Genomic DNA, 288,358 nt, shown 5'->3' on the forward strand with positions numbered 1-288,358 from the left:
AATTTAGATCGTTTCGGTCTAAATGTTTCGTTGTATTAGGCACGAATGCATGCTTTTCGCGCAGTTATAAGAGAAAAAGTTTTAAAAGCATGTCACAGGGACTCTTGTAAACGCGATGTGTTCAGATTTACCTCGTTTCGGTCTAAAACAGCTTGTTTCGTTGGACTAAGCACGAATACATGCTTTTCGCGCAGTTATAAGAGAAAAAGTTTTGACGCGTATCAGAGGAACACTTTTAAAACCGATGTGTTCAGATTTAGCTCGTTTCGGTCTAAAACAGCTTGTTTCGTTGTATTAAGCAAGAATACGTGCTTTTCGCGCAGTTATAAGAGAAAAAGATTTGATGCGTATCAGAGGAACACTTGTAAAACCGATGTGTTGGGATTTCGCTCGTTTCGGTCTAAAACAGCTTGTCTCGCTGTATTAAGCACGAATACATGCTTTTCGCGCAGTTATAAGAGAAAAAGATTTAAAGGCATGTCACAGGGACACTTGTAAAACCGATGTGTTCAGATTTACCTCGTTTCGGTCTAAAACAGCTTGTTTCGTTGGACTAAGCACGAATACAATCTTATCGCGCAGTTATAAGAGAAAAAAGTTTTGACGCGTATCAGAGGAACACTTGTAAAACCGATGTGTTCAGATTTAGCTCGTTTCGGTCTAAAACAGCTTGTTTCGTTGTATTAATCAAGAATACATGCTTTACGCGCAGTTATAGAAGAAAAAGTTTTACGCGTGTCACAGGGACACTTGTAAAACCGATGTGTTGTGATTTAGCTCGTTTCGGTCTAAAACAGCTTGTTTCGTTGTATTAAGCACGAATACATGCTTTTCGCGCAGTTATAAGAGAAAAAGTTTTGACGCGTATCGGAGGAACACTTGTAAAACCGATGTGTTGTGATTTAGCTCGTTTCGGTCTAAAACAGCTTGTTTCGCTGTATTAAGCAAGAATACATGCTTTTCGCGCAGTTATAAGAGAAAAAGTTTAGACGCGTATCAGAGGAACACTTGTAAAACCGATGTGTTGTGATTTAGCTCGTTTCGGTCTAAAACAGCTTGTTTCGTTGTATTAAGCAAGAATACATGCTTTTCGCGCAGTTATAAGAGAAAAAGATTTGACGCGTATCAGAGGAACACTTGTAAAACCGATGTGTTGTGATTTAGCTCGTTTCGGTCTAAAACAGCTTGTTTCGCTGTATTAAGCAAGAATACGTGCTTTTCGCGCAGTTATAAGAGAAAAAGATTTGACGCGTGTCACAGGGACACGTGTAAAACCGATGTGTTCAGATTTTGCTCGTTTCGGTCTAAAACAGCTTTTTTCGTTGTATTAAGCACGAATACATGCTTTTCGCGCAGTTATAAGAGAAAAAGTTTTGACGAGTATCACGTGGATACTTGTAAAACCGATGTGTTCAGATTTAGCTCGTTTTGGTATAAAACAGCTTGTTTCGTTGTTTAAAGCACGAATACATGCTTCTCGCGCAGTTAAAGAAGAAAAACTTTTGACGCGTATTAGAGAGACACTTGTAAAACCGGTGTGTTCAGATTTAGCTCGTTTCGGTCTAAAACAGCTTGTTTCGTTGTATTAAGCACGAATACATGCTTTTCGCGCAGTTATAAGAGAGAAAGTTTTGACGAGTATCACGTGGAACACTTGTAATACCGATGTGTTGTGATTTAGCTCGTTTCGGTCTAAAACAGCTTGTTTCGCTGTATTAAGCAAGAATACGTGCTTTTCGCGCAGTTATAAGAGAAAAAGTTTTGATGCGTGTCACAGGGACACGTGTAAAACCGATGTGTTCAGATTTAGCTCGTTTCGGTCTAAAAGAGCTTGATTCGCTGTATTAAGCACGAATACGTGCTTTTCGCGCAGTTATAAAAGAAAAAGTTTTACGCGTGTCACAGGGACACTTGTAAAACCGAAGTGTTCAGATTTAGCTCGTTTCGGTCTAAAACAGCTTGTTTCGTTGTATTAATCACGAATACATGCTTTTCGCGCAGTTATAAAAGAAAAGGTTTTGACGCGTATCAGAGGAACACTTGTAAAACCGATGTGTTGTGATTTAGCTCGTTTCGGTCTAAAACAGCTTGTTTCGCTGTATTAAGCAAGAATACATGCTTTTCGCGCAGTTATAAGAGAAAAAGTTTAGACGCGTATCAGAGGAACACATGTAAAACCGATGTGTTGTGATTTAGCTCGTTTCGGTCTAAAACAGCTTGTTTCGTTGTATTAAGCACGAATACATGCTTTTCGCGCAGTTATAAAAGAAAAAGTTTTGACGCGTATCAGAGGAACACTTGTAAAACCGATGTGTTGTGATTTAGCTCGTTTCGGTCTAAAACAGATTGTTTCGCTGTATTAAGCAAGAATACATGCTTTTCGCGCAGTTATAAGAGAAAAAGTTTAGACGCGTATCAGAGGAACACATGTAAAACCGATGTGTTGTGATTTAGCTCGTTTCGGTCTAAAACAGCTTGTTTCGTTGTATTAAGCAAGAATGCATGCTTTTCGCGCAGTTATAAGAGAAAAAGATTTACGCGTATCAGAGGAACACTTGTAAAACCGATGTGTTGTGATTTAGCTCGTTTCGGTCTAAAACAGCTTGTTTCGCTGTATTAAGCAAGAATACGTGCTTTTCGCGCAGTTATAAGAGAAAAAGTTTTGAAGCGTGTCACAGGGACACGTGTAAAACCGATGTGTTCAGATTTAGCTCGTTCGGTCTAAAACAGCTTGATTCGTTGTATTAAGCACGAATACATGCTTTTCGCGCAGTTATAAGAGAAAAAGTTTTGATGAGTATCACGTGGATACTTGTAAAACCGATGTGTTAAGATTTAGCTCATTTTGGTATAAAACAGCTTGTTTCGTTGTTTTAAGCACGAATACATGTTTTTCGCGCAGTTATAGAAGAAAAGCTTTTGACGCGTATTAGAGAGACACTTGTAAAACCGGTGTGTTGAGATTTAGCTCGTTTCGGTCTAAAACAGCTTGTTTCGCTGTATTAAGCAAGAATACGTGCTTTTCGCGCAGTTATAAGAGAAAAAGTTTTGACGCGTGTCACAGGGAGACGTGTAAAACCGATGTGTTCAGATTTAGCTCGTTTCGGTCTAAAACAGCTTGATTCGTTGTATTAAGCACGAATACGTGCTTTTCGCGCAGTTATAAAAGAAAAAGTTTTACGCGTGTCACAGGGACACTTGTAAAACCGATGTGTTAAGATTTAGCTCGTTTCGGTCTAAAACAGCTTGTTTCGTTGTATTAATCAAGAATACATGCTTTACGCGCAGTTATAGAAGAAAAAGTTTTGACGCGTATTAGAGAGACACTTGTAAAACCGATGTGTTGTGATTTAGCTCGTTTCGGTCTAAAACAGCTTGTTTCGTTGTATTAAGCACGAATACATGCTTTTCTCGCAGTTATAAGAGAAAAAGTTTTGACGCGTATCGGAGGAACACTTGTAAAACCGATGTGTTGTGATTTAGCTCGTTTCGGTCTAAAACAGCTTGTTTCGCTGTATTAAGCAAGAATACATGCTTTTCGCGCAGTTATAAGAGAAAAAGTTTAGACGCGTATCAGAGGAACACTTGTAAAACCGATGTGTTGTGATTTAGCTCGTTTCGGTCTAAAACAGCTTGTTTCGTTGTATTAAGCAAGAATACATGCTTTTCGCGCAGTTATAAGAGAAAAAGATTTGACGCGTATCAGAGGAACACTTGTAAAACCGATGTGTTGTGATTTAGCTCGTTTCGGTCTAAAACAGCTTGTTTCGCTGTATTAAGCAAGAATACGTGCTTTTCGCGCAGTTATAAGAGAAAAAGTTTTGACGCGTGTCACAGGGACACGTGTAAAACCGATGTGTTCAGATTTAGCTCGTTTCGGTCTAAAACAGCTTGATTCGTTGTATTAAGCACGAATACATGCTTTTCGCGCAGTTATAAGAGAAAAAGTTTTGACCAGTATCACGTGGATACTTGTAAAACCGATGTGTTCAGATTTAGCTCCTTTTGGTATAAAACAGCTTGTTTCGAAGTATTAAGCACAAATACATGCTTTTCGCGCAGTTATAAGAGAGAAAGTTTTGACGAGTATCACGTGGAACACTTGTAATACCGATGTGTTCAGATTTAGCTCGTTTCGGTCTAAAACAGCTTGATTCGCTGTATTAAGCACGAATACGTGCTTTTCGCGCAGTTATAAAAGAAAAAGTTTTACGCGTGTCACAGGGACACTTGTAAAACCGATGTGTTCAGATTTAGCTCGTTTCGGTCTAAAACAGCTTGTTTCGTTGTATTAATCACGAATACATGCTTTACGCGCAGTTATAGCAGAAAAAGTTTTGACGCGTATTAGAGAGACACTCGTAAAACCGATGTGTTGTGATTTAGCTCGTTTCGGTCTAAAACAGCTTGTTTCGTTGTATTAAGCACGAATACATGCTTTTCGCGCAGTTATAAAAGAAAAAGTTTTGACGCGTATCAGAGGAACACTTGTAAAACCGATGTGTTGTGATTTAGCTCCTTTCGGTCTAAAACAGCTTGTCTCGCTGTATTAAGCAAGAATACATGCTTTTCGCGCAGTTATAAGAGAAAAAGTTTAGACGCGTATCAGAGGAACACATGTAAAACCGATGTGTTGTGATTTAGCTCGTTTCGGTCTAAAACAGCTTGTTTCGTTGTATTAAGCAAGAATGCATGCTTTTCGCGCAGTTATAAGAGAAAAAGATTTGACGCGTATCAGAGGAACACTTGTAAAACCGATGTGTTGTGATTTAGCTCGTTTCGGTCTAAAACAGCTTGTTTCGCTGTATAAAGCAAGAATACGTGCTTTTCGCGCAGTTATAAGAGAAAAAGTTTTGACGCGTGTCACAGGGACACGTGTAAAACCGATGTGTTCACATTTAGCTCGTTCGGTCTAAAACAGCTTGATTCGTTGTATTAAGCACGAATACATGCTTTTCGTGCAGTTATAAGAGAAAAAGTTTTGATGAGTATCACGTGGATACTTGTAAAACCGATGTGTTCAGATTTAGCTCGTTTTGGTATAAAACAGCTTGTTTCGTTGTTTTAAGCACGAATACATGCTTTTCGCGCAGTTATAGGAGAAAAACTTTTGACGCCTATTAGAGAGACACTTGTAAAACCGATGTGTTCAAATTTAGCTCATCTCGGCCTAGAACAGCTTGTTTCGTTGTATTAAGCACGAATACATGCTTTTCGCGCAGTTATAAGAGAGAAAGTTTTGACGAGTATCACGTGGAACTCTTGTAATACCGATGTGTTGTGATTTTGCTCTTTTCGGTCTAAAACAGCTTGTTTCGCTGTATTAAGCAAGAATACATACTTTTCGCGCAGTTATAAGAGAAAAAGTTTTGACGCGTGTCACAGGGACACTTGTAAAACCGATGTGTTCAGATTTAGCTCGTTTCGGTCTAAATGTTTCGTTGTATTAAGCACGAATGCATGCTTTTCGCGCAGTTATAAGAGAAAAAGTTTAGACGCGTATCAGAGGAACACTTGTAAAACCGATGTGTTGTGATTTAGCTCGTTTCGGTCTAAAACAGCTTGTATCGTTGTATTAAGCAAGAATACATGCTTTTCGCGCAGTTCTAAGAGAAAACGTTTTGACGCGTGTCATAGGGTGCACTTGTAAAACCGATGTGTTCAGATTTAGCTCGTTTCGGTCTAAAACAGCTTGTTTCATTGTATTAAGCACGAATACATGCTTTACGCGCAGTTATAGAAGAAAAAGTTTTGACGCGTATTAGACGCTTGTAAAACCGATGTGTTGTGATTAAGCTCGTTTCGGTCTAAAACAGCTTGTTTCGTTGTATTAAGCACGAATACAGGCTTTTCGCGCAGTTATAAAAGAAAAAGTTTTGACGCGTATCAGAGGAACACTTGTAAAACCGATGTGTTCAGATTTAGCTCATCTGGGTCTAAAACAGCTTGTTTCGTTATATTAAGCACGAATACATGCTTTTCGCGCAGTTATAAGAGAAAAAGTTTTGACGAGTATCACGTGGACACTTGTAAAACCGATGTGTTCAGATTTAGCTCGTTTCGGTCTAAAACAGCTTGTTTCGTTGTATTAAGCACAAATACATGATTTTCGCGCAGTTATAAGAAAAAAAGTTTTGACGAGTATCACGTGGAACTCTTGTAATACCGATGTTTTGTGATTTAGCTCGTTTCAGTCTAAAACAGCTTGTTTCGCTGTATTAAGCAAGAATACATGTTTTTCGTGCAGTTATAAGAGAAAAAGTTTTGACGCGGGTCACAGAGACACTTGTAAAACCGATGTGTTCAGATTTAGCTCGTTTCGGTCTAAAACAGCTTGTTTCGTTGTATTAAGCACGAATACATGCTTTTCGCGCAGTTATAAGAGAAAATGTTTAGACGCGTATCAGAGGAACACTTGTAAAACCGATGTGTTGTGATTTAGCTCGTTTCGGTCTAAAACAGCTTGTTTCGTTGTATTAAGCAAGAATACATGCTTTTCGCGCAGTTATAGGAGAAAAAGATTTGACGCATATCAGAGGAACACTTGTAAAACCCATGTGGTGATTTAGCTCGTTTCGGTCTAAAACAGCTTGTTTCGCTGTATTAAGCAGGAATACATGCTTTTCACGCAGTTATAAGAGAAAAAGTTTTAAAGGCATGTCACAGGGACACTTGTAAAACCGATGTGTTCAGATTTACCTCGTTTCGGTCTAAAACAGCTTGTTTCGTTGGACTAAGCACGAATACATGCTTTTCGCGCAGTTATAAGAGAAAAAGTTTTGACGCGTATTAGAGGAACACTTGTAAAACCGATGTGTTGTGATTTAGCTCGTTTCGGTCTAAAACAGCTTGTTTCGCTGTATTAAGCAAGAATACATGCTTTTCGCGCAGTTATAAGAGAAAAAGTTTAGACGCGTATCAGAGGAACACTTGTAAAACCGAAGTGTTGTGATTTAGCTCTTTTCGGTCTAAAACAGCTTGTTTCGTTGTATTAAGCAAGAATACATGCTTTTCGCGCAGTTATAAGAGAAAAAGATTTGACGCGTATCAGAGGAACACTTGTAAAACCGATGTGTTGTGATTTAGCTCGTTTCGGTCTACAACAGCTTGTTTCGCTGTATTAAGCAAGAATACGTGCTTTTCGCGCAGTTATAAGAGAAAAAGTTTTGACGCGTGTCACAGGGACACGTGTAAAACCGATGTGTTCAGATTTAGCTCGTTTCGGTCTAAAACAGCTTGATTCGTTGTATTAAGCACGAATACGTGCTTTTCGCGCAGTTATAAAAGAAAAAGTTTTACGCGTGTCACAGGGACACTTGTAAAACCGATGTGTTCAGATTTAGCTCGTTTCGGTCTAAAACAGCTTGTTTCGTTGTATTAATCACGAATACGTGCTTTACGCGCAGTTATAGAAGAAAAACTTTTGACGCGTATTAGAGAGACACTTGTAAAACCGATGTGTTGTGATTTAGCTCGTTTCGGTCTAAAACAGCTTGTTTCGTTGTATTAAGCACGAATACATGCTTTTCGCGCAGTTATAGAAGAAAAACTTTTGACGCGTATTAGAGAGACACTTGTAAATCCGATGTGTTCAGATTTAGCTCATCTCGGTCTAAAACAGCTTGTTTCGTTGTATTAAGCACGAATACATGCTTTTCGCGCAGTTATAAGAGAAAAAGTTTAGACGAGTATCACGTGGAACACTTGTAATACCGATGTGTTGTGATTTAGCTCGTTTCGGTCTAAAACAGCTTGTTTCGCTGTATTAAGCAAGAATACATGCTGTTCGCGCAGTTATAAGAGAAAAAGTTTTGACGCGTGTCACAGGGACACTTGTAAAACCGATGTGTTCAGATTTAGCTCGTTTCGGTCTAAATGTTTCGTTGTATTAAGCACGAATGCATGCTTTTCGCGCAGTTATAAGAGAAAAAGTTTAGACGCGTATCAGAGGAACACTTGTAAAACCGAGGTGTTGTGATTTAGCTCGTTTCGGTCTAAAACAGCTTGTTTCGTTGTATTAAGCAAGAATACATGCTTTTCGCGCAGTTTTAAGAGAAAAAGTTTTGACGCGTGTCACAGGGACACTTGTAAAACCGATGTGTTCAGATTTACCTCGTTTCGGTCTAAAACAGCTTGTTTCGTTGGACTAAGCACGAATACATGCTTTTCACGCAGTTATAAGAGAAAAAAGTTTTGACGCGTATCAGAGGAACACTTGTAAAACCGATGTGTTGTGATTTATCTCGTTTAGATCTAAAACAGCTTGTTTCGCTGTATTAGGCAAGAATACGTGCTTTTCGCGCAGTTATAAGAGAAAAAGTTTTGACGCGTGTCACAGGGACACGTGTAAAACCGATGTGTTCAGATGTAGCTCGTTTCGGGCTAAAACAGCTTGTTTCGTTGTATTAAGCACGAATACATGCTTTACGCGCAGTTATAGAAGAAAAAGTTTTGACGCGTATTAGAGAGACACTTGTAAAACCGATGTGTTGTGATTTAGCTCGTTTCGGTCTAAAACAGCTTGGTTCGTTGTATTAAGCACGAATACATGCTTTTCGCGCAGTTATAAGAGAAAAAGTTTTGACGCGTATCAGAGGAACACTTGTAAAACCGATGTGTTGTGATTTAGCTCGTTTCGGTCTAAAACAGCTTGTTTCGCTGTATTAAGCAAGAATACATGCTTTTCGCGCAGTTCTAAGAGAAAAAGTTTAGACGCGTATCAGAGGAACACTTGTAAAACCGATGTGTTGTGATTTAGCTCGTTTCGGTCTAAAACAGCTTGTTTCGTTCTATTAAGCAAGAATACATGCTTTTCGCGCAGTTATAAGAGAGAAAGTTTTGACGAGTATCAAGTGGAACACTTGTAATACCGATGTGTTGTGATTTAGCTCGTTTCGGTCTAAAACAGCTTGTTTCGCTGTATTAAGCAAGAATGCATGCTTTTCGCGCAGTTATAAGAGAAAAAGTTTTGACGCGTGTCACAGGGACACTTGTAAAACCGATGTGTTCAGATTTAGCTCGTTTCGGTCTAAATGTTTTGTTGTATTAAGCACGAATGCATGCTTTTCGCGTAGTTATAAGAGAAAATGTTTAGACGCGTATCAGAGGAACACTTGTAAAACCGATGTGTTGTGATTTAGCTCGTTTCGGTATAAAACAGCTTGTTTCGTTGTATTAAGCAAGAATACATGCTTTTCGCGCCGTTTTAAGAGAAAACGTTTTGACGCGTGTCATAGGGTGCACTTGTAAAACCGATGTGTTCAGATTTAGCTCGTTTCGGTCTAAAACAGCTTGTTTCATTGTATTAAGCACGAATACATGCTTTACGCGCAGTTATAGAAGAAAAAGTTTTGACGCGTATTAGGCACTTGTAAAACCGATGTGTTGTGATTTAGCTCGTTTCGGTCTAAAACAGCTTGGTTCGCTGTATTAAGCACGAATACATGCTTTTCGCGCAGTTATAAGAGAAAAAGTTTTGACGCGTATCAGAGGAACACTTGTAAAACCGATGTGTTGTGATTTAGCTCGTTTCGGTCTAAAACAGCTTGTTTCGCTGTATTAAGCAAGAATACATGCTTTTCGTGCAGTTATAAGAGAAAAAGTTTTGACGCGGGTCACAGGGACACTTGTAAAACCGATGTGTTCAGATTTAGCTCGTTTCGGTCTAAAACAGCTTGTTTCGTTGTATTAAGCCCGAATACATGCTTTTCGCGCAGTTATAAGAGAAAAAGTTTAGACGCGTATCAGAGGAACACTTGTAAAACCGATGTGTTGTGATTTAGCTCGTTTCGGTCTAAAAAAGCTTGTTTCGTTGTATTAAGCAAGAATACATGCTTTTCGCGCAGTTATAGGAGAAAAAGATTTGACGCGTATCAGAGGAACACTTGTAAAACCCATGTGGTGATTTAGCTCGTTTCGGTCTAAAACAGCTTGTTTCGCTGTATTAAGCAGGAATACATGCTTTTCGCGCGGTTATAAGAGAAAAAGTTTTAAAGGCATGTCACAGGGACACTTGTAAAACCGATGTGTTCAGATTTACCTCGTTTCGGTCTAAAACAGCTTGTTTCGTTGGACTAAGCACGAATACATGCTTTTCGCGCAGTTATAAGAGAAAAAGTTTTGACGCGTATCAGAGGAACACTTTTAAAACCCATGTGTTCAGATTTAGCTCGCTTCGGTCTAAAACAGCTTGTTTCGTTGTATTAAGCAAGAATACATACTTTTCGCGCAGTTATAAGAGAAAAAGATTTGATGCGTATCAGAGGAACACTTGTAAAACCGATGTGTTGTGATTTAGCTCGTTTCGGTCTAAAACAGCTTGTTTCGTTGGACTAAGCACGAATACATGTTTTTCGCGCAGTTATAAGAGAAAAAGTTTTGATGCGTATCAGAGGAACACTTTTAAAACCGATGTGTTCAGATTTTGCTCGCTTCGGTCTAAAACAGCTTGTTTCGTTGTATTAAGCACGAATACATGCTTTTCGCGCAGTTATAAGAGAAAAAGATTTGATGCGTATCAGAGGAACACTTGTAAAACCGATGTGTTGTGATTTAGCTCGTTTCGGTCTAAAACAGCTTGTCTCGCTGTATTAAGCAGGAATACATGCTTTTCGCGCAGTTATAAGAGAAAAAGTTTTGACGCGTGTCACAGGGACAAGTGTAAAACCGATGTGTTCAGATTTAGCTCGTTTCGGTCTAAAACAGCTTGATTCGTTGTATTAAGCACGAATACGTGCTTTTCGCGCAGTTATAAAAGAAAAAGTTTTACGCGTGTCACAGGGACACTTGTAAAACCGATGTGTTCAGATTTAGCTCATCTCGGTCTAAAACAGCTTGTTTGTTGTATTAAGCACGAATACATGCTTTTCGCGCAGTTATAAGAGAAAAAGTTTTGACGCGTATCAGAGGAACCGATGTGTTGTGATTTAGCTCTTTTCGGTCTAAAACAGCTTGTTTCGTATTATTAAGCAAGAATACGTGCTTTTCGCGCAGTCATCATCATCATCATCATCATCATCAGCTGTACTACACCCATGCAGGGCAAAGGCCTCTCCCATGTCTCTCCAATTAACCCTATCCTTTGCCAGCTGCATCCACCCTTTGCCTGCAAACTTCTTAATCTCATCCGTCCATCTAACCTTCTGCCGCCCCCTGCTACGCTTACTTTCTCTTGGAACCCACTCCGTTACCCTTAAAGACCAGCGGTTATCTTGCCTTCGCATTACATGCCCTGCCCAAGCCCATTTCTTTCTCTTGATTTCGACTAGGATGTCATTAACCCGTGTTTGTTCCCTCACCCACTCTGCCCGCTTCCGATCTCTTAACGTTACACCTATCATTTTTCTTTCCATGGCTCGCTGCGTTGTCCTTAACTTAAGCTGATCTCTTTTCGTTAGCCTCAACGTTTCTGCCCTGTAGGTGAGTACCGGTAAGATTATGCTGTTGTACACTTTCCTCCTGAGGGAAATTGGTAAACTGCCACTAATGATCTGCGAGAATTTGCCACATGCGCTCCACCGCATTCTTATCCTTCTAGTTATCTCCCTCTCATGATCCGGATCAGCTGTCACTACCTGCCCTAAGTAGACGTATTCCGGCACAATTTCGCGCAGTAATAAGAGAAAAAGTTTTGACGCGTGTCACAGGGACACTCCTAAAACCGATGTGTTCAGATTTACCTCGTTTCGGTCTAAAACAGCTTGTTTCGGTGGACTAAGCACGAATACATGCTTTTCGCGCAGTTATAAGAGAAAAAGATTTGACGCGTATCAGAGGATCACGTGTAAAACAGATGTGTTCAGATTTAGCTCGTTTCGGTCTAAAACAGCTTGATTCGTTGTATTAAGCACGAATACATGCTTTTCGCGCAGTTATAAGAGAAAACGTTTTGACGAGTATCCCGTGGATACTTGTAAAACCGATGTGTTCAGATTTAGCTCGTTTTGGTATAAAACAGCTTGTTTCTTTGTTTTAAGCACGAATACATGCTTTTCGCGCAGTTATAGAAGAAAAACTTTTGACGCGTATTAGAGAGACACTTGTAAATCCGATGTGTTCAGATTTAGCTCATCTCGGTCTAAAACAGCTTGTTTCGTTGTATTAAGCACGAATACATGCTTTTCGCGCAGTTATAAGAGAAAAAGTTTAGACGAGTATCACGTTGAACACTTGTAATACCGATGTGTTGTGATTTAGCTCGTTTCGGTCTAAAACAGCTTGTTTCGCTGTATTAAGCAAGAATACATGCTGTTCGCGCAGTTATAAGAGAAAAAGTTTTGACGCGTGTCACAGGGACACTTGTAAAACCGATGTGTTCAGATTTAGCTCGTTTCGGTCTAAATGTTTCGTTGTATTAAGCACGAATGCATGCTTTTCGCGCAGTTATAAGAGAAAAAGTTTAGACGCGTATCAGAGGAACACTTGTAAAACCGAGGTGTTGTGATTTAGCTCGTTTCGGTCTAAAACAGCTTGTTTCGTTGTATTAGGCAAGAATACATGCTTTTCGCGCAGTTATAAGAGAAAAAGTTTTGACGCGTGTCACAGGGACACTTGTAATACCGATGTGTTCAGATTTACCTCGTTTCGGTCTAAAACAGCTTGTTTCGTTGGACTAAGCACGAATACATGCTTTTCGCGCAGTTATAAGAGAAAAAAGTTTTGACGCGTATCAGAGGAACACTTGTAAAACCGATGTGTTGTGATTTATCTCGTTTAGATCTAAAACAGCTTGTTTCGCTGTATTAAGCAAGAATACGTGCTTTTCGCGCAGTTATAAGAGAAAAAGTTTTGACGCGTGTCACAGGGACACGTGTAAAACCGATGTGTTCAGATGTAGCTCGTTTCGGTCTAAAACAGCTTGTTTCGTTGTATTAAGCACGAATACATGCTTTACGCGCAGTTATAGAAGAAAAAGTTTTGACGCGTATTAGAGAGACACTTGTAAAACCGATGTGTTGTGATTTAGCTCGTTTCGGTCTAAAACAGCTTGGTTCGTTGTATTAAGCACGAATACATGCTTTTCGCGCAGTTATAAGAGAAAAAGTTTTGACGCGTATCAGAGGAACACTTGTAAAACCGATGTGTTGTGATTTAGCTCGTTTCGGTCTAAAACAGCTTGTTTCGCTGTATTAAGCAAGAATACATGCTTTTCGCGCAGTTCTAAGAGAAAAAGTTTAGACGCGTATCAGAGGAACACTTGTAAAACCGATGTGTTGTGATTTAGCTCGTTTCGGTCTAAAACAGCTTGTTTCGTTGTATTAAGCAAGAATACATGCTTTTCGCGCAGTTATAAGAGAAAAAGATTTGACGCGTATCAGAGGAACACTTGTAAAACCGATGTGTTGTGATTTAGCTCGTTTCGGTCTAAAACAGCTTGTTTCGCTTTATTAAGCAGGAATACATGCTTTTCGCGCAGTTATAAGAGAAAAAGTTTTAGAGGCGTGTCACAGGGACACTTGTAAAACCGATGTGTTTAGATTTACCTCGTTTCGGTCTAAAACAGCTTGTTTCGCTGTATTAAGCACGAATACATGCTTTTCGCGCAGTTATAAGAGAAAAAGTTTTGACGAGTATCACGTGGATACTTGTAAAACCAAAGTGTTCAGATACAGCTCGTTTTGGTATAAAACAGCTTGTTTCATTGTTTTAAGCACGAATACATGCTTTTCGCGTGGTTATAGAAGAAAAAGTTTTGACGCGTATTAGAGGGACACTTGTAAAACTGATGTGTTCAGATTTAGCTCATCTCGCTCTAAAACAGCTTGTTTCGTTGTATTAAGCACGAATACATGCTTTTCGCGCAGTTATAAGAGAAAAAGTTTTGACGCGTATCAGAGGAACCGATGTGTTGTGATTTAGCTCTTTTCGGTCTAAAACAGCTTGTTTCGTATTATTAAGCAAGAATACGTGCTTTTCGCGCTGTCATCATCATCATCATCATCATCATCATCAGCCGTACTACACCCACTGCAGGGCAAAGGCCTCTCCCATGTCTCTCCAATTAACCCTATCCTTGGCCAGCTGCATCCACCCTTTGCCTGCAAACGTCTTAATCTCATCCGTCCATCTAACCTTCTGCCGCTCCCTGCTACGCTTACTTTCTCTTGGAACCCACTCCGTTACCCTTAAAGACCAGCGGTTATCTTGCCTTCGCATTACATGCCCTGCCCAAGCCCATTTCTTTCTCTTGATTTCGACTAGGATGTCATTAACCCGTGTTTGTTCCCTCACCCACTCTGCCCGCTTCCGATCTCCTAACGTTACACCTATCATTTTTCTTTCCATGGCTCGCTGCGTTGTCCTTAACTTAAGCTGAACTCTTTTCGTTAGCCTCCACGTTTCTGCCCTGTAGGTGAGTACCGGTAAGATTATGCTGTTGTACACTTTCCTCCTGAGGGAAATTGGTAAACTGCCACTCATGATCTGCGAGAATTTGCCATATGCGCTCCACCCCATTCTTATGCTTCTAGTTATCTCCCTCTCATGATCCGGATCAGCTGTCACTACCTGCCCTAAGTAGACGTATTCCGGCACAATTTCGCGCAGTAATAAGAGAAAAAGTTTTGACGCGTGTCACAGGGACACTCGTAAAACCGATGTGTTCAGATTTACCTCGTTTCGGTCTAAAACAGCTTGTTTCGTTGGACTAAGCACGAATACATGCTTTTCGCGCAATTATAAAAGAAAAAAGTTTTGACGCGTATCATATGGACACTTGTAAAACTGATGTGTTCAGATCTAGCTCGTTTTGGTCTAAAACAGCTTGTTTCGTTGTATTAAGCACGAATACATGCTTTTCGCGCAGTTATAGAAGAAAAACTTTTGACGCGTATTAGAGAGACACTTGTAAAACCGATGTGTTCAGATTTAGCTCATCTCGGTCTAAAACAGCTTGTTTCGTTGTATTAAGCACGAATACATGCTTTTCGCGCAGTTATAAGAGAAAAAGTTTTGACGAGTATCACGTGGATACTTGTAAAACCGATGTGTTCAGATCTAGCTCGTTTTGGTCTAAAACAGCTTGTTTCGTTGTATTAAGCACGAATACATGCTTTTCGCGTAGTTATAGAAGAAAAACTTTTGACGCGTATTAGAGGGACACTCGTAAAACCGATATGTTCAGATTTAGCTCGTTGTATTAAGCACGAATACATGCTTTTCGCGCAGTTATAATTGAAAAAGTTTAGACGCGTATCAGAGGAACACTAGTAAAACCGATGTGTTGTGATTTAGCTCGTTTCGGTCTAAAACAGCTTGTTTCGTTGTATTAAGCAAGAATACATGCTTTTCGCGCAGTTATAAGAGAAAAAGTTTTGACGCGTATCAGAGGAACACTTGTAAAACCTTTGTGTTGTGATTTAGCTCGTTTCGGTCTAAAACAGCTTGTTTCGCTGTATTAAGCAAGAATACATGCTTTTCGCGCAGTTATAAGAGAAAAAGTTTTGACGCGGGTCACAGGAACACTTGTAAAACCGATGTGTTGTGATTTAGCTCGTTTCGGTCTAAAACAGCTTGTTTCGTTGTATTAAGCAAGAATACATGCTTTTCGCGCAGTTATAAGAGAAAAAGATTTGACGCGTATCAGAGGAACACTTGTAAAACCGATGTGTTGTGATTTAGCTCGTTTCGGTCTAAAACAGCTTGTTTCGCTGTATTAAGCAAGAATACGTGCTTTTCGCGCAGTTATAAGAGAAAAAGTTTTGACCCGTGTCACAGGGACACGTGTAAAACCGATGTGTTCAGATTTAGCTCGTTTCGGTCTAAAACAGCTTGATTCGTTGTATTAAGCACGAATACGTGCTTTTCGCGCAGTTATAAAAGAAAAAGTTTTACGCGTGTCACAGGGACACTTGTAAAACCGATGTGTTCAGATTTAGCTCGTTTCGGTCTAAAACAGCTTGTTTCGTTGTATTAATCACGAATACGTGCTTTACGCGCAGTTATAGAAGAAAAAGTTTTGACGCGTATTAGAGAGACACTTGTAAAACTGATGTGTTGTGATTTAGCTCGTTTCGGTCTAAAACAGCTTGTTTCGTTGTATTAAGCACGAATACATGCTTTTCGCGCAGTTATAAGAGAAAAAGTTTTGACGCGTATCAGAGGAACACTTGTAAAACCGATGTGTTGTGATTTAGCTCGTTTCGGTCTAAAACAGCTTGTTTCGCTGTATTAAGCAAGAATACATGCTTTTCGCGCCGTTATAAGAGAAAAAGTTTAGACGCGTATCAGAGGAACACATGTAAAACCGATGTGTTGTGATTTAGCTCGTTTCGGTCTAAAACAGCTTGTTTCGTTGTATTAAGCAAGAATACGTGCTTTTCGCGCAGTTATAAGAGAAAAAGATTTGACGCGTATCAGAGGGACACTTGTAAAACCGATGTGTTGTGATTTAGCTCGTTTCGGTCTAAAACAGCTTGTTTCGCTGTATTAAGCAAGAATACGTGCTTTTCGCGCAGTTATAAGAGAAAAAGTTTTGACGCGTGTCACAGGGACACGTGTAAAACCGATGTGTTCAGATTTAGCTCGTTCGGTCTAAAACAGCTTGATTCGTTGTATTAAGCAAGAATACATGCTTTTCGCGCAGTTCTAAGAGAAAAAGTTTTGACGAGTATCACGTGGATACTTGTAAAACCGGTATGTTCAGATTTAGCTCGTCTCGGTCTAAAACAGCTTGTTTCGTTGTATTAAGCACGAATACATGCTTTTCGCGCAGTTATAAGAGAGAAAGTTTTGACGAGTATCACGTGGAACACTTGTAATACCGATGTGTTGTGATTTAGCTCGTTTCGGTATAAAACAGCTTGTTTCGCTGTATTAAGCAAGAATACATGCTTTTCGCGCAGTTATAAGAGAAAACGTTTTGACGCGTGTCACAGGGACACTTGTAAAACCGATGTGTTCAGATTTAGCTCGTTTCGGTCTAAATGTTTCGTTGTATTAAGCACGAATGCATGCTTTTCGCGTAGTTATAAGAGAAAAAGTTTTGACGCGTGTCACAGGGACACGTGTAAAACCGATGTGTTCAGATTTAGCTCGTTTCGGTCTAAAACAGCTTGATTTGTTGTATTAAGCACGAATACATGCTTTTCGCGCAGTTATAAGAGAAAAAGTTTTGACGCGTATCAGAGGAACACTTTTAAAACCGATGTGTTGTGATTTAGCTCGTTTCGGTCTAAAACAGCTTGTTTCGCTGTATTAAGCAAGAATACATGCTTTTCGCGTAGTTATAAGAGAAAAAGTTTAGACGCGTATCAGAGGAACACTTGTAAAACCGATGTGTTTTGATTTAGCTCGTTTCGGTCTAAAACAGCTTGTTTCGCTGTATTAAGCAGGAATACATGCTTTTCGCGCAGTTATAAGAGAAAAAGTTTTGACGCGTATTAGAGGGACACTTGTAAAACTGATGTGTTCAGATTTAGCTCATCTCGGTCTAAAACAGCTTGTTTCGTTGTATTAAGCACGAATACATGCTTTTCGCGCAGTTATAAGAGAAAACGTTTTGACGCGTATCAGAGGAACCGATGTGTTGTGATTTAGCTCTTTTCGGTCTAAAACAGCTTGTTTCGTATTATTAAGCAAGAATACGTGCTTTTCGCGCAGTCATCATCATCATCATCATCATCATCAGCCGTACTACACCCACTGCAGGGCAAAGGCCTCTCCCATGTCTCTCCAATTAACCCTATCCTTTGCCAGCTGCATCCACCCTTTGCCTGAAAACTTCTTAATCTCATCCGTCCATCTAACCTTCTGCCGCCCCCTGCTACGCTTACTTTCTCTTGGAACCCACTCCGTTACCCTTAAAGACCAGCGGTTATCTTGCCTTCGCATTACATGCCCTGCCCAAGCCCATTTCATTCTCTTGATTTCGACTAGGATGTCATTAACCCGTGTTTGTTCCCTCACTCACTCTGCCCGCTTCCGATCTCTTAACGTTACACCTATCATTTTTCTTTCCATGGCTCGCTGCGTTGTCCTTAACTTAAGCTGAACTCTTTCGTTAGCCTCCACGTTTCTGCCCCGTAGGTGAGTACCGGTAAGATTATGCTGTGGTACACATTCCTCCTGAGGGAAATTGGTAAACTGCCACTCATGATCTGCGAGAATTTGCCATATGCGCTCCACCCCATTCTTATCCTTCTAGTTATCTCCCTCTCATGATACGGATCAGCTGTCACTACCTGCCCTAAGTAGACGTATTCCGGCACAATTTCGCGCAGTAATAAGAGAAAAAGTTTTGACGCGTGTCACAGGGACACTCGTAAAACCGATGTGTTCAGATTTACCTCGTTTCGGTCTAAAACAGCTTGTTTCGTTCGACTAAGCACGAATACATGCTTTTCGCGCAGTTATAAGAGAAAAAAGTTTTGACGCGTATCATATGGACACTTGTAAAACCGATGTGTTCAGATCTAGCTCGTTTTGGTCTAAAACAGCTTGTTTCGTTGTATTAAGCACGAATACATGCTTTTCGCGCAGTTATAGAAGAAAAACTTTTGACGCCTATTAGAGAGACACTTGTAAAACCGATGTGTTCAGATTTAGCTCATCTCGGTCTAAAACAGCTTGTTTCGTTGTATTAAGCACGAATACATGCTTTTCGCGCAGTTATAAGAGAAAAAGGTTTGACGAGTATCACGTGGATACCTGTAAAACCGATGTGTTCAGATTTAGCTCGTTTCGGTCTAAAACAGCTTGTTTCGTTGTATTAAGCACGAATACAAGCTTTTCGCGCAGTTATAAGAGAAAAAGTTTTGACGAGTATCACGTGGAACACTTGTAATACCGATGTGTTGTGATTTAGCTCGTTTCGGTCTAAAACAGCTTGTTTCGCTGTATTAAGCATGAATACATGCTTTTCGCGCAGTTATAAGAAAGTTTTGACGCGTGTCACAGGGACACTTGTAAAACCGATGTGTTCAGATTTAGCTCGTTTCGGTCTAAAACAGCTTGTTTCGTTGTATTAAGCACGAATACATGCTTTTCGCGCCGTTATAAGAGAAAAAGTTTAGACGCGTATCAGAGGAACACTTGTAAAACCGATGTGTTGTGATTTAGCTCGTTTCGGTCTAAAACAGCTTGTTTCGATGTATTAAGCAAGAATACATGCTTTTCGCGCAGTTATAAGAGAAAAAGTTTTGACGCGTATCAGAGGAACATGTAAAACTGATGTGTTGTGATTTAGCTCTTTTCGGTCTAAAACAGCTTGTTTCGCTGTATTAAGCAAGTATACATGCTTTTCGCGCAGTTATAAGAGAAAAAGTTTTGACGCGTGTCACAGGGACACTTGTAAAACCGATGTGTTCAGATTTAGCTCGTTTCGGTCTAAATGTTTCGTTGTATTAAGCACGAATGCATGCTTTTCGCGCAGTTATAAGAGAAAAAGTTTTAAAGGCATGTCACAGGGACTCTTGTAAACGCGATGTGTTCAGATTTACCTCGTTTCGGTCTAAAACAGCTTGTTTCGTTGGACTAAGCACGAATACATGCTTTTCGCGCAGTTATAAGAGAAAAAGTTTTGACGCGTATCAGAGGAACACTTTTAAAACCGATGTGTTCAGATTTAGCTCGTTTCGGTCTAAAACAGCTTGTTTCGTTGTATTACGCAAGAATACGTGCTTTTCGCGCAGTTATAAGAGAAAAAGATTTGATGCGTATCAGAGGAACACTTGTAAAACCGATGTGTTGGGATTTTGCTCGTTTCGGTCTAAAACAGCTTGTCTCGCTGTATTAAGCAGGAATACATGCTTTTCGCGCAGTTATAAGAGAAAAAGATTTAAAGGCATGTCACAGGGACACTTGTAAAACCGATGTGTTCAGATTTACCTCGTTTCGGTCTAAAACAGCTTGTTTCGTTGGACTAAGCACGAATACAATCTTTTCGCGCAGTTATAAGAGAAAAAAGTTTTGACGCGTATCAGAGGAACACTTGTAAAACCGATGTGTTGTGATTTAGCTCGTTTCGGTCTAAAACAGCTTGTTTCGCTGTATTAAGCAAGAATTCGTGCTTTTCGCGCAGTTATAAGAGAAAAAGTTTTGACGCGTGTCACAGGGAGACGTGTAAAACCGATGTGTTCAGATTTAGCTCGTTTCGGTCTAAAACAGCTTGATTCGTTGTATTAAGCACGAATACGTGCTTTTCGCGCAGTTATAAAAGAAAAAGTTTTACGCGTGTCACAGGGACACTTGTAAAACCGATGTGTTCAGATTTAGCTCGTTTCGGTCTAAAACAGCTTGTTTCGTTGTATTAATCAAGAATACATGCTTTACGCGCAGTTATAGAAGAAAATGTTTTGACGCGTATTAGACAGACACTTGTAAAACCGATGTGTTGTGATTTAGCTCGTTTCGGTCTAAAACAGCTTGTTTCGTTGTATTAAGCACGAATACATGCTTTTCGCGCAGTTATAGGAGAAAAAGTTTTGACGCGTATCAGAGGAACACTTGTAAAACCGATGTGTTGTGATTTAGCTCGTTTCGGTCTAAAACAGCTTGTTTCGCTGTATTAAGCAAGAATACATGCTTTTCGCGCAGTTATAAGAGAAAAAGTTTAGACGCGTATCAGAGGAACACTTGTAAAACCGATGTGTTGTGATTTAGCTCGTTTCGGTCTAAAACAGCTTGTTTCGTTGTATTAAGCAAAAATACATGCTTTTCGCGCAGTTATAAGAGAAAAAGATTTGACGCGTATCAGAGGAACACTTGTAAAACCGATGTGTTGTGATTTAGCTCGTTTCGGTCTAAAACAGCTTGTTTCGCTGTATTAAGCAAGAATACGTGCTTTTCGCGCAGTTATAAGAGAAAAAGTTTTGACTTGTGTCACAGGGACACGTGTAAAACCGATGTGTTCAGATTTAGCTCGTTTCGGTCTAAAACAGCTTGATTCGTTGTATTAAGCACGAATACATGCTTTTCGCGCAGTTATAAGAGAAAAAGTTTTGACGAGTATCACGTGGATACTTGTAAAACCGATGTGTTCAGATTTAGCTCGTTTTGGTATAAAACAGCTTGTTTCGTTGTTTTAAGCACGAATACATGCTTTTCGCGCAGTTAAAGAAGAAAAACATTTGACGCGTATTAGAGAGACACTTGTAAAACCGATGTGTTCAAATTTAGCTCATCTCGGTCTAGAACAGCTTGTTTCGTTGTATTAAGCACGAATACATGCTTTTCGCGCAGTTCTAAGAGAAAAAGTTTTGACGAGTATCACGTGGATACTTGTAAAACGGTGTGTTCAGATTTAGCTCGTTTCGGTCTAAAACAGCTTGTTTCGTTGTATTAAGCACGAATACATGCTTTTCGCGCAGTTATAAGAGAGAAAGTTTTGACGAGTATCACGTGGAACACTTGTAATACCGATGTGTTGTGATTTAGCTCGTTTCGGTCTAAAACAGCTTGTTTCGCTGTATTAAGCAAGAATACGTGCTTTTCGCGCAGTTATAAGAGAAAAAGTTTTGACGCGTGTCACAGGGACACGTGTAAAACCGTTGTGTTCAGATTTAGCTCGTTTCGGTCTAAAACAGCTTGATTCGCTGTATTAAGCATGAATACGTGCTTTACGCGCAGTTATAGAAGAAAAAGTTTTGACGCGTATTAGAGAGACACTTGTAAAACCGATGTGTTGTGATTTAGCTCGTTTCGGTCTAAAACAGCTTGTTTCGCTGTATTAAGTAAGAATACATGCTTTTCGCGCAGTTATAAGAGAAAAAGGTTAGACGCGTATCAGAGGAACACATGTAAAACCGATGTGTTGTGATTTAGCTCGTTTCGGTCTAAAACAGCTTGTTTCGTTGTTTTAAGCAAGAATGCATGCTTTTCGCGCAGTTATAAGAGAAAAAGATTTGACGCGTATCAGAGGAACACTTGTAAAACCGATGTGTTGTGATTTAGCTCGTTTCGGCCTAAAACAGCTTGTTTCGCTGTATTAAGCAAGAATACGTGCTTTTCGCGCAGTTATAAGAGAAAAAGTTTTGACGCGTGTCACAGGGACACGTGTAAAACCGATGTGTTCAGATTTAGCTCGTTCGGTCTAAAACAGCTTGATTCGTTGTATTAAGCACGAATACATGCTTTTCGCGCAGTTATAAGAGAAAAAGTTTTGAGTATCACGTGGATACTTGTAAAACCGATGTGTTCAGATTTAGCTCGTTTTGGTATAAAACAGCTTGTTTCGTTGTTTTAAGCACGAATACATGCTTTTCGCGCAGTTATGGAAGAAAAACTTTTGACGCGTATTAGAGAGACACTTGTAAAACCGATGTGTTCAAATTTAGCTCGTTTCGGTCTAAATGTTTCGTTGTATTAAGCACGAATGCATGCTTTTCGCGCAGTTATAAGAGAAAAAGTTTTAAAAGCATGTCACAGGGACTCTTGTAAACGCGATGTGTTCAGATTTACCTCGTTTCGGTCTAAAACAGCTTGTTTCGTTGGACTAAGCACGAATACATGCTTTTCGCGCAGTTATAAGAGAAAAAGTTTTGACGCGTATCAGAGGAACACTTTTAAAACCGATGTGTTCAGATTTAGCTCGTTTCGGTCTAAAACAGCTTGTTTCGTTGTATTAAGCAAGAATACGTGCTTTTCGCGCAGTTATAAGAGAAAAAGATTTGATGCGTATCAGAGGAACACTTGTAAAACCGATGTGTTGGGATTTCGCTCGTTTCGGTCTAAAACAGCTTGTCTCGCTGTATTAAGCACGAATACATGCTTTTCGCGCAGTTATAAGAGAAAAAGATTTAAAGGCATGTCACAGGGACACTTGTAAAACCGATGTGTTCAGATTTACCTCGTTTCGGTCTAAAACAGCTTGTTTCGTTGGACTAAGCACGAATACAATCTTATCGCGCAGTTATAAGAGAAAAAAGTTTTGACGCGTATCAGAGGAACACTTGTAAAACCGATGTGTTCAGATTTAGCTCGTTTCGGTCTAAAACAGCTTGTTTCGTTGTATTAATCAAGAATACATGCTTTACGCGCAGTTATAGAAGAAAAAGTTTTACGCGTGTCACAGGGACACTTGTAAAACCGATGTGTTGTGATTTAGCTCGTTTCGGTCTAAAACAGCTTGTTTCGTTGTATTAAGCACGAATACATGCTTTTCGCGCAGTTATAAGAGAAAAAGTTTTGACGCGTATCGGAGGAACACTTGTAAAACCGATGTGTTGTGATTTAGCTCGTTTCGGTCTAAAACAGCTTGTTTCGCTGTATTAAGCAAGAATACATGCTTTTCGCGCAGTTATAAGAGAAAAAGTTTAGACGCGTATCAGAGGAACACTTGTAAAACCGATGTGTTGTGATTTAGCTCGTTTCGGTCTAAAACAGCTTGTTTCGTTGTATTAAGCAAGAATGCATGCTTTTCGCGCAGTTATAAGAGAAAAAGATTTGACGCGTATCAGAGGAACACTTGTAAAACCGATGTGTTGTGATTTAGCTCGTTTCGGTCTAAAACAGCTTGTTTCGCTGTATTAAGCAAGAATACGTGCTTTTCGCGCAGTTATAAGAGAAAAAGTTTTGACGCGTGTCACAGGGACACGTGTAAAACCGATGTGTTCAGATTTAGCTCGTTCGGTCTAAAACAGCTTGATTCGTTGTATTAAGCACGAATACATGCTTTTCGCGCAGTTATAAGAGAAAAACTTTTGAGTATCACGTGGATACTTGTAAAACCGATGTGTTCAGATTTAGCTCGTTTTGGTATAAAACAGCTTGTTTCGTTGTTTTAAGCACGAATACATGCTTTTCGCGCAGTTATGGAAGAAAAACTTTTGACGCGTATTAGAGAGACACTTGTAAAACCGATGTGTTCAAATTTAGATCGTTTCGGTCTAAATGTTTCGTTGTATTAGGCACGAATGCATGCTTTTCGCGCAGTTATAAGAGAAAAAGTTTTAAAAGCATGTCACAGGGACTCTTGTAAACGCGATGTGTTCAGATTTACCTCGTTTCGGTCTAAAACAGCTTGTTTCGTTGGACTAAGCACGAATACATGCTTTTCGCGCAGTTATAAGAGAAAAAGTTTTGACGCGTATCAGAGGAACACTTTTAAAACCGATGTGTTCAGATTTAGCTCGTTTCGGTCTAAAACAGCTTGTTTCGTTGTATTAAGCAAGAATACGTGCTTTTCGCGCAGTTATAAGAGAAAAAGATTTGATGCGTATCAGAGGAACACTTGTAAAACCGATGTGTTGGGATTTCGCTCGTTTCGGTCTAAAACAGCTTGTCTCGCTGTATTAAGCACGAATACATGCTTTTCGCGCAGTTATAAGAGAAAAAGATTTAAAGGCATGTCACAGGGACACTTGTAAAACCGATGTGTTCAGATTTACCTCGTTTCGGTCTAAAACAGCTTGTTTCGTTGGACTAAGCACGAATACAATCTTATCGCGCAGTTATAAGAGAAAAAAGTTTTGACGCGTATCAGAGGAACACTTGTAAAACCGATGTGTTCAGATTTAGCTCGTTTCGGTCTAAAACAGCTTGTTTCGTTGTATTAATCAAGAATACATGCTTTACGCGCAGTTATAGAAGAAAAAGTTTTACGCGTGTCACAGGGACACTTGTAAAACCGATGTGTTGTGATTTAGCTCGTTTCGGTCTAAAACAGCTTGTTTCGTTGTATTAAGCACGAATACATGCTTTTCGCGCAGTTATAAGAGAAAAAGTTTTGACGCGTATCGGAGGAACACTTGTAAAACCGATGTGTTGTGATTTAGCTCGTTTCGGTCTAAAACAGCTTGTTTCGCTGTATTAAGCAAGAATACATGCTTTTCGCGCAGTTATAAGAGAAAAAGTTTAGACGCGTATCAGAGGAACACTTGTAAAACCGATGTGTTGTGATTTAGCTCGTTTCGGTCTAAAACAGCTTGTTTCGTTGTATTAAGCAAGAATACATGCTTTTCGCGCAGTTATAAGAGAAAAAGATTTGACGCGTATCAGAGGAACACTTGTAAAACCGATGTGTTGTGATTTAGCTCGTTTCGGTCTAAAACAGCTTGTTTCGCTGTATTAAGCAAGAATACGTGCTTTTCGCGCAGTTATAAGAGAAAAAGATTTGACGCGTGTCACAGGGACACGTGTAAAACCGATGTGTTCAGATTTTGCTCGTTTCGGTCTAAAACAGCTTTTTTCGTTGTATTAAGCACGAATACATGCTTTTCGCGCAGTTATAAGAGAAAAAGTTTTGACGAGTATCACGTGGATACTTGTAAAACCGATGTGTTCAGATTTAGCTCGTTTTGGTATAAAACAGCTTGTTTCGTTGTTTAAAGCACGAATACATGCTTCTCGCGCAGTTAAAGAAGAAAAACTTTTGACGCGTATTAGAGAGACACTTGTAAAACCGGTGTGTTCAGATTTAGCTCGTTTCGGTCTAAAACAGCTTGTTTCGTTGTATTAAGCACGAATACATGCTTTTCGCGCAGTTATAAGAGAGAAAGTTTTGACGAGTATCACGTGGAACACTTGTAATACCGATGTGTTGTGATTTAGCTCGTTTCGGTCTAAAACAGCTTGTTTCGCTGTATTAAGCAAGAATACGTGCTTTTCGCGCAGTTATAAGAGAAAAAGTTTTGATGCGTGTCACAGGGACACGTGTAAAACCGATGTGTTCAGATTTAGCTCGTTTCGGTCTAAAAGAGCTTGATTCGCTGTATTAAGCACGAATACGTGCTTTTCGCGCAGTTATAAAAGAAAAAGTTTTACGCGTGTCACAGGGACACTTGTAAAACCGAAGTGTTCAGATTTAGCTCGTTTCGGTCTAAAACAGCTTGTTTCGTTGTATTAATCACGAATACATGCTTTTCGCGCAGTTATAAAAGAAAAGGTTTTGACGCGTATCAGAGGAACACTTGTAAAACCGATGTGTTGTGATTTAGCTCGTTTCGGTCTAAAACAGCTTGTTTCGCTGTATTAAGCAAGAATACATGCTTTTCGCGCAGTTATAAGAGAAAAAGTTTAGACGCGTATCAGAGGAACACATGTAAAACCGATGTGTTGTGATTTAGCTCGTTTCGGTCTAAAACAGCTTGTTTCGTTGTATTAAGCACGAATACATGCTTTTCGCGCAGTTATAAAAGAAAAAGTTTTGACGCGTATCAGAGGAACACTTGTAAAACCGATGTGTTGTGATTTAGCTCGTTTCGGTCTAAAACAGATTGTTTCGCTGTATTAAGCAAGAATACATGCTTTTCGCGCAGTTATAAGAGAAAAAGTTTAGACGCGTATCAGAGGAACACATGTAAAACCGATGTGTTGTGATTTAGCTCGTTTCGGTCTAAAACAGCTTGTTTCGTTGTATTAAGCAAGAATGCATGCTTTTCGCGCAGTTATAAGAGAAAAAGATTTACGCGTATCAGAGGAACACTTGTAAAACCGATGTGTTGTGATTTAGCTCGTTTCGGTCTAAAACAGCTTGTTTCGCTGTATTAAGCAAGAATACGTGCTTTTCGCGCAGTTATAAGAGAAAAAGTTTTGAAGCGTGTCACAGGGACACGTGTAAAACCGATGTGTTCAGATTTAGCTCGTTCGGTCTAAAACAGCTTGATTCGTTGTATTAAGCACGAATACATGCTTTTCGCGCAGTTATAAGAGAAAAAGTTTTGATGAGTATCACGTGGATACTTGTAAAACCGATGTGTTCAGATTTAGCTCATTTTGGTATAAAACAGCTTGTTTCGTTGTTTTAAGCACGAATACATGTTTTTCGCGCAGTTATAGAAGAAAAGCTTTTGACGCGTATTAGAGAGACACTTGTAAAACCGATGTGTTCAAATTTAGCTCATCTCGGCCTAGAACAGCTTGTTTCGTTGTATTAAGCACGAATACATGCTTTTCGCGCAGTTCTAAGAGAAAAAGTTTTGACGAGTATCACGTGGATACTTGTAAAACCGGTGTGTTGAGATTTAGCTCGTTTCGGTCTAAAACAGCTTGTTTCGCTGTATTAAGCAAGAATACGTGCTTTTCGCGCAGTTATAAGAGAAAAAGTTTTGACGCGTGTCACAGGGAGACGTGTAAAACCGATGTGTTCAGATTTAGCTCGTTTCGGTCTAAAACAGCTTGATTCGTTGTATTAAGCACGAATACGTGCTTTTCGCGCAGTTATAAAAGAAAAAGTTTTACGCGTGTCACAGGGACACTTGTAAAACCGATGTGTTAAGATTTAGCTCGTTTCGGTCTAAAACAGCTTGTTTCGTTGTATTAATCAAGAATACATGCTTTACGCGCAGTTATAGAAGAAAAAGTTTTGACGCGTATTAGAGAGACACTTGTAAAACCGATGTGTTGTGATTTAGCTCGTTTCGGTCTAAAACAGCTTGTTTCGTTGTATTAAGCACGAATACATGCTTTTCTCGCAGTTATAAGAGAAAAAGTTTTGACGCGTATCGGAGGAACACTTGTAAAACCGATGTGTTGTGATTTAGCTCGTTTCGGTCTAAAACAGCTTGTTTCGCTGTATTAAGCAAGAATACATGCTTTTCGCGCAGTTATAAGAGAAAAAGTTTAGACGCGCATCAGAGGAACACTTGTAAAACCGATGTGTTGTGATTTAGCTCGTTTCGGTCTAAAACAGCTTGTTTCGTTGTATTAAGCAAGAATACATGCTTTTCGCGCAGTTATAAGAGAAAAAGATTTGACGCGTATCAGAGGAACACTTGTAAAACCGATGTGTTGTGATTTAGCTCGTTTCGGTCTAAAACAGCTTGTTTCGCTGTATTAAGCAAGAATACGTGCTTTTCGCGCAGTTATAAGAGAAAAAGTTTTGACGCGTGTCACAGGGACACGTGTAAAACCGATGTGTTCAGATTTAGCTCGTTTCGGTCTAAAACAGCTTGATTCGTTGTATTAAGCACGAATACATGCTTTTCGCGCAGTTATAAGAGAAAAAGTTTTGACCAGTATCACGTGGATACTTGTAAAACCGATGTGTTCAGATTTAGCTCCTTTTGGTATAAAACAGCTTGTTTCGAAGTATTAAGCACAAATACATGCTTTTCGCGCAGTTATAAGAGAGAAAGTTTTGACGAGTATCACGTGGAACACTTGTAATACCGATGTGTTCAGATTTAGCTCGTTTCGGTCTAAAACAGCTTGATTCGCTGTATTAAGCACGAATACGTGCTTTTCGCGCAGTTATAAAAGAAAAAGTTTTACGCGTGTCACAGGGACACTTGTAAAACCGATGTGTTCAGATTTAGCTCGTTTCGGTCTAAAACAGCTTGTTTCGTTGTATTAATCACGAATACATGCTTTACGCGCAGTTATAGCAGAAAAAGTTTTGACGCGTATTAGAGAGACACTCGTAAAACCGATGTGTTGTGATTTAGCTCGTTTCGGTCTAAAACAGCTTGTTTCGTTGTATTAAGCACGAATACATGCTTTTCGCGCAGTTATAAAAGAAAAAGTTTTGACGCGTATCAGAGGAACACTTGTAAAACCGATGTGTTGTGATTTAGCTCCTTTCGGTCTAAAACAGCTTGTCTCGCTGTATTAAGCAAGAATACATGCTTTTCGCGCAGTTATAAGAGAAAAAGTTTAGACGCGTATCAGAGGAACACATGTAAAACCGATGTGTTGTGATTTAGCTCGTTTCGGTCTAAAACAGCTTGTTTCGTTGTATTAAGCAAGAATGCATGCTTTTCGCGCAGTTATAAGAGAAAAAGATTTGACGCGTATCAGAGGAACACTTGTAAAACCGATGTGTTGTGATTTAGCTCGTTTCGGTCTAAAACAGCTTGTTTCGCTGTATAAAGCAAGAATACGTGCTTTTCGCGCAGTTATAAGAGAAAAAGTTTTGACGCGTGTCACAGGGACACGTGTAAAACCGATGTGTTCACATTTAGCTCGTTCGGTCTAAAACAGCTTGATTCGTTGTATTAAGCACGAATACATGCTTTTCGTGCAGTTATAAGAGAAAAAGTTTTGATGAGTATCACGTGGATACTTGTAAAACCGATGTGTTCAGATTTAGCTCGTTTTGGTATAAAACAGCTTGTTTCGTTGTTTTAAGCACGAATACATGCTTTTCGCGCAGTTATAGGAGAAAAACTTTTGACGCCTATTAGAGAGACACTTGTAAAACCGATGTGTTCAAATTTAGCTCATCTCGGCCTAGAACAGCTTGTTTCGTTGTATTAAGCACGAATACATGCTTTTCGCGCAGTTATAAGAGAGAAAGTTTTGACGAGTATCACGTGGAACTCTTGTAATACCGATGTGTTGTGATTTTGCTCTTTTCGGTCTAAAACAGCTTGTTTCGCTGTATTAAGCAAGAATACATACTTTTCGCGCAGTTATAAGAGAAAAAGTTTTGACGCGTGTCACAGGGACACTTGTAAAACCGATGTGTTCAGATTTAGCTCGTTTCGGTCTAAATGTTTCGTTGTATTAAGCACGAATGCATGCTTTTCGCGCAGTTATAAGAGAAAAAGTTTAGACGCGTATCAGAGGAACACTTGTAAAACCGATGTGTTGTGATTTAGCTCGTTTCGGTCTAAAACAGCTTGTATCGTTGTATTAAGCAAGAATACATGCTTTTCGCGCAGTTCTAAGAGAAAACGTTTTGACGCGTGTCATAGGGTGCACTTGTAAAACCGATGTGTTCAGATTTAGCTCGTTTCGGTCTAAAACAGCTTGTTTCATTGTATTAAGCACGAATACATGCTTTACGCGCAGTTATAGAAGAAAAAGTTTTGACGCGTATTAGACGCTTGTAAAACCGATGTGTTGTGATTAAGCTCGTTTCGGTCTAAAACAGCTTGTTTCGTTGTATTAAGCACGAATACAGGCTTTTCGCGCAGTTATAAAAGAAAAAGTTTTGACGCGTATCAGAGGAACACTTGTGAAACCGATGTGTTCAGATTTAGCTCATCTGGGTCTAAAACAGCTTGTTTCGTTATATTAAGCACGAATACATGCTTTTCGCGCAGTTATAAGAGAAAAAGTTTTGACGAGTATCACGTGGACACTTGTAAAACCGATGTGTTCAGATTTAGCTCGTTTCGGTCTAAAACAGCTTGTTTCGTTGTATTAAGCACAAATACATGATTTTCGCGCAGTTATAAGAAAAAAAGTTTTGACGAGTATCACGTGGAACTCTTGTAATACCGATGTTTTGTGATTTAGCTCGTTTCAGTCTAAAACAGCTTGTTTCGCTGTATTAAGCAAGAATACATGTTTTTCGTGCAGTTATAAGAGAAAAAGTTTTGACGCGGGTCACAGAGACACTTGTAAAACCGATGTGTTCAGATTTAGCTCGTTTCGGTCTAAAACAGCTTGTTTCGTTGTATTAAGCACGAATACATGCTTTTCGCGCAGTTATAAGAGAAAATGTTTAGACGCGTATCAGAGGAACACTTGTAAAACCGATGTGTTGTGATTTAGCTCGTTTCGGTCTAAAACAGCTTGTTTCGTTGTATTAAGCAAGAATACATGCTTTTCGCGCAGTTATAGGAGAAAAAGATTTGACGCATATCAGAGGAACACTTGTAAAACCCATGTGGTGATTTAGCTCGTTTCGGTCTAAAACAGCTTGTTTCGCTGTATTAAGCAGGAATACATGCTTTTCACGCAGTTATAAGAGAAAAAGTTTTAAAGGCATGTCACAGGGACACTTGTAAAACCGATGTGTTCAGATTTACCTCGTTTCGGTCTAAAACAGCTTGTTTCGTTGGACTAAGCACGAATACATGCTTTTCGCGCAGTTATAAGAGAAAAAGTTTTGACGCGTATTAGAGGAACACTTGTAAAACCGATGTGTTGTGATTTAGCTCGTTTCGGTCTAAAACAGCTTGTTTCGCTGTATTAAGCAAGAATACATGCTTTTCGCGCAGTTATAAGAGAAAAAGTTTAGACGCGTATCAGAGGAACACTTGTAAAACCGAAGTGTTGTGATTTAGCTCTTTTCGGTCTAAAACAGCTTGTTTCGTTGTATTAAGCAAGAATACATGCTTTTCGCGCAGTTATAAGAGAAAAAGATTTGACGCGTATCAGAGGAACACTTGTAAAACCGATGTGTTGTGATTTAGCTCGTTTCGGTCTACAACAGCTTGTTTCGCTGTATTAAGCAAGAATACGTGCTTTTCGCGCAGTTATAAGAGAAAAAGTTTTGACGCGTGTCACAGGGACACGTGTAAAACCGATGTGTTCAGATTTAGCTCGTTTCGGTCTAAAACAGCTTGATTCGTTGTATTAAGCACGAATACGTGCTTTTCGCGCAGTTATAAAAGAAAAAGTTTTACGCGTGTCACAGGGACACTTGTAAAACCGATGTGTTCAGATTTAGCTCGTTTCGGTCTAAAACAGCTTGTTTCGTTGTATTAATCACGAATACGTGCTTTACGCGCAGTTATAGAAGAAAAACTTTTGACGCGTATTAGAGAGACACTTGTAAAACCGATGTGTTGTGATTTAGCTCGTTTCGGTCTAAAACAGCTTGTTTCGTTGTATTAAGCACGAATACATGCTTTTCGCGCAGTTATAGAAGAAAAACTTTTGACGCGTATTAGAGAGACACTTGTAAATCCGATGTGTTCAGATTTAGCTCATCTCGGTCTAAAACAGCTTGTTTCGTTGTATTAAGCACGAATACATGCTTTTCGCGCAGTTATAAGAGAAAAAGTTTAGACGAGTATCACGTGGAACACTTGTAATACCGATGTGTTGTGATTTAGCTCGTTTCGGTCTAAAACAGCTTGTTTCGCTGTATTAAGCAAGAATACATGCTGTTCGCGCAGTTATAAGAGAAAAAGTTTTGACGCGTGTCACAGGGACACTTGTAAAACCGATGTGTTCAGATTTAGCTCGTTTCGGTCTAAATGTTTCGTTGTATTAAGCACGAATGCATGCTTTTCGCGCAGTTATAAGAGAAAAAGTTTAGACGCGTATCAGAGGAACACTTGTAAAACCGAGGTGTTGTGATTTAGCTCGTTTCGGTCTAAAACAGCTTGTTTCGTTGTATTAAGCAAGAATACATGCTTTTCGCGCAGTTATAAGAGAAAAAGTTTTGACGCGTGTCACAGGGACACTTGTAAAACCGATGTGTTCAGATTTACCTCGTTTCGGTCTAAAACAGCTTGTTTCGTTGGACTAAGCACGAATACATGCTTTTCGCGCAGTTATAAGAGAAAAAAGTTTTGACGCGTATCAGAGGAACACTTGTAAAACCGATGTGTTGTGATTTATCTCGTTTAGATCTAAAACAGCTTGTTTCGCTGTATTAGGCAAGAATACGTGCTTTTCGCGCAGTTATAAGAGAAAAAGTTTTGACGCGTGTCACAGGGACACGTGTAAAACCGATGTGTTCAGATGTAGCTCGTTTCGGGCTAAAACAGCTTGTTTCGTTGTATTAAGCACGAATACATGCTTTACGCGCAGTTATAGAAGAAAAAGTTTTGACGCGTATTAGAGAGACACTTGTAAAACCGATGTGTTGTGATTTAGCTCGTTTCGGTCTAAAACAGCTTGGTTCGTTGTATTAAGCACGAATACATGCTTTTCGCGCAGTTATAAGAGAAAAAGTTTTGACGCGTATCAGAGGAACACTTGTAAAACCGATGTGTTGTGATTTAGCTCGTTTCGGTCTAAAACAGCTTGTTTCGCTGTATTAAGCAAGAATACATGCTTTTCGCGCAGTTCTAAGAGAAAAAGTTTAGACGCGTATCAGAGGAACACTTGTAAAACCGATGTGTTGTGATTTAGCTCGTTTCGGTCTAAAACAGCTTGTTTCGTTCTATTAAGCAAGAATACATGCTTTTCGCGCAGTTATAAGAGAGAAAGTTTTGACGAGTATCACGTGGAACACTTGTAATACCGATGTGTTGTGATTTAGCTCGTTTCGGTCTAAAACAGCTTGTTTCGCTGTATTAAGCAAGAATGCATGCTTTTCGCGCAGTTATAAGAGAAAAAGTTTTGACGCGTGTCACAGGGACACTTGTAAAACCGATGTGTTCAGATTTAGCTCGTTTCGGTCTAAATGTTTTGTTGTATTAAGCACGAATGCATGCTTTTCGCGTAGTTATAAGAGAAAATGTTTAGACGCGTATCAGAGGAACACTTGTAAAACCGATGTGTTGTGATTTAGCTCGTTTCGGTATAAAACAGCTTGTTTCGTTGTATTAAGCAAGAATACATGCTTTTCGCGCCGTTTTAAGAGAAAACGTTTTGACGCGTGTCATAGGGTGCACTTGTAAAACCGATGTGTTCAGATTTAGCTCGTTTCGGTCTAAAACAGCTTGTTTCATTGTATTAAGCACGAATACATGCTTTACGCGCAGTTATAGAAGAAAAAGTTTTGACGCGTATTAGGCACTTGTAAAACCGATGTGTTGTGATTTAGCTCGTTTCGGTCTAAAACAGCTTGGTTCGCTGTATTAAGCACGAATACATGCTTTTCGCGCAGTTATAAGAGAAAAAGTTTTGACGCGTATCAGAGGAACACTTGTAAAACCGATGTGTTGTGATTTAGCTCGTTTCGGTCTAAAACAGCTTGTTTCGCTGTATTAAGCAAGAATACATGCTTTTCGTGCAGTTATAAGAGAAAAAGTTTTGACGCGGGTCACAGGGACACTTGTAAAACCGATGTGTTCAGATTTAGCTCGTTTCGGTCTAAAACAGCTTGTTTCGTTGTATTAAGCCCGAATACATGCTTTTCGCGCAGTTATAAGAGAAAAAGTTTAGACGCGTATCAGAGGAACACTTGTAAAACCGATGTGTTGTGATTTAGCTCGTTTCGGTCTAAAAAAGCTTGTTTCGTTGTATTAAGCAAGAATACATGCTTTTCGCGCAGTTATAGGAGAAAAAGATTTGACGCGTATCAGAGGAACACTTGTAAAACCCATGTGGTGATTTAGCTCGTTTCGGTCTAAAACAGCTTGTTTCGCTGTATTAAGCAGGAATACATGCTTTTCGCGCGGTTATAAGAGAAAAAGTTTTAAAGGCATGTCACAGGGACACTTGTAAAACCGATGTGTTCAGATTTACCTCGTTTCGGTCTAAAACAGCTTGTTTCGTTGGACTAAGCACGAATACATGCTTTTCGCGCAGTTATAAGAGAAAAAGTTTTGACGCGTATCAGAGGAACACTTTTAAAACCCATGTGTTCAGATTTAGCTCGCTTCGGTCTAAAACAGCTTGTTTCGTTGTATTAAGCAAGTATACATACTTTTCGCGCAGTTATAAGAGAAAAAGATTTGATGCGTATCAGAGGAACACTTGTAAAACCGATGTGTTGTGATTTAGCTCGTTTCGGTCTAAAACAGCTTGTTTCGTTGGACTAAGCACGAATACATGTTTTTCGCGCAGTTATAAGAGAAAAAGTTTTGATGCGTATCAGAGGAACACTTTTAAAACCGATGTGTTCAGATTTTGCTCGCTTCGGTCTAAAACAGCTTGTTTCGTTGTATTAAGCACGAATACATGCTTTTCGCGCAGTTATAAGAGAAAAAGATTTGATGCGTATCAGAGGAACACTTGTAAAACCGATGTGTTGTGATTTAGCTCGTTTCGGTCTAAAACAGCTTGTCTCGCTGTATTAAGCAGGAATACATGCTTTTCGCGCAGTTATAAGAGAAAAAGTTTTGACGCGTGTCACAGGGACAAGTGTAAAACCGATGTGTTCAGATTTAGCTCGTTTCGGTCTAAAACAGCTTGATTCGTTGTATTAAGCACGAATACGTGCTTTTCGCGCAGTTATAAAAGAAAAAGTTTTACGCGTGTCACAGGGACACTTGTAAAACCGATGTGTTCAGATTTAGCTCATCTCGGTCTAAAACAGCTTGTTTGTTGTATTAAGCACGAATACATGCTTTTCGCGCAGTTATAAGAGAAAAAGTTTTGACGCGTATCAGAGGAACCGATGTGTTGTGATTTAGCTCTTTTCGGTCTAAAACAGCTTGTTTCGTATTATTAAGCAAGAATACGTGCTTTTCGCGCAGTCATCATCATCATCATCATCATCATCAGCTGTACTACACCCATGCAGGGCAAAGGCCTCTCCCATGTCTCTCCAATTAACCCTATCCTTTGCCAGCTGCATCCACCCTTTGCCTGCAAACTTCTTAATCTCATCCGTCCATCTAACCTTCTGCCGCCCCCTGCTACGCTTACTTTCTCTTGGAACCCACTCCGTTACCCTTAAAGACCAGCGGTTATCTTGCCTTCGCATTACATGCCCTGCCCAAGCCCATTTCTTTCTCTTGATTTCGACTAGGATGTCATTAACCCGTGTTTGTTCCCTCACCCACTCTGCCCGCTTCCGATCTCTTAACGTTACACCTATCATTTTTCTTTCCATGGCTCGCTGCGTTGTCCTTAACTTAAGCTGATCTCTTTTCGTTAGCCTCCACGTTTCTGCCCTGTAGGTGAGTACCGGTAAGATTATGCTGTTGTACACTTTCCTCCTGAGGGAAATTGGTAAACTGCCACTAATGATCTGCGAGAATTTGCCACATGCGCTCCACCGCATTCTTATCCTTCTAGTTATCTCCCTCTCATGATCCGGATCAGCTGTCACTACCTGCCCTAAGTAGACGTATTCCGGCACAATTTCGCGCAGTAATAAGAGAAAAAGTTTTGACGCGTGTCACAGGGACACTCCTAAAACCGATGTGTTCAGATTTACCTCGTTTCGGTCTAAAACAGCTTGTTTCGGTGGACTAAGCACGAATACATGCTTTTCGCGCAGTTATAAGAGAAAAAGATTTGACGCGTATCAGAGGATCACGTGTAAAACAGATGTGTTCAGATTTAGCTCGTTTCGGTCTAAAACAGCTTGATTCGTTGTATTAAGCACGAATACATGCTTTTCGCGCAGTTATAAGAGAAAACGTTTTGACGAGTATCCCGTGGATACTTGTAAAACCGATGTGTTCAGATTTAGCTCGTTTTGGTATAAAACAGCTTGTTTCTTTGTTTTAAGCACGAATACATGCTTTTCGCGCAGTTATAGAAGAAAAACTTTTGACGCGTATTAGAGAGACACTTGTAAATCCGATGTGTTCAGATTTAGCTCATCTCGGTCTAAAACAGCTTGTTTCGTTGTATTAAGCACGAATACATGCTTTTCGCGCAGTTATAAGAGAAAAAGTTTAGACGAGTATCACGTTGAACACTTGTAATACCGATGTGTTGTGATTTAGCTCGTTTCGGTCTAAAACAGCTTGTTTCGCTGTATTAAGCAAGAATACATGCTGTTCGCGCAGTTATAAGAGAAAAAGTTTTGACGCGTGTCACAGGGACACTTGTAAAACCGATGTGTTCAGATTTAGCTCGTTTCGGTCTAAATGTTTCGTTGTATTAAGCACGAATGCATGCTTTTCGCGCAGTTATAAGAGAAAAAGTTTAGACGCGTATCAGAGGAACACTTGTAAAACCGAGGTGTTGTGATTTAGCTCGTTTCGGTCTAAAACAGCTTGTTTCGTTGTATTAGGCAAGAATACATGCTTTTCGCGCAGTTATAAGAGAAAAAGTTTTGACGCGTGTCACAGGGACACTTGTAATACCGATGTGTTCAGATTTACCTCGTTTCGGTCTAAAACAGCTTGTTTCGTTGGACTAAGCACGAATACATGCTTTTCGCGCAGTTATAAGAGAAAAAAGTTTTGACGCGTATCAGAGGAACACTTGTAAAACCGATGTGTTGTGATTTATCTCGTTTAGATCTAAAACAGCTTGTTTCGCTGTATTAAGCAAGAATACGTGCTTTTCGCGCAGTTATAAGAGAAAAAGTTTTGACGCGTGTCACAGGGACACGTGTAAAACCGATGTGTTCAGATGTAGCTCGTTTCGGTCTAAAACAGCTTGTTTCGTTGTATTAAGCACGAATACATGCTTTACGCGCAGTTATAGAAGAAAAAGTTTTGACGCGTATTAGAGAGACACTTGTAAAACCGATGTGTTGTGATTTAGCTCGTTTCGGTCTAAAACAGCTTGGTTCGTTGTATTAAGCACGAATACATGCTTTTCGCGCAGTTATAAGAGAAAAAGTTTTGACGCGTATCAGAGGAACACTTGTAAAACCGATGTGTTGTGATTTAGCTCGTTTCGGTCTAAAACAGCTTGTTTCGCTGTATTAAGCAAGAATACATGCTTTTCGCGCAGTTCTAAGAGAAAAAGTTTAGACGCGTATCAGAGGAACACTTGTAAAACCGATGTGTTGTGATTTAGCTCGTTTCGGTCTAAAACAGCTTGTTTCGTTGTATTAAGCAAGAATACATGCTTTTCGCGCAGTTATAAGAGAAAAAGATTTGACGCGTATCAGAGGAACACTTGTAAAACCGATGTGTTGTGATTTAGCTCGTTTCGGTCTAAAACAGCTTGTTTCGCTTTATTAAGCAGGAATACATGCTTTTCGCGCAGTTATAAGAGAAAAAGTTTTAGAGGCGTGTCACAGGGACACTTGTAAAACCGATGTGTTTAGATTTACCTCGTTTCGGTCTAAAACAGCTTGTTTCGCTGTATTAAGCACGAATACATGCTTTTCGCGCAGTTATAAGAGAAAAAGTTTTGACGAGTATCACGTGGATACTTGTAAAACCAAAGTGTTCAGATACAGCTCGTTTTGGTATAAAACAGCTTGTTTCATTGTTTTAAGCACGAATACATGCTTTTCGCGTGGTTATAGAAGAAAAAGTTTTGACGCGTATTAGAGGGACACTTGTAAAACTGATGTGTTCAGATTTAGCTCATCTCGCTCTAAAACAGCTTGTTTCGTTGTATTAAGCACGAATACATGCTTTTCGCGCAGTTATAAGAGAAAAAGTTTTGACGCGTATCAGAGGAACCGATGTGTTGTGATTTAGCTCTTTTCGGTCTAAAACAGCTTGTTTCGTATTATTAAGCAAGAATACGTGCTTTTCGCGCTGTCATCATCATCATCATCATCATCATCATCATCATCAGCCGTACTACACCCACTGCAGGGCAAAGGCCTCTCCCATGTCTCTCCAATTAACCCTATCCTTGGCCAGCTGCATCCACCCTTTGCCTGCAAACTTCTTAATCTCATCCGTCCATCTAACCTTCTGCCGCTCCCTGCTACGCTTACTTTCTCTTGGAACCCACTCCGTTACCCTTAAAGACCAGCGGTTATCTTGCCTTCGCATTACATGCCCTGCCCAAGCCCATTTCTTTCTCTTGATTTCGACTAGGATGTCATTAACCCGTGTTTGTTCCCTCACCCACTCTGCCCGCTTCCGATCTCCTAACGTTACACCTATCATTTTTCTTTCCATGGCTCGCTGCGTTGTCCTTAACTTAAGCTGAACTCTTTTCGTTAGCCTCCACGTTTCTGCCCTGTAGGTGAGTACCGGTAAGATTATGCTGTTGTACACTTTCCTCCTGAGGGAAATTGGTAAACTGCCACTCATGATCTGCGAGAATTTGCCATATGCGCTCCACCCCATTCTTATCCTTCTAGTTATCTCCCTCTCATGATCCGGATCAGCTGTCACTACCTGCCCTAAGTAGACGTATTCCGGCACAATTTCGCGCAGTAATAAGAGAAAAAGTTTTGACGCGTGTCACAGGGACACTCGTAAAACCGATGTGTTCAGATTTACCTCGTTTCGGTCTAAAACAGCTTGTTTCGTTGGACTAAGCACGAATACATGCTTTTCGCGCAATTATAAAAGAAAAAAGTATTGACGCGTATCATATGGACACTTGTAAAACTGATGTGTTCAGATCTAGCTCGTTTTGGTCTAAAACAGCTTGTTTCGTTGTATTAAGCACGAATACATGCTTTTCGCGCAGTTATAGAAGAAAAACTTTTGACGCGTATTAGAGAGACACTTGTAAAACCGATGTGTTCAGATTTAGCTCATCTCGGTCTAAAACAGCTTGTTTCGTTGTATTAAGCACGAATACATGCTTTTCGCGCAGTTATAAGAGAAAAAGTTTTGACGAGTATCACGTGGATACTTGTAAAACCGATGTGTTCAGATCTAGCTCGTTTTGGTCTAAAACAGCTTGTTTCGTTGTATTAAGCACGAATACATGCTTTTCGCGTAGTTATAGAAGAAAAACTTTTGACGCGTATTAGAGGGACACTCGTAAAACCGATATGTTCAGATTTAGCTCGTTGTATTAAGCACGAATACATGCTTTTCGCGCAGTTATAATTGAAAAAGTTTAGACGCGTATCAGAGGAACACTAGTAAAACCGATGTGTTGTGATTTAGCTCGTTTCGGTCTAAAACAGCTTGTTTCGTTGTATTAAGCAAGAATACATGCTTTTCGCGCAGTTATAAGAGAAAAAGTTTTGACGCGTATCAGAGGAACACTTGTAAAACCTTTGTGTTGTGATTTAGCTCGTTTCGGTCTAAAACAGCTTGTTTCGCTGTATTAAGCAAGAATACATGCTTTTCGCGCAGTTATAAGAGAAAAAGTTTTGACGCGGGTCACAGGGACACTTGTAAAACCGATGTGTTCAGATTTAGCTCGTTTCGGTCTAAAACAGCTTGTTTCGTTGTATTAAGCACGAATACATGCTTTTCGCGCAGTTATAAGAGAAAAAGTTTAGACGCGTATCAGAGGAACACGTAAAACCGATGTGTTGTGATTTAGCTTGTTTCGGTCTAAAACAGCTTGTTTCGTTGTATTAAGCAAGAATACATGCTTTTCGCGCAGTTATAAGAGAAAAAGATTTGATGCGTATCAGAGGAACACTTGTAAAACCGATGTGTTGTGATTTAGCTCGTTTCGGTCTAAAACAGCTTGTCTCGCTGTATTAATCAGGAATACATGCTTTTCGCGCAGTTATAAGAGAAAAAGTTTTAAAGGCATGTCACAGGGACACTTGTAAAACCGATGTGTTCAGATTTACCTCGTTTCGGTCTAAAACAGCTTGTTTCGTTGGACTAAGCACGAATACATGCTTTTCGCGCAGTTATAAGAGAAAAAAGTTTTGACGCGTATCAGAGGAACACTTGTAAAACCGATGTGTTGTGATTTAGCTCGTTTCGGGCTAAAACCGCTTGTTTCGCTGTATTAAGCAAGAATAGGTGCTTTTCGCGCAGTTATAAGAGAAAAAGTTTTGACGCGTGTCACAGGGACACGTGTAAAACTGATGTGTTCAGATTTAGCTCGTTTTGGTATAAAACAGCTTGTTTCGTTGTTTTAAGCACGAATACATGCTTTTCGCGCAGTTATAGAAGAAAAACTTTTGACGCGTATTAGAGAGACACTTGTAAAACCGATGTGTTCAGATTTAGCTCATCTCGGTCTAAAACAGCTTGTTTCGTTGTATTAAGCACGAATACATGCTTTTCGCGCAGTTCTAAGAGAAAAAGTTTTGACGAGTATCACATTGATACTTGTAAAACCGGTGTGTTCAGATTTAGCTCGTTTCGGTCTAAAACAGCTTGTTTCGTTGTATTAAGCACGAATACATGCTTTTCGCGCAGTTATAAGAGAAAAAGTTTTGACGAGTATCACGTGGAACACTTGTAATACCGATGTGTTGTGATTTAGCTCGTTTCGGTCTAAAACAGCTTGTTTCGTTGTATTAAGCAAGAATACATGCTTTTCGCGCAGTTATAAGAGAAAAAGTTTTGACGCGTATCAGAGGAACACTTGTAAAACCGATGTGTTGTGATTTAGCTCGTTCCTCGGAGCACCGCCACGGAGAAATCGCCAGTTCGCGGTCAGTAAAGCTTTCGTTTTTAAAAAGATTTGGAACCTGCGGAGAGCGTGATTCCGCTCTCCTCCAATTCGTTTGTTTGCGGCTCCATTCAATAGCTTCGGCAGTTCGGCGGTGCTGTTCTATTCGAGCTCTCGGCTTCTTTACTCCATTCAATGTACACATCTCAAGGCACATGCAAGTGGGCGAGAGAACACGATCCAGTGGACTCCGTACCTCCGGGAACGCGCGGAACCCGTTGAAGCGTCGTGCGTCGGTTTTACTTTAAAGCTTGGACCTGCATAGGATTGGGCCCGGCCGCTTGTAACGTCCACATGTCGTAAGGTGCATCCTTGTCATCGGTCTGTGGCTCTAGAATATCGTCCATTTTGTCCACTGAACGCAGTCTCATCTGGTTTCTCTGGTCCACCGTCGGGTCGCTGCAGACCCTTGCAAGATGCCCTTCCTACCCACACTTGAAGCAAATACTAGAGCTCTGCCGGCACCGCGTCGTCGATTGTTTGCCGCCGCACCGCACGCAACCCCGCGGCTCAACCGCAGCTCTTCTCGGCGGTCGTTCCACGAAATTGGCCGCCCCTGTCTCGCTTGTAATGTCGACGCTGCTTGCGTGCACAATGCGTTTGCACCCTTCCTCTCGACTTTAATGGCAGTCACCGACTGCTTGGCCGATTCCAGGTTAAATTCGCGGATTCCAGGAGGCTTGTCTGCATTCCTGCATACCACAGACAATCCGATCCCTCATCATCACGCGGTCACACGACGCCTGACCAAAATTGCAGTCATCCACAAGCCGCAACGTAGTCGCTGACAGACTCACTTTCATGCCTCCGCCTCGAGACTTGCAACGACTTCGGACACATTCGGCTTGAAGTGGGAACTCAAAACAGTGAAAACTGCCGTGAGCGTCGCATCCGCAGGCTTCGTAGGGGCAAGCAAGCTTCTCAGCAGCGAATATGTTGTCGGCCCGCAGGTTGTCACGAATACCGCTTTCTGCTTTTCTTCGGTGACGTTGTTGGCAGAAAACTACAGCTGAGTGCGCTCGTGGTACTCCGCCCACTCGGTTGTGTCCGCGTCGAACGGTTACAGCTTTCCAGCGGTGATCTTCACCTGTTAATGGCGCGCGCTTGCCGCACGGCACACCAACCCAATTTGCCAGCGGATCCCATCCTCGTCGCCAGTTGTCACGTCCAAGGAATGACACGACCATGTCAGCTGTTCAGTGCAGGCGCCCTATTGACTATAGACCAGTCGCAGCAGCATGTTTATCAACGATAGGTGGGTGGATGGATGGATGGATGGATGGATGGATGGATGGATGGATGGATGGATGGATGGATGGATGGATGGATGGATGGATGGATGGATGGATGGATGGATGGATGGATGGATGGATGGATGGATGGATGGACGGACGGACGGACGGACGGACGGACGGACGGACGGACGGACGGACGGACGGACGGACGGACGGACGGACGGACGGACGGACCGATGGATGGACGGACGGACCGATGGATGGATGGATGGATGGATGGATGGATGGATGGATGGATGGATGGATGGATGGATGGATGGATGGATGGATGGATGGATGGATGGATGGATGGATGGATGGATGGATGGATGGATGGATGGATGGATATAACCTTCGCTTGGTTACTTCTACCTGCTCAAAAACTACTTTCCCTTAACTTTCCTTAAACCCCAATGCCTTGGATAAATCAGCCCCGCTGCCTTCCATTGTAGGGTGAAACCTTTTACAGAAAAGTATCAAGTGTTCAGCCATTTCCTCCTCCTCTCCGCACGCAACACACAACGTGTCAATCTCATGGAACCTGAATCTATATATCTGTCCGCAAAACTCCCGCCCTGGCCTCAAACAACAAAGAGCTTCCCCTACAATTATCATAGATATTTTCTTTGCCAATTTCCTGCTTAAAGATCCTGTATGTTCCCTGTGCCGATTTCGTCAGCACCCCTGTTTTCCACAGAGCTCTCTCCGTTTCGTTAACATTTTTTTTAACCAATAATTGCTGATTTGCCCCCCTACTGCTGTCCAGATAGTTGCTTGTCAATTTCCTCGTTCGCTTTCTCCATTTCGTGTCAACATTTCTTATGTACAGGTATCTGAAAACTTTCCTAGACGACTGCTTTTCCCCCATTTTTTTCAATCGCTCCTCAAATGCTATCTTATTGCTAGCTTCTCTGCTATCGAACGACGCCCATCCCATATCAACCTGTACCCCCTGATTTGGTGTATTGCCATGTGCTCCAAAACCTAGTCTCCCTACGCCGCGTTGCTTGATTTCTAACCTTGCTTGAACATCTGGTCTCATGCACAAGAACGCATTACTGAAAGTCAGGCTAGGAACCATCACCCCTTTCCAGATCCCTCTTATCTCTTCATACCTATTGTAATTCTACAGTGCCCTATTTTTCGTGACAGCTGCATTCCTACTAGCTTTATTCATTACATATTTTTCATGCTCTGTAAGATACTCAGCACCATTATTTATCTACGCCCCAAGACACTTGTACTCATCCACTACTTCTAGCGTGAACTCCTGTATTCTATGCTCGCCGCCCTCATCATTAAATATCACGACTGCAGATTTTTCCTTACTAAACTGGAAACCTAATCTATCTCCCTCTGTACTACATATGTCTATCAATTTCTGCAAGTCTTCCTTGTCAGAAATTAGCACTATATCATCCGCGTACATTTGTCCCCGTAATGACTGTTTAATCCATTCCTCTTTCTCCTCTCTAGCTTGGTCTCCAAACAGAGGTACAACATGAACAACAAAGGAGACAGAGGACATCCTTGCCTAAGCCGCCGCTGTATCTCTACAGGCCCTGATACATTTTGTCCCATTTTATGAGCACTCTGTTACCTTTATATACATCTTTTAAAAGATTAATTACTCCATCTTTCACATGCAATGTGCCCATTATGTCCCACAAATACTCCTAAATAACATTGCAAGTTCAGTTGTAAGTTCAGCGCTGGTTTGTGTGCCTCGTCTCTTACTTGGTGTGTGTGTTTTCGCTGTTGAACGTTCACTATGCATCTTGAATAACGTTGTCGTAGGCTCCCCTAATATCCAGAAATGCTACCCATACGGGCATGTATTCCTTTTCAGCAGTCTTTATACACTGCGCCAATGAAAACAGATTGTCCTCCAACCTCCTTTTTTCCGGAACCCATTTTGTAGCTTCCCTAGCCCCCCCTTGTTCTCCACCCAAGCCTGCAATCTGTCCTTTATAATCTGCATCACCACCCTGTAAACCACCGATGCCCCTTTTATGGGACGGTAGTTGCTTACGTCAGCTTTGTCCCCCTTTCTCTTATATATCATGTTCATTCTACTTAATCGCCATTCATCGGGGACTCTCCCGTCCACTATCATTTTATTCACTACCTGTATTAATGTTTGCTTGGATATTGGTCCTAGCTTCTTTATTAACATAGTCGGAATACCATCTGGTCCTGTTGACGTGCCACTAGGAACCTTCTTCTCTGCCCTTTCCCACTCTCTTTGCTCAAGTGAAGCAATTGCAGCAACCGGTCTATCCTCCTTCGATAAAATATGTGCCACAATTCTTTCTTTAAATTTCCCTATGTGTTTCATTGCTTCATCCCCTTCTCGTCGAAAACCCTGATCTGTAACAAAAGACCTTTGCTCTAGCCTAGTCTTATTACTCATTGCATTAAGATGTTTCCAGAAATTCTGAGCTGCTTCTCTATCCTTTTTATTTACTTTTGACATCCATTGGGCACCCTTTCTTCAAATTTTCTATTAATCAGATAGGATGCTTCCCTTCTACACTTTTTGAAGGCATCTCATTTTCCGTCTACTTCAACTTCTGGTTCCCCCTCTTCTTGGAATATCAGTGTTCCCTGGACGCTTCCTGACGTTTCTCTATCACCCTCTTGACCTCCTCATCCCACCAACTGTTGGGTTTGCGTCTTTTTCCTTTTTGCTTTACTCGCACCTTAGCTAGCTCTAGCTCCAGTAATCGAGTTATTTTGGTTTAAGTCCATTCTGTTTCATTATCCTCAAAAATTGCTTGCTCAATTTGTTTAGCTGCTGCTTCCAATTGCTTTTCTGAGTTAAGATTCCCCTCTGATTGTTCATCTCGCTTCAGTCCCACATTGGTTTCTCTTCTGAAACTAAACTTGATACGCTTGTGGTCACTATCTAGACTTCTGGAACCATGTTCATCTATGCTCATTACCCCTAATCTATTATACACCCTCTGTGACAATAGTGCATAATCTATCGTAGAGAGCAGACTCCCTGCCTCCCATGTTATGAGCCCTTCGCACTTTTCGGTGCTGTTGCATACAACTAAATCATGCCTGTTACACATATCCTTCAGAATGCTTCCTGTCGAATCTGTGTACCCATCCAGGTCTTCTATGTGTGCATTCATGTCGCCTAATATAATTATCTCGCACTGTCCTCCTAGCTCATCAATGTCGCTTGCAATACCTTCTAACATTTTCCTGTTTTCGTATTTGGCATTAGCTCCTGTACACATTTAGACAAAGCCAAGGAGTGTTTGCTCCCCTGCCCCTTTTCCTTTTAGCCATAAATGTTCCTTGCATCCCAGTTTAACACTTTGACAATTCATACTTTTATGAATGAATGCCCCAATTTCACCCCCCTTTCTGCTGCTGTCTGTTCTATTGCAATATACCCATGCGTAGTCTGGGTTACAGGGTGGTTGCTCCATGTCTCTAAGATGCGTTTCCACTAAACCATATATCATTAATTCCTCCTGCCTTAACTGTTCTTCTATTTCCTCCAATTACAGCGTATTCCTGCCACCTTGCATGTTAATGAAACATATATCTGAATTAACTTGGCCCTGGCGCTTGTGTCTATTTCTTCTCCTATGGTTCAATCGTCCCTTTGATCGTGGTTCTTCCTTCTCTGCACTGGTTCTGTCAGAGCTCTGGGTCCCTTAAAAAAGCTGTTGCCAGTCGACATATCCTACTACCCACCCTCTTGCCATTGGCACCACCGTAGTGAATGCCATCCTGTGCAAAAGGGTGTTAAAAACGCCCCCTGCCGGATCAGCAGGTTGTCATAATATAACACGCTTTCCTTGTTACCGTCGACGCCTTGACGTTGGCTGCTTGTCCCGTTTTTAAAAGCAGAAGGCTCTCCAACAATATTTAGTATTCTATTCTCATGTAAAGCAAAAGCGCACCGCAAGACTGCTCATTTTTCTTATTTTAAGCGCCCGCGGCCAGATAGAAGCAAGCAGCCCTCCCCCACGAGAACGAAACCTGCAGGCCACGGGCGCGAGAATGGCGGCCGCCGTAGCAGACAACGCAGCTGTCCTCACCCTGAGCGGAGACGTGGGCATCGAGGCACTCTAACTATTATCGAGAATCATCAAGGGGCTTTAACTCTAACCAGACGCCAGCGCCGCGCCAACCGCTTCTAAAGCCTCAAGGGGAGAGCGCCGCTTTTGCCACCACTAAGCCTTCTAGAACACTGTAGCTCAACTAATTACCGTCGTCAAAGTTGCTACGATATAAAAGCTACCATAACAGGTGGTGCCCAATCTGAACGAGCCGCAAAGCATGCTGGGTACACCTACTTCCGGGTCGTTCGGTGAGATGCGTGTGTTCAGCGCTTTGCTTGAAATGCAGAACTTACAAGCTTGAATTCGGCTCTTCATGCGTTAATACGCGCGAATGAAACCGTAAAAAAGGTCAGGATGCTGTACGTGCATTATTATGCCCACGCTCGACGTTCCGTATATGAATTAATGGCAAAAAAGCGTTGCAAGTGGGAACATTTCGGCGTGCGTCGTCTGTTCGCGCACAAGTTTGGGCCGCTTCATTCACTCGCAAAAAATTTCTCCAGTTGTTACTATTGGAATGAAGAAGATGGTCTAGCACCGACGCCAACGACGGCGAAGCGCTTGCGCTGCCGGTCGGATGCTCGTGCTGGAACGCTGCCGCTTGTGTCCCAGTCTCTCGCCTAGCTGGCTCGTAGATTACGTGTGCTAAGGTCTTCGTCGCCGGTGCTTCCAAAGTGCAAATAACCCGCTCTACATTATTATCGTGCGACTGGCTGCTACAGTGATCTCTAATATATGTTAGGGTGCATATTTCCGAGAGGTTTCACGCTGCCAGGCACTGAATATATTGGCTACCAGCAACTGTAGCCTAGCATTACGTATACGAGAGCACTGTTGCGCACATCGCAGCAAAGCTGGCTGCGACGGAAAAGAGCTTGATGAAAATCCTCGGAGTACTTACGGTGCTTTTTCTGCACCAGCCGCGGTGGCCTATCTAGTGGTTAGGGCACTCGGCTACCTAGTCGGAGGACCCGGGTGAAATCCGGGACGCGGCGGCCGCGTTTCGATGGAGGCGAAGCGCGAAAGGCACCCGTGTGCTGTACGATAGAACCCGTCCAAACTAATCCGGAGCCCTTCACTACGGCGTCCCTCACTGCCCATGTATCGCTTCTAGACGGGACACCATACAATTTACAATATTTTGTGATTTTCTAGTCTTTACAAAGCTTTCACGCGCACTGCATCGGAGGGTTTCTTGCCACGCGCCAGCACCGGAGCTGTCGTTGCCTGCAAGCAAGGTAGACCGCGGTTTAGTTGCTGTGCTAAAATTGGCACATGAGGTGCGTTGAACTCCTCCCAAAAGTCTGTACTTAGCAATGCTTCACAACCTTAGCAAAGGTACACAATCTGTTTTGCTGTCAGGTAATGTTCTTGTCAGCTCAACTGCTTTTGTCGAATAATTGTTTCGGCTTAAGGAATAATTACTGCACAAGCTGGCATGCATAACAACTGTCTCAGGCAACTGAATTTCAGTTCGTCTGTAATGCAAAAAGGCAACTGCATGACCAATGTGCTGCATTTTCAGCCCTACTGTATTGTTTCTGCCAGTACGATTTGCACCGAGCATGCGCCGAGATTTTGTGGCTGAAAACCCCTACTAATGTGCGTCAAGGTCATGGATAGGCAAGTGACATAGCAGCTAGTCCAGCACTGAGAGAGGTGCACCCATTTACTGAGGCTTCGGTACGAGCACAAGAACCTCACTCACGCACAAAATTAACCACGCATAGTTATGCCTAGCTGCAATGCATTTCACGGCCTGCATGGTGGTGTGGAACGTTACTTGCCATTTACATATAACTTGCGGCTTTGAATGTTAAGAATTCCTGTGCTTGATTTCCCCAATGCTGGTTGCTGCATTATGTAGATGAAAAAGAAGTACTCAAATAAATGCTTTGTTTTATGGCATCTCTTGAATTTTCGCTACCTTCAGAAAGCAAATCAATGTGGCTTCCCATCAAGGCAGAGGAGAGCCTGTAGCCATTTTGCTGTCGTGAACTTAGTGCTCAGAGCCTAGTCGAAGATAAACCACCCGCCAATGTACGGACAGATATCCCCAACGGCGGGCACCTCAGTTGTTGATGCATATGTACATAAATGTGGAAATATAATACTTATGCATTGTATGTAAAGTGTTCAAGGTAGGCAATTGAAATAATACAAGCAGCTAGGCAGAAGACTAGCTTGCCTTGTGTTTTTTTTAATAAAAACCTCAAAGCAAAGCATCAAAGCCTGCTGCACAGCTTCGCTACAAGCGCCACAACATAAACGAAGTCAGGCACAAAGACAAAACAGAAAGCAGACCACAACCAAAAGCAGAACTAACTCTTCACATAGGCAGCTTTACTGTTTAGCTGCCAAATGAGAAAGTTAAGTGGCTGTTAATTAGAAACCCGTCTTGTCATGTGGGTCTGATATAACCTTTGTCTTGCAAAAACTCTTGATGGCACATTTTATACAGCACAGCATGTAGTAAATGAGTTTAATGCAGGAGATCTGAGCTACAAGTTGTAAGTTATAATAAATAGCATGGCAGAGCGTAAAAAATCATGCTTCTTTGTTTCCAGCACCCACTTAAGCTTGATCCGCGTTGATTTCAGCATTTTCTACAAGTTCCTTTGACCAAGTCTTCTGCAATGTTGAACGAAAGGCATTCCCACCCAGTTTTAGTTTGACGTGAACACTGCGACATAGCTTTTATATTAACTGACTTTGGTAAACCGTCCCTAAGACACTAGTGATACCAAAAATTTTTGAATGTCTGTCAACACAATGTGTTAATTCCTTGGCCTTTTAAAACAAGCAGCTTTATAGGATGTTTATTACTCTTTATGCTTACGTATAATTGACCCGGCCGACCACCAGACCAGCCTTTGCCGTCCTTGCAGCATTCTGCACTTCTTGAAATCGCCAACGTCACTCTCAGTTAATAAGTCAACCATTCAGTGCAATATTCCCATATGCAAGCATGCAATTCATCACACGTTAGCTAGAGATGCCAACATTTATCTACTTCCCATGCACGTTCAGCATCTAGACAGTTTTTAAATGATGGCTTGCTGCGCAGCGACAGTTCAGTATCATAACATTTGTCTCAGATGTCAATTCTCCTATGTGCTGTACAATTAAAGGTGATAAAAAGCTAGACTATGTTGGCTGCTATATTTTCTTAATTTTGGTTATCCTCAAGTGAAGCTTCTCATAACTTACTGCATCAGAGTATGAAAGGAATGGTGGTGAATAATTCTTATCACTTTGTTATGCGATCATCTTGTCTATCACCCTCCCTCTACGCATACAGGAATGAAGAAACATAACTGCAACATGCGGGTCTACGCAAATGGGGAACTTTAACGTAACAGCTCGCTCATAATTTTTCCATACCTTCTGTGTGCACACGTCGACTGGTCTGCTGGCGAAAACATGTTTCACTTTGGGCATGAAGTTAGCAAATATATTCTCATATATGTAATACCCTCAAATTGAGGGCCTTTAGGGGTATTTTGTATGAATATAAATATAAGTGTCGTATAGTGACATCCCGTAAAAAAATAAATCCTAAAAGTGCTCGTAAACATATACTGCGACAAGCAATGTCAGGCAATGTCACCATTTCAGCAGCTGACGATTGTGATCGCATAGGTCTGAAGTGTTTGAATTCCAGCAACTCGCATGCAGCACAAATTTCTGAGGAATAAATCGTTCTGTCCTTTATCATATTGTCGCGCTGAATACTGACGGAGGCCGAATAGCACATATCTGCACACCTACGACCGCGCGGTTCTGCATCCGTCATGCGAGAGCGGCTGTAACCGAAGTTGTCCGAGACAGAAACTGGCTCCTCAAGGAGAGAAAACAGACTACTTAACGAAATCCACAAACTTCCACAACACTCTGAAACATTTACCACCAAGAAAATGCTCGAAGCAAAGCCAACGGTTGTCCGTGGAGCTCGTAGCAGGCAGTCTGCCAGCGGATCGCAACGGCGTACTGATTTCGCCGTTCGGAACATGTTGCATTCTGTTGCAGTGAAGTTGCTGCAGCTTGAGGCAGCGCACAACACCATTTTTTCAGCGATGCGAGCGTTGGTATTAAGGAAAGAAATGTCGAAACTGCACGTCTGCAAGCAATGCCCATACAAACAAAACCGCAGGATCGTCCCGCAAGTCCACATTCACGTGACGGAGCTTTGCCGTGACGCAATGTCCGCGCAAGCTCTGTGTGCAGTTGCTGCTGCTGTTGTTGACAGGAAGAAAGAAAGGAAAGTGCACGGGCCTGCCTACTGGCTCTAGCCGAGCCACGCTCGCTGCCGCGTGCTGAAAGTAGGAGAGTTAAAGGATAGGTGATGAAAAATAGAAAGAAAAGAGGCCGCGCGCTAAAAGGCCCATAGGCCCCGGGCCGATCCCGGAGGCAGTGCAATACCGGGCCGACCCGTCCCAGAGCAAGACCTACTGAACTAGAGACCTGCACATTGGGCGGGGTCCTATGGGACTGCGTGCGCTAACTTTCGTTAACTTTTTGGCCGTTCAGGGCGCTCAGTTGACCTGTTCGCCCGATTTAAAGCGTTCAACCGTATACATCCATCGTCTGTAATGATCACCATCATCGTCTGCTTTCTACAAAAGATTTTTCTCCTCTCACTGCCCCCCTGTGCATTTGTCCTGTCTTAATATTGCCGCGAATATTTGCAGTATTTGTTCGTTTTTTTTTTTAAATGTGCCACCACACCACTTTATCGCTTTGTTTGCGACGCAAGACGCGAGTAGATTTATCTCGATTGATCGCAGCAAGGCAGAGCTGATTCTACGTTGTTCCGGAATGTTCTAGCAAATTTGCACGCTTTATCTCGAAAGTTCGCTATCAGCTTTAGATTGATCACGGCCGACAGCGGCGGGCATTCTTTGCGACGACAGCCGAGCACGCTTGTCGCTTCGCTGCCGCCGACTGATTCAGTCCATTTTGGGTGCAAGTCAGCCCAATAAACAGTTTTCTTTTAGAAGACCCTTTTGTCACCACTACGTGACATCTGGTGGAGGTGCGGGGTGCCTTCTATGTTCCGGACGCCCCCTTCAAGTCGTGAAGCCAGCCCTCAGCGCTTCGCCCCCGAGGACGAGCCAGCAGCTCAGCGAGCCAGCCGACATCTCCAGAAAGAGGAACCTGAGTTCGGGACCCTGCCGGACCGCACCAGACAGCGAAAAGGCGCTGCTACGAACACCGCAACCTCGCCGAAGATGTCGACACCGATCATACTGCAGCAGCCGCGGGTGCCGCCAACCTTTAATGGATCCCTAGGCGAAGACCCTGAAGAATGGTTGGACCAATTTGAGCGCGTGGCGTCATTCAACAAGTGGGATGATGCGGCGAAAATTGGACACGTGTTTTTCTCATTGGAGGGCTCCGCACGCACGTGGTACGAAAACTACGAGTCGTCCCTTACGACATGGTAGCTATTCAAGAGAGAACTATTAAAGGTGTTCACCAGTGTCATGAGGAAAGAAAGAGCCGAACGACTCCTCGAGTCCAGGATCCAGCTTCCGAATGAGGCCGTCCGCAGTTACGTCTAAGAGATGAAGCGCCTATTTCGCCGCGCCGACACCGAGATGACCGAGGAAATTAAAAGTTCAGTTTTTGATGCGCGGCGTAAAAGAACAACTCTTTGCCAGCGGCGTCCGCGAGCCGCCAAAAACAGTCCAGGAATTCATGCAAGAAGCCTGCACGATTGAGAAGACCCTCGACGCCCGAGCTCGGCAGTACAATCGCCCTTCCTCTGCCTGTGCAATCCGTTCGGACACGACGGCCACCACCAGCGACAGCTTGCGGGAAGTTATTCGCGAAATCGTCCGAGAGGAGCTACGCCGATTACTGCCATCCTCCCTACAGACACAAGCAGCGACTCTGATGGATGTGGTACGGGAAAAAGTGCAACAGGTACTTGGCACCCCGACGCGTCCACAGAACCCCAGGCCATGACCTACGCCGCAGCAGTAAGAACTCCTCAGCCCCAACGACAACCCGTACGTCCTCCCCGAGATGAGCCACTTGTTCCACAACGCCGCCTCCCAGGCCCCGCCCGCCCAGCCTATGACCGAAGCTCAAGCCCCAGGAAATGCGACGCCTGGAGGACTTCCGACAACCGGCCGTTGTGCTTCCATTGCGGTGAGGCCGGTCATATTCTTCGTCACTGCCCGTACCGACGTATCGGTCTTCGAGGATTTGCCGTTAACTCCCCACGACCACGCTTCGGACAACGTCCGCAGGAAACCGACGAATACCTGCGTCGAGAGGAGTACACGCCGAACCGCTTTTCGCGCTCACCATTGCCATCAACCTCGCGTTTTGCGTCGTCACGTCACAGCTACGCAGCCGCGGCACAAGGAAGGTCTCCCAGCCCCCGTAGGGCAAACTAAAGGCAGCTACCTCTGGAGGTGAGGTTGCTCACGAGCGAAACGCCGAAGATCCTCCACCGACCACGCTCCATGAAGACGCTGTACCCGCGACGCCGCATGAAGAACCTACTCTCGCTGCACCGACGCCGCACAAAATGACAACCCCGACCACGACGCAAACCGCCTTCAAAACGACGACGCCACGCAGAAAAGCTTCGACCACACGCCCCACCCGCGACTCGCATACGCGACGAAGCCGAGACCCGACGCCGAGAGCGACATGCAATGCAAGAGCCAGGACCTCCGATTTAGAAGTGACTATCGACGGCCGGAAAGTTACCGCTCTAGTCGACACAGGAGCCGATTACTCGGTGATGAATGGAACATTCGCTGCGCATCTGAGAAAAGTCACAACGGCTTGGGACGGCCCACAAATTTGCACCGCAGGGGGCCACCTCATTACGCCATCCGGACGATGCACAGTGCGAGTGACTGTCAAGGGACATACCTATCCTGCGACCTTTGTTGTGCTACCGCAATGCTCCCGGGAAGTGATCTTGGGTTTGGATTTCCTTAATGAGATTCAGGCGATCATCGACCTGCGATCCAAGCTGATCACGCTTTCGACGGACGAATCCATCGCTTCGATGAAAACTCGGGAAAATCACGTTGCCCTCAGTGTCCTCGAGGAAGAAGTGAGCGTCCCACCCGATCAAGCGTTATCGTGACCGTAAGCGCCACGAAAGCCATTAACGCTGAAGCCATCATCGAGGGGAACATGCAGTTGCTTCTAGACCGAGGAATCAGCACCGCAAGAGGCCTCGCACATTTCCGCAATGGCCAGGCCGAAGTACTGCTGACTAACTTCAGCGAAGAATACCGGCACATTAACCGAGGAACGACGATTGCTTTCTTCGACGAAATATCCGACGTACGAGACTCCTTCGCCCTCTCCGACCACCTCCGCAGAAGATTCGCCGGACCTAGAGAACTCGCCCACTTTCGACATCAACCCAGCCCTGCACCGGAACAGACAAGACCAGATCCGCAATCTGCTTCAAAGCTACAGTGAGTGTTCTTCGACATCGCCGAAGGTGCGACAGACGCCAATTGCCAAGCATCGCATTATAACGGACCAACACGTCCGACCTCTCCGTCAAAGCCCCTACCGTGTGTCACCGCGAGAATGACATGCCATCCAGGACCAAGTCGCAGAAATGCTTCGCGACGACGTCATCCAGCCTTCAAACAGCCCATGGGCGGCACCGGTTGTTCTAGTGAGAAAGAAAGACGGCGCACTTCGATTCTGCGTGGATTGCCGCTGCTTGAACAACATAACAAAGAAGGACGTCTACCCCCTCCCCCGCATCGACAACACACTGGACCGCCTCTGCAACGCCAAATAATTTTCATCGATGGACCTCAAGAGCGGCTACTGGCAAATTGAGGTCAACGAAAGAGATCGCGAGAAGACAGCATTCATCACTCCGGATAGGCTGTTTGAGTTCAAGGTGATGCCATTTGGTCTCTGTTACGCACCAACGACGCTTCAGCGAGTAATGGATACAGTGCTGGCAGGCCTGAAGTGGCAAATTTGTCTGGTATATTTTGATGATGTCGTTGTCTTCGCCTCGAACTTTGAAGAGCACCTCAAAAGACTTCGAACAGTACTAGACGCAATCAAGTCGTCTGGCCTAACCATGAAAGCAGAGAAATGCCACTTTGCCTACGAAGAGCTGCTGTTTCTAGGCCACATCGTTAGCAAGGAGTACGGCCAGGCCCGCAGAAAACAGCTGCTATTGAACAGTTTCCACCGCCGGCCGATAAGAAAGCAGTGCGCAGATTTCTCGGACTGTGCGCATATTACCGACAATTTGTGAAAAACTTTTCGCGCATCGCCGAGCCCCTGACCCAACTGACGAAGGCAGACGTGCCGTTTAAATGGGAAGCACCGTAAGCAGAAGCCATCAAGGAACTTCTGCGTCGTTTACAGTCCCCACCGATCCTTGCGCATTTTGATGAAAACGCCGATACTGAAGTTCATACCGACGCAAGCAGCGTGGGCCTAGGCGCCGTCCTCGTTCAAAAAATCGACAGGCTGGAGAAAGTCATCGCATACGCTAGCCGCTCCCTTTCTAAGGCCGAGGCTAACTATTCGACCACTGAGAAGGAGTGCCTTGCCATCATCTGGGCTCCCAGTCGAAAAAAACCATTGGAACCAGTTGTAATTCCAACTGGATCCAAAGGGACTCAACTGGTTCCAGTTGGAATCTTGGTTCCAATTGGACAGTCCAACTGGACCTCCAACCGGATCCAAAGGGACTCAACTGGTTCCAGTTGGAATCTTGGTTCCAATTGGAGAGTCCAACTGGACCTCTAAATGGTTCTAGTTGGAACTTCTATTCCAATTGGGCAGTCCAAGTGGACCCATCAGTAGCCCAACTGGTTCCAGTTGGAATCCCGATTCCCAGCAAAAAGTCCAATTGGCCTCCCAACTGGTTCTTCACATCCATCAGGACTCCCACCTGCATTAGTCATTGCGAGTTGATCTCCGAGATTTTGGCTGCTCACCCATTTGCCTGTGTCCACTGAAGTGCTCATTGGATCATTTTGTTTTAGCCTGCTCCATTTGATCCTTATTTACATCTCCTAACTTTGCAGCCATTGAGTTTAGCACAATGAATCCAGTTAAATTTGTTTTTGTCAATTTTGCAAGTGAACCACTACTTTTTCTTAAAAGCATATTTTTAACAGGTTGCTAATTACTTTGAATAAGTCCAAGACCTTTTCGCATATTCTAATAGGCAAGAAAACCTAAAATGTGTCTTAAATCAGTCATATTGCTATGTACTTTTACAGCTGATCCTGTTGATGCCAGGAGTTATACCTAATTTTTTTTAACTGAATTTGTTATCAGATTTGTAAAGTAACAATGACATACAACAACAGTAATTGTTTTACGTGCATGCACGTATTCAAAATCTTTATTTTCAAATTCCACATGACACAGTTGTGTCCAAAATATGAATTTACACAATGAAGCTTAACCTCAATACAAAACAAAGCCGCATTTAAAATATACAATGTTGGACATCACAGCACTTTCAAGAGAAAGTGGAAAATGGCACACAATATAAATATTGCACATTTGGTTCAATATTACAGAATGCAGTTTTACAACATTAGTACAACTTTATAAGTACAAAAGTGCAAAAATTGGAACAAGCACACTGATGAAGATTTTCAAAGATGCAGAGCATTCAGCAAAAAAAAGCATTCAAAAGTGTAAAAGCTCCAGTTGTTTTGTATCAACATTGCATATTTAGTTTTCATGGCAATACCAGGGACGAATTCAATAAGAGGAAAAGAAGAGGCGGGGGGGGGGCATCCTAAAGTATGTCTTCAATGAAAAATCCGGATTCGCACTAATTATTTTTTTCCATACCAAGTCTAAGAAATGTGCGATATAATATCCCACACACAGTCTTCCTCCAAGAGTACCTCATAGATCCACCCCGGATGATATTAGCAGTGGTGGTCCAGCCATTTCAGGAGCAGAAAAATATTCATTTTGTAGCACCTTTGCATCAGAACGGTAATTCTAGAGCAACCTGGGAGCAGCATGAACAGAAAAAATTAGTCACCCAAAAGCGTTTGTTACTATAATGAGATCAGGTTCATCCATGTGTAGCCACGATGAAAAAAAAAAACAGAAGGTGCTCACAAAAAAAACATTTTATTAATGCTGCCACTGTCTTGCACGCAAGTTCAGCCAAGAATGCTTGACTAAACGTCCAAAGGCCACGGTCCTTGAACCATTCTTTTTTTCATGTTGGCACTATCGCAACGCTTCTTGGAATTTTTTTACAAATTCATCAAGCTCACAAAGTGATATCAGCATGGCTGAAATTCCCTTGTTCCAGCAAAGCTTTGCTCCAAGCTTTTGTTCTTCAACACAGAAGATATGACTTCTTCAGCCCGCTTCAGGGCTGACTGACATGCACCCTTTTGATGCAACTGACATGACGCGTGAACATGAATGAAGGAAAACTCGGGAGAGGCCCTCGCTATCCAAGTTGCACGCCAAAAAGTGTGCCAGAAGTCATGCCCTTTCGCAAGGACAACTGGGAGTCTTTGGCCGAAGGTGCAGCCAACAATAACGCTAGGCACAGTGGCATCGTCTGCTACGGTGCCTACTGCGCATGCACAAGCGTGCTGAGACGGCAGCCAAGTAGGGGGGAGCCGGCTTCAAAAAATATGACTTAACCTCCTCTCCTGAGTTCTTTCCTTCCTCTATATGCGCGAAAAAACTGGCTGCTGAATTCTACCACAAGCCAGCCCACCCCGTATTACCTACTGCGGAAACATTTTAGTATATAGCTTGACAACTGAAACCCTTAATGGTTCCAAAAATAGTCATTTTTCCGTGACTGCGTCTTCTTTTTGATGCAGGTAAGGTGCATTATTGATCAATTTGCCGTTTTTAAGCAGACTGGAGCAGCAGAAAGTAAATGTATCAGAATAGTGCTGATACATGCTGATGGTGCAAATGGAGCAGATGAAGAGTGAAAAATTGAGATCAGATGCAGGTGAACAGCAAAGTTTGATGAAATGGCGTGAAGGGGTCAAAATGGTCTCGGGAATGCACTTATATCACAAGCTGCATTTAAATGCAATCACTTCAAATGGTTGCTCAATTGTAAAAGATTTACATTACATCAGTTATAAACAGCTAGCCTAAAAATCGATTAATATATATATATATACACACACACACACCCTGAAGAAGGTGTTCTACACTCTAAATTCCTCTCTACACATGCGCGCACGGATGGACGCACGCACGCACACCCTGCATATAAAAAAATATTCACTCCCTAAAACTGTGATAGACAGTGGCTGAGGTGTTTTGCAGCTTGAACACGAGTTTTTAGGTTAATTTGGACTTTGGTGGTCATACGTATGGTGGCGATATTAAAGAATACCAACATGCTGTAGAATGTTACCTCAGATTAATGTTTCCCAGATGATGCAAATTAATCAAAAGGCGTAGTAGCTAAACGTTTAGGGGGCTTGATTAGTGATCCCAAGGACGCAGGTGCCATGGCCATGTTTCGATGGAGGCGAACAGATAGGTGCATGCGTACTGTGTAATACTAGTGCATGTTAAAGAACCTCAGGTGGTCAAAATTATCCACAGCCCTCCCCTACAGTGTCCCTCATAGCCTGAACGAAATCTTGAGCACTACACTATGGCCTTGTAGTAGCCCAGGTACACTTTCAGGAGAAACCTAAGAAACCATAAGCTTGCCGTCCCGGGTAGCTCAACTGGTAGAGTGACTGCTCTGGTGAAGTGGTGGTCCCGGGTTCGAACCTCGGACCAGGAAGAATTTTTCTTTAACTATGAAGTTTCTGAGAAAGCTGTATAGCTTTCCTCTGTAGCCGTTTGGCTGCATTCGGGTGGATGCCAATGAGTAATTACTGCCTTATTACAAATTTACTCCACCTTGGGGGATTCCCCAAAACATTTGACCAAACATAAGCAAAATGTAATTGGCTAAAGGGTGTAGGAACTAGGAACCGGTGAAATAAATACACTTCCAACGTTCATGAAGACACATATGTTACTGACTGAAGAAAATGGCACAACTTCACGTTTCTAGGAGAATGAAATAACTTTATAGAGGTGCTTCATCTCAACCGTGTTATACTTCAATACCCTGGATTTCAGAGGCTGCACAACAGCAAATATTTGACCACTACTGACAATGCGCACAATTACAGCAAAACTGCCATCTGGGAGCTGTACCAGAGAGTTATTCGTTTTTTTGTTCCTGGCATAGCCTTCGCCGGTAAATATACGGCCACATTGAAACAAACGAGGATACTCAATACTGTTTTCGGCCACAAGCTCCTTGTTTGTTGTGCTGCCTGAAGGGACATATGGCCTACCTCGACCAAAGAAGCGCAACCCCCCAGAGATGGATACACTTTTCTGTGTTGATGCTGTGTCTAGTGAGGCACAGTACTGGATGGCACCTTGATGAGTAGTAATTTTAATGCACTTCTCAACTACTCCTTCAATCTGCAACACACGGCATACCTGGTGAGGAATGCCATTGGCAGCCTTCACAGCCTCCTTCAAGGTGCCGTTTCCCGCCTCAAAAGGAAAGGCAGAGTGAGCCCACAACGGACCCCAGTGTCGCACACTCTTTCCAATATGAAGAAGTTGATGCATGTTATATGTCATGCACTCTTTTCCATAGAGGATTTGAGCATGGGCGCAGAAGTCCAAAAGAAGGGTCTCTGCGAGAGTAAGGTCAGGAAATGACACCTTGGGTTCCAGCATGATATGTACAGCCTCCACCAGACATGCCCAGTGCTGCAAGTACTGACTGCTCAAGATGCCCCCCAGCGCAGGAACACTGTAGAAAAGCAGCCAGTTTTCGAACTCCTTCGCTTTCCACCATCTTCTCTCTTTCGTAGGTCTAGGTGTGCGTTTCTCATCTCTGGGAGGTGCAATGGTCATTAGGCGTTTGTCTATTGCAGCCTGAGAGCGACCCAAATAGAATGAAGAACCAGGCGATTCAAACCACAAGTCCAGAAACTGCCGCCCCATTCCCAACAACATGCAGTGCATATAGTCTGGAACAAAGCTCCAGACTATATTAAACTGCTGCATGTTGATGAGTGGGGAGAAAGATTTGACACCATTGACAGGTCTGCCCTCGACTATTGCTGTTTCCATATCCGACACCATCTGCTCCTCACTCCTTTCGGCACTGTCTTTATCTTCAACTGGGTATTTTGTTGCTCGCCCAACCCTTTCGCCTTTCTGTAGACACCAGTTGCAGCCATGGTATCCATTAAACTGAGTTACGCCCTGCATGGGGGCTCTGGCCACAGAATCAACAGCACAGCAAGTGCAGAAGGCCTTAAAGTTTTGTTTTCTGCCTTCATAGTTAAGGTCAAATCCTTCCTGCGATAATTTGTTCATGACCTCCACAAAGGCACCTTGAAAGATGCCCATGTGGGGTTTGTCTTTTCCAAACCAGAGACCTGCTAACACCAAATTTTTCATCCTTTTTGACGGTGGCAGCTCATTAATCATAAGTTGGATAGGCCTAATCGATGTGCCACTCGACTTGAATACAGGACTGCCATCTGCATTCAGTGTGAAGCTGATTCTGTGGCCAGCTTGACTAGTAGCATCAACGAAGCTGCGATACATGCTGCCATCATAAATGTCAGACAAGGTACTATTCAACTTGAGCGGCTTTGTCAAATCAAGAAGGGTGGAGTTTTCTAAAAATTTGCATAACTGTTATGGCAGATTTAAAAGGACAAAAAAGGGTGCATCTGCCATGGCAGATGTTCCACATGGCTGACCACATTCACAGCAGTGAAGGGATACACCTGGCACAGCTTCACCCACATAAATTGTGCACTGTGGGCAAAAATAATGAAATGACATTCCTGTCCCACTGTCTTCAAAAATCTTGTTTAGTTCATACTTCGAATGTGGCAGAACAGGACGTTCAAAAAATGCATTGACCATGTCAATAAGGCTGAGAAGTGCACTAAATGTCAGCCTCGAGTTGAGTGCATACCTGAGGACCATTAAGAGCATGTCACCTTCTGTTACTGCCAATTTGGATGACACAATATCTCGGAAAAGACTGCTAAGTGCAGCATCATTTGAGCTCGGGCTTGTGCTCCCACTCTGGGCATGGTGTTCCTGCACACACAGAGAAGGTATCTTTTACTTATTTGAACATACCATAGTCTCAGTGAGAGAGGCAGATGGGCATGTTTGTACAAGTATTTCTGCAACATAATGCAACACAAAAAAAGTTACATAATTTGGGTAATGCAAAAATGATTTCTCGTGCAGAAGCCACTTAAGTTTTATTTCGTGCATTTTTTTTTTATGAAAGCGGGGGCCCGAAGTAAACAGCTATCCAAAGACAGCATGAAATAATGAAGCCCTTACTTTGCAATAGAATAACCAGTGTTCACAACAGAATAGCATTTCCATCAGCCGCCGCGGTGGCTGAGTGGTTATGGCGCTCGGCTGCTGGCCCGAAAGACACGGGTTCGATCCCGGCCGCGGCGGTCGAATTTCGATGGAGGCGAAATACTAGAGGCTCGTGTGCTGTGCGATGTCAGTGCACGTTAAAAAACCTCAGGTGGTCGAAATTTCCGGAGCCCTTCACTACGGCGTCTCTCATAGCCTGAGTCGCTTTGGGACGTTAAACCCCCATAAACCAACCATTTCCATCAGCACAAGCAAAAATAGTAGCAGAACATTCGAAGTCACAAATAAAGCCTGGACTCCATGTACGCGAAAACTCACGCGAACGCGAAGACGACGGCGGCGGCTGGCGTTCGCTCTGTCGCTTGTGGGCAACCTCCATGCAAGCGAAGGCGGCAGGCGACGCGAACCCGTGACGTGCGCAGCGGATTCCGTGCTTTGCGCACTCAAGCTTAGAAACACGCCCGTAACCTGTTCTCTCTCTTAAAATTTTGTGAGTGTGCCTCATAGTCAGGGCCAAAGGAATATTTCCTCTACGGCAGCGGTGTAGCGGCAGTGGAGATAGCCAAAGGCGTGCTTGCGGAGACGAAGTCACATCACGGGTTCACGGGGGAGGTGTGCTTTCGTTCGGTGCCTGTGCACTCCGGCTTAGTAAAAACACTCCCATAAACTGTCACCGCAACCTGACTGTAAGTGAGCAAACTGTAATATACCACTGAGAATGCGCGCCGCGAGTGTTTCTGCACAGGTGGAGCGCAGCGGCACGGTGGATCGAGCGCCGGTACCCGCGGCTCGACACGCATCTCTCCCTGCAGTACGCCCGCTCGCGTAGCCCGCTCCAAATGGTGTTAGCCCTCCGCACCCAACAAGTAGATTGTTTTAATTATTTAAATCGTGCGGGTCTGCCTCTCAGCTACAAAACCAAATATTTTCTCGACGGTGGCGATGACCAAGACGACGGGCTGGTTTCGTGAGATGTGCCCGTGAGAAACCGTGGACAAACCGGAAACGGCTTTGGGGGGCTCTGATTGGCCAGTCGCGTGGGGAACTTCCGGGCGACGGGCGAAATTTTCTGTGGGTGCAGATCCGAGCGACACGGCAAGCGACACATGCATTTTGCTTCGCGCGACGGCGTCGCTCGTCGCTTGCCGCCGTCGCCTTCGCGTTCGCGTGAGTTTTCGCGTACATGGAGTCCAGGCTTGAAAATTAAACAAATGCACGCACTTCATTTCGCCGCATTCAGGCGGGAAAGATAAGAAAGGCCTATCAGAGGAAAGGTTACAAAAAATGACAGGGCATGGCTTTTTCCAGATAAAGGCTTCAATATTGAATCTTTGCCACATCATATGTGGAAATTCATGATGTCAAACCTATATCGCGTCCTATACTCACCAGGTTATCATCACGTCCATCGTCTGCATCCGGCTCGCTAACAGAACCGGAGTTCTGTACCGCTGAACTGAATGCGCCTCCCGGCGTGGCGTGTTCACAGTCACTGGCAGCGAATGGCTGTTAGCAGCTTTCTTCGTCCGTTGTGCCTGCTCCTCAATATTTTCTGGTGGCGATTGCAGCTTACTATCTACATTGTCTGCTGCAGAAAGTTCCTGTGTAACAATGTTTAAAGAATCAGTCAGCGGCGTTCGGAAGCACGAGTAGTGGCCACATGAAATCTAAGGTTCGACGAAATCTCGTCTGGTCGGGTGGCCACATGCGGTATTATTTACGTTCGTACTTACGCCTCGTTCTTGCTGACGGTTTTTGCGCCAGTAATGTGTCGATTTCGGCAGCTGGAACTTTGCGCCAGGGTTTAAATACTCTTTGTAATTTCCTCGCTTCTGCCGCTTCTGCGGACGCGCCATCGCGATTCCGGAGCAACAACCACTGCTGCCGGGAGCTTCCATTGCTGGCATGTTGCCGATGTTGCCTCGGCCACCCTAGCTACAGTGAACCTCGGCTATGACTACAGCTCGGTTTGGCTAGTTCGGCCGCATTCACAGAAAGGTCAATCCAGCAATCATAGGCATTGAACCTCGAGTGATAAATTTGCGAGAAAAAATAATTTTTTGTGCGATGCCTTGGCGCTTTGGTACCAGTTGCATTGTCATTGCTACTGATTAAATGAGAAGTGTGTTGTTGTTGTTGTTGACCTCACACAATGGCACATACCCAAATACTATAAATGTTGTGTTAACAAAGAAGATTTTAAAAGTTTCCTGAAAAAAGTCAAGGGAGGGGTAAAATTTTGATAACTGCTGGCAAATCAGATTTAAAAAAAAAGTGAGAGAAAGAAAAAGAGGGGAGTTTTAGGCTAGGTGGCGCTGCCGCTCGAGAAAAAAATACGGTAGCCAATGACAACATTCATAGCGGGCAGTTTGTCACTGTAGCAGCCTCGTGAGCCTTAGCGGAAGTTTTTTTTGGCTGTCGGCACAATGGGCACGCATGCCTACGATAGGTATGAAGACGATAAGCGCTGTGCCATCGTCCCTATAGAATACATAAAAAAAATTTGATTTTAGGGCTGACGGGGACTACGCGTCTACATTTTATTTTGTAAAATGGATTGAGGAGGATGGCTCGTCGGACTATTATCAGGCCCGCATATTGCTGCTTGGAGGTAAGTTCGACCTGTTATTATTATGTGCCTGCGGTAGAGACATTCTTAGCGCATTGCAGAGTAACTGATGGGCAGCTAAATTTACTGCAACACACTATTCTACAAAATTTGCTTGATCGCGCAACGTGAGTTGCAGATATCGCGGTATGAACGCATGAGTCTCTAAGAAGGTTGTTTGATCGGTCAACGTGAGTCGCATACATAGTGGTAAGAACGCATAAGACATAAATCATTAAAGCGTGGCTGGTGTGCACTTCACAGGACGCAGCTGTTAAGGCATTTGTTTCTGTAATGGCCGGCCACAAATTTGACAGCTAAAAGCTGCCCTATCAGTGGGAGAACACGTGTTTTGTGGGAGTCGACCGCGTGGCCAACAAGTGGCCTATAAACTTACGATTAAGGCTACTGAAGAGCGGCTTTTGTTACAGCGGTAGCATTACTGCATATCTGTTAAGGCTGTAATCTGGTTGACAGAGTTAAGGACTTGGTAATGAGCTCATTTTTTTGCTGGTTAAGGTAAGGCGTGCTCCTTTATCATTCCTGTATCCACAATTTCATTTGGAATATTCAGGCCTAGATGCACTTTAAGAATAAAAATATAAAAATAAAAAGAATAAAAAATGAAAAGTACTTCGCAAACGCACTTTTGAATTGTTTTGTAAGTTTATAGCCATACATAACAGGCCACTGCTTCAGAACCGAAATTTACTGATTTATTTTATTTATTTGACAGTGTGATGTCAGTGCATCAAAAGAAGTGTAATTAATATGTGCTCTCTTTTTTATTTTTTGGAACTCTAGGTTTTAATCTTCAGCATAGAAATAAAATGTATTTGATGTGTCTGCTACTAATTGCCTCCATTTCCGCTCCGCTCTTGAAATACATTTTTCGATATGCATTTTCACTTGCTACAGCGTCAAGAAGCCCTATGCATTTTTACTTGCAATTTATTGATCTGTGCGGCAATGTTTCAGACTCCGAAGAAGACCTGCAAACTAAAGTGAGGCAGCGTCGTGTTCGCTTCAGGCGAATTGTAGATTCCAGCTCGAGTGAGCAAGAGGAACGCGAGGTGGTATGTATGCTCCTCAATACACAGAAACTGTCGGGCTCTTGAGAGTCTGAAGCTGAGAAATCTCTTTGTGTTTTGTTTATTTATAGGAGCCTAAGAAGCAGAAAACTGCCAATAAAGAAAATCTTTTAAAGGCTTTGGAAAGCAAAAAGAAAAAGTGCTGCGTCAAAATGAAAAAACAGAACAAAATCCTCTGTCAGCTGCATTGGCAGAGGTGAGCAGCCTCAGGAAACGCCTGCAAGAGCAAGACTCGGAAATAAAAAAACTCAGAGACCTGAATGAGAGACTTCAGGAGAAAGTGATAGGAAAAATGGATGAGCTGGGTATGATGGCTTTTTGATTTCTCTGTACTAATTTTAGCGTGGTGCTGGCATTCAATGTAGTGTATTTGAACCACACTTGAAAGACAAAGGTTATTAATAATGTCGTACACTACAGTCTTTCAGTATGCCTGCCACATGGTGGCTTATCATCCGTAGAGCTTTTATTTTGGGCCTGTTATTTCCTGGTGAAAGCCTGAGCAGATTCAGAGATAAATCTGGCTAAACCATAGTTCTACCCGAAACTACACAGATGTTGCAGTTTGCCGGTGCATAAAGCTCGGTGATACACATAAAAATTAGCAGGTGTATTTATCACAAGAAATTTTCAAACTTAATTACCTTTGATGCTTGTATATTATGTGGTTTTTTTTCAGTAGGTAAATTGAGGCAGCATTTTTATAGAAGCGAGAATGCTATAACAGAGATATTGGTAGGATGTTGTGTGCCAGGAAAAAGAAAAATATTGAACAAACATTTAATTTATGTTCATTCACCAAATTCATTCTCAAATATGAACCCGAAAAATACTGCCTAGTTTGTACTGCCCGATTTTCTCGTGATGCAAAATTCAAAAACAACGGGCCCCTTCTTGCATTTATGTTATGTAGTGAATACATTGGTTTTCAAAGTTTTATAGTGTGCTTCTTGGCATGTGTGCACCATTGTGATTAAGGTGTATTACTATGTTTTTAGGGTCTTTCTTTAATGCCCAAGCCGTCAAGAGTATGCCTTCAGTGCCTCAAGACAAGGCGGATCTACCATCGGCACCCCTTGAAATAGAGACTGCTGCAGTCTCAAATGCGGCCCCACATCTCCCCAGTCAAGATGATATGGTATCCCTGAATGCTTCTTCAAAAGCCTGAAACAATTTGAATGTGGTTTCAACATAATTGGACAAGATTTACTGATGCAATTGTAACGTTTTAAACATTACTGCAGATAGCTGCATCTTATATCTTGAATGTACTTTAATTTCGCTTTGTATTGTGCATACCAAATCAAAGTTCTATTGAATAATTGTCCATGCTTTACATGCTCTTGCAGCCCTTGCTAATATTTTGACACTGGTACATGAAATTTACCTGTGCCAACATTTAAGTTTCTGCTCAGTATGTCCACTTTAGCAGATCCATGGCATACTTTTTTTTATTTCAAACTTTGTCAATGCATGATGATAAAAACAGTTATTGCACTCCTTTATAAATATAAGTTATAAATACTCCTTTTTACACAGGTTGGAAGATACAGGCATGGTGAATGAGCATGTGTAGAACACACGATCTGTTCTTTTTATCTTTGCAGGTGGACATTGGACGTGGGATCCAAATATCCAACAGTGCTTGGGTAAGAATTCAGCAGCTGCCCAAAGACAGCATGTTTGTAAAAGAGCTGCTGCTAGTGATCTGGGGTGTGGCAGCACTACGGAACCGTTCCCTTCAGGGTAATAACATAGCACTGCTTTTCGCCATGGTTTTTGAATTGGTGAAGCTTTTACAAAGTTATTTATTTTTTCTCCGCTGCATTCTATTACGCCCTTTTCCACAGGCAGACATTGCCCAAAATATCCTGACCGTCCAAGAAAGACTGCGCTGAGCCCTGTGAAATTAGCAGTGATGCGTGGTGAGTACGGACTGCTGTTCAGTGCAGTTTTTGATCTGTTCTTTGCTCTTGCTGCTATGGTTGTGTCGGTGAGCTGCCCACAAACTTTTAAAGCTTTTGGCATGGTTTTAAATCCTATTCTTCCCAAAATGAAAGTGTGTGCTTACGTAAGTGCTAATAGATAAGGCAATGGATTGTATGGAAATAAAATGTTTGCAGTTTTCTGTGTATGTAGCTGCACCCATATTGACATAATTATGTGTAATAGCTTTTGCCTTCAGTTTTTTTTTCTTTCAGTGCAGTTGGTAATGGAAGTCTAGACATCAAAAGAATCAAATTCAGAATCAATACCAAATGTGGGAAGAAACCCATGGGGTACCCTGAGAGTGATACGTGCAGTGCACAACGTACTGAAACTTCCAGACAAGCTCACAACAGAAGATATGCAATGAACCTGTTTATAAAGGGCCTCAAATATGTTTTCATGTGAAGGGAAAAGGGTGCTATTGTGAGTTCTACAGCTTTTATCCAAGCTGCAAGCAGCCCTGCATGCGACTGCTTAAATTTTGCTACCTGACGTGATGACAGTTTTCTCTGCATTTATGTTAATCATTTTGCCTTCTATTATAGAGGAAGGATTGATCAGGAGGTAAAACAGAAGTAGCTAGCTTCCTTTCTTTATCAATATATGATAGGAAGCTAGCAACCTCTTGTAAGCAGTTTTGAGTTTGGCTGGTTGGTGGATATCAAACATAGCAGAAATGGGTGCACGAGATGGGACAAGAGACTACACACACTTGTGTAGCATAATTGTACCGTTGGTTGCCTTTTGACTGTGCTGTGGTTGTGTTTTCTTGCATGACACTTTTGTTTGGACATTACGTTAGCGTGTCCATTGAGCACAACTACTTCTCATCGAATTGCATTCTCCACTTCACGGTAAAAGCATCCAAAAAGGTGGACAGAATTTGACAGAAAACTGGACAAGTGCCTGTGGGAAATCATGAATAGCACTTTTCAAGGTGAACTACCAACTGTTTAACGCTGAAACTCATTCTAGAAATTGTTATTTTATCAAAACTGATATTGCCACTGTGAAAGTGAAACTGACTGAAGTTGGGAATTTCGTTGGGGTTCAGCATCAATAGATATTTGTAAACCTATCGCACTTCTCTTGTTAGACTTCCACTATCCTGCGTATAGAGCCTGATACTGGGTACTGTTTATTCTTTGCAACACTTATGGCAATAAATTATGCTTTGTGAGCACCATTTTTTCTGTGATGTCGGCACTGTGATAGTCTAGAACAAATTGGACTTGTGTGCTTAAGAATAAGCTTTCCTTGGGAGCATTTGGCAATTTGTTCCTTCACAGTTCAATATAAATTTCCACCAAAATAATACAAACTAATGCAAGTGCAGGAGGTTTTTCTGGTTAGCCAGGCTGAGTATTTCAAGACAATATAAGGACAGCATTGTGACACCACTTAATTTAAGAGGCAGTTGGAAAAGATAGAATGAGTGCCCGTGTGAATTTAAGGTTATATACAAAGGATAAGCTGCAAGCACGAGCGTATTGGCAATATGCAACCACGCCTTCTGTTTGCATCATAGTTTGGAAATCTACTAAAAACAGTACAGGCAGAATGGAAGCTTGCATTGATAAACTTAGCGAATGTCCTCTGATTGCTTTTTGTAAATAATCTACTGTTCCTCTCTATGTCACCAGAATGCTACAGGGAGCGGCTTCAAAAGAACGGTGTCCCTGCACACATGGTCAACGTGGCTGTGAAGCAGCTAAACCGCTTTGTTGTCGAAAAGCTGGGCGACATTGAAAAGCTGGCCAAGGGGTACTTATAATTTAATTTTTGAATAATTTTTGAATTTTCCTGTTTGTTTGCACGATGGTACTAGTATGCATTTCGCGGAGTCCATGTAGCTTTTTACTGCCTGGACAATGATTATGGATGAAGTGGCAGGATTTATAACCTGCCTACCTCTGTAAAGTAAAATTTTCATTGATATTTATGAGAGGATACACACTCATTTAAACTTCAGTACCAAAATTTTCTTCACTTTTTCGTCCTAATTTGGCTTGGGTGGTTTCATTTCGCAGGCAGGAGCAAAAAGAAGCTAGATGCGATGGAGCAGAAGAAATGTGAATGGAAAGGGGATGAAGTGTTTTTTTTTTGCTTTGCATCTCATGAACAAGATTTGTTTAAATGAATTCTTGTGTTGTGTCCATTTATTTTAGGATCTGTTGGATTCAGCTATTCAGGCAAAGTGGAGAATTGATTTAGTGTGCAAGATAAAATCTAATATATTCAACCCACTGGTCACAGTCTGTGCAACTAATTCTGCATTTGGTCTGTCTCACTGATCCCAATGGGCCTGACATCGTTATCCAGTTGGTCTGGCCTAGAGTCACTAAATAAAGACTTAGAGTACCGGCACTCTTTTCTCCTATTGTTCTGTGCCGCCGCCACGATCATTGGTCAGTTTGCATCACGTGATATTTGTTTACACTGCGACGGTTCATGGAGGCTGCCATTTTGTGGCTTATGCGTTTTCAGTCGGGCAACTGTGGTAGTCCTAGTGCTGCGAGTGCTGCCGGTGACCGACTCAGTGACCAGGGATTCCGCGCCTCCTAGCATTTCAGCTCCGCACGACGAAAGCATAAACTGAAGGCAACAGCTGTACCGGTTGCATCTGAGCGGCTCCATGCCGTACGGCTACGATACCCGCCGCAGCGCAGGGTGGCTAACAGCGTTGTTCACAAAATGGCCGGGCAAAGTTAGCGGCGAGGTCGCCGAAGCGGCAATCTGGCAACAATGATAAACAACAAAATGGCCGCCCCTGCTTACCGCCGTGCTGCAGTGACGGTGCTCTGTCTTTATTTTAGTGACTCTAGTCTGGCCCACTGTACCCTTTGTACCCAATGGGTATGACCTGGTAAATCCAATTGGTCTGGCCCACTGCACCCTTTGTACCCATAGGGTGTGACCTGATGAATCCAATTGGTCTGTCCCATGGAAACCATTGTACACAATGGGCCTGGCCTTTTGTATCCAAATGGTTGGTCCTGCTGAACCCATTGTATCTAATGGGTATGACCTGTTGGGTCCAACTGGTTGCTCCTGCTGAACCCATTGTATCTAATGGGCATGACCTGTTGGATCCAACTGGTTGCTCCTGCTGAACCCATTGTATACAATAGGTGTGACCTGTTGGATCCAACTGGTTGCTCCTGCTGAACTCATTGTATACAATAGGTGTGACCTGTTGGATCCAGCTGGTTGCTCCTGCTGAACCCATTGTATACAATAGGTGTGACCTGTTGGATCCAACTGGTTAGTCCTGCTGAACCCATTGTATACAATAGGTGTGACCTGTTGGATCCAATTGGGAGTCCAAAAACACCAATGGAAATTTCAAATGGTTCCATTTGAAAATTTCCAATTGGTTCCAATGGTTTTTTTAGCTACGTCGAAATTCCACCCCTACCTCTACGGACGACCGTTCAAGGTGGTCAGCGACCACCACGCGCTGTGCTGGCTTGCCAGTTTGAAGGACCCCTCTGGCCGACTCCCTCGATGGAGTCTGCGTCTCGAGGAATTTGACGTCACCGTCGTTTACAAGTCCGGACGTAAGCACTCTCGCGCCGATTTCCTCTCACGAGCCCCTGTAGATACACCGCCGCCGGACGACGATGAGGACGCCTTCCTGGGACCCATCGGCCCCAGCTCTTTTGCTCAGCAGCAACGCTCGGACCCCGACCTAAGAGGCCCCATCGAATACCTGGAAGGCAAGGTTTCTTCACCCCCTGCTTCATTCAAGCGAGGACTTTCTTCCTTCTGTGTGCAGAATGAGGTCCTTGTGAAGAACTTTACAACGAGCAAAACAGCCTACCTCCTTGTCTCCGCGAAGAAGTTCTACAGGCTTCACACGACGAGCCGACAGCTGGACATCTCGGGTTTACTCGCACCCTCCGCCGCATTCAAGACAAGTATAACTGGCCCCGTCTGTCTGCCGATGTAGCACACTATGTGAAAACCTGCCGAGATTGTCAGCGACGAAAGACCCCTCCCACAAGACCAGCAGGATTTTTGAACCCTAATGAACCTCACTCAAGGCCCTTTCAGCAGATCGGCATGGATTGCTTGGCCCTTTTCCAAAGTCAGCATCTGGAAATAAGTGTATCGTCATAGCGACCGACTACCTGACCCGCTACGCCGAGGCGAAAGCCCTACCGAACGGAACAGCAGCAGAAGTCGCCAAATTTTTCGTGGAGTGCATTCTTCTTCGACACGGCGCCCCCGATGTGCTCATCACGGACAGAGGAACAGCATTCACGGCGGAACTAACGCAAGCCATCCTGCGTTACAGCCAAACCAGCCACCGGAGGACCCCTGCATACCATCCGCATAACAACGGACTGACCGAGCGCCTGAACAAAACCATCGCCGATATGCTCGCCATGTATGTCGATGCCGAACACAAAACCTGGGATGTCATCCTGCCTTACGTCGTCTTCGCCTACAACACCGCAGTGCAGGAGACCACTCAGATGACGCCTTTTAGGCTCGTCCATGGCAGGGAGGCCACGACCACGCTAGACTCCATGCTGTCCAACGGTACAGAAGAAGAGAACATCGACGTTGCCGCCTACCTTCAACGCGCAGAAGAAGCTCGAAGGCTTGCCCCATTACGGATCAAAGATCAGCAGCGGTCCGACGCCAGACGCTACAACCTACGAAGACGCAACGCGGAATATAAGCCAGGAGACCAAGTCTGGGTGTGGACGCCCATTCGCCGCCGTGGATTGAGTGAAAAGCTTTTGCGCCGCTATTTCGTCCCGTACAAGGCTCTTCGTCGGTTAGGTGAACTGGATTATGAAGTCATCCCTGACACAACGACTGCATCCCAGCGACGCCGCGTACGACCAGAAGTTGTCCATGTAGTCTGTCTGAAGCCGTATTATTCGCGCTAAAGGCAGCTTCATTTCTATGCTCTATTTTCGCAAGATGCGTTTTTTCTCATACTAGCCGCATTTGTTTTAATGCATCGGGTCGATGCTTCTTTGAGAGGGGTGTAATGCAGCGAATATTTTCAGTATTTGTTCGTTTTTCAAATCTGCCGCCACACCACTTTATCGCTTTTTTTGCGACGCAAGAGACGACTAGATTTAACTCGATTTATCGCAGCCAGGCAGAGCTGATTCTACGTCGTTCCGGAATGTTCTAGTAACGCTTTATCTCGAAAGTTCGCTATCAGCTTTAAATTGAGCACTGCCGACAGCGGCGGGCATTTTGTTCGACGACCGCCGAGCACGCTTGTCGCTTCGCTGCCGCCGAGTGATTCAATCCATTTTGGGTGCAACACTAAAAACGTAGAAAAAATGACAATACCATAAAAACGCAGCCGCCGCGTTTTTATGGAGGCAAAACGCTAAGGCGCACGTGTGCGGTGCGATGTCAGTGCACGTTAGAGATCTAAATTATTCCGGAGCCCTCCACTACGGCACCTCTTTCTTCCTTCTTTCACTCCCTCTCTTATCCCTTCCCATACGGCGTGGTTCAGGTGTCCAACGATATACGAGATAGATACTGCGCCATTTCCTTTCCGCAAATAACCAATTATTTTCGACGTTCTCGTCTTTTTTCATGACAATGCCCACCTCTTGCGCCATCAACGTCGAAAAGACAAAATGCTAGTTGGAAAACGGAAACTAAAACTTAAAAACCGTGCTGAGGTCCGGTTTCATGCACTGCCAAAAGCTGACTTCCGGGGCATGCCGCCCAACTTCCGGTGGCTTAGCCCGAGTGGAGATAAGTGAAGGCGGCCAAAGAGTTTCGTAGGAAGGAAAATTAAGTGAGAGACCATCACGTGACATTTTTTTTTTGTAGCCGGAAACGAGCCAGCGCCATATTGTCCGGGCGCGCTCTTATTTTTATCTGCTCTCTTGTTTACGTTTCTCCGCGCGTGCGCTTCAAACCACGTGAATGAGCTAGCCTAAAGAGACTCCAGTGCGAGTGGCGCTTGGTTTCTGGCCGTTGTTCGCGTACGGGAGACGTCGGAAATGTTCGTGCGGGACATCCAGCTCCTTTCAGTTATTGCTTTTTGCCGCGTCGTCTCCGCGCCGTCCCCGCTCTCTCGTTCGAACGAAACAGTCCGGCTTGCATGGTCATAATCAAATAGCATTCGGCGAAAGCACTTATCGGAACTGCGGTAAACGCGGAAAGGAATTTTCACTTTCACTTATTGCGGTGGCCCACCATGGTACGTAGTGTCTTTCGTCGCTTTCGCCTGCGTCGTTTTGCGACGACGGAGATGTGTGTCCCTGGGTTCCTTCCAGGCTGCACTTTGCGAAATATACTGGTATACTTACATCCGGTTCATCCTAGCCTCGTACGTGTTAACAGCAGGGCTAGAAGGTTAATTTCACCAGATAAGATGGACAAAAAATTTAGTTCAGTTAAATTGTGTATATATACACAGCTGCTGCCAAAATATAGCAGAAGAAAACAACACCAGATCTTGCATATATATATATATACTTTGAAGAGCATGCTGTTTTGTTCTTTTTTTTATATAAACTGTTACACATGGTGCCATTGAAATAGAACTTGTTACTCTGTGCCGTGTATCATCTTTCATTCTTTTCTTATGCTGTGTGCCTTGGATCACGCTGTGTATTTCATGATACTTCTGAAAGAACTATCCCACTTTAATGCAATGTAAAGTACTGCCTTTATATTTAAGCTTCCTGAAAAGTTCTCGTACATGGCTACCCTGGAAGCTTTCAGTGTCCAGCTTGCTGGCATGAGGCTTATATTTAAATGGCCCTCTGAAACACTTTGTACATAAGAGCATCATGATTTTCTATTGGACAGCTGTCAAACGTGCTCATGAGGTTGTAAAGAAATCCTTCTTTGCCGGAATGAATTTAGGTCTTCATGCCTGAGCAAGGTTTTTGATGTCGGGTTGTTTGCATGCTACGCTCCATAAAAGTGGCCCACATTCTGGCCACACTTTAATCACGCTCTGTGGTGGATAGCACAACCCTCTCAGTTTTATGCGAATGAGCGTGCACATGTCTGCTTTTGGCTGTCGTGAACAATGCTGCCATGCATGGTCACGCCCCAGCTTAGTGTTCAGCCTGCCTTCTAATGCTGCTCTTGTTTTTGAATGTTGCAACCTGTCTCCATTACGTATGCTTGGGCGCTGTGTCAACAGGGCCTTCTGCTACAGCAGTGAGGACGAGAAAAATCCTGTAGTATTTTGTTTTTGATCTTGAATACTGTATTTATCTTCATAACATGCTTTGTGTGGCTGCCCATGCCAGGAATGCTTTCTCATACAACAGTGAGGATGGGCAAATATATTAAAAAGTTAGAGTGCTTCACCCTGAATGCAAAATGTAGTATCAGAATATGGTCATAAAGGTGGCCGTGCCAACAATGACGTTTGATTCACAACTCCAAGAGCCACTCATAGAGGTGACAGAAACAGAGAGGGCTGAAGTGCCTATAGTAGCACGGCAGGAGAGGATATATGGCGGTGGGGGTGTCACCCCCTTCCCAAAACCAGAAATTTTACTTGGGAAAACCATGCTGAACCCCTTTTTCTCAACAGAAACGGTCCAAGAAATACATGTTTCAAATAGGACTGGCCCTCTTTAAGAATGATTCATAAATCCACGCATTGTAGCACTGCAACACAGCATGTTTCACATCCACAGATCTAGTTTGGAGCATAATATATATGACCGCAGCTTTTCAGACTGCTTCTAGAAGTTTAGAAGTACCCAGTGGCTGCAGTATGTTGCACAGTGCTGTGCATTATTTCAATGCTGTATTTCATGTTTAACGTGCAGAGCTGCAGCTGTACGCACCAATTTTCGCTACTTGATGAAATACTAGCTTGTAATGTTACTGCATAGTAGCACACTTTACTTGTCTTCAACAATACAGGCAATGAAAGTGAACTTATTGTACGTAATGAACTCATTGAATTATTTTTCTCGAACATAACCACAGGCATCATTGAAATTCAATGCACATATGTGGATCCTCATTTCACTAAGTGCTTTTTACCACAAATAACACTCTCACAGAACATGGGCACATTAAAAGGCCTCCGAATTCAGTTAGAGCTTAACCGTTTTTGTACTGCTTGACCATGGCCTCAGCCAGAAAAGCAACTGCAATACCTGCTACAGGAAACTGGTCTAAAGATAGCACGCGATCAAAAATACAGACTTTACCTCGATATGAACGAATACACTTGAGCCAGGAACGCCACAGAGGCAAACACAGACGCTTCAGACGTTATACGCTTCAAACGGGCATGCAACAAAGTTTCTGAATACTAAGCACAAAGCTAGCGCAGCTGCTTCCTTTACAATAGCGCTATCCTCCCATGTAATGGCCCCCGCCGCTAACACAAGCGCAATTTCGGGAAAACAAAATTGGCAGTTGTATTATAATCAACAGCAGTTGCAATCGCTGGAGCGTTGCAAGAACATGTATAAGTAGCAACGAGGTTTCACTGCCGATGGAAACGGAAGCGCGAATGGCACACGCACACTACACGCTCAAGACACGAAACGTTCGCACAAAACGCCGACAAACACTCTGCAGCGCACGCCGTACTGAAACAATGGCGAACAGCGCGAATGGTCCTCGGTGAACAGTGGCGGTCTCCCGACGGCTCCGAGCACTGTCGCAGCCCGTGCTATCGTTGTCGCCGAGGGCGTTAAAATCCGGGCACGCAAAAAGATTTTATGTGCTCAATTCCACCTTGAGATATGGGCGAACGCCGGCAAACTTCAGCCTGTGAGCACCACCAAAAACAAGAAACTCGAGCAGTTAGGCCTACGCCGCACCTGAAGCAAGCCGCAGCACCATTCCTCGCACAACTTTTTGACGCGCACTACGAAGCGTGCGGCCATACTGGGGGAAGTTGTGAGGTTGCCAGATTAGTACGCTGCAAACTGCCGTTAAACCTGGTCTAGGTCGCCTGGACCATGCGGAGGACCATGAGCGGAGTAACAAGATGGCTGTCGTCCACGGTTATAAAAAAAGTGGAGAGGGGTTACATGGGAGTGCTGCCGCCGCTTTTTTTCTAGTGTTGGTAGTAGTAGCTCTATGCCTCAAATGGCACGCCGCGGCCCGCTGCTGCCGCCCGGTTTGTAAACAAGCTGCCCGGACAAGATGGCCTCCTGATCGAGAAATTGACGTCACTTCTGCCACACTTTTCTCTCATGGGGGAAAAGCCTCTTCTGAGTTTTCCTTCCTACATGGTAAGGTGGCTGCTAGAGTCTAGCCACCACATCCATGGCTTCTCCCATGGAGGAAAGAAGGAAAAGGCTTCTGATTTTCCTTCCTCCATGCAACTCTGGATGGATGGATGGATGGATGGATGGATGGATGGATGGATGGATGGATGGATGGATGGATGGATGGGTGGGTGAGTGGGTGGATGGATGGATGAATGGATGGAAGGTAGGAGTGTCCCCTTTGAAACGGGCAGTGGTAGTTGCCACCATGCTCAGTTTTTTTCCTTTATTTTTGTTTACTCTGCTGTAAGTTAATACAATTCGCCATTTCCGTTTAAAAAAAAACGTCTTCCTACACTTTAAAACCTATGTCACCTCTCTGCTTTTGATCCACCAACCCTCCAATCGCTTCTTGCTAATTTCCAACGCAGATTAATACATGACTATTTTTATTTCTAAACCCTAAGCCCTCAGGAAGAGTGATTGTGCCTGCATCGACATCGGGATGGATACCATCACATTTTAGAATGAGGTGTTCTATTGTTTCTACCGATTTACCACATACAGCACATGTGTCATCTTCGTTAAATTTCTTTTTGTAGCTGCGCGTTCTCAGACTCCCTGACCTAGCTTCAAAGAGGAGGTCGGGTTATCATAAAACGTTTCCTTCCTGATCTGACTTTTCCATCATCTATATAGTTCTACACTATATATGCATCTTTTTCATTGACTCTATCCAATTTTTCCTTCGACGTTTTTAACCTGTCGTTTAATGCTCTTTCTTTCTCCTTCCGTGTCTGGCAAACTTACTGGCCAGCTTTCTAGTTAGTTCCCGCCACTGTGTGTCAACGCTCTTTCTGTACACGTGTTCAAATACTTTAGCTGCCACCTGTTATCGTCCAATTTCATCAGGCGTTCTTCGTATCGTACTTTACCCTGAGCTTCCCGTGCTTCGAACGTTGCCCAGCCCATATCCCCCTGTACTGCCTCGTTTGTGGTCTTCCCGTGGGCATCTATAGCGCTAATCTTCCAACAGTTCTCTGATTTACTTCTAATCGCGACTGAACTTCAGCCCTTAAGCATAGAACCGCATTCCCTAAAGTAAGCACCGGCACCATTATTCCTTTCCAAATACCTCTGAGGACTTCATACCTGTTGTACTTCCACAATGCCCTATGTTTCATTATCCCGGCATCTCTTCGCCCTTTTGCTACGAAAGACTGTTCGTGCTTTTCCACTCGGGGTATTTCATGGCCTTGTATTGTAAGCTCCTGATCAGTTGTACCATTGAAAACCATCACACCTGACTTAGTTGCGCTAAAACTGAAACCTAGACTGTCTCCTTCGTCTCCACAGCAATTCACCAAAGTTTGCGAATCTTCCTGGCTATCTGGTAACAGTACAATACCGTCCGCATACATTAAACCCGGTAGTCTTTGCTCAACAACTTTTCCGCCTAATGTGTACGACAGATCATAACCTAGACTCCTTCCTTGTAGCCTTCTTTGCATACTTATCATATAAAGCATGAACAGCAGCGGCATCCTCTATGGATGCGGTATCCAGCCCCCTAGTGGAGATCAGTGATTCCAACAACAATTCACCAAAGTTTGTGAATCTTCCTGGCTATCTGGTAACAGTACAATACCGTCCGCATACATTAAACGCGGTAGTCTTTTCTCAACAACTTTTCCACCTAATGTGTACGACAGATCATAACCTAGACTCCTTCCTTGTAGCCTTCTTTGCATACTTAAAATATAAAGCATGAACAGCAGTGGCATCCTCTGGATGGATGGATGGATGGATATGGCTGAACCCTTTACATCGGGCGGTGGCTCAAGCCACCTAGCCATGTCTTGTGAAATTTTACTCCTGCCTTGCTTTTAGCCACCAATCAGATAACTTTCGCTTGGTTACTTCTAACCTCTTAAAATCCACTTTCCCTTCACTATCCCTAAACCCCAATGCCTTGGGTAAGTCAGCCCCGCTGCCTTCCACTGTAGGGTGAAGCCCTTTACAGAAAAGTATCAAGTGTTCAGCCGTTTCCTCCTCCTCTCCGCACGCAATGCACAAAGTGTCTATCTCCTGGTACCTGACTCTATACTTCTTAGTCCGCAAAACTCCAGTCCTGGCCTCAAACAACAAAGAACTTCCCCTACAATTATCATAGATATTTTCTTTGACAATTTCCTGTTTAAAGGTCCGGTATGTTTCTAGTGCCGATTTCGTCAGCATCCCTGTTTTCCACAAAGCTCTCTCTGTTCCTTTAACCTTTTTCTTAACCGATAATTGCTGATTTGCCCCCTTACTGCTGTCCAGATATTTGCTTGTCAATTTTCTAGTTCGCTTTCTCCATTTCGTGTCAACATTCTTTATATACAGGTATCTGAAAACTTTCCTAGCCCACCGCTTTTCCTCCATCCTTCTCAATCGTTCCTCAAATGCTATCTTACTGCTAGCCTCTCTGCTCTCGAAAGATGCCCATCCCATATCACCCTGTACCCCCTGATTTGGTGTATTGCCATGTGCTCCCAAAGCTAACCTCCCTACTCCTCGTTGCCTAATTTCCAGCCTTGCTTGAACATCTGGCCTCATACACAGGACCGCATTCCTGAAGGTCAGGCTAGGGACCATCACCCCTTTCCAGATCCACCTCATACCTATTGTAATTCCACAGTGCCCTATTTTTCATGACAGCTGCATTCCTACTAGCTTTATTCATTACATATTTTTCATGCTCTGTCAGATACTCAACACTGTTATTTATCCACACCCCAAGATACTTGTACTCATTCACTACCTTTAGCACGAACTCCTGTATTCTATGCTCGCCGCCCTCTTCATTAAATGTCATGACTGCAGATTTTTCCTTACTATACTTGAAGCCTAATCTATCTCCCTCTGTACTGCATATGTCTAACAACTTCTGCAGGTCTTCCTTGTTGTCAGCCATTATCACTATATCGTCCGCATATATTAGTCCCGGTAATGTCTGTTTAATCAATTCCTCTTGCTTGAAAAAAGATAGGTTGAAACCTAGTCCGCTCCCCTCTAGCTTGGCCTCCAAACCTTGCAGGTACAACATGAACAACAAAGGGGACCGAGGACATCCTTGTCTAAGCCCCCGCTGTATCTCTACAGGCCCTGATACATTTTTTTCCCATTTTATGAGCACTCTGTTACCTCTATATATATCTTTTAAAAGATTAATTACTCCATTTTCCACATCCAATGTGCCCAATATGTCCCACAAATGCTCCTGAGTAACGTTGTCATAGGCTCCCCTAATATCCAGAAATGCTAGCAATAAGGGCCTATGTTCCTTTTCCGCAATTTCTATACACTGTGTCAATGAAAATAGATTGTCCTCCAACCTCCTTTGTTTCCGGAACCCATTCTGTAGTTCCCCTAGCACCCCCTCATTCTCCACCCAAGCCTGCAGTCTATCCTTTATAATTTGCATCACCACCCTGTAAACCACAGACGTCACTGTTATGGGGCGATAGTTACTTACGTCTGCTTTGTCCCCCTTTCCCTTATATATCATGTTCATTCTACTTAATCGCCATTCATCGGGGACTTTCTCATCCACTATCATTTTGTTCACTACCTGTATTAATGTTTGCTTGGATTTTGGTCCTAACTTCTTTATCAACATAATCGGGATACCATCTGGTCCTGTTGATGTGCCACTAGGAACCTTCTTCTCTGCCCTTTCCCACTCTCCTTGCTCAAGTGAAGCTATTGCTGTAACCGGTCTATCCTCCTTCGATAAATTATGTACCACGTGCTTTGCTGAAAATTTTTCCGTCATCCTTGTTCCTATGTGTTTTATTGCTTCATCCCGTTCTAGTCGAATATCCTCATCTGTAACAATAAACCTTTGTTCTAGCCTAGTTTTATTACTCATTGCATTTAGATGTTTCCAGAATTTTTGGGCTGCTTTTCTATCCTTTTTATTTACTTTTGACATCTATTGGGCACCCTTTCTTCTAATTTTCTCATTAATAGAATAGGATGCGTCCCTTCTACACTTTATGAAGGTATCCCATTTTCTGTCTACTTCGGGTTTTGGTTCCCCCCTCTTCTTGGAATATCTGTGTTCCCTGGATGCTTCCTTGCACTTTTCTATTGCCCTCTTGACCTCCTCATCCCACCAACTCTTGGGTTTGCATCTTTTCCCTTTTAGCTTTACTCGCACCTTAGCTAGCTCTAGCTCCAGTAATCGAGTTAATTTGGTATAAGTCCATTCTGTTTCACTATCCTCAAAAATTACTTTCTCGATTTGTTTGGCTGCTACTTCCAATTGCTTTTCTGAGTAAAAATTTCCCCCTGATTGTTTATCTTGATTCAGTCCTACATTGCTTTTTCTTCTGAAGCTCAACTTGATACGCTTGTGGTCACTACCTAGACTTCTGGAACCATCTTCATCTATGCTCATTACCCCTAATCTGTTATACATCCTCTGTGACATTAGTGCGTAATCTATCGTCGAGTGCAGACTCCCCGCCTCCCATGTTATGAGCCCTTCACACTTCTCGGTGCTGTTGCATACAACTAAATCATGCCTGTCACACGTGTCCTGCAGCATGCTTCCTGTCGAATCCGTGTACCCATCCAGGTCTTCTATGTGTGCATTCATGTCGCCTAATATAATTATCTCGCCCTGTCCTCCTAGCTCATCAATGTCGCTTGCAATACATTCTAACATTTTCCTGTTTTCCTCTTTGGCATTAACCCCTGTCCACAGGTATACAAAGCCAAGGAGTGTTTGCTTGCCTGCCACTGTTCCTTTTAGCCATAAATGTTCCCTGCATCCCAGTCTAACCCTTTGAAAATTCATACTTTTATGAATGAATGCCCCAATTCCACCTCCCTTTCTGCTGCCCTCTGTTCTATTGCAATATTCCCATGCGTAGTCTGGGTTACAGGGTGGTTGCTCCATGTCTCTAAGATGTGTTTCCGCTAAACCATATACCATTAATTCCTCCTGTCTTAACTGTTCTTCTATTTCCTCCCATTTCAGTCTATTCCTGCCACCTTGCATGTTAATGAAACCTATATCTGAATTAACTTGGCCCTGGCGCTTGCGTCTCTTTCTTCCCCTATGGTTCCATTGTCCGTTTGATCTTAATTCTTCCTTCTCCACAGTGGTTCCTTCAGAGCTCTGGGTCCCCCCAAAAAAGCTGTTGCCTGGCGACCTATCCTACTACCCACCTTCTTGCCAGTGGCACCACCGTAGTGGATGCCATCCTGTGCAAAAGGGTGGGGCCTAACCTCGTACACTTCCCTGTTGACCTCCATCACCTCGTATCTTAGTCGTCGACTCAATAGCCTAATTACCCGATTAGTCTCCACGACCCTCCTTTCCGTTTCGCGAGCCTGCCTCTGGACCTCTGGGATTGTGCATATGGTCACATGCACACTCTCAGAGGCCTCTCTAAGCCTACGCATCCCCACCTCCAACTGCGTCTCAAGATTCTGGCTCCTCCCCTGCAGTACATCATTGAGACCAGCATGGATGACCACAAGGTGTTCGCCATCCATGCTGCCCACCACCACCTCCCGGGCTCTGGCCATTGCATCCACCATGCACTTTCCCGACTGAGCCTCCACCTGCACCCGCCTGTCTGCCTTCACTGCCGTCAGAACGCCTCCCTCAACCCTCGCTACATTCGAGTCCCCGACCACCAGAACTCTCCTGTGCCCCAAACGTTCGCTTCCTAATTCCATCTGTTGGCCTCCGGATCGCTCTAGCTGACTCTCCTGCCGCTGTACGCTATTGTCGCGAGTTTCCATGCCCGCTTTAACCTTTTTCATTTCGTTCGCATTTTTCTCACTCAATGCTCGCTGCACTACAGCACTGTACGATCGACGAGCCTCGTCCCCCACCTGACACTTCTCCGAACTGGGGTGCCCAGCCGGCCGCGACCTGAGCGCTTCAACCTGTTTTTCTAGCTGGGTCCGCTTTTCCCGCTCTTCTTTAATCTCGCCCACCATTCGCCTCAACAGGACAGGGCGGCATTATTCTCCTCCTTTTTAATCAAATCGGCGACCTGAGCTTCCAGCTTAATCCGATCCTCTCGTTCGACCTGCCGGTCCGCATTAAGTGCATTAAATGCGGTATCCAGCCCCCTAGTGGAGATCAGTGATTCCAACAACCGTGTGATTCCAACGTTCGTACTCTGTGGCTGACAATGATGATGATGGTGACTGCTGATAGAGTTGCGCTCCCTGGTGCCTTAGTTGTGGAAAGTTGTGGCCGACAGCACCTCCTAACAGTCAACAACAACGGCAAGTGCCCGAGAGCTGAGTTTAGGAAAGGTGCTGCTCGCTGATGGAGCCGCGGTGAGCAAAGGAAAAGGAGAGAAAACGAAACAAGAGCAGCAACAACCGCCTCACAATTGTGTGCCCGCCGTGCCGCTTCCGTTCAGCTGCGACACCGCAAGACAGCCCGTGAAAAGCAACGCTGCTTGGTGAAGTCGCGATGGAGCAGCGAGGTCCTCCGACGTCGCGTAACTGCAGCGCGTCGACATCGAGTGCCGGCGCCACACCATCTCCGACAAGGTGAGGAAAGAGCCGCTTGTCGGGTCTGCGAGTGTGGAGCCGCTCAGTCCGCAGTTGAGTCGTTTCGTGCATTTTTTTACCCCGGGCTGATCGTGCTAGGCCTACTAGCGCCTCGTTGGAGCCCGACCGGGGGATATCCAGTTACGTTTTGAACTGCGTCCAAGGAGTCGTGCCTGTCGTTCAAGAAAGTCCAAGTAAATCACCATCAGAACGGCGCCTGCGCCGACCGACGACGGCGCACAGCTGTTTGGGTCTGCGTTACCGACTTGACCGCGTGTCGTCGTAGCCCGGAGCACTACGGCGTAGTAGTAAGCACCGTCGGTACCAGAAGCGCTCCAAGGGCCGACCCAGTTTTTAGCGAAACCGACTGACGTGCGTAAGCCGGCCGGTCGGCTTAAGAATTGCACATTCCCCCTCGCCCCCGTGATTTTTTTTCCTTCTTGCTTTTGGTTATTTCGAGGCCGCCAATCGTCCCAGTGGCGTTGTCTTCTAGCGCGGAGATGCATATCGTCGCGGCGTGTGCAGTCAGGGTGTTCCCTTTCGGTGCGCGTGAAAAAGAAACGGGTTTCCGTCACGCGCACTCGGCTTCCGTCGCTCACTCCAGCGCGGCTCGCACGATCGCGCGTCACGCTGCTTCTCGAATTGTGCGATAAAAACTCGGCCACGCACTGCTTCTCTTGGCACACAAGTGATGTTGCTCCAGCCCAACGCTGGACTGACGCTTCAACCGTTACTGCTGCGCCGGAAACAAATCAGCGGACGCTCGTCTCCGCGGTTGCGAAGGGCGTTCCCGAGACGCGGCGCTTTTGCTGGGGTCCTGTGGAGTGCCCCAGATGATGAGGGCGATCTGTGGCTGCAGCCTTTGTAGCAGGCGGCCGCGAAACTAAGAATAAATTGCATGCGTGCCGCACCACGTTTCACCGCTCAAAAAGTCACTCCTTCGGGATTGATGTCGTGCGGCTGCCTGTTCAGTTGAACAAATCCCTGCGATGCTGATGATGTGGGTGCAGCGCAGATGGGGACAACTGCATCCAATTTTGGACCTTTGTAAAAATCGCTTCTGTGGCTCTCCCTGTCGGTTTGATCTGTGCCCGATGGTGCAGCTTTAGAAGAGGCGAAAACATGTCCCAAGTTTCGTCCCGTGTGTTTTCATCTTTTCTTGAGCTGAGTCCAGTGCACACGCATAGACTGTGCTGCTGCGGAAAAAAGGCATTTATTGCTGATAATTCTTCCTGACAGTCGTTTCATACTTGTGATGTCAAGATCACCATTTGTTGGTGAATGTAGCCTGGCTTTGGGGGTGCTTGCTCAGAAAGTGTCTTCATATCACTGCGGTGTGCTTACGAAGGCAGCCGATGCTGGCGACATGCATATTTCATTCTCTTTTTTACCTTTTCTAGAGCCTTTGTTTTCAGTGAAAGTTGTGTCTTTGTCGTGTGCCAGCTTTAAAGGACTGTAGGCACCAAATTATTGATTGCATGTTTTCTTTCAAATAATGCACTAGACTTTTATAAATGTTGATCACCTTGTGACATTCGTCTTTGACCGCTAAATATTTCATAATCGGATTCCTTCTGGACGCAGTTTCGGTTTCATCAACCAAACGATGGCTGTGGGATGCAGTTGACCAATTGGTCACGTGAGGCACAAAAAAAAACGACAGCATAACTTGTAAAGCCATAAGGAATTTGCTAAAACACGGCACAAAGAAAGTCGCACTGGCAGGACAAGCACACACGTACAGTTTGTCGAAAATCATTGGAAAACCAGAGACAGACAGAACGAAGCAGGGGCGTGACCAGAGTGAGAAACAAGACTATGAATTTGTTCCATAATTTGTCATCAGCAAGTAGCCAAAGAGATAACATATCTGTAGGCAACTCATTGCAAGTATTTTTTATGAAAAAGACACATAAAATAGGTATGCAATTGATCATTGTAAGCAAACAAAAAAGGCTCATGGCAAAAGCAGGCTGGCTTATGTTGGCAAAATCAGTTGCAAAGGCTACATGTATACGATCCATTTGCTATCGAAAATTCTAAAATTTCAGATTTATGCTCGTCCTGTCTGCATGTCTTTCTGTGTGTCATGTTTCAGCACAATTCCTTATGGCTTTACAAGACGATAACCAACTGGTCGCACTGACAGCAGCTCTTGCTGAAAACAATATAGCTGTTGCTACGTCGTTTGTTGTCAATCCAGCTCTTGAAGTAGGCTGGTGTAGTGAACTCAAACTATGTATCACCGTTTATATTGCAGGTTGCTTCATGCCCCACTTGACCTAAAGGCCAACTACTCAGCCATCGTTCGGCTGTTGAAACCAAAGCTTCATAAGAGAAAAATTAAATTATACATTATTTAGTGGTTGTAGACAAATACAATATGTTGATCCATGTATACTAATGCTGATGTATCCTTTGAAAGGAGCAAACAGGCATCTAAAGTTAGGTGTCTATAGTCCTTGAATTTCTCCTCGCTGAAGGTTTGCGGGAAGATGGCCAGTTCATTTGTTGCATTCCTGTCTATGCGGTCCCATAATATTTTGCATGCCTCACAGGAGTACAGGACGCTCGTGTGGGAGGCCTTTGTGCAGCAATAAATAGCAAAGGTTCCTTGTTGCAGGGAACTTATCTTTCAGCGCCAGCAGCTGTTTGAAATAATTTGCGCTTCTTTCATTGTGCACCACTGGGGTGTTGTTCAGGTACTGGCCAGTTTGTGGAGATGAAAGTTGATAATGTGCAAGAACAGCAGGGTCTGCGCAAGTCCCAGAGCTTGGGTGTAAATGGGGTTTGCAGAGCTTCACCTCATCACAGCATTTCACTGCAGGTCTTTCGAAGTTTGTGATGTGACTCATACATTCCATTTTGTAATGCACTGATGGTCGGTAAGGGCAACGGACTAGATTTAAAGAGTACACAAGTGCAGCAGGGGAGGGCAGAAAGTTAAGTGGGCGGATGAGATTAAGAAGTTTGCGGGCATACGGTGGGAGCAGCTGGCACAGGACAGGGTTGATTGGAGAGACATGGGAGAGGCCTTTGCCCAGCAATGGGTGTAGTCAGGCTGATGTTGACGACGATGGAGCCAGAGCAGTACATTGAGAGGTTCTCCTCATAATGTGGTCGCCTTTGCTGATCCATGGCTAATTTTCTAACTGGTCATGCTGAATGTTTGGGGCCACATGTTGCCAGCTGGAGGCACAGTGGATGTTTTTACTCTTAAAGGGACACTGAGGAGAACCCTATCAAAATTTTTTTGTTAGCAATATCTGATAGTTCGGCATTTCATGGCTTTGTTGATGCTTGTCCGGGAGCGAAAGATGCATTTATTTCAGAGAAATTTGGATTCGAAGTTGAAAACTTTTTTTTCCCGCCGCTCCGATTCAAACTCGAGAACTCTTATGACGACACGGAGAACTCTTATGACGACACAGAACAGAATGACGTGAAAAGTGACGTAAACAGGGACTCCGTGATTTCTGGCAGCTAGCGGTGCGGTCTAGCAGCTGCCGAAATGAAAGCTACCGCCGCCGCCGCACGTTGAAGGCATCTATCGGGGGTCGCCACCGTCGCTTCGTTTACGTTTGCACCGGCGTCTTGCCAGCGTTACGATGGATCCCGTTCCCGAACCCGACGACGTAGTTCTCGCAAAAACTCCGGCCTGCATTTCAACGACCTCAGCCCCACAGAGCGTGCGATGCTTTTGAGGGAGCACGGTTAGGTTAGGCGCCGGAGGGTGGTTTCCCCCTTCCTCAGAGAGCAGCTGTTGCAAACTAAATATCATAACCCCAGTGCGGGGAGTCGCAATGGGCCAGGACAAGGTCGGCGCCTTGCGCCCATCGGGGGCTGGCCGGGGCTTTGGGGCCAACGGATTGTGACTCCTTGAACGGCGCGGTTGCACGGCGCAGCAGGCGGCGTCGAGGTCTCCCACGGTTGCAAGGGCCAAGTAATTTTTTTTATCTTTTGCCACAAAAAAACAAATGGGTGCTCGAGGGCGGTCGCGTTTAAAGTCGGCGGCTTGAAACCAAAGCCGGCGCACAACGCTTCAACCGTTTCCGCTAGATCCAACGGGTCCACTGGATCTGGCTCTCTCGCCAACTTGCATGTACCTTCAGATATATACTGTGAATGGATTAAAATAGCCGAGCTCGAAAAGAACAGCTCCGCCCAACTGCCGCAGCTATTGAATATAACACGCACCTCGCCGCGGAGCCAAATCAGTCTGGCCGGGCCGGCGGCGGCTGGCGCACTCGGCGCGAAATAGATATATGCTCCAATCACCCCGCCAGTGCGGTCAGAGTGCGCCGAAGCCGCCGAACGCGTCGGCGGTCAAGCGCAGTTGGAGTATAGAGGGTCTCGCTTTGACCGACGTGACTTCGCCGTGCAGCGCGCGCGCGCCTCGCCGCAGCATAAACGCGCCTTAACAGAGCCTGCGCTTGATCGCTAACCAACGTATTCAGCGGCGGCATCCATGGGAGCCACTGAAACCCCACGCCCACTCACTGCATAGAAGAAAAGAAGTCCGGTGCCGAGGTTCGGAATCGAACCAGGGCCTTCGGCGTTTGAGGCGGAAACGCTACCGCTCCGCCACGACGGCTCAAGTTACAGCCGTCAATAAAGGCGCATCTAGTGAATGCACTCTTCTGATGCAGAAAAATCCGCGCTTTCGCTAGGTATATCCTGGCCTAACAGAGCTAGGCCATCAAATTTTTCTGAACTGCCTTGTACCTTGTCTCCCGTCCCTAATAAACGATTTCCGTTAAGTAGTTTGAAGTTGACTGGCACAGCCGGGAATGTTTTGCAGGACAAGCGTGCGAATACACAAGTGCTGCCTTGTACGATCACCGACCATCGTGCCATCATAGCTTTTCATCGACCGTGGCGATCATCTGACAAGCCTTAACAGGCTCCTTCAAAGGCTAACTAGTACTTGAAGCGGCACTTGGAGTTCCTCTGCTGTTCGGCACTTGTAAATCGAAGCGCGTCAAAAACGAAACCACGGGGCACGCAAAGCTTATAGACGCGAAGCGCCATAACAAATCAAAACTCTCCTGGCCGCCTGTGGCTCCGCCAAGCATCCGTTTTCTTTGCTTCCAACATTCATGTTGTCTTTTGCCTGCCTTCCTTGTGTGATAAAAGTGCACTATTGGTTTTTAAACAAAACTTGCTTCAATATTTTTGATCTGCGCAACCTACCTTTGTCAGCCTCGGAGATTCGCGAAACCAAGTAAGACGGAAAATTCCTCCAAGGTGGCGTCTCTTGTCCTATGGCGTCACCACGCTTGTACTTGCGAGATTGGCCTGTGGTGGCGATACCTGTATTTTCGTTCTTGCTATTTTCTACCTTACAAGAGCTTTGTTTTCAGTAAGAGCGGCGTTTTTGTGATCAGGAGCTGGTATTCTATCGATACAAGCCAACTTCAATTTCTTCTCAGTGTCCCTTTAAAGGACTGCACTTAAGGCTGCAGAGTCGGCCCATTCTTAGGGCTGATCAGGCATTTTAGCAGTGTGGACAGAATGACTGCTTAAAGTCACTCAACTGTCAGTAAATGCATTCGGTTATTTCTGTTGCAGTGTAATACTTATGGGTACCATCTTTTATTGGCTGTAGAACTGTGGAACAGCTTGCCAAGCAATGTCGAAGGACAATCTGTTCATGTCGAGGAAGGGAGTGTGTGTTCAGATCATTGCCAGAATAAGAAATCATCTTGAGTGCTTTGCTAAGCACCAATGCATCGAGAACAGGAATATACCTACTTATTACAGGAAGTGCTTTATTTATAAAGGGATTCATGTATTCAGAGCTGTGTGCTTTGTATAGGTCTTCAAAAGGCCTAGGGTGTTCAAAGTTCCTTAATAAACAGGAGGTGGCTGTTCCAAATTGAAGGATGCGCACACATTGCTTTCATTGTCGAGGGCTGATTTAATAAGCTGGCTACTGGAATTTCTGCTGGTATGTGTGTGCTTGCCCAGTGAAGCAGTCTTATGCTCAGAATGACGAGAGTTGCTGTTGTGTGAGTTGTTTTACCACTCGCACCGCTGCAGTGCGAACGGATGTGTTCAAAGGAAGTGGAAACGCCACAGAGTGCAAAACAACCGATTCTCTCTCTTTCTTTTCTGTGCAATGACTCCGGTGGCGTATATAAATAGAACACCAGTGAAGAAAACAAAGCAGTAGTATGTGTGCATGCAAGAATTCTATTTGCAGCTTATATGTGCCAGCCTTGTCCAGTGGTAAAGTAGCATTTTGGGTCGACATTCCTTTATAGTATGCAGCTTCACTGTCTTTTAGTGCAGTACCATTCAGGTTATCATCTTTCAGTGCCACAATGCAGGCGAAATGCTTTTAGCAGAACCAGTATTAAAAGAGATGAATGGTGGTGTTAAGAGAAAAAGATACTAATTATTGACTGCAGTAAGAAAATCCAAGTTGTGCCACACAATGTAAAAACGTCACCTAGCGCCAAGGCATTAATGTGGTTTTTTCTGCTCCAGCAAAACCTTCAGGTCTTAGTGCACGAACTGCCCCTGGCGGAAGGAACAAATACTGCACTGCCAAACAGAAATACGTTTGCAAAATGCGAAACTGCAGTAACCTATAAGGTTCTGCCGACCTATGAGAAATTTTACATAGGAATGGCGGATGACTGTGTGAAGAACAGTCGGGCAAGCACTGTTCATTCACACTGGACACGACTAGAGAGATAGATCATGGAGGCAAGGCTGTAAAAAAGACTAGAAAGTAAATGTGTGAGCATGGCTTCTGTATTGCTATCAAAGAAGGCGTTTTTTTTCTTGACGGCGCGATGAAAAGTTAGAATGTGTGGCGCAAGTGAACTGCAGTGTGATAGGCTTGCGAGTTATCGTCTGATGCACGCACTTTGTATAAAGAGATGTACATGCAATGAATAAACGTTCAGTTGAAAATTAGCACATGTCGTTTCGCCTTCATGTCGTCCTTGTGCCCGAGCGCTCAAGCGCTGCAGTCTTCAAAATGAGCAACCAACTCGCCCAATAACCTACCCTCACCAAACAAAGGTTGGCGATGAAGAGAACGGCAGTCTTGCATGGCATTGTAACAGATTTCCCATGAAACGTTCCCCACATTTTGTGGATGTTTCTATTCTAGGCCATGGAAAAACACGAAAGTCGCATGAAATTTTTTAGGCTTTCCATATAGTGAAATATGCAATACCTGTATCAGTTTCCCATCTCTAGTGATGACATCTAAGGAATTTGATTTTTTAAATGACTTTGTGTAGATTACCTGTCTTGGCTTAGCGCATGCATGCCCGTTACTGAACGGTCTGTGTTCAATAAAAATTTCAGTTGTTAGTTCAGCCCTTGTCCTTTGGAGTTCTCTCGTATGTGTACGTCTTTTGCAAAAATCTTCTTCAATGTGCCATACCAACAGACCCACCATTTTCAGCCTTGCTCCTTGCTTGCAAAAACCACCGGGTTTCTCCATAACGAAATTCTGGGATTGGTTGTGGGGGTCATGAGGTCATCACCACAGTCAAATTGGAAAATCTGGGGACTGGAATGTTTTAGTGCGGTTTATACTAAGCTGACCCACTCTTTCACCTTACTCCACAGTAATTCATTTTCTGGGGTGGGCGCACTTCCGACATTTCGGGGGTTCTTTGGACTTTTTGGAGATGCATCTTTTTTTTTAAGAAGGGCACCAAGTTTTTTGTGTGTCTCAGCTGGGCCTTCTGTCGAGCTCAAATGCCTGTGCAGCTCAGAAGTGTTGTGCAGAGTGGCAGCTGTACAATCTCCCAACACTTGCAGGGGCCAGTGATGCGCTGTTGCTTGGGGGCTTGCCGTGCGCTGGATCCCCCGACGCGGTCTTCGTGCCAGGCGCTGCGCCATGCGGTGGCCGCCCTCACCCGCCTCGATGACTTCACCTCGGAGAAGATTGGCTCGGGCTTCTTCTCCGAGGTCTACAAGGTCACACACCGAACCACCGGACAGGTAGCTGTTGCTCTCCTTAAAGGGCAACTTGGAGATTCAAGGATTCTTATGAAACTTGTTGATCATTTCTGCTTAGTTGTGGCAGCCGTACAAATCGATTTTAAAGTTTGCCATTTCTGTGGCCTCTGTGCGGGCATTTTCTGCGGGCTACACTGCATCGGTGATGTCACGAGCAGCCCATCTGGCACGCACAACAGCACGAAACGCAGTCCGCACGGCGACCCTAAAGTGCAGGACAGTCCTCACTCCCTGCTTGTGTTAGCCATATTAGGCATTTTATGGATGGATTCATTTCCAATCACTATTTCAGCCATTAAACGTGCGTCTCTTTCTAATAATGTGTCATCACTGCGTCAACTGGAGCATGTCCTGGCCACAAATTGAGTGTGCTTCTGACTCCAAGGAATACTATGCGAGCATTTAATGGAGCAGAAGCATTTGGGTGGCTGGTGCTGCTGGGAGTGAGGATGCAAGCACCTTTCGCTGATGGCATGAGAAATACCTCTTTGCTACATAGCCAAAATAGAGGGGCCTTTCTTGCCTCTGCACTGTGGCTTCTGCTTCGAGTGTGGCGAGAAGGGACAAGCCAACGTGCAGGATGTCTACACTGCTGCATGGAGTCTGGCACAAGTGGCTTTCTTTGGTGCGGGTGACCTATACTGGCACTGTGTGTGCTTTGGAGGGGAGATACTGCATGGCAGGTCATGCTATGCGGTAATTCTGCTTTGCATGTACTGGCACGAAATCCGCAACTCCTCTTGTATTGGTGCTTGCTTGTGACATAGTACGTTATCTCGAACATCTTGGTTAGCGTACACTCCGCCGCACATTGAGGGAAGCTTAACTGGTGCTCCTAACATGCTTAGATCATAGCGATGCGTCAGTACTTATTGGCACAGTGTGCGACGAGCACACTTGCTGCTGCTACCGTCCTAGCCTTGGGGACGGGTCTATCGGTTATCTTTGTTACCCGACTCGGCTTCCCTGCAGCATCGCGCGGTTTAGGCTGGCCGCAGCGAAGTTACATTTTCTTTTATGGGCTGCAGCAGCTGTGATTCGACCCCATCTTGTTGCATTGTTGTCCTAAGCTCACTTAACTTTTTGTACTTTCGGACAAGGCCTCGTCTTCCCTCTGAAGTTGACAGCAGGTATAACTTCAGGGAATCCTCCTCTTAAGGGGTACGTGGGGATCAGAGGGAAAATTTTTTAAGCCTTACTTGCCCCATTGAACGAAAACCTGTGTGTGTATGTGTGCACGCGTTTCTGTGCCTGTTCATGCCCCTGTGCATGTGCGTGTGCAGGTTCTGCAGAAAAGTGCTACAAGTGCCATTGCAGAAGGTGAACTATATGGTGCTTACAGTGCGCCTTTATTTAAAAAGTTCGTCATAAAAGTAGACCTCCTCTATGAATATCAGCTTGTAACGTCATTGAAACATGAATTACAGTAATCCCTCGTTATAACGAAGTCAGTGGGACGGCGAAAAAATTCATTATAAACGGTAATTCGATATAGGCGACCACCCGAGAAAATCTAAAGCAGTCGAGCTTTAATTGCGCCACAATGGCGTTGAAGTCAAAATACAATGTATTCAGTGAAGCAAAACTTTATTCAGGTGCAAAAAAGGCAGTGAGCTTTCGCTGTTTCAAGTTCTTACCGAGCGTGTGCAACCCCTGCTCTAATCTGACCAAGCATTGCACGAGGCTGCGGTCGCCGCCCATGAGTTCAACCTTCGGGTTATTTTGAATCACGATGGCAGTGGCCGCTTTCATGCAGGGGGGGGTCACGGAAATGCTTTGGCTCGAGTCTGCGGTTGTTTGTTGTGCTCAAAAAACGATTAGCTGCTCATTGTAGGTACGCAGCGCGATCATGAAAACTGAACTGTTTTGCAGTAGGGGCTTCGCATGATTACGGCCAGCTTTTTTTTCCCGAAGGGTACAGCTGTGAAGTTTGCAATTGAGTTTTTTGGCGCACTGTCGTCGACGACACTGTGCTAATTCTACGGTTCGAGTGTCAGTGTTCGCGCAGTGTCGCATCAGCACCGTTGACAGATGTCTAGGAACAAAATTAAATGACACTGCCAAGCATTTAGACCATTTGTCTAGTCGGATGGCACGAATCAAGCATGACCAGCTCGAGAAAATCACCGAGGAAACACCGTGTTTGCGTTGACCCGCCATGTTGAGAGCCCAACTCGCCGCTGGCAACGCTCAGATTTTTCGTGTTTCCGGCAAGTTATCGGTATATTTGCACCGTCAAAAGTGCAACGAAGCTAGGGGCGGTGTTTTATTGCGAAGCAGGCTGATTATGACAAACGGCAAGCAAATTTCTAGACCGGCTTCCCCAAAGTCGTCTTCCCGATTTGTTAACGTAGCTCCTCGCGTCGAACATGGCAAAGGGTGTGCGACCAGCAGTCACTTGCGACCAGGCAACAGCTCGACAACACCGTTGTTCAAGCTTGCAAGCACGACCTGCGGGTCGCCTTCTCGTTTGAAGCGCAAACTCTCAGAAATGACGTTGTTTGCGCGCTTTCGAGAGTTTTGTCTGCTTTGGCCAATGTGAAACTGTTAGGTTTAGCGACGACTACGGCAGCCAGGGAGTAGCTCAGTTCGCTGCTGAAAGCTCACCTCGCTCGCGACTCGCAAGCGTGAATGGGCTCATAATCGGAGGGACACTTCTTTTGTGTTTTTTGGCACGTTTCAGCGCCAGAAATGTTCTTTAGAGCGGTAAAATTTTGCTCACCGAGCGCACCCCTTGGAATGCTACGGCGCAAGTCTTCCCGCGGTCTTTTGGCCACTTTTCGGCATCCATGAGACCGCAGTTTTCTGGCATCGCAAAGTGTCACGGAAGGTTTCTTTTTGTTTAGATTCTATCACTGGGGGCACCAGTGATGCGACTGCGACAGATCTGGGCGCGCTTCCATTCGCATCCACTGTAAATAGCTGGGGGTACTCAGCACTCGCTTGGTACCCGTTACTAGTCGGTCGTAGGCTTGGTACTTTTGTGGCCTATTCTGTGCCTGCCTGAGACTAATTCGTCGGTGGTATTAATTTGTCACTGCATGCGCAAAAGGGTTGCCGCCGCTCGCCACTTCGCTCTAAGCGGGACAAGCTCTTCGTGCGCTTTGAGCAATGCAGCTTAAAAGGCAGGCGTTTGGGTCGGAAGAAATTTCGAATAAAGTGATATTTCGAGTAAAGCAATTTTGTTATAATGAAGGATTACTATGCATAAAAACACAGTAAAAATTTGTTAAACACAGCCCACCTGAAAGAGAATGCTTTGTCCCTCTCCAGAAGGTTTATTGAGCTGGGGTATGTACCTTTCTTCTTTACTAAGTATGGCCTGCAGATGCTACAGTCCAGTCTTCTGCATGCACTTACTAAGTTTAAACTTACTTTAGACGAACTTTGGTTATGGTCAAAGGATGTCTTACATTTGAAGTGAGCTATATAAGGGAGCTTATATATGAAGTGAGGCCTGCCATCCAGCCTTTCCTCGCTGTCCAAAAGTGCAGATGGGCCCAGTTTTTAGCACGGGCCCTCATATCATTGAACAGCTGTTCGCTGAAACAAGTGAGGGCTAGTTGGCGCTTCGTACTGGAGCTATCTCGCTAACTGATGCAGAAAACAGGGACAGGACGGGAACAGACGAAGCGCATACTTTCTGCTGAGTTTATTGGATAGGATGTGGCGTGTATGTGTTCTGTGTATGTGTTTTCTGTATCAGCGCGATATCTTCACTGTTCGCTGAAGTTCCGGTGGTACTGAACGTGTCGCTGCTCTTTTAGGCCCTGTCTGAGCTGCTGCATTCTCATCAAAATGAAGCTGTTTATGATGGAAACTTCCAATTATAAAAGCCAGAAAAACAGCTTCCTTCACCATTTCATGCTCATGTGTGACCAGAGCCACAGTCTCCAGGAGAGCGCAGTTGTCGTCACTGCTGCCATTTGATTTGGTGGAATCGCTATCTTCGTGATCTGATGGAGGCATATGGTTGTCTTTCTCGCTAAAATCATCGTCACTTTTGCTGAAAGCTTGGCAATTTTTGCCATAGAAAGCATTCTGCGAGAACGTGGGCATGCTTTGCTGCCAGCGGCATGTAAAAAACCACGGAATGTACGCACATGCCAAAACTTCAGCGCACCTGTGTGCTGCCATTTAGTTAAAAGAAAATATGAGCACTAGAAAAATCTACTTTGTTAATTGTACAAGAGACCACGCATCCTGCGCAGCAAGAAAAAAAACGCACAATTGGACCATGGAAAAGCTTGTTGAGCAATGGCCGACAGCGGACTGCTATGGCCGAGTCACGTTGTCAAGCAGAGGCTCGACTAAAGACTGCAAAGGGTTAAGGCGGAGTGCAGGCCATGGTACGGCGATGACTGCATTTACGGAGTTAGAGTGCAGGTCAGAAAGGGTGTGGCGGCAGCTACACAAAGCCACGCAGAGGTAGAATGCTGAAGTACAAAATTCACTGAAATATCTCTGGGATTATGAAGTTTTTATGTTTCATTGCTGTACTTAACTTGCAGAATGCCTGGTGTGACGAGAAAACATGGTAGGAGACGACCTTCACTCTTAAGTTCTACCCAAATAAATGGTTGATGCAGTGACGTTCTCCAAATACTTCTGCAGCCTGGTTTATTCTACACAATGTTATATCCATACTTGCATAATGCACTCATGACCGTCATGCCAAATTACTGACAGTGAAAAAAATGAAAAAATAATTCACAAATGTAGAAACCTACATAAAGGATTTATCAAGGAACTGCATGAAAATCCATGAAGCCACTGTCGTGCTACTTTCTGCAAGCAGGGCAGACAGCTCAAAAAACTCTTGAGAAAAGTAGCATTTTTATGGAGATTTCAGCCAGTTTTTTTTACTGCCTCACAAAGACGCTTCTAAAGTCACTTCTGGGCTTTTTTCGGGATACAGATGTTGTAGATACCGAATTGTGTGAGCGGCAGACAGGGCTAGTTGGTTTTGCATCTTAATGGAATGGCAGCACACAAGCAAACACAGACAAAGAAGGGGACAAATGCTCAACTAGCAACTGAAATTTTATTAAGAAGTGTGTCGGAATATATACAGCACAGCACACAAGCATACAAAATAAAAGCATATCAATTTCCACATGAAAGGTGGTTAAGAAGTCAGCATCCATAATCACCGCTTAACTTCGCATATCCAAGAATTCCATCTCTAGTTTTTCCAAAGGAAGAATAGATGGGGTGCTGACGCATGAGTCCCCTGCTTTTGCTACCGCCCCTGCCTCTATAATCTCTCTTGTTATTGTGCACTTGTTTCGTGACAGGATTTTTCAGCCGTGAAGGTCGGGTATGCAGACAGGTTTGTGATTGCTATAGTGGCAATGCTTTGCCAGAAATCCTGATGTAGTGGAACTTACATTGTTATTGTGCTCGAGTAACCTTTCGTTCAGAAAACGACCGTCTGGCCGATGTATCTGCTTCTACACGGTAACCTAATCTCATAAACAACACCCTGATCACATGCAACACACGGATTCTGATGGTTCATTTTGCTTCCAGGACGCGGCTTTTTCATTGGATTTGTCTCATTACACAGTTTTATAAATTTTACTGGGGCTGAAAACATGGCCTTGTTGGCGATTTTCTTAAGGTGGTTGTGCGAGATCTTATGCAAATAAGGGATGACCACAACTTTTTGTTTTTCATCTCTTTCCTCTTTTGTTGCTTGGTGCCCATCAGACCTTCCGCCTTTTTCTCTTTCAGAACACTTTCCACCAGTGACACTAGCAAATCACTGCGGTAGCCAGCCGCGCCAAGACGGGCAGTTTGTTTCATTCTCAACTGTGTGAAAAACAAGACCTGTTTAATGCATTACGAAAGCAAAAGCTTTGCAATACCCTGTTCCACTAATTTCGAGTGTGCCGAATCGTATGGAAGAAGGGGCTTTTTTCACATGGGATCATAAATCCAACAGGTATGGTTGTTCGTGAACCGGAGGCTTAAGTCCAAGAAACGGTTGCTTTCATCCACAGGCAGTTCATGGGTCAAAGTTGAGAGGTTTATTTAAACACTCTTCGAATATTCTTAAAATACAGTCGAGCCCGCTTATAACGATCATGAGCGTCACGCGGCGTCCGTTCATTAGATCCCGAAGTTCGTAGTAAGTGGACCACAGCTTTAAAGGCAGTTGCTTGTCAAAACAAAAAATTTTTTCTTTGTGAAAAAGTTCGTGATGGATGTCTGTTTTTGCAGCGCAGATCCGATGAGGGAGGTTTCCAGTTTATTCGAAGCAAAAGCGTGCTCTTCACCGAGGCCCTTGGCATAGACAAGTTGTCTGAGGCTCTCTATGTAGCCCATTGCTACAGGCTTACTTACGAGTGCTGGCTCCGAAGTTTCATCCTCATCTGATTCCTCCGCGTCACTCTCGTCCCGCACTTCAGAAACGATGCCCTCGTCCGTGCACGGTTCCGCGGTGTCGGCATCGTCATCGACAGAAATAAAATCATTCCAACTAATGTCATGACCCCCCCATGTCGGAATCGACGACGTGCTGCCACAAATCGCCGCAGGGCTCGTCATCTTTCGAAGCATCAGGCTCGGCATCAGACACTGCGTCAACGAAGCTGGCCTTGCAGAAGCAGTTCCTCTCGCAAGTGGCCGTTACCTCTGCCCAGGCTGCTTTCATCATCTCTACCGCTGAATACAATGGAAATGGACACGGTGTTCCCGTTCGCCATCCCGAATTACAACCAGGGCCCGAGATCTGAACGAAGCCAACGAAACGTACGCACCGCAACAAGAGTGACAAAAGCGCGCGATGGGGTATACTTGCAACGTGCACAGGCGGCAATCAAGTCAATCAAGCTAAAGATACAGACGCACAGCACCAGCAGAGAGACCAATGAGCGGCGTCCGTGAGCATCAGTGCAGCCACCTCTTGGTTCCCACGGAAGGCCTGCTTCACGGAGCGTGGCCTCCGCGATCGGCACCGGCGGCAGCGCGGTTGATCGCGGAGGCCACGCGCGGATTTGCAAGAGAGTGAGGAGAGGGGAGCGGAGTTGCGAGGAGGGGCGGGAGGGCGATGTTGGAAAGCGCGTCGGCGGGGAAAGGGTAGCTCGCTCGAGAGCGGCACAAAACGGGGCTGGCAGTTTGCCTGCGATGAGGCTTGGGAAAACATGCCGCGCGCCGGGCGCACAAAGGGGTCGGAGGCAGGTTATCTCGCATCGTGGCGCTGGGCTTACGCCGTCTGTTCGCTGTAACCAATCTGCAGGGCATAATGACGTTCGTTATACGTGTGATTGAAACAATGTATATTCTGATGGTCGTGCAGGTCTCGTTCGTTATAAGCGAAAGTTCGTCTTAAGTGGGGCCGTTAAATGTGGGCTCGACTGTACTCCCAATTGTTTCGTCAAGAGGTCGGTCTGTCTTTTCTATTATCAGAAAGTTGTCCACATATCGGGGGATTCATGCGGGGCATTCATGCGTCAGCACCCCATCTGTTCTTCATTCATAAAAAGAGATGGAATTCTTGGATATACGAAGTTAAGTGGTGATTAAGGATGCTGGCTTCTTATCCGTCTTTTATATGAATGTATGCTTGTGTGCTGTGCTGTATATATTCCGACATGCTTCTCAATAAAATTTCATTTGCTAGTTCAGCGCTTGTCCCCTTCTTTCTGTGTGTGTTTGCTCGTGCGCTGCCATACCATTAAAGGGACTATGCAATGAATAAAAAGTCGCTTGTAAATGTTTTCAGTGCTTAGAAATGATGCTAAGAAGCATTCACACCAAGTATGAGTTCGGAACTGAGCCGGCAGTTTATTATGAATTTTTAAGAACCGTGTTTTTTAAAATTCGCGGACCAATTAGTGTGCTCGTAGTGACCAATTTTGAAAACAAGAACGTGAAAAAAGACGCCACTATACCCATGACGTCACTAGGCCACCACACGCTGTCATTCGCTGGAGCCACGGCAGCTACGACGTCACGGGCACACTTCCGGTAGCCGTGAAAATCGTCTGCTCGTGCCGCCGCGCGACCCTACCGGGCAATTTTCCTCTGCCGCCTCCTTCTGTCGGGAGTTCTGTCGTCACCGGCGTTCAAACACATAGGGCTTGATGCCCATCGCGGCCGTATGAGCGAGCAGTTGCACCTCGAGGTCCGGGTCAGTTACTTCTAACTACAACAGACAAAAAGCAAAGAAACCCGACGCGCACCGCATTCACGCCGCCGACGCTGCTGCTGGGGTGCTAGGAGCGACAACCGGAAGTAGCAAAAGGAACGTCAGCGGATGACATATTCATGGGCGGGGCCGAGTCCCATAGCTGTTTACTTTTGTATGGTGCCCCGCGTGTACGAGTTGAGGGGGAGGAAGAGGAGGTGCGTAATTTTTAATTGTAAATATATCTTCGTTGTTATTGATGCTAGCTTAAAAATTCTTGCGTTGGGGTGAGGAGTGATGAAATGCCTATCTCTCATCTGCTTTACGTAATCTCAATTAATTTATTGCATAGTCCCTTTAAGTAGATACCAAATGTGGTGTTTTCTGAAATCAGATTTTTTTTCGAGATTTTCGCCATTTGATTCCCATGTCCCCCCTTAACAGTACAACGCAAGACATAAAATATGAGGCACATATTAGCACAGAACACAACACTGCCCAGCGCATCTTGTATGGAGGAGAAACTGAGTGTTGGCCACCAACCATGAACCATGGGAAAATCATCCGCTAGCTACTCCCGGTTCCAAATTTCTGCCGCACCCTGCCTTTTGCATAGCAATTTCCGTGCATGCATGCATCGTTTATTCACTCATTTATTTGTGCGGCGACATCGCTTATTGCACAGCATCCCCATAAGATCAGCCTGTGCTGCGTATGAACGTATCCAGAGTGCAGATATTAAGCGTAACGGAAGGTAAGAGTGTTTTGTGGTGGTTATAATATGCCAGCGTAGGCTGGCTGTTCTGCATATTGTGAAGGAAGGCTAGGCCGAAACGCCTGTGAAAGAAGGGTAGGCCGGGATGGCAAGACTTCTGTGTCTTGCGTTTACTCTGATGGCGAACCTGAGGCGCGTGCCATAGGCGGAGCCGCGGGATGATGATGGTGCAGTGAAATCTTGATGATACGATTTCGCTAAATACGTTTTTCTGCATAATACTTTTATTTTTCCGTTCTCAGCCGATGCCCTATAGGGTAATGCATTTTTGTACGGCTAATATGATCGTATTTCCACGTGGGTTTGGATAATACGATCGCAGAAACGTTTGTAAATCTCGCGCAGTTTCAATTTTCGCGCCAGGAGGCAGCAAAAGTGTCCTAGCGGGATCCGACAGTAGCTGCAATAGTCATAACTCTCCTAACGCTCGTGGCCGATTTTCGATGTTGGACATGACCTTTGCTAGATATATGTAAGAACCACATCCCTTCAATGATGATGATGACATCAGAGACAGTCCTTTGCAGGTAATGCATTTTTGTACGGCTAATATGATCGTATTTCCTCATGGGTTTGGATAATACGATCGCAGAAACGTCTGTAAATCTCGCGCAGTTTCAATTTTCACGCCAGGAGGCAGCAAAAGTGACCTAGCGGGATTTTTTTTTTTATTTATTTATAAATACTGCGGTCTCTTAACAACAAGACCATCGCAGGTGGGTACATAATTTGTGTAACACCAAAGGACAAAAAAAAGGAAATACAGCAGACAAGGTGCCACAGCAACGAAATTAGTACATCACACTGTACTGTACCTTTTCACAACCTCAGAATATATATACTGCAGTCGTAGAGCCAAGCATATAATTAAGTAAACCTCAACAAATTACTCATCAACCGAACATTCAAAATTTCGTCACTTGTTGCAGCAGCGCCTCAAAATGGGACAAATTATTCTCTTCGACTATATGACCAGCAAGGTTGTTCCATTCGGTAATAGTTCTAGGAAAATAGGAATATTTGTAGCAGTTTGTTCTTGTGGATAAAGGTTTTACGGAAAGAGAATGTCTCAGGCGTGTTGCATAACCACTAGAGTAACTAACAATTTTCGAGATGTCAATGTTGTATTGCCCATGAATTAACTGGAAAAAGAATTTCAAACGACAGATACGGTTTCTATCAGTAACGGATGGTAAGCCACTCTTTTTAATAAGATTAGTGATAGAAGTGCGACCATAGGAATTATAAATAAATCTTACTGCTTTCTTTTGAATCCTTTCTAATTTGTTAATGTTAATCTTGGTATATGGGTCCCAGATCATGACGGCATATTCTAAGATTGGCCGCACAATAGTGTTATACGCAAGGAAACGCGTTTCAGGAGTAGCGAACCGTAGTGCACGCCTCAAGAAGAATATTTTGCGCAGAGCATTTGCCGAGATGGTATCAATATGTTTGTTCCAGGAAAGATTATTGGAAATCCATAGGCCGAGATATTTGTAGCATGTTACCTCTGAGAGTGCACTATCGGAAGTACCATACTGGTAGAGAAGAGGATTCCTTTTAAGCGTTATTCTCATATATACTGTTTTATCAAAATTTATCACCATTTGCCACCTATCACACCAGCGCATTACCTTCCGAAAGTCATTATTTAGCCTGATTTGATCTTCACTTGAGTTAATTCGTTCATAGAGGACACAATCATCGGCATATAACTTAACATTAACAGAGAGATCTTGGACGATATCATTAATATAAATAATAAACAAAAGCGGTCCAAGCACAGATCCTTGAGGAACTCCCGATTCAACTAGAATGCAATGTGAGAGGGCACCATTTAGTGTAACAAACTGGCGCCTGTTTGTCAGGTAAGCCTTAATCCAGGTTATTAGTTTATCGTTTTTTATTACAGAACTCAATTTATATATTAGCTTGTTATGAGAAACCGTATCAAAGGCCTTGCGGAAATCTAAAAATATTACGTCAGTTTGTTTTCCTTCGTTTATGGCTTCTGCAAAATCATGAATTGTTTGTATTAGCTGTGTACATGTCGAATATCCTTTCCTGAAACCATGTTGAGCTTTCGATATTACGTTATGTTCTTCAAGAAAGGTAGATAAATGTTTATGAATAATGTGCTCAAGTATCTTACACGCTGTGGAAGTAAGTGAAATAGGGCGATAGTTTTGCACCTGTGTTTTGTCACCAGTTTTATGTAAAGGTTTAACTCTGGCAACTCGCCAGTCATCGGGTAGGGCGCCTTCCTCTATAGACCTTCTAAAAATGACACATAAATACTTGGAGCACCATTGCGCGTACTGCTTCAGAAAGGCATTTGGGATGTCGTCTGGGCCAAACGATTTCTTAACATCAAGATTTAGAAGTAAATTGAACACTCCATTTTCAGATATGGTAACATCAGGTACAGGGGGTAAAGACAGATTGAAAGATGGGAGATGACCATTGTCTGCAGTAAAAACAGTTTTAAAGTGGTTATTAAAGGCTACACAGGCTGCATTATCATCGCGAATACATTTTCCATCTATTACAAACATGTCGGCACTGCGGGAACTCGGGGTAATCGTCCTCCAGAATTTTTCAGGAGATTTTTTAATAAATGATGGGAGTTGGACACCAAAATATCTTTCTTTGTCAAGCAAAGTCTGATCTTTTAATTGTTGTGACACCTCCTCAATAACACGGACTATGGAAGGGGTGGCTGATCTCGCTCGCTTTTTAAGACGTTTTAGTCGACGTTGCAAGTGCAGCGTCTCTCTGCTGATCCAAGGGTTGCGGCTACAAGACTGCTTAGATATCTTCGGCACGAAACACCGGATACATTCATGAACCATGTTCTTGAAGATGAGCCACAAGTAATTAATACTGCAAGGATTCGTTTGGAAATCGTCATAACGAAGGTCAAGAATGTCAATGATGGACTCATTATCTGCTCGTGAAAAATTTGGAAAGGAATGAAGAGCATCTTCATGCTTTAAAGAAATATCATTTAGTGACAATAAAACTGCCTTATGATCTGATATACCAGTAGCAACATCACAAGAGATGTTTTCCGTAATGTTGCCACTTAAAAAGAAGAGATCTAGAATGGACATCGAACCGTGCTGTATTCTTGTAGGCTCATTTACAACTTGCAGCAGATCAAAGTTTAAGGCAAGGTCCAGCATTTCGTTTTCCATCAAATTACAGGACTGTGAAGAAAAAGTGCACCAATCAATATTCGGGAAATTGAAATCACCAGTCATAATTATTCTGTCTCCCGGTTTTACATGACACTGGATATACTCTTTTAAATGGTGCAAGACAGGGACAGGAGAGTTAGGGGGCCTGTAAATGGCGCCTAGTAAATACTTGATGTTATCAGCATAAACTTTGCAGAATATGCCCTCGACTCCGGTGACATCAGGTAATCTTATAAGTTGTAGAGATGCTTTGTATAGTATCGCAACTCCCCCACCTCTTCTGTCACGATCTTTTCGAAAGACCTGGTAGTTATTTGGAACAAATTCACTGTCATATATATCTTCACTTAACCACGTCTCAGTTAGCACTACTACATCAGGGTCATGCGTAAGTAAAAGACCTTCCAACTCAACGACTTTATTAACAACACTGCGACAGTTAGTATTTAAAACTCGAAAACAACCTTTTTTAGTTTTGTTCTGTCAGGTGTGCTTGGTAATCCTGTAACGCTTGTTTTTAGTTTTGTCCCAGGCAAATAAAGTCCCGTTCACACTTAATTTATCGAAGAATAACTTGACCTTCGCACCGTTCGACCTTTCCTCTGCAGAGCTTTCCCATAGTTTTTGCCTTATCTGACGAACGCCAAGAGAAAAATCCTCTGAAATCGATATTTCAGAGCCCTTGAGTTTGGGACAGGCTTTCATTATCGATACTTTTTCACGGTAGTCTAAAAATCTCACAATTACTGGACGATCACCATCTTTCTTCTTTCCCAGCCTATGACAACGTTCAATTCCACTAATGGTTAAATCAAGCTTTTCAAGAAACACACTTTCTTTTATCTTCTTGATAAGATCATCAAATGTTTCAGTGCTCTCTTCTTTAACGCCATAAATTATCAGATTATTCCTTCGACTCCGGTTTTCTAACTCATCAACCTTATTCAAGAGGCTGGAAACATTTTGTTCTAGTTCAGCTATAGTTGATTTCAGGCCATTTACCTCTGTCTTCAATGTACCAAGAGAAGCCATTTGAGTTTCTATGCCACTTATTCGTTCATGTAAGCTAGCTACATTTTTTTCAAGTTTTTCTTGTCTAGTCAGGACATTGTTGATTGAAGTAGTTATGTTATTTTGCCCCAAGCGAAGTTGTTGCAACATTTCCTGGTCTGTAGGCCCCGGATTCGACTCAATGTCACCACAGATCAAAAGGCTTATTTTGAAAGAAACAGCAGAGACAACACTTTGTAAGCCAAGTGGGCATGGCAGCAGCAATAGAAAACGGTCATCACTGCGAAAACACTTCATTCGAGAATAATCACTAACCTGCACGATAAAGCAGAACTGATTGAGCATCATGTCCGATGTGCTGCTGCCTAGCCCACTGGTTGAGATGGCCGGGGGACAGCTTCTTATAGCCGCAGGTATGTCCACGTGACTTGACGTCACCGATGAGGTGGCAGAAGGTGAAACGAAGAAAGGCTGGACGATCTCGATGACGGGGCAACGGCTGGCTCGTGCGAATGACTTGATGTCTGGTTGATACGGAAGAGCAGCAGTAAATCCTTCTTCAGCGCAACCAAGGGAAGGCTGAACTTGAAGAAAGAGCGCCAAGGCCTGCACGATAAAGCAGAACTGATTGAGCATCATGTCCGATGTGCTGCTGCCTAGCCCACTGGTTGAGATGGCCGGGGGACAGCTTCTTATAGCCGCAGGTATGTCCACGTGACTTGACGTCACCGATGAGGTGGCAGAAGGTGAAACGAAGAAAGGCTGGACGATCTCGATGACGGGGCAACGGCTGGCTCGTGCGAATGACTTGATGTCTGGTTGATACGGAAGAGCAGCAGTAAATCCTTCTTCAGCGCAACCAAGGGAAGGCTGAACTTGAAGAAAGAGCGCCAAGGCCTGCACGATAAAGCAGAACTGATTGAGCATCATGTCCGATGTGCTGCTGCCTAGCCCACTCCGACAGTAGCTTCAATAGTCGTAACTCTCCTAACGCTCGTGGCCGATTTTCGATGTTGGACATGACCTTTGCTAGATATATTTAAGAACCACATCCCTTCAATTATGATGATGACATCAGAGACGGTCCTTTGCAGCGGGTGGGCAGAAGTACTGAAATTATCGCATCAAGCGAAACCCCAGGCATGGTCGGACTGAAGAGGCGGCGACGCGCGCTTTTTTTTGTATGCTCGAGGCTCGGGCTGGCTCCTCTGAAGTCTGGCTGTGCTCCAACAAAGCAACTGCAGCAATGTGGCGGCCTCTGGGAGCAATGTTCGCAAGCTCGCGTACCAAACGCATCGGAGCGCACCAATAGTTTTTAGCGCCATCTATTCTAAGACATAGTACTCACGTTAAAATCACGTGACCAAGAAGCAGCGATTGGCGCATGCATTGATGATGCACTGTAGGCTTTGTCGGCTTTGTGCTTGCCATTTCTCGTTGCCATTTTGGTGTTCCGAGCGTTCTGCTTGCACTTGTTCGCACTTGTCGTTTCTTCTGCTTTGGTGCCGCGTTTCACCCGTGCGCTTCACCATGTCCAAGAAGCGGAAAACATTATCGCTAAAAGAAAAACTCACATACATCCTCGCAAAATTCGACGAAAATCCGCAGAAGAAACGTGTGGACCTGGCACGCGAACTTTGTTTACCTGCCTTCACGCTAAACACGATCGTCGGTAAGCGAGAGGAAATTCGGAAGAACATACAAGTCTTCGGCGCTGGCGTGAAACAAAGGGTGCCCAGCATGGAAAGATGGAAGAGATTCTACTGGCATGCTTCAGAGAAGTTGGGGCGGCGGGCGTGAACGTGGACGGGACTGTTGTTTGCGGGAAAGCAGATGAGATTGCACTCTCGTTGGGCATCGACGATTTTAAAGCTTTGTGCAGGTGGCTCCAACGTATGAAAACACGGTATGGCCTGTCATATAAGATCGTTTCTGGCGAAGGGAAGTCTGCCGACCATGATCAGGTCTCCAACTGGCTTTCGACTCTGCTGGCGGTAATTTCTCAGTACCAGCTAAGGGACGTGTTCAACGCAGATGAAGCTGGATTGTTCATCAACCTTCATTCTGAGAAAAGTCTCAGCATGAAAGGTGAGACGTGTCAAGGAGGAAAAAAAAGCAAAGAAAGAGTCACCCTATTGTTGTGCTGCAAACGCTAATGGGTCTGAGAAGCTTAAGCCTACTGTTATTGGCAAGTTCTGGAAGACACGCTGCTTCTCGTGTAACCCGCGCCTTCCTGTCGTCTACAAAGCGAATAGGAAGGCATGGGATCGTGTCAAACCCGAAACCATCGCCAACTGCTTCAAGAAGTGCGGCTTTTTTTGTGTGTCTGGCGATACTGTGGATAATGAAGATGACCACGCAGAGATTAACATCCCGGACTGGGGTGACCTCAACATCCACGTGTCGCCAGAAGAGTTTGTATCGGCGGACGACCAACTGGCGACATGCGAATTACGCACTGTCCAGACATCATAGCAGATGTTACCGCTGAAGAGGAGAGCGACGACGATGACAAACAAGACGTTGGAGATAGCAGCGGCGATCGTCGGCCATTAAATACTGACTGTGCACTCGAAGCTTTGGACGCACTTTGTGGCTTTGTCGCATCTGCGGAGCTCATTGATGAAACTGCTGCTCGTTTCTACGAGTTCCAAAAAAGCTTGCTGCAGGATATCGAAAAACAGAAGGTGCAGCGCAAAATGACGGATTATTTTAAGGTGCCCTAATAAAAGCAAGTTCTGTGCCAAGTTTGTATTATTTGCAATCTTTTGGAGACAGTTTTGGATAATACGTTTTTATTTTCGGTGCCCATAAGGATCGTATAAATAAGATTCCAGTGTATGTACAAGTGAAAGAAGATTCATGGAATGCTCATGCAATCTGCTTGGGGTGGGGGGTTCGAAAGCAGCAATCCTGGCTGCTCCTAAGCAACCGTTGCGCCGCGCGCACAAACGGCTTCAAACGGGAAACATGGACAATTTCAGTACCACGGCCGGTGGCGTTGATCGGCTGGGGGAATAACAGGTGTAACTCTGTAGTTCACTGGGGAAGTTTGGTTGATGACCTTGTAGGAACCAAGGTAGCCGTGGTGAAATTTATCACTAAAGCCAGGAGTGCACAGTGGTGTGCAAAGCAGTACTTCGTCACCAGGACGAAAAGAGACCACACGTTGAGTAGAATCGTAGCGCAACTCTTGCGGTCTTCCTGGCAGGCTTCGTGTTGACACGAGCAAGGTGGCGGCGTTTGGCCACATGGGATACAAACTGGATAGGTACTGATGTGGAGGAATATTCGGGCTTAGAGAAGAACTGTCAAGAATGGGAGGATGGCCGTAAACGAGGAAGAATGGAGAGTGACCGGTAGTCCGCTGTACTGCTGTATTATATGCGAAAGTGACGAACGATAGAATAGTGTCCTAGTTTCGGTGATCTGGTGTCACATACATCGAGATCATATCCGACAGGGTGCGATGAAAAGCTGTCAGTCCTTTGGTCTGGGGAAGGTTTTCGTATGAAGGGTGGATGATGCGTGAAGAACTTCGACAAGGACTGTTGTTAAGAAGGTCATCCCGCGGTCACGTAGAAGCACTGGGGAGCACCATGCTGCAATACAATAGATCACAAAAAGAAATTTGCAACTTCTTGAGCCGAGCCAGTAGGCACGAGTGCTGTCTCGGTGTATCACGTAAGGTGGTCAACAGCTGTGATGATCCAATGATTATCTCGATCGGAGAGAGGCAGGGGACCATCTAAGTCAATGCCGACGACTTCGAATGTCGTGGCAGGACACGGAAGGAGGTTGTAGGAGGCCAGCGGGTGGAGAAGTCAGCCGTTTGCGGCGTTGACACAGGGGGCAGGAAGCGACGTATTTAGGAACGCTGGAGGATAGGCCAGGCCAAAAGAAACGTCTCTTCACGCGGTCATAGGTTTTGTGAAAGCCTAGGTGACCGGCAGTAGCGTCATCGTGGAGAGCCGCTAGGATATGGGGGCGAAGCACCCGCGGCACGACTGGGATTCAGCGGGTTCCATCAGCGCACTATACATAGTGGTGTAAGATGCCATTTTTGAGCTTGAAGTTGCGTAGCTGTCGGAGGAGCCTAGCATTGATTGGGTGGGCTTGAAGTGCCGGTAAGGCGGTTGATTATGGGACGGCAGTAGGCGTCGGCTAGTTGCTGCGAGCAGAGAGCGTGTTTGTTGTCAGAGTTGTCAAAAGAAACTGCTGTGATGTGCGTCGGAGGCAGAGAGGGTCGGCTCTGTTCAGTGGAGGAAAGGCATTGCGCAAAACAACAGCAGGCCGATTCCGAAAGTGGGTGGCGAGAAAGCGCGCCTGCGTCTTGGTGTTGGCGACCCGATTTATAAATGATGTTGAAGTGGTACTCTTGTAGTCGTAGAATCCAACGGCCAAGTCGTCCTGTCAAATTTTATGTGAGGGCAACCAGCAAAGAGCATGGTGATCAGTCACAACTGTGAAGTGGCAACCGTATAGGTAACGGCGGAATTTTTGGACTGCCCAGATGACTGCAAGACATTCCTGCTGGGTAATAGTGTAATTTTTCACAATATGCACAGCAGTTGGTTGTATGTGCATTTGAACTAGTTTAAAGCATCGTTCATTTTATATTCGTTTTTCGCCGCACTACGAAGGCAACGAAAGGCTAAAACGTGTGCATTTTCACAGCATGTAAAAGCTGCCAGTGGGCTTGCAAACTATCCACACATGCCACTGTCTACACAGCGCTTCTCAACACATTGCACTGCTTGCGTATTTTAAGCCTCCTACCGTTTTCGCTATTTCGGTTGCATTTCATGTGAAAACACTCGACGAAGCAGAGCAGAGTCTGCGTCGCGTTAGTCTTGCGATGATGCAATACGATCGCAATGTTGCAGTGCACATAAATTAAGTAAATAAGAAATTATATTAACAGAGCGACTACCATGAAGTCAGCGAGAAGGGGGAAAAATTTGGAACCGGAAGTAGCAGTAGCAGACGGCTTCCCTGTGATATGCGCTGGATCTGGAAACACACCTCACCCATTGTCTTTTTCCCGCAAGACAAACTAAGCCTGTTGACAATCAAGGATCCGTACCTTATAAAATATAAAAGGAAGTGCTGCACTTCCTCAAGACAGTCGGACAAGGGTCTTCTGGTATTTGTGATCGATATTAAGGATATTTACTTCTCACTACCCCACTCAGGCTTGTGTAATGTGTCCAAGACAGCATCGACAAATTCTGTAATGCTATAGGAGGAGTGTCTACGCAGAATGTTTTACATATTTTAGCCTTCTGTCTCCATTGCACTTTTATCAGCTGGTAAGGTAAACCATTCCTGTGCAAACAGGTGTGTATATTGGATCTTGCCTAGCCCCGGTATTGGGTAACCCATACAAAGCACTTGTTGACAGTCCTGAATGAGTGCCTAATTGGTTCCAAGGTGACAAGGGCACTTAGATGTGCCAACAATTGTTGACAGTGCCTTGAATGACCAGGATAAAGTGCCTACTGGTAACAGCAGTTTTTAAGGAATGCCTTCATCCACTTCAGATGACCTTCAAAATGCCAGAAAACAAAGAAATTTTTTTATTTATTTATTTATGAAATACTGCGGACACTGAGTCCAAGCAGGGTGGACGAACAAGTCAATCAAACCACAAAAAACTCAACCCTTCAAAAAAACAACGCAATATAGCAATAATTGGTTAGAACTCATTGGACAATGGTTTAATTAACTGATTCCAATCTGTTATAATGCGCGGAAAAAACGAAAATTTGTCTGTTCTAGTGAATATAGGGGTTAGGGAACTGGGATGCTGTTGACGAGTTTGTCTGGTTGGTGCTGGCGTTAAGTATGATGAGGCGAGCTTCCGTGCAAGCTACACGCAGGCGTTATTCGAGTACGCAACACGTTTCCCCAACCCGGGGCGCAGAGTCGCAGCCACCGCAGGTTCGGACGAAATAGGCAACGGCAGGGCACGCTAGGAAATAGTTTATTATCCTAACGCGAGGTAAAGCACACTGCGGAAGAATGTTCTATCCATAAAATAGATGTTCAGTAGCTCACCAAGTCGTTGACGTCGACTGGCGTTGGTGTTCGGGGGCCAGCGGGCACCGAAAGGGGTCCGTGGGGCACTTAGGTAAGGTCCGGCAGCGAGAGTCGCTTCCCGCCGCGCGTTCCCCCCTTTTCTCCCTTCGGGCATTGCCTCCCTGGCAGCAAATCGTTGCCGTCAAGCTTAGGCGTGCTACCCTCTCCGCAGAAGGCAGCGCGCTGCCGTGACGTCACGTCAGTGCTGGGGCGGAAATGAGCAGAGTCGCGGGGGTGCCTTCTCTCCACATTCCTGGTGGCCAGCGCGCCCGTCACAGTCGCCGCTGGCGCGGGGGACGGTGAGGGGATACCTGTGTATCCCACATCCTCCCCTCCTTAAGAAGCCTCCAGAACACAGAAACAAGGGCAACACTACTTGATCTTCTCCGCCATCCTAGGATCGAAGTTCTTCAGCTCCCGCAGGTGCATCGGTTGACGGCCGCGCCACGACCCCGCCGATCAGCTGCTTCGCTCCGAGGGCTTGGCCTCCCGCACGATGACGCTTGGCATCTTGCTCCCTGTCACGGTCTTCCGAGTGCGCGCGGCTGCGCCGTTCCGGTGAATTCGGTCGACCGCCTCCTTGGCGCCGGCTGCGATGACTTTGAGGCCAGGTCCATGGCTGCGCCCCTGAGGTACTGGGTCAGGTGGCTTGAGGGGCCAGGGCTGCGGCGCTTTATGGTTGAGGCCGCGGTTGGGCTGCCCTGGCATACCTGGTCAGCAGTCGAGGACCCAGGGTTGCGGTGGTAATGGGGCCCCGCAGGCGGTGGCGCACAGTCGGCGGGTGGGCAGCTCCGATGCGATGTGACAGGTAGCAGGGGTGGCCAGGGTGGCGACTGCAGGTCGCGGGCGGGGTGTAGCGTCGAGCCTTGGGCGCGGCGCGTTGTCGAAGCTGGATGGTGGCTGGTAGTTGGTAGTGGAACGGTGTCGTTCTGATGTGCCCTGCTTCTTTTCCATCTGCGTTGAAAAAGGTCAACACAGATGCAGCCAACTCCCGCAGCGCGTGCTGCGTGGCTGTTCGACCCTCACGATAGTCATGCGGGCTAACGCAAGTCAGTCTTGCGTGACACTGATCGGCATGAGCGGCCCGTACGTTCATGCATCTAACGTGACTGCCTGCCGGCTCGCGCCCTCGCTCTAGGCTGCGCAGGCAGATTCTGTTTCTGCTTAGGGCGCAAGTTATAGCGGGACGCGGGGTTCGCCGGCTGATCGCAGCGCTCATTATCCGACTGCGGCGCGGGTCGGGCTGTGTCCTCTACCCACTCATCTCGCTGCACGTAGCGTTTCAGGTCGCATACGTGCACCGGTCCGGCTGTCGGTTTCGACCGCAGGTCCTCAAGCCTGTAAACAAGCGAGGAAAGTTTCTCTCGCATGCGGAACGGCCAGATCCATTTTGGCGCCAGCGAGGCCGCAAACTGTTTGCTAGCGTCGCTGAGAACATGCTGGCGTCGAAGCACCAGATCGCCCACTTCGTAGTGAACATCCCGGTGCGAGCGGTCGTACTGTGCTTTCTGCTGCGCCCTAGCGGTGCTCAGGTTGCGGCGAGCCTTGCGTAAGGCCTCCGTCATCTTAGCGCGCATCTGCGTCGCGTACTCAGCTCGTGCTGACGAAGCGACTGGCGTCTTCCTGCTGTCCGATAGAATCCGGTCCATCGGATTTAGCAGCTCTCTACCCAGATTGAGAGAAGACGGCGCATACCCAGTCTAGCGGTTAACGGTCGAACGCAAAGCAAACGCGATCTCCGGCAGATAGGAGTCCCAATCTTTGTGCCTCTCAGAGTACGCTACAAGCAAGTGCTAAATGTTGCGATTGACTCGTTCCGTGGGGTTCGACTGAGCATGATAGGTGGTCGTTTTCTTGTGCTTAATGCCGAGTGCAGCGCACGAATCAACGAACACCTTCGCAGTGAAGTAGGACGCGTTGTCCGTTATCAGCTGCTCTGGGAAACTGAACCTGGTGAATACGTCCATCAGCTTCTCCATGATCACTCGTGCCGTCAGCTTTCTAAGGGGGAAAAGTTCAACCCACTTGCTGAAGTGATCCGTGACCACCAGCAAGAACTTTTTCCTACTCGGTGTCATAGGATACGGTCCCATGATGTCACACGCCGCGATTTGCCAAGGAGTCTGGCTGTTAATCGGGTGCATGAGGCCTGGTGGTCGTCCGCCTTGGGGCTTCACACTTTGGCACACATGGCACGAGCGGGCGTAGTGTATTACGTCCCATTTCATGCCAAGCCAGGTAGCAAAGCGACACAACTTAGTGTAAGTCTTGGGGCCGCTTGCATGCCCAGCAATGCACGAGTCGTGAAAGTAGCGTAACAGTGCTGCTCTCAATACTCGCGGTATCACCACCTTGAACGCCTCGTTTGTGTCGTTCTCGGAGGGGATATACCTCAGCAGGACGCCGTCGGAATCCAGCAGATACGAATCCATCGCGCTCACAGCACTACCAGCTGTTTCCGAGCGCTCTGCACCGACAGCAAAACCAGCTGTCTTCGTGTGCGCGGCGGCCCTGCCGCCCGGCTCCCGGAGCCCGTCGAACACCTTTCGACAAAACGGATCCTTCTGCTGAGCTTCGAGCAGCTCCTTTCTGCTGAACACGGAACTCGCGTAGTCCACGTGGTTCACGCTCTCGCCCTGGATCAACGGTTGGTCCGCGTTCCTTACATGGGCTATGGCTCGGGTCAGTCCCTTGCTTTCTCCGGCTGTCGGGCGGTCGGTCGTGTGACCTTCCTCGCACTGCACAGGCGCTCGCGAGAGTGCGTCAGCCACAGCGTTGTTCTTCCCTTTGCGGTAGCGCACGGTGAAGTCGTAACACTGCAGCAACAGGGACCAACGCGCTAGGCGGCCGCTCGGCTCGCTGAGTCGTCTCACCCAGGTGAGCGCCGTGTGATCTGTCTCGATCACAAAGGCGACCCCATCGATGTAGTAGTCGAACTTACGCAGAGCAAAAACTATCGCGAGACATTCCTTCTCTGTCACCGAGTAGTTTCTCTCTGCCGGCGTCAACGAACGGCTCGCGAAAGCTACCGTACGGAGAACGCCTTCATGCTCCTGAAGCAACACTGCTCCTAAGCCCAGGTCGCTTGCGTCGGTTTGAATCACAAACTCCCTGTTTAGGTCGGGTAGCTGCAACTCAGCCATGTCAGCGAGCACTTTAGTGAGGTTGCGCAGTGCATCCTCTTGCTCGTGACCCCAACTCCAGCGCTCGCCTTTCTTCAAAAGCTTTGTCAAAGGCGCCTGCAGCACTGCGCAATCTGGGATGAACTGGCGATAAAAGTTCGCCATTCCCAGGAAGCGCCTGAGACCGGCTGTATCTGTGGGCGACGGAAACTTCAGCAAAGCCTCAAGCTTATCATCGCACGGAAAAATGCGGCCTCTGTCGATCGTGAACCCCAACAGTGTTATTCGGGTCGCGGCGATCTGTGCCTTCTTCGGGTTCAAAATGATTCCCGCGGACCTCAGCCTCTCAAGGACGTCCCTCAAGTGGCGCAGGTGTTCCTCGAACGTTTTCGAGTACACCACAATGTCGTCTAGGTACGCGAGCGTATGTTGCCACTTCGCATCTCCCAGAACACGGTCCATTAGGCGCTGATAAGTAGCGGGTGCTCGTGCCAAGCCAAAAGGCATTCTCTTGAATTGGAAAAGGCCTCTGTGACAAGTGAAAGCAGTTTTCTCCTTGTCCCGCTCATTCATTTCAACCTGAAAGTATCCGCGGTTAGCATCGAGCGTCGTGAAGTACTTCGTCCCACCTAGGTTGGACACTAGGCAAGAAATGGTTGGCAGAGGGTACGCGTCTTTCCTCGTAACCTCATTCAGCTTGCGGTAGTCCATGCAAAGTCGATATGTATCGTCTTTCTTTGGAACCAAGACTATCGGGAAGCCCCAAGGGCTGTTAGACCTCTCAACAACGCCAGTGTCAATAAGTTCGTCTAAGGCGCTGTCCAGTGCTTTTCTCTTGGCCAAGCTAATTGGTCTAGGATTGCACTTCCAAGGCAGTTCGTCACCCGTGTCTATTCGGTGCCTGACTAGGGTAGTGAGGCCCGGGCGGTCAGTGAATGTCGTGTTGTATTCGTAGAGGAGTGATGACAACCGTGCCTTCTCCCTCTCTGTCACGCTGTTCACTTCCGAGAACAAGGGGTGTGCTGACCCTCCCTGCGCGGCAGAGCAGCTTTCTACCGCGGCAACCCTTCTCCCTGCCCTCTCCCTCAGCGGCGATGGTCCGCTCGCCTCCTGGATCTCGGGCTGGCGGGGTGGATTTTTGTCATGGTCTCCCCCCGCTCGCGCCGCGACGCCGCGGGCGCTTTCGCGAAAGGCTTCAAGGCGCCTGACGTGCGCTCCCTGTAGCCTCCGCTGCTGATGTCTATCACAATACCTGTCTTGGCTAGGAAGTTTCATCCAAGAATTACAGGAATGGATAAACAGGGAAGATGAACGAGGCGTTGTCGCCGCACGCGTCTTTCCCAGCGAACCACTATCCTAGCTGCACCGCTTGATTGCGCTGTGCCGCTCACTAGGCGAAAAGTGGTATCGCACTCTCTCAGCCGGATTTTGTTCTCGCGGAGATGGTTTAATACCTTGTCACCGAACAAAGAAGCGCTTAATCCTGTATCTAGTAACGCGGTGAATTTCTTTCGAGCTATCGTTAGCTCAATGAACGGCGCTGACAGGTCAACAGAACTTCCTACGCGACATGCCAAAGGCGCTAGCAAACCAAGGTTTTCTGTGTGCGCCGCGCGGGACCGAAGGTCGATCACCGGTGGCTTTGGCCGTTTCCCGACCGTGTTTGGTCACGGGCAGGAGGGCGGCCACACTCGCGGGCGAAGTGCCCCGGCTGGTCGCACTGGTAGCAACGGTTGCCCGCGCCCCGACGGGCTAGGCGCTGGTCGCCACGTTCCGGTCGGTCATCTCGAACTCGCGGCGCGGCTGGGAAGGGGGGGGGGGGGTGGGGCGTGTTGGCCTCGCGATCTCGCCTCGGTTCGTTCCGCTCTGCGGCAGCGTGTGCTGTTCGCAACGCGTAGCTGAATGGGTCCAAAGCGTGGTCGGACAACTACCAACCCCTTGGGAGACGCTCGTCAGGAAACTGTGCTGACGGTTCAGCTCTAGATGGACTGTGCGCTGAGCTGCCATTCCATGCGCAGCGCGGCTCAAGTGACAGCGATGCGGGTGGGGGCGGCCGATACGCTCGCGCAGAGAGGATGTCTCCCTGAATGCGCTTCGCCTCAGCTGCCAGCTCATCCAAATCTCTGAACCTAACTCCTCTCAGGTAAGCAGTGAAAGTCGGGTGTGCTTGTCTCGTGACACGCTCAACTTTCTCCGTGTTCGTGGCGCGAGGGTCAGCGAGGCGATAAAGTTCGTCCATCGCTCGGACGTACTCTAACAGAGACTCGTCAGGGTGCTGGGTTCGGAGCTCCAGCTCTCTCCTCAAACGCCACTCATAGTTTGCGGGAAGGAATTCGTCGCGGAAGTTTGCGCAAAACTCCTCCATTGTCCCCGCTCGGTTGCCGGCTAGTCGATACCAGCGGGCCGCTTACTCCGTCAAAGAAACAGGCACAACACGCGTGAGCATTTCGGCGTCTGCGATTCCTGTCACTTGCTGATAATGCAGCAGACGGTCGAGGTACTCGTTTGCTCCCGTAGTGTCGTGGTACCCTGTGTAGGTAGGCAAGTCTATCCTAACACGTGGTGACTCGGCCGGGGCTTGCAAATTGTTTTGCAAAATACTCGCTAGACTCTGCATAACCTGCATTGCGTTCTGCAAGAGCACCTCGGATGATTGCGGACTAACGCCTCCAGAGTTGGGCGCAGCCGCTGATGGCATCGAATGATGAGGCCTAGGTGCCTCATTGTTCGTGCCGCGGAGCGGCGAGGCGCCCGATGTGGAGCCCCCCATGCCAGGCCTAAGTCCTACCAACGCATTAGGGGATGTTCCTCGGCTATTCCGCGTGGAACGCCCAAGATTCACAAATTCAAACCCTTCCAACGGCGCGTCAAGTAGGGAGCCCTGGTTATGTGCCGCTGGCTCTGACAGCATAAACAAAGACTGCAAGTCACTCCTGTCGGCTGCCATCCTTTGTTAGGGCGACAGTAGTCGTTCGCTCCAACAAAGGTCACTGCTCGATTGCCTAGTTCGCCCCACGTTCGGGCGCCAAGATATGGGGTCACTCTGCGTCCAGCCGGCCGGGAAGGCGAGCTTCCGTGCAAGCTACACGCAGGCGTTATTCAAGTACGCAACACGTTTCCCCAACCCCTGGCGCAGAGTCGCAGCCACGCCAGGTCCGGACGAAATAGGCAACGGCAGGGCACGCTAGGAAATAGTTTATTATCCTAACGCGAGGTAAAGCACACTGCGGAAGAATGTTCTATCCGTAAAATAGATGTTCAGCAGCTCACCAGGTCGTTGACGTCGACCGGCGTTGGTGTTCGGGGGCCGGCGGGCAGCGAAAGGGGTCCGTGGGGCACTTAGGTAAGGTCCGGCAGCGAGAGTCGCTTCCCGCCGCGCGTTCCCCCCTTTTCTTCCTTCGGGCATTGCCTCCCTGGCAGCAAATCGTTGCCGTCAAGCTTAGGTGTGCTACCCTCTCCGCAGAAGGCAGCGCGCTGCCGTGACGTCACGTCAGTGCTGGGGCGGAAATGAGCAGAGTCGCGGGAGTGCCTTCCCTCCACATTCCTGGTGGCCAGCGCGCCCGTGTAAGTCGCAGTCGCCGCTGGCGCGGGGGACGAGGAGGGGATACCTGTGTATCCCACAATGGTTACCCCTAGGTATTTGTATTTGGATACTTGTTGAAGAGGGAGAGAGCCTAATTTATATGTGTAGCTATGACGTATGGTTTTTCGGGTTATCGGCATATAAACACTTTTATCAGCATTCAGAATCATGCCCCATCGGTCGCACCAGTCGAAAATGTTGTTCAAAGCATTGTCCAGGTCACTTTGATCTTCCTTATTTGTAACTTCTCGGTATAGAATGCAATCGTTAGCGAACAATCGAATATGCACTGGTGGGTTAGCAACTTGAACAATTTAACAATATAAGAAATTTATCTCATGGATATCAAGCGTGTGCTTGTAAAAGATCACACATGGTAGAGGTATTTGTCTCGAACCAACAAATCTTTGCTTGGATATTATTCGGTGCTCTCAAAGCTGATAAAAAGAGGCATTGTGTTTCAGAAAGGTGCTGAAAAGGTCATGTGAACATTTGATAAACAATAGTTTCCAGGAGCAAGTCAAGCGGTTACAAGAAGGTGGTTACTTTAAAGCCCTAGGTCAAGCCCTGCCTGAGAAGTATAAGAAAATATCAGGGGCTCCGTGTATGCACAACATTTCTCATTATCTGAAAAAAAGGTTTTTTGAGTCGTGTTTTCAGCATCATACAAGCCAACAAAACTGCGTAAGGTACAAATCCTTTTCCTGTAAACAAGCCAACCTGCACGAAGAGCCACAAGAACCAAATTGTTGACTGCATTTAGTTTCCATTGTCGTGGTAAATTCTATGCAGGCCAGTCCGGGAGGTGGTTAAATGAAAGGCGACATGAAACACAACAGAAACCTAGAAATTGGTAAAGGATACCTTGCTGAACACTGCGGATTCCAGTCCTGTTTTCAGTGAATGCTATGTCATTGGCAATGCTGTAGGTGTTTGCAGCGCACACGAAACACGGACGGACAGAAAAGGGAACGAAACACAGCGCTGACTTTCAACTGAGCTTTATTGGAAAAGTAAGCGACTTTTATACAAAAATTTTTAACATGTGACTCAGAAGATGTCAAAACGTCCTACTACATGTGCCATCTAAAATCACTGATACTCTAGATAAAAAACCTTGAAAAAACATGAATGGAAAACACTGAGAGACACGTGCCGCCTAAACCACCTAAAGGGTGTCATGATCAACAACGGTGAAGGAACAACATTCGAAAAAACTACTAAAAAACTATGATACCAAAATGCAAAAGCAGGGTGAAGCTGTATATGGGCTCCCGTTGTCACAAAAAAATTAAAAGAAAAAAGAAAATACATTGAAAAAAAACAGGGCTGAAACGGTATAAAAAACACACTAACTAAAACAGCATAAGACCCATTATTTAAAGAGTGTTGAAATTTACAGGTGTGCGCCTGCGGCCTGCAAGAATCCAAGTTCTTTATCCAGGAGTACTAAGGACACAGCGCTGACGCACATGTCCCCTTTCTGTTGGATGGCTTTTGCCTCGATAATCTCCCTCGTGGTCTGATCGCTGCTTCTACCTAAAATCGTAGTGTCCTGGAACCGTGGTATGCACTTATTGCATTCGCTGCAGTGTACAGCGAGATTTCCTTCTCGTATGTTTCTCTTGCGCAGATTGTCATAATTATTGTTGTGTTCTCGGAGTCGGTCGTTAAGGCATCGGCCCGATTGTCCTATATAGACTTTCCCGCAGCTTAACGGAATCTGATACACCACACCCTTGGTACAAGGTACAAACGGAGACCGGTGTTTCTTGGAGCACTGCACACGTGGTGTACCACACGTCTGAGTAAGCTTGCAAAGCTTTGACAGCTTTTCCGGGGCTGAAAAGCTGTCAAAGCTTTGCAAGCTTGAAACCTATATAACTTACCTTCACTCCTGTCTTTCTTTCATTGTGAACAAGGCCCCCGTAAGCCGGGGCCGAAACGTCATCTTTTTAACGATTGGTCGGCGCTTGAAGATTTTCCGCCACACGTCGAGATAGAGGCGATTTTACGTCCTCGGGCTTGCGTATCCTTAGTCTACCTTTTGTCAGTGTGATTCTGACTGGCTGGCCCATTAGGCTTAGCGTGAGTTATGATTTAATTACGATGCTAAAATTATTTGGTGGCATAATTAACACATGCACATGAGGCGATATCTGCAAACGGCAGGCACATCACACGTGCCAGAATGTCATCTTCAGTGCATGCTGATGAGAAGCAACTTGTGGAAAAAGCCATGGGGGCAGTTACTCTTGTTTAGTCCATTTGTGAATAATCCCACATGCAGCGTCGCCGAGGGCAACGAGGCATGATGCCCCCATCCGCTTTAGTCTAACAGCCATGCTGGTGGCAAGATTTTTCTGCTATAATGTGACGCTTCATCTCAATTCGAAGACATTCGTAATTGTTGCATAGAGCTCGGGTGATATCTAGCAGTACTGACAAACGTGCTCCAGCACAGAATGATGTCGCATCACGTCGCGCTGTTCGATTGAGCCACTTTAAGACCTTTTATTGCAGAATAATGGCCCGAGGGGCAAGTTGGTGCATGATGAAATGGACAGTGGCGCAACAAGGACACTAACAAGAGAGGGACGCTACATGCGCACACAACTGTTTATTACATGGAAAAGTGGCATATTTAAACATTTAGCTCAAGCATGAGACTCATCGCATTATCGCTTTGAACCCAGCACGTGGAATAAAAAGCAGTAACTTCAGGATAACAGACAAGGAAACTTAACCCCTGCAGATAAACTATCAGATTCTGATAAAAGGAATTAGAAACGAAAAGGATGGCCATCTCTTAGCAAAAGCCATGTCAAACAATCCTAGCTAAAGCAGAGTCAAACATATGAAGCAAAAGCAGTCAGAAACCGAAAAACAACAAAAAGAAAAACCAATAACAAAAATTAACAACCCACCTAAACAAACAGCAGATGGGCGCTAGAAATGCAGGGCTGAAAAGTTGCACAGTATGTGACGTCAAAAAAAGCTATCAAGAAAGGAAACTTCATTTCTACGGAGGTACACTGAAGAGACGCTAACACAACTGCTTCCCTTCTTTTTGATCATAAAAAACCAAGAATTCCACGTGCCACCTGATCGCGACTCCTGCCCAGAATCCTTATTCCACTAAGCACTGGCTCACACTTGCATTTTTTACAATGGGGAGGCAAATTTCTACCCGCCTCTGTTTTCTAACGATTTCTCATGCTCCCGTGCCCTGTTGTTAATGCAGTGACCCGCCTGGCCTATGTAGGCCCTTCCACACGTCAGTGGGATTTCGTACACCACTCCGACGGCACAGGTTACGAAATGTTTGCCGGGCCTCTTTTCGCACAGGGCTTTCTTCTGGCCGATCCGCGAGCATAACCCGCTTAGCTTTTTGGGCGCAGAGAAAACGACAGGTGCGTCGAACCAGCCAGCAGCCTTCTTCAAGCTGTGCGCCACCCAATGTATATAGGGGACCACTTGTGGTCGCCTTGACCCTGCTTAGCATGGGGTTTTTTCTTCTTGCCTTTCATTTTTTGAAGGAGGGTCTATGCTACGCTGCAAACGACAGAACACTGGAAGCCAGCCATTTGAAGCCTTTCAATCTGATTGTTGAAGCTAGCCTCAGCCATGTGAGAACAGGACTTAAGCAATGCAGACTCGAGGCAAAGTGAAGCGATAGCCCTTTTAACTGTCTTAGAGCGCGCTGATCCGTACAGAAGCAGTTCCTTTTTTGCTTGGAGGGAATACATCCAACACACTCGCCCAGACGACACACTCAGACAACAAGGAAAAGGACTGGCTTTTACTCGTGAACTACCAGACAACAACAGCTTGCAGTTTTTAAATATTAATATCAAGTTTTTGAAGGGCTTCATGTATTGTGCGACTTTTCAGCCCTGCATTTCTAGCGGCCATCTGTTGTTTGTTTAGGTGGGTTGTTTATTTTTGTTATTGGTTTTCTTTTTTGTTGTTTTTCTATTTCTGACTGCTTTTGCTTCTCATGTATGACTGCTTTTGCTACGATTGTTTGGCACTGCTTTTGCTAAGAGACGGCCCCCCCTCTTTTTCGTTTCCAATTTTTTTTATCAGAATCTGTTAGCTTATCTGCAGGGGTCAAAGTTTTCTTGTCTGTTATCCTGATGTTGCTGCTTTTTATTCCGCATGCTGGGTTCGGAGCGATAATGCAGTGAGTATCATGCTTGAGCTGAATGTTTAAATATGCCACTTTTCTGCGTAATAAACAGTTGGTAGTATGCTCATATGGTGTCCCTTTCTTGTTAGTGTCCCTGTTGTGCCGCTGTCCATTTCACCTTTTATTTCCTGCTATGAAATAGAACGCACATTTCTCTGTTTGGTGGGCGGGGGCATAGAGAAGGACAAGAAGCATTGAAAACGTATTAGCGTGCGTCGCTTCACTCGGCATTTGTCCCACAAGATGAAAGGTGTTTTCACATGCAAGCGCCTGAGCGGCGCGGCACAGCGCGGCAAAAAATTTCCATCTTGTTGAAACCTTTCACTCCGCCCACTCGAGCTGCCGTGGCTGCTTGAAACAGTTTTTGCGCTCGGAGGCAGAAATCGTGAGCATTTGTTTGTGCAAGACAGGACAGTGCAGGGCTCACGTGGAAGATTTTTTTCCTGCTTTCTGTTGCTTACGTGTATCGCCCATCATTTTCACGTGCATTTTACTGCTGTATTGATCTCATTCGTACTAGGTCAGTGTTCGTTGTAACTGGGCAAAACTTCATTTGCATTTGAGTTGCTACATTTGCGCGCTTTGGCATTCATTTCACCATGATGTCATTTGTTGAAAAAATTAAGCGCTACACATCATACAGGGTTCGTGCGATGCTTCAGCAAGCAGACCGACTAATCATGCTTGGCCTCACTCACGAGGATATGGAGGTGATGAGCCTTACTGCTTTGCATGGAGGAAAGCACAAGTGCGAAAGAAAATGTGACAGAACTGGCTGGCATTACGTAATAACTGGGGAGGTTTAATGTGATAGGGAATAAAGTGGAGAGGCACATTGAAACTAGTTCGCCTGCAGTGTATATGCTCTTCAATTAAGTGTGTGACATGTTTTGTCTTGGAATTAAGACACCTCAAGTGCGACTCTGTGCCAATACTCACAAACTTATTGGTGTAGCACATCTTTACATCACACTCTTCTGGCATTGTTTGCCAACCAAAGAGATTTGGAAACTAAAACTACGTGCTCCAGAATGCTTCTAAATTGATGTTTTATTATACCAAAATGCTCCAGATTTGAAATATTGGTGCTCCAAACTGCTCCAAAATTGACTTTCCTCTGCTTCTAAGTGCTCAAAATTGGAAATTTCAGTGCTACAAAAATTGCTCTAAATTGAATTTTACCAGTAGCATCACTGGTTGAAACACCCTCTGTATTCGCATTTCTACCTTTCTCTCTTGGGCTCCTACTGCAAAACGCAAGGAATTTGCATCAGGTTAAATTTTCGCCTCCTCCGAAATGCTATGGGCCATTCTCACCACTGTGGTTGCGTTAGTGCTCCGCCAATTCTGCTCTCGAGAAAAGGGATGCTTTATCTTTCATGGAGGCGTGGAGTGCTTGATAAGAAGGGAAGAAAGAGTAAAAAATCACCATTCATCCCTCTTTGGTAGAAGCTTTGTAAAATAAGCTTGCTTAGGTTGCTCCACATGGATAAAATCATTTGGAGGTGTATGTCCGTCTTTTGAGTGCTTATACAAATCTTGTGATGACAACCAACTAGCCTAGATGCGGCTGCTGCTGTGTACACCGTACGCCTGTTCTGCATCTTGCGAGCCATAGTGGGGTGACTACGCATGAAAATGATCACTGAATATTGGGGGAGACAGACATAGAAGAATGGCAATAAACACTCTGGCTTGCACATTGAACACGACGCAAACTTATTTTTCTCATCGAACAGCCACGTTCTACCGCTGTCGAGAGAAGACATGGAGAGCATGTTCCTGGCGGATTTAAAAGTTTTTGAGCAGCCAGCTACACAGAACTATGTTTCTTTACGTCACTTAAGACTTATATGAAAACGGATTCGTGACTAATCAATGCCCCACACGATGTACGCTATCAAAACACAAGCGCATCGCAAAAGCACACTGAAACGGATGGGGAAAGCCGCAGACGGATGGCGCAGCCATCGTGATGCGTATGGCATATAAGGAGAGGGGGCAGATGATGACAGGGTTAAGAAGTTTGCCCCGAGTGCAGGAAGGCCTTTTTCCTGCACTGGATGTAAGTGGGCAGATGGCTATGTTGATGAAACCTGGAAATGTAGCATTACTGCCACAGCTTTTAATTTTTGTACACGAGATTTTTGTACATGAGGTTGATGTGCACTAATTGCAGCCAGAGCTCTTTGATATTACCAGCTGTGAAGCTTCCCATTGGGTCCATGTATCAAAAAATGGTGGTCCGCAGTGGCCAAAATTTGGGTGTTTACAGTTTGCCACACTGCTCGCGGTAAGTAATGTAAACTGTGTCCAAGTTGCAGGCTTTGAGATTATTGATAAATGCATACCTGGCTGGCAACCAAATCAACTTAACAGATGCATTAACAAAAAGCGATAGAGATAAATGATAATGATAGAGATATTGAAAAAAAACTGCTTTCCTACAGACAACGGCAACATGCGGCAACAGTTTTTTTTGGCTGCTTCCAGATGGCGTCTCCATCCATAGGCACCTGAAAAGTGGCTACTAGTCTTTTTCTGAAGTGGAGTTTCCCAGTGGGTTGTAGTATTGGCCCATCCATGCAGGTGTGTGTGCTGAAGATGAACACCTCGAGCAGCAACCGGCCCAACATGCTGCGTGAGGTGCAGCTGCTTAACCGGTTGTCGCACCGCAACATCCTGCGCTTTCTGGGTGTCTGTGTGCACCAGGGTCAGCTGCATGCCCTGACGGAGTACATCAACGGCGGAAGCCTGGAGCAGCTCATACAGCGCAGGTGCGTACGCATTGCAGTGAGAATGCCTCTTCGAGCTAATAGTGTACCCCTGGGGCGCAAAAGATGATACGTGGGGTTTTTTTCTTTAATCATAAAAAGTTGCACTGCTAGATACGTACATTTTTCATCAACAGGAGGTGCTGTAGTACCACTGTATGGTATTTAAATACCTGTAAGATATTTAAATACTTGTACAGCAAAGTGTCAACTTACATGGCAGAGAAAAACTAGGAAACTAACTAGTGAGTATGCAGGCCACAAGGATGGAGAAAGGGCATTAAAAGGCAGGTAAAAAACGCGGAAGGTACAAGTTAGATTAATCAATGGAAAAGAAGTGTAGTGTAGAACTATATCAATACTGGAAAGGCAGATCACAGAGGAATAGTTCTATGATAACTCAAGAGGCAGTGCCCTACTCTTTGAAGCTAGGTCAGGGTGTCTTAGAATGCACAGCTGCAAAAAGAAATTCAACGAAGAAGATGACACATGTTCTATGTGTGGTAAACCTGTAGAAACAATAGAACACCTTTTACTCAAATGTGACGCTATTCATGCGGATGTCGATGCAGGCAGAGTCACTCTCCCTGAGGCCCTGTTTAGAGATAACAATGGTCATGCGGATGAATCTGCTCTGGAAGTGATCAAAAAGCAATTGGAAAATTAAAAAATAAAGAAAAGAAAGACGAGCATGGTGGCACCTGCCACCACCCCGTTTCAAAGGGGAGGCTCCTACCTTCTATCCCATCCATCCTCGTACAATGCAAGCCACTGAAATGCAAGTGGGTGGAGCGGAAGGATGGAACACATGCTGAAGCTTGGTTTAAATTATTCGACAATGAATAACATGGTGCAGTGACTTCGGGGTTCGGTGTACTTTTGCAGATAGCCAGAGGGAGCTACAACTCCTCTTGGGTGTCTGTGTGAAGGAAGCAGCAAACACTGCATTCAAATTCAGTGCTGAAAAATGGGTGTGAGGATACTTAGCCATTGTGGCAGTGGAACAGTATTAATACACGGGTGTGAAATTCCGTGCCCCATTAATTTAGATTTCATGGGATTAGAAAATGTGTCCGAAATGTCGAATTATGTGGGGACCGAAAAAATAAAAAAGCCATAACAAAATGTCCCACGTCAGCTTACCTTTCTTTCTTGAAAAAAAATCTGAGCATTGACAGTATTGTGTGAGAAATTTGTTGGCCAGTACATTGGACATTTGTTAATTCATACAAGCGACTTTAAAAAATCTTGGAATTATCTGAAAGTTCAAATCGCTATGATAGACTAGCGACGCAATTTTATATTTGCAAGTGGTAGTTGGCCTTGACACATATGCGAAGGCGTAAGCATGCGTCATGCCCTTGGCTCATTGTTGTGCTAGGGCACTAATTCTGGCTCATTCCTGCGTCATGTAAATGCAGCGGTAGGCCGTGTTAGTAATCTGACAGAAGTAGGGTGATCGTTTAGGTGATAGCATCTACAAGTGCACCTTTTAAAGTCTCAACCAGGAAGGCCTCCTCCCCAAAGCAATACAGTAAATTCTCGATCATTTGATCTGGGGTAATTCACAATACCAGATCATTTGTAGAATTTTGCGGCACCGTAATTTGTAAAGTAAACTCTACCAGTCATTTCAGTGGAACCTTGCATCGGCTCAGTTAATTTGAAAACCTGGCTTCGTCTCGGTGCAGGACCATCTAAGTGCAGTGCTAAGTAGAGAACCCCCCGTTACATTGGTAATGAAGCTTCGGTGTGTGTGTAACGTGAACCCGCAATAGGCAGCACAACATTAGATCGAACTCTTAATGCCTCACACATCATCGGGCAAACACCGGTAGCACTGTGACTCACTCAGCGTGCGACACGGTGATGTCTCATGGTGTCATGTGGCATGGTGTTACAGAGCATTGTTCGTTTTCCATGCCATTGTCCGCCACGGCGAACTCGCCGATGCAAAATGCACCACACCATGCCGGTGCCGGATGGGCCGTGTGAACAGCCTTGTCTTTCCTTTTCAGCCAACAGGTGTTTTTCTGCGCGTGCACCTTAGAGGTGCGGCTTATTTGACAACCTGACTTTTCCGCCCGCCGCTGCCCTGTTGCGGGCCTGGGGCGTTGGGAGTTGGAAAGCGCTGGCGAGTGGCAAAGTGCTTTACCAGTAAACGAATACTTACATCGAGAGAGATGCGCGGCCATGTTCTGCAGACTCAAAATCGCTGATCGCCTTGCCCAGCCTGGAAAGCTGCATAGCAATGCCCAATCAGATGTTTTTGCTCCCTGTTTCAGCGGTGTGTTATATGAAGTCCCACTGACACGTGAATGGGTCGCTGCATCAATGACAATGCGCGGGAGCATCACTAGAAATTCACTAGCGTGTCAGCTTGGGGATGTTGGTATTGCATAGCAGGATTGAACAGCGCACATAGGACGAGGACAGAAGGAGAGAAATGACAAGACACGAGTGCCGACTTGCAACAAGTTATTTCGAACCTCGCCCCAGAATGTATAGGTAGAACATGGCTAACATCACTCATGCGCGACAGGTGGAACATACCCCGAGCTTATGGGTGTCAGCTTCAATGAACAGATTCTGCGTCTCAGAGCTGCGGATTTCCCTACACACATGTCCTGGTCAGTGTCGCAGAAGTCATTCTGAACCGCATCTCTTTAAAAGACACCATCACCTCCCAACCTTACCCTAAACAGGAGATTGCTGTGATCCCATATTTGCACAGCTTCTCCTACCACATAAAAAATCGGACAGCGGGCGAATCACAGCCTTGATCACAGCGCCATCTGTAGCAGCAAAACCCGTACGGAACTTTTGTACCATGTCAGCACCTGAATGTTCCGCTTGTCGCGCATGCGTGATGTTAGCCATGTTTTACCAATATATTCAGGGGCGAGGTTCGAAATAAATTGTTGCAAGTTGGCGCTCGTGTCTCGTCGTTTCTCTCCTTGTGTCCTCGTCTTGTATGCGCTGTTCAATCCTGCTATCACTAGAAAACGAAGGGGGTTTGGATTTGCCACCTGACTGTGAAGAATGCAAGTGTGACTCTGACCTTAGCAGGATTAGGACACCAGGCATAATTCGCGTGAGATACTTGAGGCCTTTTTGGTGAAAAGGAAGGAAAGCACATGTGTTAGCGAGAGGCATGTCTGTGGGAGGCATATGACACACACACACTATGCCGAGATCTGACAGCTCTGCTCCAGCGCAGACGCAATGGCGCCCTGCCTTTTCTGCACCAGCAAGAAAGCTTCTCCTCCCACAAGGTGGCTTCCCCGCAGTTTTGCCCAAAGGTGTGCGGAAACCATCTTGTGGGAGTGCATCTCCTTGTGTAGAAGTATTTCGTACATATTTTTTCTTTGCTTGACAGTGCCACACAGACGTCCCGTGAGTGTGCTGCCATGGCCAGTGTGAAAGTTTGTTTTAACTGACGGACAGTTCGTCTTAGGCAGATTTTTCTTGCATTCAGTGCTATGGGAAATGGTCTCACATTGTTTATCTTATCTCATCTTAAAAGAGTTTGTTGTAATGGGAGTGTACTGTATAGTAGCCGACGGGTAATTCAGACTCCAATAATTCGGACTTGTAGGATATTTTGGACCTCGATGAGGCACCGTCAGTCACCCCATGGAAGCGCATACATATTCGTGACGGATATTTCGGACTTTAAAAGTCCGAAAGTTCGATTTTTCGGACTAATTTCAGTCGCCTGCGGGCCAGAATCGGCCATCTTATTGGCTTTTCGCCGGCGCAAAAGGTGCCGTCTTGGATTGAAGTGGATTTACGCTGCAGTTGGATTGGCTTGACATACTTTCGGTACCTCATTGTTGCCAGTAGAGGTCCCTGCACTGTCTGACACTTCGAGATGGCAGCCGGATTTTCATCGCCGTCAACTTGTTTTGGTCACCGACGTTGTCGCGGGCAGTTGTCGCTTGTCTCATACCGCCCATATGTTGAAAATTGGTTGTTGGCGGAATGAAATTGTGAAGGAGCTATCTCTCATCTCGGCGGGAAAAGATAAAGGAGGGACTGAGAGAAGAAAGGGAGAAAGAGGGGCCGTAATGGAGGGCTCCAGAATGATTTCGACCACCCGGGGATCTTTAACGTGCACTGATATCGCACAGCACACGGGTGCCTTTGCGTTTCGCCTCCATCGAAACGTGGCCACCGCGGTCGGGTTCCAACCCGGGTACTCCGGATCAGTAGCTGAGCGCCCTAACCACTGAGCCACTGCGGCAGGTCTCATACGTTCGCCATTCGCCATTTCGTCACTTGGGTTTCTCTGACCGCGTCGACCGAGTGGCGCTCAATCTTCACGAAGTTACATCCGTTCGCAGTTTTGTGATTGCGTCCGGTGGTTCCGCCGCATTGAACGAAAAATGCCTTGTCTTTGCGTGTGTTTGGCGAGCGGTGTGGTGCACACTCGGGTGGACAACATGGCCCCGCCGGGTCCGTCAAAGAAGTGTGGGAAGTATTCCAACTAAATGCGGTGACCTTGCTGTCTAGCGTGTACAGTGAAAGCACAACTTTGGCGCAAATACAGGCCCAAATCGTCGCCATCAAGAGAAACGTTCCGCAAAGTAAAATCAGTGACATTTATAAGCCGATTTCATCTAAATAAAGTAATTTTTGTATACTTCACGGATTTTTCGGACTGTTCGATTATTCGGACCATTTTTCTAGTCCCTTCGAGTCCGAAAACTCGGTCGGCGACTGGATAGGGGTGTGCGAATAGTGGTTGTTTGCCTCAAAGTGAACTTAAAATGAACCGTAATTTTCTTTGAATAATTTTGAAGCGAATATTTGGAAGACATCTGGCACACAGAAAAAAAAGTGAATGGCACAATAAGCATTTTCAAAATCGTATTTTTTTTAATACACAAGGCCAGCACATAAAAAAAAGAGCACTGAAGCTTTGTGGAACTCATTGTGAAGCTGTGTCGACTTAATGCAAAAATGGCCATCGGAAATTGAGGGAGTCAGATGTACATGTAGAGCTGATGTATTTGTGGGCTATGAGGCCTATCTTTTGGACCTCTGACTGCTGCTGTCAGCTGCGACTCTGTCGTTTCACAGCTATTGATCTTAAGCGGTGGACACCTTCTGGGTGCACTCCCAATGCCATCCTGTCGGAAAGAGGCCATGAGTCTCATGCTAGCTCCGCTTTATGCTTGCACCATTGCGCGTGATTAATGCGGGGAAGAGTGGCTGCAGACTTGCTCGTGGAAGTCAAGTGAGCTTCCGGTTGCAGCGTGGGTGCAGTCACCTGACAGGAACAGGTCTGGGCTTTGCTGCGTGCATGTGCAGACAGGCACACAGTGTGTATGCAGTTGGGGCTCTGAATGTGCACGTGTCACAGTGCCGTCTTGGAGAAGGTACGCTGAACGGAAACCGCACAAAGCAAGGGTTCCAGAGATGTTATTCACTTGAAACTAATACCCTGACATTTCAAATACCAAACATTCGCATCAAATCAAATAACTTTACTAGTCAACCGATTATTTGAAATTGTCGAATATTCATGCACCCCAATTAAAATAGCTTAGCATTTAGAAAGAAAAGCTGACAATCAAAAAGAACAAAGAACCTGAATAGGACTAAAAAGTGCAAAATATTTAAACACACATTTTTAATAAACAAGGCAAGTTGGTGCCTGCCACCACCCAAATTCAAAGGGGATGCCAGTGAAATGTATCTGTCTACAAACTGAAGACTGATTAATTCATAGTACAGCACGTAAAGGTAGATGGGACAAGCGCAAACTTTGGAAAGCATGCTTATGTGCCCTATCAGTGTATGGATTGCCCATGTTTTTGTGGCAAGGTTTACATTTGACAAACTGGCAGATGTGTCAGTGATAGGATGCACGAGCTACCTACATCTGCCTAAGCACTACAAGAATTATAAACGTCTTGCGAAGCAAAGGTGACCGATATGAATATCTTAGGCAGGAGTTGCAATGTTGTGGCTCTTTGAAGCTTTTTTTTTTTTATCTGAAAGAGGGCTGAGGAGTGTGCCAGCAACACATCATTGTGCCTGAAACAAAAAGTAGTAGTTCTAGCAATTTGCCTAATGTTTTGCTTTATTTGTTCTGATGAATGATTCCAAGAATGTATATATTTACACATATTCTTTCTTATGAAACATCTGTGAGTAAGGGCTTGCCCCATCCATCTTTATGTGCTGTGCTGAGAATCAATTTGTCTTTAGTTATGAGCCAACTAACCCCAAAGCAAACACTGCTATTTGCAGACTACTTTCACAGCTGAAGTGCGACCTGTTGGTTACTCTTGGGTGACCTGGTATGTATACAGTGCATTATGACTGTATGGCAACCTCGTAGACAACGTAGGCCCTCGTCGGGGCGCGCGAGCGCCCAACTGCAGGTACAAACAAAGTTTGCTCCAATCCAATCCAATGGCCAGCTGAATGACACTTCGTAGTTGGAACTTTGTTGAGCTCACGTGCACAAAATTGCCCTGTAGAGGAAACAGTGAATGATCCCATGCAGTCCAGCTTTGGTACTTGTTCATCTCTGAAGTGAAACTGCAGGGATTGTGTTCCACTTCTCTGAAAAGGAGTGAAACAGCTGCTGGCAGTGCTGCTAATATATTCGGTTTCTTCTCATCAAGTACAAGTGGCAGTTCATTCCAGTTTTGGAAGTACTGTAGTTGAGTGCCGCCTTACGGCTATTGTTGAGAAATGGGTTATGGCACTACCTGGATTACGTTGGTTAGTGATGGTGTGTATGTGCGCATGCTGTTTTATCTGCACTCTTGGTGCTTGGCTAGTTAATTACTTGTATGCTATGCATCCTGTTGCGTTCTTGTGGGCCGAAGCTAGGCTCTGGCTGTGAGGTGGAAGGCTCTGAATTGGCTTAGGTATCTGGGGTTAAGGCTCTGAATTGGCTTAGGTATCTGGGGTTTTGTCATGTGAACAGGACAATGACTTGCTTGCACCCCACAAGCATGCATGGTGTCTCAAGTCCTCTAAACAGGTTAAGAAATGCAGGGCCTAGGCTTTCATGGAAGGGATAACATTTTGCAGCTTGTGTACACCACAGAAGCTCGTAGGCACAGGCGAGGTGGTCCTCCCTCTCAAGCGGACAGATGAAGCTTTCGAGCGAACTGTCGTATTTTAAGGGTAAAAAACGTAGCGTAAAAAAGACAAGGACTCAGAAAGACGACACGCACAGCGCTAACTTCCAACAAGGTTTATTTCGCAAAGGAAGGGTGGTTTTTTTATACCGACTTATCATACAAGCACCATCAAACCATGCGCTAGCAAAGCGTATCAGCCAGATATGGGAGCTCCTTTGGCAACAGAGCGACTGAAGGGCTACTAACACAGTCATCTCATCTTCCAACAGGGAAATCCATTCAGCTTCAATTATTTCTCGTGTTAAGCAGTTTCGTGCAATTTTAAGACCACACATTTTTTGAGGAGCAGTATGCTATGACAAACACGGCAATGGGCTATCAAACCTTTCCCACACATATCCTTTACATCACGCCCATGTTTCCCATGCCTATCCTTCAGGCATCTGCCTGTTTGACATACATACTGCTTGCCACAGGAAAGAGGTATCTGATATATGTAGGACATTTTCAATGCAATCAACAAATTTGTTCTTTTTTTTTCTTCATACAGCCAACCGCCTTTTTGGATTTTGTCAAATTTTTCGTCCACAAATAACTCAACTTTTTAGGGGCTGAAGAAAGCACTCTAGCTCCCGAACGATGCGCTATTTTTTTTTAGATTGTGGGACAGCCGATTAAAGTAAGGGATGATGGCAACTTTTTCTTTCTTATGCGTAGCCTCTCGATTGTCCTTCGCTTTTTTCCAGCAGAATTTTTTTAGAACGCTTCCCGCTACAGAGACCAGAACATGGGAGGGCCATCCAGCGTTCTCCAGCCGCTTGCACTGCTGAGAAAAACTTCCAGGCATGAGGTGCGGGCAGGACTTTATGAGAGAATTGAGAAATGAAAGGCGAGCAATGGATCTTTTTATGAGTTTAGAGTGCGCTGAATGAAAAGGTAACAATGGTTTTCACGGCGAGGTTTGAACATCCAGCATGTCCGATCATGCTGCAGTATGATGTTGATGTCTAGGAATTTGATTATCCCTTTTTCAGGTAGTTGAAACGTTAGCGCTAGAGGTCGGAAATGGTTACAGAATGAAGGGAGGTCATTAAGAACATCATCCTTGAAGGAACCGTCATTTCTGTCAAGTACAGTAAGAACGTTGTCACCATACCTAAAAATCTTAGACACGGACGGACGGACGGACGGACGGTGGCTCAAGCCACCTAGCCATGTCTTGCTTTTAGCCACCAATCAGATAACCTTCGCTTGGTTACTTCTAACCTCTTAAAATCCACTTGGGTAAGTCAGCCCCGCTGCCTTCCACTGTAGGGTGAAGCCCTTTACAGAAAAGTATCAAGTGTTCAGCCGTTTCCTCCTCCTCTCCGCATGCAATGCACAAAGTGTCTATCTCCTGGTACCTGACTCTATACGTCTTAGTCCGCAAAACTCCAGTCCTGGCCTCAAACAACAAAGAACTTCCCCTACAATTATCATAGATATTTTCTTTGATAATTTCCTGTTTAAAGGTCCGGTATGTTTCCAGTGCCGATTTCGTCAGCATCCCTGTTTTCCACAAAGCTCTCTCTGTTCCTTTAACCTTTTTCTTAACCGATAATTGCTGATTTGCCCCCTTACTGCTGTCCAGATATTTGCTTCTCAATTTTCTAGTTCGCTTTCTCCATTTCGTGTCAACATTCTTTATATACAGGTATCTGAAAACTTTCCTAGCCCACCGCTTTTCCTCCATCTTTCTCAATCGTTCCTCAAATGCTATCTTACTGCTAGCCTCTCTGCTCTCGAAAGACGCCCATCCCATATCACCCTGTACCCCCTGATTTGGTGCATTGCCATGTGCTCCCAATGCTAATCTCCCTACTCCCCGTTGCCTAATTTCCAGCCTTGCATGAACATCTGGCCTCATACACAGGACCGCATTCCCGAAGGTCAGGCTAGGGACCATCACCCTTTTCCAGATCCCTCTTACCACCTCATACCTATTGTAATTCCACAGTGCCCTATTTTTCATGACGGCTGCATTCCTACTAGCTTTATTCATTACATATTTTTCATGCTCTGTCAGATACTCAACACTGTTATTTATCCACGCCCCAAAATACTTGTACTCATTCACTACTTTTAGCACGAACTCCTGTATTCTATGCTCGCCGCCCTCTTCATTAAATATCATGACTGCAGATTTTTCCTTACTATACTTGAAGCCTAATCTATCTCCCTCTGTACTGCATATGTCTAACAACTTCTGCAGGTCTTCCTTGTTGTCAGCCATTATCACTATATCGTCCGCATGTATTAGTCCCGGTAATGTCTGTTTAATCAATTCCCCTTGCTTGAAAAAAGATAGGTTGAAGCCTAGTCCGCTCCCCTCTAGCTTGGCCTCCAAACCTTGCAGTTACAACATGAACAACAAAGGGGACAGAGGACATCATTGTCTAAGCCCCCGCTGTATCTCTACAGGCCCTGATACATTTTATGAGCACTCTGTTACCTCTATATATATATCTTTTAAAAGATTAATTACTCCATTTTCCACATCCAATGTGCCCAATATGTCCCACAAATGCTCCTGAGTAACGTTGTCATAGGCTCCCCTAATATCCAGAAATGCTAGCAATAAGGGCCTATGTTCCTTTTCCGCAATTTCTATACACTGTGTCAATGAAAATAGATTGTCCTCCAACCTCCTTTGTTTCCGGAACCCATTCTGTAGTTCCCCTAACACCCCCTCGTTCTCCACCCAAGCCTGCAGTCTATCCTTTATAATTTGCATCACCACCCTGTAAACCACAGATGTCACTGTTATGGGGCGATAGTTACTTACGTCTGCTTTGTCCCCCTTTCCCTTATATATCATGTTCATTCTACTTAATCGCCATTCATCGGGGACTTTCTCATCCACTATCATTTTGTTCACTACCTGTATTAGTGTTTGCTTGGATTTTGGTCCTAACTTCTTTATCAACATAATCGGGATACCATCTGGTCCTGTTGATGTGCCACTAGGAACCTTCTGCTCTGCCCTTTCCCACTCTCCTTGCTCAAGTGAAGCTATTGCTGTAACGGGTCTATCCTCCTTCGATAAATTATGTACCACGTGCTTTGCTGAAAATTTTTCCGTCATCCTTGTTCCTATGTGTTTTATTGCTTCATCCCCTTCTAGTCGGATACCCTCATCTGTAACAATAAAACTTTGTTCTAGCCTAGTTTTATTACTCATTGCATTTAGATGTTTCCAGAATTTTTGGGCTGCTTTTCTATCCATTTTATTTACTTTTGACATCCATTGGGCACCCTTTCTCCTAATTTTCTCATTAATCAAATAGGATGCGTCCCTTCTACACTTTATGAAGGTATCCCATTTGCTGTCTACTTCGGGTTTTGGTTCCCCCCTCTTCTTGGAATATCTGTGTTCCCTGGACGCTTCCTGGCGCTTTTCTATTGCCCTCTTGACCTCCTCATCCCACCAACTCTTGGGTTTGCATCTTTTCCCTTTTAGCTTTACTCGCACTTTAGCTAGCTCTAGCTCCAGTAATCGAGTTAATTTGGTATAAGTCCATTCTGTTTCACTATCCTCAAAAATTACTTTCTCGATTTGTTTGGCTGCTACTTCCAATTGCTTTTCTGAGTAAAAATTTCCCCCTGATTGTTCATCTTGCTTCAGTCCTACATTGCTTTTTCTTCTGAAGCTCAACTTGATACGCTTGTGGTCGCTACCTAGACCTCTGGAACCGTCTTCATCTATGCTCATTACCCCTAATCTGTTATACATCCTCTGTGACATTAGTGCATAATCTATCGTCGAGTGCAGACTCCCCGCCTCCCATGTTATGAGCCCTTCACACTTCTCGGTGCTGTTGCATACAACTAAATCATGCCTGTCACAGATGTCCTGCAGCATGCTTCCTGTCGAATCCGTGTACCCATCCAGGTCTTCTATGTGTGCATTCATGTCGCCTAATATAATTATCTCGCCCTGTCCTCCTAGCTCATCAATGTCGCTTGCAATACATTCTAACATTTTCCTGTTTTCCTCTTTGGCATTAACCCCTGTCCACAGGTATACAAAGCCAAGGAGTGTTTGCTTGCCTGCCACTGTTCCTTTTAGCCATAAATGTTCCCTGCATCCCAGTCTAACCCTTTGAAAATTCATACTTTTATGAATGAATGCCCCAATTCCACCTCCCTTTCTGCTGCCCTCTGTTCTATTGCAATATTCCCATGCGTAGTCTGGGTTACAGGGTGGTTGCTCCATGTCTCTAAGATGTGTTTCCGCTAAACCATATACCATTAATTCCTCCTGTCTTAACTGTTCTTCTATTTCCTCCCATTTCAGTCTATTCCTGCCACCTTGCATGTTAATGGAACCTATATCTGAATTAACTAGGCCCTGGCGCTTGCGTCTCTTTCTTCCCCTATGGTTCCATTGTCCGTTTGATCTTAATTCTTCCTTCTCTACACTGGTTCCTTCAGAGCTCTGGGTCCCCCCAAAAAAGCTGTTGCCTGGCGACCTATCCTACTACCCACCTTCTTGCCAGTGGCACCACCGTAGTGGATGCCATCCTGTGCAAAAGGGTGGGGCCTAACCTCGTACACTTCCCTGTTGACCTCCATCACCTCGTATCTTAGTCGTCGACTCAATAGTCTAATTACCCGATTAGTCTCCACGACCCTCCTTTCCGTTTCGCGAGCCTGCCTCTGGACCTCTGGGATTGTGCATATGGTCACATGCACACTCTCAGAGGCCTCTCTAAGCCTACGCATCCCCACCTCCAACTGCGTCTCAAGATTCTGGCTCCTCCCCTGCAGTACATCATTGAGACCAGCATGGATGACCACAAGGTGTTCGCCATCCATGCTGCCCACCACCACCTCCCGGGCTCTGGCCATTGCATCCACCATGCACTTTTCCGACTGAGCCTCCACTTGCACCCGCCTGTCTGCCTTCACTGCCGTCAGAACGCCTCCCTCAACCCTCGCTACATTCGAGTCCCCGGCCGCCAGAACTCTCCTGCGCCCCAAACGTTCGCTTCCTAATTCCATCTTTTGGCCTCCGGATCGCTCTAGCTGACTCTCCTGCCGCTGTAAGCTATTGTCGCGAGTTTCCATGCCCGCTTTAACCTTTTTCATTTTGTTCTCATTTTTCTCACTCAATGCTCGCTGCACTACAGCACTGTACGATCGACGAGCCTCGTCCCCCACCTGACACTTCTCCGAACTGGGGTGCCCAGCCGGCCGCGACCTGAGCGCTTCAACCTGTTTTTCTAGCTGGGTCCGCTTTTCCCGCTCTTCTTTAATCTCGCCCACCATTCGCTTCAACAGGGCGGCATTATTCTCCTCCTTATTAATCAAATCGGCGACCTGAGCTTCCAGCTTAATCCGTGCCTCTCGTTCGACCTGCCGGTCCGCATTAAGTGCATTAAACCCAGCTTCCCATTCCCCTTTTAATGCATGAACGGCGTCCCCAAACCGCTTGCACATCTTACACACGAAGCGAGCCTCATCCGCCTCGGCTAAGCTCCCGAACCCAGTCTAATCTAAGTAACACCAACGGTCGCACTCCTGGCACTGTACTAACTCCCCGTCCTCGTCCTCCTTAACTTTCCTAGCTTGCCGACCCATCGTCCGGCCGACTACGCCTTGTGAAAGCCCGCCAAAATTCCTATGCCGATAGCCCTCGACCCTGCGCAACGTAAAAACCCGCCAAAAATTATTCTCACGCACCTCCGCTGGCCTCCCTACCCTTAACTCGGTCTAAATACCAAAAGCACTTAGCTTCGGACGTAGTCACTGCAGCTCCCAGCCACGTTGCTTCCACGGATGGATGGATGGATGGATGGATGGATGGATGGATGGATGGATGGATGGATGGATGGGTGGATGGGTGGGTGGGTGGGTGGGTGGGTGGGTGGGTGGATGGATGGATGGATGGATGGATGGATGGATGGATGGATGGATGGATGGATGGATCCTTTACGTCGGGCGGTGGCTCAAGCCACCTAGCCATGTCTTGTGAAATTTTACTCCTGTCTTGCTTTTAGCCACCAATCAGATAACCTTCGCTTGGTTACTTCTAACCTCTTAAAATCCACTTGGGTAAGTCAGCCCCGCTGCCTTCCACTGTAGGGTGAAGCCCTTTACAGAAAAGTATCAAGTGTTCAGCCGTTTCCTCCTCCTCTCCGCATGCAATGCACAAAGTGTCTATCTCCTGGTACCTGACTCTATACGTCTTAGTCCGCAAAACTCCAGTCCTGGCCTCAAACAACAAAGAACTTCCCCTACAATTACCATAGATATTTTCTTTGATAATTTCCTGTTTAAAGGTCCGGTATGTTTCCAGTGCCGATTTCGTCAGCATCCCTGTTTTCCACAAAGCTCTCTCTGTTCCTTTAACCTTTTTCTTAACCGATAATTGCTGATTTGCCCCCTTACTGCTGTCCAGATATTTGCTTGTCAATTTTCTAGTTCGCTTTCTCCATTTCGTGTCAACATTCTTTATATACAGGTATCTGAAAACTTTCCTAGCCCACCGCTTTTCCTCCATCCTTCTCAATCGTTCCTCAAATGCTATCTTACTGCTAGCCTCTCTGCTCTCAAAAAGGCGCCCATCCCATATCACCCTGTACCCCCTGATTTGGCGTATTGCCATGTGCTCCCATAGCTAACCTCCCTACTCCCCGTTGCCTAATTTCCAGCCTTGCTTGAACATCTGGCCTCATACACAGGACCGCATTCCCGAAGGTCAGGCTAGGGACCATCACCCCTTTCCAGATCCCTCTTACCACCTCATACCTATTGTAATTCCACAGTGCCCTATTTTTCATGACAGCTGCATTCTTACTAGCTTTATTCATTACATATTTTTCATGCTCTGTCAGATACTCAACACTGTTATTTATCCACACCCCAAGATACTTGTACTCATTCACTACTTTTAGCATGAACTCCTGTATTCTATGCTCACTGCCCTCTTCATTAAATATCATTACTGCAGATTTTTCCTTACTATACTTGAAGCCTAATCTATCTCCCTCTGTACTGCATATGTCTAACAACTTCTGCAGGTCTTCCTTGTTGTCAGCCATTATCACTATATCGTCCGCGTATATTAGTCCCGGTAATGTCTATTTAATCAATTCCCCTTGCTTGAAAAAAGATAGGTTGAAGCCTAGTCCGCTCCCCTCTAGCTTGGCCTCCAAACCTTGCAGGTACAACATGAACAACAAAGGGGACAGAGGACATCCTTGTCTAAGCCCCCGCTGTATCTCTATAGGCCCTGATACATTTTTTTCCCATTTTATGAGCACTCTGTTACCTCTATATATATATCTTTTAAAAGATTAATTACACCATTTTCCACATCCAATGTGCCCAATATGTCCCACAAATGCTCCTGAGTAACGTCATAGGCTCCCCTAATATCCAGAAATGCTAGCAATAAGGGCCTATGTTCCTTTTCCGCAATTTCTATACACTGTGTCAATGAAAATAGATTGTCCTCCAACCTCCTTTGTTTCCGGAACCCATTCTGTAGTTCCCCTAACATCCCCTCGTTCTCCACCCAAGCCTGCAGTTTATCCTTTATAATTTGCATCACCACCCTGTAAACCACAGATGTCACTGTTATGGGGCGATAGTTGCTTACGTCTGCTTTGTCCCCCTTTCCCTTATATATCATGTTCATTCTACTTAATTGCCATTCATCGGGGACTTTCTCATCCACTATCATTTTGTTCACTACCTGTATTAATGTTTGCTTGGTTCCAAGGTTTTTAGCGCCATCTATCCTAAGACATAGTACTCACGGTATAATCACGTGACCAAGAAGCAGTGATTGGCGCATGCATTGACGATGCTGTAGGCTTTGTTGGCTTTGTGCTTGCCATTTCTCGTTGCCATTTTGGTGTTTCGAGCATTCAGCTTGCACTTCGCCCTTATCGTTTCTTCTGTTTTGGTGCCGCGTTTCACCCGTGCGCTTCACCATGTCTAGAAAGCGTAAAGCATTATCGCTGAAAGAAAAACTCGACATCCTCGCAAAAGAAATCCGCAGAAGAAACCTGTCGACCTGGCACGCGAACTTTGTTTGCCTGTCTCCACGCTGAACACGATCGTCGGCAAGCGAGAAGAAATTCAGAAGAACATTCAAGTCTTCGGCGCCGGCGTGAAGCAAACAAGGGGCGCCCAGCATGGCAAGATGGAAGAGGTTCCTCTGGCATGGTTATGGGTAGTAAGGGCGGCGGGCGTGAACGTGGATGGGACAGTTGTTCGCAAGAAAGCTGATGAGATAGCACTCTCGTTGGGCATCGAAGATTTTAAAGCTTTTGGCGGGTGGCTCCATCGTTTTAAAACACGGCATGGCCTGTCGTATAAAACCGTTTCCGGCGAAGGGAAGTCTGCCGACCAAGATCACGTCTCCAACTGGCTTCCGACTCTGCCGGCGGTGATTGCTCAGTACCAGCCAAGGGTTCAACGCAGATGAAGCTGGGTTCATCAACCTTCAGCCCGAGAAAAGTCTCAGCATAAAAGGTGAGACGTGTCAAGGGGGAAAAAAAAGCAAAGAAAGAGTCACCGTATTGTTGTGCTGCAACGCTGATGGAACCGAGAAGCTCAAGCCTACTGTCATTGGCAAATACTGGAAGCCACGCTGCTTTTCGCGTAACCCACGCCTTCCTGTCATTTACAAAGCGAATAAGAAGGCATGGATGACTGGAGCCCTTTTCACAGAGTTCCTCACCCTTCTGGATGCCCGGATGCGTGCCGCGAACCGTAGAATTCTTCTATTTCTCGACAATTGTGCCGCACACCCTGTCGATACTTCGTGGCTGCAAAACGTAAAAGTAATTTTCCTGCCGCCCAACTGCACCAGCCACTTGCAGCCCCTAGATGCAGGAATCATTAGAAACGTGAAATTTCACTTTAGGAGCTTGTTGGTCAGACGCTTTTTGTCCAAGATTGACCGGAAAGATGCCAGCTTGAAGGTGGATCTTCTTGATGCCATCCATTTTCTGGCGATGTCATGGGATCGCGTCAAACCCGACACCATCGCCAACTGCTTCAAGAAGTGTGGCTTTTTTTGTGCACCTGGCGATACTGAGGAAAATGGAGGTGACGGCGCAGAGATTGACATCCCGGACTGGGGTGACCTCAATGTCGACGTGTCTCCGGAAGAGTTTGTATCGGCGGACGACCAACTGGCGACATGTGAATTGCGCACCGTCCAAGACATCATTGCAGATGTTACCGCTGAAGAGGAGAGCGACGACGATGACAACCAAGACGCCGGAGATTGCAGCAGCGATCGTCGGCCATTAAATACTGACGGTGCACTCGAAGCTTTGGACGGGCTTCGTGGCTTTGTCGCGTCTGCGGAGCTCAGTGAGGAAACTGCTACTCGTTTTTACGAGTTCCAAAAAAGCTTGCTGCAGGACCTCGAAAAGCAAAAAGTGCAGCGCAAAGTGACGGATTATTTTAAAGTGCTTTAATAAAAGCAAGTTCTGTGCCAAGTATGTATGTATTCGCTATCTATTGGAGTCCGTTTTGGATAATACGATTTTTGGATAATACGTTTTTATTTTCGGTGCCCGTGAGAATCGTATCAACGAGATTCCACTACCTGAAAAAAGAGTAATCAAATTCCTAGACATCAACATCATACTGCATCATGATCGGACATGCTTGATGTTCAAACCTCGCGGTGAAGAACCATTGTTACCTTTTCGTTCAGCACACTCTAAACTCATAAAAAGATCTGTTGCTCGCCTTTCATTTCTTAATTCTCTCGTGAAGTCCTGCCCGCACCTCATGCCTGGAAGTTTTTCTCAGCAGTGCAAGCGGCTGGAGAATGCTGGATGGCCTTCCCATGTTCTGGTCTCTGTAGCGGAAGGTGTTCTAAAAAAATTCTGCCGGAAAAATTGAAGGACAATCAAGAGGCTACACATAAGAAAGAAAAAGTTGCCGTCATTCCTTACTTTCATTGGCTGTCCCACAATCTCAAAAATATAGTGCAGCATTCGGGAGCTAGAGTAATTTCTTCAGGTCCTAAAAAGCTGAGTCATTTGTGGACGAAAAATTTGACAGAATCCAGAAGGGCGGTTGGCTGTACGAAGAAACATAAGTACAAATTTGTTGATTGCATTGAAAATGTCGTATATGAGATACTGTAGCAGCGCTGATGAAGAAGAAGAGCTGGCTCACGCAGCGCAGAATGCTTTCGGCAACCGGCCTGGCCAGCAACGCCTACAGCCCGCTCCGCCAACTCACCAGCCGTGGCTACGGGGACGGCCAATAAATGTGGCGTCGCCTTCCACAATACCTCTTTCCTGTGGCAAGCAGTATGTAGGTCAAACTGGCAGATGCCTGAACGATAGGCTTCGGAAACATGGGCGTGACGTAAAGGATATGTGTGGGTAAGGTTTGTCAGCCCATTGCCATGTTTGTCACTGCATACCACTGTTCAAAAAATGTGTGGTCTAAAAAGTGCACAAAAACCGCTTAACACAGAAATAATTGAAGCCAAATGGATTTCCCTGTTGGGAGATGACTGTGTAAGTAGCCCTTCAATCGCTCTGTTGCCAAAGGAGCTCTCACATCTGGCTGATACGCTTTGCTAGTGCATGGTTTGATGGTGCTTGTATGATAACTCAGTATAAAAAAACCACCCTTCCTTTGCGAAATAAACCTTGTTGGAAATTAGCGCTGTGTGTGTTGTCTTTCTGAGTCCCTGTCTTTTTGCACTATGTTTTTTGCCCTTGAAATGAACCAACAAGCGCAAGTGTCTACCCTTCTGTCTTGCTCTGTGGAAAAGAGATGCAGAAGTGGTAAACGCAGGCATTTATGTTTTTGTCCGTGTGTGTGGGGGGGCTGGAAGCCTTCAACTGGCGGGTTCTTGCACCTTCCAAGATGATGCTTCTTCCTTTGTGTGCAGGTCGGAGCCCCTGCCTTGGGCGCTGCGGCTGAAGCTGGCACTGGACATAGCCCGGGGCATGGCGTACCTGCACTCACGGGGCGTCTTCCACCGGGACCTGACCTCCAAGAATGTGCTCATCAAGCGCCACCCAGAAGAGGACGGGGGTGCACCCACACTGACAGCTGTTGTGGGCGACCTGGGCCTCGCAGAGCGCATCCCCGTCGCCACGGGCGGCTGCCGCGACTTCCGCCTGCCTGTCGTCGGCTCCCCTTACTGGATGGCCCCCGAGTGCCTCCATGGAGCCTGGTAGGAGTCCATGGCACTGTTTTAGAAACTGTGTAATGGAGCATGAGCCGGAAAATGTGCTTTTCGCCTGCTTTAAATTCATTATTGCAGGGTGAAGTGCACGTGTGTCATTTTAGTAGCGACACAGATGAAGCAGGGCCATAGTGATTGCTGAGAAAGAACTACTGTGTGCTTATTTACTCATTTTCGGTGTCTGCTATAGTCGCACTTTCTTCACGTGAGAAAAATGAAAAACAAGTTTGGTTGTTTTTACTGCTGCCCGAAACATCTTGGAAATGAAGGAATCGTGGTGCTAAAATCTTTCCAGTGGTTTATTATGCGCCGCTAACTTATTGTAAACTTTTTGTTGACGCAGAATGAGAGACAGCTCATATGCGGGCAGAGTCTAAGCAGTGTCCGTGTAACTTGTCCGTGCCCATTGACACCTGAAAACTTAACTTGCCAGCTAACTCGCAAGCTCTGTGCAGAGCCACAGCACTGGGGCTATTGAGAACCGTAAGGAACGCCGAAAAACCACCTCTGGCATGTCAAATGCATCGGTGTAGTGGCGTCATACCAACTGTGCACATGATGAGCAGGGTGACGCTGCCAGACATAGCATACAGTCATAATGCTAATACAGCAAAATACAGTTGATCCCGGGTGCATCGAACTCAAAGAGGATTGCGAAAAAGTTCGATGCAGTTAATCCCTGCTACAAAGAACGCCATGACAGTGAAACTTCCGCCACAATGAAGTATTTCTGATTCCCCATCAGCATACCATACAAGGTAATGTATTTATTATCCCCCCCCCAACGAAGCAATTTCAGAGCGAGGTTCCACTGCAACGAAATTTATCTGAGTAAGCAGCCGAATATTTTTTTTTTGTACCTCCACACGTGCCCGTATCTCGTTAAGTTTCACCAAAACCAGCTGCCAAAGACAGTTTGCACTTTCAGTAGTGCAGCTGACATGCCCTGGACAATCGGTATTGATATGCATACATGCGCGCATAAAGATGTGATGTGGTGCATGACTGCCTGCGACTGTTTTGCCGACATCCTGGGCTCCACGCTTGCGAACCGTGGTCGTTGGTGCGCAGTTGCTTTCGTCTTTTCGCTCGCTTCGCTGAAGAAGGCTTAACGGAAATGATTTCTACAGCCTTCATTTCAGTGTGAACAAATCATGTCAACGGAAATCGGTTGAAATGTTAGGATAGGATAGGATAAACTTTACTGCTCTAGTTTCTATACACTTCACAGTGCAGAGGTCGTCTTCATCTTGCGATGTCTTCGCCCTCTTCAGCGAGTGAAGCCCGTATTCCAGGGCCCCATTGGATCTGGCAGTTTTCACAGCATGTTGTACCAGCCTTCGTTGGAAGGCTGGATTGTGGCTGGAAAGCGCTTCCTCCCACTGCTCCCGACACGGTTCTTTCTGATTATCGAAACTAAACTTGTCCTTGCACTCCCACGTTGTGTGATACACCGTGGGTCGGCCTCCGCATTTGGGGCACGTGTCCCTGTACTGCGTTGGATACATCTTTTTATTATTATTTATTATTATTATTTATTTCCTCAAGAGTCCAAAAAGGACATTACATGAGGGGTGGGCAAACAAAAGGGTTTTAAATGGATGAATACAGATGGTCTTCGATGGCAGATTTGAAGCGAACGGGATTGATGATGGTTGCCACTTCGGACGGAAGGTCATTCTAGTCTTTGGCTGTTCTAAGGAAAAAAGATTGATGATATGTTTCGGTGCGGGCTTGTTCAGGGTAGACGGCATTAGGATGACTGTGACGAGAAATCCGATGGGCGCTTGCGACAGGGGGAGGTTCGTGGTGGAAAGTGTGATAAAATTTATGATATAAAGAAAGACGGGCTATTTTACGGCGACAGGACAGAGTAGGAAGATGGAGCTGTGATTTTAGTGCTGATACGCTAGTGTGATAAGAGTAGTCCGAGCAAATGAATCTGACAGCGCAGTTCTGGACCGCTTCGAGCGTGGTGATAAGGTTAGCATAGTGGGGATCATACGCGGCATATGGGAACTCTAGTTTAGAACGTACAAATGTTAAGTAAGAAAGAAGTTTTATGGAACAGGGGGCTAAGGAAAGGTAAATACCCTAGAATTTGATTAGCTGAATTAGTGACGTTGTGAATGTGTAGAGACCAGGTTAAATCTTTACTTAAATGGATACCAAGGTACTTGTACGAGTCAACTGACGCAACATGAATATTGTTAATAGTATAAGTGGTACCTTGGTGGTTTCGGCGGCGATGAAAAGAAAGAAGGGACGTTTTAGTACTATTAAGCGACATCAGCCATGTACTGCACCATTCTTCGACGCGTACAAGATCTTCTTGAAGGGTGATGATGTCAGATGGATTATTTATTGGGCGGTAGATAACACAATCATCTGCAAATAGGCGGACGTTAGACATTATGTTAAGGGGTAAATCATTTATGTAAATAAGAAATAGAAGAGGGCCTAAAACAGTACCCTGGGGAACGCCAGACAAGACAGGGGAGAGAGATGATGAGTGAGAGTTAGCATGAACGAATTGATAGCGATCAGTTAGGAAAGCCCGAATCCAGCCCAGAACTAAGGAATGCAGGTTTAATCGTGATAGCTTAAGAATTAGGCGCGCGTGAGGGACTTTGTCAAATGCCTTTTCAAAATCTAGGAATATGGCATCAGTAAGAATGTTACGATCGAGGCACGCATGTATATCATGAAGAAAGAGAGTAAGTTGCGTTTTGCAGGAACGACCTTTACGGAAACCATGCTGATTAGGATGAAAAAAGTTGTGCGATGACAAAAACTGGGCAGTGTGTGAATATATTATATGTTCCATAATTTTACAACAAACACTGGTTAATGAGATTGGCCTATACAGTTAAACCTCGATATAGCGAAGTCATAAAAATCGGCACTTTACTTCGTTATAATGAAATTTCGTTGCATCGAAATTTCGTACCTAGCATGCGGAAACATTACCAAATCACTTGCCAGTTGTAAGCACTCATCCTTTATTTTCTCTAAAAGTAATCAGTGACTTTCTTTTGCGTCTGCTTTGCAATCAGAGATGGCCTCACACTGCGTTCATAGGCCCACAAGGATTGCATTGCATCTTGCTGCCCAATTGAACTCGCGTGGCGCCGCAGAACATCAATTGCGTCAAGCACTTCGCGGCTGCTCGGGGCATCGTCGTCTTCAGCATCGATATCGCTGCCTGGGTCCTCCTGCATGCTTCCTAGCACATCCTGCACGATGGAGTCGTCGGTAACTTCCTCGGTGGCAACGACGCAAGAGTCTGTGTAGAGGAAGTCTTCCAGAGCGACACCGTCAGGAACGGCCCCGTCACTCTTCAGGCACCTCCATGCTTCTTCAAGGCCGGCTTGATCGCCTTCCTCGCCATCGAACGAAGCCCTTTCATTAGCCTCCGTGCTGTTATTGTCTTTGGAGGCACTCGCTGCTGCTGCCACGCCGTTCTCAAACCCGGTTTTCCGGAAGCAGTTCTTGATAATTTCCTTTGATGTCGCCTTCCACGATGCGGAAAACATCTCTAAGGCTTGAAAAATATCCACCTTAGTGGGGCGTTTTAAGCGGAGATTGAGCAGCAGCTTGTCGATCAACCGGCGACGATACGCACACCTCACGCTGTTGATGACTCCTTGGTCGAGCGGCTGAAGCAGCGACGTGCAGTTCGGTGGAAAAAACCGTAGCTCGACATTGGTAAGCTCTAAGTCGTCGACGTGATGGGCGGAACAATTGTCCACTAAGAGGCACACGCTGCGGCCGCCATTCTTCATATCCTTGTCGAACGCCCGGAGCCAGTCACGGAAGATGTCGCGGGACATCCACGCTTTCGTGTTAGAAGTGTACTCCACTTCCAGCTTCCGAGCGTTTCTGAAGCACTGCGGCTTCTTGCTCTTGCCAATCACAAGCGGCACTCTCTTGTCACTGCCATCCATGTTGGCGCACAGCAGAGCAGTTATGCGCAGTTTACTCTGTTTGCCACCATGGCAGCGATCACCTTTCAGTGCTAGCGTCCGATTCGGTAGCATCTGATAAAAAAATCCAGTTTCGTCCGCGTTGTAAACGTCCGATGGCTGGTATCGCGTCAGTATTGCTGGCATTTCCTTCTCCAGCCAACTAGCGGCTTCAGGCGCGTCAGCCGACGTTGACTCCCCGCACAGCAGCCGTCCGACGATCCCGTACCGGGCCTTAAAACGGTGGAGCCAACCACTGCTTGCCTTGAATGAATCCTTCTCGAGCAGGCAACCGAAATCCTTTGCTTTTTGCTGCAAAATTGCGCCACTTACCGGCACATTCTGCGCTCTGGCGTCCATGAACCAGGCGAACACAGCCTTATCTACGTCTTGATACGTAGCAGGCTTCAATCGCTTACGTTGGGCGCTCGTTCCATACTTCACTGAGCTTAGGATAGACTCCTTGGCTTTCAAAATTGTTGAAAGCGTACTCATGGATATGCTGAATCGAGCCGCTACGTCCTTCTTCTTTTCGCCTTTCGAAACTGCTCAAGCGAAAGGGCTTTCCGCTTGCCACTCATGGCGGCGACGCACGCGGGCATACACGAGGGCAACCAAAGCAACGCCTGTGATGTATCCAGCACGTGTGGTAGCAGCGAGTGAACAACGCGACAACGCGGACAAAGGAGTACGGCGGCGACGGCGGCCGCGCAAGTGCGCAATCAATCACATGGGTTGGCAGATCCAATGAGAGACGGGCGTGTAAGCTGACGCATGCACAGCAAAGAAGCCTGGGAGGAGTGGGGGGGGGGGGGGGGGAGAGGGGGGGAGAGGGGGGGAGAGGAGTGCGCCGTCGCCGGCGACCGAGCTAAAAAAAAAATAAAGACGGGCCCGGACGGGGGGAAGAGAGAGGGTTGCTCTCTCTCTCTCCCGCTTGCTGGGAGCGAATTCCACGCGCCCCATGAGGCCCATCCGCGTGGGTTACCCAAGTCACTCACGCTAGCACCGCTTTCCCCGCGGCCATCATCGTCACGGCGACATTTTCCTTCCGGGTAAATTTTTTTAGGATACGCGACTTCGTTGTAATGAAATTGCAGCAATATTACTTCGTTATGTCGAGGCAAAATATACATGGTTTCCAATGGGGAATAAGTTGAATATGCCTTGTAACTTCGTTATATTGAGGATTTCGTTATATTGAAGTTCGTTATATCGAGGTTTAACTGTAGTTACGTGGTGAAGATCGGTTACCTTTCTTGAAGACTGGAATGACCTTCCCAATCCGCCAGTCACGAGGTAATGAGCACGAAGAAAATGACTGCTGAAAGAGGAGAGATAACATGACACTACAATGTTCCTTTGTGTTTTTTTAAATTTTAGCGTTGATGCCGTCAACACCGGCAGATGAAGAATTTTTTAAAGCGTCAATGATCTTGGCAATGCCGCGCGGCTCAAAGATAATGGTATCCATTGGTGCATGGAGAAAACAGGGGGCTTCAGGGAGGTTATTAAGCGATTCGTGAGTAAATACAGAGCAAAATGTCTCATTTAAGATATTGGGAACATCTGATTCGGAAACGGGAACTCCTGAATGATCTGCCAGGTGAAATATGCTAGAAGTAGAGGGGCTAATAGTTTTCCAGAAGCGCTTTGGATTATCATGCAGCATGTTAGGTAATGTGCTAGAGAAGAAGTTAATTTTAGTTTTGGCTACCTGAGTGTCATAGTTAGCAGCGGTAGTGTAATATTTATTCCAGGCGAGATCCGTGTCTGTCACTTTAGCTGCACGAAATAGTCGCTTCTTTTTGTTGTTTAGTCTTTTAAGTGTTTTATTATACCATGGGGAACCAGGTCGTTCTTTTATGGTGATAGTCGGAACATGTATGCTTATTAGGCGTTGCATTTCGGACTTAAAAAGTAACCAGTTAGATTCGATGGAGCGAAGCGAAAAATCAGATGTAAAGGTGTTAAGAAAAGTAGCGAGGTCGCGGTTAAGACTGATGTAGTCACCCTTATCATAAAGGGTAAGCGTTTTCTTTATCCTTTTGCTGTTTTGAAAATGACAAGAGAATGTGGCATGAATGGCCAAGTGATCGTCAAGTCCTTCAAGATAAGTTATCGGAGAGAAGCTATCAGGTTGTGACCTCAGTATAAGATCGAGAATATTAGCGGAATGGTGTGTTATTCTGGTTGGACGGTCAATTATTTGATCTAAGCCGAAGGTAAGGCAAGTGTGGACGAACTCACTTGGAGGGTTAGTATTTGAAAGCGTAGAAGCAAGATCGGACCAAGTGATAGATGGGAAGTTGAAATCGCCGAACAATAAGATAGGTGTATTGGAATTGAGGGTTGTTAGTCTGTTCAGGGCGTCATGCAGCAAAAAATTAAAAGAGGAATCATGGTTCGGAGGGTGATAGCAGATTCCAATCAAAACACGTGGGTAACATGTATCACAGCAGAGCCAGATCATTTCTAATGGGCTTGAAATGTTTAGACGTAAACAACGTAAGTTGCGATCAGTGGCAATGAGGACCCCCCCACCCCTCCGGTCGTTGCGATCGGTTCGGAATATATCAAAGTTGGGAAGAGAGGGTATTATCTCAATGTCGTTAATAGCAGAGGTAAGCCAAGTTTCGGTTAATAAAACTACATTAGCAGAACATGATTCGATCAGGTTACACAAGGCATCGCGTTTTGGGATCACACTGCAGATATTAGTAAATAAAAAAGATAATTGGGAATGGCGAGACTGTTTTACTGCGTGCTTCTTTTGAGGTAGTTGCTAGGGTTTGAGTTCAATTACGTTATTAGTGGCGTGGTCAAAGACATATGACATATTTCCAGATACCAATCTGTCATAGCGCAATTTGAAAGTTTGTCCTTGGCTTTTTCCATAATCATAAAGGCGTTTACGTGCAAAACGGGTGTTTGGGGAAAAATCCTCAGAGACGCTGTAGCCAGTATCCTTAAATTTACTGCATGACGATAGGACTCGTTGTTTAGCTAGGATTTCTGTTTGGAGCCTCCTCCATATGACTGGCTCTTCCCGAGTCAGGCTAGAGTGCGGTTCCGGATATCTTTTCCTTACCCCCTGTAGTAATTGGTGCTTTCTGAGAAGGTGGGCATTACGTTTTCTGAGGCCCCCTCCGGCCTGAGTGGATGAGAGGCTCGGTTTGTGTAAGCTCGAGCGGTTTCATCGGCCCTGAGGTTGCCCCATTCTTCCGCATGTCCGGGTACCCAGAAAATAATATGCCTCGCCTGGTGCTTTTTTGGAGCCACTTGTGCTAGGACCTGTCTTGCACATTTACCTATCCTTCCTTTCATATAGTTCCTGCACGCCTCTTTCAGGTCTGTTAGGATGGTTAAAAATTTTCCGATCCGGTTGCCTTCGGTGACCGCTAGAGCAACTGCAAGTTCCTCGCCCTCATCAACCGTACCGTTTTTAATGGATGCGCTAGCAAATTCTGCGCCCTCCCAGTTAAGTGCTACCGCTGCCATTCTCACATTTCTTCCTCTATATCTGGATGCGTCCACATATACTGTGTTTTCTTTGACCGCCAGTTTCTCTTCGATGCATTTTGCTCTCGCCTTTCTCCTAGCCGGGTGTAGGTTTGGGTCCATGTTTTTGGGGAGCGAGCAGACTTTGATAGTGGCTCTGATGTTGTCAGGGATGTCTGCTTTCTTTTCTAGTATTTTTTCTAAGTTGTATCCCAACTTTTCTAGGATTCTTCTGCTGCTTCTTGTTTGCACCAGCCTTTCCTTTTGAGTCTCTAGCTGTGCCTCTTCCAGCTCTTCGAATGTATTGTGAATGCCGAGTGCTAGTAACTTCTCATTTGCTGTACACAGATGAAGGGCCGTTTTATACGCCTTCCGAATGATTGCATTGATTTTGGTCCCTTTCCTCTTGGGTTGTTTGGAAGTATGGGAGGGAGTAGGTTTCTTTTGCGCCATGTCTTCTCTGCGATACTCTGCTTATCATTCTTGCCACTTGTGTCGCAGCCAGCTTAAGCCGGTTGATTGTGAATGCGCATCTCGTGTTTGTTTGGATCCACATTCTGAGGATTCTGACCTGTTCCCTCTCCGGAATGTGGCTTTCTTTGAGTAGGATTTATACCTTCTCTGGGTTTTTCTTCCCTCTCTAGATTCTGAGGATCTCCGACTTTTCAGTGGAGCACGGCAGTCCTCTTTCTTTCACATACTCTTCCACACACGTCGCCGCTTCGTGTAAACTTCTCTCTTTTTGTCCTAGCATTCCCTGGTTGGCCCATATCGTGATGTCGTCCGCATAGATTGCGAAACCGATGTCCTCGATCTTTTCGAGTCGCACCTCGTGCTAGTTCTATCATCGCTACGTTGAAGAGTACCGGTGATATGACCGAGCCTTGCGTCGTGCCCTTGTTTGGCGTGTTGACTTTTTCTCCTCTGAGCTTCCTGATTCCCAACGTGACTGTCCTGTTGCTTAGGAAGGATAGTTTCTCGAAGTTCTTTATAGCGCTACAAAAAAAACAAGGACACAGGAAGAAGTACACAGGACGGACGCTGCAGTTTTCCTGTGTCCTTGTTTTTTTGTAGTGCTATAAAGAACTTCGAGAAACTATGCTTCACCAACTGCTTAGGAAGGCCCTGGTGTAATCGTGGATCTTCTTTCCGCAGTTGGTGTTATTGAGTCCCTCCATGATGGTGGCGTGGCCTACATTATCAAAAGCGCCTTTGACGTCTAGGGCTATGATAACTTTTTCGCCATTGCACGGGACTTGCGTTAGGACTTCTTCTTTGATCTGAAGGAGTACGTCCAGCCTGGACAGCTTTGCCCGAAAACTGAACATGCTGTCCGGGTAGTGCCCCTTCTCTTCTAGGTGTTGCTGTAGTCGACGGGTGACTATTGGCTAAAAAAGTTTTCCCAGGCATGACGGCCTGAGGTTTTTAATTTGGAGCTTCTTTCTGGTTTTGGGAATCATCACCACCGTGGCGTGTTTCCACTCCTCTGGTGCCGTTCCTTTCTCCCAGTGCTCGTTGATGAATTGGGTCAGTTGGTCGACCGCTTCATCGCTGAGGTTTCTTATCATGGAGTTTCTGATTCTGTCTGCACCGGCAGTGGGGCTGCGCGTCGCTGCCTTGGCCGCTGCATAGACCTCTTCTTTTATGTGTCTGTCCAGGTGTGGGTTGTCTTCGCCTCAGTATTCCTTGTCGTAGGCGTCCGGTTTTTCGGTACCGTATACCTTTTCCTCTGTCCTTTTAAGCAGCTCGTTGTCGTCACCCTCGAAGGTGTAGATGATCCTCTGGATGGCCTTGTTGCCCTCCGACTTGGTTTTGGTCGGGTCGAAGAGGGCCTTGATTATTCTCCACGTTTTGGCGGTACTGAGTGTGCCGTTCAGTTGGTCGCTGAAGTCGTCCCAGCTTCGCCTCGCGAGGAGGTTGGCATAACTCTCGGCTTCCTTCTGTAGTTCGCAGATCCTCTTCTTTAGCTTCTTATTGTGTCTCTGTGTCTTCCATTTCCTTTTTAGCCCTCTCCTGGCCTCTCACAGGTGGAGTAGGTGGGAGTCGACTTTTGGTGCTTGTTCTGTTCTTTTGACCTCTTGGGTGTATCTGGCCTGGATCTCCTGTAGCTGTTCGCTCCACTCCTTGATCGAGCCGATGTCACCCTTTAGGTCTTTGCATCTTTGCCTAAATTCGTGTCAGTCCACGATCTTTGTGATTCCAATTGCCCTTCTCATCTTCTGTGCCTCTGTCGTGGTTCTGAGTATATAGTGGTAGCTTTCTAGGTTTTCCAGGAGGTTGTCCCATTCCGCGCCACGCGTGTTTTTGACGAAACGGATCTGGACAGGTGTCCGGGCTCACGCTGTTGCCGGTCCTCGTGGGCTGGCTCTCGTCCGTCAACAGTGTACATCCCGTGCTTTCCGCTGCATCGTCGATCTGCTTTCCCTTCTTGCTTTCTTGTATCCCCATCTCTGACCATAGGCCTAGGATTACTAGGGCGTTGCTCTTTGCCAGTCTGTTCGGTCCCATAAAAAGCTTGGAGAAGTCTCCATCCCTTTGTTTCGGCAAGCTATGAACGTTAACGACAAAGTTGCTCTTCTCTTTCTTTTTTGGAATTATCTAAGTTATTGCGTGCTCTAGTTTGGTGCCTGGGATTTCATTGTGTTCTATGGTGGTAATTCTCTTACTAATTAGGGTAGCTATGCGTCTTTTCTTCTGGCAAACATAGCCCCTCAAGGTTGGGGTTATGTTGGTCTCTTGTAGAGCTATTATGTCGGGCTGCTTCTCTTGTCTTTCTATGAATTTTTGCAAGAGCCCCTGCTTTCGCCTGTAGCCCCTGCAGTTCCACTGCCACAACTTATTTCTTTGTGTCCCCCCATGATTAATCATTGTTTTGACCGTTGTCCTGACTTTCAATTCCGAACCTTCTTTCGTTGAAGAGTCGGTCCCTGGCTTCGCTCGTTATTCTTTGGGTATTCTGGTTCTTGACATAGCTTTTGCAATTTTACTCTACTATGCCCACTCTCTGTTCTATGGTTGCTACCCTGTTTACCGTTACATCATTTGCTTGCTCGATCCTCTTGAGCTTCTCGTGCATTTTTGCATTTTGCTCCATTATGTATTGCATGAAGTTCTCTAATTTATCTTGGGATGGCCCTTGCCCCATTGCTGGGGCCTGGGCCGTTCGTTCCCTTCCTTTGCTACTCCAACATTTTCACGACCCTATCTAGCTTCTCTTGGAGCAGCCTGTTTTGCTCATTGGCTTGTTTAATTCGTTCCCTGAGCCGCCTATTCTCTTTCTCGAATTTCTCCTCTATCTCTTTCATTTTAGCTGTGTCGGGCTGCAGTGTTTTTGGAGGTCCCGCTTCCCAGCTCACCTTTTCTTTGCTGTTTTCGTTTTTGCCTGGCCCGCCTGCGCCTCTGGTGCCTTGGCCTCCAGTGGTGGGGAGGACTCGTCCCTGCCCCTGCTCTGGCTCCTGGTCCTGGACTTGCTTCTACCACGCTGACCCCCAAGCTGCTTGCCTTGATCTCCTCCGGAATCGCCTTGTCCTTGCCACGGTCGTCCTCGGCTTTGACTTCGGCATCTGTTCCACCCTCCTTTCTTTTCTTCGCTGCGGCCTCGCAGCTCTTCTAGCTTCTTGAGTTTCATGGTGCACTCTCTCGTTCCTGTGACGTGGTCCCCGCCGCAGGTCAGGCACTTTGCTGTGCATTCTTGCTGCTCCTCAGGGTTTTCCTGTGGGCAAGTTCTGCAGGCCTTGGCCTCGGGCGTGGGACATACGTCCGAGCGCTGCCCAAGTTCTCCGCAGTTGTAGCAGAGCTGCCTGGTTGGTCTTTATTGGTGCGTCCTGAGCTAGACGCCTCCATATATCACCCATTTTGGCACGATGGGTCCGTCAAAGACTAAGAGCGCCGTCTTTGACTTCCTCAGGGCTCGTGCCGACATGATGGTTGCCCCTTGTGTTCTTACTCGTAGGTTTGCTTGCAACTCTTCCATCGTTATTCCAGCCGGAATTCCGTGGATAACGGGTCTTTTGTAGTCTCCTCCTGTGGCTGCGTACGAGAGTACTTCGTAGCCCTTTTCTCCAAATTGCAGCTTCTGGATTTCCGCGATTGTCTTGGCCTTCTCTTCGTTCGGAACGCTTGCAATTACGATGTTGGATCCTGGTCTGATCCTTGTTATGAAGTCCTCCGCCTTGATTTTTCCTTTGAATTCTTTTATGATTGCTCTCGTGACTTGAAACGGTTCTATTTCACGGATCCTTAGTCCTCCCCTGGACCGTAGGATTATCTTGTAGTCGTCCTTGGGCAGTGGCGGCATCTTGGCCTCTTCCACTCATCCGTCCGCCCATACGTCTTCTTGTCGGTTGCTGTTATGTTTTCCTCGATTTGTTGGGATTCCTTGAATTCGTTCCACACCGCGGCTTTCCTGCCTTTCTTTCGTCTCGGTCCCGCCGTAAGCTATCCATCCGGGTCTCTGTCGTTCTCTTCCATCGCCTCGGCCGCGCCCTGGCGTTCCCGCTCATTGGGAGCTCGCTACGTGGTGGCCGGCTCTGCCTCAATCTCCTGATTTTCTTCCCAACTTCGAACTAAATCGGTGTTCCGTGTGCTTGGAGTAAGGTCTTGAGTTCCTCGGATCTCCATCGCGACCGTGCCATGGCCCAGTAGTGCCGCGGAGCGCCCACCGAGGCCTTGTTGGTGCTAGGCCTAGATTTGGCCTAGTCGCGTCAGACCACGTAGAAACTTCGGATCCCCATAATAGTAAAAAAAAAATAGTCCTACCGGTCCGATGTTGATGTCCACTTGATCCTCTTAACACTCGAAAGCGCTGCGACAGGGGACACCAAGAGAAAGAAAACGAAAGACAAGCGCTTGTCCTTCGTTTTCTTTCTCTTGGTGTCCCCTGTCGCAGCGCTTTCGAAAGTGTTAAAATGATGTACCAACTAGCTCAAGTGTTCCTGCCACTTGATCCTCCCAACTTCCGACGTCGATTCAGCCAAAAATTTTGGTGGTCCGATGTCTTTTTCCGCTCAAGATCTTCGAAAACCGCGGAGCCCATGCGACACATGCTACGCATGCCCCAAGCGCTGGTCAATCCTCCTGAAATGTTAAACATTTTATGATAAACGGTGGCTAGTTCGAGAGCGCTTTTTTCGAGGCTTCTTGCGGTGTACTTAAGGTGTTAGGCCTACCGACACCAAGCAAGCTGTGCGCAACGATCCGCTGTCACCCGGCACGCCAGTGTGCGGCACATCGTTGCAAAAGCCTGGCGCAGGCTAGGGTGCACTCTAGTCTCGCTTTTGCACCCCAGGCAAGCATTGTGATAACGTTACTTTTTTTTTCCCCCCCATCTGGTGCACTCCGGCACTGACCGAATGTAGCCACTGGGAGTGTCGGTGGTTCTTGGCGGATGTCTCAACAGAAGAAGGACACTCCACTGCTATGTCCGTACCGTGCGTCACAAAACGTAAAACATCTTCGAAAAATCAGAGCAACTACATTCCTTGGTTGTCTTCTAAAGGATTAATTTCAAGGTGCATGTGACTGCTACTCGACGCACAGTGACGTGGGCGCACGCGCTTGTATTCTACGCCGAAATGTGTCCAGAAGTACGGGTTTTCACAATGAAAGCACGGTGCTCTTAAAACGTGTGGGGAAAAATTTGTTTTGATAGCAAATGTAGCGGGTGCGTTTATTAACGTAATTCTGAGATTTTCGGAGTGCCAAGGAAATTGCCACGATGCTCATTTCGAAACGACGAAAAACCAAGACTGACAAATTTTGTAAAATAAACATTTATGAACTTTCGAGTCCAGTCCAAGCTGTCAAATTCACGACAGTTTCACGACAATGAAGCTTCTGCTTCAATGAAATTTTTTGCGGGTCCCGTGAATTTCGTTGAAGCGGAATTTTATTTATTTATTTCAGTATACTGCAAGCCAGAGTTGGCCCAAGCAGGAGGGGCATACAACTAAAAAAATTTCTAAAAGAGCACCAGCTACAAAACCGCGAGTCAGTAAACAGGACACAAAACCAGAGTCATGAAACAAGATACTGGGAGACATACAATAAGTTCTTGAGCTCCTTCTCAAAATTCCTAGACTTACATAGACCCGAAGGAAGGCCATTCCACTCCGCGACAGTGTTCGGAAAAAAACTGTTCTTAAACCCACTAGTTCGCGCGAAAATTGGTGCTAATGACTGCTCATGCACATGACGTGTTCTCCTAGTGCTCGCCAGCTTCACACAATCAGGAAGATCTGCCTTCAGATTTCCAGACATGTAATTATGAAGCAGTACTAGACGGGTAACTTTTCTTCTTATTGCCAAGAACTGTAAATTACTCTTTCGAATTAATGCAGTTGGAGAGTCTATCCTTCTATATTTCCCATAAATAAAACGAACTGCTTTTCGCTGAACACGTTCCAGTTGAGCAATGTCTTTCTTGTTATGCGGGTCCCACACTGCTGCCGCATATTCAAGTCGGGACCTAACACAAGCCTTGTATGCAGTGATTCTGGTGCTCACGGGAGAGTTTCTGAGTTTTCTTTTAATAAACCATAATTTCTTTACTGCTGTATATCGATAATTGGAAATGTAAAATAAGCCTATTAGACGCTTATTTCAAAATTGCGCACATCTTGAACAAAATCCCCAGGATTGTGGCAAGTGGAAACTTACCTCCTCCAAAGTCTATAAAAAACGAAAGCACAGCTCCACGACCACGCACTTTATTTTGCTAGAGAAAAGTCCGTGAGCTTAGCTTGCCTCTTCTTCTGCACCGTAATATTCATTAAGCTGTCCTCAAGTTTGTTGATGGTACACAAATGAGAAAGTCCAGTGCCTTCCATTGCACCACAACAGCGACGAATGACGCTCAATGCGGATGCAAGTTCAGCCGCAGTGCATGGTGGGTGGGTCTCTTAGCCTCTGCTCGGTATCTATGATGTCAGCCACAATCCACAGCGGCTTGCACTTCGGCGCTGACAAAATCTTGTGGTGTTGTGCGGTCTGGAACAGCGCCTGTGAACGCTGTCCAGGCATCCAGCGCCGTCTTCTTAGTCTAGACACCTATCGTCTTAAAGGGACCCAGAAAGGGGGTCTTAATAAAGGTGCAATATGTCTGGGATGTTAAAAGACGGCGGTTCATCATTATCCCCCAGCAAGAATTATTTCAATGCGTTTTGTGGAAGTTGTTATATGCAGACAAAATTTGAACTTCCGTGTTTCCGCGCATTTCCCTCTCCTCTCGCACGCCAAAACGGCGGCGCTTCTCCGCCGGCCCCACCCACTCGGCCCCTCCACTACCTCGTCGGCTGTGGCATGCGCGTAGTGGCTGCGGCAGCGCGTGACGTCTACAACAATTTGGCGCTGTGAACCCGGCTGCTGGCGTCATTAGCAAGATGTGAGTGACGTCGTCTGCCAGGTTTTCGCGCAAAAGCCCGGCACCGCGCTTCACCGCGAGGTGCGAAAGCGGATATTTTTAAAAATGTATTGTAAATTTCCCGCTCGCTTTTGAGGTCTCGTACGCGGCATTGACGCTCGGTGGCCTGTACTCTACATAGTGCAAGCATTTTAAATCCAAGCTCAAACACCCCTTTCTGTGGCCCTTTAAGCCGCCACGAACCCTGCTTTGCGGAAGCAGTTCATGATTGTGCTTTGCTTCACGTCATTCCAGGCACCAGCCAGCATCTGTATGGCTCCGAGCAGGTCCACTTTGAGTTCAATCCTCAGCCGAAGCTTGATTAGGAGCCTTTGCAGCAGTCGCCGTCTGTAACCAGCCTTAAACGCTTTCAGTATGCCCTGATCGAGAGGTTGAAGCTTCGCCGTTCTATTTGGTGGCAGAAATTGATGGTGATCTGCTTCAACTGGCAGACGACATGATGGGCAGAACAGTTGTCGAGAAGAAGACAAACATTGCAGCCTGACTTCTCCAGTTCGGAGCCACTCGGTGAAAAGATCGCGTGTCATCCAAGCCTTCTTATTAAATGCGTATTGAACCGGGAAGCTGAAACAGCTTGGTGACCTGCTTTTGCCGATAACCAGTGGCCGCAGTTTGCATATATCCCGCGAGCAAAATCGAGAGGCGCACTTTGCTGTTCTTTCCTCCATGGCATGCACTGCCCTTCAGGTGCAGAGTCTTATTTGGCAGCATTTGCCAAAACAATGCTGTTTCATCTGCATTGAATATTTGCGACGGTGAAAAGCTATCGCAAATCTCTGGCCACTCTTAGGACAGCCACTTCTCTGTGTCAGGGCTGCTGGTCACCTCGCTTTCACCCGAGAGGGTCTTTCCGATGATGCTGCCAACCAGTGTCACCAGTGAAGGCTACAGCTATAGTGAACTAGAATACTGTACTAGTGGCACAAACGGTAGGGCGCGGTCGTGCTCTTTGGCGTAGAAGCCACCAGATGGCGCCACTGCAACTTTTTCTAGTGGCGCACACTGCTGTTTCAGGAGGTGGTGTATGTTTCTCTGCATCGTTGTAATGGTGGGGTGCATCATATGCCCCTAGTTAAGAAACCTGCATGCCATTGGCTTCAACGTAACCTCCTAGGCACCTTTTTTTTCCCCACCGTGCCCCTTTGAGCATTTTGGTGATATGTCGTCTGCTACTGACAAAGGGCAATGCGAAATGCTCATAGTTTTGCTGGTGGATGTAATTTGTTTAGGTGCATCTCTTACTGATCTTGTTTTGTTAGATGCGACTATTGTTGGCTACCCATCTGTGAGGGCACTGTACGAGTGATCTGCTTCTACGGAAATAACTTTTCCAGTTTTCCTGAAGCAGTACCGCTGCCTCAGAAACGCATTTTATTCACAAAATTTTACCCACGATTAAAAATATTTTCACCCCAATTTCAGGTCAGCATTGCAGCGTAAGTGCAAATATTTGTAAAAGAAAAATTATAGCAAATCTTGGCTTCCCGGCTGGCACATTCTTTGAGCAGCCAGATGAAATTATGTTAAATGGAATTTAACCCTAACAAGTGCTTTGCAGGACTAAGTGCCTGGAATAATTTTCTGGCACTTACCCCCGTATTCTTAAACAGACCTCCACTTGAAATTTCACTCGAGTTGCTCCTCGAAGCCGGTTTCGTGCTTCTTAAACCCTCCTCCACTCCTACCGGCCCTCGAACGGAGGAACTCCTCCACGGTTTCCTCCAAAATCTCGAGGTGGCGCTGTTGCTACCTTGAACGCCTCCTCGACCGAAGCGTCCCCCCTCAACAGTGTCAAGATGGCTGCCGGCTCGCTCGCCGAGTTCGCCGAACATGTGCTACGTGTGGACGAACTGTTTCACGATGGCGCCGACGATAGCGAAGCTGCAGTTGTGCCACGGCGGGCTTTGCGGGATAGAATAAACCCGCTGGAGCATTTCAGCGATGGGGAGTTTTTATCCCGGTACCGGTTTACGAAGGACACCGTGCGAGAGCTCCTGAAGTGCCTGCCCATGGAAGAAAGCGTCAGCAATCGCGGTCACCCGCTGCCACCGATGCTTCAGCTGGCCGTTGCGCTGCGATTTTATGGAAGTGGAACATTCCAAGTCGTCACCGGTGACTTGATAAATGTTTCGCAACCGACGGTGTGCCGTGCAGTGGAACGAATATCAACGCTGATCGCGGCACATCTGTTCCCGCGAACTGTGAAGTTCCCTGCTACAGCGGCCGAGTTCCAAGCGGATACGACGGCCTTCTACCGCCTTGGCCGTTTCCCTGGGGTGACTGGGTGCATAGACTGCACCCACATCCGAATCAAGTCTCCTGGCGGTCAACTCGGAGAAGTATTCCGCAACCGAAAAGGTTACTTTTCGATCAATGTGCAGGTGAGCCCATTTTTCTTTTTGCAAAACTTTATCGCGATCTAGGTGACATTATATCATATTAACGCGTGTTGATATTTAGAACAAACATAAGGGCCGCTTTCCTTCACATTGCCCATCATAGCTGTCGTCTTATTCAAATAATGTTCATGTAAACATTGAGCAAAAAAAGATAATCGATCTCTTGCAGTGCTTTGAACCTGCACTGCATCACTTTTCAAGATTGGAGGGTCTGGTTCAATTATTGTTTCTAAGTATACGCAAACTCCTTTTATGTCCAAAGCGACTTGTGCTATCAATTTATCAGTGATGCAGGTATATTTTTGTACAATATTTTAGTTATGCCTCAATATTTTGGCTTGCGCACTTCTGTATCCACTAATAAATTTGTTCTCTATTTCTTAGCTAGCATTGTATATGTAGGAGGAGTCATTTGTTTTTCACGTTGCTTGTTTTACATTTCTTTCTGCCTGCACCCTTCTGAAATGCCTGCATGACCTTGAGGGTAAAAATTAATAAATACCATGTATGTTACCTAGCGTTCCTGTTACATGAAGCACCAAATTTTCACTCGCATTGCAAACAAACAATTTGCGCCGTTTTAATGAATGTGCTAATTTTTCTGGCTCTTGTTGCTTGTAAAACATAGAACCTAAGCTATATAAATAGATATTAATTGCTGAAGAGTACAGTGATTTGACATGTAGCCACAAAAATTTATATTCATTTCCTGAGAATATCTTCATGACAGAGACATAATATTTTATCCTCAGGCAATAACGGGGCCAAGACTGGAATTTTACGACTTGGTCGTCGGCTGGCCTGGATCAGTCCATGACAGCAGAATTTTTGATAACAGCCGTGCACGAGTCCTCTACGAGACGAGAGTTCCCGGGCTGCTACTGGGAGACGCAGGTTATCCCTGCATGTCATTTTTAATGACACCTCTGGCAGATGCCAACCCACCAAATACCCCAGAGGGCAGGTAAGTACAAGAGGGAACTTATACACCATAGTTTCTTTGATTGAAGGCAACACAAATGTACGAATGTCATCTCCTTTTGCTGCTGTTCTGCTCTGTAAACTCTTTACATCAAAGAGTGGATCCTCCATTTTTTTTATTACCGAAACACTTAATTTTTTCATGCTTTTCCCATTTTTCTAATCAAATTCAACACAAATTCAACATTCAGACTTAATACATTTGCCACCGGTTGACGGACAAAGCCCCTGAAGATGACTTAATACTTCCCGAGGCGTGCAAATGTAATTAAAGCTTCATTAGTAGCTGCAATGGGGCCACTGAGAATGTAATGCGCAGACTGCTGTGCTCTTCAGTTTAGCACAGCTATACAAGTTTTTACTTCAAACTGCTCGTCTTTCACGCAGGTATCAGGCGGCCACATCAAAACCCGAAACAGTGTGGAGAGGGCTTTTGGAGTTTGGAAGCGCCGCTTTCCATGCTTAGATATGGGCCTCCAAAACCGCCCTGAGCGCTCAGCAGTTATAATAACTGCCTGCGGCGCCCTTCACAACCTCGCCGTTCTACGGAAGGACCCGGAGCCACCTGCTGTGGCCCTCCCCGTTATCCAGCAGCCACGGCCCAGCGTGCAACCCCAGCAGCTCCATGTGCCACCGCAGCCTTCTGCCAACACAGTGAATGGCTCTCATGTTCGGGTGGGGCTTATAGCCAGATCATTCCGTTAGGTGTCCTAATTACCTTCTCGGCAAATGTACACAATACTTTTCTAGTGTTAAAGAACCGTTACTTTTATGGTATTTGCATTGTTTTTGCCTATTTCTTTTTTCTATTTCTTATAGCAATTTAATGTCATCATCAGCTGAACTTCGTCCACGGGAGGACGAAGGCCTCTCCTGTATCTTTCCAATTAACCCTGTCCTGTGTCAGCTGCGGCTGCCTTGTTGTGGCAGAATTCCTTATCTCATTAGCCCACCTACTTTCTGCTGCCTTCTCCTATGCTTGCCTTCTTTTGGGATCCATTCTGTTACCAATGGCCCAACATTCATCTTGAATTCACATTACATGCCCTGCCCATGCCCATTTCTTCTTGATTCCATCTAGGATGTCACCAACTCTCATTTATTCCCTCATTCATTCTGCACTTTAACCGCTACATTTATCATTTTCCTTTTTGTAGTTCTGCACTGTATCGGCCCCATAGGTTATAGGCTTTGCCCCACAAGATATGGCTGTTGAAGAATACTAGTAAACTGCCATTCATGGCTGGAGAGTGCCTGCCAAATGCGCTGCACCATCATTCTTATTATCCTAGTTAGTTTACACGTGTGGTGCGGATCTGTGGTCACTATGCTCTAAATAGATGCATTTACCTTACAACTTTCAATGCTTTGCTGCCTCTCGTGGGCTGTTCCGTTCCGAGTGTTAACATTACTGGAGATGTCAATATTATTTTTACAACCACCGTTCTGCTTCCTTTGCTTGTCTTCGATCATGCTTGGAAGTTTGTCCTTAGCTATTTAGCAGTGAAATATTTTTAGAAAATCTCAGATTATTGAGGCATTCGCCATTAAATTTCATCTGCAGTTGCTTCCTCTCTAGTTCTCTGTAAATATCCTGGAAGCACGTGGCAAATAGTACTGGAGACGTGTCTCCCTGCGTGACACCCTTCACAACTAGTATTTTGTCAATTTCCTTGTGAACGACTATGGCACTCTCCAATTTTGGCCAACGACGGATTTCCTTTTGGCCGCTTTTAGGCTACCTCCCTTTTTTACTGATTGATCTTTTCCATATTATATTTCTTTGTGCTGTTTATACATGTGCAGTGTGTTAAATAAAGAACATTGTTTTTAAGAAACTGAAGGAATGAGCATATACTGTACGACTGCATCAAAATGACGACAGTGTTTGTAATTATACACAGAAGTGTTCCCAGACAAATATGTACAACTAAATTTTATTTTTCCATTTAGCGCTGCGTTGCTTCTAACTGCTTTTTCCGAATTTGAATGTCGAGAGAAAGCAGCTTGCGCTGCATTTTGACTTTTAGCCGCTGCTCGGCCAGCTGGCTCCTGCGGAGTTGCACATCGAGTTGGTGCAGCTCTTCCTTGCGCCGCTCCTCAGCTTCAATAGCCGTAATTCTGGTGGCTAGTTCAGGAGCCAGCGTCCGCTCTACCGCAGCAACACGGGGGCCACCTGCCCTCGTGCGAGCAGTTTGTGTTGGTGGGATGCCTTCAGATGAGCTCTGATTTGGCACGACCACTGTTCGTCTGCTTGCGTTGAGGCACTCTTCCTGAACAGGAAGTTCATCCTCGTTTATGGGTCGGCTGTTCAGCAATGGTGACTGTGCAGGAACATCATCTGCAAAAACATGTGCATACATACAATGCCTTCATGAGAACTCTGCAATGCTGTGACAAAATTGGTGGACTCTTATGCTTACATACAGACTACTGTGATATGACACGCAAAGAACAAATAAGACCATGAATAGAGGCTATTCAGACCATAACAGAGAACCAAAAACATCCTTTACATGGTCACGACTATTGTAGACATCTAAAAATAAACTTATCAACATATATGTGACGTCATGAAAAATGGACCCAGTAGGAGCCCGTCAAGAAGTACTAATAAATATGTGGCCCCGCTTGCTTGAGCACATGCACATACAACGAGCAGAAAATAACTAACGTCTGCTGCAGTGCCGCTCGATCGCTGAGCACCAGTTGCGGATTGAATCAGGGATGCTGCGGCCACATATCGATAGGTGCGAGATGTGTAAATGCCCGTGTAATGCGGCATGCGGCATGTAATGCGGGCGCTAAAGAATCCCTTGCAGTTGAAATTAATCCATAGCCCTCCCCGACAAAGTCTTTCTCAGCCCAGGCGCGGGTTTTGGACTTGATGCACGAGGAAAACTAATCGTGACAGTTGTAACTGGTATTTAAAGAGGGCAGCCTTATTTACTGGAAAAGTCACCTTGGCTTGTTTCGTTGCCGTTTACCATGGCCTCTAATAGTGCAGCAGGTGGCAGGGACAGCACTGCCTCGCCGACGTGGGCTCCGTCACTGTCAAATGGGTTTGGCAGTCTTGTTGCCATATGGTCAGCAACTGCGCCAACCAGTTCCGTAGCCGGACTCATTGGCCGGCATTTGAGAGTACCACCACCTGCACCAAAATTCTTAATTGTGCATCTCCCACAGCACCATCCGTGCAGTGAAACACACTGAAGTGAGGTGTATTTTGTACGCAGCATGCAATGCTAGAAAAAAAAAAAGCTAACCAGAACAGCACAAACCATCAATGTATTGTTCAAAAGTAGTTCGAAGATTTTTCACATTAAGAAAAATTAGAAGATTGCACATACATCTGCTTATGAGCAGAAATTCGAAAGCCTTTCCCTTTCCTCTCTTTCTCCCTCCGTTATTTTAACTTTTTATTTTGTTTTCGTTACTAGAAATTGTTTTTATTTCAGTTAATTTTTCTTTTTGTTTTTTATTACTTTTTTTCATTTTTTAACTTCGAATCAGTCACACAAAACCTGCTTCAAAGACAGCATTTATTTTCATTATTTCAACTTAACTAATTACAATTAATCAAAAAACTTTTCCCATTTCAAGATCTACTCGCACACTGCCTAACTCAAACTTTTGCATATTTATCTCCACAGAACGACATAATCGCGCGGACAGAATTTGCGGACACTTTTTGCTGAGGTGACGTAACCATATAATTTTTTCGCATTAGTAAGAAATAACGTCAAATTGTTAGGATTAAGATGATGCCTGGAGATGAAACGTGCGAACATGCAGGAAAATGTATTGGACAGTTTTTGAATGTAAAGCTGTTTCGCTCACCTGTCCGAAAGATTTCCCTATTTTCTTCGGACTTCTTCTTCTTCCAGCGGCACTTCATATTGTCCCACAGTTTCCGTAACTGTGCTACACACACAGTGCGTGTGCTGGCCAAGCTATTATACTCTTCGCAAAGTTGAGCCCAGGCTTCGTCCTTTGCCTTTTTCGAGGTGTTGTCTGTTCGCTTGTTTTCGACAACGTCCTGATACCTCGCCATTATGTTTCTTAACACGAGGCGTTCATCTGCGGTGAAAATGAACCGCGGAACTGCGGGCCGTTTCTTGGCGCGCTGGGAAGCGTCCGAAGCAGATGCCGACGGTGTCGTATCGAAGTCCGATACCTCATCATGGTCGAACATTGTGCACGCAAAAAAAAAGGAAGGGCAGATACAAAAACACCTAAACACACACGAACAGTCGAACACGCGCAAGCACAAACACTGCAACAAAGCTGCACGAAGCGAGTCGGGAGCACAACAGACGAGAAACACGCGGCGAGCAAGGGGAAAAAGGGAAGAGGGACTGTAACAAAAATGCCGCGCCGGGCAGCTGCGACTGCTGCAGTTGCCAGACAGGTAAAGAAAACTGGTTATTTCTTCTAAAAGTACACGTTTTTTTATAGAAAAACAAAAAATATGCAGTTTGTTTGTTTTTACCTTGCAGTTTACCGCTAAAATAGACAAAAGGATTTCTGTATTATCAATTAGGTGGTGTTCTGTTTGCAGGAATTTACAATACTCTCAACACCAGCAGTTTCTTTCTCGTCCTCGAAAGCACTGGAGTGGAGGAGGGCAACTCGGCCAGCTCCTCGATGGAGGAATGTCCGAGGTGTGTTCAAGAAGCGCGACTGCTCCTCGGGCCGAGGATGAGCGCTCTCCTCCACTCCCAGGAGTGGAGGCGCAGCGTCGAGTGGAGGGTTGTTTGTGAATACGGCGGTTAGAATCTTGGCACTTCAGGTTCTTTAAAAATGGAAGGCGGTTTTTGTTATGTAAAAAGTAGTGATATGCACTACAGCAGTGAGCTCGGCTGCCACATTTTCACAGTGGCCAGGACAGCCAGGTCTAAGCTCTGTTCTTGCCTTAACCATCAGTACAATATCAAGGACACTGTCTGCATGTAGCTGTATAGGAGACTAAAGCATGTACAATTTGTAGAGGGGGCCGTGCAGAGAGGTACAGAAGGCCACCTTTGTCGTTCATACGAGTGAACTCGGCTGGCTTCGCTTTGGTCCTTTGAAGCAAGTTCAGGCAGCTTTCACAGCCTGTCTTATACCCCTGTCACACGGACACTTTCGATCCTCATTGAGTCAATGCTCATCGAACTCAATGCAGATCGACGGTTGTCACACGGCCACTTTCAAGCGCAATCGAGCTCGATCCTGCTTGACTCGATGCCGATTCCTCAAGAGTGCTTGAGGTTCCAAGCACAATCGAGAACACTCTCGTTCTCATGAACCTATGAAAATAAACACTAGTTAACAAAACCAAACCACAATTGTTGTTGTAATTGATTAAAATGCAATACAGAACATTTTTCAGGTAGTATGCCTGCTTATATGCAAACATTTGAAAATAATCTCTACACCACGCTCCAAGCTTCGCCGTCAGTGTAAATAAAGATGGAGTCCTCCTGCTCGTCGGCGCGGAAACTGTGGAGCGAGCGCGAGAAAGCCGCTCTCATCGACTGCTGGCAGGACCGCCTAAATAATTTGCGGCGCTAGAAGAGAAACGCCGCAGTCTATGCAGAAATCGCGGAGGCGTTGCGGGCCCTTGGGTTGCATCGCACAGCAGCAGAGGTGCGCCACAAAAACCTGGCGCAGATACGCAATGTACCGATTTGGCTACGGATTTGGCTGCCGCTGCCCCCGACTGCACAGTGTTGCCTGACATCGCCATGTTATGGCTGTTGGCGGAACATTTGGCGCCACCTAACACACATGAGGGAAACTTCTCAATGAGCATTGAAAATGCCCGTGTAGCACCGGATGTTTCGAGCGTGCTCGAAAATCTCTATGCAGATCGAGCTCAATGAGGATCGAAAGTGCCCGTGTGACAGGGGTATTATACCTGTCACACGGGCACTTGTAAGCCCTTAGGAATTAAGGTCCTTTGCCCCAAAGGCGCGTGACGCGCATCTACACGGAAAAGCGTAGAGACTTTTGCGAAAAAGGTCCGTAGCCGCAAAGGTGGCTTTCAGCGGCCTTAAAGTTGCTTAAAGGAGCAATCCAGACGGCAGCACCAGCTAGCGAGCTCAAAGAATAAAAAATTGATGCAATTTTAGTTTTGAAAATGTAAGAAAATATCTAATTTATCTTATTCAATGGTTAATTTTGCGTTACAGTGCACCGTAGAGGAGGTTATGACTTAAGACATCTACACTGCTAAGAAAGGACTTGAACGCTTCTCAGCAGCCGCATCGACACACACGTGCTTGCGCTTCTCGCTTTGCTGTTTTTTCTTCGTCTGCTCTTCATGGCAATTACACACTTTGTTCTAGCGTCTTGCGGTTCGTCGCTCATGATTACGGCAGCACGCTAACCAGGCACAACCTAATTTCTTTGAAATATGCACAAGGACATAAGCAACAAAGCACGCTTCTCACACACGAGGAGCCGAACGGAAAAGTGCACCTACCATGGTCGGACCGGGAACAATGAGAAAAAAAAAAAGAAACTTTTGTTTCTAAATATCCGTTTCTCATCGTCAAAATGCTCACTTAATATCGTGATAGCTACTTTTTCAAACATACATGAAAGCACTCTTATCCTCTTAGATGAAGTGCTACCGTCTGTTTTAATTTCATGTTACTAGCGCCGCTTCACACACAGCGGTGACTTTTGGCATTCATGGAGGCCGCGTTCTAGGTCCTTTGGATTTGCCGTGTAGCAGCGCCGCTGCTCCTTTTCGGTTTTCCTCCTTTAGTGCAATAAGACAACTTTACGGCAAAGGCCGGGAAGAAGTCCCGTGTGACAGGGGTATTAAAGACGCCTTTTTTTTTTTTTACTACATAACCATGCAGCTAACATTACGAGGGTGCACAGACGAGACGTACACATGAGTACTCGTGTGTAGTATGTATTGTCTTTGCGCCCTCGAATTGTTAACGCTGTTTTAAGAATGATCCACCACCATCATGCCCAAGCTTCTGCATTAGAATATTAGCGAGCTGTCACTCGATGCTACAGTGCAAGTGAAATGGTATGGTGGTATTTTCAGATTTAAGCATTGGGTCTGCTGCATCTAAATGTAATTGCCTGCATCTAGAAGTTTATCATCAAGCTCCTGCGTGCCACTGGGAGAGCTTTGAGGACGGCATCTACATAAGAAATGGCAATTTTCAAGGTTTCCCATAGAAACTGTATGGGAAAGGTTGTTAAATACAAGGTAAATTACAGTGTAAATACGAACGTGTGCTCAGGCGCTGGTTATGTGTATTGCAGCCAGAACAAAGACTGGCGCACAATTCCGATAAGATGCCCGGCTGGATCCTGGCTCACTCTACTTGTCATCAGGTAACTGAAACTGAAACTTCACTTCACTTTATTTATTACCTTAAAGGGACACTGAGGAGAAATTTAAGTTGGCTTGTATCGATAGAATACCAGCTCCTGATCACAAAAACGCTGCTCTTACTGAAAACAAAGCTCTTGTAAGGTAGAAAATAGCAAGAGCCAAAATACAGGTATCGCCACCACAGGCCAATCTCGCAAGTACAAGCGCGGTGACGTCATAGGACAAGAGGCGCCACCTTGGAGGAATTTTCCTTCCTACATGGGATCGTGAATCTCTGAGGCTGACAAAGGAAGGCTGCGCGGTTCAATGTTGGAATAAGTTTAGTTTTAAAACCGATAGTGCACTTTTATCACACAAGGAAGGCAGACAAAAGAGAACCTGAATGTTGGAAGCAACGAAAACTGATGCTTGGCGGCGGCACAGCCGGCAAGGAGAGTTTCGATTTGTTATGGCACTTCGCGTCTATGAGCTTTGCGTGCCCCGTGGTTTATTTCTGACGCGTCTCGATTTACAAGCGCCGAACAGCAGAGGAACTGCAAGTGCCGCTTCAAGCGCTAGTTAACCTTTGAAGGAGCCTGTTAAGGCTTGTCAGATGATCGCCACGGTCAATGAAAAACTATGATGGCACGATGGTCGGTGATCGTACAAGGCAGTTCGCAGTATAAAGAGCACTTGTGTATTCATATGCTCGCCCGGCGAAACATTCCCGGCTGTGCCAGTCAGCTTCAAACTACTTAACGGAAATCGTTTATTAGGGACGGGAGACAAGGTACAAGGCAGTTAAGAAAAATTGCTGATGACCTAGCTCTGTTAGGTCAGGATATACGTAGCGAAAGCGCGGAGATTTCTGCATCGGAAGAGTGCATTCACTGGATGCGCCTTTATTGATGGTTATACCTTGAGCCGTCGTGGCGGAGTGGTAGCGTCTCCGCCTCAAATGCCAAAGGCCCTGGTTCGATTCCGAGCCATGGCACAGGATGTTTTTTTTTATTCATTGAGTGGGCAGGGGTTTTCAGTGGCTCCCATAGATGCCGCTACCGAATACGTTGGTTAGCGGCTCAGCGCAGGCTCGGTTAAGGCGCGTTTATGCTCAGGCTTAATGCGCGCGCGCGCTGCGCGCAGACGTCTCGTCAGCCAAAGCGAGACTCTCTATACTTCAACTGCGCTTGACTGCCGACACGTTCGGTGGCTTTGGCGCACTCTGACCACACTAGCGGAGACTTGGAGCATGTCTCTATTTCGCGCCAAGTGCGCCCGCCGCCGCCGGCCCGGCCAGACTGATTCAGCCCCGCGGCGAGGTGCGCTTTGTGACTTAATTCAATAGCTTCGGCAGTTGGGCGGAGCTGTTCTTTTCAAGCTCTTGGCTAATTTAATCCATTCACAGTACACATCTGAAGACACATGCAAGTGGACCCGTTGGATCTATCGGAAGTCGTTAAAGCATCGTGCGCCGGCTTTAGTTTCAAGCCGCCAACTGTAAACGCAACCACCTTTGAGCACCCATCCGTTTTTTGTGGCAAAAAAATAAATAACTTGGCCCTTCCGCACCGTTCAAGGAATCACAATCCGTTGGCCCTAAAGCCCCAGCCAGCCTCCGATGGGTGCAACGCGCCGACCTTGTCCTGGCCCCTCGCGACTCTCCGCACTGGGGTTATGATATTTAGTTTGCAACGGCTGCTCACTGAGGAAAAGGGAAACGACCCGCCGGAGCCTAACCTAACCGTGCTCTCTCAAAAGCATCGCACACTCTGTGGGGCTGAGGTCGTTGAAATGCAGGCCGGAGTTTTTGCGAGAACTACGTCGTCTGGTTCGGGAACGGGATCCATCGTAACGCTGGCAAGACGTGGTGCGAACTTAAACGAAGTGACGTTATCGACCTCCGATAGATGCCTTCAACGTGCAGCGGCGGTAGCTTTCATTTTGGCAGCTGCTAGACCGCACCGCTAGCTACCAGAAATCACGAAGTCTGCGTTTACTTCACGTTTCACATCCCTCTGTCCTATGAGGTCATAAGAGTTCTCGAGTTTGAATCGGAGCGGCGGGAAAATCTTTTTCAACTTCAAATCCAAATCTCTTTGAAACAAATGCATCTTTCGCTCCCGGACAAGCGGCAACAAAGCCATGAAATGCCAAACTATCAGATTTTGCTAACAAAAAAAATCTGATAGAGTTTTCCTCAGTGTCTCTTTAAAGGCCCCCTGGATTAGGTACTACAACAGTGACAACACAGTATCGGTGTCGCACGCAGTCCTGTAGCTGTCGACTTGCTTATAACGGCTTTGCATTCCATTAGTCTGGTTTCCTCATGCACTCAGGTGCGACAGAAATAAATAAAGCTTGCCAACAGATGCAGAATTTGGACCTAGAACCCCAGCAGTGAAGCACGAGAGCACATGGGCTCAACACTTAAAGAGCCTTTCCTACTGCCCGGGCAGCATGACGGCAGAGGCTCGGTCTAGTAAAAGGCGCGGTAGCACCTCCTGCGCCGACAAGAGTCACTTTGCTTCAGCCGCTCTGCTGCCACGCGCCTCCGTTCGTGCCACTAGACCAGTATTCTAGTTCACTATAGCTACAGCAAATCATTTCGCTTTCTCCATGTGCATTGGCCAATGACAGGGATGTTTCTGGCTTGTGTCTCTAAAAAGCAGGTGTACAAAGCTTTCTCAACCTTATCGTAGGTCGGAGCACGCATACGACACGCTCCAGGGCTACTGGGTTGCGCTGCCTTCAGCTTCATGTCGGCTCTGTTCTTCAGGATAGAATGCATCGGCGACCAACAACTTTTTCTTGCCGGCCTCCATCCGTCGAATGATGTCTGCCCTTGTTGCAGAGTCCAAATTCTTTTTTTTTTTAGTTCATGGCTCTTGAACACGCGACCAAAGCGAAAAGAAAACACACGGCACCGCACAAGTCGCAAGCGAATTCACATTGGCCTCGCAAACAAAGTGAAAAGAACGACCATTGCACCGTACTACACCAGTCACATGCCCAAGCAGCACCGACAGCAGTGACAGCCAAAATGGCTAAAACGTTGGTGACAGCTAGCTGATGTCGCTTGTTTTGGCTACGCCAGCGGAGTCAGCCAACCAGCGTTCAGAAATCTGGTGCCTGCGGCCAGCATGGTTTCCCTCTTCCCAGCCCCTTACATGCCCCTATAGCCATTCTCATTTCCGTTCACACCCCACAAAGTTCTCATCATGTGACTCTTACTTGTGCAGCTCCGCACGAAGGTGTCCAAGGCCAGCATCGTGCACGAGATGAGATTTCAGGAAGATCGTGAACTCCAGTAGGAGAAGCCCATGTGCAGGGGTGCGTGCGATGAGAGAAGCCCACCTCAGGGCGGGTTGTATTGGGAGAAGCATACTTGCGGGGGCGCGGTGTTCGATATATCTTATTTGGGGTGCAAGGAAGTTCGATAAACGCAAAACAAATTTGCAATACTTTTGCATGGGATTCCCAAAGGGGTTTTACAACTGATTGATATAGGCAATAATTCGATATATCTGGGATCGACTGTAGAGAGTTCTAGAATAGCGAGTGCATGTTTCCGCACAGTAAACACAAGCATTTTGTGGGACATTATGCTTTGTTACATCATTCAACGTACATAGATGCGACGATAACGCTGGAAGTAGTACCACCATCTGGTTTGTATGAAGCGAACAATTTCTGCAACAAACTAGTAGCTACCAACTCGTCCAAAAAAAATAAAAAATAGGCCAAATTTATCCTTCGTCCAATTTGGTATAGGCAAGATAAGACGAAACGAAAGTTCTGTACCCAATTATAGCCAGTTACCGTGCCGAAAAACACAGTAACACCGACAAGTTCACTCTGAAGTGAGAGGCTCCACTTCAGAGCACGCCACCATGTTGGCTGTTATCTCATTGGGGTCCTTCAGCATTTGCTATGGAGCATACGCTATGTCACCGTCTGGTTTCTTCGACAGTTTTCGCTCATTCGAGCCGCCACATCTGCTTCTGGCGTTTTGACCTATCGGGTGTGGCTGATGTTGCTGATTGTGATAGAAACTCGGAATACAGGCCCTGCTTGGTTTTATTTTACCGCTCCTCACTAGACATTTGAATTTTCATAAAGACAACTAGAGAAAGACCTTCATTTGTTTGCTCGAAGGATGGTGGCGTGTTCCTAGATAGTATTTGATGTTTCGCCTTTGCCTCCCAAAAATGCATCTCTACACAAATGTCATTGGAGAAGAGCATATTGGTGTAGGATACTTTGGGTCTTCAAGCACAATGTGCGCAATAAGCAGGTGTGTTTGGTTTTCATCTCAGAGCCATCGCTCCCTTGCAATACCTCATTCATTTCATTCCATAAAAATATGGCCACTGCAGCCATGAATTAAACCTGCAGAATCGTGCTCATTACAAAAAATTAGGAATGTATTGCCAGAGCTTCGAGGATATTTTTATATTGAGACGTTGCGAGCTGTAAAAGGCATAACAAAACCAAATGTAATGCAGCATTTATTGGAAAAGGAATAAATTTAGTGTGATACAACTAAGAAAGGACGAGGACAGAACACAAGACATAAGTCGTGTCTTTCGTAGTTGTTTCACGCTAAAATTATTCCTTTCCCACTATGAACCAACTCGCCCCTTAGAGCGTTTTTATTGAACAGCATTTATTGCTCATGTATGCAGCCCTTTCATTTGGCTCTCGGAGCTTTGGGGCTATTCACAGACAAGATCACTGTTCAGAAAGCAGAGCGCGTGATCTGCCTTATCTTGCCTTCTGTTTGTGTTTAGCAAACCAATTTTTTCAGATGTTATTGCGATATGAGTGTCCTTGGTGGTCGGGTGTCTCAGGGCTGGACTTGGGCTTTTGCAGTGCTGTACTTTGAAATGGTTTGAAGGTTGCCAGTGATGAGCACTCACATATGTCTGTGGAACAGAGCTGGTTATAGTCAAAACTTGTTCAAGCTTTCTTTTTTTTTTTCAGCTTTAGAGCTGTCCATCACCCTTGTCTTCGCTCGTGAAATACTTTGATGGGTTGCTTGCTGGACGTGCTTCATTGTCTGGACTCTATGTTCTAGTTCCAGCTTGTCAAGCACACTCTTGATGCCATGTGCACCCTCATTAAATTCTAGTACAGGCAAGGCGGCCGCAGTCTCCACGGTTCCTAGTGATGCAGATTTGGTCTTAGTGATGAACCATCATCGCAGCTTGAAGGGTTCGTGTCGGTTTTCGGCGGCAGGCTTGGACCTGGTGAACACATAAGCAGACGCTCGCTAGCTTTCGTGGTTCATTTTCGCTTTCCAAAGCTTGTCAGAGTCGAAGCCTTCGTTGCCGGCATGTTCCAGTCACACCACCGGCCACCCGCTGATCGCAGTAATCCCACAGAAGGAAGAAAAGGTAGCACAATCAAAGCGGGAGAAACTCTGAATGATGTGAAAACAGCATTGGGTGGGTCACATGGTATTCCATCCACTCTGCAGTTGGTGCAGCTAGAAAAATATGTATTTCTTTTTCGTTAGTGGCCTTGCATGTTCTCACTAGAGGTCTTCCGTGACTAAAAAGCACGAAAAACGAGCTTTCTAATGTGGGCATTCAATTCGTGTTTGGTTTTTTGCCTGCACTGGGGCGCCTTGAGAAGCGCGTTCATGGATGGCTTTGTGAAAAGAATTAATTTTCTACTGCTCAGATAACAACCAAACTTGGTGAGAATATTCATTCAACCAGCAATCCAAAACAACGGAAACTTAAAAACAAAATTTTTTCCAAAAATCAGTCTTCTCTTAACTGTGAACGCAAACATTTTGATTAATTGTTGGATACCAGAACATAGCTCGAGGAATTCTGTTCAAGAATTTAAGAGAGAGAGGAAAAAGAAAAGAATATTCAGGATATGTCAGGCAGAATACTTTGTTAAAATTTAGGTGAACACAAAAATTTGCAAACAAGTCAGTTAATGGAGACAAAAATAATTCTAGAATATGCATTTTGTAGCATATTAAGTTTGAAAATGTAACAGAATGGTGCAAAGCTGATGGTGTTAAAAAAAAAGTTTGTCTTAGCCTACTTCCTACGGGATGTTGGGAAGCAATGGCAGTGACGTAATTGCCAGGCTCGTTTGCGGTGTGGTCCTGAAGGAGGCATGGCCACGCAGGTATGACCAGCGGGCAGACGTCTTCTCGTACGGCATCATCCTGTGCGAGATGATCGTGCGTCTGGAGGCGGACCCAGATGTGCTGCCTCGCACGGCTGACTTTGGTGTGGACCGGCTGGCCCTGCGCCGCCTCTGCCCCGACGACTGCCCACCCGCCTTTCTGCGCCTGGCCCTTGCCTGCTGCCAGGTCTGTTCCTCACTGTTGGGAGGATCTGCCACCTAAATGTTAGAAGATAATCGCAAAATATTTGGGGAATGGGCACGAAAAATCCAGAACTGGGCACATGGTGGAGTGGGCTCTTGCTCAGTCCGACGACCGATCATTAAATTCAAGATGGTGGCCACTGGTGGAGGAGGGGTGGCTCGATTCCACAGAAGTGCAGAAAATGCCAGGGGAAGAATTTGAGCACTTTCTTAAAAGACATGAAAATAGGAGGGAACACTTAAGCTCCGGCCTAAGGGTATGATGTAATGGGTTAGTTCCCATTTATGCAGAATTGGTCATTCTCTACTTCATGTTCATAGATACCTGGGTGCCCTCATTCCACTTCAGGCATTGTGGTGCTGCGATTAAGCCACTGCCCTGCAATGGCAGGAGCTTCCACCGGTGGGCCTTGCGCGACGCAGGTTGTTATTCCTGAGCGACCAACCATTAATTTATCTGCCATGGTGGGCAGGTTGTGGTAACGCCGCAAAGTCACGTGGCCTAGGAGGCCCACCTTCCTCCTACGTTGCTTCTCTGGGGATTTTTCGCTCACGGCCAACAACACCGATGGTGATGCCGGAATTTCTGTGACACGAGGTCCTTAACGCCATCGTGTTAAAAACCGTGTGATTAAAGCTTTGCTGTATTGTGTGAATGAACTTATTTATGCGTTCATCTCTCCGCGATAAGCGTTGCAGAGATACCGAACAGTGGGGGCTAGATGAGTCTGCCATGTTGTTGAACTTCTCCAAGACATGGGACATAATCACATGGATCAGTTTTTTTTAGGAAAATTCAAAATCTCGAGAAAAAGCGGGGCCAGCGCTTGTTCAAGCATGCATGAATGCTCAGTATTTCAGTAGTGCTAGTAATGCCATCAAAGGTTATGCGCAAAAAAGACAGAGGACTCGACAGGACGAGCTGTCATTGTGTCGTCTTTTTTTGCACTCATGCAAAGCAAGACCCATCGATTTCCAATTTGATTTTATTAACCACGTGCTACATTAACCCCTTTATAGCTTTTGACTACCTCAGCTCCTCACGAGCGATTGCCATTTTTTCAGTTATGACGAGCTCACCTAGTCATGGGTGTGTTTGTGCTTTGCATATGGCTTTTGACTAGCTGTGCTGGTAAATTGTGTTTTTGCATTTAAAACATGGACAGCAGCCGTTCTTTCATCCGCGCTTCTGTTGTAAGATTTGTCATACTAGATGGCTTTTGGCTTTTTCATGCTAGACTTTCCTCCATTCTCATGTTGCACGAAAAGGGCAAATGGACATGTTAGTTCATTTTTGATCGGATGCGGAGCAGAGTGTGAAAAAGTGCTACGTGTCGCCATGCTTTCTTGGGCACACACGAGCTGAAGATTTGGTGTCCCCATTTAAAAGTGCCACAGATGGACTGTCACAAGTTAATCCATTGAAATCCTTCAGATATCAATAGAGGGGCATACCGTAAACCTGGAATTTCTTCGTGAGATCCAGCAAGAACTGTGTGACTGCAATGGTGGCTGTCGAATTCTTGAAGTAGGAAAGTGTGACCTGCCTGTGGTGATTGGCACGTTCAAAACTGGGGCTTCAGCAGGCTATGTCCACAGACCTGTCCAGAGGGCTCGAACTCTGCGCCGTCTGCGCAGAGTGATGTCTAGTGGTAGTGCCTGGTTCGAGATTGCACATCTTTGAGTGTTGTTGTCTGAGCATCAGACATGCGCTGTCTCAAACCAGGTGCTGCCGTTAGACATCACTCTGCGTGCTGCGGAGTGCAGACGGCAATGGAGTTAAAGCGCTCTAGACTAGTCTATGGACGACCGTACAACATCTTCAAATGCATACCCGCCCAACATCACCAGCATCAATGCTTACCGTTCGAAGCTTTGATCTGTGCGTTGGCTTGAAAATGATTGTGTAATTTTGAGGGCTAGTGAGGTCCTCCTGTTTCTAAAGGTGTACGTTGAATTGTGTCGACACGACAGCAAGCGACTAACCATTTTCGGCACGGTCAAAACAGCCATTCGTGACCCTCTGTTGTCTGCAAAGCTGACCTTTATGCTTGCTATCGCAGTGGGGCTGCCTATGCTTCCATATCTTGGTACAGCTTTGGAAACCCTTCTGCGATCATTGTTAGTGACCGAAGACATGATGGTTGAAGTTGATAAAAGTCGACATGGACGATCCTGCGAACATTGCTGCGCCCAAGATTGACCTTTGCTTTGGTGCAAAGATTGTGCTCTGAAAGGCCCCTAAACTTTTGAGATTTGACTATCCTTGGATTCAAAAGGGACTGCGCCACTTTCATGAAGAGTTGTGTCAAAAAGATGATGGAAAGGCTGCTGGTGAAGTTCGAGCTGATGAGGGGATCGTCATCTCTGGATCACGCTTGCGCGCCGATCCCCAAGCTTGGGGAAAGGTGTCTAACTGTTGCAATTGATTGGAGAAGAAGCTGATCAGGCTATGTGGCCCTGCCAGCAAGTATGCTCGTTGGCCTCGAGGCTAGCAGCTTTGAAAAACTGACAGGAGCACAGATCGGCTGGATGCCCTTTAAGGTGTCATCTGTGGCTCAGAATCGGAAGAAACAATCTCTTGCTGCCCAACGAATCGTCTTTGATGCCATGTTGTCGTCTGGAGCAGTTTCCAGTGTACAGCTGACCTAGAGGACGCTACAAATGGTCCGTGGGGCGAGCGCACGGTGGAAAGAGGAGAGAGAAAAGACAGGGCATTGAGGAATGAACAGGAAAAGAAGCAAGCCGCTGCTTCGATGAAGGAGCTTGAGCTCAAAAAAGTGTTGGCTGATGCCGAGATGCAGCTGTCCCTTATCCAAACCAAAACAGTTGGAGGACGCTTAAAGGCGCCATGACAGGGTCGTTCTTCATATTGCAGTTTTTTGCTTCAGTAACTAATGCAAGAGCTTATGATTCAATTTCCGAGATTTGGCTGCCCTGGAGGCGCTGTATTTTCTAAAAAATACGATCGAAATTGAGACCGGGAGACTCCTCCCACCGGCAGCAACCACCATATTGAAAGCTCCCGTGACATCACAAGCCCATGCACGGAGGAACGTCGTCTGCTCTCTTTGCTGCAATATGCGAAGCGAGGTCTCATTCCCCCCTGTACTTTCGCGGGCGATCGATGTAGCAGTCGTCCCCCATATATGAATGACTGGTACCGCAAAAGCGATAATAACAGTAACACAGTTTTTCATCGGTATAGGTAGGCTCCGGTCACACTATAGGCCGATGCGACGGCGATCGACGGTCGGTGGGCTGATCGGTACGCAAATGCCGTCGCTGATCGACGCACTGGTCTGACACGCTAGGCCGACGGCGACGCGAGCACGATCAACGATCGCGCATCGTCGTAATGTTGAAGAGTCAGCTTAGTGGGAACCAGAAGAGAGTGATAGGGGACTATTTGGTATGACATTCTATAAACTTAAGAATTTTAAAACTTAATGGACCTCATGCTAGCCACGGCGACATACGCGATGTGCGTGCACTAGCGAAGGTGTGCTTTCATTCAATACCTGCGCATAGAACCGATCGACCAGGCAAGCGACATGGGCAGAAAACGGCCGTTGCCTGGGCTTGTGCAACCGAGTGAAAGCTTCACGCCCGGTGAGGCAACGGCCGGAAAAACTGCGCTTGTGTACCTTATCCGTATCGAAAAAAGCGAAACAAGCGGCTACATATCATATCGTCACACTTTGTTACTAATCAGTGAGGAACTTTTTTGCCATATTCTTGAATTTCGGGTGACGGTGGACCGCCGGCCCCTTTCGTGACAAGGCCTAGTGAGTACGCAGGATTCGTGCGTGCGATTTCGGTGATTGCGGAAAACGAATTCGCAAGTTTTAGCGCCTGCAAATAGCTGTCGAGTGTAGTTTTGGCTACAGTGCCCTCTAAGCAACGACTGCCTACATCGCAGGATGCGAGTACAATAAGGGGGAAGTGCCGATATATGGACCCGGTCTGCATAGCATGTGTAGAAGGCAGCCGGCAGCAACCAGCGGCGTCGACTGTGGACAACAGATCTGGTTGTTTTCATTAATTCAATGTCCGAACGTATTTTTAGCTAAACCGATCTAAAATTAAATTTTGGTGACATAAGAGAAAGCAGATACAATTAGCGGAAAGCGCCGGTATCCTACGCGAAGCGTTTCCCAAGCAGGTGATATAGCATCATTGGCGCTTATTGCAGTGTTACTATCATGGTGTGTAAATGAGTGAAAGTGCAATTTGTGAGCAAGAGTATGTAATATTTAAGATAAGGATAACCCTCCTGGCGTTTTATGCCACGCAAACGAGCAGTACTGTTTGCGCACAGCCATGTAAACAACCTCAGCGCGGGGCTTCAGTTGTCGTAATCATCGCACTCCTGGGGCACAATGCACACGCACAGCAAAATGCTTTACTACTATTTCGAAGCACTCATTTAGACGGCGGCGACTATTCATCGGTGCGGACAGTGAAAGCATTCGAGTCACGTAGGGTTTTGCAACCAGCTTGGTTCCTGCGAAAGGGTTCTAGGAGCCGAAGGGAATGTATGTTCGACTTACAAACGCGTACATGCAGCGCGTGGAAGTCGTCGCACTTGGCACTTTTCTCTGCTCCTTTCGTGCCTCAAGGTAGTGCACCTTTTGATAATTTGAGTTTAATTATTGAGCAATAAATAGCGGACAAGAACTTGGTAGCTAGCTACAAAACGCCGCGCATGCACGGCACGCACGGCATGCACGGCACGTGCCTCTTTTCACATACGGGAGCACTTGACTGCTCAAAAGAGACCACACTCATAACATACGAACAGCATGCTTCTAAGCGTAAATAATAAAGCAGTGGTCCATCGATTTCCGTTTCCTCAATAATCGGAAAGTGGGCGCCACGAGCAAGTCCGCTTTCCCAAGGATCACTCAGCTCGCGTACTAAGTTGAAGGCTTCCCAAAAGAGAACACGGAAAATGCATTTTATTTCGCTTGGCTAAAATAAAAAACTTTTCGAGCGACCGCCGTCTGCGGTGTGCATGCAAGCACCTCAACAGCCGTGACGTCAGCGATCAGAGGTTGCCAGACCAGCAAGCAGTTCGCAAAAGAAACTCGTTTAAAAAATATTTACCGCACAGAATCAACTGAAAATTCGAGCGAATTGTAATTTAAGCTGTTAAGAATTAAAGGCGATAAGCAGGGTATGCGTGAAAATAGGCTGTTATGGCCCCTTTAAGCTTCGCTTTTAAGAGAGGAACGCGACAGTGTGCTGCAGCGGAATGCATGTGGTTTAAGCATGTATGACTGCTTAAACCATAGCTAATTTTGAAGGAAAAAAAAAATTTCATTCAAAAACGTGGCATGTGCATTGTGACAGGTGAATTGCTGAGTGCGTTGACACAGCCTATTCATCTGAGGTTTTTATGTATATAGATGATTATGCTATTTTCTTGAAAAGGGTCTCGCATGAAGGCATGCGACAGCGGTGAACCGGGTTCTTGAAATGTTTACCGAGACCGCCCTCGGGCTGAGCTTCACCTATCAGTTGCCAGCACAGCCTTGCTCAAAAAAAGATATTTTAAGTCACTCATTCCAAGCTTGTTAAAAAGGTACAGCAAGAAAGAGCCTGCATGCTGCTCTTGATAAGTGCTGCCAAGTCCTGTTGTCTAGTGTGCATCCCTGCCACGTGTACGGGAAGGGTAAATAAAACTACTATATTTATAGCATGCGTTTCCAGCTGCAAAGACTCCACAGTGCAGTATATTTCCCTGTGAGATGATCACCTCGGTGAGAGAAGGCCATGCCAGTGAAGCCAGAGGCATACCGCCGCAGTGAACAACTGCAATGCCTGAGACCCGTTACAATTCTGTGCTACCACCAAATTTCCCATCGTCTCAAAGTGACTCTGAAAGGTGACGTCCTGGAAATCTTTACAGTACCCAAAAACTTGATGGCATGTGCAGTATGGTGCAGGGAAGACAGAAGGTGGAATGCAGCATCAGTCATGTACACAGGGTCACCCTGTGCAAAAGGGGGGTTGTTTACCGTACCCCTGTCCTGTGGCAAATACTACGTAGTACATATTTGATATTGCATAAACGCCGGAGTAGGCTTATTGGCAGTGGTGGTCAACTGGCTGACTATTGTTGCCACTGCCGTACTTGCATGCCTCGGTTCCACAGAACGAGAATTTTGAAAAAGTTTATGTCGCAGCTTAGCAGAGAAACTTACTGTAGAAAGAAAAAATTTGGCTTGTACATCAGCAATACCTCATAGTTCAGATGGAAATCTATGCCACACACACCAGCCTGCCAGTGTTTTGGGATGGTTGTCTGTTAGTTTTCAGGTGTGATTAGGGCGAATGTATAAATGTGACTTCTATGAAGTAAAACTCAGTTTGAAGTTCTGTGCTCATCCTGTCATTCTTCATCCCTTCAAGTTCCTGTTCCGTCTTCTATGTTGCCCAAGTTGGCTGTCATTCCTTGCAAGAAATGTAGCTTTTGAGTTTTGTCGCACTTCTGACACTGTTCCCCTGACAACAACCCACACGATGCATCCTGTGCTCAGCAGAAAGACAAGACAAATATTCTCGCAGCAGGCATGTAGAGAAGGCTCCCGTGGCTGCAAACTTACTTCTGCTGCACGCATTATCCAGCCAATGCCACCTTCTTTGGCTGCAGGGTGGCGTCACTGCACGGCTCGACAATCTAGTCCATCACCTTACATGAGGAACGAAGGTGCTCAGAAATACAAGACAGAAAAATAAACCGAGCTGCTCGTTTATGCGCGTCGCATTTGGCCCTGAGCGGCAGGGTGGTTGCATGAAATGGTTCTTTTTATGACTCTTCACACCTTTGTTACATGGAGTTGGCTCTTCAATGGAATTGAGGAACTTGGAAATATCAAGGAATTCGCTACCTAGTTAGACCTTACATCCAGGTTTAACTGTAGCAACCTTTTTGTTGCCCTTTAGTCCATCAGACATTGTACCACTGCCATTTTCATGCCACTTGAATGCTGTTGCTGTGTCCTCTCACCACATTCGAGACTATAGGTTTTCATCCTAGAGCCATTTTCTTCGCTTCAAACCGTATTTCCATTCTTGCAATGCATCCATACCGGTGGGAGGCACGGTAAGGCCTTAACAAGAAGCAGCAGCCCATGAGTGTGAGTATGCTGGCTACTTTGCGGACCAGACAGGGCCATAAGTGCAGTGTTTGGTGCAACGCTGACTTGTGTGGCAACCTGTGTTGTTTGGTGGCAAAGCGCAGTTCCATGGTGTCCTGCTTGTCTGTTGGTGGTGCAGGTGGAACCCGCTGCGCGGCCCACGTTCCAGAGCATTGTGGAGCAGCTGGAGGCGATGCTTGCCGGAGACGTGGACACCGACTCTCCTGCTTCCGACGCCACCGACGACAGCATTGGGAGTGTCCAAGCTATCTGTGAGTTGCTGAGGGATGACAGTTGAGCATAACTGGGGCGAGCTTTTTTTTCTGGTCCCAGATATGTGGCAAGTAAACCGAGCCGAATTTATTGGACTCATGTAGGGTGGACTTCAGTGGTTTTGCCTCAGCGAAATTCTGGTGCTGGTTGACGTGCTGTTATGCCCCTGCCTTGGCTCACAGATACAGCATTTAGGCTGTCATCTTGCAAAAACCACCAGGCCTCTATGTAACAAAATTCCCTGATTGGTCGAGTGGGTAGTGACATCATTAGAACCGCCAAATTTGAAAATCTGAGGACTACAGTGTTCCAGTATCTTTTGTTGGATTATTATGTGGGATTATACTAACCTTACCCACTCTACACCTTAATCCACCAATTAATCACCACAAATTTACAGTACCCACTGATCCATCTTAGTCACCCATTAATCCACCCATATAATTCATTATCTGGGGTGGGCCAACTTCTAAATGCTGTCTTATTTTTTTCCCTTAACAGTGTGGTTAAGAAGGCCTCCAAGTTTTGCTGAGGAAATTGCATTTAAAATTTTCCTGTCTCTTGATTGGATTATCTTGTGTGAACCAGCAGTGTGTTGGCTGGTGATATCTACATGCTACAGTAAAAGCTTATCGATTCCAACTTCTTGGGGATGCCATTGTAGCTCACATTAAAAGGAGACTCTGCTCTTTAAGGCCGAATAATTGCAAAAAGGTCAGTTTTCTGAAATATCCTTCTTAATTTTCGAAATCTACAGATTCTGAAGAACCTGTTACTGAAATATTAGATTTTAAAGTTGGTATCATGCCAATTTTTGGTCATAAAAGGATCTCTAGATTGGTCAAATTCAACACAGCACCTTGCAGTGGTGATGCAAATTAAGTTATCGATAGTGTCAAAAAACTATCGATAGTGCTACTATATCGATGGACTATTCATAGTACTATCGATAGTACTATCGATAGTACTATCGATAGTGAGACTATTCATATTGAGACCGTCGACAGTGAGACTATCGACAGTAAGACTGTCGATAGTGAAACCATCGATATTCTGCATCCGTTGCCTAAGGATATTGCCAAAACATTTGTGATACCTTGCTGGTTTGACGGTTTTATGAGGCTTAATGCCTTAAAGAGAATGTCGTGTTTGAGCAGTAAGGACAAGGTGGGCTTAAACATAACTAGGTTTATTACATCGCAGCACCGGGACGCACGTCTTCTGCGTATTGGCGTCCCCTACGCGTTCCCGTCCCTTGCGCGTGGCGGTTGCTCGCGCATGTGGCGCCATCTGTCAGTCTTGCCGCTCACCACACCCTCCCTTCTTTACGAGATTTGTTGAGCTACAGGTCCAGGCGATTTGGAGATTTCACGACGCATCCACTTCTTGTCGTGACTGTCCCTGGCTGCGGTTGCAGAGGCTGGAGGTGACTGCTGGTGCGACGAGTTATCCTGCTTGTGGTTTGTACCACATAAGAACACGGAGAGGGAGCCGGAGCAATCACAGTCCCTTTAGCCGCCGCGCCGTAGAGGATGCGGACTGCTGTGCTCGGCAGCAGGCATTATCTTTCACAAACCCTGTGCCGGCGGTCGTAATCGATGCGTTGCTTTCCCCTGTACACCTGGTTTCCATTCCGGCAAAGGCGAGTGTTCCAACGCAGTCAGAACTCTGTTGACACAGTTGGCACGTCAGTTCTCACTCGGCGCCCCATGAGTAGCTCAGCCGGAGAGTAACCTTCACGAGCTGGCGCATCACGGTGAGCTAACAGCACTTTGTTGATGTTGGGCGATTTCTCGAGCAGCCGTTTTGTAGTTTGTACGGTTCTCTCGGCTGCTGCATTGCTTTGGGGATAGTACGGGCTGCTTGTGATGTGCTGTATTCCCCCTTCTCGAGTAAATAACTTGAATTCAGCAGAGGTAAATTGGGGTCCATTATACAATCGGATGAGAGCAGGTGCCCCAAACCTAGAAAAGATCTTGATTGCTTGCGTGACGTCGTGAGTATTGTCCTTTTCAGCTCCTTCAACTCAAAGCAGTTCTATCCTTTTCATTGAGAAGATCCATGTAATTGAGCAGCGGAGTGTCGAGTAGTGATTCAACACCAGGTTTTTGATACTCTTGGCACCCTGGCCAACGGGAGACATAGTTTTGAATGTGTTGGCCAATGCTAGGCCACCACACAGATTGGGTGGCACGAGCACATCTTTATGCCTTGGTGGCCAGTGTGCAGGCGTTCAAGCACTTCACTTTGCAAATTCGGTGGTTATAACTATGCGGTTTCCCTTGAGGAGAAGGTCCCGCACACATGCAAGTTCGTGAGGAACAGTGACGTACTGCTGTATTGGATGTGGCAGTAACACTCCTTTAGGCCAGGACGTCGAACAGTAGCTTTTGACTCTAGCTATCGTGGGGTCCTGGTCCTGCGCTGTCTTGATCCTTTCAAGCATGTTGGCGGTTGCCGGAAGTAGTTCCATCGTGAGTAATTCGTACTCTAGGACCGCTGCATCGAGTCTTCTTGGATGGCTGGAGTCCCTGTCTGCTAATGGTCTGCGTGACAAGACCTCCAGGGTTGCCAGGGCCTCTTTTTCAATCTGCGCTGTTCGGTTTCGGAGAGGGACCGGGAGGCATATGTGACAGGTAGGAGTCTTCCCCACATCTCTTGTAGGAGGACCGTCCCTAGGCCATAAGAAGCGTCAGCTGACACCGTAAGCGGCTGTGGGGATTGTAGTGTGCCAGTGTTGGTGTTGTCGTAAGGGCTGTTTTAATGGCATCAAAACTCTCTTGCTGTCCCTTGCCTCAATACCAGTCGGCGTCATAATGAAGCAGATCCCGAAGCGGTTTTGATAGCTTAGGAAGAAACTTGCCAAGGTGGTTGACCATTCCAAGATATGACCTCACTTCTGTAACATCGGTGGGTGGTGGCAATCCAATTAGAGCTCTGACTTTTTCAGGATCAACCCGTATGCCATCAGCCGTGACGACATGTCCTAAGAACTTGATTTCTTGTTTGCTGAACTCGCACTTCTCTTTGTTCAGAGTCATACCAGCATCTTGAAGACGTTGCCGTACTTTATGTAAGTGCAAGTCGTGCAGTTCCTGCGTTCTTCCACACACGATTATGTCACCCTGAAGACAGGCTTGACCCTCCAGACCCTTCAGCACTCTTAGCATCTCTCTCTGTGCCGAAAGGCAATCACAGGAAGGTGGTGTACTTCTGCAAGTCGTGTGCTAGTGGAGCTTGCCAGTAGCCTGCTTTTACGTCTAGCTTGCTGAACCACTGGTCTCCAGCGAGTTTTGCCAGGCACTCGTCAACAGTAGGCATCCATCTTTCCCTGAGGATGCAGCTGTTGAGACCACTGTAGTCGACACAGATGCTCAGCTCTCCACCCTTCTTTCTGTCCACCACCATTGGTGCACACCATTCTGTGGCGTGGTCTCTCTTTTCAATCACTCTGAGGGTCTCTATGCATTCCAATTCTCGTTTAACACTTGGTAGCATTGGGAGAGGTACCCTCCTCGGGTAGGTTTTGGCGTAAGGCTTTGCGCCACGTTGCAGCGTTATATTGTACTCGGTATGGATAGGCCTGAGGTTAGCTTTGGGTACTTAGCCAGGAAGTCTTTTGGCTCTGTGACTTTCAGAAGGTTTTGCAGAGCACTCAGGGACTTGATTGTCGGTGTTCCCAGAAGTCCCCTGTGTAAGTTGTCTATCACAAACGCTTGTTGTTGGGTGCACTGTCCATTCCACTATATGGTTGCCTCAAGCTGTCCCGCAGTGGAAATCTTGACTCGGCCAAATCCCAAAAGTTTTTTGGTTGGTCACTGCAAAGATCCCATATGCGCTTTCTTATAGGCATTAAGAGGAATAGCCGTCACATCGGCCCCTGTATCCATTTTGAAAAGTACAAGTTGGCCGTTCACTGTCGCTTTGATGGTCCATGTTTCGGAACCTGCTGTGTGTGTGACTTCTCCCAAGTGTACCTCTTCAAGGGTGGCTTGGTGGATTTTCTTCGGGCCCGTTGTCTTTGTGGACAAGCACACAGATGCAGAATGTCCCTTTTTGCCGCACTTTCAGCACGTTTTATGAGTAGCTGGACAGTTGGCGCGGTAGTGCGGACGCGTACCTGAGCCGCACCACTTGCAATTGCCGGTTGTGTCTCGTTGATTTGGACTGCCACTTAACGGGCGTCCCTTAGATTTTACCTTTCTTTTCGTTTGTATGATGTGTTATTCCCCCCCACTGTAATGCCACTTGTGGCGCTGTGGGTATTACAATAAACAATAAACAATGTACGGAACCACGGACTACTTCTACGACTGCGATGTCTATCTGACTTTGCGGTCGCAATTCTTTCTGCTGAAGTTTGACCGTCTCAGAGTTGCGCGCTGTCAATATTGCCGTCTCCAGGGTCAGTTCTGGGTCATTCCATGCCAAACGTCGCAGATGTTGCGCTCGACCATCTCCAATTTCTTCAAAAATATTCATGGAAACTTATCGTAGTGTGCGTAATGAAAACCTGAAATATTTTTGTCGAAAAAAATTTATTCGTAAAGTGAGGGAAGTTTGAATATTTAGAAAAGGCAAGAAACCAGGCACTGCTCAATAATTAATAACAAGTTCAAATTTTCTCAAAACACTTCAAAAATTTTTCATTGACATTTGCACAGATTCTGCCTTTGGATCTAATTCGGAGCGTGCAGTTTTACACGGCATAAATATTTTTTTAAACATCGAAAAAAAGTATGACAATGTACCATATTTGTCGTTTTTTGTTTTAAATATCAACTTGCTCTCGGAAATTCGGAAATAGCCATTTGGTTCCTATAGATGTCTCGTACCTGTGATAAATATTACAGGTGATGAAACTGCGCACACTGAAGTTAAAAAAAAATACTAAAGTTGCAAAAAGTGCATTTTGAGGTAAAAACACTCATTAATTTCATGCTGAGGTGGTCCAAGTAAAAATTCAAGCAATAGCCGGTAATGTAGAATGGTTTATTGCCTTTCATTTCTGAAATTTTTATCTAGGTAATTTTGTTTATGGCGAGAAAAGAACTTTTGAAGTTGAGCTCTCGAGCCACAAATTACGTTGTCTCTTAACGCCTCTTCACCGCAGAGCACGGCACCTGGCATGGCGTGACACTTATGGCCAGATTTGCTGCTGTTCACTGTCGTGCATTTTTAGGGCTGGAGCTAAAGAAGATATCGCGCGACATTCGGCAGCTGGTATGCAGTAAACGGGATCGTTTTTGCTTTCGAAGTTCCAAAAGAAGAAAAACAAGGGTGCGTGCTGTGTCGCATGCACCACGAGAAGGGATAACCAGCTGGCATGGCAGGCGTATCACAAGTGCTTTATTTATATCCAAAAAGATTGCGGAGAGCACACGCCTCAGAGGGCCTGCACGTGAAGGTGCGAAGTGCACACCGGTGCGGCGAGTAACGCGAGACGCTCTGGCGGTGAACGCGGCCCGCTCGCACATAGGTGCTTCGCTCGCATGAAGGTGCTTTGCCAGCATAGTGGCTCGTTTGCAATTGTCGCTGGAGTATTAATGCAGAAATTTCACTGATTAAATCAATTACACCAAACACATCACATCGGAAACAACTGGTATGAGCGTTGTACGGCCACAAGGGTCAGGATTGTTTCAACATCGGATCGCTCGGGTCATTTTCATATTCATTTTCATATGCTGGTGATTACGTCTGTCAGGGCGCCGACAAGAATGATTGACTGCGACAGAACCACATCGAACAACTATCACTTGGGCATGTGCTGCCCTAGCAACAATAAGAAAATTTTTTCCTACGAATACTTGTTCGACTACTCAATGTTCTCATGCTTGCCTGCAGTGCAAACCTAACTTAAAAACAAGAACTATAGATTCCGCGGGGCTAAAGCGTCGGCAGCGTCGTGCTCTGCAGTGAAGAGGCGTTAAGAGACGACGCAACTTGCAGCCCGAGAGCTTAACTTCAAAAATTCTTTTCTCGCTTTAAACAAAAATAACCTGAATAAAAATTTCAGAAATGAAAGGCAATAAATCGTTCTACGTAAGCGGCTATTGCTTGTATTTCTACTTGGACCACCTCAGGGTGAAATTAACGAGTGTTTTTGGCTCAAAACACACTTTTTGGAACTTTAGTATATTTTTTTACTTCTGCGTATGCAGTTTTATCACCTGTAACATTTATTATAGGTACTAGAAATCTAGAGGAACAAAGCGGCAATTTCCGAATTTCGGAGCGCAAGTTGATATTTAAAAGAAAAAACGACAAAAATGGTACATTTTGATACTTTTTCATTTTTTTTTAATATTTACGCCATGTAAAGCTGCACGCTCTGAATTATATCAAAAGGCAGAACCTGTGCAAATGTCAATGAAAAATTTTTGAAGTATTTCCTAAAAAATTTGAACTTGTTGTTAATAATTGAGCAGTGCCTGGTTTCTCGCCTTTTCTAAATATTAAAACTGCCCTCACCTCACGAATAAATTTTTTTCGGCAAAAATATTTCAGGCTTTCATTACGCACATTACAATAAGTTTCCATGAATTTTTTTCAACAAATTGGAGATGGTCAAGCGCAACGCCTGAGACGTTCGGCATGGAATGACCCTTCTGCATTTAGTTGCAACTTCTCGCTGAGGTTTATGTCGATCAGTCCAACCACCAGATGATCGCGAATGAGCTCTTCTTTCAAGCTGCCGTACTCACATGTTCAGCCAGCTTGTACAAATCCGTGGCAGATGTGTCGGCGGTTTCTTGAGCTTCCTGCTTTCGTTGGTTGAACTTGGCCCTTTCATATATCACATTCGTGCGAGGCACAAAGTGTTTTGGGAACGCGCAGGTGACGGCGTTGTAGTCTTGCTTCTGAGTGTCCGTAGGTCTCAACGAAGCTTCTTGACCCATGGCATAGATCAGCGTGTTGACCTGTGTTTCGGCATCTGCTTCTTTAAACCTGAGATGGTACGGTACCGCTCCCATTTTGTGAACTAACACTTCCAGTCCTCAGGTCGTCGGAAATCAAGTTTCCGTTGTAGTTCTACCACAAATGGATTTAGTGGAAGCTGCTGAGACTCCGACACTGGTACAGCTGTCGTTGAATGGGCGGGATCCGGCGTTACCTTAGCGTTCTCATCAATATTGTCACGTTAGGATTAGCTCTGTGGTGACTGCTGTGATGCATTTTCTTTACGCGACCACTTTGCAGTCTCATGCACCGTTCTTCACCATTTTGGAGCCGTGCACCACCACCGCTGCCGCCATGTCTTGTCCGAGCAGTAAGGACAAGGCGGCCTTGAACATAACTGGGTTTATTACATCGCAGCACCGGGACGCACGTCTTCTGCGTATCGGCGTCCCCTACGCGTTCCCGTCCCTTTTGCGTTGCGGCTGCTTGCGCATGTGGCGCCATCTGTCAGTCCTGCCGCTCACCACTGAGACTCGGGCTATGAGGGGTGCGTTATGCAGTTCTCCAAATGATGTCGACCAGCTGTGGTTCTTTAACGTGCACTGGCGGTGCACAGTACACAGGCCTCTATCCTTTCGCCTCCATCGGAAATAGAGCGGCAGTGGCCGGAATTGAACCCACGTCTTTTTAGTCAGCAGCCAAGTACCATAACCCTCGTGCCACCGCAGCACATTTGCGACAATTGACTGTCAGCAATACTCAGTTCAAGCATTTAATAGACATACTGTAGACTGATAAAATATTTAATTTTGCAGAAAAAGTCTCGGAGTAAGTTCATCATTACATTATACTCAAACGTAAACCATAACACCATACCAAAAAATTTATTTGCTGATTTTTTATTTCCAAACCATAAAATGCAGTAAATGTTTGTGCAGTGCAATTTCGAAAACGCATAGCGGCTTCCTGTCCGCTACAACTGAACAGTTAGGTCCACTTAATTATCATGCGTCAGCCAAGCATTCTGGTGAAGCAACATGAGCATGTCAACTTTCTTGCCCTTCAGCCTGCTTCTTCTATCCGAAATGATCTGTCCAGCTGATGAGAATCATGCCAGCGCTGACCTAACGGGTGAGGTACCTCCTGCAGGGGCTAGGAGCCGAGGAACGCAACAGCTATGACGCGGTCAAGGCCGCAGTACTGAATGAGCTGAAGCTGACCCCGGCACAGTACCTGGAGCGCATTTAAAAGGCGCTCAAGAGGAAAGACGAGACTTGGATGGAGTTCGCCTCCCGTAGGCGCACATACTTTGACTATTACCTCCACTTCAGAAAGGTGGAAACGAAGGAAGAAATTGTTTCTGCAGTAATAGCCGACCGCATGAAAGCTAGCCTCAGCACCGAAGGACTAGAGTACATTCGGCTGAGTGAGGGTAAGTAGTGGCTCGCACCTAATGAGCTAGCCGGCGAGCTCGACACATTTCAAGATGCGAAAGGTATACAGGTGCAACTGTGCGACAACCGGTGACAGCGCTCGAGTGCACGCAGGAGCGCGATGTGAACAACCAGAGAAAACGGAGCGGCTGCTTGGAATGTCACGGAGTAGGTCACATTGCTAGAAATTGTCCGGTCTCTGGGCGGACCAGCAAAAGCAAGGAGGACAACGCCCCCGGAAGGAGTGCGCGAACCCACAGGGTGGCGATAGCAACCGAGGAAAGGAGCGAACCCTCTGAGACAGTCCGAGGTTGCTGAGGTAAAAGTGCCGAGAACGAGCGTTAATTTGTGCCCGATTTGGTAGTTGAGTGTGGAGCCCCTGTTGTTTCTGTGTATATTTGTTTGTGTAGAGTTTTTCAAGTGTTATAAAAGTTCAGTGTCTTCGTTCGTCTGTCTGTCATTGATCGTCCATAGTCTGGCTGTCGGCTACACGTCCAATGCCAAATAAGCAAGCACCTCGAAGCAAGTGAGGTGCGAAGAAGGAAGAATCTTGTAACATCTTTACCACGAATTTAGTTCAACAGGGTGTCATTCATTCAGGTTCATTTTTTGGAAAAGATTTGACAAAATCGTGATAGAGAACACTTAAAGGAAATTGGGTTTACCCATTAGTCGTGGCATTAAAGACTAAGGGCATCGGGGTGAATTTTTGGCTCGCTACGTGCAGAGTTGGCGGCTGCGGCATACGAATGGCACGGAAATTGTTCTTTACAAGTATATATGTATGGCGCGATGCATAACGGGAAAATATTGTTGCACGATTTTTAGCTGTGCGATCTTTATTTTTGAACTGTCACACCCTTACTGCAGCATACTTGCAAGCAGATGCGCGGTCATATCTCTTTCCAAATGTATGGTGATGCTTATCATGCATTTAGTCGGTGGTGAGGTTGAAAGCGTAGCAGTGGTTTATTGCTGAAACCTCAGAAGTATTTCCAATGGAACAACAGATAAGAAGGACATCTTCATACTCCAGCTAGTTAAAAATATAAGCAATCAATCACAGACCACAGGAGGCAGTTCTACATAAATATGTTTATTTATGTAAATATATATATTTATGTAAATAAATATAATATATTTATTTATGTATCACGTTTTAACGAAGGCACTCGATGGCATGACGAAGAATGCAGCAAGAGAACGCAAGAAGAACAAACATTAATTAATGTGGCTCATGAAAGCATGGCACATGCACTGTGCGTTTTTCTTCTACAAGTCGAGCTGTATGCAAGTTAACCAATTTTAAAAATAACTGTCGGGGTTATGAGAGCTTGCTAGAGCTAAAATAAAATGACTACCACTTGAAATTGAGACGCAAAAGAGGGACAATTCAGTTTAAAAGGTAGCTGAGACAGTTCGAAAGTATTATTGATACCACTATCAATAGTATCGATAGTACTATCGATAGTCTTACATCAATACCTTGCAGTGGAGTGCGACCAGTTTGGTACTTTTCTACTTTCTTTTTCTGGCAGAAAACGGTTTTTCGTCCCGCATCAGTGAACCTGGGCCACAGCAAAAAAATTAATAAAAAACTGAATACTTGCGTGCCACTGGAGTTTTGCAACATGTGGGAAATCCTGCCTCCCAATTTCACACCAGGGACCCAAGAGTGTTTTCCGCCATTTTGAGTGAATGCTCTGCTACTGCTGCTTGCTTCTCTGTTGCAAAGGCTGGTGCAAATAAAAGTATTGAACAGCTCACGCTTTTGGTGAAAGAACGAAAACGACGCATGAGGAGGCATCGGACCTGCCAGCAGCAGCAATGATCACCACACAGCACATGCAGGGGAAGCATGCGCTGCACCAACAGCCGTCATGATGCCGAAAACAGCACGTGTGGACACATGGCTCCAGAAGAAGAGCGAAGGCTTTCTTAGAGAGTGCAGTAGTGCTGTGGCGCTTTCAAAGATTAACTGAAAGCATGGAACAGCAGTCAAGGTAGTTTTACACTGAAAGTCCTGCAGTGGGGTCGTGACCAGGACACCTGCAGCCTATTGGAAGTGAATTGTTCGCAGCTTGTGCCGTTATGAATGCAGGAAACAGTCAAACTGTGCTCAGTGAAATCTTTGTGCTGAACATTTGGCGATGTGGTTTGCACCACCCATTTGTGCATTACTTGTTAATTGAATGCATAGGCTGACAAAAAGGATAAAATAAATTGTGACTGCACAGGAATGCCACTGTCCTGTGCAGTCAGACCCGCTTATAACTGTTGTAGGCAGTGTGGCTGGGCTGAGGCAGCTTGGCTGCGTGAGTCTCGCTGGGCGTGTCTCGTGGCTCGTGCCAGTGTTCACTTTGCCTGGCTGGATTAAACCCTTCCTGTTTTCAGCATGTTGTCAGAAGTAATGCGATTCCTGTATAAACCCACCCGAGCCCCCCTCAACTGCCCAGCCACATCATATACGGCAGCACACGTCATAGCAGCATCTCCAGTCAGGACTACACTGCTTGGACGTGGCGTCCTTCGTCATCCAATTGCCCGAGGCCGTCTGCTTCACGACTCCGGCTGAGTGGCGGAAGTGGAAGAGGTTGGAGCGTTTCCATACAGCTTCAGGTCTCCTCCAAGCCAGGGCCATACCAAGCCGATAAACTGCTTTGCTTGGTGGGTGACCAGGCCGAGGACGTCTTCGGAACCTCCCAGAGTCATCCAGAAGTATTGCAACAGTTACTTCATTCCGTGGCGAAACGTCTTCTTTAAACGAGCTCTGTGGAAGAGTTTGACTGCACTGTACACACTTTTAACCACTGTGAGTACAGCACCGAGACAGGCTGACCTTACTCTTCAAAAGGTGCTGGAGTCCATCTGGCAGGTCGAAAGCATACATCAGCAGCAAGCAGAGCTTCACCCTGTGAAGCTGACCGTCAACAGAGTTTCATCAGATAGGCAGGAAGCCAGGTCAGGCATCCCACAAAGCTCACTCATGTCAGTGACGGCCGGTCACACTTTGAATCAGACCACGTCCCTGTGCACCGACTGTGACGTCCTGACACCATGTCGCTGGTGCAGGAAAGATCAACACATGCGTTCACTCTGCCCAGCCTCAGGCCTTGACAGCGAAGGGCATTCTTTGCAACTGTCTCGTTCTCTGATACGTCGGCATGGGAGACTACCATCCTGGTGCAAGGCCAACCTTTCGTATTCAAGATTGACACAGGCACCAACTAATTTGTCCTACCACACACGACTTTCAGCATGCTCCGACATCAGCCTCCACTGCCATGTGCTCCTCGTCAGCTCTATTGCTGATGGGAGGCTTCTAGCAGCCAAAAGCGCAGACCATCTTGAACTCGTCTATTGTGGACACAAGATGCTCCAAGATGTCTACGTCCTGGGAGATGTCCACACTCCCTTACTCGGCAAGCCCACTGTAAGGCCGCGCTTCATCACCGCGCGCATTTTTTTTATTCCCTTAGCTCGCGGTCACTGCGGGCCTCCGGTCTACGTGGAGAGCTCTCAGTGAAGTTCCGAGCTCCTCCTACCCGCGTGTCCCCCACCCCCCCACCGTAAGCAGTGGCAAAGGCGTCGCAGGAGGCACCGCTGTGACGGCCGAAGACACCTGGCTTTGTTAAGCGCACCAGGAAAGCATGCGAGGTGCACACAACGAGCACGTGGTGCCGCAGTATTCCCACGGCGGCTGGCCCCGATACTGCGCGTCTGCGGAAATATGCGAACCACCTCGCATTCCGCGATGGGCCCCCTTTTTTTTGGCATGCTCAATGGCACCAAAGCGTCACGGGTCTCCGCCGTCTCACATTCCTGCGGCAAGCCAGTGGATTAGTGGTCCCGCCAGTTAGCTAAAAAAAAAAAAAAAGTTTCATCCTTCGAGAGACGACGCGCGGGTGCGGCAGGGAAAGGGAAAGCAACAAGCAACAAGGGCGAGAACTCCCCCCCCACCGGAGGAGAGGGTTTTCAGAATGTTTTCTGTATGTGTTCCTTTTTTATTTTTAGCCAAGCCCCGGGCTTGAAGTTGGGTCCAACCTTCACGGGCTGTGGCTACCTTCATTGGTTATCGAAGCTTAGGGCGGGCTTCGAAATATGACCGCCGAAGTTCTTTGTTTGCAAAAGCTTTAAAATTGCATGTAAAATCATTGGAGGGCAGTCTTGGCTAGAGCTAGAGGCTCCGTGCAGTGGCACGTAATTCTACAGACAGAGACTCTAACCTCGGGTCGATGATTAAGGTCTTGTCGAGTTCTCTGTGTGAGGTATTTTCTTTTAAGTTACAGTTTGAATGTCTGTGTGACTCAACTTGTAATGCAGTTTGCCCTTGTACATCCTGTAAATATATTTTCTCTTTGTCTTCATCATCTGGCATCAATCATCGTCTGCTCCTTCAACACCGTCGAATTCATGTTTGGAGAGGTCCTGTGCCCCTCCGAAGAAATGCAGAGCCATCTTGAATTTACTCCCATCATCAGCGAATTGCAGATGCTAACCTTGTCAATGCCATTGCAACGAAGGTGAGCCCAAGAGACGAATATACTTAGTTGTTTCAAGAACTCTGCAAGCTACAGAGAGAGCACCACGTTCACTTGCGCGAAGGGACAAAACCTCACCTCGTCGCATACCAATCCCGCTCTATGGGAAAAAGAGGCTTGAACTGCAGTGAATGGAAAATATCGGCATCATATCATCTCTTAACGAACTGACTGAATGGTGCGTGCCTGTGGTGGTAGCTCTAAAGCCAGACAGCGATGTTACAAATTGCATGGACTTCACTGAACTCGAGTCGCGTCCTGTGAGAGACGTATCAGATTCCGTGAGATAAGCCACAAGGGTGTGTTGAAAGCTTGACGCCTATTGGTGGTACTGGCAGATACCGCTAAGTGAAGATGGCAAAGTGCTTGCCACTTTCATTTCGCCATTTGGAAGGTTTTCCTTCAACAGGCTACCATTTGGCATTGTGCTTGCTTTCCTACCACACTCGACTTTCAGCATGCTCCAACATCAGCCTCCACTGCCATGTGCTCCTCGTCGGCTCTATTGATGGGAGGCTTCTAGCAGCCAAAGCCGCAGACCATCTTGAGCTCGTCCAGAGCAGATGTCGCATATTCTTGACGGCATCCCCAAAGTGTTATGCCATAAGGACTGTGTTCTTATCTGGGACTCTGACAAAGCAGTGCACAACGAGGTGCTCTGCACTGTTCTTCAACGACTATCTGAGACAGGTAAGACATTAGAGCACCTGCCTATTTCGCTTCGACCAGCTCACATTCCTAGGTCACAAGCCCAACGACAAAAAGGTTGAGGTATCTTAAAGATGATCAGTCTGACCAAAAGGAGTGCTCAACCTGTCTTGCTGCGGTACATCAACCGCTTACTTGGTTGCTGTCAAAAAAAGCAGTATGGGATCTTCCTCCAGAGCAAGCGTTTGACTAGTGGGAGCAGCCGCTTTCTTCTCACACAGTACTACAGGCGTACAATCCTGGGAAAAAGACAGTGGTCAGCGCAGACGCTTCTTTTTTTGTTTGGACCGGGAGCGGTGAGTTGGCAGGAACAGACCTGTCACCGCCTATGTCTCCAGGCATGTCTCGGATACGGAAAAGCGCTACGCACAAATAGAGAAAGAGGCTCTTGTCTTATTTTGGGCTTGCGGAAAGTTCAGCGACTACATGGTCAGCAGGTCGTTCACACTCGAGACAGGTTGTAGGTTGTAGTATTCAGCAGTTCTGTTTAACCTAGATGGCGCTAGGCACTCACCTTATCATGTCAGCTGACACACTCATTTGTATATATACCCTTCACAAACTGGAAATAAACAGAATTGATCGAAGTACATGGCAGGTGCTTGACTTCGCGGTTCTCCGGCTGCTCTGGTGTAGTCGGGCAGGGCATGGCGAAGAATACAACAGCTGGCGACGAGTGGTGAAGTGACCGAACACTGAAGCAGTGAGCCTGCACCAACTGCCCGAATTCCTGCCGATGCCCGGGAAGCCCGCCATTCCTTGGATGCAGTGGCACCGCCTTTTCAAGAATTATCTCCTGTCATCGGGGAGCGACACCCACCCACTTTCGTGTCGTAAAGCTTTGCTGCTGCACTGTTTGGGTGTGGAAGGCCAACGCTTGTACTGCGCGTTGCCGGAGGAGAAATCATCGACGCCACCTGCAGGGGAAAAGGAAGGAAGCGGTATGAGCGACGAGTACGATGCAGCGGTGGCTAAGTTGGACGCCTACTTCACTTCTAAAACGAACGTCGTCGTGGAGCGGACAGTGCACCCAACTACCTGGGGAGATTGTAACAGCGTTTGTCACGGCGTCGTGCGAGCTGGCATTGAGTTGCTACTTCGGTAAGTAGGCTGACAATTTTATTCGTGACCAACTTGTAGCGAAAACGTGCAACCCTGTTCTTTGGGAACGCCTGCTTCTAGAAGGTACTTTGCTCACTCTTGAACGTTCAGTGCGCTGGCTATTGCGAACAGTATTGAAGCCGGCACGAAATGCTCACTTGAGCTGCTGTCATCGGCTGTGAGCTTTTCAAAAGGTGGAAAAGCATCGGATGCCATGCCACACAGAATCACGGTTACCGCCTCCGCAGCAGAACAAGTCCTGTTTTCGTTGCGGGTCTTCACGGCATCTTGCAGATTCCGAGACATGCAAGGCTCGGGGTAAAGCATGCAGCAAATGTGGCAATCGAGGACATTTTCTGCATGTCTGTAGGAGTGGCATGCCAAACGAGGGGGCCTTCGCTGTCCGAGAAGTCGACACCTGCAGTGCATCCGGCGATCTCAGCGTGTTGCTTCTCGACTGGCAGAGCAAAGGAGGGATACACGCAGAAGTCCTCGTACAAGATGTACCTATATGTTTCCTCGTACACACGAGCTCTGCTGTCTCCATTCTGCCGACCGCCACGTATTCAGGGTTGAAATGCTTTCTTATGCAGCCAACATTAATGTCACTTTATGATTTCTCTCGCCGCAGAATAACCACCGAGGGGTGTTTTATGGCGCCAGTCATCTTCCAGGATCGGCATGCCGAGATACTCTTCTGTGTCTTCAAGGACGGTACTGACATCCTCGGCATCGACGCTATCGAAGCACTGTAGCTGCACATCAGTGGTACGTCACTGCAATGCACCCATATTACGAAAGTGCCAGAAGGCCTTGATCCTGAACTGTTTTGCCAATTTTCGCACTTGTTCGATGGGATGTTAGGGCTGGCAACAAACTTTGTTTATAAGGTCAAGATAAGAGAAGGAATCGCGTCTGTTGCTGCAAAGCTGCGGCGTTTGCCATTTTCGGTGCGAGACCAGGTACGCAAAGAGCTGCAGTGCCTTGAGCAAGATATCATAGAAAAGATTGACGCATCTGAATGGGCGTCGCCAATTGTAGTAGTTGCAAAGGAAAACGGCAAGATAAGAATTTGTGTTGATCTGTGCGAACCGAACAAAACGATTATCATTGACAAATTTCCGCTGCTGCACACGGAAGAACTATTGCACAAACTCCATGGCACAAGGTATTTTTCAAAGATTGATTTAGCAGCTGCACCCTGAAAGCAGAGAATTGACTACCTTCATAAACGATAGCGAACTATAGAGATTCAAACGCATCTGCTTCGGCCTTGCAGCAGCACTGTCTGCTTTTCAGAAAATGATGGTCACTATTTTTCAGAACTGCAAAAACACTTTGGGCTACATAGATGGTGTCGTTGTGTACGGAAGCACATGGGAGGAGCACTTCAAGAATCTGAAACAAGTTTTGCACTTGATTGCGAAGGCTGGATTAAAGCTGAATGACAAATGCACTTTCAGTGTACAAGAAATGACTTCCGTGGTCGCAGGATCAGTCACAAGGGGATGGGCCCTTTACAAAGCAATGTCGATGCCATCAAGGCTGCGCCAGCACCACCAGATGTCGGTACTGTGCGCTCATTCTTGGGCATGGTAGGCTACTACGCCAAGTATGTACCTGACTATGCGGTGGTTGTCGAGCCTCTTCGCGAGCTGCTACGTAAGAATGCCACATTCACTTGGAACCCTGCAAGACAAGCTTGTTTCGAGCAACTGAAAAGTTCCGTGGCCACAAGATGTTTACAGCTACAGTCGATCCCACATATAACGGCCCCACTTAAGACGAACTTTCGCTTATGCCGAACGAGACCTGCGCGACCGTCAAAATATGCATTGTTTCAATGGCACAAAATCACACGTATAACGAACGTCATTAAGCCCTGCTGATCGGTTACAGTGAACGGACGGTGTAAACCCGGCGCCACGATGCGAGATAACCTGCCTCCGACCCCTTTGTGTGCCCGGCACGCGTCATGTTTTCCAGAGACTCATCGCTAGCCAACTGCCCGCCCCGTTTCCCGCCGCTTTCGAGCAAGCTACCCTTCCCCCCGACGCGCCTTCCAACATCGCCCTCTCGCCCCTCCTCGCAACTCCGCTATCCTGTCCTCACTCGCTTGCAAATCCGCGCGTGGCCTCCACGATCAACCACGTCGCCGCCAGCGCCGATCGCGGAGGCCACGCTCCGTGAAGCAGGCCTTCCATGGGACCCAATAGGTGGCTGCACTGACGCTCATGGACACCCCTCTTTGGTCTCTCCGCTGGCGCTGCGCATCTGTATTTTTAGCTTGATTGGCTTGATTGCCGCCTGTGCACGTTGCGTGTCTACCCCATCGCGCGCTTTTGTCACTCTTGATGTGGTGTGGACGTTTTGTTGGCTTCATTGAAATCTCGGGCCCTGGTTGTAATTCGGGATGCCGGACGGGAACACCGTGCCCATTTCCATTGTATTCAGCGGTAGAGGTGATGAAAGCAGCCATGGTGGAGGTGATGGCCACTGGCGAGCAGAACTGCTTCCCCAGGGCCGGCTTCGTCGACACAGTGTCTGATGCCGAGCCTGATGCTTTGGAAGACGACTAACCTGGCGGCGATTTGTGGCAGCGCGTTGCCGAGTCCGATATGGGCGATCATGACATTGATTGGAGTGATTTTATTTCTGTCAATGACAACACGGACACCGCGGAACCATGCATGGACAAGGGCATCATTTCTGAAGTGTGGAACGAGAGTGACGCGGAAGAATCAGATGAGGATGAAACTTCGGAGCCAGCACTCGTAAGTGCGCCTGTTGCAATGAGCTACATAGAGAGCCTCATACAGCTTGTCTAGGAAATAGCACGCTTCTGCTTTATTTAAACTGGAAACCTCCCTCATTGGATCTGCGCTGCAAAAACAGACGTCCATCACGAACGCAAAGAAAAAATATTGTGTTTTGACAAGCAACTGTCTTTAAAGCTGTGGTCCACTTACTACTAACTTCGGGATATAACGAACGGATGCTGTGTGACGCTCATGTTCGTTATAAGCGGGCTCGACTGTATTTGATCCTGCGGGTGACATTATTGTCACTATGAGTGCCTCATCCATTGGCTTAGGAGCACTGCTGCAACAGACAAGGAATGATGAACTAGTGAAGATTGCTTTTGCTTCTCGCAGGCTTACCCACAGGAACAGAAGTACTCCGTTGGGGAACTGGAAGCCCTTGCTTGCTTGTGGGCATGCGGACATTGGAGAGTGTACCTTTGGGGTCGTCCATTCATATTGCGCACCGACCACCAGGCTCTGGTCACACTTCTTATCACAAAGGGAGTAGGTCACTGACTTCTCCGGATTGCAAGGTGGCACACCAAGCTGCTGGCATACAACTTTACGATTGGATTCCAGAAGGGTGCTAAGAATACTGTTGCTGATGCTCTTTCAAGGATGCCTCTGCCAGGTCGTGCGGAGGAAGAGAAAAAAGAGACCGTTTGTGTTCTCTCAATATGCATTACTCATGCAGAGTTTGTCGTTCAAACGATGCAGGACCCGCTGCTGCAGCAGGCTATAAAGTGGGTGATTTCAGCATGGCCTGCATTGAAGATGTTGCTCGCCGAGGCAGTTCCATTCTAACGGGTGCAGACTGAGCTTTCAGTCGTTGGAGACCTCCTGCTTCGTAGCGAAATTTGTAGCACCTTCGTCCCTCGTAGCACGGCTTCTTGACGCAGCCCACGAGTCCCACCCGAGAATAACAAGGACAAAGCAGTGACTACGTGACCAATACCGGTGGCCTGCTATGTACAAGCAAGTAGAGCAATTGATTGCATCTTGCGGGGTATGCCAATCGGATGACAAGTCTGAAAAGCCTGTGACACCACCTCTGCAGCCAGTTACATTCCTGTCTGCACCATGGCAGAAGCTAGGAATCGATATTGACCCTTTTTCCAATGTGCCTGCAGATTGCCGTTTTCCCATTACAGCCATTTATTACTACAGCAAGTGGCCTGAGGTTTGTTTCTCAGCGAAAGTGACTACTGCAACAGTCATCTCCTTTCTGCGAAGTATCTTCAGCCGGAAAGGATATCAGACGAGATTGTGAGTGATCATGGTGCTCAGTTTACAAAAGCCTTGGAGTTTGACAGTTTTACAAGGAACGCGGCATCGCCCATACATATTTGGCAGTCTACCGCCCACTAGCTAACGGGCAGGTAGAGAGGTTTAATCGGGTACTCAAAGAGTATGTTCAAGTCTGCACACAAGAACGTTGGCCTTTTAAGGAAGCTATCACCGAATACCTTGGAATCTACCGTTTCGCACCGCATGCCACCACAGGAGTGAAGCCTTCCGTCCTTCTTCACGGCCGTCATCCCAGAGGGGGCGTGATTCCGGCGCTACCGTGACACCACCGTTCACGTTATGGCTCTTCATGCAGGTTTTCAACGTGGCTGTCTCGTTACAATGCGATCGTGACTGCCTTCTGGCCAGCATCAACGAATCCTCACCACCGGGCAATGTTCTAAGTAGTTTCATGGAACCTTTCAACGCCGATGCCTTCCTCGTCACTGAAGTGTGTGGTGCCGCTGAATTTGGACAATGCCCGCTGCCAGTCACCCAACATTGGTCCGTCGACGAACATCATCTCGTGCTACAAAAGGGGCGTCACAGCAGTCTTCCTCTGGGGCGTGATTCCGGCGCTACCATGACACCGCCGTTCACTTTATGGCTCTTCATGCAGGTTGGTGGAATGCCTCCATACGGCACCGATGTTTTGTACGTTTTGCCGGTTCCGCCCCATGTGATTTTTGCACAAGTGTGTTCACGGTCTTCTTTTATCGAGAATGCAAAGTACTGTCGAAGGCGACGCTATTTGTTAAAGCGTAGGGCTGTGTTTTTCATGCTGCTGCTGTTATTGTGCGGAGACTTTGAACTGAATCCAGGGCCTGATAACGACTCTGCTCTTCAACACCTTCTAGATGGCCAGGCTGATATTAAGCAGAAATTGTTATCTATTGAGGAATACCAGGCTGGGAAGAAGGCTGCCATGCAGGCTCTTAGCACGAGGTTGACAAAACTAGAGATGCAGATAGGCCATCTTGATGAACTGAAGAGCACTGTTGCGAAATGCCAGGAGAATAATTGCAACATGCCGAGCTGCAGAGCCTGAGGGCCAAACTAGATCAGCTAGAGAACAGGAGTCGGCGTTGCAACTTGCTTTTCTTTGGCGTTAAAGATACAGATCAGCAAGAATCAAATGCAACAAGTGAATATCATGTGAAAGAAGTCTGCAGGGAACATGGGAATTGAAGATTTAAAATTTGAAAAAGCGCACCGAATTGGAAAATTTAGCCCAAGTAAAAAGCGACCCATCATTGTAAAGCTTGCGACACATAAGGAAAGGTTAGCAGTCTTTGCAAAAGCAAAAAAACTCAAGGGTACTTCTATCAGTATATCTGATGATTACTGCGATAATGTATGAAAGAAACGAAAAATTCTCTAGGAATACGCGAAAGCACATTGTGATGAATCAGATCATCCGGAAATCAGATATGATACTTTATGCCTGAAGGATGGAAAGTATGTATACGATGAAAATCAAGAGTGTGTGAAGCGGGTCACGTGACTTAAAGCCGATAACTGTCGCTTGTCTTTTTTGGTAGTTAATTGCCATAGCATTAAAAACAAAAAAGATGAATTACTGGGTCTCGTTGAACTGACGAAGCCGTCCGTCGTTCTTGGATGTGAGTCATGGCTACATGGTGATATTGCTGATAGTGAAGTGTTTCCAAGTAATTACTGCAGCTATAGGAAAGATCGCGACACGCATGGTGGGGGTGTCTTCATCCTGGTAGACGAAACAGTTAATTCCCAGAAACTTGATATTGACGTTGGAACCAGTGAGGCTGTTTGGGTCAAAATACGTTTAGGAAATGGTAAATCTATTGCTGTGTGTTCATTTTACCGACCACCGGGAAGTGCATCCGTCACCTTAAGTGACTTTTCAAAAGCTGTCGAATCAGTTAAGCATGACTACATGGCCATCGGAGGTGACTTTAATCTGCCTGAAATTGATTGGTCCCATTTAGGCATGGTATCAAGTAGCGGTAATAAGGAGACTAAAGCAATGCTTAATATTTGCGCCTCTTTCGCTTTGACGCAAATCGTGACTCAACCAACCCGTGGGAACAACGTTCTAGATCTTTTCTTGACTAACATTCCTGAGGTTGTGCACCCTCCTGTAATCTTGCCCGGGATCAGTGATCACAGTTCAGTCCTGTGCGAAATGAAGCTGGATTACGTCAGAGTTAGTGACGGCGGGTGGCGTCACATATATAGCTATGGTAAAGCACGTGTCAGTGATATCTGCGCTGCTCTCGTATCCTACTTTCATGTGTTTGAAACGCTGTCTGAAACGATGTCAGTTCACGAGTTGTGGAAAATTTTCAAAGAAAAAATTTTAGAGTTACGTGAAATGTACGTTCCTAGTTGGATCTTGACGTCACGACGAAGCAAAAGCAAGCCTTGGTTTAACAAAACTGTGCGCAGGTTCATATACAAAAGACAGGCTGCCTACAGGGCGTATAGAAGGAATCCTTCTATACAGAACAATGAAAAATTAAAATATACAACAAACGCAGCGAAGGTAGCCGTTAAACAAGCAAAAGACTTATTTTTTTCTTCTTTTCATTTGCGCAAAAAAGAGCGCCCTAAAGAATTTTGGCAGTTCATGGAAAGAAACAGCGTGGATCAAGTATCGATTCCATCTCTTGTACATGAAGGTTCCATTATCGACGAGAGTATCGATAAAGCTGAGTGCTTCAACAAGTTTTTTTTCTTCTGTATTCTCTGCTTCTTCCAACACCTCTCACGTCGAGCTCAATTTTGGTCGAGTTAATTCTGATCACATGCGTGGTGTCGAGTTTAATCAAAGAGGAATTGAGTTGATACTCAAAGGGCTGAATGCTGCCAGTGCTCCTGGTCCTGACGATCTACCAACTGCTCTTTTTCGTGCATGTGCGTGTGAGTTGTCTGCATATCTGAGAGTCATTTACACAAAATCCTTAGAGGAAGGAGCACTGCTTTCTGACTGGAAGTTAGCCAATGTAGTTCCTGTGCACAAATCTGGCCCTCAAAATGTTGTTTCCAACTATCGTCCCATCTCTTTGACGAGTATTGCTTGTAAAGTTTTGGAACATGTTTTACGAACATGTTTTACCAACCAGCCCGTATTTCCCCTCTTCTGGAACTCTTTTGGAACATGTGTTTTTCACTAGCATTATTAATCATATGAATACGCATTCCTTACTAAGCAATCAGCAGCATGGTTTTGGTAAGGGCCTTTCTTGTGTAACACAGTTGACTGAACTAATTCATGATCTGACTAGTGCACTTGATGAAGGGTTGTCTGTAGATTGCGTCTTCTTGGATTTCAAGAAGGCATTTGATGTTGTTCCTCATTCTTTTTTGCTTGAAAAGTTGTCTTGGTATAACATTGATGAGAGAATGATTGACTGGATACAAGATCACTTGCACTTAATGAAACAAAGAGTAGTTATTAAGGGAAAATTATCAAGCGAATGCATTGTATCTTCTGGTGTACCTCAAGGATCAGTGCTCGGACCTTTGTTATTTTTGATCTTTATGAATGACATTTGCTCTAATATCTCTTCTCATATTCGTCTGTTTGCAGATGACTGCGCATTGTATAGGGTCGTTGATAGTCCGAATGACTGTGTGCAAATACAGAATGATTTGAACAGGGTTTCTGATTGGTGTAAGAAATGGGGTATGTTTATTAACTTGCAAAAATCTGTGTATATGCGAGTCACAAAAAAGAAAAAGCCCCATGAATTCTCTTATACAATTAATGGGACACAACTTTCCTCAGTATCAGAATACAAATATCTCGGCGTATTCATAACCTCCAACCTAAGCTGGAGACGACATGTCGACTATGTAACAGGAAAGGCATGTGCGTTCTTGGGTTTTTAAGGCGTAACACCAAGCAATTCCCTTTAGAAACAAAAGAGTTACTTTTTATGACAAACGTTCGCTCGGTTCTCGAATATGCCGGCGCAGTATGGGACCTTTGGCATAAAACGGATATAGATAAACTTGAGAGGGTACAAAACTTGGGTATCCGATATGTCTTTAACAACTATACCAGGAGCTTTAGCGTTTCACGTGCAAAAAACTCGCTGGGATGGAAGACGCTTGAAAAATGTAGATATTGTTTGAGGTTAAAATTTTTTCATAGTATTTATTATTCCAATACTGGCATAAACCGTGACCTGTACATCCATTCATCAAACTATATTTCGCTACGTCGTGACCATCGATTAAATGTTAAGGAAATTAACTGTAAATCAGAGATGTACAAATATGTTTTTTTCCCTAGGTCTATAAGAGATTGGAACCGGCTCTCTGAAGAGGTGGTATTAATTACGTTAGGTGATTTATTCTCTTCATCTCTGTGAATGCTGTTTTTAGGCTGTATTACTGTTGCATCATGGTTGCATTGTATGTGCTGCACTTTGTTACCTTTCTTTTCGTTTGTATGATGTGTTATTCCCCCCCCACTGTAATGCCGTAGGCAGCGATGAAGTCCATCTGCAGCAGAGTAGCCCAAAAGGTGCAAGCAAGTAAGACGTACATCGACCGTCGACGAGCTGCGAAGCATTCTCTATTAACAACAGGTCAACCGGTGCGAGTCAAGTTGCCAGGTCATGTGCCTAAGGGTGCTTTGAGCTACTCAAGTCCGTTCACCATTGTTGACCAATGTGGTCAAGACACCCAGAAACTTAATGATGGCCGCACAGAAAATCGGAATCGGCTGGTACCCTGCCCCCAACCAGTTACACCACCTGCAGTTGCGAAAAGTTGTTCGCCTGAAGCAGTAACACCACTTGGCGAACCACAGCAGGAAAACCACGACCCACCTCAGCAGCCATCTCGCCTCAGCAGACACCAGTTGGAAGGGACTTTCCAGAACTGAGGCGTTCGACAAGGCAAAGAAGACCACCATTGTGGTTTAAAGACTATCAAAGACATTGAGTGTTTATTGTGTTTTCCTGTTGTTGGTTACAAAGTGACTCTTCTTGAGGGGGGATAATGTGGTATTGAAATAGCAGTTCTCTTTATCGAACCTAGATGGCGCTAGGCACGTACCTTATCATGTCAGCTGACACATACATTTGTATATATACCCTACCGATCATGAACTGGGAATAAACAGAGTTGATCGAAGTACGTGGCGGGTGCTTGACTTCGCAGTTCTCCAGCTGCTCCGGCGTAGTCGGGGCAGGGCATGGCGCAGAATACAACACAGATCACGAGCTGCAAGTACCTATCGTAAAACCAGAATATAAGTCGACCTTCCCCACTTACGATTTCTAAAAATTGAATTGGAAGAGTACTGGAAGATCTTTACCTTGAAACAAATGGACTCACCCAGCGCACAGTGGTGACACTATTTATTTTCACTTGCATTTAAATACATTTCGTATGTACAGTGAATCCACATAGACACGAAGTGCAGCGTTACTCAGAGTCATCAGAACTCAAGTCTCATGATGAATTCTTCTCGCTACCCGCATCCCGCTGAGCATCGTTCTATGTGCTGTCCAGTGTGTCGCTGATGCTGCATTTCCGAAAAGACTTGCGTACCACCTCTTTGGGCGGTTGCTGGCAGACGGAAGAACGTTGCCTTAGAGCAAAGCTCTTTTTCTTCATAAATCTCTGCACCCTCGATGGCAAGCCTTTGAATTGTGCCCTCGTGAGTCTGGAGTTACACCCTATCTCTGCAGCTTTCATGCGTATCCACTCGGAAGTCGCAGGCAGTGATCTTGCACGCAGCTCCCGGATGAACTCCACAGGCTTTGGCTTCCAATTTGGGATATGCTGCCGTCCGTCCATGCAGTGAGGTTTCGTTATGGTTGTTTCACGTCATGATGCGGTGCTTCTGGCTCTGCCAGTATCAAGCTCTTTTTTTTTTTTTCAGATGCTCCCAATTGGTGCTGTGTTGTCCGGTTGCCATGCGCTTCCGCGTATTCTGTAACTTTCTTCTTGAAAGCTATGGTGAATTGCCGCCGGCTTCTGCTCATTTTGAGAGAAAGGGGAAAAAGCAGCATAGGTTCAAAGCAGCTTTACAAACATCATACACCAGTGGTGGTCCAGCCATTTCAAGTTCTGGAGCAATTTTCGGAGCAGAAAAATATTCATTTTGGAGCACCTTTGTATCAGAACGATAAGTATGGAGCAATCCGGGAGCAGCACGAACAGAATAAAGGAGTCACCCAGAAGAGTTTGTTGCTAACGAGATCAGGTTCAGCCATATGTAGCTAGGAAGAAAAAAAAAACAAGCTGGTCACAAAAAACAGTAACAAAACATTTTATTACGAAAAAAAAACAGTCAAAAGACGGAACACAGCGAAGAGACGAGGCACACACACACGATTCCAGTCGTCGTGTGTGTGCCTCGTCTCTTCGCTGTGTTCCGTCTTGTGACTGGTTTTTTTCGTGATCATGTGCCAACAGACCCAAATTTCAACTCTGCTACATTTTATTAATGCTGGCACTGTCTTGCACGCAAGTTCAACAAGGCATACTTGACTAAAATTCCAAAGGAAATGTTCACTCGAACCATTCTTTTTTGATGTTGGCACTATCTCAGTGCTTCTTGGAATTTTTTGCAAATTCATCAAGGTCTCAAAGCGAATCAGCAAGGCTGAAATTCTCTTGTTCCAACAAGCCTTGACCTCGTTGTACCTGCTCCAAGCTTTTGTTCTTCAACCCAAAAGATATGACTTCTTCAGCCCGCTTCAGGGTTGAATGACATGATGCAACTTTTTTATGCAGCTGACATGATGCGCGAATATGGAGGAAGGAAAACTCGGGAGAGGCTCTCACTATCCGAGCTACATGCCAAAAGTGTGCCGGAAGTCATCCGCTTTTCCAACGACTACTGGGAGTCTTTGGTCGAAGGTGCAGCCAATAGTAACGCTGGCCGCAGCGTTGTCTGATGCGCATCCACAAGCAGGCTGAGACGGCGGCCAAGTACAAGGGGGGGGAGAGAGAGCAGCGGGGAGCCGGCTTCAAAACAATGTGACTTAACCGCCTCTCCTGAGTTCTTTCCTTCCTCCATGTGCGCGAATGAACTGACTAAATTCTACCACAAGCCAGCCCACCCTGGATTGCAAACTACAGAAATTTTTTAGTAGGTTCCCAACTGAAAGCCTGAATGGTTCCAAAAATAGCCATTTTCCCGTGGCAGACTGGCATAGCAAAATGTAAATGCACCAGAATGGTGCAAATGGAGCAGCTGGAGCACCGCTGCACACAGACACAAAAAGAGCAAAATGGCGTCACTAAGTCTTGCTGCTAACAATGGCAGTGGTGATGAAGGCATTTGACTTCACCTGTCTAGGTTCCTGCCACTGGGTTCCCACCACAATGCGGTCGCGCACCTTAAATAGCCAGTGCTTTCGCTTCCTTGAATAAATAGTAGTAGGAAGTCTGCGCGGTGTTGTATTACTTTCTACTCCTCTTGTCCTTGTGCTTTTGCGCACTTTCTAACCTTCCTCAAAAATGAGCCAACTAGCTAGCCTGCAAGGACATTCTACTACATCAAGAAATTTTTCTGAAAGCCACGTCCCCCATTAAACAAGCAACAGCCAGTCTCAAGTCTCTTGAGGTCATGCTGCTAGATGCTGTCATGCAGCCACTGGTGACAGAGAGAGCCGCCAACTCCACCTCTGGCTTCACGTGCTGTTTTTAACTTCATGTCTCTACTACAAAGGTGCCTCGTGGGCGTGTTCCTCAGTTGGCTCAGTGTGCCCAGGCACGGCAGGGCATAGTTCCAATTATCGGTGGTGGTGGACTGGACCAATTCATACAGTTTTAATAATTCAAAGTCCAATTAATGAGATTTGAATTAGCGAGCTTTTACGGAGACCTAGTGGAGACCCGCATTTTCTTTTTCTCCTCTATGCAGTCGGGCCGGAGCATGCATGTTGCAGCACAGCAAATCCATTTGCACACCGGTTCAAGGATGGCCGCAAGATTCTCGAGGAGGACTCTAGTCACCAGTGACAATGACAAGATATGCCAACGGGACGGGATTCTTAAGAAAAGCGGCCCCGCTTCTGCCAGTCTCTGGAGGACTTCTGCAACACCGTCCGCCCGAGGACTATTTATTATTACCGACAAGCTCTCTTCCGCCCCTCCTCTGACCCGCATCCTCTCCCTGGTGTGTCACCATTTTGAACCCCTGGCCCCACGTCAGGGACGGCAGCCAAGTGACTCTGGTGGTGACTGAAAGTGGCAGGCATACAAATGCATGGACAAAAGTGTAGTGTGCCAGGGGAAAAGAACGAGAAAAAAAAAGCACGTGCATTTCTACCTGGCAAATTATGTTGCTTCACACCGTTGCTGTTTTTTTCCCCCAAAAGGAGGTGTGGCCACCTGTGCGCACAATTTTTTTCTTTTGCGCTGTCTTGTTCTTTCAGCGCTGTTCCCCTGTTCTCAATTGTTGGTGAATGTTTTCCAGAATAATCTTTCTTTGTGGCTCTGGCTTTTCGTCACACACTTCCATTTTCTCCTCCCAGCGTATCCTTTGCCCCTTGTAACTTGCAGGTTTGTCCACTCTTGACCGTTGGTGAGAAGTCTTGGCATTTTGTTTCTCCCCACAGCTCTTCTAGAACTCGCAGCGCCTCTTCCCTCACATTTTTGCGTCCTTTTTTGTGCGGTGTCGTCGGGTGTATGATGCCGTGTGGTATAAAGCGCCATCTGGTACATTTGTACTGCCTCTGCTTCCCTGCTGCCGCTTTGTGCACTGTGCCTGTGTGATGTAGTGCACATTCGTTCTTACAAAAGCAGGTGCTGGTAGCCAATAGTGCCAGAGCAGCAGTCTTGATTGGCAAAGAGGGATGGAAGTATGCACTGGCCTGGGCTGACCTATTAAGCCTGTACCCAGCCCACGAGTGAGGCCTGTGCCCAACTGCAACTATAGAAACAAGACACGGTACCATAGAAGATACCAGCTGCAGGTGCAAAGAGGTTAGGAATCCTGCTTCTTTCACCTGGATTCATGCTCCAGCCCTTGCAAAATGAATGGAAACTGCCCTTGGCAACATCCACCATTGGTGAAGCAACTGGAGATGTTTTAATTGAGCAGGCTCCCTACGACACGGGATAGTTGGTCATCCATAGCATTTTGCAGTGCAAAGCACAAAGGGAGACATTGAGAACAGACACTGCAGTGCAGCGCTTCTTAATCCGTTCTGTTCGGGGAGGCTTGTTGCTGTAGTAAGCATAAGGAACAGTAAAGGGGAATGCCAAATCGCGTGTAATCGAGAGAAGTGCCCTAAGATTACAAATGTCATTTTTGCTGAGAGCAGAGCTTCAGCAAGCCACAGAGTTCCATGAAGTTAAGACTGCAGTGACGATTTTTGAGAAATTCAGCAACAGCGCCTGGTCAGAATTCTTTTTTGTGCACTCGAAAGACGAGGAAGATGGGACGGGGCACAACTTGCAACTATTTTATTCAGAAAAGGAACGTGGCATTTATATCCAAAAAGGGAAGGGGTAATCATAGATGCCATTTGTAGGTAAAAAAAAAGGAAAGTCACAGGTGACTCCCCTAATTTATCTAGAAAGGCAAAACCTTTGTCATACAATGCCACAGACTGCGTATAACGCATGAACTCCCACACTTCCTAATATGGTAGGCTTCAACCAGTTCCCGCGCAAGCGTGTCAGTGCTCCTGCACAAGATGCTGGTGCCTTTGGAGCCTTGCATCGCACATTTAGTTTTACTTTGTTTTCGTCATTTTCTTTTCCATTCTTTAATGCGTGCTGGCAGAAGTGAACCGGTACGGTTCCAGAGGGACAATTTGTGTTCTCTTATGCGCTCATTGAGACACTGTCCTGCGTGCCCAATGCGCACCTTCCCACACTACAATGGAATTTTGTACACTGCCCCATTTTCACACTTCACAAGCTGGTTCATGTGTTTAATTTTGCAGTCTGAGTAGTTGCTACTATCGTGTGAAATCAGAGGACACAGTGAAGAAAGTTTCCTTGTGGCCTAAAAACCACTGGTACCTTGAACTTGTTAGCCACGTGCTCGAGCTTATGTGCCACTTCATGTTGATAGGGGATGACTACAGGTTTCACTTTCTTGTGTGGAATTGCGACTGTTAACTCGTTCCTTTTCCTTTCTTGTTTAATCTGCTTTAGCAGAGCTTCGGCAACTGAACTCACCAATATCAAGAGATAGCCTGCCTGTTTCAGCTGCATGATCCGATCATGAAAGCTTTGTTGCACCATGTGACAACAGGGCTTTCTTAGGGCTGACTCAAGGCACATCGAAGCAATAGCACATTTCACAGTTTTTGATTGCTTGGAATCAAATGGAAATAGTTCATAATCTCTGATGAACCCAGTGTACAGAATTTTTGTGGACACAAACTGTCGCAGTGTTAACCAAGGGAATCAAAGCAATCAAAGATGACAGTTCAGCACTTCAGGCTCTTGGCGACATCCACATTCATGAGGACATTGCAAGCGTACTCAGGAAAGCACCAAAGTATAGTGTTGAGCCGGAAGTTAAAAGACACGAGCTACTGCCGTTGGTTAGAATTTCCTACAAGGCTCACCTGGAGGATAAAGAAAGGTGTCTTCTAGAGGGAGTCGGCTGTCTCGTCGGATCTCAGAAGAACCAGCGCAAAAAAAGAACAACGGACAAGAAACGAGGAGGATGGCACATACAAAAGCGCTGAACTTTCAACTTTATTTCGGAAAAAATTATTACAACATATATATACAGTTTCCTGTCAGAGGCAATGACACACAAGCAGAGCAAAACAATTTTTTGATAGGACAATGGCTCAGGATCTAAATGAAGTAGCAGTGGCAACAAGCAAACAACAACCAACACAGCTCATTACTATAACATATCAAGGAAACAAATAAAGGAATATGAAGATGAATGGCCAACAAGGAACACAGCATAAACAAGCGGTGATAAAAGCACGGGCTTGAAAGCTAAAAACGATAAAAGGTATAAATACTATGACGAGTTAAAAGGCCGAAAAGATAAATGGACTAATGAAGATTGAGACCAAGCTATACATACAGATCAACTATAAAATGTGCTCAAAGGTGATGAAAGTAAAAAACGGTAGACATGGTGGGAGGGTTGCACAGCTAATGCCTCAAATTTCGTGTCAGATAGGCAAGTTCTTTTTCTGATACTGAAACAGAAGGCTTGCTTATGCAGTTGTCCTTTAACGATAGTTTGTTGACTGCTTCAATGATTTCACGGGGCATCTTGTTTCTGTTCCTCGCTATTACTAAAGTTTCTTCAAATTGGGGCAAACGGCTTGTTTCCACAGCTTCACAATCCCGACAATGGATACCAATGTGGCGGCACTTTTGAACACTTACGTTGTAGTCATGCTCTTTTAGTCTTTCATTTAGACAACGTCCTGTCTGACCAATATATTGCTTACCACAACACAAAGGAATAGAATAGACAACTGAATCAGTGCCACTGCACGAAACTCTGTTGGTGCTGAATGTTTCACTTACTGGTCTTTTTCCGTGGTTCATTGACCCGTTTGCAAAGCTGGGAAAGTCTCTCAGGTGCACTCTAGACGACCTCAACGCCAACTTGTTTTCCAATTTTCTTCATATTGTGTGAAATGCGATGCAAGTAGGGCATAACGGCTACCTTCTTTTTGGTGGTCTTATCTGTCGTATGTGCAGAAGCAGGCTGTTGATTTTCTGAGCATTGCTTCCGCACCTGAGGCCAAAAGCTTTGTAGGGTAACCTGCCTTTTCCAATCTTATTGTTTGTGTTCAAAAACTGGTTTCAATTTCGTGATCACAAGATTTCATTAGCATGTTTCTAAATATTCCTTGGACTACATTTCTTTTTACTAACTTAGATTGGGCTGAGTCAAACTGAAGAATTGGTTTTTATGAGCTTATGAGCCCCTCGGCTCATAAGACCAGCAAAGGTGATTCATCTTGAAACGAAGACCCAATTCCAAAAATCTCAAAAACCCATTTGGCAGTTCATGCATCAAAGTTAGTGGAGATCAGCATTCTGAGAAAATGACCAAAGCCTTTGCGAATTCAACTTGAAAGGTACCTTGATTGCAATCAAGAGCACAAGATAGTCATCTACAAAACGAAAAATTTTTTTACACATTTGAGCCTTCAAAACGAGTGTTCACTAATTTGTCTAGTTTATTTTAGATAAGCTGCTAAAAGTTCCAGGAAACCTTCTACTGGAATGCCACTGTCATTTTGAAAAGACACTGGACCAAATTTGTCAATTCACTCAATGCATTTCTGTAGGTCTACATGAGGAATGGAATTATATGTCTTCTGTCGACTGAAAATCCTAAAATTGGTTTATTGCGCTGGAACGCGTCAATTTATTTATTGCGCGTCATAATTTATAACGCATGCAGCTGTGTGTGAGCGAACCAATGTCAATATAAATATGCTTGAGGCAAATGTCTGTCCTTGCTCCTTAATACATGTGTACTAGATATAGTTTATGATCGTGTGCGATTGCATTTACATGGGTTTCATGGAGGTTCCCACTCTTTACACTTCCGAGGTTAACAGCACGCGTGAATTCCGCAGGTGCATCATATGTATATTGTGCACCTGCAAAGCTTGTTTTGGGGGCACTGCAATCATGACGCCGCTAATATACCGCTGTCATGATTCATGGCGGTGATAAGCCACCCTCAAAAAACAGAGGCGCGAGGAGACCATCTGTGGCAGGCTAGTCGGCCTGAGTACGTGCTCTCTATGTTTAGGAGTAAAAAATTATTCAACATCGGAAGTTGTTTCATTCAGTATCATGCAAAAAATAGTGATTCAGAGGAAACATGAAAATCAAGTTTCTCCGTATCGCTTGCAGCACGATGCGAAATTTACAGCCTGTATGGTATTACCGGCGCGACATCTGCGATTGCATCAACATATGCCTCCCTTGCCCCTTTATAATACATCTGCTACGGTCAAAAATCAGTGCACTGAACAAAGGGAAGTGTCATTGTGAAGCATAACACTAAGCAATACATTTAAATACAGAAAAATATGTTTCTATGTTCGATGTAAATGAATATAAAGCTGTGTAATCGCTGGAATTAGCATATATCCTAAAACGAATACCGCATGAAAGTTTTCGTGCACGCAAGCAAGCGCTGACATTGAAGCAACTGAAAAACAAAATCGCTCCGAGTGCTATTGAAGTGGTATGGATCAATCCATGTGAGGTAAATTGTTCTTAGAGTGTTTTTATGGCCCTCAGCCATTTTTAAGGAGTCACTGTAGGAGCCTTGCAGTGGTATATGCTCTGGGGAAAATTGATAACACATGCAATGTGATGGGCATTATGTCGCTTGACATTCCTGCCAAAATGCTTGCTTTTTTGGGCATCGACCGTTGGCCTGCAGACATGGTTTTGCTGCCTGGGCTGTGCAGTGAGTAAACACGTTACCTTACATGCGCCACAACTTCTGAAGCCGTATTGCATTCAACAAATTAAAGCTTGTACGACAAAACTGTTCACCGTTCTTATGGCACGGCCACGACAGAAATAAGTAGAAAACTCTTGTTGCAGCACTCCTCAGTGTGGCACTTGAATACGCTGTGGTATATGCCGATGGTTTTGGAATTTTGTCGATCACCCTTTCGCACCCCTTGGGCTTGGCGGCGCCGGTTTGACAACGACAATGACCAGCCCTCTTCTGTTGTTCACACAGGTGCTGCTGCTGCTTTGTTCTTCACCAGAGCAGGCCAGCGGTGAATTCTTCGCAGTAAGGCCAGACCAGGATACCTACATCAAGACCGACAAATTTGAACACCACAGGCATTTTCCCGCCGAGTTGCCGGCGGTCGACGATTTCACTTGGACAACGCCAGGAAAATGGACATCAACAGAGGGGGCGTTTTCTTCGGGCGTGGATTTCCGTCGTACCGTCAGTGGGCTTGGCGGCACCGGTTTGACGACAATGACCAACCCTCTTCTGTTGTTCGCACAGGTGCTGCTGCTGCTTTGTTCTTCGCCAGAGCAGGCCAGCGGTGAATTCTTCGCAGTAAGGCCAGACCAGGATACCTACATCAAGACCGACAAATTTGACCACCACAGGCATTTTCCCGCTGAGTTGCTGGCGGTCGACGATTTCACTTGGACAACGCCAGGAAAATGGACATCAACAGAGGGGGCGTTTTCTTCGGGCTGGGATTTCCGTCGTACCGTCAGTGGGCTTGGCGGCACCGGTTTGACAACGACAATGACCAACCCTCTTCTGTTGTTCGCACAGGTTGGTGAAAAGCGTTTTGTACCTACTATCAGAGACGACTGTCGTGGCCTACTTGTGCTGCCAAGCCCACAGGCACTTTGTCTAATTATTGCTGACTTTTGGGACACAATGGCACTGTTGCTGATGTGTTGCGGGGATATTGAAGCAAATCCAGGTCCTGACAGTGACATAATAGGTATGATGCAGATGCTTTTGGACGGGCAGCATGAAATTAAAGCGGGTGTAGCTGAATTGAAGCAAAAGCTCGTTGACCTAGAAATGGGGCTCTCGAAGACCTCAGAAGAATGTAAGAGGATTGAGCAGGCTGAACAGGAAATTGCAGATTTGAGCTCCAGTGTTGGAGGCGTATTAAAAAAGCTTGATGATATCGAAAATCGTAGCCGCAGTAAAAACTTGGTGATCCGGGGCATTCTTGAGGTACAAAATGAAACCAAGGAACAATTGAAGCAGAAAGTGATTGCGGGCGTCTTCGCGCAGAAACTGAACGTAGCAGTGACGAGTGCAGAATGGGTGCACAGAATTGGAAAGCCTTCTACGGGAAACTCGAGACCAGTCATTGTGCGGCTTGGAAATTATAACGAAAAGAAAGAAATACTGCGCTACCAGACCAGACTGGAAGGAACAAAGATCTTTATTGACGAAGACTTTTCATATGAAGTAAGAAGAAAACGACAACGTCTTTGGAGCAGCGCAGTAAACGATAGGAAAAATGGAAAAAAAGTTGCACTTGTTTTCGACAAGATTAAGGTAAATGGTGTGACTTACGCGTGGGACGAAGCGACAAACCGGCGCTGTCGTGTGAAAGAACAGCTACCCGATAAAGCGCCAGCGGCTCACGACCACGCAGGGGATTGACTTGCGCATGACGGAGTGTTCAGGCTGCTGAACCTTAACGCTCGTAGCCTTGTAAATAAGTGTGTTGATTTCGAACATTTGCTGATTGAACATGACCCTGATGTTGTTGTCATGACCGAGACCTGGTTGCACGATGATGTACGTGACACTGAAATATGCCCGCCTGGTTACAACGTGCTTAGGAACGACCGTGGCAGCAGAGGGGGCGGGGTAGCTATTTTCATTAAAAAGCCAATTAATTACACATTCATTTGCAAAATGACCGACATCGAAACATTATGGTGTAAAATTTTTTTAGGAACAAAAGAGCTGTTTGTAGGGGCTGTGTATCGTGCACCTGGGTCCGGTTCAAACGGTATTAATAAGCTAAACGATTTTCTTTATGACCTGCGCGCACAGCACAAACATGTTGTTGCTGGAGATTTTAACCTTCCGGATGTAAAATGGGATGAAATGGAACCTGGTTCACGGGAGAATGAAGCTGGGATAGCTGCTGTTGACATGTGTTTTACCCACGGGCTCACACAGGTAGTCAGGGAGCTTACTCGTGTTCACGGTGATGGTGGATCTGTTCTGGATCTAGTCTTCATAACAGACAGTGTAGCATTATGGCTGCACAAAGTTGCCATTCTACCTGGAATTTCGGATCATTCCTTAGTCAGTATAACTTTGCAGTTGGGTACATTCTCTTGTACGCAAAAGCGCCTGACATACTACAGGGATTTCAATAGAGCTGATGACACTACCATACTTGACGAATTAAGCTACCGTTATGATTACTTCGACAAACTAAGCCACGATGAGTCCGCACACATAATTGAACTATGGCTAACTTTCAAAGAAACTGTTCACAAATGTATAACACAATATGTACCCTTGAAATGCAAGAAAAAACGTATCCACAATCCGTGGATTACGAGAGAAATTCTTCAACTAAAAAGAAAGTGTCCAGACGTAAAGCAAGGTTGCGGCGATCAGGGAACCCGGCGTTACCTGATGACTTAATGACATTAAGTGAAAGGTTGAAATCAACGATTAAAGAATCGAAACATAAGTTTTACAACATCACAATGAGTAAATATCTTCGCGAATCTCCCCAAATGTTTTGGAGACACTTGTCGGCATCCAAGACACCAATAACAAAAATGAATACGCAACAGGGTCTCACTGAGGATAAGGCTAAAATTGCGGAGGCTTTCAATGGGTTCTTTGCAAGTGTTTTTACTTCAGATGACGGAGAACCGACACAGTTTACGTCGCATAACAATTTACCCAAATTAGACGAATTGCAAGTGTCATACGAGGGAATTCTGGCTTCACTGCTGAAGCTAGACACCTCAAAGGCTGCAGGCCCGGATGAAATACCGAACTTATTTTTAAAGAGGTACGCTGAATGGACGGCTAGGTATCTCTTCATAATTTTTAAGAAATCTTTAACCACAGGTACGCTTCCTGATGACTGGAAGATTGGTAAGGTTACCCTAGTTTTTAAGGATGGTGACACTGCTAATGTTTCCAATTTCAGGCCAATAGCACTAACATCAGTGTGTTGTAAGCTTTTTAAGCTTTTAGAGCATATTGTATCAAAACACATTCGCCAGCACTTAACGCGCAATGATTTTTTCAGTGAATACCAACATGGCTTTCGGGAGGGCTTGTCAACAGTGACGCAACTATTGGAATGTTGTCATGATTTTTGTAAAGCGATTGACTGCAGGGGACAGATGGATGTTAAATTCTTAGACTTCAAAAAAGCCTTCGACAAGGTTAACCACAGAAAGCTTCTAATTAAGGTAAAAACTGTTTTGGGACATAACTGTGTAGTTCGATGGGTAGAGGACTTCCTAAGAGGTCGCAGACAGTATGTTGTCATTGGGGATAAGAGGTCCGATTGTTGCGAAGTTAGATCGGGTGTACCCCAGGGGTCAGTTCTTGGCCCCCTCTTATTCCTGATATACATTAATGACATGATCCGGGATTCACCAGTAAAAGCGAGGCTATTCATTTCATTTATTTCATTTATTTTCTCCTTAAGGGCCCGAGGGCATTACATTGTATTATATTACGATTGTATTATCTACCATGAAATTAGATCCGTTAAGGACCAAATTCAGCTTAATGATTATCTGCTCCAAATAGATAATTGGTGTACGGAATGGCAGATGTCACTGAACCCGCACAAGACAGTTTGCATGACAATTACTCACAAGCTTGAGCCCCTGAACTATGTGTATAACTTGCAAGGTAACCCGCTTTCCAGAGTAACTGAATACAAGTACCTCGGCGTGACCATCACCTCAAATCTTAGCTGGGCAAAACATATTGACAACATTGTCGCGAAGGGAAACAAGCGATTAGGCTTTATTAGGCGCGTCCTAAAACAGGCTTCTACGGACACAAAACTGACAGCGTACAAGATGCTTGTACGGCCTTTACTTGATTACGCATGCGAAATATGGGACCCATATCACAAAAAGTCTGTCTCTAAGCTTGAGCAGATACAGAGACGGGCGCTACACTTCATTTTCTCCCGGTATCGACGATTGGATTCAGTGACCCCTCTTTATGCCCAAGCAGATGTGCCTCTTCTTTTCCACAGACGAAAAGAAAAACGACTAACTCTGTTTTATTGTGTAATAAATGGTTTAGTCTTGGTTAAGAAAGAACAATACATTAACGAAGCAAAGACACGCGTCACTCGTAATAAACATAATAAACACGTCCAGGTAGAAAAATTTTTTAGACTTTTAAATACTCTCTTTTTCCTGCCACATTGTGAATGCCCAATCCAGAGCAATTTGCTACCCTCATGTGCAAATATTTAACGCAGGAGTGCACATAATTTGTACATTACATTGACTTTATTTTATGAACTGTGTTTGACTGTACTGGCTGTTATATCGTACTGGCCTGCGTTTATAAATTTTGATGTCGTTCCCACTCCTATCTTAGTCCAGCTGGACCGATAGTATGTACAAATAAATAAATAAATAAATCCGCAGTAAATGGAGGAAGAAAAGGGGAGAGGTTGTTGCGCCGCATTTTTTGAAGCCGACTTCCGCCTACTTGGCCGCTGCCTCAGCGCAATTGTGCATGCGCATCAGACAGTGCAGCAGACGGCGCCAATGTGCTCAACGTTACTATTGGCTGCGTCGTCGGCCAAAGACTCCCAGTAGGTTGCGAAAACATGACTTCTGGCACTCTTTCTTACGTGCACCTCGGATAGAGAGGTCCTCTCCCGAGTTTTCCTTGGTGTGGTGTATGGAGGTTTAACGTCCCAAAGCGACTGAAGTTATGGGGGACGCCGTAGTGCAGGGCTCCGGAAATTTTGACCACCTTGGTTTTTTTTAACGTGCACTGACATCACACAGTACACGGGCCTCTAGAATTTCACCTTCATCGAAATTCGGCCACCGTGGCCGGGATTGAACCCGCGTCCCTCCATGCCACGGTAGCTGCCTTCATCCTACCGAGAAGTGCGGCGATGGCTGCTAGGTGGCGCTAGTAGTAGGCAGGGAAACTCCAGCGCGGATTCCCTACAGTCGCAGTTCCGCAAAAGAAAATGAAACCTGTAGTCATCCCCTATCAGCATAAAGTGGCACACAACCTCGAGTGCGTGGCTAACAAGTTCAAGGTACCCATGGATTTCGGCCCCAAAGAAACTCTTCACTGTGTCGTCTGGTTGAAAGTTGAAAGTTCAGCGTTTCTATCCGTGCCGTCCCCCTTGTTGATGAGACAGTCGACTACCTCTAAAAGACACCTTTCTTTATCCTCCGGGTGAACCTTGTAGGAAATTCTAACCAATGACAGCAGCTCGTGTCTAACTTCCGGCTCAACACTATACTTTGGTGCTTTCATGAGTACGCTTGCAATATATTCCAGTATGTGGATGTCGCCGAGAGTCTGAAGTGCTGAACTGTCATCTTTGATTGCTTTGCTTCCCTTGGTTAACACTGCGACAGTTTGTGTCCACAAAAATTCGGTGCACTGGGTTCATCAGAAGTTATGAACTATTTCTATTTGATTCCAAGCAATCAAAAACTGTGAAACATGCTATTGCTTCGATGTGCCTTGAGTCAGCCCTAAGAAAGTCTTGTTGTCACATGGCGCAAGAAAGCTTTCATGATCAGATCATGCAGCTGAAACAGGCAGGCTATCCCTTGGTATTGATGAGTTCAATTGCCGAAGCTCTGCTAAAGCAGATTAAACAAGAAAAGAAAAGGAACGAGTTAACATTCGCAATTCCATACAAGAAAGTTAAACCTGCAGTAATCGCGTATCAGCATAAAGTGGCACATAAGCTCGAGCACGTGGCCAGCAAGCTCAAGGTACCAGTGGTTTTTCGGCCACAAGGAAACTCTCTTCACTGTGTCGTCTGATTTCACACGATAGCAGCAACTACTCAGTCTGCAAAATTAAGCATATGAACCAGCTTGTGAAGGGTGAAAAAAGGGCAGTGTACAAAATTCCGTTGAAGTGTGGGAAGGTGTACATTGGACAGGCGGGCCAGTGTCTCAATGAGCGCCTAAAAGAACACAAATTGTCCCTCTGGAACGGTACCGGTTCACTCCTGACGGCACACATTGAGTTTGGAAAAGAGAATTACGGAAAACATAAAGCAAAAAAACAAATGTGCGATGCAAGGCTCCAAGGCACTAGCATCTTGAGCAGGAACACTGACATGCTTGCACGGAACTGGTTGAAAGCCTACCATATTAGGAAGTGTGGGAGTTCATGTGTTATACGCAGTCTGTGGCATTGTATGACAATGGTTTTGCCTTTCTAGATAAATTAGATAGGTGAGTCACCTGTACTCTTCCTTTGCACCTTTTCCGTTTTTTTTTAACTTTCCCCCCAAAACCTATTATTATTATTATTATGTGTCATCTATGATTATCTCTTCCTTTTTTGGGTATAAATGTCATGTTCCTTTCCAAATAAAACTGTTGTGCCCCATCCTGTCTTCCTCATCTTTATGTGCACAAAAAAAAGAATTCGCAGAATGGACCAACTAGCCCCACAACGCATATTACTGGAGTGTCTGTCTTGTGAATTCACTGGCCATGATTGACTAGTCGCTTTCACTCGATAGCGTTTCGACGGGGACGAGAAGCATCTTTGAAATGGAAGGGGTGTGTTTCGTGAGTTAGCAGAGGATCATGGGAAAGTCGACTGCTACTGCTACTTCCAGTTCAAACTGTCTCTCCCTACTCGCTTGCTTCATAGCAGTGGCTGTGTCAGTATCATTTGTTGTAGTAATTTATTTGTTTATTTTTATTTATTCAATACCTGCTTCGCCTTTGTAGGCATTACAGCAGGGGGATACATGAAAATAAGCATCACATTTGAGACAGAAACTAATTACACAAAACGCGGTAAAGATCATCATTAGAAACTATGGATACAATCATAGACGGAAGATCATTCCACTCCTATAGATCTAACAAAAAATGAATAGCGCACAAATGTGTAAAAAAATTCCCGTTTTGTAGATGACTATCTTGTGCTTCTTGATTGCAATCAAGGTCCCTTCTTTGGGATATGTAGGACGGCGCATGGATGTACTTTTCCTCATCTATTCCAGTTTTGGAATGGCAGATCTGAAAAAATTTCAACCTGAGGTTTCGTCTAGGATTTTTTTTATTTATTTATTGATACTGCGATCTAGTATAGATCATAGCAGGGTGGAAAAAAAACAAACAAAATACAAGCATATAAACACTCAAATTCATAACATTTGCAGGCACTTTTCAAACATCAATAAACAATTATGATTAACAGTCCCGCTATTAAGTTTATTCCATTCAGTACTTGTCCTCGGAAAAAGAGAATATTTAAAGCAGTTATTTCGTGCGTTCAAAGGGGTTATTGTTAGTGCATGTCTTTGGCTCGTGTTATAACCTGAGGAGTAAGCAAAATAATTAGTATTTACTTTATAATGACCTTTTATGAGCTGGGAGAAAAACTTTAATCAAAAAACACGATTGCGCTCAACAACTGGGGGTAAACCACTTCGCCTCACGAGCTCACTTACAGATGCACGGCCATATGAGTTAAAAATAACTACTTTATGCTGTATTCGCTCTAATTTCTGAATGTTTGTTACCGTGAAAGGGTCCCAGATGATTACAGCATCTTCTAGTAACGGACGGATGAGGGAATTGTATGCCGATAGACAATCACTAGGTGGGGATGACTTTAATAAGCGCCTCAAAAAAAAGTTTCCGCATTGAATTTCCTACGACAGCGTCTACGTGTTTTGACCACGAGAGGTTGTTAGTAATCCATAGGCCCAAATATTTATACTCTGTCACCTCTAATAATGATATGTTGTTAGTACCGTACACAAAATGAAGAGGTATTTTCTTGTGTGTAATTTTCATAAAAGCGGTTTTTTCAAAATTAATGCGCATCTGCCATTTGTTGCACCATGCAACTACCCTCGCTAGGTCATTATTTAGACGTACCTGGTCATCAACTGAAGACACCACTTGATATAAAATACAGTCATCCGCGTACAGCTTCGCGCGGACTGAAAGATCTGCCACAATGTCATTATTAAACAATAGAAATAAGAGTGGTCCCAAAACGGATCCCTGGGGGACGCCAGACATAACTCGGACACCACTAAAGATATATTGTTTAGAGTGATGAATTGACACCTGTTTGAGAGGTAAGCTGTAATCCTTGTAATTATCCGGTCGTTTTTAATATAATAACTTGTTTTATGAATTAATTTGTTATGCGACACCTTATCAAATGCTTTGCAGAAATCCATGAATATTGCGTCTGTTTGCTTTCCCTGAATAATCGACTGAGCAAAGTCATGCATAGTTTCAACGAACTGTGTACTTGTAGAAAACCCACACCTGAAACCACGCTGAAAATCGGTAAGTACTTTGTGCTCTTCCAAGAAACTTAATATAAGTTTATGAATTATATATTCTAAAATTTTACATGGTGCCGACGTTAGAGATAGGTCGGTAATTCTCGATGTGTGCTTTTTTTCCAGTTTTGTGCAGAGGTTTAATTGCGGCTGTCCTCCAGTCATCCGGTAAAGAACCGTCATGTAAAGATGTGCTGAATATTACTGTCGGGTATTTTGCGCACCACTCTGCATAGCGCTTCAAAAAAGCGTTTGGTATGTTATCGGGACCTGCTGATTTTTTAACATCAAGGCTCAAAAGCAAGTTAAAAACACCAGACTCTGAAATTACAACATCAGATATGGCAGAGTGCTGTAGAAAAGTTGGGCAGACAATTGTTGTCCTCTGTGAATACTGACAGAATTTCTTGAACGAACAAACAACGGCCTCATTGCGCACACATTTGCCGTCTATTATAAATTCGTTTGTGGAAGAAGATTGGGCGTGATTTGGCGCCAGCACCTCTCGGGAGCCATTCTAATGAACGAAGGCAGGAGCGTTCCGTAATACTTTTCTTTGTCGCAAATTATTTTCTGCTTAAGTTGCTCTGAAATTGCTTCCACAATTGGTTTTAATGCTGAATTTCTGCTATATTTCTTTTTTAAGCCTTCGCTGCATGCGTAACGCCTCCCGAGAAATCCATGGATTACGGTACACAGATTTTTTTGCAATTTTGGGGAACTGGCATTACAATCAGAAACAATCATTTTAAAAGTAAGCCATAGGCCATTCACACTATCAGAGCTATTCCTAAAATTAAAAAAACATGAATCAAGCATATCCAGAATAGATTAGTCTTCCGCGCGCGAAAAATTGGGAAAAAATTGCACGCTAGTTTGTCGATCTGGGTACACATTTGACAAGCACAGCAGCACAGCTTTGTGATCAGATATTCCGTTTGTGACGTCATAGGTTATGAAGTTGCGGATGGCACCACTTACAAAAAATAGATCTAGGCTCCTTGCACTCTCGTAAAATTGTTTACTACTTGTAGCAGGTCAAATGTGAGCACAATGTCGAGCATTACAGTATCAGTGCTATGGGCAGAGCATGATGAAAACGTGTGCCAGTCAATGTTAGGCAAGTTGAAATCATAGCCAGTATTAGTCTATCGTCTCTTCTTGCATGGCATTGTAAATATGCTCTTAAGTTTTCCAAGACCGTAACAAGAGTTGGGAGGCCTGTAAAAAGCGCCAAGAACAAAGCGAACCTTGTTGTATGTTTTGCAAAATATGGCTTCAATGCCTTGAGCATCAAGCATCCTGAAAAATTGCAATGATGATTTCATTAAAATTGCCACTCCTCCACCTCTTCTGTCCCGGTCGCCACGAAAAACCTTGTAGTCTTTGGGAACAAATTCACTGTCAAATATTTCATTGCTGAACCAGGTCTCAGTAAGCATGGCAATGTCCGCGTCATGTGAGAACAGCATGCCTTCAAGTTCTGCAGCTTTGTTTACGACGCTGCGACAATTTACGTTAAGGATTTTGAAAACCTGACTGTTCCCTTTCTGGTGCCACTTTTGATTCCTTGGGATTTTATATCGATTGTTTCTTGCATTATCCCATCCGAACGTGTTACCGTCAATGCTAAGCTTGTCAAACACGAGCTTAACCTTGGCACCATTGCTCTTTTCCCGAGATGCACTTTTCCATAACTTTTTCTGACGTCACGAATTCTTTTTGAGAAGTCTTCACTAACTGAAAAATCTGTGCCTTTCAACTTCGGACATCCCTTCATTATTGAAGCCTTTTCTCGGTAGTCACTAAATTTTATGATGACAGGCCGATTCTTTGTTGATTTCGTACCTATTCTGTGTCACCTTTCTATGCTGTTTATTATCAGTCCTAACTTCTCATCAAAAATTTCCTTTGTTATTTTGTCCCTAAGGTCTGCTTCTGATTCTTCATTCTCTTCTATTCCATAAATAAGCAGGTTGTTCCTACGGCTCCTGTTTTCCAGGTCGTCTGTTATATTTAACAGGTATGAAACGGTGCCTTCCAGTTTAGTCTTGTCGTATGTGTTACTTTGTTGTGTCCTGTGTTCTTTGCGCAAGTACATTCTTTGTTAGTTTAGTTACAGTCGACTTCACGTCCTGCAGTTCCGTTTTTTAAAGTATTGATCGTTGCTACCTCATTTTCTTGACTTTTAATTCTATCTGTCAAGCTATCTAACTTTTCTTCAAAAGAACCCTGTTTCGCCAGAATGTCATTAACAGACGATGTCAGGGAGCTTTGGTCCAAGAGTAGCTGCTGTAGCATTACCTTTTCCGTCATATCTGGGCCTGGATTTGACTCTATGTCACCACATTTTAACAGATCGTCTTGTAAAGAATACACATACGACAAAGCATTTCTTATACACAGTGGGCAGGGCAGCAGCAACAGAAAGCGGTTGTCGCTACGATAGCAACAGGCAGATAGTTGCCTACCTGTGCATGAAGCAAAATGGGTTCCTGAGCATTGTGCTCGATATGCTGCTGCCGAGCCCATTGGATGCAGGCGGCGATGAGGAGCGTCTTATATGGGCACCGTGCAAGAACCCAGGGGTCAGCACTCTCGGCGCACAGGCAGCGCCGCCGGAGCAAATCCGTTGGGAGAGTCGCGGCCGCCTGGGTCGGGCGAGCGCCTAGTTTGGGGCGGCCGTCGGAAGGTTTTCGGGATTGTTGCAGCAAGGTGGTGGCGATTTGGGCTAGCTGGAGTGACACAGCGATGGATTAACAGTGCGGGAACATGAATACACCAGACAGAGAGACAAGGACGAGCCCTGGCTTTATGCTGGGCATCTGTTTCCAAGTAGCAAAGCACGAGAAACGGAGCAGACGACACAAGGAGAAGGGTGCCCAAGAGTAAGGAGAAAAGCACAACAAAACCAAGGGGAGGGGATAAGAAAACACGATAAATAAAGAAATAGAAAAATACAGAATAAGATTTGTGGCAGCCCCCACGTGTGGTACAATGCGACACAAAGCCAGCCACGAGTACTTCGACCGAACGGGACGGCCGGAGGGAGATTGTTGTGAGAGGTGGGGACATACTTAGGCGAAAGCTCAGAAAGCAAAAAGAAAAAGAACGCCGCCAAGGAAGTGGCGCTGGAGGAGGAAGGAAAAGGTGAGGAAGAAGAAGAAAAGGAATGAACGGACGGGGAGCTGAAACGGAGAAGTGGAAACAAAATACGAGAAGCTGACGAAAGGTCTGAAAATTCGCGTACGTCGGCCGGCTAGGTTCACAGATAGAGATCTCCCTGTCTGTGCGAATAATTGAGATAACTCGCGTAGTATACAGGCAGAAATATTTTCAAAGGTTTCAATTACAACTCTGGTAGGGCGCATTCTTCTTCTGATGACAGAACAGTCTGTAAAGGACGGCATGTAGCGGCGGTCTCCGCAGGGAACATCAACAAGACGCCGTTTGATCATTCACTCCACATCACACTGGTATGCGCACATGAGGTCGCTGATCCAGCATACTAGGCAGACCCTTTACTTACAGATATTTTGATTGGAACATACGAATTTTAATTTTTTTTCTTGCCTTCAAGATACACCTGACTTAAAAATTTTTGTTTTCGCGTCTGTATGGTCACAGAGGAAATCATCGCAACTATACAATTTATTATAGTTTTACTTAAAGACTGAATTATTATTGGAAAATGGACACATTTTAGCCTGCGTCGAAGCCGAGTGTTTGTGGGGCACTTCCGCGGAAAAAAAGTTACAATCATCAAAAGAGATCAAAAGGACTGACAGACTTTCTTAACCATTAGAGGAGAGCACTGCAACAAGGCAGGAAGAGGAGAGTGAAGGACGGGTAGAGAAAAAGAAGAGGGAGGGGGAGGTTGTCAAACCACTCCACCTGGAAGAAAGGGTGTAAGTGCGGAGAAAAAAAAGAAAAGTGTAAGCAAGCACAAAAAAATTAAAGCAAATGGTCCTATTCTATGCAAAAGACAAATAAAAATAACGTATTGAAATACAATTCTAAGGAAGAGAGACATCAGAAAACAACGCATTGAAATACGGGAAGCTGATCAAAACCTTACATCGGCCAACTTGCCAGGTACGCTGAAGAAGCGGCATTTCTCGGTAGACAAAACAATGACGTAGTCTTGTGCAGTATATGTTAAATATTTTATTTGTTCAGAAATGACAGCAAAGATTGGTGCCTGATACCGGCGCCGGCTACTTCTTTTCACACATGGGAAGAAATCACTTGAATTGGCGTCCTAAATGTCAAGCAAACACAATATACACCCTATGAATCTGGTGATGCGGTTTCCGTATTTCGCGTTCACTGCAGCGAATGCCAATGGGCCAGTTCATTACTTTTTCTACATGGTGTCGGTGCTTACGCATGCTATAGCGGACACAGTGACCTGTTTGGAGAATATAGAAAAAACCACAGGTTAATTGAGCGTTATTGAATAACCGTTTACGTTACCGTTTATAGAAGAACCGCGTTATAGAATAACCGTCTATGCGTCTGGTGGTGCGCGCCACCAGACGCGTTCTGTTGTTTCTAGTGCAGGCCGTTTTCTTCTGTCGGGTAGGCTAAATGGGAACAGAAAATAAGACGGCATTATTGCAGTATAGCTCGATTCTATTCAGATGGTGAGAAAAATTACGAATGCAGGGGTTTGTAGAGTGCCTTCTTTTTGTCTCTTTTGGGGACAACGTCATGCAGTGTATACTGACATGATCATTGCCGACTCACTGCCCGTCCGGACGAGAGCCATCCACTGTTCCTCTCGCTTTTCTTCATAGAACTTGTTTGCGAAAATGAAAAACATTGGTCCTGGTGAGTTAAAGTGTGTGCTATTGCAGACTCTTGTGCAGCAATTCATCTGGGACCACAGAATATCCCCAAAACAACGAGCGAAGGAAGACTACGACGCGCTCCCGGGCAGTTTTGCCGCATCTGAGCGGCGCGCGCCGGCACAGGTCTCCCACCCGGTCTGCCCATTCTGCCGCGAGGGGCGCGCGCATCGCGCCGGAGTTACTCCTGCACGGTGCCTATAGGCGACGATGTCCCCGTGATGTGACGTCCCCAGTGATGGCGCAGTCGCAGAAACGGTGGTGATAGGCACGCTGGGGTGGTTAATCAAGCGAAGGGCGGCACGTGCTGGTGTCTCGAAGCAAACGTCACTTGCTTGATATGAAGGCAGTCGGAAGGAATCATAACCGAGGCATGATGGTTGTACGGGCAGCAAGACGGCCAAAACCTGCGCAATGAAGCAAAATGGGTTCCTGAGCATTGTGCTCGATGTGCTGCTGCCGAGCCCACTGGATGCAGGCGGCGATGAGGAGCGTTTTATATAGGCGACGATGTCCCCGTGATGTGACGTCCCCAGTGATAGCGCAGTCGCAGAAACGGTGGTTATAGGCACGCCTTTTCAAGTTTTCCATTTAAGTTTACTTTTGCTTTCTCTCATAGTACTAAGTTGACGATCCCAATTGCCTAAAACGAATCGCACTGGCCTATTCTGTATTTTTTCAAGAGTATCGTCCAGCTCTTTGGTATGCGGGTCCCAGCAAACATGCGTATCTAACAATGAGCGCACATGAGCGAAATACAATTGTTCTTTTACGTTAGATGGAAGTTCGCTGAAATTTCGTCTTAGAAAACCCAAAACACGTGCAGCCTTAACTTTTGTGTGGTGAACGTGCCTGGTGCACCTACCTCAAATCACTTGTTAAATAAACTCCTAAATATTTATATTCCCTAGCCTTGCTTAAGGCAGTGTTATTTGCGGTATCGTTAGCAAGAAAGGTGCCGTAGCGGAGGTGTCCGGAATAATTTCGACCACCTGGTGATCTTTAACGTGCACTGACATCGCGCAGCACACGGGCGCTTTTTTGCGTTTCGCCTCCATCGATACGCCTGCGGTCGGGTTTGAACCCGGATACTTTGGCTCATTAAGCCGAGCGGTTTAACCACTGAGCCATCTCCAGCCAATTGCATCAACCAATTCTCCCCACTGACGTAAAGCCCCTCAATAAAGGAAAAGTAACGAACAGCTTTGAGCTTCCTGGCTTCTCTCCTCTCCTACAGAAATGTTAAAACTGCGCCAAAGGACATAGGCAACGGTCGAGGAACACGCAGAACACCGCGGGCGCCTATGTCCTCGTATTTTGCACAGTTTTAACTTCCCTGGAGTGATGTCCCAACTAGCCCGCAAGAATGTCCTACTTCTCTCCCAGCGCCGCCGCATTCGAGCCTCCCATTGGCTGAGGCGTCGTGGTCACGTGTTAGCGTGCACTTTTTGTCTCCGCAGCAGACGCCGGCGCATTGCCGGGGTAGAAATCGCACTTCGTTTTCTTTTTGTGCAACACAGTTTTGGCGGGAAGCGTTTTGACAGCGTCTACGCGATGCCGAGCTTCTGTTGTGCTTCCGGGTACAACAACCGAGGACGTAGCGGGAAAAAGCTTTTTTTCATTCCATTCGGAAAAAGTAACGCGGCTCACCGAAAGCTTTGGTTGTACAGGATTGGCCGGATGAACTTTTAATAATATGGTGGACCGCATCTTTGTGAGTTAAGTGGCTGTTATTCAGTTGTCGCTTTTTTGGGGGGGATTTGGTGTAAAGCATTAGCGACTGCAGTCTTTCTTCGCAGTTAATGTTGCGTATGGTTAGATGGATTCGTATGCTCGCAGGCTACGAAAGCTGTGTTTCTCGTCTTAGGCTTGCCATTCACGCTGCTGGCTATGCTAGGCTACGGTGTAAGAATATTTTAGGTGTTGACACTGACCACCCGCCGCGGCAGAGAGCGCCCCAGTCAACCAGTGTACATTCATCGGACGTCCGAAGTATGTCCTTCATTGGATATACATATATCCGTGGGACATCCACCGATGTCAATTGGCTCTCGCACAGACTTCCGATGGAGGTAGGATATCCGCAGGTATAATGCGTTCTCCACAATCACGAAGCAAACCAGAACCACCAAGGCGCATGGGCTTATTAATAGCCCGTAGAATGTCCGAAATCGGACCTACGCATTGCCGCATGTCATATCCATGAATCTGTAAAGCAGTCAACGACCACAATGGCAAAGTGTATAAAATTCGGGATGATTTTATTCATGACATAAATGCTGTATTCACAAATAATTCTTCAAGCTCTCCATAGAGATGGTTTATTTACGTAGCAGGAAGGATACTCTGCAGACCATGGATGAATTTGTAGCCCAAACTGGGGGTGTTTCTGCCGAAAACAGTGCACACTAAGTCCAGAATATGTCATTAAAGCAAGCGAATTTGACAGAGCAGTCACTAGTTTCTATGCAATAACTCCACAGTGCGCAGTAAGTTATAGTCATTGGCAGCTGCGAAAGCTAGATTATACCTTGGACAACTCGTAAGCAACAGGGGTGAGAATATTTCTTGAAATATAAAATACTTTGCTTCTGCAGAAAAAACTGCAAGAACAAAAGACAAGTATGCCCCACTGCAAAGAAGTTTGTACCAGTTCATGAAAAATGTGTTTACAGTGCAAGACACTACAGCTACTCCCACAAGCAGTCACATCTGTATGCCTACAAAATTTAAGTGTGTGAGTAGGGATCCTTACCACACAGTTGCAATTGAGCTACCTGATGACTTGGGTTGGGCACAGGTTACACTCATAGAGAAAGGTTTGCGGGATACGGACTTCCAGAAAAATATTTGTTTTTGCATTGCCTCGCTAGGCAGTCAGCTGCAGTAAATTTGTTCAATAAGATCAGGTATGTCTCCTCATGATTATAGGCTTTTGATTAAATTGCTAACAACGCAGATTAATTTTTCCCACGAACTCTGATGCCGCAAATTTTATCCACCACTGTGCAAGTGCATTGCACTATAGCTAGATACCCTCCACTTCACAGAGCAAAGAAAAAGAGTATCCATTATGTCAGAGAAGGAAACTTGCACTGTAGTTCAAACTTATCTGAAGGCTGCGGCTGTACACTGCAGGTACTATATCACTTTACTTTCACTGAAGACCCCAAATGGGGTGTTACATAAAGGGTGGGAATTGCATGGTGCAGGCATGGTCATAAATGATGATGGGCAAGTTATGGCAGCGATATGGTGAGAAGGCCATTCCAGTCAGTTGCGACTCGACAAAAAATGAATTGGTAAAGACTTTGCTACGAGCACGTCGGCGCAGAACCTGAAAAGGGTGGTGCGCAGATGTAGGGTTCTTGTCTGAGCGGTGAATAAAAAACTTGCGAAACAAGACAAGACTGGCAGATCTAACAACGGCGAACAGAAAGATTACACAAAACTGATTGCAATTTTAGTGATGGTATGCTAACGTCATATGAGTACGAAGAGTGAATGAGTCTGGTGGCTCTGTTTTGCACAGCTTCGAGGGCATTTGTTAAATATGCTCGATGAGGGTTCAAGATGGCCGATGCGTACTCCAGTTTAGTTCTAATGAGCGAAATGTACACTTGTAGTCTCGCATGTTGAGGGGCATCCCGCAGGCGACATTTTAAGAAGCGAAGTGTTTTGTTGGCCGATGATATCAGATGAACTAAAGCGGCTGTTTGGGCTTGTTGGTCAGTGGACATGGTAAAAGAATGCAGCGCGAAAAAAACAAGGACGAACAGAAGTGGACAGGACAGGGCGCTGACTACCAACACATTTATTCAGAAAGATGAGCAGCTTATATAACGCAGTCCAACACCCACGTGACCAAGTAAATAGCAAACGCGTTCAACTATCTAATACAAAAAAACAAAACGAAGTACACAATATCAAAGTGATAAATATCTGGGTAACGCAAAGTCAGCCAAGACCCGATAAAACCGAGAGGACCACGACGAACCATAAGGTGCACGCATGGAAAATGAACAGTCAGCGACCTTTGCCGCCAATGCAGCACGAGGCAAAACGAAGACGACAATAACAAAATAGTCACCGAACAATATGTAAAAGTCGAAGCTAAAAGCAGGGTCGGGGCCAAACGCATACCAAAACAATACAAAACGCAACGCAAAAGCTGAGTCAACCGTTCACGGTCAAACTGAGTCAAAAAAGTTGAAAGTTCTCTAGAACAAGAATTAAAAGCAGACGTGAATAAAAAAGACGTGTTTATAGTGGGCCTAGAAAACTGGACTCCTTGTCTGTAAGTAAAATTGAAGGCGTGCTGACGCACTTGTCTCCAGCTTTGGCTATCATCCTTGCCTCAATGATGACCCTTTCATTTTCTGTCTGCGCCCGTGCTCTGACAACCGTGCGCGTGTAACATGGTTCGCAGCCTTTGCAAGACTTGCAATGGTCGTCCAGGTGCCCGCCGCTTTTGTTACGGACCCTACGGCGGTGTTCAAACAATCTCTCGTTGAGACACCTGCCGGTTTGCCCAATATACACGCGACCACACTTCAAGGGAATCTCGTAAATGACACAGGTTGCACAATGTGTGAGTGGTTCTACATGTCTAATAGGGCAAACCTTTTTGTTTTGCTTTGTCAGCAGTGTACACACTCGTGACAATTTGCACGGGGCTGAGAAGACAAGGTTTACGTTGTTTCTTTTTGCAACCTTCTTTAAATTGTGAGACAACTTGTGAAGATACGGGATGACGGCCAAAGGAGGTCGTTTGGCCTGTTCTAGTTTTCCTGCGTCTTTGCCTTGCACTTTCAATTTCTGGAGAAGAGTCTCTGAAACGCTACTCACTAGTGTTGGTGAGTAGCCAGCACTGTACAGACGTTGGACTTGGTTGTTAACACTGCTCTGCATCGTATGGGGACAGCTTTTTGTGAGCGCTGCCTGGATGGCAGAAGAAACAATGCCTCGCTTGATCAATTTCGAGTGAGCGCTGTCATGCGGAAGAAGACCTTTCTTAGAGCGAGGGTTGTACGTCCAACAGAGGTGGGTTTGTTCAAAACTAAAAAGTACGTCCAAAAACTGAACATCCTTGCCTCTCGGCGGTTCACAGGTAAAGTTCAGACCCCCAAAATGGGACTTGAAAAGGGCGACAATTTCAAGAATGACACGCTCCAACGAACCAGGTGGGCAACTTCTGAGGACGATCATAAAATCATCCACATACCGGAAGACCGAATGGACCACTTCACCCGGGAGAACCTGGCTAATGCGCTTATCGGCTGCCGCCAGGTAGATATCACACAGGACTGGCGCGATTGATGACCCGATGCATACGCCATTCTTTTGCACGAAGTACTGACCGCTGTACTGAACAACAGTAGATTCAAGGTAGAACTGAAGAAGGCGAAGGAAATTGTCGCTGCTCACACCCGAGCTGTTCTGGAAACGCACTTCACCCGACTGTTGGATCACGTCGCGCACCGCTGCGTATAGACCACCGTGCGGAACGGAATAAAACAAGTCTTCAACGTCAATTGTAAAGCCAGTCGTAGCGTCTGAACTGCCTTTGAATCGCTGTAACACCTCTGACGAGTTCCTTACCAGAAAAGGGTCATCTAAAGGTAGGCCATTCAAGTGGCGTTGTAGGTAGGCACCAACTTCAGCCTGCCACGTACCTTTTTCCGAGATGATGGTCCTCAGAGGGCAGTCAGGCTTATGGGTTTTGCCTGTGAAGAAGACTTCCAAGAAGCAGTCTCGGGCCTTTTCCGCCGATGATCTTATTCTGTCGAGCTGGAAACTTGTCAGCAGCTTCAAAGCCAAAGTTTTCTGTCTGCTGGGGCGGAATTGAACCTTCTTGAAATTCTTTTCGAGCGCTACCTCAGCCTTCTCCTTGTACAAGTGGTCAGGGAGGATGACAAATCCGCCTTCTTTGTCGCTTTGCAGAGCCATAAGGTTACCCTCCTTGAGGCGTTTAGCGATGGACACGATGGGAGGCTTAGCATGCGTGAGCGAGGCCCCACAGCGACGTAGAACATCGACGCCATCCCCAATGACTCGTGCCTTGTCTTGCTCTGGTACTCGTTGTGCCAACTGCCGCACCATAGCCAGGAGCTGGTACTTGTTTGAAGGTGGTTGAAAGCTGAATTTGGGACCCTTCTGTAGGACCTTCAAGTCCTGAGACGAGATGCAAGCACCTCCGAGAACGGTGACGTTGGTCGTAGACGACTTCACTTCCTTCTTCCTTACTGGAAGGCGCAGACGGTACTGGTGCCATAGGAATTCAGCCGATTGTGCAGCGAGCTTTTTGTACTCATAATATCTGCAGCTCACCACCGTCGAATGTGGCCTCTGGGGCGCGAGCACACCTAGCCAGTCTTGGAAAAGACGCACTTGTCTCCAGAGTTCTGACTTCAGAATCTTGCACATACGCCGAACATGCCCCAAGACGGCTCCACAGGGCCGAACAACACTCGCACTTCGAACGGCACAATTTTCTTTTTGATATGGAACGAGAGGATCCTGGCCTTGCAAGTGGAAATAGCGATGAGGTTCACGCAGGTTATGGCTGCATTTTGCTTGCTCATGGATGAAAGAAAAGAGCCCAATGTAGAAGAAATCTGATGAACTAAAGCGGCTGTTTGGGCTTGTTGGTCAGTGGACATGGTAAAAGAATGCAGCGCGAAAAAAACAAGGACGAACAGAAGTGGACAGGACAGGGCGCTGACTACCAACACATTTATTCAGAAAGATGAGCAGCTTATATAACGCAGTCCAACACCCACGTGACCAAGTAAATAGCAAACGCGTTCAACTATCTAATACAAAAAAACAAAACGAAGTACACAATATCAAAGTGATAAATATCTGGGTAACGCAAAGTCAGCCAAGACCCGATAAAACAGAGAGGACCACGACGAACCATAAGGTGCACGCATGGAAAATGAACAGTCAGCGACCTTTCTGAAGATTCTGAAGTCAGAACTCTGGAGACAAGTGCGTCTTTTCCAAGACTGGCTAGGTGTGCTCGCGCCCCAGAGGCCACATTCGACGGGGGTGAGCTGCAGATATTATGAGTACAAAAAGCTCGCTGCACAATCGGCTGAATTCCTATGGCACCAGTACCGTCTGCGCCTTCCAGTAAGGAAGAAGGAAGTGAAGTCGTCTACGACCAACGTCACCGTTCTCGGAGGTGCTTGCATCTCGTCTCAGGACTTGAAGGTCCTACAGAAGGGTCCCAAATTCAGCTTTCAACCACCTTCAAACAAGTACCAGCTCCTGGCTATGGTGCGGCAGTTGGCACAACGAGTACCAGAGCAAGACAAGGCACGAGTCATTGGGGATGGCGTCGATGTTCTACGTCGCTGTGGGGCCTCGCTCACGCATGCTAAGCCTCCCATCGTGTCCATCGCTAAACGCCTCAAGGAGGGTAACCTTATGGCTCTGCAAAGCGACAAAGAAGGCGGATTTGTCATCCTCCCTGACCACTTGTACAAGGAGAAGGCTGAGGTAGCGCTCGAAAAGAATTTCAAGAAGGTTCAATTCCGCCCCAGCAGACAGAAAACTTTGGCTTTGAAGCTGCTGACAAGTTTCCAGCTCGACAGAATAAGATCATCGGCGGAAAAGGCCCGAGACTGCTTCTTGGAAGTCTTCTTCACAGGCAAAACCCATAAGCCTGACTGCCCTCTGAGGACCATCATCTCGGAAAAAGGTACGTGGCAGGCTGAAGTTGGTGCCTACCTACAACGCCACTTGAATGGCCTACCTTTAGATGACCCTTTTCTGGTAAGGAACTCGTCAGAGGTGTTACAGCGATTCAAAGGCAGTTCAGACGCTACGACTGGCTTTACAATTGACGTTGAAGACTTGTTTTATTCCGTTCCGCACGGTGGTCTATACGCAGCGGTGCGCGACGTGATCCAACAGTCGGGTGAAGTGCGTTTCCAGAACAGCTCGGGTGTGAGCAGCGACAATTTCCTTCGCCTTCTTCAGTTCTACCTTGAATCTACTGTTGTTCAGTACAGCGGTCAGTACTTCGTGCAAAAGAATGGCGTATGCATCGGGTCATCAATCGCGCCAGTCCTGTGTGATATCTACCTGGCGGCAGCCGATAAGCGCATTAGCCAGGTTCTCCCGGGTGAAGTGGTCCATTCGGTCTTCCGGTATGTGGATGATTTTATGATCGTCCTCAGAAGTTGCCCACCTGGTTCGTTGGAGCGTGTCATTCTTGAAATTGTCGCCCTTTTCAAGTCCCATTTTGGGGGTCTGAACTTTACCTGTGAACCGCCGAGAGGCAAGGATGTTCAGTTTTTGGACGTACTTTTTAGTTTTGAACAAACCCACCTCTGTTGGACGTACAACCCTCGCTCTAAGAAAGGTCTTCTTCCGCATGACAGCGCTCACTCGAAATTGATCAAGCGAGGCATTGTTTCTTCTGCCATCCAGGCAGCGCTCACAAAAAGCTGTCCCCATACGATGCAGAGCAGTGTTAACAACCAAGTCCAACGTCTGTACAGTGCTGGCTACTCACCAACACTAGTGAGTAGCGTTTCAGAGACTCTTCTCCAGAAATTGAAAGTGCAAGGCAAAGACGCAGGAAAACTAGAACAGGCCAAACGACCTCCTTTGGCCGTCATCCCGTATCTTCACAAGTTGTCTCACAATTTAAAGAAGGTTGCAAAAAGAAACAACGTAAACCTTGTCTTCTCAGCCCCGTGCAAATTGTCACGAGTGTGTACACTGCTGACAAAGCAAAACAAAAAGGTTTGCCCTATTAGACATGTAGAACCACTCACACATTGTGCAACCTGTGTCATTTACGAGATTCCCTTGAAGTGTGGTCGCGTGTATATTGGGCAAACCGGCAGGTGTCTCAACGAGAGATTGTTTGAACACCGCCGTAGGGTCCGTAACAAAAGCGGCGGGCACCTGGACGACCATTGCAAGTCTTGCAAAGGCTGCGAACCATGTTACACGCGCACGGTTGTCAGAGCACGGGCGCAGACAGAAAATGAAAGGGTCATCATTGAGGCAAGGATGATAGCCAAAGCTGGAGACAAGTGCGTCAGCACGCCTTCAATTTTACTTACAGACAAGGAGTCCAGTTTTCTAGGCCCACTATAAACACGTCTTTTTTATTCACGTCTGCTTTTAATTCTTGTTCTAGAGAACTTTCAACTTTTTTGACTCAGTTTGACTGTGAACGGTTGACTCAGCTTTTGCGTTGCGTTTTGTATTGTTTTGGTATGCGTTTGGCCCCGACCCTGCTTTTAGCTTCGACTTTTACATATTGTTCGGTGACTATTTTGTTATTGTCGTCTTCGTTTTGCCTCGTGCTGCATTGGCGGCAAAGGTCGCTGACTGTTCATTTTCCATGCGTGCACCTTATGGTTCGTCGTGGTCCTCTCGGTTTTATCGGGTCTTGGCTGACTTTGCGTTACCCAGATATTTATCACTTTGATATTGTGTACTTCGTTTTGTTTTTTTGTATTAGATAGTTGAACGCGTTTGCTATTTACTTGGTCACGTGGGTGTTGGACTGCGTTATATAAGCTGCTCATCTTTCTGAATAAATGTGTTGGTAGTCAGCGCCCTGTCCTGTCCACTTCTGTTCGTCCTTGTTTTTTTCGCGCTGCATTCTTTTACCATGATATCAGGTTAGTGATATGCAAACGCCAGGATAAATCATTTGAAATGGTGATACCTAAGTATATTTGACTGAATAACGAGGTCAACAGGGGAGTTAAAAATTGTGAACCGGAAGATAAAAAGATTTCAACGGCAGTGGAAAGACATATACTTACATTTGTTAGGGTTAAGCGTCATCAGCCACTTCAAACACCAGTTTTGCACATCATTTAGGTCGGCCTGTACGGATTCTTGGCCAGAAGGATTAGTGACTGAACAATAAATAGCGGAGTCATCAGAAAACAAACTGATATGACAAGATACGTGCAGAGGTAAGTTGTTAATGTAGATGAGTAATATCAAGGGACCGAGGACGGAGCCCTGCGGGACGCCGTAGGTGACTGGAAGCGGGTGGGAGGGTTGGTCATTAATGAAGACAGACTGAGAGCAATGCGTGAGGAATTCTTTAGTTCATGCGATGATGTTTGAATGTAGGTTCAACTGGGAAAGTTTAAGAAGCAAGCGTTGATGAGGTACTTTGTCGAATGTGTCAGTGAAGTCTAAGAATATGGCATCAATTTGTAGTTTAATATCAAGGTTGGCGCAAATGTCATGAAGAAAAATGGCTAGTTTCGCAGGAAAAACCGTTGCGAAATCCTTGCTGAGACGGATGGAAGAAGTTATTGAAATCTAGGAATTGCGTGATTTGGCTGTAAATGACATGTTCCATAAGTTTGCAGAGTATACTTGTTAAAGAAATGGGGCGATAGTTAAGAGGAGAAACAGTATGGACCTCCTGCATGTTTGTAAACAAACGAGGTGGCGCTGCAGTCGCTAGCGAGCTCGTGGTAGGCAAAAGAACAGGGAGTGTCGTCGCGGAGAGGTGTTGCGCGCGGGTTTTCAAGGCTTGTAGGCACGTTTTCAGCTTCTGCGAATCACAGCATTGGTTGATGTTTACAGCTTAGTAATTTCTTGAAGTACACGAGCTCGCGTTGGCCACGTGCGGTGTATTCAGAGAAATAGTTCGCCATTGTGTATTGTATATATGGTTAGTAGTAAACAAAGTGTTTCTGCCGTTGATTTCTACGCTAGGCATTGAATAAAATAGGAAGTTTTTGGCACTATGCTCTAGCCAGAATGATTTTGCTTCGGGACAGTAGTGAGAGGATGTGCTGGCGATCTTTCGGCGGAGCAGATGTGCGCTCACCGTCTGCTGACATACGTAGGTGTCGTGCTGTGCGAAAAGTGGGGACAGTGTAGTGTACTTACTCTCCTCTGGCTGTCCCGCTTAAGCGCTGTTTTTATCCGCAGGATCACGCACCAGCCAGGCCGACTTCTCCCCTTGTTAAACTGGTCGATTTGGTGAAAATTTTTGATTTCTGGAATTATTTTCTTTCTTAGCCCTGGGGTGTTCTGTTTCGTGACGAAAAATTATAGCAAAATATTTAGTAGAAATTTATAAAGTACGCTTTCGAGATGCGGTGTCGTCGAAAATTGTGAGGTAATTCTTTTGAGGCTTTCTTTGTGTTCAGGGCCGCATTTCTTTGACCAAAGCGCAAGCGAAGAGGCCAAAAACGAGGAAATAAACGTTAATTATAAGGTTCGTTTTCTGACCTTTCACATTTTCTGCGATTGGCATCACTCACATCTTCGTAATCTCGTAACGCATGAAAGTAAAATGATTCTATTTGTCCCAAACGATTCCTGAGACGTTGAGGAATGTAATTTATCTCTCGATTTTTTTTTCCTACAGGTGCAGTATTATGTCCGTTATTTTTGTAAGAAACGTTTTCACATAACTATGCATGCATAAGTACATGATCATCTAAAAAAGAAGTAATAGCGTCATATACAGAACAAGGCTTTGTATAAACATTAGTTAGGACCTTGAAGTGACTTGACGAGGGTGCTAATTATAATTACCCAGAACTGCACCAGGTATAGCTATAAATAAAAAGAATTACTGAAACTAGCGTAGCAATTTCATATTTGCACCAAATTTAGTTTCATATCGCGTGCATAAATAACGAAAATACTTTTCATTGCCGCGCCCCCTCTCAATCTCGACACGTCTGTTAGTAGCACGCCTGCGGCTGCTTCTTTCCAAACAAGCTTCGCGGTCATGGATTACATCATGAAACATGACACATGCATGATGCAATGAAAAAGCATATGGCTTTTAGCACACTTAAGGTACGCTATTCTAAGCACGCCAACGTGACCGCGCATGAACTTACCAGACTTCTTTCTACTCGAATCAAATAATTACGTCTGTCATATTAAGAAACACTTTCTAGTAAATATCAAATGCCATAAAACGTGCCATTAAAACATGCTGTGCTATTAACAAAAGAACGCATTCCTTGGGAGCGAGTGAACCTGCCGGCGGGGGCCCCGTGCACACCGGCTCAAGGTGATAAATGCGTGCGCAGCTACATGCTTTTTTTCATTGCGCAGTTATAAGCGTACTATGCTGATGTGCAGGTGAATGAACGCAGTAACTTACATGCTATTAAGCACATTGAGTGGCAGTGCCGATCGACTCCCAGCTTCGCACTTCAGTACCGCGGCCCATTCCCCGTTAGCCAGTTTACTAATGCGGTATTTATCGCGAGGAGCCTATCTGGGCTAATTTAAATTTCCTTTTATGCTACTACGTGGATCGAACAGTGACGCCGCTGATCAATACATGCGGCTTCTGCAGTGCGCAGGCATGATATGTAGCCGCCGGTAGCTGCAGTAGCTGCGGTAGGCACCGGCTGGCCGTAGCTGTTTTGCCTACCATGCGAAAGTCGCTGCTGACATCAGCGCCACCGCATCTTCGTGACGTCGCCGGGTGAAGGAGGTCCATAGTATCTGTTTTGTGGATGGGAACGACCTTCCCCACTTTCCAGTCATCTGGCATGGTTCCTTCAGAGAGGGACTGTGAAAACTGAACAAAAAATACTGGAATGAACTAGTTTAGTGTTCTTCAAAATTTTTTAGTTGATATCTATACCGGTGGGAAATGAATTTTTTATTTGTCCATTATGCAAGAAATTCCTCTAGGGCTGACCGTTATAGCTTCCATTGCTGTAGTAATGACAAGTGGTAATAAAGAACAGGGCACTTCGGATTCATCAGTAAAAACGGATGAAAAAGCAGTGTTAGAAACGTTTGCTCATTCGATGTCGGTCATTGCAGCACCAACATTGTTAGTGAGGGTGACAACCAACGCGTGATTCCTTTGACTTTATCACTTTCCAGAACTCTTAGGTTTATCTACTATCGTTTATGGTAAGTCTACTTCGTAGCTAGAGGGTGCGCCTAGCGTTCACGATTGCGGAGAAGTATACATGCTCCGCGTCATTGTATTTTTGCCACGCGTTTGGGTGTCCTTGTCGCTCAGCTGTACAAAATGAGCGTTTTTTTATTTTCAAGCCTTTTTATTGCTTTTGTAAATGAAGGCTTCTGATTACTTTTCCTAAAACTGCATGTTGGGATATATTTACTGGTTACTTAAACTATTTTATCTGAAAATTTTCCAGTTTTCATTAGCACTTCTGGTATGAAAGGACGTTTCAAATGCTGACAAGAAGTTTGTTATTACAGTGTTGATTACTTCGTAGTTTCCTTTGTCGTAGAGCCTAATAGTGTTCCGAAAAGTTTCGCTTAATACAGGTGTGAAGTCAAAAGTGGCATGAATTTCTTTATGGTTGCTGATTTCTCGGAGATATGTAAGGGATTGTAAGCTGTCTGGATGAGTGGTCAGTATGAGGTCCAGAGTGTTAGCTGCTTCTGCTGCGACACTTGTCGGTTCAGATACCTGTTGGGTCAAATTAAAATTCAAACAAACATCAACGAATTCTCTTGGCTCCTCATGGCTGACTACTCCAGTCTACATTGGGTGTAGTTGAAATTCCCAGAAAGGAGGATAAGTGCCTTAGGATGTTTTAGAACCAGTTGATTTAGAATGTTGTGAAGCTGCTAGCTTAGGTAGTTCACATCCGCATGGGCAAAAAAATAATTAACTTAAACAGCACTTTGTCAACAATGCGTTCTGTTGTGTTTAATGGCACATCGGCAGCTAAGGCCATCATGCGCCAAGCACAGCGTATATAAAAATTGCAGTATTTTATAAAAATTGTGGAAAGTGATCGGTGGTGTAGGCGGCATAAAATGTAAGTTTTACTACCTAGTGATGCCAAAGAAAATATATTTTAAAAGTGGGCATTAGTAAAAGCTTTCAAGAAAGTCGGGTAAGCTCTGCAACCATCCTTGCCTGTGCTAGGAAGTCGAGGCTCCCAACCACTCGAATAAAGACCTCAGCCTTCTTCTCAGGAATGAGAAATTGGCTGAGGTTTCTTGTTATCTTGAGGTCTCTTGTTATAAATTACTCAATATTATCAGATCTACAATTTGTTTAAGACACCTGCTTTCTTTAAAAACTTAAAAAACCTGTCAAATGTGAACAACTATGCCTCTTCACCTAAGAGTAATGTGGGGTGAAATGGTATGTGTTCATTGTAAAAAAATGCAAAATGCTTTTTCCTCGGTGTTTGAAGTTTTCTACATGAAAATTAAACATCGTTTATAGTTAGCTCATCTTCGCATAATTCACATTGGGGCTTCTCCCAACAAACACAAAACGTCCTCACAATCTCCCAGAAATATCCCATCAGGACATTTGGAATCTCCCCAGGAGGTGCTCATTTTTCCCGAAGACATCCAAAAAACGTCCCCAAACTAGCCGTGTCCAAAAAGTTGTGCGTCCCAGGGACAGCCCCAAAAGGTTAATGCTAGATTTCTCGGCCCTGGCTAAATAAAATTGATTACTTTTTTCATGCAGACTTCAATCATCTAAGCGCACATTTGTGCCAAATTTCGGGCACACGCTTACGTTACAGGTGGTGTTATACATCTGTCCACTCGCGTGAATGCTTGCTGGCTAGGCCATTCAGACTTTCCTGTTTACATGAAATGTGCTGCATTGACGAGATCATGTCATCATGAAATTGAAGGCAGTTTTGACGCCCAGAACAGTCGGCTGAAAGCAGCAGGTTACCCGACGAGACTGCTATCCAGTGTTGCAGAAGGGATTCTGCAAGCACTTAAAAGCAGAAAATATGTCACAAGCACATCAGAAGAAAGGAAGCCGTACGCGGTCATTCCTTACATTAATGGCATTTCCCACAGTCTCAAAAAGGTAGGCGCAAGAGCTGGTGTGAAAGTGCTCATGTCAGCACCCAACAAATTAAGAAGCCTGTGCGCCAAAGTGAACAGCGAGCAAAGAAAAATCAATGCAAGAAAAAGCACCGGAAAAAACATGTGAAATGTGTGAAAAGGGGTTTATAAAATACCTCTGTCATGCGGACGCACCTAAATTGCTCAAACAGGGCGCTGTATGAATGAACGGCATCGAGAGCACAAAAGATCCCTAAAGGGCGCCATCAGGAGTGAATTGGCAAAACATTGCAGAGAGCATGAATGTGACCTGCAGCCTAGCAACACAATGGTCATTACGTGATATTTTGATCAACGGACCAGGGAGATTGAAGAAGCCTTCAACATCCGACAAAAGAGCGACGTATGCGTCAGCATACTTTCGATAGCGTTTCGTGAAAGCGAAATTATCTGCGAGCGTTTCCCTAATATTTTACCACGTGTACATCTTATGCGTTTGCCATGCTTCTGTCCTTTCCTTATTGCACGAGCGAGATGTATATATTTGACGGACGTGCATTAAAAATCTGGTTGTTAGTCAGCGTCGATTCCCGCCTCTCTCTTCTTTGTTTCGTGCTGCGCTGCTCCCGCCACAAGAACATGAAATGTGCTAGAATTTTACACACAAAGAAAATATGAAAATGTCGCCAGATCCCGCCCATATAACAGGAAATAGCAGCGCAATACAGATGTAATTTCAGTTTATTAGATGTGCTCTTTGCATTTAAATGAATACAAACAGGAGACACATACGTGTGTTCCATTTCACGCACAATGTACGGAGCACTACGGCACCAGCATATTATAATGGCCAAATTTTTCTCTAGCTCTGAGAAATCTGAAAAAATTAAGCAATAAAAACAATACAGGCTGAAAGTTGATAAAAGGCACAAAAGCATATATGCACACGCAAAAGCAAACGCATGTAAAGAGCAACCTGGGTGCCAAAAGAAAAGACGACATGGGCGTACGATACAGATACGCGGTTTCAGGTCTTGGATTTTCTGCAGGGTGAAACCTCCCTCTCGCTTTGCCTCTCGCACGAGCCTCGGAGTAAGCTTGAGCGTGTTATCAAAACAGGAAAAAAAATTAATTCTATGAGGAAAATAAAAAACGAGCATAAACCAACAAATTTTGATGACGTTGCCAACGGAAACCCGGGGATTAAATAAAATGCTGCAACTATATATATATATATATATATATATATATATATATATATATATATATATATATATATATATATATATATATATATATATATATATATATATATATATATATATATATATGAATTCAACGCAGCCTTCGTCCTGCGCCTTCTCACGGCACAGCGAACGCTCAAACATACGCGTTGCATCCTCGTTACACCCCCGTTTTATTTTCTTGTGACTAAGTGTCGAGATAAGACGGCTTGGAGCCGAATGGAAAGGGGGGACGTCTTTAGGTAGAAGCCCTGGCGCGCCGCACCCATGGTACAGCAGACCGCGCGTGCGGCACAATACGGCGTGGGAGGCGAGATCAAGGTGATCAAGGCAAAAGTATAATCCGGTGGGTTGGGAGTCAGCGACGTGAACACAACACAAACTATACCACTGCGACAGCGCGGCAATGTAGGTAGAGCAGGTTAATCCATGGGCACTCGCAGCAAGAGTCTGGTGGGCCTCCGAAGATCTCCCCCGCCTATGACCGCAGTGAACGGCCACGCTGCCACCAACAACACGCCACAGTCGTCGGAGGCGCTGAGGAATGCAGAATGCGTGCTAGGAGTCGCCCATTGCCTTGAAATCCGTTGCCGGGAACGACTCCTGTATAAGGGCGCTTTATGGTGTAGGGCCGTGAAGCTGCGCAAGACTTGCGATGCGCCGCGCGCCGCTGCACCAGTTCCAAAAGCAATTATGTGGGCACGCCGAGTTGTGCGGGAAAGCTGCCATGAATCCGTAAGCTACGAAGTTCACAACAGCCCAGTGTTGAGAGCAAGAGCTGCCGCGCGCTGGGTCTAGCGCGCGAGCGGCTACGGGCTGCGCGAATACGTGTGCGCAAGATGGCTTCCGTCCAGAAAGGAAGCCGGGCGAGAGTCGGGGGCCATTACTGCGCCTCTGCTAGACAGCGGCGCAACGAGGACTGCTGGTAGTTGGAGAAGCCTGCAGGGACTGCCGCACCGTGCTGAAGTTGGAAACACTATAGAAAACTGGCACGTTGGTGACCGCCGCTCCCGGCGGTGCGATGAAAAGGCAGACCGCCGTCGCCTGCCTGCAGCATGGAGCCGACGGCCCACGAGAGAGATGCGGGGTAAACTGCGGTTCCTTCGGCTGTTCGAACAAAACTGCTTGATCTCTCAAAACGGCGAGTGCAAGAGCAAAACCTTCTCTCCCCGTAGCTTTTGGCGCGAGGGAGAGAGAAAAGGGAGCGAGGAGTCAATTTGTATTTTTTGTCGAAAAGCATTGGTCCCAAAAACTTTCTCCCTAATACCTTTCTGGGTCCAAAATGCTATGATTTGTTTTTGTTTCTGCTTAACACCCTCGAAAATACGTTTCTAGGCCATTAGTGGGCACAGTGCCCTTTTGCTTGTGTTTCTGTGTCCTGCATCTACGGCTTGGAAATGTTCGATAAATGTTGTACTGGGACTGGGACATTCCATCCTTTCTGGGCGCACCTGAGGAGGTACGCTGTTTGCTGGGAATGAACTAGGCGACAGGTGTACCCGCACAGACGCACATTTAATACACCCTACGTGGCACACACAGTAGCACACAAAACTAACACAAAACACATAGACTATCAATACACACGACTCGGGGACACTGCTACTAGCGTCTACTACTAGCGTTCTATTGTTAGCGGTCGGCGTTCGTGCTCACGGTCGGTTCTGTGCGGATGCGGTGTTGCATGGGTCCAGTAGCCGGCGTCGAGATGGCTTTCGACGTGCTCAGGCTGGCGTCGCTGGCAATCGCTGGCGGCGTCGTTGGCTGCGTCGTACAAGCTCCCGGTCCAAGCACCCGTGGAGGTGATGCCGGTGATGTTGGCGTTGGGGCCATTACCCGGATGGGTGGCAACAGCGCTGGACACACGCCTGGCCGTAGCAGGTGGTAGCGTCGTCCGTTGACTCCCCGGAACGGGCTCAGGAACGGCAGGAAGTCCACGATGCGGAGTCGTAGGACGCGAGCTCACCGGAGCAGTAGCCGGCGTCGCTCTCTTCCAGCCGAAGCGTCCCTGACCCGCCGCAGCCTCCGCTTCTCTGTTCTTCCCACCGTGCCTTGCTCTCTCTCGCCCTTTTATAGCCTTGGTGTTAGTCCACGTAATCCTTGTCGTCGTCTTCTTCGCTTCTCCACCAATCATCTCTTCCCACCTCACTGAATACTTCTTCTTTAGTCTTCGGTTAATCCACGTAATCCTTATCGCCAATCTCGTCTTCTTGTTCAAACCTCTTTCGTTCATACTTTCATTTCAGACGCCCTATTATATGTGACAGTCTAGGTCATCTTAAAAATAAATTTTCGCGTAGCAAAGAAAAGGTGACGATGGCACGGAAATCCTGACACTCGAAGAGCCACTCATTGTACAGCTGCCGCAGTTTCAGTTTTGGCTTGGTGGCGGACGATGTCTCTTCTCATCGATGACAGTTGATGTTTATCGCTTTGTGCTGTCATTTACCTTCCAGACGTGCTTTTAAGCTAACTCCATAGCACAGCTACGTTTCATCTACACAGCGCGAGAGAAACGACTGACGAGAAAGACGAATGCAGCAGCGCATGTGACAAGCGCTGCTGGAAGTCAACTGCACCAAGCATCACGAATAAAAGCCCATTCCGGCATACCTTGCTACTGTACGAAACAGTACTTGATGCGCACCGTCAAAAAAACAGTACCATATACATTTTGGACGCGCTAATGTGAAACAGCAGAACACCGTCGGCACCCCAGCAGATAGTGGCCTCGCTCTCCTCCGGTTATTCGGTCTAAACTTAATTCGGTGAAATGGTGACTGCAAAGTCGGCTGCGTGGTGAAGGTTTCCACCTATTCTTTTTTAAATTTATCCCCCATTGACGGCATAAGTTGGCCTTAGAGCGCGACGACGTGCATCACAACAAAGAGCAGAGCTGGCGACGCTAGCGCAACGGGACGACACAGAGCTGATCAGACGAGGCTCCGTAAGTACTCTGTGTAGCGACGTTCTGTCGTTTGCTGGTGTCGTCCCGTAGCGATTCAATGGTCCCTTATTTTTTAAACGTCTTTCCCGGAGGCTTTGCTGCTCTCCTCATGCAGTTGACGGCGCAACAGGTAGGCATTGTCATGAAAAAAGATGAGAACGTCGAGAAAACAAAATGCTAAGTGGTAAACGAAAACTAAAACTGAAAAACCGTGCCGAGGTCCGTTTTCGTGCATTGCCAAAGGCGGATTTCCGGGACATGCCGCCCAACTTCCGGTGGCTTCACTTTCGGGCGCCCGATGCGGCATCCAGCACCCTAGTGGAGATGAGTGGTCGAGTGCACCGGCTGAGGAGCGGTAGGGTCGCAGCGCCATGATCGCGCAGCGGAGGCAGACAGGAAACACCCCCAGCGCGCAGGCCGTATACGCCGCCGCCGCTACTCGAGCCCGGCCGGGGTCAAAATCACGGCCACCTGGATCCATAGAGTTTCCTACTATTAACTAGAGGGAAAGCTGGCGCCCGCCTATGGGAGTTTGCATGGATCTTCCTATGGGAGTTTGCATGGATAGACCTGCACCACCATTGGCGCTCTAAGCATCATGGGGCGGAGAGCTACCGACTGCAGAACCACAACTTTTGGCCAAAAAAATATGAAGAAACAAACGTTGTTCGATAATCAAAAGTGCCCTAACATTCAATACCTTGTCTATAAATTGCAACAAACTAGTAGAAGAGAATGTAAATATAAACTTCGCCAAAAATAAACGATGGCTTGCTATCCTATGGCCAAGTATTGCAGACAACAAAATCTAACATTTCGTGCTTGAAGGGACACTGAGGAGAAATTGAAGTTGGCTTGTATCGATAGAATACCAGCTGCTGATCACAAAAATGCTACTCTTACTGAAAACAAAGCTCTTGTAAAGTAGAAAATAACAAGGACCAAAACATAGGAATCGCCGCCACAGGCCAATCTCGCATGTACAAACGTGATGGCATCATAGGACAAGAGCCGCCACCTTGGAGGAGTTTTCCTTCCTACATGGAACCAAAAGTCTCTGAGGCTAACAAAGCAAGGTTGCGCGGTTCAATATTGAAGTAAGCTTTGGGCGCGTTAAGTTAGCATACTCCAAGAGGGCGCGCTCGAGCGCATCACCTAGGAGCGGAGTCAGAGTGCAACTTAACGTCCATTTTATTCCCGTGCACGTATCAGAGCGCCACCTGACGCCTCTAGCATTTCCGTTTCCGGCGCGTTGTTTGGCGCTCATTTTGACTATGGCAGCAGTGATTCTTTCCGTACTCTATACTACACGATGAAGACACTGGGGAGCCCGAGCTCTGCAGTAGCTGCCACAGAATGACTTCGCAAAATCAATTAATTTGGGAGTGTCAGGAATCTCCTGGGGCTAAATCACAAAGCATCCCAGACCTTGCCACCTGGGAAGAGCTGATCCGGAGCCACGACCCGGATCAGCAAATACTCCTCATCCGTCAGGCGGAGACAGCTTACTACAAGACTCTCCGCGGTCTCCAGTGCTGAGAGCCGGCCGGGAGGCACCTCTTCCTAATTGATGCGCCCGACCGTGAGGCCTCATGATGACGGGAATAAAGTTCATTCATTCATTCAAGTTACTGCAGCTCTTGATGGACGACGATGAGCTCAACGAACTTGATTCCCGGAGGTGCAGACAGCAGCAGTTCACCTTCGTTCTGCAAGTTGCCGGTGGTACCATGCAAGGTACCATTCCACTGTTTTTTTACCATTAAGGAATGTTACCCGCCCTTTTGTATGCAGACCGCAGAGTCGCAGAGAGGAGGATCCGTGGTATTAAGGGCTACGTACTAAATGTGGTACCTCGGTACACTGATACTCAGTTCAAGGAGCACTTCCGGATGACCCGCAGTACCTTCGAGGTAAAATACATACTTTTACTACTTCATTAGGGTAAATACGATTGTGGCACGTTAAAAAAAATGAAGGGTGCTGTGCGACTCTGGTTATACAAGCACTAAAACGTGCATGGCATCGCACTTTTGATCGTTTAAAGGGCAATAGTTCACACTTACAGCCAGCGAGTATTTTAAAATCCACTTATTTATTTTGTTGCTTCCGAAATTCACTCAATCGATGCTCTAAGCTCCCGCCTTTGCACTGGAGAGCAGAAATTCCTGCTCGCCACTAACCGACCTTTAAATACTCTGCCTGATATGCAGGTGCTGCTGAGAATCATACAAGAGCGGCTTACCATGGAGAGGACACCTCGCGTACCTCTGCAAACGAATACTGTTTATTTTCGTGTTTGTACAAAACATGGGGAGATGGAAGAAAAAGCTGTTGAACAGCAGCTTGACAAGCTCCCACCTCCCTTATTTACACAGGCAACAGCGGCTCATACAATATACATATACGATAAGCATACACACACAAAAAACCGTTTTGATGGATATTTTATACATCAATAAAAAATGGCGAAAGACAGTTTCGTTGAAGTGTACAATGAAATGCAGTGTAAGTATGCATGATTGAAAATACTTCAAAGATTTGAAAGAACAGCAGTTATAAAACCAAACAGAAGAATTAACAGGTACACAGAGCATACAGATCAAACACGAGAAAAAAATTTTCATAAAAGGTAGTGCAGAGGTAGCACATTTGTAGCATTTGAAAAAAAAAAGAAGAAAAAAGGAAGGAATTACTTTTTCTCAACGCTATTTCTAAACAACTAAAAGAATAAATCTCTGAATTCTGTTTTCGAAATGCTCATCAGATCAATTTCTTTGGGAAAAAATAATTTAATACACTTGGTACTGTGTGTCGTAACATTTTGTTCACCGTAATTAGTGCGGTTACGGTGGACTTCCCAGTGCTCAGGATGTCTAGTATAATAATGGGTATTCGTTTGCAAGTTTGCCAGATTAGTTATGAGATTAACGCCTTGTTTCTTTTCATCCCTTAACTTTTTGCAAAGGTGATAGTTATACAAGTTCTTCATGTTAATTAGTCGAAACTTTCTAAGCAAGCTGTCTCCTGAGCGGTCTAATGAAAAATTTGCAATAATCCGGATTACTTTATTTTAAATTACCGTGAGTTTCCTAACGTTTGTTGAGGTTGTCTTTCCCTGAACTAAAGAGCAGTAATTTATGCGCGATAAAATCAGTGAATGATAAATTAGCAGTATTGTGCTTACATGCAGGAAATAGGTCTCGGTGCCTGTAGATTAATCCTATAGTGCGAGCTAGGGTCGTGATAACGTGATTAGTGTGCGAGTTCCACAGTATGTGCTCTGAAATAATTACGCCTAGTGTTTTAAATTCTGTCACAATTACTATCGGCTGACACTGTATTTGAAGAAGATTATTTTTTTATTTATTTATACACATACCTCAGAGGCTCCAACTGGAGTATTGCGTGAGGGGGGTAAGACAAACAACATATAGCGAAAACAGGAGCAAAAAACATAGCTAACAACAAATCAAAGAATCAAAAGAAACAGAAAATTGAATTGAAAATTGAATTTGTAACAATGTATCTGCCCTTCGCTTGGAAAACGACTGCTTTAGTTTTTTGGGTATTAATAACCAAGCCGTTGCAGGAACACCAATCATGAAGTTTACATACAGTGCTGTTTGCGCGATTAACAAGTCTGTCGTTATCGTCACCCTCGAAAAACAGGCTGGTGTAATCTGCGCAGATCAGGAATTTCGTATCTTCATCAATGTTAATAATGTCATTTATGTAAATATTACATAAATACGGTCCCAAAATGCTGCCCTCAGGAACACCAAACAAAGTAGATTTAAATGAGGAGGTGCTGTTGTTTACTGAAACAGACTGCATGCGAGTACTAAGGTATGATTACATTAACTTCAAGGCAACACCGCGAATTCCGTATAATTCAAATTTTCTCGGCAAAACACCCCGGTTAAGAGAGTCAAGTGCCTTTGTAAAGTCTATAAAAACTCCCAGTACGTATCGTTTTTCTTCAAGTTTTTTTTCGAATGAACTTTTTTTGATGAAGCAGGAGAAGTTCGTTGGACCAGTTTCCTAAAACCGTATTGACAGTCAGTCAGCATGTTATGTTTATCTGTAAAAAAACCAGACGTGAATGGATGACGTTTTTAAGTACTTAAGAAAAGATTGGTAATATAGAAATTGGTCTGTAATTTGCTAAATTATTTTTGTCGCCTTTTTTGTGGAGAACACAAACCTTTGCGCACGGTAGCTGTGCGGAAAATACTCCACTTGACAGACGAAGATTGAAAATAAGAGCAAGTGGGACAGCAATAATGTCAGCAATGAATTTAATCGGTCGGACTTGAATGTCAAAGATATCACTGGAGCTAGTATTTCTTAATTTCATGATAATAGAGAAAAGTTCCGTTTCCGAAACGGGGCTCAAATAAATTGTCTTAAGACAACTGCCAGTCCAGTATTTGGTGTATTCTCCTGATGGTGCAGGAAACTTCAGTTTACTAGATAGTCGTAAACATTAGCTAGATCAGTTCCTGAAATTGTTGTGCTGTTCACAACCATTTCACTAATTCCTTTTGACGCCTGCACGTTTTGAAATATTGAGTTTAGTTTTTTTCCATGTCACGGCCACGTGTTTGGATGATCCTAAAAAAAGATTATTGAAAAAGCTATCTCTGACATGCTTAAGTTCCTTGTTTAATTTATTACGATACTTCTTAAATGATTTAAACAGTTCGGGATCCCTTTGCTTAAGAAATCCTTGGTACGTTGTATACCTTGTTTTTATTTACTAAGTAAATCTCGAGTAATCCATGGTTTTCTGATCTTTTTCGATTTGGAAGAAATCAGAAATGGAAAGCTTATTTCGTAAGTGGTTTTTGACAGGTTAAAAAAGATATCAAAAGATATGTTTGCATCAGATGAAGAAAGCACGTTCTCCCAAGATACATTTGATATTTTTTGGCGAAAATTTCCAAAGTTTCTGGATGAAACGCTTCTTGAACGGATCGCAAGGCTAGTCTCTTTTTCATGATGTGGGATGACTACATATACAGGTAAGGTTTGATTTGGTTTTTGAGGGTTTAACGTCCCAAAGCGACTCAGGCTATGTGGGGCGCCGTAGTGAAGGGCTCCGGAAATTTCGACCACCTGGGGTTCTTTCACGTGCACTGACATCGCACAGTACACGGGCCTCTAGAATTTGGCCTCCATCGAAATTCGACCGCCGCGGCCGGGATTGAATCCACGTCTTTCGGGCCAGCAGGCGAGCGCCATAACCATTCAGCCACCGCGGCAGCCCTCACATATACAGGTAAGTGATCGCTAAGATCGCAGGCTATGACTCCAGATGCAAAATTTTTGATGAAGGGGCTGAGGAGAAAGAAATCTATTAGTGTCGAAGACGTACTAGTACTTCTAGTTGGAGAAGAAATAACATTATTTAAGCCACAGCTCTTGTATAAAAATATCATTTCTTTGGACTCACGAGTATTAGAAATCAAGTCAATGTTAAAGTCCCCGCCACAAATTAAGTTAAGCTTATTAGTTATGCAACATTGAAACGGAGTTTCTACGGAAGCACAGAATGTAGCGTGATCACCATTAGGGGGTCGGTACACTAGAGAAAAGCATGGTTGCACATTGCTATTGTCAACATTTCGCATTCACATTTCGAAGAGGTAGAAACAGGCAAGAGGTCACATATGAGATTTTCTTTCGTTAAGGCAACACCGCCACCACGGTGTAAAGAACGTTTCAGGTAGAACACATCATATCCAGGTATTGAAAAAACATTGTCATCACTTGTATACCAGGTTTCTGAGAACATAAGTACATCAAAAGAAAAGCCGATACTATCAAAATAAATCTAAATACTTATGTTTATTTCTGGCAGACTGAATATTCAAATGAGAAACCTTTTAAACCTCTGAGACACCTATTACCAAGACGCGACTTTAGTTTGCCAGGATTAATATGCATAAATAGGTCGCCACACTTGTAGAAACACTTAAGCAAGCGTCATGAAGTCATTTTTTGACTTGATAGCAGTGGCTGTGTCACCTTCTTTCTGTCTGACGAGAACTTTGCCGCCACTCTGCCAAACGAAGCGATAGTTCTTGTCACGTGCCCATTGCTTTGCCTCCCAGAGAAGTGTTCGGGTTTATTTATTCAGATTATCTTGGGTGTACACATTTTCATCTTCATATGCATCCTTCAGTTTCTTTCAATTTTTAAACCAGTCATCACGAACAGCCTGCCGAGCGAAGCGAACAATGATTCCAGGAGTCTTATCAGGTTTGCATGGCAACCGGTGAATTGCTGTGACGTCACTAATCGTAAGAAGAGCTTCAAATGGGCCTAGTTGGTTTGTAATCTTCGACATTGTTATTGCGCTACTCAAGGTTTACACAGACAAGAACGACACATACAGACACGGCGCAAACTATCAGCTGATTTTATTGCTTGGGAAATTCGTTTATATGAACTGTTAAGATGAAAAGACACAAAAACAAGTAGCTTCATGGAGATGAGCAGTCTAATCTTCTTCTGCTGACAGGCATGCGTAGAGGACGGGAGTCTTTTCACTTCTTTAAAAAGTTTATCTCTCGCTTCGTCAGCGCTACCGACGGGTCGCTTACGCAAGTGCCTTCCTTCTCAGACGTCATGCAAAATGCTTCATATAGCTCCCTTTGCATTTTATCTTGGGATCGTAGGATGACAGCGGTGCTATCAAGCAATGGCTTGCATTTTTTGCACTTGGAGCAATGCGCCGCCAGATTACCCGACGCGGGAGTCAAGCCGCATAACCTGCGATGCTCCCGGAGCCGTTCATTCAGGCATCGTCCCGTCTGGCCGACATATGCCCTGCCACATGATAACGGTATCTTGCACACGACTCCGGAGTTACATGCCACAAACTTGGTCGCGTGCTTGACCCCATACATGCTCTCACTATTCCTTGGCTGTGGATTGTTCACTTTAGCACACAACCTTCTCAGTTTGTTTGGCGCAGAGAACACAACGCCCTATCTGTATGTGTCGTTCTTGTCTGTGTAAACCTTGAGTAGCGCAATAACAATGTCGAAGACTAGTCGTAAGCTGCGGAAGCTCAAGGGAAGCAGTACAGTGTTCACTTTGACAAGATCTTCATGATCTGTTTTTTTTTTTTTTTGTATGCCGTGAATTTCTAGATTTAGCTTCCTGTTATGTCTCTCTAGTTCGTTGATTTGTTTCTTGATCTCCTCAATCTGTCCATTGCTTTAGTTAGCCTGAAACTGTTCAATCTGCTTTTTCATATCATCCAGGCTATTATGTTGGCTAAGCTCAGCGAGTGCTTTGTCAAACTTTTCAGACATCACTTGAACACTTTCTTCCATAGAAACAACAGTGTCTGTGAGCGACATTACTTTTTCTTGAAGTTCTGGAATCACAGCAATTTTAACCCCTCGACAGGTTGGACAACGCCCCTGTTTTCGAGCAGATTCCCCCTTGATTTGTAAGTTCATTCCGAGGTACCTGAACAAGAACCCAAGTGATACGAGCAAAAGCACTCATAACACACCATGCAATCATCATCAGGTTCAACAGATTTGCCACACTCAAAACATCTATCGTCCTGCTCATTACCCATCTTTGCACGCTACAGGGCAGTGCTGCAGCAGCTCAGGGTAACGGATGTATTATAGGTTCAAGTGTCTAGTGACAAACCTGCAAGTACACGAGCAGTCAGAGATGTGCCTTTTCTGTGCCGCTGCAGCTGCCCATGTGTCCAGGCGAGTCGATGGTAGCTTCTTTTATAGCAGCAGGGGCGGAGCGCAGATCTCCGATGGTGCACGATGTGCGCAGGTCCAGGTCAGCTGGGTGTGACGGAAGCAGCAGGAAAGCCCAGCTTATCACAATCCGGCCAAGAAGTGCGATCTGAAAGTACACGAGCAATCGGAGATGCGCCTTTTCTGTGCCGCTGCAGCTGCCCATGTGTCCAGGCGAGTCGATGGTAGCTTTTTTTATAGCAGCAGGGTCGGAGCGCAGAACTCCGGTGGTGGCCGATGTGCGCAGGTCCAGATCAGCTGGGTGTGACGGAAGCAGCAGGAAAGCCCAGCTTATCACAATCCGGCCAAGAAGTGCGATCTGAAAGTACGCGAGCAGTCGGAGATGGCGCCTTTTCTGTGCCGCTGCAGCTGCCCATGTGTCCAGGCGAGTCGATGGTAGCTTCGTTTATAGCAGCAGGGGCGGAGCGCAAATCTCCGGTGGTGGCCGATGTGCGCCGGTCCAGGTCAGCTGGGTGTGACGGAAGCGAGAGGAAAGCCCAGCTTATTACAGTCCGGCCAAGAAGTGCGATCTGAAAGTACACGAGCAATCGGAGATGCGCCTTTTCTGTGCCGCTGCAGCTGCCCATGTGTCCAGGCGAGTCGATAGTAGCTTTTTTTATAGCAGCAGGGTCGGAGCGCAGAACTCCGGTGGTGGCCGATGTGCGCAGGTCCAGATCAGCTGGGTGTGACGGAAGCAGCAGGAAAGCCCAGCTTATCACAATCCGACCAAGAAGTGCGATCTGAAAGTACGCGAGCAGTCGGAGATGGCGCCTTTTCTGTGCCGCTGCAGCTGCCCATGTGTCCAGGCGAGTCGATGGTAGTTTCTTTTATAGCAGCAGGGGCGGAGCGCAGAACTCCGGGGGTGGCCGATGTGCGCAGGTCCAGGTCAGCTGGATGTGACGGAATCAGCAAGAAAGCCCAGCTTATCACAATCCGGCCAAGTGCGATCTGAAAGTACACGAGCAGTCGGAGATGGCGCCTTTTCTGTGCCGCTGCAGCTGCCCATGTGTCCAGGCGAGTCGATGGTAGCTTTTATAGCAGCAGGGGCGGAGCGCTGAACTCCGGTGGTGGCCGATGTGCGCAGGTCCAGGTCAGCTGGGTGTGACGGAAGCAGCAGGAAAGCCCAGCTTATCACAATCCGGCCAAGAAGTGCCACTCTTTTCTCCCCCTCCCCGAGTTCTTTTTATGCAGGCGGTGCTTGTCGTAGGTTCGCTTCAAGTCCTTGAATTTTTTTTTCACAGTCACGACCAGTGCGCATGTGTCCATGGTCGCACATCTAATTGCTGATCGTTGCCCAGATTTCTTTTCTGTTTTCGATCACTGAAGTCCTGCCGGTGATTGGAATAGGATGAGATGAGGAGAAGAACCTCTGCATGTGTCCAAACCAAGCCTTTCTAGGGAGACCTGCATCACAAAAACAGAACACCTACAGCTTTAGTACTTGTATTAAAAGGTGGGTAGCACAGCGTGACCATGTGTATATTGACACAGTGCATTCCGCATTTTCGCTTAGCGCTGACCTGAAGCTCGCGCCGTCTCGAAGAAGAGGAAGCGGAGGTGTCAGCGATCTTTAGCTGTGGTGCAGACGTTCGTCGGATCCTGCGTTCTTGTGTTCAGTGATCACCGCATTCACGCGTGACATTTCGGTGGAGGTGCTGGGTAGTGCACCCCATGCTCAGGACCCCTCCAAGAAGCCGGGACTCCAGCCCGCTTGACACCTTGAGAGTCGAAGTTACGCCCACCCATCAAAGTAGCCGGCGGCTGCAAGGACTACAACCAGAGTTCGGGCCTCTGCAGTCTCGTCCGACCGCCAGGAAACTCACCTCAGCGCGACCATCAGTGCCCACAAACACCTCCGTCAGCATGCCGGATGCCATCCCTTTGACGTCTGTCGTGCTGCAGCAGCCACGCGAACCACCCACCTTTCAAGGTTTCGCAGGTGAGGACCCGGAGGACTGGCTCGAGAAGTTCGAGCGCATAGCCCAATACAACAGGTGGGCTGACGACTCGAAGCTGCAGCACGTGTTTTTTTCACTGGAGGGTGCAGCTCGTATTTGGTTTGAGAACCGAGAAGCCACAATAACATGGGACTCCTTCAAGACTCAGTTTTTGCAGGCTTTTACCACCGTCCTCAGGAAAGAACGTTCCAAGCTGCTCCTCCAGACACGCGTCCAACTACCAAACGAGACCGTCCTCGTTTACTCCGAGGACATGGCGAAGCTCTTCCGCCGGGCTGATCCCAACATGTCCGAAGAGAAGAAGCTGCGTTTTCTTATGAGGGGCATCAAGGAGCAGATCTTCGCTGGATTAGCTCGAAGCCCGCCCAAAACGGTCGCCGAATTTGTTTCCGAAGCCACTACGATGGAAAAGATGCTCGACATGAGATCCAGACAGTACGAGCGTCCGCCGTCGCTGATGTCTACCAGCGGTGTCGATGCTTCTAGCCACGACATCCTTCGGGAAACCATCCGGACCGTCGTACGCGAAGAGCTTCAAAAGCTCTTTCCAGCCCCGGATTCGCCGCAAGTTTCTTCCATTTCGGACATTATTCGTGAAGAGGTCCAACAGGCGCTCACGCCGCCAGCCCCTCTTCACCCGAACACAACACCCCAGATGATGACATACGCCGCAGCCTATCGCCGTCCACCGCCGCCTCCAAGTCGCCCGGATACACCTGGCCACATTCACCGCCAACCACACCCACCTCACCCTTCTCAGGTTCTCCCTCGGAAGAGCGACGTCTGGCGTACCGCCGATTATCGCCCTCTGTGCTATCACTGCGGCGGGCCCGGTCACGTCTACCGCAACTGTCGTTACCGACGTATGGGTCTGCAGGGATATCGTGTCGATGCGCCCCGACCGCAGCGTGGTCAATGGCCTCCAGAAATAAGCGATCACCTGGCCGCGACACCCGAAGCACCATAGTGCTATGCCCGGTCGCCGTCTCCACGTCGTTTCTCGTCTCCGCGACGTTTTTTCCGCCGACATTTCGCGTGGAAGGTCTCCTAGTCCCCGTCGCGAAAACTAGAAGCGGCAACCTTTGGGGGCAAGGTTGCTCACCTGCGACATGTCCAAGATCCTCCACTGCTGCACAAACATGACCGACCGCTTATACGGCGCACCGACGATCACCAGACCGATAACACGCCTCGCCGCATCAATTCTTCGCCGCAACGAAACCGCCTGGTGCCGCACCGCAGCCGTGAGCGGACTCCGCGATGTTCCCGTACACCTACGACTACAGCTGCTGATCTGAACATTTCAATCGACGGTACCGACGTCACCGCACTTGTGGACACCGGCGCCGACTACTCGGTAATCAGTGGACCTTTTGCCGCGACTCTGAAAAAGGTGACCACACCTTGGACGGGCCCACAGCTTCGTACTGCCGGGGGTCATTTCATCACCCCAGCTGGCACGTGCACATCATGATTAACCATCGAAGAGGACACGTACCTGGCCACCTTCGTCGTACTCGACCAGTGTTCCCGGGACGTAATCCTCGGAGTGGATTTTTTGACAGAAAATGGTGCGGTCATTGACCTTAAATTGAAGTCAGTGACGTTCTCCACCGAGAACGCAATCCACAGTGCTTTCGAACGTCCCGCGGCTCTTTCCATCCGTGATGACGTCACCATTCCACCCCGTTCGAGCGTTGTGGTCTCTGTCGGCGCGAAGACGCTGCGAAAGTTTGAAGGTGTCGTCGAAAGCAAACCAATTATTCTTTTCGACCGCTGCCTTGCTGTCGCCAGAGGGGTCGTTTACCTCGAAAACGGAGAAACCGAAGTCCTGCTTACAAATTTTGGCAGTGAGCACCAACATCTTAGCCTTGGTACTACTGTGGCCCACGTTCATGGTATCGCCGACATTCGACGAGCGCCCAGTCTTGCCATGGTGTCGTCAACAGAAGTTCACACCGGTGTTCCCGACTTCCAGTACGACATTAACCCCGCACTTTCGCCGCAGCAGAGAGGCCAAGTAGAAAATCTCCTCCAGCGCTACGGCGATACCTTCTCGACTTCTTCCCGCGTCGGCAGAACATACTTGGCCATGCATCGGATAATTACAGATGGCGCCGTGCACCCTCTCAGACAGTCACCTTACCGCGTGTCTTCCACGGAACGCGCCGCAATTAGCCGTCAAGTTAAGGAGATGCTTCGAGACGACGTCATTCAGCCCTCTCGTAGTCCCTGGGCGGCACCTGTCGTCCTCGTGAAGAAAAAAGATGGTACACTGCGGCTTTGTGTGGACTACCGTCGCCTAAACAAAGTAACTAAAAAAGATGTTTATCCCCTTCCTCGAATCGACGATGCTCTCGATCGCCTCTGCTATGCAAAATATTTCTCATCCATGGACCTCAAATCAGGATATTGGCAAATAGAGGTAGATGAACGGGACCGAGAAAAAACCGCATTTTTTTACGCCGGACGGGCTCTATGAGTTTAAGGCAATGCCATTTGGTTTGTGCTCTGCACCCGCGACGTTCCAACGGCTGATGGACACAGTTCTGGCAGACCTGAAGTGGCAGACATGCCTCGTCTACCTTGATGACGTTGTTGTGTTCGCCCCAACGTTCGAGGAGCACCTTCGGCGCCTTGAAGTTGTGCTGCAAGCCATAAAGTCTTCTGGGCTAACGTTAAAAAATGAGAAATGCCGCTTTGCTTACACTGAGCTAAAGTTCTTGGGTCACGTCGTCAGTTGCGAGGGAGTTCGGCCGGACCCGGACAAAACCAAAGCTATTGCCAATTTCTCTCCACCGCAGGACCAAAAGGAAGTCCGCCGCTTTCTAGGATTATGTGCCTACTACCGTCGCTTTGTGAAAGATTTCGCTCAAATCGCCGAGCCCCTGACGCGTTTGACAAGGACAGACACGCCTTTCACGTGGGATGCCCCTCAAGCACAAGCATTTGAAACTCTTCAACGCCACCTGCAAGGACCTCCAGTTCTGGCTCACTTCGACGAAAACGCAGATACGGAGCTTCATACTGACGCAAGCAACGTAGGCCTGGGTGCCGTTCTGGTTCAAATCCACAGCAGTCGAGAGCGAGTCATCGCTTACGCCAGCCTCTCTTTGTCTCGCGCTGAAGCTAACTACTCAGCAACTGAGAAAGAGTGTCTAGCTATCGTGTGGGCGACGTCGAAATTTCGACCCTACCTTTATGGAAAACGTTTTACTGTAGTTACGGACCATCATGCCTTGTGTTGGCTTGCGACCCTCAAAGATCCATCAGCCCGCCTTGTCAGATGGAGTCTGCGCCTCCAAGAATACGACATGACAGTGGCGTACAAGTCCGGCCGGAAACACTCGGATGCCGATTGCCTCTCGCGTGCCCCCGTCGAATCCCCGACGGAGGACGGAAACTACGACGACGACATCACCTTAAATGCCATCAGTGCAACGAGCCTTGCTGACAAACAATACGCCGACCCAGAACTTCGGGACCTCATTGAGTTTCTTAACGGGACCCGCCCGACTGTCCCGAAGGCTTTCAAGCGCTCGGTAGCGTCTCTCTGCGTTCTCTCTGCAACGGGACCCGCCCGACTGTCCCGAAGGCTTTCAAGCGCTCGGTAGCGTCTCTCTGCGTTCTCTCTGCGTTCGTAAAGAAAAATTTCGCCGAAACAATCCGCAATACCTTATTTTTATACCGACGAGCCTTAGGGACGAAATTCTTCAAGCTTCAAACGATGAACCGACTTCTGGACATTTGGGTGTAGCCCGCACGCTTGCAAGAATCAAAGAGAAGTATTACTGGCCCCGCCTTCAGTTGGACGTTGCACACTACGTCAGAACGTGCCGAGGCTGTCAGCGTCGCAAAGTGCCCTCAACAAAACCTGCTGGATTCTTGAAGCCTATAGCACCACCATCGCGGCCTTTCCAGCAGATCGGGATGGACATGCTGGGCCCATTTCCTCTTTCTCATTCGGGAAACAAGTGGGTCATGGTGGCAACTGACTATCTGACCCGATACGCAGAAACATCAGCTCTGCCAAGTGCCACAGCCCTTGACGTAGCAAAATTATTCATCCATCAGATCGTTTTGCGTCACGGTGCCCCGTAGACCCTAATCACCGACAGGGGTACAGCTTTCATGGCTGACCTCCTACAGCAGATTTTACTCCACAGTCATACAGACCACCGAAGGACAACATCCTACCACCCTCAGACGAACGGGTTAACGGAACGCTTAAACAAAACGCTAGGTGACATGCTGTCCATGTATGTCGACGTTCAGCACAAATCTTGGGACGAAGTGCTTCCATACGTCACCTTTGCATACAATACGGCCGTTCAGGAAACGACAAACGTGCCACCGTTCAGTCTCGTTTACGGCCGCGACGTGACCACGACTAGACGCCATGTTACCGCATGTGGACGACATCTACCCGAATGCGGATCTTCACACCTTCCTGCACCTCGCTGAAGAGGCTCGTCAGCTGGCCAGGGTGAGGATTCTCGACCAACAATGCCGAGATGCCCAACACTATAACCTCCGACGCCGTGATGCTCGGTACTCATCAGGAGACCGTGTGTGGGTCTGGTTTCCCATTCGCCGACGCGGACTTAGCGAAAAGCTCCTCTGCCGGTATTTTGTAACTTACAAAGTCATCAGGCCACTTGGAGACCTGAACTATGAGGTCGTTCCTGACGGCTTTCAGAAGACTCGGCACTCCCAGCACCCTGAGGTGGTACACGTTGTCCGCATCACAAAAACAGAACACCTACAGCTTTAGTACTTGTATTAAAAGGTGGGTAGCACAGCATGACCATGTGTATATAAGATAGGCACTGCTCACTGTTGTAGTTATGATCACCGCTGTCACAGTCAGCCACCCACATAGCAAAATGGACCTCTGTAAAAATAACGAAATTGAATTATTTTCAGTAGCCCTAGAAAACAACAGAGATGAGTACACTTGTCCAGAGTGCTTGCGAAGTGCTCTGCACAAGGAGTTCAATTTTAAAGAGCGCACGGGGTTTCAGACATAATACTGGCACTCGGGCCCAGACAGATAGACATTCAAATAGTGTAAGCATAAGCCCCTTGCCACTCAATGCTGCCTTAAAATCTCGCCACATATGCACCGCGGCATAACACGCTCTAAAAAAACGTGCATTGCTCACCTAGTACAGAGGCAAGTGTGGCGAGAAAAATGCACTGCATGTAGGGTTCCCGTACACAATGACAGAAATCGCTTCCTTCGACTCCTTTTTCGTTTGATCACAAAGTGAAAACAATGTGTTACAGATTTAAAGAGCTTCCACCGTAATTTTTGCTGAAGAATAAGCTGACCGTTGTACTTTCCTGTGAAAGAGCAAACGGCCCGCCTTCATGAATTCAGCACCAACAAAAACCTCTCGTATATATTCCCGAGCGTACTGTGCCGCCCTTTTCGCCACGTTCTCCATTCCCCACCTAACAGCATGCCATCAACTTAGCTGCAGCCTTATAGGATAAATACGCAAGGCTGTCGAATTTCAACACTAAAAATAAACCCCTGCGATGAATGCAACCGCCCGATGTATGGAGGCGAACGGAATACTCTTCGACGAACAAAGAACAAAAGAAAACGCGCAAAGGAGTCACACATGCCTAAGTCTCCTTGCGCGCATCCCACACTGACAGCCGAAGCCGTGCTACAGTGTACTAGATTAGTTTTTGGCTAGTGGAAAGAGCGGCAGTCAGCGCGTGAGGCACTTCATGTTAACTCTACCCGGTGGCGCTAGCGGCGCCTAACCGAGCATTTCTGGATATTAAGGGAGCCTACGACAACGTTATTCAAGGGTATCTGTGGGACATGTTGGGCACATTGGATGTGGAAAATGGAGTAATTAATCTTTTAAAAGATATATATAGAGGTAACAGAGTGCTCATAAAATGGGGAAAAAATGTATCAGAGCCCGTAGAGATACAGCGGGGGCTTAGGCAAGGATGTCCTCTGTCTCCTTTGTTGTTCATGTTGTACCTGCAAGGGTTGGAGGACAAGCTAGAGAGGAGCGGACTAGGCTTCAACCTTTCTTTTTTCAAGCACGGAGAATTGATTAAACAGTCATTACCGGGACTAATATACGCCGATGATATAGTGCTAATGGCTGACAGCAAGGAAGATTTACAGAAGTTGATATACATATGTGGTACAAAGGGAGATAGATTAGGTTTTAAGTTTAGTAAGCAAAAATCGGCAATCATGATAATTAATGATGAGGTCGGCGAGCATTGAATACAGGAGTTCACGCTAGAAATAGTGGATGAGTACAAGTAACTTAGGGTGTGGATAAATAACGGCGCTGAGTATCTCACAGAGCATGAAAAATATGTAATGAATAAAGCTAGTAGGAATGCAGCTGTCATGAAAAATGGGGCACTGTGGAATTACAATAGGTATGGAGTGGTAAGAGGGATCTGGAAAGGGGTTATGGTTCCTAGCCTGACTTTCGGTAATGCGGTCCTGTGTATGAGGCCAGATGTTCAAGCAAGGCTGGAAATTAGGCAACGGGGAGTAGGGAGATTAGCATTGGGAGCACATGGCAATGCACCAAATCAGGGGGTACAGGGTGATATGGGATGGGCGTCTTTCGAGAGCAGAGAGGCTAGCAGTAAGATAGCATTTGAGGAACGATTGAGAAAGATGGAGGAAAAGCGGTGGGCTAGGAAAGTTTTCAGATACCTGTATATAAAGAATGTTGACACGAAATGGAGAAAGCGAACTAGAAAATTGACAAGCAAATATCTGGACAGCAGTAAGGGGGCAAATCAGCAATTATCGGTTAAGAAAAAGGTTAAAGGAACAGAGAGAGCTTTGTGGAAAACAGGGATGCTGACGAAATCGGCACTGGAAACATACCGGACCTTTAAACAGGAAATTATCAAAGAAAATATCTATGATAATTGTAGGGGAAGTTCTTTGTTGTTTGAGGCCAGGACTGGAGTTTTGCGGACTAAGACGTATAGAGTCAGGTACCAGGAGATAGACACTTTGTGCATTGCATGCGGAGAGGAGGAGGAAACGGCTGAACACTTGATACTTTTCTGTAAAGGGCTTCACCCTACAGTGGAAGGCAGCGGGGCTGACTTACCCAAGGCACTGGGGTTTAGGGATAGTGAAGGGAAAGTGGATTTTAAGAGGTTAGAAGTAACCAAGCGAAGGTTATCTGACTGGTGGCTAAAATCAAGAGAATAGTAAAATTTCACAAGTCATGGCTAGGTGGCTTTAGCCACCGCCCGATTTAAAGGGTTCAGCCGTATCCATCCATCCATCAAGCACCATTCAGGGACCGACAGTAGCCAGGCAGCAGCAAGCACGGAAGTTTTATTATTGCCGCATGTATGCGTACTACTCCCGATGCAAGTGTTCTTATTTGCTTAAGAGCGACTTAATCGAAGTAATATGACTTCAACAGGGCTATGTTTTCGTCAGATTGCCTCAGCTGAGCAGACGGCGCAAGGCGCGAAATGCGTGAAGCTTCGCGTTTACTTCAGTAACCGAGTTTACTTCAGTAACCAGTAAGAACTTGCTCTGAACTGTGACGGCGACGTTTTTTTCTGGCGGGTTAGTACGAGCAGCTCCTGCGAGAGGCAAACAGCACGTTCTGGGCACTTCGCACTCTATCACAGGCATTCGCCTAATCGACACTATAGCAGACATCATCGCCAGTAATGCAGTGAAAACATCGGAATTGCGCCAATGTTCACTGCCACTGTTATATGTTACTGATCTAAGGTCAATGCTAGGTGTTCTCAGCGTTTTTCGTTTTGCAGTATCCGGTCCCTGGGTCGCCGACCTCTACAAGGTCTGTTGTGATTTTGTCTTCAAACACGCAGGACGAAGCTATAATTTTATTTAGTCCTGAATCAGATAAAGTCAGAATTGAAGAAAAAACACTTTTACACACCAAATGTTTATTTAAAATCATTGGTTCAAGACAAGTGCAGTAGGTATAATCACAATACAATTTGTTCAAAGCTGGTGTTTTAAAATTGTTCACACGAAAGCGCAAAGTAACGAAATAAGGTTCCCTGAAAAACAAGCAAACACGCTCATGTGCAGCGACTTAGCTTTTGGTAGCTAGCGGTTTCCCGTTTCTGGCACCTCGCGCGATTAAGAGCCCTTACAAAGAAGTGCAGACGTGTGGTGACATAGCGACTCGGAATGATTAACACATATCCAACGCTCTCTTGCTAATTTTCTTTATCAAATTAACAATGTCCATGACACTGTCATGATGAACCTCATGTAAGCTCAAGCAACTAGTGAAGAGGTCTTCCAGCTTACAGATGAACCGGAACAGGCGACCATGAGGGTACAGGAGACCACCTTTGTCCTTCAACCTCGAGTAGTCAGCAGCACCCAGCAACTCTACACTCTCCTTGCTTGTAAGGAGCAATGTGCGGCACTCTTCACAGTTTGTATTGAGAACACACTTCCAATTGCTACCTATCCACAGATGTAAAAAATTAGTCTTGCATCACTCTTTGCAACGACGCATGGGCCATGATCTGGAACAAAATTACTGAGGTCTTTTATGTGTTGCTCTGCACAAGTTAGGTTTCCATCTTCAAGCAAACTTTCAATGAGGTCCTGCTTGCTCTGCTTACTAGGGCCTACTCCACCTGGCTTTAGAAGGGACGTCAGTGCACCTGGCTCCGCATTCCCATTTTATACAGATTTGGCGAGCCCATAGAAGCTTAGACAGCTAACAGTTATTAGGAACTGTTGCGGTGTGGGATGACGGTTGCACCCCAATGATTGTCTTACAATCCCAAAGAGGTTTTCGACAGAGTTTTGACTCAGCTTCGATGTCATTATATACTTGTAACCAACATGTTTTGACAAATAATCAAGTACGGATAAAACACTAGACACAGTAACTCGAAGCCTCACTGCTGTAGATGTGGACAGGAAGCCCCTTTGTCTCCCAGCATGAAGTTCCCACTCTGTGAGGTAGGTCAGGAAAGACAGCAACTGGTCCTCTGCAACAGATCCAGGCCGCAGGGCTTTGGCAGGCAACGGTACGTCATGATTTCTATCAAGTCTCGAATCATTCTGCAGTACAAATGTATGATAAAAACATATTTAAAATACTGAAGATAATAATTTCTTGTTACACTGAACAGCATTGTATTTTTTTTTCATTGCAGTAGACCAAAAATGGCTTTCATTCTTAGGAAACAAGTTCATCGAGGAAAGCAATTACCCAAAAAATGTGAGCACTGGGTCTATAGGCTTCCCCAGCTTGCTTCAAGCTCGGTCTTGTAGAGGCGGATGCCATTGAGGACAGTATCACCAAACAGCTGAAATGCATAATTGACACTCATTTTTTCAAAATTATTCGGGTTGACGTGGCTGCTTCTGATCCCGGGCATAGCTTGAAGAGTAACATTAGTCCCATCGACCTTCAGGGCTTCTTGCACAGGCCGAAGCGAGACCTGTAATACACATAAAAGATATATTTTTTTTTCATGAGAAATAGTTTTACATGACTACACATATGGCTCAATGCTGCTTGCTCAGAGCCCTTAGGAAAAGAACAAAATGGAAAGCTGCTATTACCTCGCCTGCTGGGTTGTTGAAGCTCGACTTCAGGAGTCCATTCCTGAGGCATTTTACCAGATGAGGGAAGTCGGATACAAAATGGAGTGAGCTGTTGGGATCCACTGGATGCTGCACATTGTTCCTAGTGAAAGTTGGAGTTGCCCGAATACCTATGAGCGCCCACATCCTCCTATTCCATGCAGTGCCATCGCTAGTAATAAAATCAACAAATAGGCCTGCTTGCTCAGCAAGGATTAATGCATCTGTCGTGATTTTTGTTAGCAGGTTTCCTTTCACATTGCTGTGTGTAGCAACACGGCAATAATTTGGGCCCAACTGCCAACAAAAGGCACAAAGACAATTACCATCCCGTGGTCACACACTGCATGTTTGTCAGTGTATGGGGTAAAAGCGCCCAAATCAACGAACCCATCAACGTGGCCACCAGGCGTCACAGAAAGGTTCTCTGAAACTTTCATTTCGTCGACCAACAATCCTCTGTGTTTCTTGAACACATTCATTGAGCTCGTCTTCTTCTTTAGCACGCAGAAAACCTTTCTGCTGAATCCAAATCGTGACCTGTATTCCCTAGTGTAATTGCGTAGGGTGACTTTTGATGCTAGAACAAGGATCTGCTGCTTGCGCATATGTTCATACAGCTTTGGTCCTTTCATTTTCATAATGATGCATTCCAGCATCCACTCCTTTGAGTAAACCATACTTTTTCATGCTTTTACGCTTGGGTGCTGCAAAAATGTGATGGGCTGCTTGCTTTAGCTTAGGTGGCAGGCTTTCAATTTTTGTTTTGAAAACTTCTTCAGTAATGCGACTGTTCTGGTTCTGCATTCTGAGAATATGCTGCCGCAGCGTGCACAGACGTGAGAGAAGGCGCTTTGTCTTCTGCCGGGAAAGCATGAGCAAATTTTCGAAGGTTTCTTTTCGCTGGTTTCTGCATTTTTACTCGGAATCTTCTTGCCTGGAGCCCTTTCCTGAGGTAGTGACATGCCAGACAGGCAGTACCTGTAATTTAAATGTATAGGATGTGAAAGATGCTACATACAAAATCTTAGCACTATGTGCTCTTTGCTGCAATGTAGTTTCTGTAAATAAGTCGTAATACAAGTTTTTTTTTAATTGTTTTTGTTTCGTTTGTGTACCTAGGTTTTTCAGATATTACAATCCAAGTTTGGCACGAGAGAGAACGGCGCGAAAAAAATTGTTTTCTTTATGCAGTGTTTCTTTGATCGCTAGATGATGCATATTATAGAAGCATTAACAAGAAAAATTACAAAATGAATTTTCAGTACGCACATATTTATTGACAATAGAAACAATTACATATTTAGGCATTCGCGCATGAACAAAACCATAACATAAAACAATTTAAATACCATAATACAAGCAAACGCGCTACAGTACATGTATACAGTTACCAATAATGCATGCAAGCAGCAGACATTTCGGACAGTGCTGCTCTTTCTACGTGCTTAGGCGGGACCAAAGGTTGCTGCTCACTCCGCTGTTCTGCTCACAAACTCCCTGATGACGTCGTCTAAACTTAGAAGCGCCGTTTTTTCTCTGTGTATGTGCAAAATCAAAACATGCGATAACCTCTTTTGAGTCGTACGGTTGCGCAAATACGTTTTGATTCTGCGCAGAGCACTAAAAGATCGTTCCCCAGAAGCGACAGACGCTGGTATGGAAAACAGAAGCTGAACATACCTCACGACTTGATCCATCAACTCGAGAATGTTTTGCGATTCCCTTTGTAGGATCTCCAAAATGCCCAGAGTTGTGGTAGAATCAGCACTGTTTAGAATAGTTGATAATAGCATAAACTGCGCCGAGAGTCTGCACAAGTCAAAATCAACTGCATGCACTCCCAAAGCCGCCTCTAGTTCATCTGCTGTATGCTGACTACCTCCAGCGGCGCTGGTTAAGATGTATTCTAGTTTTACGAGCTGTTCCATGCCCGGCTGCTCAAAACGCTGTTTTGTTTCACCTATGATTCGGTAGGCAGTAGCGAAATACTCCTTGCGCAGCGCGGCCTTAACGTCAAGTGCAGCTGGCTGGACATGTCTATCAGGCGTCTCATACCTCGCAGGACGTTTTGTCGGCCTTGACATACGAGGTTCCTTCTGGCCTAGGCGCGCTGCTGTTGTGCTCGTGTGCTGCCACAGCTTCTCAAACGCAGTTTCAGAGCGCAACTGGGAGATCGCCTCGCAGAGAGCCTCTGTGGCCTTTTTTGCACCTGCGGCGCAATATGTTGAGCTCTGGAGAGCCCTTGCTAATTCTTCACAAGGCCCAAAGAAGGCTATGGAAATGTGGATACCTAACAAGGTTTCAAATTTCTGCAGAAGCCGATTGTAACCTCTAAAAATAGCCTTGCTGCTTTCAGTCACTGAACCTGGTGTCTGCAAGAGCTCCTCGAGTGTCTCTTGAACTCTGGCGTAATTCTCAACGAATCTTTGCATCGACTTGACTCTAATGGTCCATCGCGTCGGGCAAAGCGGCAGCGGCGACGATAAACGGCGAGCACCAACTTACTGTGTCTCTTCGTTTTGCTGCAGATTGCCTTCCACCGTCTGAACTTTGCGCCCTAAACCAGCGAGCGGACTGCACGAGCCTGGCAAGCGTTGGCTTGCCCTTACCGGCTAAAAGGGGCGGTTTCCTTCAGCGGTTGCGGCTATCGGCGGCGGTTTCACCTGACTCCTGACGTCACCGGACGCAAGCTATAAAGACAGCGACCCATCGCCTTCGGCCTTACTTGGCAGCGGCGACGATAAACGGCGAGCACCAACTTACTGTGTCTCTTCGTTTTGCTGCAGGTTAGTGTAAAAACTGTATCAATTTTAATTTGCCTGTGCTTCTTTTCTGACATCGTCGCTGCTGCCAGTTGGTTCGCTTTGTTCCCGTTCATTTTGTGTTTGCGCGTGTTTGCATTGACTTGTCTTCAACCACATGGCGAAAGACATAGCCAAACTTAAGAGGAACTGAAGGCTGAACTAGCCAAGATGAAGGAAGAGTACAAACAGGAAGTGAAAGCTTCACGGGAGCGTATCGAAAGAGAGCTTCGAAATGAAATCAGAGATCTAAAGACTGAACAACGAAACATGACAAAAAGCCTTGACTTTGCCCATGACTCTTTAGACGAGCTAAAGAAGAAACTTGAGGCTGAAATTTTGAAAAATGTTAAGCTTGAAGAACAGAATCGGGAGTTTCACGCGAGGTGCACATCACTAGAGAAAAATCAAGATGAACTTGTGAAACGCATGGTCCTCATGGAGCAATACTCTAGAAACACGAACATAGAAATTCATGGTGTTGAGAAACATGATGATGAGAATGTGTTGCAGATTGTCACTAAAATTGGAGAGAAGATTGATGAGCCAATCATTGAAAATGACATTGAATGTTGCCACAGAGTTCCTATTAAAAATCCTGACAAGAGTAGTCTTGTTGTTCAGTTCAAGTCTCGAGCAAAACGTGATAGCGCACTGAGGAAAGGGAAAAAGGCCCGTCTAACAAATGAGGACATTGGGATTAAAAACACGGCACCAATATACATTAATGAGCACCTTTGTCCGGCCCTGAAAAGACTCCTGGGTGTGGCTGTAAAGAGGAAGTATGCTCACAACTGGAAGTCAGTGTGGACTTTCAATGGGAAAATCTTTGCTAAGCAGTCCGACACCTCGTCTTTGTTTGTCTCGCTTGTCCTCGTTTTTCCGCGCCAACTTCTTCAGTATGCATTTCAACCAACTCGCCCAACTTTCTGCTCTCCTAAGTGTTATTTCTAGTACATCGGGCCCTTTCTTCTGTAACTTGTTTAACTTCAATGACCCTGCAGTGATTGTTGCAGCCGTTTCTGTGTGCGCGTGCAAGGCGAGGGTCTTTTCCTGGCAAAAAAAAAAAGCGCTCGTCTTTGTTTGTCTCGCTTGTCCTCGTTTTTCCGCGCCAACTTCTTCAGTATGCATTTCAACCAACTCGCCCAACTTTCTGCTCTCCTATACAAATAACTTGTGAGGCTGACCTTGAAAAGATTGAGTCAAATCCGTGATTTTGTTGTTATTGCCTAGACACACTTTAATCAAATCAAAATGGAGTATCACAGCTTCGTCCTACCAGAACGCATTCGCACAGCAACGTTCTCTAAAAACAGTGTTACACTTTAATGCTCGTTCTGCTCATGGAAAGCACGATGACATTATTTGTTTATTAAGTCAGTTTTCTTTTAAATTCAGCATAATCATGATGACTGATACCTGGTACTATGAAGGCTTTTTTTTTCATGAATCGTGAAATTCGACGTGGTGGTGGTGTTGCGATTTATGTACAGTTGTGTACAAAGTGCGAACTTCTTCCGGAATTTTGCAAGGTTACGAATGAATATGAGTTTCTCACAGTAAAAAATAACTTTGAAATTATAACTGTTATTTATCGTCCACTAGAAGGAAACTTAGTATCGTTTTTTGAATTCTTTGATCGGCTCCTGGAGTATGTTCGAAGCAATAACTTTCAGTTAACTTGTGGAGGAGACTTCAATATAAATACTTTGCTTAATACTCCAAATGTTGTTGACTTTACAACTCGTATTCATTCTCTGGGTTTCATAAGCGTGATTAATACACCAACCCGTGTCACTTTATCCACTTCATCTGCACTGGATTTGTTCATTGTCAACTCTGAAACCTCGATTCACAGTGCTGGCACAGTAACATCTGACATCAGTGATCATTGCCCAATTTTTATGTTTTGTGACCCTCTAATGAAAGTGAAAGGTACCTCTGAGGAGATAACTGTCCAGCATATGACTGAGGATTCCCTGAGGGCGTTTCAGCATGACATTAGCCAACAAAACTGGTCCTCGGTGTATAGCAAAGCGAATGCCAGTGAGGCGTATTTAAGATTTCTTGAAATTTTTTCTCAAATCTATTCCAAACACTTCCCAATAAAAACCTTTAAGGTATCAAAAAAGATAAGAAAACCTTGGGTGACCCATAATCATTTAAAAGCTATAAAGCAGAAAAATGCTCTTTTTCATACATTTCTGAAAATGCGAAGTCCTGATGCGCTAAAAAAATTCAAAACTGCCAGAAATAAATTAAATGCTGAACTCCGACGAGCAAAGGTTGCTTACTATGAAAAACTTTTTGTAAACATCTATAGACACCAACCAGCTGCAGCGTGGAGAGTAATAAATAGTGCACTAGGAAGAGATAAAAAAGATGCACTCCCTGATCAAATGATTTATAGAAACCACCCAGTTACCGGTCGTGCTCTTGCCGACTTTTTCAATAAACATTTCATCGGATCTTCTGCACACGCTAGCAGTTACATAACTAGCGAAGATATAGGACACTCACTGGCTGAAAGTATATTTCTTCAGCCAACAGATCAGGCAGAAGTATACAGAACGTTTATGTCCCTGAACAATAGTAAAGCGCTTGATATTGATAATATCCAAATTAAACCCATTAAGTATATTTTAGAGTACATAACTGCTCCACTTGCATATATTTTCAACCTATCTATTGAATCGGGAGAATTTCCTGCTGCAATGAAGAAGTCTAGAGTGTCAGTTATATATAAAGGAGGCGATAAAAACTTACCAAAAAATTATCGTCCAATATCAATAATACCTACGTTTGCTAAAGGTTTCGAAAGGATATTGCACTATCGTTTTAACCAATTCTTTGAGAAGAATCATCTCATTTCTGATGCACTCGCTTCAGAAAAGGACGTTCAACTGAGCTAGCTTTATTGGGGTTAAAGGAACACGTGCTGCAAAATATACAAATGAAACTAATAACCCTTGGCCTCTTTATAGACTTTAGTAAGGCTTTTGATTCCCTTGATCATGGTATCCTAACTCATAAGCTCTCAGTCTATGGGATTCGTGGCAACCCTTTATCTTTAATAAAATCTTATTTAGCTGACAGGCAACAGTGTGTATATATTCGAAACCACCAATCTTCTCTACTACCTATAATCAGAGGCGTACCTCAGGGAAGTGTACTAGGCCCTCTGCTATTTAATGTCTGTTTAAACAGTATTGTGAACATTGACCAAGGTTTAAAATTCATTATTTACGCTGATGACTGCACGATTTTGTTCTCTGGTCCTGATGTGAATGAACTAGTCACCAAGTGTAATCAACTTCTTGATCGGCTTCGTGAATGGTCTGATATTAATCTACTAAAAATTAATCCTGCAAAAACGAAAGTTATGTTATTTTGTGCAAGAAACAAAAATTTTCGTCTAGAAAAAAAGATCATTTGTGGTGGTGAAGAAATTGAAATTGTTCACGAACACACCATACTAGGTGTAACATTTTCTTCACACCTTACATGGGATTCGCATGTTGAGAAGATAATAAAAAAACCTCTCGTTGGTAACAGGTGCAATTGCTCGTTGCCGCGCGTTCCTTCCTGGTAAAGTAAAGCTACAAATATATAATGCATTATTTGTCTCGCAAATAAGCTATTGCTCATTAGTCTGGTTGACAACAACTAAGACCAACCTAGAAAAAATTTACCTTCTGCAAAAGAAAGCTATACGTCACATTGCCAATCTTGATTACCTAAGCCACACACGGCAAGCTTTTGAAACATTCAGTGTCTTAAAAATTCAAAGTATGTATGAATTCCGAATATTGCTTTCATTTCATCTGTCGTCATCCTTTAGGTCTATGATAGAAGGAACTGCGCTACTGAAACAGAACGATCACACAGTTAATACTCGCAACACAGACACTTGGTTAGTTCCCGATTTTCGCACTGACTATAAGTTCCAAGCACTACAGCACAATCTTCCAGTAATTTTAAATAGATATAAAGACATAAATAACCCTACTAAGAAAGCATTGCGTGAATTATTTCTTCAAAAATAATTCCTGACGTATAATTCGCGCCCAAGTACAGCTGCTCCCTTGTATCTTATGTAAATATGTTTTCTGTATTTCCCTATTGTAATTTATTGATGATTGTGTGCTTTCTGGCTGTCCTGTTTTTTGTGAAAACTGTAACCCGACTATGTGTTCGTTTTTTTTTGTGTGTATGTAAATGTTCTCAACAAAGTCTGCTTCTATGCCTTGTAACGGCTGCCTGGGCCTCGTCAAGCTGTATACCTACAGCTTTTAGTCCAGGCAGCCGCCAGAATTTTCTGGAATATAAATGGAATTGAAAAAAAAAAGTTATTTGGCCTTGATCAACTCTCCACAGCTGACTCGCGTCCTGTATGAAGTACTATGTTACCATAAACATTTTTTCGCTTCTTGGAGTCGAGGACTGCGTTGGAAACGTCCTGAACAGTGGCAAGAGCGTCTCCAATTATGTCACAACTCCTGCTAGCCTCTTGCAGTACCAGGCCAAAACAGTGATTACTGTAATGGACATACAATGACTGTGGCTCACAATCACTAAGTCATTTTTGCACACCCGAAAAACGACCGGACATATTCGCCACCCCATCAAAGCAGTGGCCTCGTACACAGTGGAAGTTCAGGCCGAGGCGCAAAATCATGTCCTTGATGGCCGAGTATAGGGTCTCAGATCTACTGTCAGGCGCTTTATACAGGCGGAAATACTCTTCCCGAACTTCGAGATTCTCGCTCTGCACCCACCGCACGCAAAAGGTAAGCTGCTCGTCACCATTTACATCGATTGTTCCATCAGAAATGATAGCAAAAAAAATGGACTACACTTCACGTCCTCTATAATTTCTCGTTGCACACTATGGGCCATAATCTCTATAAGCTCATTCTGCATGTCACTGCTCACCCATTTATTTCTCTTAGTCACCCACGTCTTAAGGACCCGGACATCCTCCGACCTCTCGTCGAGCAAATCGAGCAAATTTCCATCACATTTACCTCGTCCTCGAAGAGCTTGACCTGTGCGGCAGAGGTAGCGCACAGAGCTAACTATAACACGAAGTGCTGCCCTGGCCTCCTTCCGCTGTTTGTTGTATTGCTGCAAAAGGAAACGCAAAACAAGAATGCCTGCCTGGCATGACAAGTTTCGGCTCACGGAGGCCAAGTGAAATTTGCACTTTTCGTGTGACTTGAGCTTCTCGATAGCTTTTTTCTAATTGTTAAAACCAACCTTAACAAAAGCTGGTTCCATACTTTCAGCACTGTCCCCCCTTTCATCGAAATGTCGACTGCACTCGTGACACAAGACTACGTCGCTCTTGCTTTCATAAAAAAAGCCAAGGAAATCGCAAAAACCAATCACGTTGGCACCATCTACCGCCTCGGTTTCTGGGGAACCTGTAGGTTTCGGCTGGAAGTGACCGACAGTCGTACAGCGCTGACTTGTCCTCCCCGATCTGTTTCATGAATTCGTGAATGCAAGCGAATGCACATTGCTTGTTTCATTAAAGTTGGTTCCTCCTGCTAACAACAGGACTTGTCGGGCTAGTTGGTTGATCATAATGCGAAAAAAGACGAACTGCGCAACAAGAACACGGACGAAAGGGAAGCAGACACACACTAACGCAGACTTACAACTTTACTAAAGGAAGGAATACAAGGCAAATATATATAGCGATCCCCCAACGCACTTCAAATCTGATCAATAGGGCACGTGACAATCTGCCCAGGCGATAAACAGACCACACAAGAACCAACCGCTTACAAGGTAATCTTATACCGGGCCGGCCCTTTCTATGAAAACATAAAGCAAAGGAACGCTTAGCGACAGTGCACACTTGAGAATTACGCGTTCTGCAAAGTAAGGAAATTCATAACAAAAACCACACCACTGTAGCCATCTGATACCACTGAAGCTCGAACCGCTTACAAGCGCAGGTGCTGACACCAAAACCAAGAGACGAAGCACTCCCCTTTTGAAAGCAAACAAAACGGAACAAAAACAACCACATCGGTCATCGTCAAAAACAAAAAAACTGAAAAAAAGGCACCAGGTCAAAAGGGTAAAAAAACCATGAATCAGCTCAAGAAGCTACGTCACAAAAACAGTGAAAATAGGCACCGAGTCATTTAAAAAAACAAAAAGATGAAAGACGGGACAACAGTTTAAGACAACAACGGTTTTAAAAAAGGGGGGTGAATGAAATCCAAAGCGTTGGAAAACATCTCAAACCATGACAGAACCGAAACAAAACTGAGATCGCTAATCAAATGAACAACTAAAGCATCAAACGCAATCAGGAGGCACTGCTCAATCACCAGGGCTCAAACAGGCCACTAGGCTACACATGCCCCCGCAAAAACGAAAATTCTTTGGATGATAAGGAAATGGAAGCCTTGCTAACACAGTTGTCCGTAGTGCCGATGTAAAATGTTTCGACGACGAGACGCTCCCATTTGTCATTCAATCTGGCCAGAAATTCCGTCTTTTCGAACCATGGTACACAGTCCCGTTGCTTCATTTTTGTGCAGTCCGCACAATGCTTAGCCAAAAACCCTCCATCGTTGTTTGCCACGCTCAATCGGTGCTCCCTTGCTCTTTCATTAAAACATCTGCCGGTTTGGCCTATGTAGACTTTTCCGCAACTAAGGGGAATGCGGTAAACGCCGGAAACGCAATCTCTGAACTTCCTTCGATGTTTGATTTTGCAAGGGGTCTTCTTAGTGTTCTTCATCATCACGCACACCTTGGACAGTCTGCATGGAGCCGAGAAGACAACGTTGACGCCTCCTTTTCTCGCCACTTTCTTGATGTTGTGCGAGAATTTGTGGATGTATGGAATCACATGGGCCTTCTTTTGCTCGGCGTCTTCTTTGTCTTTGCGTTCTCTCTTAATTTTTTGAAGCACATTTTCACACACACTCGAAATGACGTGCGGAGGGTATCCAGCTGCTTGCAAACGCTGAAGCTGGTACTGGAAGCTCTCTTGGACTTTGTGGTCACAAGTCTTTTTCAGGGCCGACTCAACACATAGGGAAATGATGTCTCGCTTGACCAACTTCGAATGTGCACTAGTGTAGGGAAGCAAAGCCTTTTTGGACCTGGGTTTGAAGGACCAGCACAAACGCTGTTTCTCAAAGTGCAGATCTAAATCCAGGAACTGAAGATGACCATCAAGCGGTAGCTCACTGGTAAACCGGAGCCCGAAAGATTCAGATGAAAATGCCGAGAGGATCTTTGAGGCCAAATCCTGAAGATTGCCGTCCCCCGGTGGGGTCAGGAAGACCAGGTAGTCATCGACGTACCTGCACACGCGGGTGACAGCCATCCCTCGCAGTTTGTCTTGAAGACGTCGGTCAAAGGATGACAGAAAAATGTCGCTTAAGGCTGGAGCTATGCTTGAACCTATACAAAGGCCTGCTTTTTGAATATGATAACTCTCATTGAAGTGGATGACGGAAGACTTTAGATAGAAATCTATAAGTTCCAAGAAGTTGCCAGTGTTGAGGCCAACCGAGTTCCGGAACTTCGTCTCTCCGTGAAGCTCCACGCATTCTCTGATGGCAGCGAACAGTCCTTCGTGCGGAATGGAATAATACATGTCCTCGATGTCGACGGAAAAAGCCGTTGTGGAAGTTGGTAGCCCTTTTCCCGTCAGCTCAACGACTTCTTTGGAGCTTCTAACGAGGAACGGGTCATTGCCTAATAACACATTCAAATGTATCTGCAGGAAGTTCCCAAGCTTCCTCTGCCAGCAGTTCCTGTCCGACACGATTAGTCGAAAGGGGCAACCAATTTTATGCGTTTTTCCAGTGAAAAACACTTCAAGGGTTCCGGCGTCCTCGTTTTTCACGGCCTTCATCAAATGCTCCAACTTCAAATCCTTTAAAAATCTCACGGCTTCTCGCTTTCTTTTCTTCGGATCGTGCTTGACTGGCGTGAAGTTCTTTGTAACGGCATCCATCGCCTTGCTCTGGAACAAGCCTTGCGGTAAGACTACAAAACCCCCTTCCTTGTCCGACTGGATGACCGTTAAGCCATTTTCTTTAAGAAAATTGACAACCTTCTTGACAGGTGGCTTAGAAGTTGTCCTGTTACTCGCATGGCGGTAGGCGCACTCCACACCCTCTCCGATGAGTCTCTCCTTTTCTTGTTCGGTCACTCTCTCGCCGATACCGTGGACTAACCCGAGAAGGCTTGGCCTGGAGCATGGTGGTTCGAAGCAGTACTTGGGGCCTTTGTCCAGGATGGTCTCGATATCCTTTGGGATGCTGGCTCCTCCTAAAACTGTGACCGAGCTTGACGTATCTGCCGGACGAGGAGTGGCGGTCAGCTTCAACATAACCTGCCTCCACAGGAATTCTGTGGACCGTGCTGCCATTTTGAGGTGTTCAAAGTACCGCACGGACAGCGTCGGGGGATCGCTTTCTTCTTCAAGAAGAAACTTCATCCAGTCTCGCAAGAGCCGCACTTGTCGCCAAGCTTCAGACTTCATGAGCTTGCAAATCCTCCTGGCATGTGCCCACGACGGACCGATGTAACCAAAAAGATGAAGGACTTGCAGAGGAACGAGTTTCTTCTTCAGGCAAAAAGACAAAAACCTGGACTGATATGTGGCCACGGCGATGAGACAAGTGCATGAGATCGCTGCATTTTGCCTTGTTTGGGTACATAGAAAAGAGCCCGTGGTACTAGAAAGATGTTTCAACAGGACTTGTCGGGCTAGTTGGTTGATCATAATGCAAAAAAAGACGAACTGTGCAACAAGAACACGGACGAAAGGGAGGCAGACACACACTAACGCAGACTTACAACTTTACTAAAGGAAGGAATACAAGGCAAATATATATAGCGATCCCCCAACGCACTTCAAATCTGATCAATAGGGCACGTGACAATCTGCCCAGGCGATAAACAGACCACACAAGAACCAACCGCTTACAAGGTAATCTTATTCCGGGCCGGCCCTTTCTATGAAAACATAAAGCAAAGGAACGCTTAGCGACAGTGCACACTTGAGAATTACGCGTTCTGCAAAGTAAGGAAATTCATAACAAAAACCACACCACTGTAGCCATCTGATACCACTGAAGCTCGAACCGCTTACAAGCGCAGGTGCTGACACCAAAACCAAGAGACGAAGCACTCCCCTTTTGAAAGCAAACAAAACGGAACAAAAACAACCACATCGGTCATCGTCAAAAACAAAAAAACTGAAAAAAAGGCACCAGGTCAAAAGGGTAAAAAAACCATGAATCAGCTCAAGAAGCTACGTCACAAAAACAGTGAAAATAGGCACCGAGTCATTTAAAAAAACAAAAAGATGAAAGACGGGACAACAGTTTAAGACAACAACGGTTTTAAAAAAGGGGGGTGAATGAAATCCAAAGCGTTGGAAAACATCTCAAACCATGACAGAACCGAAACAAAACTGAGATCGCTAATCAAATGAACAACTAAAGCATCAAACGCAATCAGGAGGCACTGCTCAATCACCAGGGCTCAAACAGGCCACTAGGCTACACATGCCCCCGCAAAAACGAAAATTCTTTGGATGATAAGGAAATGGAAGCCTTGCTAACACAGTTGTCCGTAGTGCCGATGTAAAATGTTTCGACGACGAGACGCTCCCATTTGTCATTCAATCTGGCCAGAAATTCCGTCTTTTCGAACCATGGTACACAGTCCCGTGGCTTCATTTTTGTGCAGTCCGCACAATGCTTAGCCAAAAACCCTCCATCGTTGTTTGCCACGCTCAATCGGTGCTCCCTTGCTCTTTCATTAAAGCATCTGCTCCTTCTCCAATTTTCAGTGAATATTTTTTAAAACATGCGAAATCAAGTTTCCTCAACATTTTCCCGAATCAATGTATAAAAAGGTTTTATCATTAGCATAGCAGATAGGCGACTTTTCTTTTGGTTGGAAACACTGAAAATGCTTGCCCGCGAAGCAGTCTGCGGATGGCAGGGACAGCTCGGAAGATGGGTAGAGTCATTGCCGATTGGTTGAACATCGATGGCGTTCGTGCTGTCGGGACGGGCTGACTGATTTCTGCAGAAGAAGCGCCATCTGGTAGCGACCGGGAAAAGCGAAGAAGCAAAAAGTGTGGTTAAACGGATGCATTGACACAAATGGAAGTCGGGATGAAGTACTAAGAACTGTAAGATATCTTACCTTGAGATTCTCTTCTTCTTAGGCATGTACGCTTTGGAGCGGGTATGAAGAAACTGTATATTTTTTGGGAGCCAGATATTACGTGTAAGGCTGGAATTAATACACTAGCGAATACAAGTGACACGGAAACACCGCTTCAATGCACCGTGCATTCAATGCATTCGCGAACACAGTCAGAGATCAAAAGTGAACTTCTCTCTGAAGAGAGAGATATATGAGGCAGATACTGCGCCATTTCTTTCCCCAAAATCCAATTATTATTATTATTATCTCCGTAGAAAGGATCTTAAGGTAAGATCATAATGGAGGATGCAGATGCAGGATGAAAAAGGAGAATCCCAAAAGGAGCATGATCCACTGCACATCGCCATCCAATTTTATACTGTTCTCCTTCCTATAGATTCCCCAGGTTGAGGATGTCTCCGCCAGGGTTTGAGTGGCCTAAAACTTGCATTCTCGCGCAAACTCGCACGCACCAACTGACACCTCTGCACACATGGACACGCCCCTGGAATAAGTTGAGCACGAGGGAGAGGGGGATGCGGTCGAGACACCGCCAGGCTGCTAGGTGACACCAACTGGGCCGCCAACTCTCCCACGGTCGACGAACCCTATTCTTCCTTCGAAGAAGCCGACGCGCTAAGCCGAAGCGCCCCGGCTGGAGATAATCCAAAGTAGTTGTGCCATTAGCAAGGCCGACGACTGCTGTGGACGAGCGGCACCGAAGACCTCGGAAAGGGCTGATTTCCATGCTTGAGCCCTTGCTCGTTCGGATCCCGGGAAGCCGTAATTGGTAGTGCCATTAGCGAGCGCGGGGAAGGTATGAAGGCGGCCGCTGCCCCTGGCCGGTGGCAGCGGCGTCTGGTTTCCTGAAAGAGGAATTTCGCAGAATCTTGCTCCCTGTTTTGGTCCCACGCCACGACCGGGCGAAGCGCGGTAGTGGCACCACGCTGACACATGGGTCCACCCAGTGCAGCAGCACTCAGTGCGGCCTGGGAGCGATTGTCGTCAAGTTACTAACACCCGGTGGCGCCGATCTTAACAAGGTGCATTCGTCTGGCTCTGTTTGGCACCTGGTCTGACTCGAGATGGTGACGAGAAGGCGCTCACTAGTTGCCGTGTTTACGACTTAAAAGCAAAAAAAAATCTTTACGCTTCTATATTTCAATGAAGTTTTTATTTGCTTATTTTGTGCATTTTTATTTATGCACCTCTGGAAATGGTGGCGATCAACAATGCTGACTTAGCTGAAGCACGTGACTACGGCCCGGAAGGAACGGCATTTTGGGTATAATTTGGGTATACGCCAATCTTCGAGGCATGAAAAGAACAGCCATAACTCAAAAGTTTGTTGGCCATTATGCCTGTTGTTGAATCATATTGTCACGTAGTGGTGACGGCAGTCGAAGCAGCGATGAAGACGGATGAAAGGGTCTTCTAAAAGAAAACTGTTGATTGGGGCTGACATGCACCCAAAATGGACTGAATCGGCGGCGGCGAAGCGACAAGCGTGCTCGGCGGTCGTCGAACAGAATGCCCGCCGCTGTCGGCCGTGCTCAATTTAAAGCTGATAGCGAACTTTCGAGATAAAGCGTGCAACGTTACTGGAACATTCCGGAACAACGTAGAATCAGCTCTGCCTGGCTGCGATCAATCGAGATAAATCTAGTCGTGTCTTGCGTTGCAAACAAAGCGATAAAGTGGTGCGGCGGCAGATTTGAAAAACGAACAAACACTGCAAATATTCGCGGCATTATTACTAAAGCGCTTATATAACTATCCCGCGAAGCCCAGCGTTTGTTTCAATAGTATTTTAACTCTATGGTTTCAGTTGGTTGAACTGCTCAGGACTCCGTGAAACATGGGGGAAAACGGCATTTGAGCGTCACTAATCAGCCAAAATGATATCAGAAAAGCGCTCACAAATTGTTGAGAAACTAATCGAGCACACAGAAAAAGCTCTTTTTTTACATAAGGAGTGATGTTAGGCCATGTAAAAAAAAACGAATGCGAAAGGACCCATAGTTTCGGTTAGAGTCGCATCAAGCCAAAATCAATCTCCTTCACTGGCTTATGCTAGGCACCATACTTCAGGTACTTCCGCTTATGATCTTTCCCATGGATGGAAAAGCGTTACTTTTCGACCAGCGCAACGGCTCTAGTTCATTTTACCAGCGCGAACCGCTGCCGCCGTTGTCTTGGGCGCTTCCGTGGGTGTCAGTGCATCATCATGATTCGTGCGCATGCAGTGCAGAGAAATACGTTTACCTTTGTGTTCACTACGAAACCACGGGCACGTTTTAGTTGTTCGACGTGCATCATGAATCCCTCGCACAGCGGCGGTAGAGGCGTTGTTGTCTCACCAACAACACGAAAAATGCAGGGAGGAAGCGGTACCGGCGAGCTGGCTTTGTGAACCATCACTTGGTCACAGCGGCTGATTGCAGTCGCCGAATTTGATACGCAGAGGAGCCAGCACAACGTGGGCACCGATGCAGTGCTGCACGTTAACTGAAAAAAATTATCGCTGTGGCACTTATGATAGTATGGTCATTGAGGATACCTGATTATGATGTATGAGACAACCTCACATTTTCATGTCCATACTCGGTGGTTTCGCTAGCTATGGCGTTAGGCTGCTGAGCCCAATGATGTTGGATCGAGTCCCGCCCGTGGTGGCCGCATCTCGATGGAGAGCAAATGTAAAAACACTCATGGGTTGTGCATTGTATGCGCACATTGTACCCATTTGGCCAAGATTAATACGGAGTCCTTCGCTATGGCGTCTCTTATAGCCCATGCGTAGCTTTGAGTCACAATACCTGGCTTTCAGATTTAAATAAACTATATACATGGATGTGTGCGAAAGTTCCCAACTGGTTTATGGAACAATTTCCAGTTGATTCCAGCTGTAACCAAATGGAAACCAGTTTGAGCAGTTAAGATTTTTCCCCTGGAATTCGACTAGTCACATCCTAAATGCGAACTGTGCTTTTGTTTCATTCTGGGAATTTATTGTATGGCAAATAAGGTTTGATATACATACGTCAACTTAGGGCCTCTGTACAGCTGTGGCCCAAGGAGAGGGCTGAGTCGGGCTGGTAGGTTCATGTTGAACGGTACGACGAAACAGCGCTGACGGACGGCGGGACCGAAGAGGAGACAGACACATGCGCTGGTGTCTCTCTCCTCTTCCGTCCCGTCCGTCAGCGCTGTTTCGTCGTAACGTTCAGCTGTGGTTAACAGTTATCTGACTATATGGTTTACTTATAAGCCTTGAATTGAAACTTTAACCAAAAGACCAAAATGAATGGTGAGGGCGAGGGTCTTCTCCACATCGCTCAGATTGCTTCAACTCCCCCACCACACGGCTCAAACACGAACCATTTCATGTGGACTGTCAAGGGTTTTGAAACGGGATATCTGAGCTCAATATTTCCAGTTGCGGATAAACACACCTTATGTTTATTTGCACGTACTGCAAAACAATGTTCCTGAAATATGAATTCTGTTTTGACAAAAATATATTTGGCTGAAAATAAGACGGAGACATGGCAATAAAGAAAACAGGCACTATGGGTTCTCTGTACCATACTAGTCCACCGCTGTGGTTAATGAGGGCCTGCAGCGCTGCCAGTGCTTGCATTTAACCTGTATCTCTAACGAATTTTCTATTTCAAAAGGAGCAAGACTAAGCAGGCATACTCAACTATAATAATAATGTAAGCGCAGATAGAGCGGTACATAACCGAATAAGCCCCCCAAAAGGCTGGAACAGTCCACGGAGGTTGACAACGGCGCCGGCCTTCCTTGATCGCGGTACAAGCTTCCGCCAAGCCCCCTAAAGGTCGACTCCCCAGGCCCTTCCCAAGCGCTTCTTTATATATAGCCACTGGAATAGACCACTTTTGCAGTAACATTCTGCGCATGCGCAAAGCCTCCTCGTCCGCCAATTTTGACGACTCAATTTTTGAACAGGAGAGGAGTTCGCTGAACGTGCTTTTCCACGGCGTCCCATCGATGCGACGAACTACTGCACACCAATGGACCATCTGGAAAAATCTGTAATTACAGTCAGCTTTCCGCAAGGCTTGTTTTCCAACCAAAAGTTCTCGTTCCGAGACGACACTCTCGCATTCTCTGTGCAGTCAAGTTCCCCCTTCTGAGTAACTTCTGGAATATCGTCATTCGACTTCAAGATGGCCCCGTGAGAGGGGGACCGAGAGGGGAGGGACCGCTGTCAACCTCCTGTAGCACCGCAGTAGAGGTTAGGCAGGAAATGCAAGGAAACGGGCTTTGCTTCCGTGACGGCAGGAGTGGGCTCATACTAAACTTTTGTAGAGTTTTGTGCTGAACAAATTAGACTGACCCCGCACCGTCGCGCCAACTTCTTCCCCCCTCCGTACCTTTAGCCCGAACAATGAACAGCCCACCAGTCACTTCGCGACGACAAAGACCGGTATCCCCCCTTTTCGTGCGCCACGCTGAGCGATGACACATCCGACTCACTAAGACGGTGGTGATGGGGACTCCCGGAAAACTTCCCTTCGCATACGTTAATGGGCTTAGTATTACGTTAATGGACTTAGTCAGTTTTTAACAAAGGAAAACCGAAGCCAGCTCCCTGCTTCTGCTGCTACTGCGAATTGGTACCTGCGCCGGAGTGTTTTTATTGTTAAAATTGCCGCTCTATGAAAACCAAAATGAGGGCTAGCACCTAATTCATGCCTGTTCCAGAGACAGTCTTCAGCGTGTAGTTTCCTACTGGGACGTCATGGGAACGCGGATGTCGTAAGTTAGGTTACAGCAAAAAAAAATGTAAACAAGGCAGGAATTCAGGTGGGGGAGGGGCAGAGCCCCCTCATGAGAATACTTGGGGAGGGCTCTGCCCCCCCCCCTCCTCCCCCCCCCCCCTGTTCCGGCGTCCCTGCCTGCCGCCGCTCACAGTCGCAACCGAACCGACATTCGCTTCCGGTTCTTTGACCAATCAGGTGTGGCCGCTCCGGCAGATTATAACGCTCTTTATTATGACACAAACTCGGAATACGGCCTCTGCATGTCCACTCCACTGCCCAGCTCCACAAGCACGTCCGCCTCTGCAGTCGCAGCGCTTGTGTCCAGTAGGAACCCTGCGCATGCACCTACAATTAAAATAAGGCTCTTGTCGAGTTTGCGAACATCAATTACGTACCGGTGTATACAAGCAGAGAGCGAGAAGCGTCACGAGAAGCCATCACGGCATCATCTGCAAACAAAGGGCGCCAAAAAATGCGCCCGGGCCGGAAAAACGTCACGATACCGGAAGCGAGACTAACGCGCGCTCACAAGTGTTTGCGGGTCGGTAGGCTGGAAACGCTGGTTGGTCAAAAAAGTGACGTCAAGCTTGTAACGACATGGTCACGTGACTTTTAATGACGTCATGTCCAGTTGGGGACACATATTTTCCCTAGATTTTTCTCGGAATTCCCCGCGTTTTTGACAGCGTGCGCGAGATAAAAAAGCGCACCTTTACCTCCACCCCACCCAGTTCGACCACTTTGCCGAGTGGGGTGCAATTGAAGAGCCTAATACCCCTGTCACACGGCCAGTTTCAATCACCCTCGAGTCGAGGGTCTTCGAGATTCTCAATCGCCATCGAACTCGCCGCTGCTACACGGCAAATCTCAATGGCCATTGAAATGGTTCTCGTGTCTTACGCCACGGATGTGTGGCGCCACAATCGCTACTTTGGATTTTGCAAAAATAACAAAAATATTTGATAAATGTATACTAAATGCTGAAATACAGGCATACGCGAAAGTCGTTCAAAACCCTTTTAATTGCACGTACGCGACGGACAAATGCATACACTGCTGTAGCCACACTAATACAATACGAGCCAAAACCAAGCCAGTCCAACTGCGTCGGAGCGCTGCTTCGTCAGGCTTAAGACCTGGGAAATCGCCGTGATATCTGAAAAACAAGAGCTATTTGCCTCTTGAAACTTTATGCGAGGGTAAGAATGGGCAAATCGAAGGCGAATACAACAGCTTAGAACACGATATTGCTTTGAGGGATTAGCGACGAAGCTGTTATCGCTGTGAAGCGGGCGGGCAGGGTGCCGCCATGTTGTCAACGTTAAGTACGCAAGCAACGCAAAGACTGCAACGCAAAATTAATGCGCTTAATACGCTTAAAACCAGTCTAATATAATTTTAAAATAATTTTACAGGCTGCTTGCATTAAATTTTATGCGAATAATGTTTGTTCATGCTTTTGCATCGTGAATGTGTCGTGTACGAAAGTGCGCTTGGCGCCGCTCGAAGCAACGCTAGCAACCTTGGGCAGCGCTCGAAGGCCCTCGAAATCTCGATGGAGTTCTGCGCTGCTCCGTTGACTCGATAGGCTATTGACTCGATCGCCATTGAAACTGCCCGTGTGGCAGCGCTCGATCGCCTTTGAGTCGATAGACTATCGGTTCGAGGGCCCTCGAAATGCCCGTGTGACAGGGGTATAAATGCTCTCGCCACTCACGTTTACCCCCCCCCCCCCCCTCCACGACACTTTCCCGAACTCGGATGTTTTGTCGCCTTTTTTATTTTTATTTTGTGTGTGTGTTTGCATGCAGAGTGCATGTGCCTCTACATAAGCTAACTGCGCCGCTGATTCTGCATTGACATTTCCGGCCGTAGAGGCTCCAGGGAAGTCTCCTGCCCTGTCTGCGTTTTATTCTGTTTATTTGTTAACTCGTTTTGGCCAGCGACACGCGAGTACACGCATCTCCGCGAATCCGCCACCGTCTGTTTCTGTACTCGCCGCCGCTCTGCCTTGAGGGGCGCCTATTCTCCCCTCTCGCTCCTCGTTTTTCTTTTTTCTTTCTCTTCTTTTTTCTGTCCGTTCCCAGCGTTTTCTCGGTGGACAGGGTGCGACAGCGCGTTTTTCTTTTTCTATTTATTACTCTTTCTCCCTTTTCTATAAAAAAAAATTTTCTTTTGTGCCCATCTTTTTCCAGCACCCGATTGCTTGTTGCTCTTTTCATGTGGCGGACATGTGTGCCAATTACAACTCCTCAAGAACGGGAGGAAGATCGCTGTAACTTCAGTCTTGACAAAGGACAGGCTCTGTCCGAAACGTCGACTCAAAATAAATCTGTCTAAATGAAGCGTCTCTCAACTTTGCATATATATATATATATTGTTACGTGCTTTGCACGCACGGGGGTTTATTCAAAGAGGGGACCGGTCGAAGCAGGATGGAAGCAGGAAGCCTAGCAGCGTCCTTCAGCTCTCTCTTTTTCTTCCTCTTTCTCCGCGGGTCAGTCCTTCATCTTCTGCTTCTTCCGTCGAGGTTCTGTGGAAGCACGTTACAATATATATATATATATATATATATATATATATATATATATATATATATATATATATATATATATATATATATATGTGTGTATAAATATATATATATATATATATATATATATATATATATATATATATATATATATATATATATATATATATATATATATATATATATATATATATATATATATATATATATATATATATATATACATTTAGTTAACCTTGATGTAGTTAGTGTCTCTGTACACCAACATACCGCATGATGATGGCATCCGAGCTCTGGTCGCATCCTGTGGAAAACACAAAAACGCTGATGCTCCTAGCGAAAGTACCATCGCTACACTTACTGATCTGGTCCTCAAGCTCCACTTTTTTGAATTCAACAACTTCTTTTACCTACAAACGAGTGGTACCGCTATGGGAACGAAAATGGCGCCAAACTATGCCAATATATATATGCATAGCATTGAATCGGAGTTTATCCGCTCATACCCAACAAAACCGGTTTTTGCAAACGCTTCCTAGACAACATATTCATGGTATGGACGAAAACCGAGGGCCAACTCATCAAGTTTATTTCAGCATTTAACAACATACATCCAAACCTCTGTTTCACACATACTTACTCCACCAGTCAAATTAATTTCTTGGGCGTCTCAATTCGAATGGAGAAGGGTACCTTAATCAGCAGTGTCTATAGAAAGCCCACGGATAGGCAACAGTACCTGCATTACAAGAGCTGCCACCCACGCCACTGCAAAACTTCAATTCCATATTCTCAAGCCATCAGATTCAAACGGATCTGCTCACGACTAGAAGACTTCGAAGAAAATTCTAGTCGTGTTCGGGAGGTTCTGAGGGACCAATGCCATCCGGCCTCTATTATTGGTGATGCCATTAGGAAAGTGGAAGCAAAAGATCCTAATGAAATGTTTGGGGACCCCCATCAGCAACCGCAAATGAACACCGCTCTAATCTCGTCTTAACCTTCGCAAACAACCTTCCTAATGTCAACAAAATTCTAAAAAAACATTTCAACCTAATAGAACAAAACGATCGACTGTCAAAACTTTTTCCAACAGTTCCACGGGTTACCTACAGACTACCAAAAAACATACAGAATTATGTAGTTCGCTCTACTGTCAATAAGGGAAAGCCTGTGGTTTGCCTACCTTGCAGGAAGAATCGCTGTCAAGTTTACCAGCACATACGGACAGCAACACTAGCTCAAAGCACACACTCTAAACTTCAAACACTCCATCCGTGAAAACATGAACTGTGACAGTAGTAACGTAGTATGCATGCTCGAGTGTGGCGATTGTCAGATGCAATACATTGGCCAAACCGAGAATTCCTTCCGAATTAGATTCAACAACCACCGCGCGCACACCAGATCTCTTCCTCTCCTCCCCCTGTCGAAACACCTTTCCCAGGAAGGTCACGAGTTTCACAAACTAAAAGTTACTCTGCTACAGAGCGGCTTCCAAAATACCCGTGAGCGTGAGAAACGAAAATCATACAGTTTAATACTGTGCAGGCCGGTATGAATGAGAACCCTGGTACTCTCTCCACACTTCAGAGGTCAGAGTCCTAGCCCTACTGAAATTCACAGCACCCCGACTGCATCGCCTGAGGTCATGCCAATTTGCGTGCTTGCTTCCACATGCCGCCCTTCTCCTCCCCTGCCATTCTTTCTTGCTCATGACCAGATAAAACAGTTGTGACAGCAAAGCATATTGTCTATTCCCCCTCAACTTTTTATATTTTGATATATTTTATTTTTCTTTCTTTCTTTTTTCCTGCTTTGCAGATAATAGAGCCTGATGCTCCATATAGGGCAGTAACCCATTGCAATAACGCACACTAGGGCGATTTCGCGCCTTCGTTCCCCATTTTTTTTCTGTTACTCTCCTCTCTCTCAGTTTCTAGGAAGGAGCCCTCTTTTTGTCTCCGCGACGGAAGACGGGGCGGAGGCGCCTTCGACGCATCTTCGCCTTTTGTAACTTCACTTAATTGAGGTCTCCTTCGTTTTAAAATTGCGCTCGTGGCGGGAGGCGTTCCGGAACGACGCTGACCTCCGACGCCGCGCGAATGCAGAAGCATCTATAACTTTGCGCCGGGATGCAGGAAACTCAGGCGCGAGATGCCTCTAAGTAGGTAGAAAACAGTGCCTTCCACTGGTTCCATGGCATTGGTGGCTGTCCCGGGGTTTCCAGGAATGTACGAGGGGGCGTAAGATCCCGTGAAACACATAGTAAAGGTTTACCTCGTCGGCACGTTGTTGTATTGTAGATGCAAGATCGAACGACACACCGGAGCGAGCGATGTCATGCTGACGCCAAGTTTCCTCCGAACCCCCCCTCCTTCCCCTCTACTTTTCCTGCGTCACGTATACGCGGTGTCAAGCAACATGCATGTGACTGAAACTGAAACTCTGAAGAACAAAAACTGAAAGTAAGAGAACAGAATTTGAAAATAAGAGAAGAGAAACTGAAACTGCCGCACAGTTCATTACCTGATGGACACAACAGTATCACGTATTACTTAAAGCCTTCATAAAACAGCTGTTTGTTCTTCTATAAGTTTACATTACCCAGATAATGAACATGATTTACCAACTTAAGTAGTGTTGGTTCTGGTGTAACGCACGAATAATTTATAGGCATGCCTTTGTGTATACGTCAGAAATTAAATTGTGAAGCAAGCCTTGAAACTGCCTGTGCATTTCTCATACAAAAAGGAAAAATATCTTGCTTTCATAGCATCCGTGTCATCTGTATCAGACGTGATTGTAATCTTGAGCTATAACTTGAAATGACCCATGCTGGCTGCCATCAAAAAGCACTTTTTTAATTGTTCAACAAACCTCATAACTCATTTCTGTCACGAAAGGAATGAAATGCTTCACTTAAGTCTTATTGCTTTGGTACAGTCATGGTTCATTACGCAATGTGAAATCTGATTTAGGAATATTTTTGTTACTTGTTGCACGGTTTGTTACTGAAATTCAGCACATCCGCCAATGTTGCGTTCCCCCGTGGTTTTCATTTTTATTGAGTACAGGTGAATAGCCACCGGATTCTTGGCCGATCGCCCAGTGTGGGTATGCGCCATTTTTTGATAGGCTAACAATAACAACAACATTCGTCTTTCACTTTCAATCATATATGTGCTGCACTATACTTTTTCTTCTACTTTGTATTGATTCCATCCATAATGATGTCAGAGTTTAAAGACAAATCCTCAATGCTTGCAGATATTTACTATGTGCCCAATTTTTGTTTCTACGACAGTAATGTCACAATATGTAATGAAGAAGTTAATATATATTTCATCACTTCAGTTCGCAAAAACACTATGAGAGAGAAAGGGCAAATCACTCACAGCCAAAGTACCTGTCACATACTTCTAAGCTGTGCAGATAAAACGACTAAAAAGGTAATTTTCCCTGAACTCATTACATACTACGGCCGGCTTTCAGGCTAATTGTGAGAAATGTTTGTGTAAGCATGGAGAAAGGTTTGAATCGGAATGCTGTCATGATTCATGGAAGAAAAAGACAGTAGGCACGGGAGGCACTGGGCACGCTATCAGCTTCCGCAAGTTAGGTTCAGGAAAGCTCCGCTGCAGGTT

The 288,358-nt window shown here is 45.7% G+C and overlaps 4 protein-coding genes and 1 pseudogene across 11 annotated transcripts; 2 read left to right on the plus strand and 3 right to left on the minus strand.

Annotated features, from left to right (window-relative positions):
- Window positions 1-55,400: 55,400 nt before the first annotated feature.
- On the minus strand, window positions 55,401-62,353 carry LOC144110296 (uncharacterized). Of its 2 annotated transcripts, none has more exons than XM_077643148.1 (3): window positions 62,170-62,353; window positions 61,826-62,037; window positions 55,401-60,136 (listed from the first exon to the last, which is right to left on the minus strand). In XM_077643148.1, exon 3 carries the CDS (start codon window positions 59,627-59,629, stop codon window positions 58,058-58,060), a length of 1,572 nt encoding a protein of 523 aa, XP_077499274.1. In that variant the 5' UTR covers window positions 59,630-60,136; window positions 61,826-62,037; window positions 62,170-62,353; the 3' UTR covers window positions 55,401-58,057. Both variants share the same exon structure in this region, with proteins under 2 accessions (XP_077499274.1, XP_077499275.1).
- Window positions 62,354-62,820: 467 nt separating this feature from the next.
- LOC144109848 (BEN domain-containing protein 5-like) lies at window positions 62,821-68,262 on the plus strand (annotated as a pseudogene). The gene is made up of 9 exons (XR_013309636.1): window positions 62,821-63,047; window positions 64,023-64,120; window positions 64,207-64,331; window positions 64,388-64,440; window positions 65,134-65,273; window positions 65,743-65,881; window positions 65,986-66,060; window positions 67,768-67,888; window positions 68,155-68,262. The product of XR_013309636.1 is annotated as a BEN domain-containing protein 5-like (transcript).
- A 13,294-nt stretch (window positions 68,263-81,556) lies between these two features.
- cdi (serine/threonine kinase) lies at window positions 81,557-207,901 on the plus strand. 6 transcript variants are annotated; one of them, XM_077642948.1, is made up of 8 exons: window positions 81,563-81,888; window positions 89,677-89,859; window positions 122,568-122,755; window positions 140,786-141,073; window positions 166,624-166,695; window positions 172,826-173,012; window positions 180,314-180,446; window positions 207,098-207,901. In XM_077642948.1, the coding sequence occupies exons 2-8, from the start codon at window positions 89,686-89,688 to the stop codon at window positions 207,193-207,195; spliced, it is 1,140 nt and encodes a 379-aa protein (XP_077499074.1). In that variant the 5' UTR covers window positions 81,563-81,888; window positions 89,677-89,685; the 3' UTR covers window positions 207,196-207,901. The 6 variants fall into 6 exon arrangements, with proteins under 6 accessions (XP_077499072.1, XP_077499074.1, XP_077499076.1 ...); XM_077642950.1 differs by lacking the exon at window positions 207,098-207,901 and adding an exon at window positions 203,699-203,871; XM_077642952.1 differs by lacking the exons at window positions 166,624-166,695; window positions 207,098-207,901 and adding an exon at window positions 203,699-204,344 and having other exon boundaries at window positions 81,565-81,888.
- On the minus strand, window positions 161,298-163,246 carry LOC144110850 (uncharacterized). Its single transcript, XM_077643929.1, has 3 exons — window positions 163,189-163,246; window positions 162,311-162,499; window positions 161,298-161,689 (listed from the first exon to the last, which is right to left on the minus strand). The coding sequence occupies exons 1-3, from the start codon at window positions 163,244-163,246 to the stop codon at window positions 161,298-161,300; spliced, it is 639 nt and encodes a 212-aa protein (XP_077500055.1).
- Window positions 207,902-265,847: 57,946 nt separating the features above from the next.
- LOC144110444 (uncharacterized) lies at window positions 265,848-266,306 on the minus strand. The gene has a single exon (XM_077643340.1). The coding sequence runs from the start codon at window positions 266,304-266,306 to the stop codon at window positions 265,848-265,850; it is 459 nt and encodes a 152-aa protein (XP_077499466.1).
- Between the last annotated feature and the right edge of the window lie 22,052 nt (window positions 266,307-288,358).

Source organism: Amblyomma americanum, chromosome 11 (genome assembly GCF_052857255.1).
Source record: "Amblyomma americanum isolate KBUSLIRL-KWMA chromosome 11, ASM5285725v1, whole genome shotgun sequence".
Classification (NCBI taxonomy): domain Eukaryota; kingdom Metazoa; phylum Arthropoda; class Arachnida; order Ixodida; family Ixodidae; genus Amblyomma; species Amblyomma americanum.

Bases quoted from the DNA above. Each gene is read 5' to 3' on its own strand.
- LOC144110296 (XM_077643148.1), bottom strand. From the start codon at position 59,629: ATGTATCGCAGCTTCGTTGATGCTACTAGTCAAGCTGGCCACAGAATC.
- cdi (XM_077642946.1), top strand. From the start codon at position 89,686: ATGCGCTGTTGCTTGGGGGCTTGCCGTGCGCTGGATCCCCCGACGCGG. The intron at 122,756-140,785 runs GTGCGTACGCAT...CTTTGTGTGCAG, and splicing joins GAGCAGCTCATACAGCGCAG to GTCGGAGCCCCTGCCTTGGG. The intron at 141,074-180,313 runs GTAGGAGTCCAT...TTGGTGGTGCAG, and splicing joins GAGTGCCTCCATGGAGCCTG to GTGGAACCCGCTGCGCGGCC.
- LOC144110850 (XM_077643929.1), bottom strand. From the start codon at position 163,246: ATGAAGTGCCGCTGGAAGAAGAAGAAGTCCGAAGAAAATAGGGAAATC. The intron at 162,500-163,188 runs GTGAGCGAAACA...ATTTTGGTGCAG, and splicing joins TAGGGAAATCTTTCGGACAG to GTGGTGGTACTCTCAAATGC. The intron at 161,690-162,310 runs GTGACTTTTCCA...ATGTTTTTGCAG, and splicing joins CGGCAACGAAACAAGCCAAG to ATGATGTTCCTGCACAGTCA.
- LOC144110444 (XM_077643340.1), bottom strand. From the start codon at position 266,306: ATGGAACAGCTCGTAAAACTAGAATACATCTTAACCAGCGCCGCTGGA.